Source organism: Hypanus sabinus, chromosome 5 (assembly GCF_030144855.1).
Source record: "Hypanus sabinus isolate sHypSab1 chromosome 5, sHypSab1.hap1, whole genome shotgun sequence".
In the NCBI taxonomy this organism is placed as follows: Eukaryota; Metazoa; Chordata; class Chondrichthyes; order Myliobatiformes; family Dasyatidae; genus Hypanus; species Hypanus sabinus.
The window spans coordinates 9,043,471-9,331,828 of NC_082710.1; the positions used below are offsets into that span (position 1 = coordinate 9,043,471).

A 288,358-nucleotide genomic window follows, 5' to 3' on the forward strand; every position below is an offset into this window, starting at 1 on the left:
CTAATAGCTTCCATTATGGCCTGGGCTTCTTTCTCCACCGCGGAGTGCCGAATTTCAGGGCCTTGAAGGGTACGAGAAAAGAATGCTACTGGCCTGCCTGCCTGATTGAGGGTAGCAGCAAGCGCGAATTTGGAGGCGTCACTCTCTACTTGGAAGGGAATGGTCTCGTCCACCGCATGCATCGTTGCTTTGGCAATGTCCCCTTTAATGCAGCTGAAGGCCGCGCAGGCCTCGGCAGAGAGGGGAAAAGTGGTAGACTTGACCAGGGGGCGGGCCTTGTCTGCGTAATGGGGGACCCATTGGGCGTAATAGGAAAAGAAGCCCAGGCACCGTCTGAGGGCTTTGAGAGTGGTGGGAAGAGGGAGCTCTAACAGGGGGCGCATACGGTCGGGATCAGGGCCAATGACCCCGTTTTCCATGACATACCCAAGGATAGCGAGTCGGGTGGTTCTGAACACACATTTGTCCCTATTATAAGTAAGGTTCAGGGCTTCGGCCACTTGGAAAAATCATTGGAGGTTGGCGTTGTGATCCGGCCAGTCGTGACCGCATATGGTGATGTTATCCAGATAAGGAAATGTGGTCTTCAGTTGGCACTCGTCCACCATCCGGTCCATTTCCCTCTGGAAGACCGAGACACCATTTGTGACACCGAAGGGGATGCGCAGGAAGTGATAGAGCCTGCCGCCCGCCTCGAAGGCGGAGTAGGGGTGGTCCTCTGGGCGGATGGGGAGCTGGTGATAAGCGGATTTCAGATCTATTGTCGAGTACACCTTGTACTGAGCTATCTGGTTGACCATATCCGTGATGCAGGGTAGTGGGTACGCGTCAAGCTACGTGAACCTATTGATGGTCTGGCTATAGTCCACGACCATCCTATTTTTCTGCCCAGTCCGAACAACAACCACCTGGGCCATCCAAGGGCTTGTGCTTGGCTCAATGATCCCCTCCCTGAGCAGACGCTGCACCTCTGACTGAATGAAGGCCCTGTCACCTGCGCTGTACCTCCTGCTTTTAGTTGCCACAGGTTTACAGTTGGGGGTCAGGTTGGTGAACAGTGGTGGGGGAGGGATCTTGAGGGTGGAGAGGCTGCAAGTGGTGTCGGTAGCGCAGCTGTCGGCCTGGTGCTGGGTAGGACGTGTGGTTCGGTGTGTGTGTGTGTGTGTGGTCAGCAGTGGGGTATATGATGAAGTCCCACCAAACTGAGGATTCCTGACAGTGAGTGGTGGGAGGGGCCCGTCATATGCCATAGTCACACTTTCGAGGTGGCTTTGGAAGTCCAGCCCCAATAGCACAGGTGCACACAGTTGAGGCATGACCAGTAGCGCAAAGTTCTGATATTCTGTGCCCTGCACCACCAATGTCGCTACACAACCCACCCGGATGTCTGTGGAATATGACCCAGAAGCCAAGGTGACCGTCTGGCTTACCAGCCGTGTCACGAATCCACAGCATTGCACTATGTTAGGGTCAATAAAACTCTCAGTGCTGCCCGTGTCAAACAGGCAGCTAGTCCTGTGCCCCTCCACCAGGATGTCCATCATTAACCTTGCAAGCTGGTGTGGGGCGCTTTGGTCGAGAGTTATGGTGGCCAGAGTTGAACTGCCGTCTTGGTGCCCGGTAAACACTGGTGGGTCGGGGGCGGGGCATGTTGACATCGACAAAGATGGCTGCCCACATCTGGGCATGCAAGATGGCGGCCCCCATGCCTCACACACAGCGCTGCCCAACCCTGCTCGTGGTTTAGACTTACAGACCTTGGCGAAATGGCCCTTCTTCCCGCAGCTGGAGCAGGTTGCTTCTCTGGCCAGGCAGCGTTTTTGGGGGTGCTTTTCGAGTCCGCAGAAGTAACACTGCGCGGGCTTTCAACTGGCTGCAGCTGTGGTGGGTTCGGGGAGTTTGTGGAATCGCGACTGGCAGCGGAGTTGGCGAATTCACTCGCGGGAACCGGTGGCAGCGGTCTGAGGCGTCCACGGGACCGGCGGGGATCGCGCGGCTGGACAGCGTCAGCGTTGTGCAGCACAGCCTCCAGCGTGTCAGCCGTCTCGATCGCCGAGCGTAAGGTAAGATTGGCATTTTCCAGTAGCCGCTGGCGCACATACACTGATTCTTGTAACAAAGGCGTCTCGTACCAAGAGTTCCGCATGCTGTTCCGCCGTGAGAGTTTTGCAGTCACAAGTTCAGACGAGTATCTGTAGGGCTCGGAGAAACTGGGCACTCGATTCTCCAGGCCGCTGTCGTCACGTAGCTAAGCGATGTCTTGCGTAGACGGTGTTCACCAGCTGGAGGTACTGTCTTTTGAGGGCATCCAGTGCGCCTTTGTAGGTCGGCAGGCCTCTGATAAGTGAGTAAACTTTTGGGGTAACCCTCGAGAGGAGAATTCGGTGCATAACAGCAGGTTCAGTTGCACTAACCTCCTCCAAGTATGAGTGGAAGCATGCAAGCCAGAGTTCAAAGGCAAGAGCTGCTTCAAGGTCTTGGGGGTCCAAATCCAATCTTTCCGGATGTAAAATGCTTTCCATGTTTTAAAACTTCCAGTCAATAAAATTGATGCACCATCAATAACTCTCTCTGAGACGTAAAGGCGAGATAGCGGCTTTTATTGACTGGAAGAAGGAACAAGCAGTGGTTGACCACCATACTACATCCTGGATAGAGAGGCCGGGCTCAGACCTCAATCGCCTTTATACAGGGGTCAGTGGGAGGAGCCACAGGAGCAGTCAGCAGGGGGCGTGTCCAGACAGGTATATGTAGTTACCATACATTGCTGGCTCCCATGGCTTCATATGACCCTGATTGGGGTCTAAGCAGGTGCTTCACCTTGCCCAAAGGTGACCTGCAGTAATGGAGGGAAGGATGCCTTACTCCTGCTTCTTGTAGAGATGTATCTCCGCCCCACCACCCACCAAGCTCTTACTCTCCCGGTCCCATCGACTTGCACAGTTCTCCAAGACTCTCCCATCCATGTGCCAAAGTAAATTTTTCTTAAATGTTGTAATCTCACCAAACCTCAGCGGCAAAATTCTGCTTGCATTTATACTGTCTATACCTTGTCATAATTTTGTATACCTCTAACAATTCTCCCCTCATTCTCCTAAGGTCCAGCATAAACAAACCATTCTATTGCATTGTTATTCCTTGATTTCCGGATGTAGCATCACAGGAAAGGCCTGCATTTATTGTTCATTGCTAATTGCCCTTGAGAAGGTGATGGTGAGCAGCCTTCTGTATCCATAACTATCCTTCCTGTGTGTGGGCTTTCCCACAATGCTATTGGATAGATTGTTCTATGACTTAAAGCCAACAACATAGAAGGAATGATGATATATTTTTATGTCATCAAAATCTTCTGGCTTGAAAGGGATCAGCCCCCAGTGATGTTCCCTTGAATCTTCTGCCATTATTCTTCATTACAGATGTATTTGGAGGCACCTAGTTATGTAACTTAGAGCATTGTGTGGATGACAGAACTTGCAGCCATGCTGTGCCGATGTGAAATGAATGAATGTTCAGGTAGGTGGCGAGTCAAACACATTAACTGTTTTGTTATGGATAGACTCAAGTTTCATCTGTCGACATGCAAAGTATTCCATCACAGTTTTAAAGTGTGCATGTAGATAAAAGACTTTGGGGTGTCTGAATGATACTGACCTTCTCACTTGATCTCGTCAGTCAGGCCATTTATATACCCAATGCTGTTGAGTTTCCATAAGACTATAAAACATAGGAGTAGAATTAGGCCATTTGGCCTATCAAGTTTGCTCCACCATAATTAATTTATTATCCCTCTCAACCCCATACTTCAGCCTCCTCCCCTTGATGCCCTTACTAATTAAGAACCTATAAACCCTACTTTAAATATATTCAGTGACTTCTGATTCACCACCATCTAGCTAAAGCAATTCCTCCTCATCTTTGTTCTGAAGGGACATCCTTGTATTCTGAGGGTTTGCTCTTTGGTCCTAGATGAATGTGGAGGATTTGGTAATGGTAACTGTAATGAGCCCTGTCACGCACCTATATTTGCTATCTGTTGTTTTATCTAGAGTCATTAAGCCCTTGTGCTTTCTGGTTAACCCTATTGTTTGTTTTGACTGACATGGGTTTTCTGCATACCATGATTATTTAAAGTGGACTCTTGATTAGTGCTTATTATGGGGTCTTTGTGTTTTGAAAATGTTTCATAGAACATAGAATAGTACAGCATATTACAGGCTCTTTGGCCCACAATGTTGTGCTGACCCTCAAACCCTGCCTCCCATATAACGCCCCACCTTAAATTCCTCCATATACCTGTCTAGTAGTCTCTTAAATTTCACTAGTGTATCTGCCTCCACCAATGACTCAAGCAGTGCATTCCACGCACCAACCACTCTGAGTAGAAAACCTTCCTCTAATATTCCCCTTGAACTTCCCTCCCCTTACCTTAAAGCCATGTCCTCTTGTACTGTCCTCTTGCCTGGGAAGAGGCACCGGCTGTCCACTCTGTTTATTCCTCTTAAAATCTTGTACACCTCTATCATGTCTCCTCTCATCCTCCTTCTCTCCAAAGAGTACAACCCTAGCTCCCTTAATCTCTGATTATAGTCCATATTCTCTAAACCAGGCAGCATCCTTGTAAAACTTCTCTGTATCCCTTCCGATGCTTCCACGTCCTTCCTGTAGTGAGGTGACCAGAACTGGACACAGTACTCCAAGTGTGGCCTAACCAGAGTTTTATAGAGCTGCATCATTACATCGCATCTCTTAAACTCTATCCCTCAACTTATGAAAGCTAGCACCCCATAAGCTTTCTTAACTACCCTATCTACCTGTGAGGCAACTTTCAGGGATCTGTGGACATGTACCCCCAGATCCCTCTGTTCCTCCACACTACCAAGTATCCTGCCATTTACTTTATACTCTGCCTTGGAGTTTGTCCTTCCAAAGTGTACCACCTCACATTTCTCCGAGTTGAACTCCATCTGCCACTTCTCAGCCCACTTCTGCATCCTATCAATGTCTCTCTGCAACCTTCGACAATCCTCGACACTACCTACAACACCACCAACCTTTGTGTCATCTGCAAACTTGCCAACCCACCCTTCTACCCACACATCCAGGTCGTTAAACCAGATCCTTGTGGGACACCACTAGTCACAACCCTCCAATCTGAATGTACTCCCTCCACCACGACTCTCTGTCTTCTGCAGGCAAGCCAATTCTGAATCCAACTGGCCAAACTTCCCTGGAACCCATGCCTTCTGACTTTCTGAATAAGCCTACCATGTGGAACCTTGTCAAATGCCTTACTAAAATCCATGTAGATCACATCCACTGCACTACCCTAATCTATATGCCTGGTCACCTCCTCAAAGAACTCTATCAGGCTCATTAGGCACAATCTGCCCTTCACAAAGCCATGCTGACTGTCCCTGATCAGACCATGATTCTCTAAATGCCCATAGATCCTATCTCTAAGAATCTTTTCCAACAGCTTTCCCACCACAGACATAAGGCTCACTGGTCTATAATTACCTGGACTATCCCTACTACCTTTTTTGAACAAGGGGACAACATTTGCCTCCCTCCAATCCTCCAGTACCATTCCCGTAGACAATGAGGACATAAAGATCCTAGCCAGAGGTTCAGCAATCTGTTCCCTCACCTCGTGGAGCAGCCTGGGGAATATTCTATCAGACCCCGGGGACTTATCCATCCTAATGTATTTTAACAACTCCAACACCTCCTCTCCCTTAATATCAACATGCTCCAGAACATCAACCTCACTCATATTGTCCTCACAGTCATCAAGTTCCCTCTCAGTGGTGAATACCAAAGAGAAGTATTCATTGAGGACCTCGCTCACTTCCACAGCCTCCAGGCACATCTTCCCACTTTTATCTCTAATGGTCCTATCTTCACTTCTGTCATCCTTTTGTTCTTCACATAATTGAAGAATGCCTTGGGGTTTTCCTTTACCCTACTCGCCAAGGCCTTTTCATGCCCCCTTCTTGCTCTTCTCAGCCCCTTCTTAAGTTCCTTTCTTGCTACCCTATATTCCTCAATAGACCCATCTGATCCTTGCTTCCTAAACCTCATGTATGCTGCCTTCTTCCACTTGACTAGATTTTCCACTTCACTTGTCACCCATGGTTCCTTCACCCTACCATTCTTTATCTTCCTCACCTGGACAAATCTAGCCCTAACATCTTGCAAGAGATTGTTAAACATCGACCACATGTCCATAGTACATTTCCCTGCAAAAACATCATCCCAACTCACACCCACAAGTTCTAGCCTTATAGCCTCATAATTTGCCCTTTCCCAATTAAAAATTTTCCTGTCCTCTCTGATTCTATCCTTTTCCATGATAATGCTAAAGGTCAGGGGGTGGTGATCACTGTCTCCCAGATGCTCACCCACTGACAGATCTGTGACCTGACCTGGCTCGTTACCTAATACTAGATCTAGTATGTCATTCCCCTTTGTCAGCCTGTCAACGTACTGTGACAGGAATCCATCCTGGACACACGCAACAAACTCTGCCCCATCTAAACCCTTGGAACTAATCAAGTGCCAATCAATATTAGGGAAGTTAAAGTCACCCATGATAACAACCCTGCTATTTTTGCACCTTTCCAAAATCTGCCTCCCAATCTGCTCCTCGGTATCTCTGCTGCTACTAGGGAGCCTATAGAATACCACCAGTAGAGTAACTGCTCCCTTCCTGTTCCTGACTTCCACCCATACTGACTCAAAAGAGGATCCTATTACATTACCCACACTTTCTGCAGCTGTATTAGTATCCCTGACCAGTAATGCCACCCCTCCTCCCCTTCCCCCCTCTCTATCCCTTTTAAAGCACTGAAATCCAGGAATATTGAGAATCCATTCCTGCCCTGGTGCCAGCCAAGTCTCCATAATGGCCACTACATCATAATTCCATGTATGTATCCAAGCTCTCAGTCAATCACCTTTGTTCCTGATGCTTCTTGCATTGAAGTATACACACTTTAGCTCTTCTACCTTACTACCTTTACACCTTTTATTCTGCTTCTCTTTCCTCAAAGCCTCTTTATATGTTAGATCTGTCTTTACTCCATGCATTTCTTTCACTGCTCTATCACTCCGGGTCCCATCCCCCTTGCAAATTAGTTTCCCTCCCGAGCCATGCTAGCAAACCTACCTGCAAGGATATTGCTCCCTCCTGAGTTCAAGTGCAACCCATCCAATTTGTACAGGTCCCACCTTCCCCAGAAGAGATCCCAATGATCCAAAAATTTAAAACCCTGCCCCCTGCACCAACTCCTCAACCACGCATTCAACTGCCATCCCCTCCAATTCTTACCGTCACTATCACGTAGCACTGGCAGCAATCCTGAGAACGCCACCCTTGAGGTCCTGTTCTTCAGCCTTCTGCCTAGTTCCTGAAACTCACACTTCAGGACCTCATCCCTCTTCCTGCCTATGTCATTGGTACCAACATGTATCACAACTTCTGGTTGCTTTCCCTCTCATACCAGGATGTTATGCACCCGGTCAGAGATATCCCGGACCCTAGCACCCAGGAGGCAACAAACCATGCAGGTGTCCTTCTCACATCCACAAAATCTCCTGTCTGCTCCCCTGACTATACAGTCTCCAATGACGACAGCTCTCCTCTTCTCCGTCCCATCCTTCTGCACCACAGGGTCAGACTCAGTGCCAGAGGCCCTGCCACCGTGGCTCACACCTGGTCGGTCATCCTCGCCAACAGCATCCAGGATGGTAAACTTACTGTTCAGGGGAATGGCTACAGGGGTGCGCTGCACTACCTGTCTACTCTCCTTCCCTTTCCCCCCTCAGACTCACCCAACGACCTGCTTCCGGCAGCCTAGGTGTGACTACCTCCCTGTAGCTCTTATCTATGACTGTCTCATTCTCCCTTATAAGTCAAAGGTCATCCAGCTGCTGCTCCAGATTCCTCACACGGTCTTCCAGATTGCCCAGCCGCAAGCATTTCTGCCAGATGTGACTCTGCGGGAGAGGGGAGTTCCCCCAAGACTGCCACATCTCACAGGAGAGGCACATCACCGACTCAGGAGGCATTGTAAAGACTATCTGGGAACAAGCTCATCCTCCACCTCTTCTTGTCGAAGCCTCTCGAGTCAAAGCCTCAAATCTCCACTCCTTCACTGGCCGCTTTCCACCGTGCCGCAGTGTCGCTTGGTTGAGTCATTGATGTTCTCTTGGAATTCTTATGAATAAATTCTTATTTCTGTTTCTGCATGGGAGTCTGTCATTCCTCAGCACCTGGTTTCAGTCATCTGTCGACACATACAGTGATAGGTAACACCATTGTACATGAAGGCATCCATGTGCTTTGACAGGCTCTTCCTTGATATGATATTTTTTGTCACTTATTAGGTCATGATTTAATGCTGCTGCTGATTCCTACCCTGTTCTTATTGATATGGACCCTTTCTAATTCTTCCCTTCCATTCCTTGATCTATCTCTATCTCAGGAGATAACTAAGCGACAAACATCCATTACAAGGCAACAAACTCCCTCAGCTATCTGCCTCTTCTCCTCTCTCTTGCAGCAGCATAATCCTATTCTTTCAATTCTACCATCTGCTCCGCTCTAGACAGTTCCAAGCCTGGCTGCTACAGGAGGATGGTTGGGTATGAAGCTAGCAATCCCATTCCATAAAAACCCAGAGCTAGAGAAACTCCAAAGACCTTATGCCTGGGACAGGAAGGATACACCAAGAAGATAGGTTGCACCAGGGAATACTTGAAAGACTAGCCCAGGACAGAAGACTCTGGTGAGCTGCGATAGATGGGGTATGATCCAGTAGGGGCAGTGGGCTTAGGAAGAAGAAGGATTCCACCTTCCCTATTATAACCATATAACCACATAACAATTACAGCATGGAAACAGGCTATCTCGGCCCTTCTAGTCTGTACTGAATGCTTACTCTCACTTATTGATGATGTTTTCCATTTGGTGATTCAGAAAACTCTTCCTCTTCATATGAACCATGCCATAGTTCATCGAGCCCTTGACTGCTTCTTGTTTATTACCTGTACTTCTGCTCTCACTTGCTTTCCTCCCAAAGAGAATAAGGCTAAAGTTCCCTGACTCTTCATATTCCACCCCACTTTTCTCTGTATTCAATAACTCGTTCTTTGCAATTTCTGCTGTCTTCAATGAGATTCCACCACTGGACATATCGTCTCTTCCTCTCTCCTTTCAGCATTGCAAAGGAACTATACCCTTTGTGACTCCTTTCCACCTCCAAAAACTATTACCCATTTTAAGCCTGTAGTGTTCTCACACAGGTGTAAAAGAACTCTGAACTAAACACCAAGCATAAACCAGTCAATGAGGCGGTCCCAGTAAGATTAACTGTTTACTGTTCACTCTTCCACATTAACGTATGGTGAAAACTGTTGTTAAAACAATACAAAATAAATACAGTATTTGTTTCCTTTTCTTCATCACATTTACATCATAAATACTTGCAAAAGTAAAACTACAACAACTATATTACATTAAAGTGCAACATACAGTCAGAATCTACCTACACCATCAACTGGCTTTAAATACATCAACACAAACTATCCGTAACTCTTTAAATAACAAAAAACATAAACTTATCAACCGTCATTACTTTTAACAGAATCAGCGTTAACATCTTTAATTCAACATATTGATTATCGATTATCTTATGAACTTACGGCGTTGCTTCTCTGATGTTTCTGAGAAAGAAAACTTTTCTCACGCTGATCCTGTACACACTTAAGCCCCCTCCTTCCCATTTCTCCAAACCGGTATTTTCCCACAAGACGTGGCGTAACCAGGTGTGACGTCATCGCATGCCGCGATATATCACAGACAACGAATTTACTTTAAACAACCTTAACTTTAACTAGAAAACGATTACAAACGAATTACTAAAGCGAAAATATAATAAACTAAACAAATGCCTTAAAGACAACACACTCCCCGCCTGACCTTCGTAAGGTCACAATGAACATAATACAAAACTTCAGTCTCTAAACCAGTCCTTAGGTAGAAGTAGAATGACTTCTGCAACTGGCCTTTGGTAAGTTTTCACATCACCTTGGTCAGAGGTTATCAACTTGACCTTCCTTACATGTCCATCCCTACTAGGGAATGTGGCAGTGATTCTGGCCATTGGCCAGCAGTTGCGGGCGATTTGCTTGTCCCTGAGAAGAACTAAATCTCCAACTTGAAGATTCCTGTGAGGTTCTGTCCACTTTTGTCTGTGTTGCAACAAAGGTAGATATTCATGTCTCCAATTAGACCAGAATCGATTTGCCAGAGCCTGGACCTGTCTCCATTGCTTTGTGTACAAATCCTTATCAGAGAAGTCCCCAGGTGGAGGGTGAGCTCCTGCCTTCTGCATAAGGAGCATTGATGGTGAGAGTATGAAGGGGTTTTCTGGGTCAGAAGACACAGGTAGGAGTGGTCGTACATTTATAATGGCTGTGACCTCTGCCATTAGTGTGCACAGTACCTCTTGGGTCAGTCCGGTGCGTTGCTGCAGAAATATTGAATCAAGAATTCTTCTGGCGATACCAATCATCCGCTCCCATGCGCCTCCCATGTGAGAGGCGTGTGGTGTGTTGAAATCCCGGTTGCATCCCTGTTGACTGAGGTACCTTTGCACCTTGTCCATCCCCAGCACCTTGTACGCTCCAATAAAGTTTGTGCTACAATCAGACCTTAACTGTTTTGTAGGGCCTCTTAGAGCAAAGAAGCGCCTGAGAGCATTAATGCAGCTGGAAGTATCCAAAGATTCGATTACCTCAATGTGTACCGCTCTTGAACTCATGCAGCTGAACATGATGGCCCACTGCTTGCTCTCTGCTTGTCCTCCTCTGGTGCATCTCGTAGTGATAGTCCAGGGACCAAATACATCGAGCCCCACATGTGTAAAAGGAGGGCAGGCTTCAAAGCGTTCTGGTGGGAGGTCCGCCATACGTTGAACTTCCAACTCCCAAGATCCACAGACCCATTGCCCTTATTGCTCCTTCCGTCAGGTGACGGCCCTGATGCTTTACCTGTTCATGGTGATGGCGAGTGAGCAGTAGGAAAACATGGCTGTCTTTGGGCAGGATTACTGGGCTCTTTTCTGCAGCTGGAAAGTGGGAGTGTATTAACCGGCCTCCAATGCAAATGATATCGTTCTTCAGGATCGGGTTGAATTTCCTGAAAGAGCTCTCCTTGTCTGCTAAGATTGCGACCTTCTCCTTCTGGAAGCGCATCAGGACCCCGAGAAGGGTATTGTTAAGATCGGGGCCTGTAAGGAGCACATCATTAAGGGAGATACCAGCGCACTGAGCACTGGAGTCAAAGACCATCCTGATCTGATTGGACTTTTGTGGGTGGTAAACCCCAAACGTTGGGAGGTACCAGCACTCCTCGCCTTCCCTCGGTGGCGGTGCTACTTCAGCATGTCCATTAGTGAAGATCTTCTTCATAAATGCTATGTATTGTTGCTGCATCTCAGGTTTCCTTTTCAGGGTTTTTTGCAAGGACGTGAACCGCTTGACTGCCTGCTCTTTGTTGTTTGGCAAGCACTGGCGTGGTTCTCTGAAAGGTAGTGGGGCGACCCAATTATTTGCTTCATCTCTGAAGACCTTGGTGTCCATTATTTTTGAGAAAATGACGTCTTGAGCTGATGGAGCAAGTTTGTTATCATGCTCAGTTTGAGTTAAGACTGACTGTCCCAGTGTCTTGTCGGTTACCTTATATTTGTTAAAGCCTTGTCGTGCTTCCTTGATACACATGAAACTTGTGCAGGGTTGAAAAATTGAATGGCGGCCACTCTCTAGCACATTAGTCTTGAGTGTGTTATCTGTCGGTTTGTGTACATTGCCAAGGCACACCTCTCCTATCACCACCCAGTCCAGATCCAGGCGTTGGGCAAAGGGGGCATTGTGTGGTCCATTGACTTGCTGACTAACCTTGTGCACCTGGAGAACATCTCTTCCTAATAGCAGGAGTATTTCTGCTTTTGGATCCAGTTCTGGGATGTGCTTGGCAATGTGGTGGAGATGTGGCTGGTGTAGCACTGCACTTGGCGTTGGGATCTCAGTGTGGTTATTCAAAATTTCCACTCTAAGAGTGGAGGGAGACAGATGACAACTTTACCATCCAGGGACTCAAGCTGGAAGCCTTCTGCCTCCCTTCCATAAGTTTCCATGTTGCCTGAGCAAATTCTAAGGTAGTATGGGAACTGCTCACTCTCAATGTTGAACAAGTCAAAGAACTCTGGTCTGACTAGTGAGCGATTGCTCTAATCATCCAGAATAACATAGGCTTTGATGGCCTTGTCTTTGGCTCCCTTAGGGTACACCTTAGTGAGGCAGATCTTTGAACAGGAACGGCTTGACTGAGCTTGACTGCAAACTTCTGTGCAGCTCGAGCTGACAACAGTTGTCCTGGAGTGAGCCTCTCCCTCCCTGCCGTCCTGTTGTGAGGGTGAAGGAGCTTTGTTGGTTTGCGGTAACGGGCCGGGATGCATGGCCCCATCGTGATTAGTGCTAATACATTCCGGGCACTTCACGGAGATCGTACACCCTCTAGAAAGGTGAGAGGTAGAGGAACAGCATTTAAAACATTTTTTTCTCCTTGAGAAGGGCCATTCTCTCTTCAAGGGGTTTTTTCCTAAACGTTCTGCATTTTTTGAGGGGGTGGGGTTTGTTGTGCAATGGACAATTCTTGCTAGGGTCATTGTTAGTTGTAAAGACTTCAGTTTTACGCACTGAGACAGGTTTATTGATGTTGAAATTATTCGAAGTGGATTTAACTGGCTTGGTGGAAATTGTACTGCTACCTGGACTCATGAAGCTAGGGTCGTTTCGCTTCTTTGCCTCCTTGCGCACAAACCTAGTGAAATACTCAAAGGGAAGAAATCAACCATCATTTTCTTCCTTGTACTCTGAGCCAACAGACACCCACCTTTCCTGCAGCCCAAATGGAAGTTTGTCCACGATTGGTCTAATCCCATACGAAGTATCTAGGTATGATAGACCAGTTAAATAGCCATCTTCTTTGGCGCCTTGAATCTCCATGAGTAAATCTCTGAGCTCTCTTAACTTAGTGTGGTCCTTGGCTGACACCTTAGGAAAATTTTCCAGACATTGAAATAGTGCCATTTCAATAATTTCAGGGGCCACATAGCACTCCCGAAGTCTCTCCCATGCTTTGCGTAAGGCTAGCTTGGGGTTGTTGATGTACACTGAACGTATGCATCTCACCTGTTTGCATAATTCTTTTCCCAGCCATTTCGTCATAAGATCCAACTCTTGGGTTGCTCCGAGCTGGACTCCATGGATAGCGTTGGTGAATGTGGAGTACCATGCACGGTAATTTTCAGGTTTATCGTCAAACTGGTATAGTCCTGAAGTGACGAGATCTTGTCGCGCTAAATACTGTGCCATGGGTTCAACTGCAAGTGGCATGCGGCCTGGGGGAATATGTCGGCGGGTATATGACTGAGAGCGTACCTCTGTTATGGAATTTGCTGTTCTGAATTCAGCCTTTGCCTCTCCTCTCACCAAATCTGGTAAGTTGGGTGTCGAGAAGTATTTGTCATCAGCCCTTTCATTCTTGAATTCGTCACGGAGTTGCAAGGGTAAATTGTCTTCCTCAGATGGATGTGATGCAATTGGGCCTCTCTGAGACTCCTCATGGGGTGGGATGTTAGCATATAAGTATGGAGAGGAAGAACAAATCTTCAAGTCCATTTGAGATCAGACATAGTCGCTTGTGCGTTCCAATCTCGTCCTTACTGAAGTAGATTTTACGTCATCCAGAACATGCATTTCTTCAGCACTTTCTATTATCTCTGCTTCCACCCTGGCAGCTTCGGCTTCTCGGTGTAGCATCAGCACTTCTAACTCTGACTCTATCCTTACCTTTTCCAACTGGTTTTCAGCTTCTCTGACAGCCGCTTCCTTTTCTCTGGCAGCTGCTTCTTTTTCTCTGGCAGCCTTTTCCATTTTCAATTTTGCTTCTTGTTTGGCGTACAACGCTCGTACCTTGGCGGCTTTTGCTTTAGCTCTTGCATGGGCAGCCTTACTTGTTGATGCCCTACTGTCCCTGGCACTGGATGGCAATGACTTGATGCTGGATCGTGAAGCCATCGTAGCACTTGAAACACCTGGTAATGCCGCCTTTTTACTGTAGTGTTCTCGCACAGGCGTAAAAGAACTCTGAACTAAACACCAAGCATAAACCAGACAATGAGGCGGTCCCAGTAAGATTAACTGTTTACTGTTCACTCTTCCACAATAACGTATGGTGAAAACTGTTGGTAAAACAATACAAAATAAATACAGTATTTGTTTCCTTTTCTTCATCACATTTACATCATAAATACTTGCAAAAGTAAAACTACAACAACTATATTACATTAAAGTGCAACATACAGTCAGAATCTACCTACACCATCAACTGGCTTTAAATACATCAACACAAACTATCCACAACTCTTTAAATAACAAAAAACATAAACTTATCAACCGTCATTACTTTTAACAGAATCAGCGTTAACATCTTTAATTCAACATATCGATTATCTTATGAACTTACGGCGTTGCTTCTCTGATGTTTCTAGTGCGTAGAAAGAAAACCTTTCTAGCACTGATCCTGCACACACTTAAGCCCCCTCCTTCCCGTTTCTCCAAACCGGTATTTTCCCACAGGACGCCGCGAAACCGGGTGTGACGTCATCGCATGCCGCGATATATCACAGACAACGAATTTACTTTAAACAACCTTAACGTTAACTAGAAAACAATTACAAATGAATTACTAAAGCAAAAATATAATAAACTAAACAAATGCCTTCAAGGCAACACAAAGCCTCTTAATCAAGATAGATCCCTTTTCCCTGTTCCATTGAACAGTCTTTCCAAGTGAAGCACTTCTTCCAATTGAGTCCACTACATTCAGTGCTCACATTGTGTGATATCCCTGCTCAGTCTGCAGGGGCACTTAAATTCTCCATTCCATTCCCATTGTTATCTGTGGCCTTATGCACTACTATAGCAAAGTCCAATGTAAGCTTCAAGAACAACAGATTATTCTCCATCAGGACATGTTGTAGCATTCCAATATTTTCTCACCCATTTCTGGAATTTTGATGGAACAACTTGAAATGAGTATAGACTGGCCTCTGTGATCTTATGGATATCAGTTGGATGCTGAGATAGATCTACTATTCGTCATTTCTGGGTGAACGTGATTGCAAGTGTTTCAACCTTGCTTTTGACACACACACATACTGCTTGTACTTAGTAGTGCCATTGCTCGAGTTGAGCATGATGTTCTAAGGCAGGGGTTCCCAACCATTTTTTATGCCATGGACCCCTACCATTAACTGATAGGTCTGCAGTCCCCAGGCTGGAACTCCTGTTCCAAGTGGTTAATCTGGGATGTTATGGTGGATTCTCTTAATGGAGAACGCTTGTGAGTGACTTTATCTTACATGGGGAGGCCAATGCATGGACACCTACCTCATTAGGACAGTGACTTCCGACCATCTGCATTCATCTACTTCACCAGTGTCCATCCTTCCATATTAAAATCAGATTCAGAATGTTATCAGGACATTCAATTCAAGGATGGGGATGTTCTTGAAGGACTCTGTTCCCATTTGCTGTTTAGTTCCCTACCACACTCATCATACAAATGTACAGTCATTAGCTACTTTACTACACACCTTCAGTACTTAATAAATTGACCTCTGAGTATATGGCCGTGGTCTTCTGCTGCTGGAGTCCATCCACTTCAAGGTTTGACATTTTGTGCGCTCAGAGCTGCTCTTCTGCACATCACTGTTGCTCGCATGGCTATTTGAGTTACTGTCACCTTCCTGTCAGCTTGAACAAGTCTGGCCATTCTCTATGTCCTCTCTTAAGGGGTTTCCACCCACAGAGCAGCTGCTCACTGCATGCTTTTTTGTTTCTTGCATCATTCTCTGTAAATTACTGAGACCATTATGCATGAAAATCCCAGGAAATCAGCAGTTTCTGAGATATTCAAACACGAACAATCATTCCACAGTCAAAGGGATTGAACAATCCTTCTAAGTCACTTAGATCACATTTCTTCCCCATTCTTATGTTTGCTCTGAATGACATCTGGACCTCTTGACCATGTCTACTGCTTTTATGCATTGAGGTGCTGCCACATCATTAGCTGATTAGATATTTGCATTAATGAGCAGGTGTACTGGTGTACTTAATAAAGTGGCCACTGAGTGTATTCAAGAGGAGGAAAAGGAGTTTCAAAGTGTTTACAGTAAGACCACATTTGGTTTGTTGAACTGAGTTAATAATGGAAATTTGTGGGGGATAGGGCCAATATTTGATAAATACTGAACATATATCTTTTTCCTTCAAGATTTCTTATTAAAAATATTGGTCTTTGACCAAGTTTTTGGTAATCGCTCTGAGTATCCAGCATGTGATTCAAAGTTTGTTCGTTCTTTTTGGATTTCCTGCTTCATTCAATGCTATAAATAATATTGTTATTCTAAGTACTTTTTTCTAAAGTATTAAGACATTGGCCAGTTTGTCATTTCTTGGGTTGTAAAAGTAAACATTCCCTTCAAAAATGTAACATTAAATAATCACTTCAATATTGGTTTTATATTAAAAATAATTTATAGGATCCATTTTAATATTTGAGTAATACTGTACTGTAAGTATATTGTTTAAGAGTTCTTTGATTTGTTTACATAATTTAATACAGGTTGTATGTAAGAGTATGTCATTACACCACCACATCACATACACACACACACACATATACACTCCTCATTTAAGTAAAACTAAACATACACTAGTTATCTCTAGCTTTTGTGTTTCTCTTTCAGTTAATTTTGGAGTTACAAAACATAAAAGTACTGACAAGTAACTTTTAAAACAAACCCAAGACAACCTGTTGAAACACAGCATGTTTTTTCTTCAACAGGGGAGAAAGATGTTCGAGTAAAGAAAAAATGCACAGCACATTTCTTCAGAAGCTCACAGAGACAATCAAGTTAAAATAAGGTAACAAACAGACAAAATTCACAGGTTCATAAACAGTGAGTACTGGGTGATAGTAAATACATATATATGCAGAAATGGCTGGCTACATCAGAAAGATAGACATGCTCAATTGCATAACAGATAACTGGGAACATATCCTAAATGAATTGAGCAGTGTTTTGAAATGAAATAGCCAATGAAAACCAATTGCCGGTTTTGCTGAGTTCAATGGGTGGGAAAGCGTAAAATGCTTTTAAGCACAGAATGCTTAAAAGTTTGACTGCTCCACCTAAACCAGCTATAATGAAAATATTGCAGGAATATTTAGAACCAAAACTATTGTTGATTACAGAATGCTTTAGATTTTATAAGTTGACTCAAAAGGAAGGGGAGTCTATTCAGCTTACATGGCTGAATTGAAGAAATTGTCTGAGCATTGCTAGTTCAGTGCTGGGCTTAATGATGCACGGAGAGACTGTTTAGTTTGTGGAACCTTACAAGAAAGCATTCAAAAATCGGTCCAAATTAAAGTACAGCTCACATTTAAAAGAGCAGTTGAAATTGTTGTATCAATGAAAATAGCAGACAGAGGTACAATTGAGTTGCAGTCGGGAATGATGGAGTGGTGGATGCCCCAAGGCCGAAGGATGTGACAGAGTTGTGGTGCTTTTTAGGATTTGTCAGTTACTATAGCAGGTTCCTGTCAAAGCTGGCTACTGCGCTCCACTCCCTGAACTCAATGCTGCAGATTGGGAAGAAGCGTCAATGGACAAAGCTGTGTAAGATGGCTTTCAACAAGGCAAAGTAAATCGTGATATCAGGCACTGTACTCACACGCTATGATTCACATTGTTCAGTGAAGCTTGCCTGTGATGCCCTGCCTTATGGTATGGGTGCAGTCACATGCTATGAGTGATGGAAGTGAACACTCCATTGTTTTTGCATCACATTTCCCTATCACTGTTGAGAAAAATTACGCATAGTATGACAGAGAGGCCTTGAGTCTGGTTTGGAGTGTAGAACTCTTCAACTAGTACCAGTATAGGAGAGTGTTTACTCTCATTACTGATCATCAGACACACAAAGGTGTTCCACTAAGAGCAGCAGCACAAATGCAGAGATGGGCTGTTTCTTGGGGGACACAATTACAAGATCAAGTTCAAGAGGACAGCTAAACATGGAAATGCTGATAGAACGTCCTGTTTACCCTGGGAAAGGAAATTACTGAAAAATTTATGGAAGAGGACACTCCTCATGGAAATTGAAACTCTCCCTATAACAGCAGAGATGATCCAAAGGGAAACCAGAAAAGAGCCCGCAGTGCCTCAGGTCTACATGGCAGGATTGTGCAGCAGAAATTCCAGTTCCCCCATTTTTATCCATGCAGGGATGAACTTTCCCTTGATGAGGGTTGCCTTAACTGGGGATTGAGAGTTGTTGTACCATCCAAGCTGAGAGCTAAAGTGATGGCGCAGTTACATGCTGGCAACCTATGCGGGTCAAAATGAATGTGTTAGCTCAAAATTTGTCTAGTGACCTGGGGACAGATCGACAGATCGAGCAGCTTGCCATTCATTGTTCAGGTTGTCAAAGCATCCTGAAGATAGGTGTTCAGAGCTGTCAGAACCACTTTCTACAGTCCCAGAATCAACCCTTGCAGCCACCATGAACCTGAGATTGTTTCACAGCCACAAGTCTCACCTACCAAGCAGAATGGCCTTGCCACTTGTCAGGAAAGACATTATCCCACGAGAGTAAGAAATCTTTAGGTGTGAATGGGACAATTTTAAAATCTATTGCACTGTGTATGTTTATATAATAATTGCATTATATATATAATTTATATTTGTACATATATATTACTGGAGAGCAATACATTGCATATTCAAGTTGAGATATATTCTATATTGAGTTGAAGCTTATAGCTAAGTAGGAGGAAGTGTGGTGTACTTAATATTTTAGAAATATTTGAGTAGATTGTAAGTATAAAGCTTGATTGCACATTCGCTGTTTACTTAATTTATTATGGGTTATATGTAAGAAATTTGCAAATGGCATACAGCATTATGCCACCGCGTTATATAAGAGTGCCACTCACTGAGGTAAATATGAGTTATTCCCTGGCTCCTGCGGTTTTCTCTCAATTCGTTTTGGAGTTACAAAACATAATAATGATTACTGGGCAAATGCTAATTACCCAAAGAATCACAAACATTCAATATCTATGGAACAAAAGCTTTTTAAGTTTGTTGGGTATGTATAAACATTGCACAATGTATGAACTGTGTTTTGGCTTCAAGGAGGCATGAATAAATAATACAAATCTGATGAAGAAACATCTAACAGTATTCCATTGTTCTTTACCCTGTATGCTGTTACTGTCTTTGTAAAGATATCATCACCCTACACTGGTACATGTCAGAAGTCCATGACACGTCTCAGCTGCAGAGGTTTCTTTCTTACTACAGTCTAATTGATTATTTTATCTATTTGTCTGGAATTGTTTGGATATATCAGTTTGCCAAAGAAACAAGCAGAGCTTGTATTAGTGAAATAGAGCAGTGCAAAATATCTTTTTCATAACTGAATGCTTAGGAATAAATTCTCACTAATTTCCTCTAATCTAGCTCTGGAGAAGTTTGAAGAAATCCTGATTAGGCATACAAGAGTAGCAGAATGGAAGTTCAAAAGAAATTTTTGGTTTCAAGGTACTGCCTGGGACACATAGACTCTGCCACAGTTGGGGCAGGATGTGTCTGACTTGTGATGGATAAACCCTGTCATTTCTGCTGGACATCTGTGTGCTCAAGGCATACAGATTTGAAGCTTTTACTGTTATCCTTAATTGTCCATGAAGACCAGAAGCAGAGTTAGGGCATTCATTCCATTGAGTCTGCTCTGCCATTCCATCATGGCTGATTTTTGTTCCTTCTCAAACCCATTTTCCTGCCTTCACTCTGTAACCTTTGACACTCTTACTAATTAAGTACCTATCAACCTCTGCTTTAAACATACCCAATGACCTGGCCTCCGCAATGGTCTATGGCAATGAATTCCACAGATTCACCACCCTCTAGCTGAAGAAATTCCTCCTTATCTCTGCTCTAATGGGAAATTCCTCTCTGCTAAGGCCATGCCCTCTGTGTCAGTATCTCCAGCTGAACTCTGTCTTTTTGTGTGTTTCCCCTGTAGCCGTCATTGTGTTTTTGTATTGCCATGTTTGTTTTCATGCCCCATGCATCCTGTCTCTACCTCTGCTCTACTCCGGCCCGTGTCACTGATTACTTTGCCCTCACCTGTTTCCCATTAGTACCTGTATTGCTGCCACCTGTGTCTCATTGTGCTCCACCTATCATCTGCCTCTCTGTTTATTGCTCAGTATATTTTCACCTGTGTTTTGTCAGATTGTGCCTGTGAGTTTTCCTGAACTTTCCGCTATTCATATCTAAACTCTGTCCTTATGAGTATCAATCCTGCCTGTTTATCTTGATTGTTCTGGTTTTTCACTCAGACTGTTTCCGGATTTTGATTTTTGGATTTCTCTGGATTTTTTGACCTCTGCCTGAACTTTGACACTGACTTTGTTGCCCCTCTGGATTTGTTACTCAATAAATACTACAGTGTGCATAGTACTTGATCTGCGATTAGGTCCCTGCTCCAGCGCCCTGACATTCTGGTCCTAGACTTTCCCACTAGTAAAAACATCCTCTCCAATTCCACTCAATCTAGGCCTTTCAATATTTGATGTGTTTCAATGAGAATTCCACTCATTCTTCCAAACTTCAGTGAGTACAGGCCCAGACCCATCAAATGCTCTTTATACATTAACCCTTTCATTCTTGGAATCATTCTTGTGAAGCTCGTCTGGACTGTCTCTAATGCCACCACATTTTTTAGATAAGAGTCCCAAAACTGCTGGCAATACTCCAAGTGCGGTCTGACCAATGCCTTATAACGCCTCAGCATTACATTCTTGTTAATTTGAGCTGTCATGGGTCAAAGACTCCCAGGAATGTTGCAGTTTTTCACCAATGCTCTACTAACGTTTGTAAAGTTTAATTTTCTTTTCTCTCCTTTTAACTGATAATTTCTTCCTGTCACAAATCTCAGTTTCCCCTTCTGAAGCGTAGTGTCGGATGTGTTGGCGTGGCCTGGATGAACTCAGCAGGTCAGGCAGCATCTGCTAAAATGAGCAGTCAACGTTTTAGGCCGAGATCTTTCGTCAGGACTGAAGAAGGAGGGGGCAGGGGCCCCATATGATTCCTATAATTGTAGGACTGACAGAGAGATACAGGTAGAGATTGAGAGGGTGAGAGGGAGAGAGAGAGAGATAGTGATAGATAAGAGAGATGGATAGAGAGAAAGAGGGATAGAGAGAGAGCGTTTGTGTCAGTTAGGCATATTAATTAGAGTTCAGAAGAAAGAATGGGATTTCATAAAAACCTACAAAAATTTAACAAAAAAAATGTAGAAACCTCTGTAAACACTCACCAAGTCAGGCAGCATCTCTGGAAAGAGAAGCACTGTACTTGATGTTTCATGTCCAGAATCCTTTATCTGAACTGAGAAAACAGGAAAATAAATTAGTTTGAGACGATGGAGAAGTTGAGGGATGGATGGGTAAAGGGAATGTCTCTCATTAGGAAAATTTGGATAATTTAATTTGTCAGTTATGTAGCAATTAAGACTGACATTGGTGTAGAGTGTTGCTAAAACATTGCCAAGACTGGACAGATGCAGAAAGAATGTTCCCAATAGCAGTGAGCCTAGCGGTCACAGCCTAACGATATGAGGTAAGCCATTTAAGATTGTGAGGAAGTGAAATGACTTCTCCCAGAGACCACATACAAAATGCTAAAGAAATTCAGTGCAACAGGCAGCATCTATGAAGAAAAGTGGACAGTCAGCATCAGACTCTTCATCTGGACCTACTACAAGACAAATCATTACATATATTTAAGGAGTTGTTCTTGCAACTCAAAGTATCTAAACGTAGTAAATGGGACTAAGTAAGTAGTCCCATTATGGGATATGGGAAGAAGGCTGGAAGAGTTTTCTGAATTTGGATGATAAGCCATGATTGTACTGATTGTTGGAGCAGGCTCAAAGGGCCAAATGGTTTAATCCAGCTCCTATTTCATCCTCACCACTGTTGTATTATAAAACCCAAGTTATTCCAGCCTTTTGTCATTAATATTCACCAGCACAGGGTACAGGAGAGGCAGTTGATGCTGAAATTCAACTGGAATTTACTATGGATAATGATCACATTTATTGGTAAGAACTGTATGTTCCCTTGGGTTGTTTTTGCAATAGCATTGCTTATCATTTTCTGTATTTTTAAATACCCTTTCTTAACCTGCTTGCTGTGGGAATTCAAGGAATCTACAGTGTTGTGTATGTGGCCTGTTTACACAACTATGTTATTAATAAAAACGCTGGAGATGGGAACTAAGTTTTATGGTTTTTTACTGGTAGAGTCCGAACTTGACACACACATACAGATCAATACGTGCCTAATAGCGCATGCAACGATGTGTTATTAAAATGTAAAGTAGTCCCTTATTATAAGTTATGTGGTACATACAGCAAATATGAATCAAGGATGCACTGATTAAAAGGCCGACTGTACATCAAAGTTTGAAGTAAATTTATTATCAAAGAACAAATATGTCGTCATATACAACTCTGAGATTCATTTTTTGTGGGCATTCACGGTAAACACAATAGAATCAATGAAAGACCATCCCCTAGAGGATATACAAACATCTGTAACCCTCTCATAGGGCTCATATGCAAACTTGGCTTGTTCGCTAACTCTGCCAACAGCCACATGACTCAGCAGTGAAAAGACACCTTTCATAAACAACATACGCTTAGGGTCGGTATGATTTGGGGTGCAACCAAACAGGAAGGTTAGGATGTTCTGATTAAGGAACAGTGATCGTAGTGAATGCTGTGTAAATACACAGTTTTTGTTCACCAGAAAATTAACTGATTGCACACCAACATAAAATTACAAATGAAATGTATTTATCAAATTTTCAACTTTAACAAACAGTTACAGAAAAAGAAAAGAAAAATAAAAGGGGCAAAAAAAAACAAATCTGATGTGCACATAAACTTTGGAACTAATTTCTATAGTAGCTGGTATATTGTTTTACTCGTGTTGAACCCACATTCTGTGTGAATTTCCCTCAAAGACCATCTTGAATGAACTGGTTCTCTTAGGAGTTTTGGCATTTCCTCCTTGGAGCCATTTATCTGCACAAAGCACTTCTTACAATGGGGCTCTCCTTTGAACAGGATTCTGTGGCATCTTCCCTTGTGCCCCACTCAGCAGCTCCTGCTAAAAGACAGACCACTGTCCTTTCGAAATCTGTCCCCATCCAGCTCTGGAGGATGTCCCATGCCATCCCACTCACGATTGTCTGACACAACGCTTCCAAGTTGGACAACGTGGCTCCTGATCTTTAGCTGAAGCCAAAACACTCCTACCGATAGGGCACACTGTTCTTACAGAAAACTGCTAAAATAAAATACCTTACAGCATAGCAGTAGAAATCTTAACCTGGCCATTATACAAACATTGTGCAAAGATAAACAAACTGTGCAAATACAAAAAGAAAGTTAAAAAAATAAATAAATAAGCAATAAATACTGAGAACATGAGATGAAGAGTCCTTGAATGTGAGTCAATAGGTTGTGGGAACAGTTCAGTGATGGGGCGAGTGAAGTTGAGAGAAATTATCCCTTGAGCCCTTGGACACTACCTCACTTTTTTAATATATGTTATTTGTTGTTTGCACAATTTTAATCTATTCAATATATGTATACTGTAATTGATTTATTATTATTATTTTAGGTTTTTTTCTTCTATAATATCTATTGCATTGAATTGTTGCTGCTAAGTTAACAAATTTCATGATACACGCTGGTGTTAATAAATCTGATTCTGGTTCAAGAGCGATTAGGATCCTTTTACCCTTGTCATTTCTTAACTCAACCCATAGAGACTCTACAGCTTTCAATCCTATGTCATCCTTTTCTAATGATTTAGTATTATTTCTTATACATAGGGCACACCACTCCATACAATCATAGACTGACTGTATGTACTTAAGTGACACCAGGTTATGTGTATGTAGTGATGGATGTCTGAAGAACTCAGTATTTGTACAGGGAAACAACAGGACCACATGTTGGGGCTTGATCCGAGATGTCAACCACTTCAACTCCAGATGCTGCCTGATCTGCTGAGTTCCTCCAGCACTTTGTGTATATGGTCAAACTCAAAATAAATTTATCTTAGTACATATAGGTTACCATATATACTACCAGAAGGTCTATTTTCTTGCAGGTATATACAGGAAAATAAAGAAATAAGTAGACTTTATGAAAAGATCTACATAAACAAAGATTGGTAAACAACCGATGTGCAGAAAGGACAATTTGTGCAAATTAAAAATATGGAGCACATAAATAATACCGAGAACATGATTCGTGGAGGCACCTTTTGGGAAAGGAGGGAAGGTTTGTGGTTGGCAAGATTGAGGTAGGATAAGCAACACACACAAAATGCTGGTGGAACGCAGCAAGCCAGGCAGCATCTACAGGAATAAGCACAGTCGATGTTTTGGGCTGAGACCCTTCGTCAGGACTAACTGAAAGAAGAGATATTGTGAGATTTGAGAGGGGGAGGGGAGATCTGAAATGATAGGAGAAGACAGGAGAGGGAGGGATGAAGCTAACAGCTGGAAAGGTGATTGGCAAAAGGGATACAGAGCTAGAGAAGGGAAGGGATCATGGGACGGAAGGCCTAGGAGCAGGGGTCAGCAACCTTTACCACTGAAAGAGCCACTTGGACCCGTTTCCCACAGAAAAGAAAACACTGGGAGCCGCAAAACCCGTTTGACATTTAAAATGAAATAACACTGCATACGTTTTTTTTGCCTTTATGCTATGTATAAACAAACTATAATGTGTTGCATTTATGAAATTGATGAACTCCTGCAGAGAAAACGAAATTACATTTCTGCATGCAACAAAAACATTTTGAACTCCGAAAAAAAGACGTTGGGTTGAAAGTTACTTTAAAGTAAAATACTCAATGTCTATTTGAGTCCTTCTTGTATTTATGAAAAACGCCGAACTTAAATTTTCCGCCAGCAGCAAACCAAAAATAACATCAGCCAGCTGTCAGCCTGAAAAATAAAAGGACTATTTCACTGAACAATGAAAAAATATGAATACACATAAAATAATAGGCAATTAAAATATTTATCATACTTGGTTAATGGGATTTCTGCTCCTGGACCTCAGCGCACAGCGTCTGCACATCAGGGCTGTATGACGTCACCTTCATCTTTACACAGGATCGCAAGCTGTCATCTGTGAGGCATGCGCGATGTTTGTTTTTAATAAAGTTCATGTTGGAGAACACCTGCTCACTTACATATGTGGATCCAAAGATCGACAGGACTCAAAGCGCATACTTTTTAATGTTTACATAAATGTTTCGAACACAAGTTTGTCCGGTTTTGGAAGGTTTTCAATATCACTCCATTTGTGTTTCTGAGCAAGAACGGGCAACATCTTCAAGGTCTGCTGTCAAGCGTCTAAACTTGGACACCCATATGTCTTTGTCGGCTATGTCGGCCAGTTCCATCTCAAGATCAGGTTGACTCACACCTGCCAATGCAGTCGTATTCAGTAGGGAAGGATCGATGCTTAAGGGAGTGACCGGGAAGGATAATGTGTTTTTTTCCTCTCTGAACTCACAGAAGCGTTTCCCAAACGATGTTTGCATTGCGATGATTGCAGAATGTAAATACTCCGAAATTATCATGTCGTGACCTTGTTTGAACTCTCTCAAATTGGGGAAGTGAGACAAAGTGCCTTTCTGTAAATCTCTGGCAAGCACTGTCAACTTGCGCTCGAATGCCAAAACATCCTCCAACATGTGCAGGGCTGTACGTCCTTACCCCTGAAGAGCTGTGTTCAGCGTGTTCAGGTGCGCTGTCATGTCTACCATGAAGTGTAGCTTTTCCAGCCACTCTGGCTGTTCCAGCTCAGGAAAGGTGAGCCCTTTGCTGCCCAGGAAAGTTTTCACTTCTTCCAGACACGCGACAAAGCGTTTCAGCACCTTCCGTCTGGACAGCCAGCGATAAAAACACGTTGTAGCGGTGTCTGTAAACTGCAGTCAAAGATAGCTTTATTCAAACTAAACAGCCTTGCTTTTAAGCCTCTCTCAACCCAGCCCCCATGGACGCAGATGCTGCAAAAGACGCGTACTCACAAACCCCCGTAGGCTATCTCCCTTAGCCGGAATGCTGGCTAATTGTGAGCCGTTTCGGATGTCGCCACACTTAGATTGTACAAGATCACCATAATCTTCAAATTTAGAATTACATTTCAAAAGCTAACAAACTAACATAAAATACATTTTAATTAAATACTGACCAATTATTTCCCAAAGCCACAGGGAGCCGCAGCACAGAGGTGAAAGAGCCACAAATGGCTCGGGAGCCGCAGGTTGCCGACCCCCGGCCTAGGGAGAAAGAAAGGGGGAGGGGAACACCAGAGGGAGATGGAGAGCAGGCAAGGAGTGATTGTGAGAGGGACAGAGAGAGAAAAAAGAGAGAGAAAAAGAAAAAAGGGGGAAATAATAAATAAATAAATAAGGGATAAGGTAAGAAGGGGAGGAGGGGCATTAATGGAAGTTAGAGAAATCAATGTTCATGCCATCAGGTTGGAGGCTACCCAGACGGAATATAAGGTGTTGTTCCTCCAACCTGAGTGTGGGTTCATCTTGACAGTAGAGGAGGCATATTATAACATGATAGACATATCAGAATGGGGATGGGAGGTGGAATTAAAATGTGTGGCCATGTGGAGATCCTGCTTTCTCTGGCAAACAGAGCGTAGGTGTTCAGTGAAACGGTCTCCCAGTCTGCGTTGGGTCTCACCAATATATAAAAGGCCACACCGGGAGCACCGGACACAGTATACCACACCAGCCGACTCACAGGTGAAGTGTCGCCTCACCTGGAAAGACTGCCTGGGGCCCTGAATGGTGGTGAGGGAGGAAGTGTAAGGGCAGGTGTAGCACTTGTTCTGCTTACAAGGATAAATGCCGGGAGGTGAGATCAGTTGGAAGGGATGGGGGTCCGGCACGAATGGGCAAGGGAGTCGCGTAGAAAGCGATCCCTGCGGAAAGCAGAAAGGGGGGGGGGGGAGGGAAAGATGTGCTTGATGGTGGGATCCCGTAGGAGGTGGCGAAGTTACGGAGAATTATATGTTGGACCCGGAGGCTGGTGGGGTGATAGGAGAGGACAAGGGGAACCCTATCCCTAGTGAGGTGGCGGGAGGATGGGGTGAGAGCAGATGTGCGTGAAATGAGAGAGGTACATTTGAGAGCAAAGTTGATGGTGGAGGAAGGGAAGCCCCTTTCTTTAAAAAAGGAAGACATCTCCTTCGTCCTGGAATGAAAAGCCTCATCCCGAAGAGCAGATGCGGCGGAGACGGAGGGATTGCGAGAAGGAACACTTTGGCACTGTTGATAAACATGGGAATGGGTGGTGTGATTTTTATAAGGTACCAGAGACAGTGGAACGTGTGATCACGGGGTGCCACAGGTGGGAAGCTCTTTGGGCAGATCTGGAATGCCCAGGTTGCGGGATATTCTGGCACCTGAGTCAGGGACGGTTAAGTGGTGAGATTTTATAATTAAAATAGGTTTGGGAGGCAGGATCTGATGCCCATCATTAGATTAGGTGGCGGTAACGCACCTTCCCGATGGATACGAGCCACCATTAGCACAGAAGAAGCTTTACAGCGCGAGCGAAGTTATCCACCCGTTAGAAGTTCTCGCGATATCTCCTTCAACCTGCCCCTGCGCACCAGAAGACTGCTTCGGATTGGACGGCCAGTCGCCGTGAGCGGAATCCAATTGGACGGGAGCCTGGTCTGACGTCACCACGAGCAGCGGGACGGCGGCGGCGGCGGCGGGTCGGACGGACGGACGGACGGACGGGGGCTGAGGGTTGGTAGTGTTGGCGATGGACTTGCCTTCTGGCACGCTGTGTGAGCCGGCTGGTGCCCAGGCCTCTCCGAGGCGAGCGGGAGTTTTCGCAGCCCGTCCAAGGAGGGAGGTGCAACTGGAATAGAAGAGTCGGGGCCAAAGCTCGAATCTGAGAGCTGGTTGTATTTAAATGTGGATAAATCAAACGGGAGCTCAGGAAGTACTGCAGATACTGTGAATCCAGAATATCTAACACGCAAAATGCTGAAGTAACTCAGCGGTTCAGACACCATCGATGTCGTAGTTTCGGGCCGAGACCTTTCATAAGCACTGGATCGTATCTCTAAATTTCTCGCATTTATATAGCTTCCAAATATCTCTTAAAAATAGCACTCTGGAGGGCCCCGAAACATCCACTGTATTCACATCCAAGATGCTTCTGTGCTCCAGTATTTTTTTTTGTGTGTTGCTCTGGTTCATATGGGAGGAACTGGATTTGCTGGGGATCAGGATCAGGTATATTATCACTGAAATATGTCGTGAAGTTTGTTGTTTCCTGGTGGCAGTATAGTGCAAGACAAATTACTTTTAGTCACAAAAATAGTGCTAGACAGGAATAGTTAGGTTGAGTTCATGAACTGTTCAACAATCTGATGGTGGAGGGGAAGGAGGAATTCCTAAAAAGTTGGTTGTGGGTCTTCACCCTCCTGTACCTCCTTCGTGACGGTAAGGCTTTGGTGATGAATGTCACAGTCTTAAGTCAGTGCCTTTGGAAGTTGTCCTTGATGGAGACTTGTGCTTGCATTGGAACTGGATGAACCAGCTCTCTGCAGCATCTTGTGCTCCACTCATTGGAGTGTCCATAGCAGGTGAAATGTAAAGGGAGAAAATTGCAGAGACATTGGTGTGATTGTTCAAACATTTATAGATTTAAGGATGGTGTGTGGGGACTGGAAAATGGAGACGTTATACCCTGCATTTGAAAATTGCAGGGTATTTTCACTGCGTTTGAAAATTGGTGGTTGTATTATAATGTGCAGTAGCTTGGATTAGCAACACCAAAGCCTGAATTGTGTAGCAGTTAGCATGAGGCTGTTACAACTTGGGGCATCAGAGTTCAGCTAAGGCATCCTCTATAAGAAAGTTTATATGTTCTTTCCGTGTGTGTTTGTTTCCTCTGGGTGCTTCAGTTTCCAAAGATGTACGCACCGGTTAGTAGGTTAATTGGTCATTGTGAAATTTCATGATTAGGCTAGGATTAAATCGGTGGGTTGCTGTACTGGAAGGGCCTATTCCGTGCTGTATCTCTAAAATATCCTTCAAGGCAGGTAATAAATTTAATAGTCTTGATACTTTTTAAAATGCCTTAGTAATGAGAACTGACAAAAGCTAAACACACATTTGATTGTTTAGTTGGGTATAACCTTATGTGGTCCATCTGATAAAACATAATTACAAATACCGTTGACTGAATTAACTTTGAATAGTACAGGGAAAGAGGTTTTGGTATGGCCTTGCCAGTTAAATTCAGCTCCTGGAGGAGAAAACAACTTAACAATATTAATATGGGTGGCAAACCCCTGTAACTTATAGACCAGTCAGTTCAAGTTTGGTAAGAGTTCTAAAATAATAGTCACTCTCAGGATGCAGGAGCAACACCCCATATTCTCTCTACAGTGCCTCCAACTTGAAGGCATAGACATCAATTTCTCCTTTGATAATTTTTTCCTCTCTTCTATTCCCACTCTGGCCCCCTACTACTACTCAACTGCCTATCACCTTCCCCTGTTGCCCCTCCTCCTCTCCTTTCTCCCATGTGTCCACTCTTCTCTCCTATCACATTCCTTCTCCAGCCCTTTACTTTTCCCACCCACCTGGCTTTGCCTATCACCTTCCACCTAGCCTCCTTCCCCTCCTGTCACTTTTCTTGTTCTGGCATCTTGCCCCTTTTATTCCAGTCCTGAAGAATAGTCTCAACCCGAAACATCGACTGTTTATTCCTTTCCATAGATGCTGCCTGACCTGTTGAGCTCCTCCAGCATTTTATGTGCTTGTAATAATTACAAGTCACTCAGACAAATATGGATTGATTAGAAGGAGCCTATATGGATATAATAATTTCTAATCATGTTTGATGAAGTTACTGACAAGATAAATGAGGGAAATATAAATTATGTTGTATAAATAGATTTGCCTATTGCATTTTATAAGCTCCAATCTAACAGGTTTGTCATGGAAATTACCCGCCATGGAACGAACAGCAGCAAAGTGCCATAGATAGAAAATTGTCTTAATAAATCAGGAGTGGTGTACCATGTGGATTTCGGTTGATTGCTACTAGGATCACTACTTTTCTTAATCTGAACGTTGTTGGCTTGGACTTGTGTGCACAGTGCATGATTACCAAATCTTCATTTGACACAAGCTTAGAAATGCAATGAGCTGTGAAGATGTTGATATACTTGAAGAGGATGTGATAAGGCCATATGAAGCGGTGGATGTGTGGCAGGTGAAATTTCTTCCTGAGGAGTAGAAGGTACTATATTTTCTTCAGAAGAATGAGAAGAGGCAATAAGAGGGTGATGTAATGGGTTACAAGTCCAGAGGAGTGTAGATAAATGTACATAGTGAAAGTAGCTGAATAGGATGAGAAATTTGTTTAATCAAAGCATGAGGGATCCTGGGCATTGGAAATGGAGAAAGCAAATCATGGTGAAAATGTTGGCTTTCCAATTCTGGCTGTGTGATTTCAGATAAGAATAAAGATCTTGTGGTAGATGGAGAGGTGATTTACCAAAATGATGCCATTTATCATGGACTTTAGTTTTGTGGAATGGCTGGGTTGTGTTTCTGAGAACAGAGCAGGTTGCAGAAAGTAAAGGTGGTATAGAGTTGACGAACAAAAAAATGTTCCTATTGTTTCTAAACTTCCATCATAGAGTCAGAAATACCAGAATGACAAAAGTACTTGGGGCTTCTCTTAATTGAGACCACTGCCGGGTGGCCTCATTATGGTAGCTCATTGGCTATGTAGTTTTGTTTTTTTATTGGTACTTTTTCTAAGAACAAGTGAGTGGTCATTTGGTTGAATGCAAGTTGGGCCATGTTAAATATCCTTACATCTGTGTTTCTAAGTCAAGTGCTACCTTCCTATTGCTATCTATTGTACTGGGAGTGGTGACACAGACAGATGCAAGAAGGACATTTAAGAGACTTGGGCATGTGGATGTAAGAATAATAGAGGGTTATGGATTGTAGGAGAGAAGGGTGGAGTAGGTTTATAGGGGTTAGCACAATGTCATAGGCCAAAGGGTCTGTACAGTGGTGGCGGATTATTCAGTGTTCTGTGTAAGGCTGAAAAGTTTTAATGCTAGAAATTGGGGAATAGTATGGAAACTGAAGTACCAGTACTAGATTGATAAAAATGAATACTTGCTACTCCTTTCAGGATTTATTGCAGTGAGTGCCGGAGATGATGTACAGATTGTCTCCCACAATAGAGCAGAAATAAACCATTCAGCCCATTGAGTCTGCTCCACCATTTGATCATGGCTGATTCATTTTTCTCAACCCCATTCTCCTGCCTTCCCTCGTAACCTTTCACCTATTGTAACTTATTTTTAAGATGTATATGATGCATTTTACACTGGGAAACTTTACTTCTTACTAAAACATTGTTGTTCATTTTGGTTACAGGAGTAAATATTGGATGATGTTTGAAAATGTTTAACAACAGTACTCAGAAAAAATGCTGGATTTTTCACAGTGAAGAAATATTAGAAAATATGAGAAATGAAGCCAATCAGAAATTTCAGTCCAAAATTCTGGCAAGTGGAAAGGTAAAACACTCAATCTGTTCTCTGAAGTAATCAGATATTTTTAAGATACGATAACACTTTTTCCAATTTAGTGAGCCCTGGGTTTCCCTTTGGAAGTTAGACACATTTAAAAAGTTTTGGCTGACTTTAGATTGAGTATATGCAGTATTTTATCAATACAGATGTACTGTGGAGAGCATTCTAACTGGTTGCATCATTGTCAGGAATTGGGGGGGGTGCACTGCAAAGGGTTGGACAAAGCTGCAGAAAGTTGTAAACCCAGTCAGTTCCACCCTGGGCACTAGCTTCCCCAGGATCCAGGACAACTTCAAAAGACAGTGCCTCAAAAAGATGACAGTTGTCACTAAGGACCCCCATCATGTCCCTTTTCTCATTTCTGCCATCGATGAGGAGGTATAGCGATCTAAAGGTACACATTCAACTTTTCAGAAACAGTTTCTTTCCTTGAACACTACCACAGTAATTTTCCCTCTTTTTTTGCACCTCTTAGTTAATTTATTTTTAAGAACTGTATTCTTATTGTAATTTATAGATTTGTATTATGTACTGCCACAAAACAACAAATTTCACGATATATGCCAGTGATATTAAACCTGATTCTGATTGGGATCTGTGCTTGGAATTAAAGGATTGCAGTTAAATTACTAGACTGGCAGTCAGATGTATGGTTTTGGATTGAGAGGCACTAATTGTAAAAATGAAGACTTTAAATAAAGGCATTAATTTTGCAGCAGATCAAATCAGCGTGGATTCTGCTGGGCAGCACGCAAGTGTTGCCATGCTTCTGGAGCCAACATAGCGTGCCCACACTATACTAACCCTTACCATATGTCTTTGGAATGTGGAAGGGAACCTGGCACCCGGAAAAAAAAATCCACACAGTCATGGGAAGAACATGCAAACCCAGTACAAACAGTGGTGGGAATTGAACCCCAGTCAGTGATCTCTAACACTGTAAAGTGATGCGCTAACGGCTAGGTTACCATGTTTTAATTCACGTTACAAATTTGAAATTAAAGCTAGTCACAGAATTGGAAAAAGCAGGATTTAACAAATGAGTTGTTGTGACACCAATGCCCATCCTTAACCAGCCTGCCTATACAAGGAGTCACAGTGCAGCTCTAAATAAATAAAATAAAACATGAGGATTCATTAATATGGTTGGCTGTTGACGCCTTCTTTGTTTAGTGACAATTCAGGATGGATAATAAAATGATTGCATTATGAAAAATGCCCGTATCTCTAAATGAATTAAAATAAATATCCAAATGTAGATTAAAGTGAGACGAGATGTTGCTTATTTTCAGAATGTAAAATATGTGCAGGAGAGCATCTCTGACTGCACTGCACATTGAACCTTGAAGTGGATGGGCTGCAGCAGCAGAAAACTATGAACATAAACACATGGCAACTTTATTACAAAGAGGTGCCTAATAAAGTAGCCACTGAGTGTACATTGCCTGTCAAATAACCAACATTTTTCTCAAGTTCTCTCTGCTTAAGCTGGCTGTGTATCCTGCCTCCCATTAACTCTGTGATCTCTTTCAATCCCATAACCTTGCAAAATACATGCATTCTTTTTGTTCAACCTTGGTAATTATTCCTAAATTTACTCCATAGATTTTTTTAAGGGATAAATGTAGTTGGAATTTGTTCCTTAAAATATTTTCTATTTTTAGAACCACCTTCTTTTGCCATGTTTTCTCTCTCACTTTCCTTTTGACTCTGCCTTATTTTTGATCCTGAACTAGACTTCTAAGAGGCATCTTGGGATGTTTATTCAAGTTTATTGTAATTCAACGGTATATTAACTAAACTAAACAAAACAACGGGACCAAGGTGCAAAGCACAGTACATATATCATGTACATCACAAAATAATATTAACAGATAAAACATTCTGTTCTGTAGAAGTAAGTTAGTGTGGTGATGTTGCATTTCTTAATAAACTTGGAAGTTTAGTGAATTGCCGATACCTGTTGGTCTAGCAGGAGTTTCTAATCTGGGGTTAATGGTAAGGCTCCATGGCATAAAGATTGAGAACCTGGGTATCTCACTGTATTGGATATGGTTATACGATCTGACTTTTTTTCTTGATGAATGAACAGGTTGCTCCAAATGATTCTCTGCCTTTCTTGGAACCTCACGAAGAAAAAGTGTTACGTAAATACTATGAAAAACGACTATTGGATTTCTGCTCTGCATTTAAACCTGCCATGCCCAAATCTGTGGTGGTAAGAATATACATTAAATTTATATAAGAATTGAGAACAATTTTATGAACTGGTAACTAGCCATAAATTATTAACCCTGCTGCATTTTCAGATATATATATTTACCTTACAAAATAATAAATACTTCGCAAATCAAGGGACGCTGAAGACTTTATACAGACTCGCAAGGTTGACCCAGGCCCCATCTTCTATATGTAAATAAATGAGTGTTCAATAGTTACCTATAAACACAGTGAGCACTTTCGGACCTCTCTTGTCATGTGGCTCCTTGCTGTGCACTGTTGGAATGCAGAGTGATCTTTATTTGCACAACTACCTTGTGATTTCAAAACTGATCACTCAATGGAAATAATTTATTGGTTGATATTTTTCAATGTTGGTATTTTAAGTATGTTTATTGGGTTATTAATGCATATTTATACTTTTCAAATACTCTAGGGTATATTTATCTTTGGGGCTGTATATTCAGTATAAAGGAGCAGACTTTAGTCGTATCCTTTTTTTCCATTCACAGCCATATTTTGCAGATTTGGTATGATACTTCAGAATCGATTTTAAAAAATGTTTAATTATATTTTAACATGTTTAATGTGTTGAAAGTTGTTCCATCAATTGTGTGAATGTTCAACATTCAGTTATCCAAACACTAGACATTTTTTGGAAATATTCCATTTGATATTCATTTAGTTTTTGTTGACGACCTAGGCTAGTTATCAGATTCACGGTGGTAGGCAAGTCTGTTATCCTAAAACAAGTTGACGCTCAAGCCAATCATAACCTGCCTGATCACCCAATCTCTGCTTTAATAATTCCTTTTCTTTATACAATGCTATTAAAAATGCTGTTTTATACCCCCATGAGTCATTCATTTGTTATGTGCCGTGTTGAATGACATTTGTGATCGTGGTCTTATCCATGACCATGATTGTTCTTGGCAAATTTTTCTACATAAGTTGCTTGCCATCATCAATACTCTTCAGAGATTGTTAGCCTGGCGTCAGTGTTTGCATAAACCCTGGACTTGTGATATGCACCAACTGCTCATATGGCTATCTACTATCTGCTCCCATGGCTTCATGTGACCCTTATTTTGGGGGCGTGGGGGCGCTAAGCAGGTGTTACACCTTGGCCAAGGGTGACCCGCAGGCTAGTGGAGGGAAGGAGCTCCTTTAGCAAGACATATCTCCACTCCGCCACTCTGTCCCCATGAATAGGAATGGGAGAATGAAGCATGTTTCATGACAATGCTGAAGATGCTCAACAGGTCGAGCAGCATTTGTTGAGACATAAACAGAATTAACAATTCAGTTCAATGACTGGGGAGCCATTAAACTGACATTAATTCTGGTTTTCTTTCCATAACTGCTCCTTGATCTACTGACTTTTTAAATATTCTTAGTTCTGTTTTTAATTTATATTTTAGAATTCGAAAGCCCATTTTTCTGCTTTAAAAAACACAAAATTGGTCTGTTTACTAAGTACATAAAATGTTAATTTTTCCAAAACTTTGAATACAGGTGATCAAAATACAAATTCTGGCATAGTCATCCCCAAGGGTGCTGGATTTTGGATTTGTGACCTGTAGAAAATTGTTCAGAGGAAGATATATTGAGAACACTGTGTTTCTTTTGTCTAGGGTACAGCAAGTATGTATTTCAAGAGATTTTATTTAAGTAATTCCTTAATGGAATATCATCCCAGGACAATTATGTGAGTTTTCTTTTTACCTCTTGGTTGATTAGATTGCTTTGTTGCCAAATGTAAAAAATGTGTTTGCTTAATGTTTTATGCTATTATTGCAGTCCTGTTTACTTTACACATTTTATCTTTAGGAAAGATGTTCTAATGTTATAAGAATGTAACAATAAATTGCTGAGCTTAAAGGATTATTAGTCACAGTCTTGTCAACGGTATAAATGTGTCTTTTAATGAAACTAAATTTAAATGACTACTTTGAATTGTGAGACAATTGTGACTGTTTGCACTTAGGGAGGACCAACCAGAGTGTGGCACTGAATTGTGCGGTGCATCAGAGGGATCTGGGAAAACAGATCCATAATGCCTTGAAAGTGGCATCACAGGTAGATAGGGTCATAAGGAAAGCTTTGGCCTTCATAAATCAAAGTTGTGAGTGCAGGAGTTGTGATATGTGTTGATACTGGTGAGGCCTAATCTGTGCAATTTTGGTCACCTGTGTACAGGAAAGATATAAATAAGATTGAAAGAGTGCAGAGAAAATTTACAAGAATGTCACTGGGACTTGGGGACTTGAGTTATCAGGGAAATTTGAGCAGGTTAAGACTTTATTCCCTAGAACATAGAAGTTTGAGGAAGATTTAATAGAGTTAAATGCAAGCAGTTTTTTTTTACTGAGGTTGAGTGAGACTACAACTAGAGATCATGGGTTAAGGGTGAAGGGTTAAATGTTTGAGGGGAACTGGAGGGGGAATGACTTTACTCAGTGTGGAATGAGCTGCCAGTGGAAATGGTGGATGTGGGCTTAATTTAAAAGGAGGAATTTGGATTGGTACATGGGTGGGAGGGATATTGTTCAGGTGCAGGCTGATGGGGCTTGGCAGATAAATGGACTAGATGGGCTGAAGTGTTCTGTGACTCTCTTATAAAGTCATACTGGTTCTTGTTTTGTAACAATATTGTTGGCTCAGAAATGACCATCTTAATCTTGTGTGAAACAATATCTGGGACCTGAATATCAAGCACAGGTGATAGGTGAATAAACAAAATGTGCACAGTAGTGTTTCCAGGTGGATTTGCTAAAGCTGCACGTTACAGATACTAGAAATGGATCAGAAATGCTCACATTTTGCAGGAGGAATAGTTGCTGCTGGAGCAAGAACTGGAAAGAGTGGTCACCTTTGAAACCAGAGAAACAATACAGAATAAGAAGGGATAATGGTCAGGTTGAGGGTAGAAGAAGAGGTCCTGTATCAACAATGAAAACAAATACAGTAGATCCTGCTTAATTTGGCCAATTAATTAGTTAATTAGGACAGCTACTTAGTTGGGACAGCTCTTAACGAGCAAAAACTAATTTGAGGAAATAGTTGGCATTCACTTAGTTTATTTGTGACACTATGCCACTTAATTAGGACAAGAGACTATGGCCAAGCAGTTTCTAATTAGTGTCGGTATTGTGCACTTGACTGGCCAGCAGACACTACACCATGCTTAGAGTGAATGGTTTTTAAATGGCATCAATTGCAAGCGTTTGTGTTCAAAAAGCAGATATTTTTGTCAATGATTGATCACAAGAAATGAGCAGTAAGACAGTGCAGAACTGTTTTGCTCACTGCTGTTTCGAGCATTCAGCCTTGACATGAGAGAAGCGACCATTGGTTAAAATGAAACAATTTCACTACTTCAGTAAGTTAGGAACTATGAAGAATCTGAAGGTATCAACAATCACCTAGAATGTTACAATGAAAATGAATTTTTGGAGGCAACACCAACACCATTGTATGAAGGCAGTCTGTTATCCACACTAGATATTTGTGCTGATTTTGTTCATTTACAGTCAATCAAAAGAACATGGCAGATGAATTCCTCTGTCAATAACTAGCAGGAACTAATACAGTTTTATAGTATAATAGAATTGATAGCGATCTGATCTGTTTTTGTATTTCATTTAAATACTGTTACATACCCCGTAACTGGGTGTCTAACCAGCAGAGAAAGAAGAATTCGTTGGAGTCTGGTGATACCAAACTAAAGGTGTTTATTAATAAAAATAAGCAAAACCATATCAATAATGCACATATACATATAAAACAAGTTAGCAGTAATAAACCTAAAAGTGTAGGAATAATAATAATCAATAATCAACAAGCTCTATCGATGTCTAGGGGTAAATAAATTGTCATAGAAAAGTATAAAGTTCAGCTCAGTTCATGAGTGCTGATGTAGATATAGTTGTTGTATTGTAATCATTGGAGAGAGAGCGAGTGAGATGTAACAGCTACAGTCAGGCAAACCTTCCTTTGCTTTCTTAATCTGTCATATTGGTGTGGTCATTCAGTTATGACCTCTCTGTCCTTCTGCTACACCATTCTTCTGTGGTGGACTCTTCACTCTAGCATGAGTGGACACACACACACGTCCCCACCGGCCCAGCTTTAACACTGATAGCCTTTATGACCGACCTCCTGGTTCAGTCTTTGAAGCCCCCACCTTTCTTGTGGGTTCCAACACTCAGTCAGTGTCCACTGGCGTGTCTGGAGGGTGTCTCTCCAGACCTGTCTTTTATCCCTACTCATGGGGACTCAGCTATCCATCTCTCCTGAATGACTGTGTCCATCAAATAAGACCACTCCTTCAGTCCACTGAGGAATGTTTATGAGCAAACTATTGTCCTTGCAGCGAAACAGTAAATAATTCAAAAAGAAGTCACAATATGGTTAATCAGCAATTTCCCCCTCTCTCTTATCTGTCACTGATGTTCTTGCTTGTTTTCCCGTCTCGCTTTCTCAAGGTCAGCATAGCAACAGTAATAGTTCGTGTTTCTCAGGAGGGGAATGGTTAACTCTGTACCCCATTGTCCATCAGGTCTATTCATCACTCATAACAATACATAAATTGTTACTCAGTTAAATTGTAGTTAGTCCTTTTTTTAAAAAAAAACTCTTTTTAAACCTTTTTAACATTGGTTAATTGGGGAAGCAGCTTAACTGGGCCCCTAAAATATACTGGTCCTGATGTGTCCCAATTAACTGGAATCAACTGTACATGATAATTATAGGTTGCTGAATCTTATAACTTGTAGTAAGGGAAATAATAAGGAGAAAACAATGGCAACTCAGTTGAGAAGTGATCTGTTGGTAATATTGATTTGATGCCAGGAGTAGGTTTATTCCTTCAAATTAAAGCATGAGTTTCATGGATTTTGTGAAAAGTAAATTCAACAGCTTTGCAAAAGGAAAGTTTGAAAGTTTTGATTTATGGTAAATTAAGAATTGAGTTAAACTGAATATTAAAAGCACAAAAACAAGCCCAACCAGGGCAGAAATGTACAAACCTTAGTAGTGTGAGAGGCAGCAATTGAAATCCTGGGACAGTATGCAAACTCTGGGTAGGGGTCCTGATGAAGGATCTCCGCTTAGTCAGCTACTTATTCCTCTCCACAGATGCTATATAACCTGCTGAGTTTTTAAAGAGAATCCCCATGGTAACAGGCCCTTCTGACCAAGTGTGCTGTGTTGCCCAATTACACCCATGGTGACCAGTTCACTACTAACCACTCTGTATGTCTTTGGAATGTGGGAGGGCTATTCACTATGCTTCTGTGCTACCCCGGCTACGGCTAGAGTTCCTCCAGCATTTTATGTGTTGCTCTGGATAGGAGGTCCCAGCAGCCAACATCAGGACATAGCTAGGTAACAATTTAAACTGTGATTATAAGTGCATTTACAGGAGCTCCAAGCCCTACACCACCAAGTTCAGGAACAGTTATAACCCCTCAGTCATCAGACTCTTGAACCAGAGAGGATAACTTCATGCACCACAACACTGGACTGTTTCCACAACCCATGGACTCTGCCTTTCTCTCTTTTTTATATTGTTGTGTGTGGTTTTTCATTGATTCTATCGTGTTTCTTTCTATTTATTATAAATGTCTACAAGAAAATGAATCTATGGATAGTATATGACATATGTGTACTTTGATAATAAATTTACTTTGAATTTTGAAAGAAAACATTTCTTGTCTTGCTCTTGAGTAATGTGATGAGTGGTCAGATGTTCTGAAATTATGAGGAAAGGGAGTTTGCAGGGCTCTGGGAAAGACCGGGGAAATGGGATTGAATGTGTTTCTCTGCAAGGGACTAGCATGGACTTGATGATCAGAAAGACTTTCAATCCCATAAAAATATGTTAGAAGGAGAAAATTAGATAATTACATATTTGATTTAAAAAAAAGATTAATGCCCATGTGTATAGGGAGTAAGCAAGAAACGTGATTGGATGAAGGGCTCAGGTTCAAAGAAAGGGCTACCACGGTAGCGTAGCAGTTAGTGCGATGCTGTTGCAGCTCAGAGTTCAAAGTTCCAACGTTCTCTGAGCAAGTTTGTACATTCCTTCTCCTGAGCACATGTTTCCTCTTGGTCCTCTGGTTTCCTTCCGCAGTCCACAAGACCTACCTGTTAGTAGGTTAATTGGTCATTGTAAATTATCCCATGATTAGGGTGGGGTTAAATCCATGGGTTTGCTGGGCAGCATGGCTGTATTTCTGTAGTTTAAAAACAAACCCAAAAATCAGGAACTGATGGGTCAAGTGTATATCTGTTGGAATCTTTGAAATGTTGTTATTTGGAAAATTGTTAATTTGAAATCTCCTTTACTAAAGCCTCTTTTTTCTCTCTCATTTTGATGCAGGTTAACAAGTGTATATTTAGCTTGTAAAGTGGATGAATTTAATGTCTCCAGTTCACAGTTTGTTGCTAATCTGTGGGAAAGTCCTGCTGCCCAAGAGAAGGCTCTGGAACAAATCCTTGAGTATGAACTGCTGCTAATTCAGCAGCTGAACTTTCATCTTATTATCCACAACCCATTTCGACCTCTTGAGGGATTTCTTATAGATCTAAAGGTACCATAACATCTCTGACTGGAATTTTGGTAATTCAGATTGATTTTCACCCAGCTGAAAGTTTGAAACAATCTCTTGATCATTGTACATCTAAAACAATCTATTACCTTATATGGAATGATGAGTTGGGTTTGGCACAGCTGTGAGAAAATCTGCGTTCTAATACTCCAGGTTATTGTTGCATGCAAGATTTAGCTGCATTCTGGTTTCATCAGATTTCCAACTACAGTCATGGTTGAAAAGGTTCTGTAATGACCAAAAAAGTGAAATGATGGAGGCCAAAGCAATCTAGGTGAAGTTACAAGGAATGCTTAATTGTTAATGGAAGTTTAGCTTGCAGTTTCATTATCAATTTATGCATTTAGTCACACAAAAGATCCAACTTCAGTGCCCTGTCATTGTAAATTAAGCAAGGTATCATGAGATTACAAGATTAATTTCCTATATTTGAGAAATGAATAATTTTTCTTTATCCTTCCATCATATATTAAATAAGTAGTGCAAAAAGGAGAAACAAATAGGGAGGTATTGTCCATTCAGAAATCTGATGGCAGAGGGGAAGAAGCTGCTACTGAAATGTTGAGTGTGTGTCTTCAGGCTCTTGTACCTCCTCCTTGATGGTAGCAGTGAAAAGAGGGCGTGTCCTGTGTGATTGGAGGTCCTTAATGATGGATACTGACATTTTGCAGCATTGCCTTTTGAGGATGTCCTGGGGGGGTGGGGGGGGTGCTATTGCCCATGTTGGCGCTGTCTGCATTTGACACCTTCTGCAGCTTTTTCTGATCCTGTGCAATCACCCTTCCATATCAGTCTGTGATGCAGTGAGTTAGAATGCTCTTCACGGTACATCTGTAGGAATTTGTGAGAGTCTTTAGTGTCATACCAAGTCATGTTAAGTTCCTAATGAAATATAGCCACTGTCATGCCTTCTTTGTAATTACATCAGTATGTTGGGCCCATGATCGATCTTTAAAGATATTGAAAGCCAGGAGCTTGAAACTGCTCACCTTTTCCACTGCTGATCCCCTGATGAGGACTTACAGTATGTGTGTTCTCTCAACTTTTTCCTCAAGTCCGCAATTAATTCCTTGGTCCACATCACCCAGGGCATGCCGTCTTTTCATTGTTATCGTAAAAGAGGAGGTACAGAAGCCTGAAGGCACACACTCAGCGATTCAGGAACAGCTTCTTCCCCTCTGCCATCCAATTCCTAAACAGACATTGATCCCATGAACATAACCTCACTTTTTAATTTTTTTTTGTTTTTCTACTAATATTTTGAAATTTAACTAATATATATACTTACTGTAATTCATTTATTTTTCTATATTATCATGTATTGCATTGTATTGCCTCCACTAAGTTAACAAATTTCATGACATGCTAGTGATACTAAACCTGATTCTGATTCTGAAGTTGAGTGCAAGGTTGTGACACTACTCAACCAGTTGAACTATCTCACTCCTGAATTCCTCCATATCGCCACCTGAAATTCTCCCAACAATAGCAAAATTATAGAGGGTGTTTGAGCTGTGCCTAGCCACACAGTCATGGGTGTAAAGAGGTAGGCTAAACACTCATCATTGTGGTGCCCAAGTGATAATTGTCAGCAAGGGGAAGAAGTTGTTTAGATTTGTACAGACTGGTCTCCAGGAAAGGAAGTCAAGGATCCTTTTGCAGAGGAAGTTGCAGAGTAGCAGGTTTTGGAGCTTGTTGATTAGGACTGATGGTAGGACTATGTTGAACGCTGAGCTGTAGTCAGTAAACAGTAGTCTGAGGTACTGTAACTATTACTATTGTCCAGTTGATCCAAGGCCAAGTGGAGAACAAGGGAGAATGCATCCTCAGTAGATTTATTGTGGGGATAGGCAAATTACAGAAAGTCCAGTTCCTTGTTTAGTCAGGAGTTGATTCTGGCCATGACCGACCTCTCAAAGCACTTCATTATAGTAGATGTGAGTGCAACTGGGCAATAGTCATTGAAACAGCTCACCCTACTCTTCTTGGCACTGGTATGATTGTTACCCTTTTGAAGCAGGAACACCCTCCTAGAGTAGTGAGTGATTGAAGATGTCCTTGAACAGTACAGTCAGTTAAGGCTGATTTATACTGGTGTGTTGCATCTACGCCTTAGGTACCGTGTACCCTATGCCGTAGGGTGATGTGCACCTCGCCAAAAAATTAACTTGCGCATTGCGGTGACACAGACTGCAACAACTGTGATTGGTCCGCTTGGTAGCATCGCATTTCTTCCTGCACATTTCCGGTTGCTTTTTCTCCGCCACGTCTGTACACCGATGCGAAATAGATGAACCAAATCGTCAAATCTACCTGCCGGCATGCGAAAATGTTTGAAGTGCATTTCCTCGTCCATGTCTCTTACAAAGAAACTCAACACAGTGGCATAGACACCCCACCGCCAGCTAGCATTTTGGTGCACACCAACACATGCTCACTATGGCGTAGAGTGACGCAGAAGTGAAAATCAGGGCTCCGGCTTAGGCTGTGGCGTAGCCCGTACGCACAGGTATCAATCAGCCTTTAGTTGGCACATGTTTTCTGTGCCCTACCAGATACACCATCAGGCTTTGACGTATTGTTTTAGATTTGCCTCTAAATAATTATCTTTTATAGAGCTGCACGTTTAATGCTTGCTGGCAATTTGTTCAGCTGAAGAAACAAATATAGTGTGCCCAAAGGTAGCTGCTTTCAGCTAACTCTAATCCTGGTTACGATGGCACTGTGGAACACCTGCATCAGCTCACTGGTAGTACAAAGGGCAAGAAATTTGACTGAGAACATCACTTTAAAAAAAAACTATTTCTGAGTAAATTGTGTTAAATTTTTGCTGCAAGCAGTACGGGGCGAATGATGCCAAGGCGAGTCCAGGGGATGAGCCGGACTGGTGTGTTGCAGAATCCATGAAGATGGAGTGGCAAGAAGTTGGGAAATTGGAGTTCTGATGCCTGTATAATTGGTCTGGATTGCTTGGGTCAAGGAGCTGATTTAAAGAGGTTGAGAGTGGCTTTGGGCTGGGCAATGAAATCTTGAGTATGGAGCGAGTCGCGGTGTGGTCTAGCCTTTGAGCCTATTGCAAAAGCTGGGTCCTTGTGTGAGGCATGATTCACTGTTTAGACAATTTAAGTGCCGGCATAGATCGGACGCAAAAGTCGATTTTGCTTGCTCTCTGCAATGGTCATTCCACCTCTCCATGGCGCTGAGGCTATGAAGATTGCCCTGGCTGTTGTGCTTCGTGCCTACCAATATAATGAACTGATAAGTGAGGGCTTGGGCCTACTTGGGCAGCTCCTGGGTTTGAATCTGAGCACTCAGTTTGGTTCAGAATGTTGTTGCTCACTTCAGTTGCTTGCACCACTTGTGTTTTTTTTCCTCTCGTGCACCAGGTGTCGGTCTTTTATTTTTCTTTTTTTAATTGGGTTCTTTTGGGTTTCTTTCTTTGTGGCTACCTGTAAGCAAACAAGGTTGTATAATTTATACATTCTTTGATAATAAATGTACTTTGAATCTTTGAATCTTGAATCCTTTTGTGATTAGCTGCAGTGTCTCCACCTGATGGGCACTGTTGTTACTGCACAAGTATTTCATGCCATAGTTTTGCCAGAAACATAATTGATATGAAGCCTGTTTCCTGGCACAATAAACACCTGGATTGTTTTCCCAAAGTTTGCATACCTTAGTTTTAATGCCTTTACTATTCTGGAATAATATTTCACCTGGGTTTTTGGTCCATTTTGTGTTCTCAATTGTTACCTCTAAATGACATACAATATATACAGTTGCTAAGGTGCTATTGATTTCAAATCATGAAGAAACTCATATTTTCACAACTGGTGTTTTGGATTGTAGTTGTGTGACAGAATAATGCTCTTCAATCCACCCCCATGAGGTTACTATACTACAGAAAATCCCATAGATCATTTCATTATCATCAGATTTCACAGAAATAAATTCCTAATTTGAACAGTTTTGTTGCTAGTATACAATTGCATAAATAGGATAAAGGCTTTAAAAAAGGTTCTACATAGCACTGGGGTGGGATAGGAACAGACAAGATAGGAAAGCATTTAATTGGAGTAAGGGGAAATATTAAGTTATCAGGCAGGATCTTGGAAGCATAGCTTACGAACAGATGTTCTCAGGGAAACATACAGCAGAAATGTGGCAGATGTTTGGGGATATTTGCGTGGCGTTCTACATATGTACGTTCCAATGAGAGGGGAAGGATAGTAGAGTACAAGAACTATGGTGTAAAAAGGCTGTTGAAAATCTAGTCAAGAATACAAAAGGTTCAAAAAAACTAGGTACTGATAGAGATCTAAAAGATTATAAGGAGTTTAAGAATGAAATTAGGAGAGCCAGAAGGGGCCATGAGAAGGCCTTGGCAAGCAGGATTAAAGAAAACACCAAGGCATTCTACAAGTATGTGAAGAGCAAGGGGATAAGATGTGAGAGAATAGGACCAATCAAGTGTGACGGTGGAAAGTGTGTATGGAACCAGAGGAGATAGCAGAGGTACTTAATGAATACTTTGCTTCAGTATTCATTACGGAAGAGGATCTTGGCGATTGTAGGAATGATTTACAGTGGTTTGAAAAGCTTGAGCATATAGACATTAGGAAAGAGGATGTGCTGGAGCTTTCGGAAAGCATCAAGTTGGATAGGTCACCGGGACTAGACAGGATGTACCCCAGGCTACTGTGGGAGGCGAGGGAGGAGATTCCTGAATCACTGGCAATGGTCTTTGCATCATCAATGGGGCTGGGAGAGGTTCTGGAGGATTGGAGGGTTGCAGATGTTGTTCCCTTATTCAAAAAAGGGAGTAGAGATGGCTCAGGAAATTATAGACCAGTGAGTTAGTAAGTTGATGGAAAATATCCTGAGAGGCAGGATTTATGGAGAACACAATAAGATTAAGAATAGTCAGCATGGCTTTGTCAAAGGCAGATCATGCCTTACGAGCCTAATTGAACTTTTTTGAGGATGTGACTAAACACATTGATGAAGGTAGAGCAGTAGTTGTAGTGTGTATGAATTTCAGCAAAGCATTTGATAAGGTACCCCATGCAAGGTTTATTGAGAAAATAAGGAGGCATGTGATCCAAGGGGACCTTGCTTTGTGGATCCAGAATTGGCTTGCCTACAGAAGGCAAAGAGTGGTTGTAGACGGATCATATTCTGCATGGAGGTCTATGACCAGTGGAGTGCCTCAGAGATCTGTTCTGAGACCCCTACTCTTCATGATTTTTATAAATGACCTGGTTGAGGAAGTGGAGGGATGGATTCGTAAATTTGCTGATGACACAAAGGCTGGGGGTGTTGTGGATAGTGTGGAGGGCAGTCAGAGGTTACAGCAGGACATTGATAGGATGCAAAACTGGACTGAGAAGCGGCAGATGGAGTTCAACCCAGATAAGTGTAAGGTGGTTCATTTTGGTAGGTTAAATATGATAGAGAATATAGTACTAATGGTAAGACTCTTGGCAGTGTGGAGGATCAGCGGGATCTTGAGGTTGGAATCCATAGGACTCTCAAAGCTGCTGCGCAGGTTGACTCTGTGGTTAAGAAGGCAAACAGTTCAATGGTCTTCATCAACCGTGGGATTGAGTTTAACAGCCAAGAGTTAATGTTAGAGCTATATAGGACCCTGGTCAGACCCAACTTGGAGTACTGTGCTCAGTTCCATTCTCAAATGCTATTTATTAATTTTAAATTCTTACATTTCGAACATAATTACTTACACAGCATCTGGAAATGTGGAGTGTTAACCAATTCATAGATTTAGACTAAAGGCTGATTTATACTTGTGTGTACGGGCTACGCTGTAGCCCTGATTTTCACTTCTGCATCGCTCTACGCCGTAGCAAGCATGCGTTGGTGTGCACCAAAACGCTAGTTGGCGGTGGGGTTTCTATGCCACTGTGTTGAGTTTCTTTGTGAGAGACATGGACGAGGAAATGCATTTTAAACGCTTTTGCATGTTGGCAGGTAGATCTGACGATTTGGTTCATCTATTTCATATAGCCTACAAAGATGGCAGAGAAGAAGCAACCGGAAATGCGTAGGAGGAAGTGTGATGCTACCAAGTGGACCAATCACAGTTGTTGCGGTCTGCGTTGCTGTGACGCGTGAGTAACTTTTCTGGAGAGATGCGCGTCACCCTACGGCGTAGGGTACAGTGTAGGTACGGCGTAGGGTATGTGATACCTATGGCGTAGATGCGATGCACAAGTATAAATCAGCCTTAACTGGATTTATATAGTTCCCAGTGTGTATAATGGAAAAATTGAAATGGATGGAGGAATTTGGGGTAACTTCAAGTTACATGGGTGGGGGGAGGAGGAAGAGGGTTATAATACATTCCTCAAACAGTGTGTATGTTTTTTTTCCCTGTAGTGAGAAGCTGTTATCTCTGTGTCAAGGAGCACATAATGGGGGGGGGGGGGGGGGGGGGATGCTGGTGGGAAGAAGTGTTTATTACTTTTGTTTTCCCACATCAATGTGAGAGTGAATTTTTGTGAAATACCCTGATGGGAGATGCCTGTATACATTTGCAAAAAAAAAATTGATTAGTTTTCAGCTCAGAATATTAATTTTCTTAATCAGAATTGCACTAATGAAAAAGGAAGTTGTGGATGTGCATTTCTTGAGACACTTACTTCTTTTCTTTTAGGCCCGGGACTCAAGACTTGAGAATCCAGAAGTTTTGCGAAAAACAGCAGATGAATTTCTCAGCAGAGAAATGATGACTGACGCTGGACTTCTGTTTCCACCATCACAGATAGCATTAGCAGCCATCCATTTCAGCGCCTCCAGAGTTGGTATTAATATAGATAGGTACTTGTCACCTTTAATTTTCAAGTGTCCTGTTACTTTAAAAGCTAGTTTTGTGCAATTTATTAAATGGTTATAGTCTAGCATAGAGCTTATGATGGCAAAGGGGAACTATGTTTCTGTACTATGTGACATGTAGACATTGGGCACAATGGTAGCACAACACATTTACAGCTCAGAGTTCGGAGTTCAATTCCAGTGCTGTTCTGTAAGGAGTCTCTGTACGTTCTCCTTGTAGAATGCAAGTGTTTTACCTGGGTGCTCCAGTTTCCTCCCAGTCCAAAAGTGTACTGGGTAGGTTAATTGGTCATTGTAAGTTGTCTTGTTGATTAGATTAGGGGTAATTGGGTTTGTTGGGGATTGCTGGGGCGGCATGGCTTGAAGGTCCTATTCCATGCTGTATTGCTAAAATAAAATTAAAAGATAAGATTTTAAAGACCATAAGATGTACAGTAGGAGCCCATCAAGTCGTGGTCTGCCATTCGACCTTGGCTGATTTATTGTCACTCTCAACCCTATTCTCCAGCCTTCTCTCTGTAGTCGTGACTAACCAAAAATCTAAGGTTGTGCTTTTTTTTTTGGAAAGTAAATATGAGATAATTGGACATGAAAAATATTAACAATGGACTATAATCCAATGAGAACTGCAAGCCAGACAATAAGTGGTTAAGAATATCTTTAAAATGAGATTAAGTTGTATGGAAAACAGAAAGTTATTTATCAGTGCCACTCAAAATTCAAAAGCAAATTCATCCTTGGATGGTGTGTTTTTTTTTTAAACCTGGAAGATGTTTAAGTTAATAATAAGTTGGAGATATCATGCAGAATTATATAGTTATAAAACTCCTGTTCCATTGCTTAATAATGGAGAATGACATACATAGGTTGTTTATTTTCTTTTGAGAGACAGTGCAGAACAGGCCCTTCCAGTTCTTCAAGCTGACCGCCCAGAAACCCCGGATTTAACCCTAGCCTAATCACGGGACAATTTACAATGACCAATTAACCTACTAACCACCTTTGGACTGTGGGATGAAACTGGAGCACCTGGCAAACATTCATACATTCCATGGGGAGGACGTACAAACTCCTTAAAGATGACAGCAGGATTGAATTCCAAATTCCAATACCCCAAGCTGTAATATTGTCGCGCTAACAACTACACTACTGTGGTACCCAAGTCTCAACAGATGACTTTGGCAATGTATAAGCATGGATATAGGAAAGCTAAGAGCTGTGTGTGGAGCATATAAATTTAAGAGATGGGGTTGCTCCATTATAATGTAGTTGGTTTTTGAGTAGCACTTTTCTGAATTAATATAGGAGACTACTTTGTACCATGTGATTGTGATATGCTCTAGTTACAATATGAACAGAGTTTACGATGCTCAAGTTGAAATAGTTCAGGTGAATTTTTTAAGGAATTATAATTTTAGTAAGTATGGAAGATTGAGGTATATGGTTAATGTTATATTTTTTACGTGAGTAATAAAAATTATTTTAGGTTACATTTTTAAGTCTCTCAGTAATATTATTGCTGTTGCTTTTCTGTTGGAGTTGAGAAGTTATCTGTCTTTAATGCATTCAAGATAATTTAACTGCTGCTTGTTGTGATTTTGTTTTTGGTGCTTCAGTTACTTGATGGAATGCCTAATGTTAAAGGATAAAAAAGAATGCCTGTCAAAACTGGTTGAAGCAATCCGGTGTAAGTAATCTTGTAATATTATGATCTATTGAAATGGTTCTTTTTTTCTGTAATGATTCTGAACAAATGTATATAAATTGTGTCTTGTGATGGCTTTCTCTTATGTTCAGATAAATTACAACAAGAGTTTGGGCGTCACAGTAGTGTAGTGTGAAGCTATGACAGTTAAGTTCTGAGTTCAATTCTAGTGTCCTTTGTAAGCAACTTTATGCGTTCCTTTCCATGTGCGCTGGGGTTTTGTCTGGGTGTACCAGTTTCCTCTCACAGTCCAAAGATGTATTGGTTAGTAGGTTAATTCGTCATTGTGAACTATCCTGTAGTTAGTCTCGGGTTAAATAGGTGGGCTACTGGGTGGTGGGGCTCGTGGGCTAGAAGGACCTATTCTGTGTTGTATCTCTAAATAAATATTTTTAAAAATTGTATAATGCTGGAAATTTCAGCCCATTAATTCTGAACTCTAACTAGTCAAATAATTATCATATTACTCCACTTATTCCTCTTTTCCTGGCAAATGTTTAATTCTGTATTATAATGAACTTGTGGGCAACGGTTCAGCAATAGTTTATGGTAGAGAATTCCATGTTTTAGCCATCATTTAGTTTGAACTTGTAATTTCTAATAATCTTTTATTGTCATAAACTATATCTTTAAAGATTAGCTTTATTTGTCACGTGTATATCAAAACATACAGGGAAATGTGTCTTTTTGTGTCAGCGATCAACACAGTCCAAGGTATGCTCGGGGCAGCCCGAAAGTGTCTCCCATTCTTCTGGTGCCAACATAGCATGCTCACAGCTTACTAACCCTAACCCTTATGAGTTTGAACTGTGGGTGGAAACCGAAGCACCCGGAGGAAATAAACACAGTCATGGGGAGAAACTCTTTATAGACAACAGCGGGAATTGAACTCTGATCTTACTGCTGGTGCTGTAAAGCAATACGCTAGCTGCTATGCTACTGTGCCATTACTGTTTACCTCACAGTAACTTCATAGTTTTCCAACTCCTGTTGCTTCACTTCCTAACTTTCTTAATTGTGATGGAGTTATTCCAATTTCTCAAGCCTGAGACCAGTTTTGAGTGGGACTCGAAGTCTGTACTGACTTTTTTTTTGAAAACTTTTTTTATTGCGTTTTTAAGTAATTACAGAGTAAAGTATGAAAAAAAATGTATATAACCCTTCCCCCCTCCCCTTAACCCCTCCCCCCCAACTTCCCTATATATAAAAAAAAAGAAAGAGTGCCTGGTTGTTGGAAGATCCCCACATGCTCCATGGAGTTCGTAATAACTTTAGTATATATATTTATTTCTTTCCCCAAGTAACCAATTGTTTCATCTTCAGAGCACCTATATATTTAGTCCTGTCTTTTGTAAATAAGGGCACCAAATTTTCAGAAATGTTTCATATTTATCTCTTAAATTATGTAATTTTTTCTAATGGAATACTGCCATAAATTTCTTTCTTCCAACAATCTATACTTAAATATGTATCCGATTTCCAAGTAACTGCAATAGCCTTTTTGGCTACTGCCAGTGCAATTTTTATGAATTCTTTCTGATATTTATTTAGTTTAAGTTTCGGTTTTATCCCTTCAATATCACCTAGTAAGAGTAATATTGGATTATGAGGAAGTTGTGTTCCTGTAATTTGTTCCAGTAAAAGTCTTAAATTTGTCGAAAAAGGTTGAATTTTAGAACAAGACCATGTAGAATGTATGTTACTTTCAACTAAGGGCTTATTTAAGAGAAAAATTAGGTCAAACAATGTTATTGCCGAAATCTAATGAAATAGAAATTTTAATTCAAAAAGGAAATATTAAAAAATTTATATCTTGTATGTATAATTTGATTCAAAAACAGGCAATTAAACAGGGAATCCATAAGTCAAGACAAAAATGGGAAAGTGATTTGAATATTAAAATTGAAGAAACAAATTGGTTAAGACTATGTCTTGATAGTATGACAAATACAATAAATGTTCGGTTAAGATTAGTGCAATTTAATTTTCTGCATCAATTATATATTACACCACAAAAAATAAATAAATCCAAATTTATCTGATCAGTGTTTCCGATGTAACCAAGAAACTGGTACTTTTTTACATTCTACATGGTCTTGTTCTAAAATTCAACCTTTTTGTACTGACTTCTTGAAGACCAAGTTGCCTTGTGTTTCCCTTAAGTTGAAGGAACTTGTTGACTAAGTGTCCACCTGGGTCCTGTTCAGGCTTAATTGTCTTTCAACCATAAATGAATACCCATGAATAGCCTTATGACCAAGGTGCAAAAACAGTACTAACAGTCACACATAGCACAAAGCACACGTAACATCAATGATTACAATAGTAGTAAACGTAACAGTCACAAAATAGAATAATAATATAGCCCAAGTCCCCGAGTGCCATCTTCTATAGATGGATGGTGCATTGGGTGTTGTTGGCAAAAGGAAACCTGCAGCAGTCCGATCATCATGAACGAGTACAGCAACAAATGCAATCCAGCTTCTCTTCCACTGAGTGAACACCAGAGGGCAGCACTGATGGGTGGGGCTGTATATAGATAATTACACTGCAAAGGAAAAGTCCTTCCTACCAAAATTAAATAATTTTTTAAAAATGAATTAGAAGTGAAACAAAAATCATCTAAGTCTCCTATAAATAATTTTAAATTATTAAAAAACAATTTTGCTTATTTAAAAAAAACACTTGCCATCATCCACATCACAGTTTTAAGAACTTCAGTGAAATAAATGGGCTAGAGGAATCTTGCAACAGATTTCCACCAGTTTGTGCTCCACTGCAGTGAAGCATGGCAACAGACTCATGGTAGGAATCTTTCTTCATGTTCTCCAGATCACAACTGTAACCTGAGTTGGATACAGTTCAAGATTTTATACATGCTTTTGTATTCTGTTTGACTAACTGACTCCCTTTTTAAGTGTTGCGTGAAATACCCTCACACCAGTTTCCTTTCTGTAGTTTCCCTATTGTTTGCAGAGTATTTTACCTCGTATGTTTCTACATTGAATTGCATCCAGCTGTCATTTTGTTTTTTCTACAAACTGCAATTTTCCCCATTCCTTGTAACCATAATTTGTTTCCAAAATCCAAATTGGTTTTCTTTCCTGCCATTAGTGTATATGTTAAATATAAGCAACGACAATCAATGTTTCCTCTAATCTTTTTTTATAGATGCGCAGACCAACCATTGCTCTGAACAAGAAATTTTTACACAGCCTGAAAACTCTGCAGTTCTTTAAATTATTTTTTTGTGTGCTCTGAATATTTAGATGGTTTTGGCATTTAGCTGGCCGGTGGTTTATTAACAATGAGCTCCTGACTTCCATTCTGTATTTATTGTTAGAACTTGTAACAAGATTGTAATTTGAAACACTGACGACGTTGAAGCTCTAAAATGTTTCAAAGTAAAGGTTGTGTTATGTTCATTATATAGAAAATTTATAGATTATATTCATTAACTGATAATTTTACAGGATATTTCAGCATAGATTTCAAAATTGTTAGCATAATTTCAAAATTAAATTAGCATATAAAAGAAAATTCCAGCATCGTGGCAACAAAGGGAACATTTCGGTTACTGCATGGCCATGCACCCACACAGCTTAGATGGAACAGTGACCACAATACAGCTCTTACTGGAAATAATCCTTGAGGTTTTTGTTTAATATTAGTACTGTAGTTTCCTTACTGCACAATAATATGGCCACATTCCCTTCAGTTTTGTGTGTTATGATACAGATCTTTGGTACTAAGGAAATATTTTGATAGATCTTACCTGCTGCATTTTGCCTTAAGTTACGTTGCTTTATATCTTAATCTTAATGCCTGTAGATTTAATTTGCCATGTAGATTTTGACTCTAAAGCTTGAGGTATTAACCTTAGTACATGATAAATAAATGCTAATCAGGTATAAAGACCTTGGTGAAGAAGTGTGATCCTCCAAAACTGGAAGACGTTAATGTTCTGAAACAGAAACTCGAGCATTTTCACAGTTTGGACCTTGGTGTCAGCACAAATTCGTAAGTATTATTTTACTATTGATGAAAAAAAGTTTATCATTTAATTTGCTTTTAATCATTTCAGCTCAATTGAAATTTTGTGTGTTACTTATGAAACCCCACTGGTTTCCTTGGCTGCATAAATCTAGGAAAGATGCACTCCGGTCCCGCCAACCCTGTGAGATTGAGACAGCCCTCCTACCCTGCCGGTTCTCTTCAGTGTCTTCTCTTTTCATCTTCTGCCGACCACAGGATCCAGCTCACATTCCAAAGCACCTAATATCTCTAACCACAACCCAAACACGGCTTCTACAGAAAGACGATTATGTTAGCAGTGAAACCTTTCCCAGTATGTTACACTTGTGTCACAGATCTCTGTATGGTACTATGACCTGTCAACTGAAATTCAACGGTTAATTCAGATAGTGACGGGACAAAGCATTACTACCTTGTTTTCTCGCAATTGTAATATTAAAAACAGGGCTGTATTAAAAAAAACACAAAACTAAGAAGGTGAAATCTGGACCTAAGTACTGAATAAGAGTTGTAATGCACTGACTGCTAAACTACTGAAGGTGAGGAATTTAGCCATTCCGGTTCTTTGCTACTACTCAATGGGAAATCTGCATTATTATGTTTAAATAAAACAATACTTCCAGGATTCTGGTCATGCTAAAGCATAGAAACAGTCCCTCTGGCCCATATCGCCTATAGTAAACTATTATTCTGCCTAGTCCCATGACCTGCACCTGGGCCATTACTCTCCACACCCCTCCCATCAATATACTTATCCTAACTTAAGTGCTGAAATCAAACCTGTATCCCTCACTTCCACAGACAGCTCCTTCCATACTGTTACTATCACTGCACTCAGCTTCATAAATAAGATGGCACATAATACAATGAAAGTGGATTAGCGTCCACACCAGAGAATAAACTCAGTTTGCATTCTGAAGTCCTGGCATATTTGAAGTTGGTGTTCCCTGCTAAATAATCTATTAGAACACTACTGTGTCCCCTAATTGGATTGATAGGGTACAAGAAAAAAAACCCTGTGTTTTCAGGTACCATCTTCCAGTCTTATTACTCTGCGATATAATAAGTACCATTTCACATTCAGTATCTGTTCTTTGATTTCATGTCCTCCCTCTAATTCTTACTGACCTATTAAACTAGAATGATCTACTCCTGAAACCCTTAATGAAAAACCTTCACCTAGGCAGCTGAAGATACTGAATAAGAAAAAAAAAATTCTGTTGTAACTGGCCAGATATATAAAAGGGACTGCTTTGCTTAAAATGGCTCTTAGTTATTAGCCTTTATTTTGTAAGAGGATGGAGGTGAATTAGACTCATTATTTCGCCATATGTATGCTGGGCTGTAGATCTGCTTCCTTAGTGTGGCAGAGCTAGAAACTTCAGTATGTTTTAAAAATACCTAATCAAACATTTGAAGAACTATAGACAGTGGGCCAAAAACTGGGCAATGGGATTAACAAACCATCATACAGATGTTTTTAACACAGAGTTAGTCTCCTTTCTATGTTGTTAGTTTATTTATTTATTGGAATGCAGTGTGGAGTGGGCGATACTGGCCCTTCAAGCTGTGCAGCGCAGCACCTCCCAGTTTCAAACCTTGCCTAATCATGGGACAATTACAATGACCAACCAATCAGTATGTCTTTGGACAGTGGGAAGAAACCAACCTGGTCATGGGAGCGCATATAAACTCCTTATGGGTGGTGGCGGAAAGTTTCTTATTCTTTATGTATTCTGCACCAATAAATATCAATCCAACTGTGTGCCTTTGTTGAAAACAGAAAGAAGAGGAAAGGATATGAGGAAGATGGAACTATTTCCAAAAAAGCAAAAATGGAAGAAGTGAGTATTAGTTTTTCATAATTAGTTTTTATACCCTGTGACCCTTTATTAGGAACAGGAGTGCAGCCCATTCACTTCGAGGTTTGATGTTATGTGCATTCTGAGGTTCTCTTCCACACTGTGTGAATTATAGTTGCCTTTTTGTCAACTTGAACCAGTCTGGCCATTCTCCACACCCTCTCATTAACAACGCATTTTTGCTCATTTGAACCACTGCTCATGGGCCGTTTTATTTTTGTTTTTTGCACCATTCTTTCTAAACTCTAGGGATTGTTGTGCCTGAAAATCCTAGAAGATCAGCACTTTCCGTGACACTGAATCCACCGTGTCTGGCACCAACAATCATTCCACGGCCAAAGTCACTTTTGTTCCACCATTTAATTACAACTAATCTGATTTTCCTCTCAGTTCCAGTCTCTTGCTTTCTCTCTGAATCCCTTCATGTCCTGACCAGTCAAGAACCTATCAACCTCTGCCTTGAATATACATAAAGTCATTGCATCTGCAGCTGCCTGTGGCAAAGAATTCCAGACTCACTGCTCTCCTGCTAAAGAAATTCCTCCTCAACTCTGTTCTAAAAGAACACCGCTCTATTCTGAGGCTGTCCAGTTTTGGACTCTCCCAGTATCGGAAGCATCCTCTCCACATCCACTTTTTCAAGGCCTTTCATCAAATTCTTCCCCATTCTGATTTTTGGTCTGAGCAACACCTGAACCTCTTTACCATGTCTGCATGCTTTTATACATTGAGTTGCTGTCACATCATTGGCTGGTTAGATATTTGCATTAACCATATAACAATTATAGCACGGAAACAGGGCATCTCGGCCCTACTAGTCCGTGCCGAACGCTTATTCTCACCTCGTCCCATTGACACGCACTCAGCCCATAACCCTCCATTCCTTTCCTGTCCATATACCTATCCAATTTTACTTTAAATGACAATACCAAACCTGCCTCTACCACTTCTACTGGAAGTTCGTTCTACACAACTACCACTCTGAGTAAAGAAATTCCCTCTCGTGTGACCCTTAAACTTTTGTCCCCTCTCATGTCCTCTTGTTTGAATCTCCCCTACGCTCAATGGAAAAAGCCTATCCACGTCAACTCTAGTCCCCTCATAATTTTAAATACCTTGATCAAGTCCCCCCTTAACCTTCCCCTGTAACTTGGGTGCTGAAACCCAGGTAATATTCTAGTAAATCTCTGTACCCTCTATTTTGTTGACATCTTTCCTATAATTTGGTAACCAGCACTGTACACAATACTCCAAATTTGGCCTTAACCAGTGCCTTGTACAATTTTAACATTACATCCCAACTCCTATACTCAATGCTCTGATTTATACAGGTCAGCATACCAAAAGCTTTCTTCACCACCCTATCCACATGAGATTCCATCTTCAGGGAACTATGCACCATTATTCCTGGATCACTCAGTTCTATTGCATTCTTCAATGCCCTACCATTTACCATGTATGTCCTATTTGGATTATTCCTACCAAAATGTAGCACCTCACACTTATCAGCATTAAACTCCATCTGCCATCGTTCAGCCCACTCTTCTAACTGGCCTAAATCTCTCTGCAAGCTTTGAAAACCTGCTTCATTATCAACGCCACCTATCTTAGTATCATCTGCATACTTACTAATCCAATTTACCACCCCATCATCCAGATCATTAATGTGTGTGTGTATATATATGTATATATATATAAACAAGAGAAGTACCTGATAAAGGGCTACTGAGTGCATATGGAATAAAATTTAATTGTTGGAATTTCTCAAAGACTAAAGCATCATTTGTGGAAAGGAAATAAATTAGTATTTCTGATACCTGATGATAATTGGGACTTTTGAATTCTGATGACAGGTGATTCTCCTGAGATAATAACTCCACATTTGCTGTCTGACCTCAGCATTTCCAGGCTTTTCAGTTTTATAAATTTGGACTCTGCATTTTCACTTCTGTTTTCTGTATTTGCTATTCTGAACCTTGCACTCCTTTTCTATTCTATTCTGACTAAAAACTTTCAATATCTTTTACATTGGTTTTTTATTGTCTGGTATTCTTTTTATTTTTTTTAAGGAGGAATGGAGTGATGATGATCTCATTGATGCACTATAAACACCCCCCCGGCATGCTTTTTGAAATTACACATGGAGGAGCAGATACAGTGATTCTCTAACTTGTACAATCAACTTTCAAAATAAGCACAGAGATGATTTGGAGATGCATCTTTGGATGGAAGAATATCACAACGATTTTCAGGTCTATTTTTATAAATACAAACTATTTGGAAAATCTGAAATCGAAAGGAAGTCTCTACAATGCTGAAGCTGCTTGTTTGTTGTTTTCATTCCTGGTATTTAAAATCAAATTTGTATCTAAATAATGAATTTACATCTTTGTCATTTATATTTCCAAGAGAAAGAATTGAAAATAAAAGCTTTATAACAGTTGATTTTGGAAATTGTTCTGTAAATGAAATTGGAAATTAGAATAGTGCTGCAGAAAGTAATTTAGTAAAAGGCTAATATTAGGAAACTAAACCATCCAATTATCACCATAACCTAATATTACAGCATACATAGGACTTGTACTGAACTGGTAAATTTTCTAGAACTTTGGATGTTATTCCCCTTTTAATAATCCAGTGAAATGTGTCAAAAATGTGCTGTGTGCAGCCCAAAATTACTGCTATGGTTCTGATGCCAACATAGCATGCCCACAACTTACTAACGTGTGTGTCATTGCAATGTGGAAGGAAACCAGATAAACTTGAGGAAACAAACACATTTATGGGTAGAGTGTATAAAGTCATTACAGACAGTGGTGGGAATCAAACCCCCAATCTTACAGCTGGCTCTATAGAGCTATGGTATGGTACCATGCCACAATTCAAGTTTTTGTTTGAAAAATTCATTATCTTGTGAAACATCTTAATGAATCAAGTTTAAAGTGTGAGGACTAGCACTTTGGTATGTGGAATGACTTGGAAGTGCCAAACCATCTGTGTTTCTGAATATCCAGATGGCAGAGTATATAGCTTCACACTCCCTTCCCCAACCCCACCACCCACCTTATTCTATTGCAGCCATTTTGCTTAATTCAGCAGAAGAAAGAAAGAGGCTTTGTCTAAAATAATCTCTGCTCACTGAAAGCTGATATTTCATATTAAGGAAAAAATAGTGATTTGAAATAGCAAAAACTTGTTCTGGCTACTGTGCGTTTAATAGAATTTATTCAATATGTCTTGTTGCTAATTACCTGCATTATAACATGCAGTTTACCACAGTGGCCTGTGCCTGAATTCTTTAAATCCAACTGAAGCAAATATACAGTGAAAGCGTGGGGCAGGCAGAAAATGTGCTGTTTACACAGGTTAAGGGTTTCTGCTATAATCCGCAGTTCCTATTTCCTTTGGCCACTCTGCAGAAATGAAACCTGTCACAAAACAAATTTTTCAGACTAAGTATACAAATCAAATCTTGCCACAAATAAATTGACTAATTACTCATTTCTCATTTATCTTTGTGTTCCTATATAAATGCACACAGTGCTATGCAATGGCTACCTATTGCCCTGGATTTGTCTCTGCCTGTAAAGAGCTTTTATGTTCTCCCCATGGGTTTCCTCTGGCCAATCATGTACTAATTGGTAGGTTAATTGGTCATTGTAAATTGACCCATGATTAAACTAGGATTAAATTGGGGATTGCTGGACTGCATGGCTGGAAGGGTGTATTCCATGCTGTATCTCAATAAATACAAAGCCCAAAAATATACAGCCACCTCTACTACTAGCAGAAAATCTCCCCTCTCATTTTAACGCTGCTCCTGATCTTATAAACCTCTAAGATCACCTCTCAACCTTCGACACAAGAGAAAATGTCCTTGGTTATTTAGTTCCTCTTAGTAACTCAAGTCACATCTTCAGATTGTTTTTTTTTGTTTTCAGTTTAACATCTTCTCTACACCAGGGTAACCAGAACCAGTACTTCAAATGTGGCCTTACCAATGATTTGTACATTGAAGGCAAGTGTCCTTCAGTGTTCTGTTTACCTGTGTTGTCATTTTCAAGAAACCATGTAGCACCCCCACTCCAGGGCCCCATCATTTATTGTTTGAGTCCTACCATTGTCTTGTGAAATTGCAACTTCACACATTTGTCAGAATAAAGTCACTGGCCCAGTTGATCAAGATGTCATTGTAATCTTGGAGAATTTTCATAAAAATCCTTGTACAGTAATAAAAAATAGACATAGTCAGAAACCTCTAGTACATAGTTAACTCCCCTTTAGAGGTAAGTGGCAGTAGAACAAGGGAATGAGGAATGCAAACTGACAAGTTGAAGTTATAATGGACGAAAGTACCTGTGAACAGTTGGTGAGGAGGTGAAGAATAAATGTTAGTAAAGTGTGGGTAAGCTTCTGATGGAAGAGACAAAGAAGAACACATTTTCTCCTTTGGACTACAGTCATTGGTGGATATAAAATAATATATGGGAAAACATGTAGAGAGAAATTTGGGAAACCACTAAAAGGAGAGCAAAAGATAAATCATTTCCCACCATATACTTTGAGCCAAGGGAAATCTACCTGCCTACTTATTCAGTTTTGTTGGAAACAGAAGTCTCATTTACACAATTAAAATATGAAAGCTTTAAAAAAAACCTAACTACACAGTTGAAACTACATTCTCATCTATTGATTTTCTTCATGAAATATAGTTACTGCATCTGGTCCAACGTTAATGAAAAGTATTTCATGACGTTTGAACAAATTTCAATTCAACACTTGCTTATCATTTATTGAAACAAGTCAGTGTAACAATTTTCTTTACAAAATGGTTTAATAAGTGCATGCTTTTCCAATAAATGATCAATAAATTTATTCAACTATTGAATGTGTTTACAGTCGTAAACCTGATACATACAAAGCTTTTGATTACACAACTTTGACGTTTTTCCCATTGTTTTAGTCAAATCGTACAGTGTAATTAAACCAATCAAAATTAGTACCACAACAAATGTTGTGATCTCTCCACATTCATTGTCAATGTGTAATGAATGCTTGTTGCAGATTTTTTTTTCTATAAAAAATAACCGGTCTTTAGTGAGGAATCTTGATATTTAAAGACATTTCCAATAAACTGCAAAGATAACCAAAGAATAAAGATGTAAGCAATCTTAACCATAAAAGTAGTCAGTCAGAAATTACATTATATTACACTGTACAGCTCATAATCCAGTTACACAACAGGTAATTGAACTAGTTTCTTCACCTTGTCAGTTGACTGGCATTCTGTACTGCAGCTCTTGATAGATGCTGGGAACTTTGGCAAATTGAAATATTAAACACCTTAAAGGTCTATTAGGTTTATGAAAGGTGACTTGTACATCAAGGCTCAACAGCGATTGATTGGTTCAGAGAAGGAAGTGCAAGAGGTGACCTGCACAAGTAGCTTACTAAGTTACTGATGAAAACATCCACCAGTTTTTTTCTGTTGCATAGTTTGCATGGTAAAAGGAATGTTCTACACTGTGTTTTCTCAGAAGTACATCAGAAAGTGAGATTGCAGTGAGCTGTCCAGTGATAGCACTGGTATGCACTGATCCATGCAGAGTTCTCCGAGAATGAAAGCTGCTACCTGTTTGCTGCAGAGTAGTGGTTTTGCTTTTGTTGTAACATTTCTGTGATGGCCAGAAGTTTTTTCAGGACATGCTGTAAAAGACACCAGAGATGGAATTAGGTATATTTACAGAATACCTGCAGCATTTGAAGAAAGCAGTTAGTCCATCTACCCTATAGCAGTTAGTGAGGGGCAATAAATACAGACTACCTGTATGTGAAACTGTGCAACAATTTCTTTAATGCTATGTTCCTTGGGATGTTGTGGAAAAGATCCACAAATGCAGAAGAATTAAAATAATTTTAAGATAAGAATCAGTCATTAAAGCTGATTATTGATTAACAGGAGTTTCATGAGATGGCCTAAGATACACAGTCATTCTCAGATTTAAAACTAGCTGCAAAGTCCTTTTTTAGGCAAAGTGATGAACTTCACTCAACCAATTATGACATTTACGCTACACCTTTGAGCTACTGCTCTGCTAATTGTTGCTCCAAGCACTTCAAGGCTATACTGTAGAGTATTAATTTACAATAAAACACATGTCCATCATAAACATAAGAGATTCTACAAATGCTGAAAATTTCAAGCAACACACACAACATACTGGAGCTCAGCAGGCCAGGCAGCATCTGTGGAAGAGAATAAATAGTCAACATTTTGGGCCAAGACCATTCTTCAGGACTGGAAAGGAAGGGGGCAGAAGCCAGAGTAAGGTGGTGGGGTGGGGGAGGGGAGGGAGAAAACTACATGCTGACAGCCTATACATGAATCTGAGCAATAATTTCTTTAACGCTGTGTACCTTGGGATGTTGAGGAAAAGATTCAAAGACTAGCTGCAAGGGACTTTTTTCAGCCGAAGAAAAAGGTCATGTTCATTAATGTATTAAGCAGAATCCCTGCACACCAAACACTCAACCTACTCACAGAACTGGTTTAAAAACAATGAGGTAGAAAAAGCTATGCAAGACAATGATGACTCGGCAGGGTCTATCACATAGAAATTACACTTTCTGACATTGAGAGCCAATAGCATATTTGCAACATTTAATTTTTTAAAGCAGCATCTGGACGATAAAGCAGTTACCTGCTGGACTCCCCGTTCATTACTTAGGGTGCGAAGTTCATCTGAATGTGCTGCACAAACTTCATGTAAAGCTGCCAGGTTACGAGACAAATCAATTCTAAAGTGCTCTGTAGTGTCAGGAACCTCTGGGACATTCTATAGACAAAAGTTAACATCCTCATTTAAACAGCAATAGACATATTCCTCAAACACTGGAAATCTCATCTGAACAATACAACATATCCCAATAAACCAGACAATTTTTTGAAGAGGTACTCAAAATAGTAGACAACTGAATGTCTATGGGTATTATAAATATGGTCTTGTGGCGACCCACTTTCTGCGCAGGCAAACCGGCTCACAAATAGCCAGCACATGGGGAGAGACTTTGGTAATGCACCTCTGACGTCATTTCCGCCCGGAGAGGATGGGCGTTAGGGATTAAATGCCAGCGCCGCAAAGTTTGAATAAACTAGTCTCGAAACGGCTAACCGACTGCGTGTCATCTCCAGCTCTGTATGTAGTACATCGTTACATTGGTGACCCTGACGGTCCAAACGGGATTTGGACCAAAGATGACCGACTCTTCATCTGTTCACGCAGTTTCATTAAAACTGCCGACTTTCTGGACGCTGCGACCACCCGTGTGGTTTAGCCAAGCAGAAGCCCAGTTCCAGATTCGGCAGATATCCTCTGATTCCACGCATTACTACCACGTGGTGAGAGCCCTTGGCCAGGAGATGGCTGCCCAGGTTGAGGATTTCATACAGTCGCCCCCGGAAGAAGGCAAATATGAAGCATTCAAAGTGCTGCTCATTGGGACCTTTGGCCTCTCACTGCATGAGCGGGGTGCCCGCCTGCTTCACCTGGATGGTTTGGGAGACAGGCTGCCGTCAGCATTGATCTATCCCAGAGTGCTTAAGGAAGAAGCCCAAGAAATAGTGGATGCATTAGTGATAATTTTTCAAAACTCCTTAGATTCTGGATTAGTTCCTGAGGATTGGAGGGTGGCTAATGTAACCCCACTTTTTAAAAAAGGGAGAGAGAAACCGGGGAATTATAGACCGGTGAGTCTGACATCAGTAGTGGGGAAAATGCTAGAGTTATCAAAGATGTGATAACAGCACATTTGGAAAGAAGTGAAATCATCGGAGAAAGTCAGCATGGATTTGTGAAAGGAAAATCATGTCTGACAAATCTTATAGAACTTTTTGACGAGTGGATAGGGGAGAGCCAGTGGATGTGGTGTATTTAGATTTTCAAAAGGCTTTTGACAAGGTCCCACACAGGAGATTAGTGTGCAAACTTAAAGCACATGGTATTGGGGGTATGGTATTGATGTGGATAGAGAATTGGTTGGCAGACAGGAAGCAAAGAGTGGGAGTAAACGGGACCTTTTCAGAATGGCAGGCAGTGACTAGTGGGGTACCGCAAGGCTCAGTGCTGGGACCCCAGTTGTTTACAAAATATATTAATGATTTAGACGAGGGAATTAAATGCAGCATCTCCAAGTTTGCAGATGACATGAAGCTGGGCGGCGGTGTTAGCTGTGAGGAGGATGCTAAGAGGATGCAGGGTGACTTGGATAGGTTAGGTGAGTGGGCAAATTCATGGCAGGTGCAATTTAATGTGGATAAATGTGAGGTTATCCACTTTGGTTGCAAGAACAGGAAAGCAGATTATTATCTGAATGGTGGCTGATTAGGAAAAGGGGAGATGCAATGAGACCTGGGTGTCATTGTACACCAGTCATTGAAGGTGGGCATGCAGGTACAGCAGGCGGTGAAAAAGGCAAATGGTATGTTGGCATTCATAGCAAAAGGATTTGAGTACAGGAGCAGGGAGGTTCAATTGCAATTGTACAAGGCCTTGGTGAGACCGCACCTAGAAAATTGTGTGCAGTTTTGGTCCCCTAATCTGAGGAAAGACATTCTTGCCACAGAGGGAGTACAGAGAAGGTTCACCAGATTGATTTCTGGGATGGCAGGACTTTCATATGAAGAAAGACTGGATCGACTAGGCTTATACTCACTGGAATTTAGAAGATTGAGGGGGTATCTTATTGAAATGTATAAAATTCTAAAGGTATTGGACAGGCTAGATGCGGGAAGATTGTTTCCGATGTTGGGGAAGTCCGAGGGGTCACAGTTTAAGGATAAAGGGGAAGCCTTTTAGGACCGAAATGAGGAAAAACTTCACACAGGGAGTGGTGAATCTGTGGAATTCTCTGCCACAGGAAGCAGTTGAGGCCAGTTCATTGGCTATATTTAAGAGGAAGTTAGATATGGCCCTTGTGGCTACAGGGATCAGGGGGTATGGAGAGAAAGCAGGTACAGGGTTCTGAGTTGGATGATCAGCCATGATCATACTGAATGGTGGTGCAGGCTCGAAGGGCCGAATGGCCTACTCCTGCACCTATTTCTATGTTTCTAACGAGATGCTGGCCCTGGCTGACAGACACAAGCCCTGCCTCATGTTCGAGCAAGCGTTCCTAGAGCAAATGCCCAAGGACATACATCTGCTGCTGGCTGACACAGATTTCAGCGACCCCTTGAAGGTGGCGGCCGGGGCAGACATGCTGTGGAAAGTCAAGAGGGAGAGCGGTCGGTCAGATTACGAGGCCATGCACCCAACAGCAGACCAGACCAGGCCTGATAGGGGGGCTCACACAACACAGAGGCAGAAGTGAGGAGGACAGTGAACAGTGGTGTTTCTACCACCAGTGGTGGGGCACAGAAGCCCGCCGTTGTCACCTGCCCTGCAAGGGCCAGCTGCCACTAATGACTATGGTGACCGGCCGCCAGGACAGCCTCTTGTACGTCTGGGACAAACAGTCAGGACGCCGCTTCTTGGTCGACACCGGAGAGGAAATCAGCTTCTTGCCCCCGACGGGGTTCGACACCCGCAACAGGAAGGCAGGACCCACCCTGAGGGCTGCAAACGGCAGCACGATACGGACCTATGGCACTTGCACAGTGCAGCTGCAGTTTGGTGCCAGCCGGTTCACGTGGTACATGCTTAATGTCACCAAAACCAAGGAGATGATCATCGATTTCAGACGGTCTCAGCCTGAGCACACACCCCTCAGCATCAGTGGGTCCACAGTGGAGAGAGTGGAAAACATCAAGTTCCTTGGGGTGCAGATCTTGGACAATCTCAACTGGTCCAGGAACACCACTGGGATTGTGAAACGAGCCCAGCAGAGATTGCCCTTTTTGAGGAAGCTTAAACAAGCATCACTCCCCACTAACATCTTAACTACATTCTACAGAGGAGTGGTTGAGAGTGAGGTGACCTTTTGCATCACAACCTGGTACTCCAGCTGCAGTGCTGCCGACAAAAAAGCCTTGCAGAGGGTGGTTAGGGGAGCAGAGAAGGTTACTGGGGTCTCCCTACCTTCTGTCCAAGACCTCTTTCAGAGTCGATGCCTCCAGAAGACACGGTACATCATTAAAGACCCCTCACACCCTCTCCATGAACTGTTTGTTCTTCTGCCATCAGGTAAACGTTACAGGAGCATCAAAACTAAAACCACAAGGCTACTAAATAGCTTCCTCCCACAGGCAGTCAGACTGCTAAATAGCTGCTCTACCTGACTCTGCTTTGGACACTTTCAGCTTTTTTTAAACTGACATGTGGCTGTTGTGTTTTACTATTTATTGTTATGTTTATTATTTAGCGTCGTGTTTGTTATGTTATGATTGCGCTGCTCCTGGGAAACGCTGTCTCATTCTGCCCTGTAGAGCTGATGTACGGTTAGAATGACAATAAAGTTTTTGAATCTTGAATCTTGCCTTGATGCTAGTAGCTTTTCAGGATGATCCTTCGTGTTCTGTGCATTCATAATGCTTTCACCTCATTGTTAGTGGCCATGCTTTCTGCCATCTTTGCCCTTTGAGCCCAATATTAAATCTTTATCCTTCAAGTATATCTTTGACTAAACTTTGATCATACTTAATATCCTCTGCTTTTCTTAGTATATTTTCTTTTGCCATGTTGAAGCAAATAGCAATTCTGAACTTTATTAAATTTTATTCTGAATTATGAGTTACTAATGAGCTTAATTGCAGAAATTACAACTGACATTCACGGAGACTACTTTTCCTCCAAATTAAGTAATCCAGATGCACTTACCCCCAACTCATCTAGGAACATAATCATTCGGTGCTTGTTGTTTTTGATGAATGGATTTACACCTTCCATGTAGGGTTCCTGTAATAAAGCAAACTTGTCAAAACGTCATTAAAAAATCACAATGTATGCAGGATATCTGCTCTAAATACGTAAGCAAACACTGCTCACATTTAGTCTAGACATCTGGAATATTTTTTCTCATAAAGATGCCTTGAGGCAACTTGATAATTAGCAAATGAACTATGGACATTATCAAGGCAGAGTCTTCAAAAGGATGGCATGGTAGGGTATTGGTTAGCACAATGCTTTACAGTAAGAGGACCAAGGTTCAATTCCTACCACTCCCTCTACGTTCTCCCTGTGACTGCATGGGTTTCCTCTGGCTTCCTCCCACAGTCCAAAGACATACCAGTTGGTTATTCTAAACTGTCCTGTAATTATGCCTGGATTAAATTGGGGGCAATGTGGCATATTCTACCTCAATAAATAAATAAACCTTTGCCACTGAACAAATTAACAAAAAATGCTGCTCTGGTTCTGATTTCTTTGCTATTGTTGCAGCTATCTGTTTAAATTATTTTTTTAAAAATTCCCCTAATTCTATTTTATTTAGTGATACAGCACACAATAGGTACTCACTCTGGCACTTGAGCCAGGCTGCCCAGCAATCCCCTACTTAACCCTAGCCTAATCTTGGGAGAACTTAAAATGACCAATTAACCTATTAATTGGTTAACTGATGATTAGGTTCTCATCAACACGCTGATGAGAAATTAAAAACTTATGGCTTTCTCCACATCCTATTGACAATTCATGCATCAAATGTAAAGCATTTTACCACACCAACTATAATGCCTATCCTGTGACATCTTAAAAATGGACACAAGTAGGAAATTTTGACTTTGATTATAAGGAAAATAATAATTTGATGTGATGACATTTATTGAAACATTACCTACAACACTGTGGAAGAATTAAAGATGCAGCCAGCACAATAATTGCTAAATGGAGACTTGGTACAATTCAGAATTAGAATACCTTAGCTCCAAATTCCACCAGGTTTGCCAAGTTTTGAAGAGACTTTGCAACAAGTGTGAGAGTCCTTGCAGCAGTGGAGGACGGAGGATCTAAATGAGTAAGGGAAAAGTTATTTTGTAAGTAATTTTGATTTTATCACTGTTAACTTTACTAAAATCTTGCATAATTTCTATCAAAACAATCTTGCAATCAGAAGTTATGTTTGGATTTCCAAACATTTACAGTTGCCTGCTCGGAGACTGTCCAGATCATTGCAAAAGTCAAGTCGAGAAGAAACAAAGCTAGTGGTGTGGACAGACTTCAACATCATTCAACATAGCCAACAAGGCTAAAGAACAGCAATGCTATGCTGCAGAAAGTAGAACACACAGAAAGACATAGGGGTCAGGAGTCAGGTCTATTAGCAAATAAAAAGCCAAAGCAGTGAACAAGTTGCATCAACTTCCAACAGCAGTCAGAGTGCAGAATGGTTCAGTATAAAGATTCTTAAAACTAATCTCCTCTTTCTAGGTAAAATTTGTGAATGGTCTATCATTGTACAAATGTTGTTTCTTGCCATAAAACTACAACATAGACCACCACAGCGCAGTACAGGCCCTTTAGCCCAGATGTTTGCTGACCTATTAACCTTCTCCAACATCAGTCTAACTCTTGCTTCTCACATAGCCCTCCATTTTCTATCATCCAAGTGCCTATCTAAGAGTCTCTTATATTTCCCTAATGTATCTGGCTCCACCATAATCCTTGGCAGTGTGCTCCACATACCCACCACTCTTGGAGCAAAAACAATAAAAAAAATACCAGGCTGGGTGAGGCTGAAGGTAGGTGGCATACAAATAAGATGGGAAGGGAATGGGGAATTATTTGAAAGCGATGAAAGGGAAAACTTCTTTAAGAAACATGGAGGATGGTGGGTATATTGAACAAGCTGTCAGAGGTGGTGATAGAGGCAGATAAGACTTTTACAGTTGTTTGCTCCCCGAAACACTGCAGTTTTAATTACCTTTTGTGTAGTGAAATAATTGAAGACACTGAAGTTAGTATTGAACAGGTACACATTATGGAGCAAATTGTCAGATTTGAGATGAGAGTTTATGGGCTGACTTTTAGATATTTTATAGAATATAGCACTACAAACTCACCCAAAATGATGTTGAACATCCGTGGATTGAGAATAGCCGGACAAATCAACCGCAAGAAAACAAATCCACTATCATAAATGGGAAAACAAACATTAAATATAACTTGTCAAAGACACCGTTTGCCAAGAAAAAATATGCAAAAAGTAACAAATGAGGAACACTTTTGAGTACATCAAATAACAAGAACAAATAATGGACAAACTGTTATGCTATTGATCTTCAAAGCTCATCAACTAGGGATACTCTAATGAATGAGGTTTTAGAAACATAGAAAACCTACAGCACAATACAGGCCCTTCGGCCACAATGCTGTGCTGAACATGAACTTACTTTAGAAATTACTTTGGGTTACCCATAGCCCTCTATTTTTCTAAGCTCCATGCACCTGTCCAGGAGCCTCTTTTCTGCAGTTGAATTTGACTGTTTAATTCTTAGATTATACTTGTTATTTTCTTTTCAGTTTAACAATTAATTATCTGCTTCTATTTTAAATAGTTATTTTATATGCAAGTTACTGGTTACTATGATTCCTAGTGGCTATTGTATGCACGTCACAGTTTAAGATACCTCTAATGGTTATACCAAGTATAATTCTGAAAGCTTCTTTGTTTTGCATTAAATGAATGTTTTCTCATTGGTTAATTTGGTACTGCAGTATTGAATAAGTGCTTTCAAACTGGTTTATTCACATCTGTTTTATGTTAGGCACCATCTTCAATTTTTCTGTTCTCAATCTAGTAGACCCCCTATCACTATCTGTTTCAAATTCTCTTTGTTCTATCAACTCTTAATAAAACAAATATGAACCAACAAGTTTTATGCCTCATTCCTGAATTCTAAAAGAACGTCTCCAGCAGCCTTTGTGATAATCCATTTCTACTCCTGATTATCCAAGGAATCTCACCTTATTTAGCAATTCATCATAATTTTTCTCTCTAATTATGTTGCCTGAAGAGCTTACAGGTATCAGTTCAATCCAACTGTAGAACATTGTTCCAAGCTAGAATACATTGTGTCAGCTTTTCATCACAACACAAGTAGCTACCAAGATCAATCAAAGGAGCCTGGTGCAGAACTTGTAACTTAGTCTAAATTCTTGCCCTAACCAAGATATACATTAGTTGTAACATTTCCAAATATTTAAAAAAAAATCTGCAGTGCAAAATAGCTAAAAGAGCTAATGTATCAGAAAGCTGAAAATACTTTTATACCTGACAACTCTGGTTCTCATGGTATGATTTTGTGGCCATTTCTGTTGGACAGATTTTTGTAAACATCCATAAATAAACCTTAAAGACCTGTCAAAGTAAAATGATTTGAAATAATTTATCAGAATTCACTAAGGAATTTCTTGCAGTTAAAATCCAACAAACCATTTGTAGATTATTTTACATTATCGTATGATTAGGGGATTTATTACACCTTTGCATAGAGATTCAGAAATTATTTTGGATGTTAAGTCAAACATCATAGTAACAGAACTTTAACACACATAGACTACACTGTATCAAATCACAGACCATGAAATGTAATCAGTGATGTGATAGACATATCAAATATTGACTCAATTATTCAAAAAATATTACAGGAATCACCCTAAGAAAAATAACAAAGGTCGTGCCAGAGAACAATGTTTCAACACCCAACATCTTCTGGATGGTCCACAAAACGGTTTATTTCACTTTTTATGTTTTCTTCTTTTAAATGAGGTTAAAAGAACACTTATTCTTTTTGTTGGAGGCTGTAATCCACAGTTTGATGGTGTGTTTTCAGGTGGATTGAATCTTGCTGTCACTGAGAAGATTCCAGGAGGTGAATGGCTTTGAGGCTTAGAGATGCAGCGCTAACTCATGATAGACTTATTTCATGCTGGACTTGCTGGGTAAACTGAATTGAAGTGAATTGACTTTATTTCTTACATCCTTCACATACATGAGGAATAAAAATCTTTACGTTACATCTCTGTCTAAATGTGCAAGTTATAGTAATTTGTAGTAAATAGTATGTACAACAGGACAGCCAATATAGCAAATAACTAAATTGTATCAGCGTGAATTAATCAGTCTGATGGTCTGGTGGACAAAGCTGTCCCGGAGCCTGTTGGTCCTGGCTTTTATGCTGTGGTACCATTTCCCGGATGGTAGCAACTGTAACAGTTTATGGTTGGGATAACTCGGATCCCCAATCATCGCTCGGGCCCTTTTTACGCACCCGTCTTTGTAAATGTCCTGAATAGTGGGAAGTTCACATCTACAGATGCGCTGGGCTGTCCGCACTATTCTCTGCAGAGTCTTGCAGTTGAGGGAAGTACAGTTCCCATTACAGGTAGTGATGCAGACAGTCAAGATGCTCTCAACTGTGCCCCTGTTGAAAGTCCTTAGGATATGGGGACTCATGCCAAACTTCTTCATCTGCCGGAGGTGAAAGAAGCGCTGTTGTGCTTTTTTCACCACACAGCCGATCTGTACAGACCACGTGAGATCCTCAGTGCTGTGTATGCCAAGGGACTTAAAGCTGTTCACCTCTCAATCCCAGATCCATTTATGTCAATAGGGGTTAGCCTATCTCCATTCCCCCTGTTCCACAACCAGGTAGTTCCCTTGTTTTTGTGACTTTGAGGAGAGGTTGTTTTTTTAGACACCACTGTGTCAAGGTGATGAATTCTTCTCTGTAGGCTGCCTCATTATTATTTGTGATAAGGCCAATCTATGTAGTATCATCAGCAAATTTAATTAGCAGACTGGAGCTGTGGGTAGGCGACACAGTCATGGGTATATAGGGAGTAAAGGAGGGGGGTTAGGACACACAGAAGGGCAGAGGTGTCAGTGATCTGACAGGAAGTCCAGGATCCAGCTGCACAAGGCAGGGTGAAGGCCGAGGTCTCTGAGTTTCTTGTCAAGCCTGGAGGGAATTATGGTGTTGAATGTTGAACTGTAGTCCAAGAACACCATTCTCACATAAGCATCCTTCTCCAAATGCAAGGAAGATTGAAACCTTGAGCCGAGTGCGGAAGGTAAAGGAGTGTTCAGCACTGTCTACCAGCCTCTCTTACTTGTTGCTACAGGAAGATGGTCTCTTTCTCCCTCTTGCTGCTCCTGAGAGAACGCCCTTTTTCGAACAATCTCTCTCTGTCCCCAATGTGCTGTTAGAGGATATCAAGTTCTGGGTCTGCAGTTTGTGGATTGGACTGTAATTTGATTGAACTCTTACGATTTTGTATTTTTATATTGTGTTTTCGCTCATTCTTTCTTGTCATTTGCATGATTTGTTTTGTGTGTGTGGAGGGACGGGTGTCAATGTTCTTGTTTCTGTTTGCACAATGTTTTTTTTTGCTTGTAGTGAGTGGGTTTATATTTTTCTTTAAATGAGTTCCATGGCTTTTTTTTTGTTTTGTTGCTGTCTCAGGGTTGTATGCTGCATTCATACTTTAATAAATGAACTTCAAAGTTTTAAGGTGAACAGAAAAAACATTTCAATGGCCAGGATGAGAAGAAACTGACTTGGAGCAGCCAAATTAGATGAACAAAATGATCAGCATGGATGTGTGGGTATATCATTAGAAAGCTGCCTCTCAGGGGCCCGAGTCCAGGATATCTTGGATCAAGTCCTCAGCATTCTTATGTGGGAAGAGTGAACAGACAGAGGTCATGGTCCATGTAGGTACCAGTGACATGGGTAGAACGAGTGACAAGGTTCTGCATAGGGAGTTCAGGGAGTTAGGTGCTAAGTTAAAGGGCAGGAGCTCCAGGGTTGTGATCACAGGTTTGCTACCCGTCCCACATGCTAGTGAGGCCAGAACTGGGAAGATTATATGGCTTAATATGTGGCTAATGAATTGCTGTAGGAGGGTGGGTATAAGGTTTTTAGATTACTGGGCTCTCTTCCAGGGAAAGTGGGACCTGTACAGAAGGGATGGTGCGCACCTGAAATAGAGGGGGACAAAAATCCCAGCGGGAAGGTTTCTTAATGCTAGACAGTGGGGTTCACACTAAAGATGTGGGGGATGGTAATCAGAATGCCAGAACTGTTAGTGGTGAGGTTGTGGGCGTAGGAATCAAAAGGTTGAGCATGGTGCTACAAGTTCGAAAAAGATGAATATAGGACTGAAGGTGTTATATCTGAATGCACACAGAATATGGAATAAGGCATATGAACTTGCAGCCAGCTGCAGATTGGCAGATATGCTGTTGTAGGCATCATGGTTGAAAGAATTGGTAGGAAGACAGAGGGGGCAGTCTTGCTGCTGGTAAAAAGTGAAATCAAATCATTAGAGATGACATACAGTCAGGTGTTGAATCTTTGTTAATAGTGCTAAGGAACTGCAAGGGTAAAAAGACCCCGATGGGAGTCGTATATACCTTGAGGCTGCTTAAAAGCTACAAGCCCATGGTATTAAAGGAAAGATTCTACCATGGATAAAGCAGTGGCTGATTACCAGGAGGCAAAGAGTAAGAAAAATGGAGATATTTCTGACTGGCTCCTGGTGACTAGTGGTGTTCCACAGGGGTCTAGGTTGAGACTGATTCATTTTACATTGTACGTCAATGATCTGGATGATGGAATGGATGGCTTTGTTGCAAAGTTTGCAGATGATATAAGGATAGGTAGAGGGGCAGGTAGTTCTGAATTAATTGTTTTTTGCATCCATCTCACAACATGAGGGAGTAAAAATTTATGTTGCATCTCTGTCACTATGTACAAATACTAAGGAAGAGATATGTGGGAGGATGTTGCCCAAACATTTGAGGAAGTAGAGGACCTACAGAGGGGCTAAGGTTAGGAGAACAGGCAAAGAAATGGCATATGGAATACACTGTCAGGAAGTGTAAGGTCATGCACTTTGGTAGAAGAAATGAAAGGATTGATTTTCTAAATGAAGAGAAAATACAAAAAACTGAGACGCAGAAGTAATTTGGGAGTCCTTGTGCAGAATTCCTAAAAGGTTAATTTTCAGGTTGAGTCAGTAGTGAGGAAGGCAAATGCAATGTTAGCATTCATTTTAAGAGGACTAGATTATAGCAAGGTGATAATGTTGAGATTTTAAAAAACACTGGTGATTTTGGGGAATTGTGAAGAGTTTTGGACCCCTTTTCTTAGGAAGGTTGTGCTGAAACTGGAGAGGGCTCAAAGGAGGTTCACAAAAATGATTCCAGGATTGAATAGCTTGTCATATGATGAGCATCTGATAGCTTTGGGCCTGTATCCACTAGAATTCAGAAGAATAAAGGGCAATTTCATTAAAACCATTCAATGGTGAAAGGTCTTGTTGTTAAAAGTGGGTGTGGAGAGAATGTTTCCTATGGTGGGACAGTCTAAGAATAGAGAGCTTCAGAATAGAGCGGCATCCTTTTAGAACAGAGATGAGAAGGAATTTCTTTCGCTAGAGTGGTGAATCTGGAATTCATTGCCACAGGCAGATGTGAAGGCCAAATCTTTATGTTTATGTAAGGTAGAGGTTGATATATTCTTGGTTGATCAGGGCATGAAGGGATATGGGGAAAGGCAGGAGATTGGGGATGAGGGGAAAAATGGATCAACCATGATGAAATGGTGGAGCAGACTCAATGGGCCAAATGGCCCGATTCTGCTGCTATTTCTTATGATATAAAATGATACCCAGAGAGAAAGGTGACCAGAATTTGTGGAAAGGGAAATGGTTAATGGTACAGGATGATAATCTGATGCTCATTTCTGGCAATTTTAAAGTTCCACAGCCAGCAGATTAGTTTTGCTTTACAGTTTGATAACTAGAGATTGTTTCCAAACATTCAGTGAAGGAAAAGTTCAGATATTGGGTATTCTTAGGCAAGACAGGCAGTGACAAAAGTGCTGAAGTGATGTTTAATACTATTAGGTGGAAGTTGATGCAATGTTTCATCACTGACGTCAGTGTTAAGCTTTACAGAATAATTTTTAGGTAACTGTGCAGGTACAACATAGAAGCCATTCTATCATCTTACATCATTGAACAGGTAAGTAGGGATTGGACAACACTATTAGAGGAAACTACAGCTATCTCTTAAAGGAGTAAGTGCTTCCTAATCCCCAGAATGAGAGTTGGGATATTAATACAAGTATCTACAAGTAAATAATTAATTCCAAGGTTTAATTTTGGAGAGAAACACAGTGTGGGACTGTGATCGATATGCTTACAATGTCCAAGAAGGTGCTGATGGGGAATGGTAACAGGATAAAAAGGCAGGTTAGTCTACTGTAGATACACCTCATGGAAAGACCAACCTTTAAAGAAATTAAACTGATGTCTTTTCTGTTACGAGGAAGTAGAAATGGAGACAATGCATATTGCAAGACTGAAAAATTACATTCATGTACATAAAGAATGTTCCTAATGATAAATAGACAGAAAAAAAATACTACCATCACAGGATTTTTTTTGCTAGGTACCGCAATTCTGCATGTTACATACTTACCTATTTCTCTCACCTTTCTGGTTGGAAAGCTCATGATCATTGCAACAGATTAAAACAAATTTAAAACACAATGGATTCCTTTTAATTGGGCTATCAGTTAAATCGGGGCAGCCATTTATTTAAGACCACTCTTAAAGAACAAAAAATAATCAAGAAAATAGCCAGGGTTCACTTCATTTATTTGGGACACAATGCAGCATAGACTGGATGAATTCCTCTGGTGATAACTATTAAGAATTTGTAAATAGTTTTTTGTACTGTAGTGGTATTAGTAGTGTTCTAATTTGTTCTGTAGTTCATTTCAATAAGTACTATTACTCAAGCTACATCCACACTAGACCGGATAACTTTGAAAACGCTGGTTTCGAGTAAAAATGATAGGCATTTAAAAAAATATCTGTCCACATTGAAATGGAGATTTCATCGAATCTCCTCCTACTGCGCATGCGCAGGACATCTACTAAAAACAAGCGACATGTTTGCTGTCGAATCTCGCTGTGAAAGACGGTGCATGTTTGTTCAGTTACAGACTAGAAAAACTTAAATGACTGGCAGCTGTTGGCTCTCGTGCAGGAAGATTTAAAAGTAAAAAAAACACATTCACTGAAGCGTATGGAGGCAACCGACAGGGAGTTCACGGACTGTATGACCCAGCTGATGACGAACATTGAAAAACTGACTAACTCTGTTGCATTAATAAAGCACCTTGTTAAATGTGTAAAACATGTCTGCATCAGTATTATCTTGTATTTCCATACAATGTTACATTAAGCTGTTACACATCTACTGTCAGAGAAGTACTTGCATAAATAGGTAAACCACCTTCATATGAGCAAGGACAGAAAACGGCAAAGTGAGTATAGTATACTTATTTATTCAGTAAGTTATGGGTCAAAGTATTTGGTGAGTACATTTGTAACTCTTCTGGCTTCAGTCTCATTGCCATCTGTTCTGAAATCGTTAGGTTGCGTTTTAGAAAACAATTAAATGGCGCGCTGCCGTCTGACAGCGTTTTCAGATTTCTCTGGTTACCTTGTCCACACTGATCTGCCTGAGTGGTGTTTTCAAAAATACCCACCCTGGAAAGTATTTCTGAAAAGCTCCGGTTTAGGGGGATGAAAACGCTGTTTTAGTGTGGACGAAGGGTAAAAACGAAGAGAAAAAGCTTTGGTTATGGATTTATCCGGCGTAGTGTGGACATAGCCTCAGTTAAATGGTATTTGTTTATGTGTTCTTTTTAAAAACAATTTCAATGAAGTTTCGGCTAGTTGGGCAGGGGCTTGACTGGGCCAAAATGTACTGGTCCCGATGTGTCCCAAGTAACTGGAATCCACTGTAACTTGTACGCCCAATATTTTTTTGAATGGATATAATTTCATTACTTACTGAGGCAGTTCTTCTGCAGCCATGAAAATTTTTTCCACCAATTCAGACAGGAGACTTAACAGGTGTGTCAAATTAGTGTTCACATCTTCATTTTTTTCAAGTTTAGAAGGATTTAGCTGAAAAACAAATAGGTTTCCATATTATGTGACAACAGACACAGAAGCAGCAACAGACGCTGGAATCTGGAGCAACAACCAATCTGCTAACGGAACTCAATGGATCAAGCAACATCTGATGGAGGAAAGGAATTGTTGAAACCATGCATCAGGACAGTGCAGAGAGGCAGGATGGCCAATATAAAGAGAGGAACAGGACCGGTGAGACAGGAGCCCAAGACAACAGGTGGACTGAGGAGAGGTGGAAGATGAGAGTGAGAGAATACATGTTGAGAGGTAGGTGGGGAAAGGGACATGTGAAGATGGGAGACAGATGCTGGAGATATTCAGGACCACAAAGAGCTACCAAAGCTGGGCTCTGAGACATGGTGTAGCCATGGACACCAGTAAGTGCCTAGCTTACTGCCACATTTTACAGACCCTGTTCTGAACATTCTTTGGTACGTCTCCCCAACACTTTCTCCATAACATTGGTGTTGTTTCCTGTCTCCATGAAGAACTCATTTTAATCACCTTTGCCACTTTAATGCTGTAGTCAGCACGGATACTTACTATTAACCCACTGCCTCCCCACAGCAACAAAACCTCTTCCCACTCAGTCTCTCATCATTTCTTTCTTCCAGTTTTTCATCTCCACCATATCTACTCTCAATATGTGGCTTCCCATTCTGGAATGTTCTTTTTCTTCAGGAAGCATGGCCTCCCCTTCAGCAGTGGTTCATGAAGCCTGCTCTCCTCTGGTTCTCACAATTCTACTCTCACCACTCTTCCCTCCACACAGAACAGTTCCCTTAGTCCTCACCTTTCAACATTTTCACCTCCACTTTCTGCACAGCATCCTTTGTCATTTCTGCTAGTTGCAATGAAATCCTATTACCAAACACATCTCCTTACCCCTTCTTGTCTTCTGCAGGGAATACACTGACTATTATCTGCTCATCCCTCCTGACTCCACCTCTCCCTGGCCCCTGCAGTCAAAGGAGATGTAACATCTGTCATCATTACCTTCCATGTAGAACTTGGGTTCTGGTAAAGCCCTCTCTACCATCAGAGCAACGTCACAGGAAAGCAGCATCCATCATCAACCACCATCCAGGCCATGCTCGCTTCTTCTTGCTGTCATCAGGAGGTGCTACGGGAGCCTCAGGATTCACACCAAGTTCAGGAACAGTTATTACGCTCAACCATCAGGCTCTTGAACCAGAGAGGTTGCCCATCACTGAACTGTTCCCAAAATCTATGGACTCTCTTTTCAAGTACTGTTTATCTCACATTCTTGATATTTATTGCTTATTTATTACTATTATTTTCTCTCCTTTTTTGTATTGCACAATTTGTTTTCTTGTCTATCCTGTAGAGTGCAGTCTTTCATTGATTCTATTGTGTTTGTTGCATTTACTATGATTGCCCACAAGAAAATGCATCTCAGAGTTGTATATGACGACTTACACTTTGATAATAAATTTACTTTGAACTTTGGTTCCAACTGCCATTTCTCTCTTTCCGTTTTCACCACCTTTACTTTCAACAGTCCAACTTTGGTAGCACTTTGTGTTCCTGCTCATCTCCTATCAGAAGCTGTCTCCCATCTTCACAATTCCCTTTCTCCCACCGCATTTTACCTGCCAGTCTATTTATTGTTTGCTCATATCCCTCTTTCCATCTCAAGTCACTTTTATTGTCATTTTGACCATAACTGCTGGTACAGTGCATAGTAAAAATGAGACAACGTTTTTCAGGACCATGGTGTTACATGACACAGTACAAAAAACTAGACTGAACTAGGTAATAAAAAAAAGAGAAAGCTACGCTAGACTACAGACATACCCAGGACTGCATAAAGTGCACAAAAAAAAGTGCAGGCATTTACAACAAATAATAAACAGGACAGTAGGGCAAGGTGTCAGACCAGGCTTCAAGTATTGAGGAGTCTGATAGCTTGGGGGAAGAATTTGTTATATAGTCTGGTCGTGAGAGCCCGAATGCTTCGGAGCCTTTTCCCAGAGGCAGGAGGGAGAAGAGATTGTATGAGGGGTGCATGGGGTCCTTCATAATGCTGTTTCCTTTGCAGATACAGTGCCTAGTGTAAATGTCCGTGATGGCTGGAAGAGAGACCCCGAAGATCTTCTCAACTGACCTCACTATCCGCTGCAGGGTCTTGCGATCTGAGATGGTGCAATTTCCGAACCAGGCAGTGATGCAGCTGCTCAGGATGCTCTCAATACAACCCCTGTGGAATGTGATGAGAATGGGGGGTGGGAGATGGACTTTCCTCAGCCTCTGCAAAAAGTAGAGACGCTGCTGGGCTTTCTTTGCTATGGAGCTGGTGTTGAGGGACCAGGTGAGATTCTCCGTCAGGTGAACACCAAGAAATTTGGTGCTCTTTACGATCTCTACCGAGGAGCTGTCGATGTTCAGCGGGGAGTGGTTGCTCCGTGCCCTCCTGAAGTCAACAACCATCTCTTTGGTTTTGTTCACATTAAGAGACAGGTTGTCATTGGCCTGCCACAGTCTCCCAGCTCCATACCTGCTCTCCTTCCCGTTCTAGCACAAATTGTCTTGTCATATAACACCTTTCCCTAATCCATCAATCACTTTGGGCTCCTGTCTCATCACCACTCCCCTTCCCCTCTCTATTCCAGCCAATTTGCCTCTCCACTCTCAGCCCTAATGCAGGGTATCAACCTGAAACACTAACCTTACTTCCCAGATGCTGCTCAGCTTGACGAGATTGCTTGTTACATGATGACAGATAAGCCACTGGGAAACAATATTATTCTATGCAAATGCCTTGCTTAGATGACAAAGTTATCATTGAATGAATGTCAAAATGATTATAAACAGTTAAAGCTAATCATTTATAATCCTGTTAATACATTTTTATGTTCACAGAAATTTGGCATTAAATTCAAACACTGTTTGCTCTACTTCACAATTATGCCAATATTAGAGGTTCAACTCCAATGCAGTATTTGACATTTTAAAGAAGTTGATTTTACACCAACTGCTCCTATAGGGTTGTCACAATCTTTGTGGGTAAGGTATCTATAATTGTTCAATTTCTAATCATTATTGATAAAACCTGAAGAGCCAGTTATGCGAGTAGATTTAAAAGATGGGGGGAGGGGAGAGTGAACCACCAGGTGACATGTGAAACCTGGAGGGGGAGGAATGAAGTAAAGAGCTAGGAAGTTGATTGCTAATAGAGAAAAAGTGGGGAGGAGCACCAGAAGGAAGCAATGGGCAGGGAAGGAGAAAGAGGTAAAAGGGGTGGGAAATTTGGCTAGATGCACAGATGGATATGTTTCTCATTAATATCAAAATTATAGTTTAAATAGGGTACCAAAATAAGTAAATTGTTGTAGCTCTTGCCACTAATTTTTACTATGTCAATTAACATACCTCACATGCAACATGAGTGAATCTGCAGATGCTGGAAATAAATAAAAAACACAAAATGCTGGCAGAACTCAGCAGGCCAGACAGCATCTATGGGAGGAGGTAATAATGACATTTCGGGCCGAAAAACTTCATCAGGAGTGTAGTAACATGGGATGGTCAAGGGGGTATAAGAAGTAGGGGGAGGGATAAAGCAGAGAGCTGGGAAGTGATAGGCTGAAGGGAAATGGGCTGGGGGAAGGTGGAGAATTATGGGAAATAAAAGAGAAAGAAAGGTAGGGTTGGGAGGAGAGCTTACAGTGAGGGGGTAAAAAAGAAAAAGAGAACCAGACTAAAATAATAGAAAGGGATGGGGGTAAGGGTGGGGGGCAGGGGTATCAACAGAGGTCAGTGAGTTGGATGTTCATGCCGGCAGGAAGGAGGCTACCTAGGCGGGAGATAAGATATTGCTCCATTGACCTGTGTGTGGTCTCATCTTGACGGTAGAGGCGGCCATGGACAGACATGTCGGAGTGGGAGTGGTCTGTGGAATTGAAGTGTGTGGCCACAGGGAGATCCCGCCACTGCTGGAGGACTGAGCGCCGGTGTTCGGCGAAACGGTCTCCCAATCTGCGGCAGGTCTCCCCAATGTATAAATGGCCACATCGGGAGCACCGGATACAGTATATCACCCCAGCTGACTCACAGGTGAAGTGGTGCCTCACCTGAAAGGGCTGTCTGGGGCCTGGGATGGTGGTGAGGGAAGAAGTGTGGGGGCAGGTGTAGAACTTCTTCCATTTGCAGGGATGAGTGCCCGGAGGGAGGTCCGTGGGGAGGGATGGGGGGGATGAATGGACAAGGGAGTCACATAGGGAGCGATCCCTGCGGAAAGCCAAGAGTGGGGGGGGAGGGGAAGATGTGGTTGGTGGTGCGATCACGTAGGAGGTGGCGGAAGTTACGGAGTATTATGTGTTGGATCTGTAGGCTGGTAGGGTGATAGGTGAGGACCAGGGGGACTCTATCCCTGGTGGGCTGGCGGGGGGATGGGGTGAGGGCAGAGGTGCGTGAAATACAGGAGACGCGATGGAGGGCAGAGTTGATAGTGGACGAAGGGAAGTCCCTTTCTTTAAAAAAGGAAGACATCTCCTTTGTCCTAGAATGAAAGGCCTCATCCTGAGAGCAGATGCAGAGGAGGCAGAGGAATTGAAAGGGATAGAATTTTTGCAGGAGACAGGTGGGAGGTGGAATAGTCTAGGTACCTGTGGGAGTTAGTAGGTTTGTAGTAGACGTCAGTGGATAGGCTGTCTCCAGAGACAGAAACAGAAAGATCTAGAAAGGGGAGGGAGGTGTCGGAAATAGACCAGGTGAATTTGAGGGTGGGGTGAAAGTTGGAGGCAAAGTTAATGAAGTCGACAAGCTCAGCATGCGTGCAGGAAGCAGCACCGAAGAGGACAGATACCAGTGTAGGCTTGGAGATTGCTCCACATGGCCAACAAAAAGGCAGGCATAGCTAGGACCCATGCGGGTGCCCATGGCTACACCTTTAGCCTCCTTCCTGCCGGCATGAACATCCAACTCACTGACCTCCGTTGATACCCCTTACCCCCATCCCTATCTATTATTTTAGTCTGGTTCTCTTTCTCACCCCTCACTATAATCTCTACCCCAGCCCTACCTTCCTTTCTTTCTCTTTTATTTCCCATAATTCTCCACCTTCCCCCTAGCCCATTTCCCTCCAGCCTATCACTTCCCAGCTCTCTACTCTATCCCTCCCCCCACTTCTTATCCCCCCTCGACCATCCCATGTTACTTCACTCCTGATGAAGGGTTTCAGCCCGAAATGTCGTCACTACGTCTGGCCTGCTGAGTTGTGCCAGCATTTTGTGTGTTTTAACCTACCTCACATGACTGTTTACTCTCCATTATCTTCAGAATGGTTTCTTTCAGAGCATGGTGGATAAACGGTGTTGCTGTTGATTTCATGTATTGTTCCATAAGTGTGCTTGACAAAGTTGTGGCACGGAAAAGCGTAGTAGATTCGTCTTCGGGAAAATACAATCAATGTTAAAATTGTTAAAGAACCACAAAATTGGAAAGAATGGTTTACATACATGAAACTTAATTCTATGGTTCAAATTAAATAAATATATAAACAAGTTGACTATAATGATACGGGTACAAACAAACTCACCTTCCATGCTGATTTCCCTGTCATTTAATATCCGTAATAACATTGATTCAAGCTTTTCATGCCGAAAAATCCGTAGCAGAATGGTGGCCAGTAATGTGCGATCCTGGCCACAGACGTGAGACAATGCATATATCACATGAAATTCTTTCTGGAGAATAAGCTAAAACAAATGAAATATTTTATGAGAAATTAAATAAAATACACCTTTAAATGTACTTTTAGAAATATATTCTGTTAGATTAGGTTTACTTTAAAATATAGAGGGAAAAAAAAAGTCCAAAATGAAAATTTGGATTATGGATCCAGTCAAAGCTGACGACAGAACCTGGCACTGACCAAATACTGCAGGACTGAAAGTCCTCCAGTTTACAAAAGTATAGGTACAGAAATACCTATCTTTGTTTCTTGACGACACAATCTTAAATTTAAAGTGGTAGTTGAGAAAATGAAGATTTCTTTTTTGAATGATGGTCCCATGAAATGGAACTGATACAGAAATATAAAGGTTAGATTTGTCATGTGTACATCAAAACAGAGCAAAATATGTCGTTTGCATCTAATCAAGATTGTTGAGGATTGTGCTACGCAGCTGCAAATTTTGCCACATTTCTGGCTCAAAATACATTAACTGGAAGAACACAAATCTAATAATTTGGAAATGTAATGTGATAATTTACTAGGTAAGTTTACTGATGCTGGAATTCAAACAACTTCCCAATTTAATAATTGAGCCCAATGATTTGTTCCAATACAAACTCTAATTAAAATTATAAAAGACTCAAAATACTCATGAAGTCAGAGTGAATCAGTGGAGGAAGAAACTTCCTCGACACAGTGGACCGTCTCTCTAAACCCCATCGTCCTGCTCTCAATTTTTAAAACATTCATATTATTTAGGGTTTTTTCCCCCCAATTTAAAGTCCTTATATAAATGCTGTTTTTTAAAAAATTGTGCAACTTTAACTTGAGGCTAAACATCTTAAAAATAAACTTCATGCAGAAAATTATAAGGCTTCTTTGGATAGTGAAGGAATCGGTGTTCTTCGGAATATTGTTTTCGACTATGCCCAATGTTTATCACCTTTGCTGCCTGTACAGGCACATAGAAATGAGTTTCTTAAGCATTTTGCCAATGCAATTGATCTTTAATGTTGATTAAAATTACAAACATGCAAAGTGCTGTAAACAAAAATAAAAAATACCTCTTTAAACTCACTGTATTCCTCTTCTGGCATTATCTTTTCCAATGAATATCGTGCTCTTACACGTAAAGATCCTGGCTCAATTCCTTTTAGTGGAAAATATGAACTGAGAGGGAACCATTCATCAATCATCTGTCCTTTCTGTAGCCTACTCAACTGGCAGCGCATAAATACTGAAAAATTAGAAATTGTTAGTTCACTTAAAATACTACATTTTAATGAATTTAAATTAAATATTGTAATTGTGCTCTGGTTTTCTACAACTTATCACAGAGACAGCCATTTAGTCAAGCACTCAAAAATTATTTTCTCTGTTTCTGGGACCATTAATAAATGAAGTTTTAAACCCCATATCCTTTTACTGAAAATTACTTGACTGCAATATTATCCCTGACAATGCTACCATTACTTATTTAGTGAGATGGGTGAAAGTCTCTACTCCAGTTTACACTGGCAATGAGGGAGACTTCAAAGAGAGCAACACAACTTTGTGAAGGAACTCAGCAGGTCAAGCAGACTCAGTTGGAGTACAGAAACTGTTGCCATTTCAGGTTGATACCCTGGATCAGAACCTGCTGAGTTCCTCCAGCATACTGTGTGTTGCTCCAGATTCCAGTGTTTGCAGAGAGAATTGGTTAAAAAAAAAAGATATGAAACAAGACAGAAACATCGACATTAAGTGATAGAAAAGGCACAAGAGAGGAATTTACACAAAGAAAAAAAAATCCATGGATACTAAAAATCAAAAACAAAACAGAACATTTGATAAATACTTATCTCAGTTAACACCAGACTGGATAGAGTAACCGATAATAGATTGAAATATAAGTTATCTCTTGCTAACTATTGCATAATCAAAGAAATGAGATTAAGAAACAACTGTTTTCACTGTAGGCACACTCTCCCAGCTCAAAAGGGCCTGGACCCCGTTTCAGTGAATTGAGGCAAGGTTTCTGGGTCATAGTAGTCCAAAATACCCAGGAAGAGGTCAGACTCAAAGTCTAAAGAGTCAATGCTGTCAGTATTTATGTGGAAGGAGATCAGATGCTCGTACATCACACCTCCAACCCTGCTGCAAATAGCACAATACAATCTCTCATTTCAAAGGCCACAGATAAAACACGTTTTTTCTTATTTTCTCTCAATGTACTGTACTGCAATTATTATAGGACATTTAAAGAGTTTAATTGGAATGGAATGCTTCAATCACATGGTGAGAGGCCAAACTTATTTCCTTGCAGCAGAAGAGGCTGAGGGGAGACTTGCTATGAGACCTACAAAATTATGAGAGACATGGACACGGTCCAGAATAAGAAACTTAATTCAAATTGCAGCAATGTCTAAGGTTAGAGGGCATAACTTTGAGTTGAGTACCAAGGGGTTTTAGAGGGGATCTGAGGAAGAAATTTTTCATTAGAGGGTAGATGCAACCAGAAATGATGGTAGAGGCAACATCTGGATAAACGCTTGATTTGCAAAAGTTTTAGATGCAATAACTAAGTGCCAGTCAATGGGATGAATACGGATAATGATTGGCATGGACATGATATGACAGAGTCATGCTTCTGTTCTATATTACTCTATGAATCTCAGTGATTCTAACTTGGCACTCACACATAAATACTCTGCAATGATGAAAACACATTGCCATTTCTAACTGTAACTGAATCAAAATCCTGAAATTGCCCAATTCACAATACTGACTGCAGATGGTTCAAGAAGGCAGCTCAGCATGAGTTTACAACTCTAAAATAGGACTGGCGCAGCATTAGTGTAAGTTGGATAACTTAATCAAATACACTTACAGATATCTGGATCTTTGCTCTTCTTCGTTCTGTTACTGAGACTAATCTCAAATACGTTTATATCTGATGAAAGGTCACTAGGGAAAAATGACAAAGAAATTAAGAACTAAGCAAGCTTGATTTCATAGTCTTATTAATACTAAGCAGACATGCTCTTTTAAGTTGCTGAATCTTCAGCATGTTGCTAATTTAGCTAAAAGAACAGAATCCATTTAATACAGCAGCGAAATCCAAAGACACATTACCAAATCAACCTGATGATAAATTATGTCAGTCTCTGTATTGGTGACAATTACAGAGAAAGGAAGGGCCCAGCAAAGAGTATGGCCTGGACCACTGTGCAAGAACAGAAAGTGGATGAAATGCAATACCATGCATGTTTGTGAAGTGAATTCAGAGTACAGATAGCTCAACAGGTAAAAATATCAAGTATTATTTTTTAAAATAAAAATAGATTTCCCAAGTATAAACAGATACAAAGCTAGTGAGGAGATACCAAAAAATTGGCAAGCTCTATTTTAAAATGGACACATCGTCCAGATTGGATAGAATGATCTAAAATTGCTCAAGAGTCTAAGGGGTTCAAATTGGTGATACTGTTGACAGCAGGAGGATGGTTTTGCATCAATCAGTTGGTAAACTGGGGAGCTTAAATGGCAGTAGGAGATTAATCCTGATAGGTAAGAGTTATTGCATTTTGTAAGGTCTAACTAATAAGGGTAAACACATGACAGAGCCCAAGCAAATATCAGGGAATAGAGGGAATTTGTCCCTTGTTTCACTTTAAGATTTGTCTCATAATCCAGACCTTGCAGTATAATGCAGGGTTACGTTATCTTACAGCTGTTTTTCTTACGAAACAATGTGCCAAATCTCATACATTTCTGATGAAAATAAATGACTCTAGAACTTGATTTCATGAGAAAAGGAGAGGGGCTAGGAAGTGATGTGTATAAACTAAATCATCTGCAAAACTGAGTTGTCACAGTTTTCGATTGTCATTGCACTTCAAACTATCTCCAAACCCCTTCAAATATTAGAGACCCAAGATTTGCTAATCAATACAAAAACTCTGTACATATTCCTACAACACATTATTATAGGCATTTAACTTTGAAGGAAGAGACTCACTCAAAGATGAATTCTTCAGTCCATACAGGATTCTGGCCTTCCCTGGCATTAGTTTTTGCCACCTGAATACTGTTTAAGTAAATGTTACAGTAAGGGTGTGTGAAATATTTGGCTGGTAGTTTATGGGCTTCTTCCACATACAAAACCAGACTGCTGACCTAAAGAAGGAAAACAATATTTCCATTAAACTAACAATAACTTTATATCAGAGACAAATTGTTTAAATATATAAAAATGGTTCAATTTATTGTATAAATATAATTGTATTATTCTATATTATTATACAATAAGGAATTAGGAGTGATATGACAATGCAGTAGGTATTGCTGTTCTCCTACAGCTCTGGCAACACAGGTTCAATCCCATCTAACTTCAGTTTGCACAGATTTTCCCCAATAATGTAGCTCTCCTCCACATTACAGAGGTGCATGTTAAATAGTCATTATGAACAGTCCCTAGTGTTTACTGCAATTAGGAGAGCTGGAGGGAATATGATGCACAAATCAGAGGAAATTGACAGGGAAATAAACACAGGAAAGATGATTCATGGAATTGCTCTAAGAATCAGCACAGACTAAATGTGCTGAACTCAAAGAAATATAAAATTAAAATATTAAATAAAACACATAACAACCAAAAATTTTGTAAAATTCCATTTTGGTGGTATTCACAACATATTAATCCATAGGAAAATTCATCAATGACTGTGACTAGGCATTACCCTGCTGAGAAGGCTGCATTTTGTAAAGTGGGAAGTACATCATGGTATATTCTAATGATGGTTTCACTGAGATTTGAATACAGTGAATGTCAGTAAACTTATACTAGGAGCAGAATTATGTGAAATAATGAAATGAATTACAGCATTCAGTTATAACTAATTGAAGGTTTAAAATAAATTGATTATTAATTATAAATATGTACCAAAAAGATTTTTTGTTCATTTAGCAGGATATGAATGTCCATGGCAATGGTAGACATTATGACGACCTTTCTCCAGTTGTCCTTGGAGGAGCTATCTTTAGGAACTTTGCAGTCCTTTTGGTGAAGGTATTCCCACAGTGCTATTGGGTAGGAAGTTTCAGGATTGAGACTGTGGAATACTCCCAAGTAGTATGGCATGTATTGGAGGGAAACCGGGGGTGGTGGGCACTCGGCTGGGATCCCAAGACAATTCTAATGTGTAATGAGGTATAGAGGGGTGTACATCTATGATGAAATGGAACAGCTGACACCAAAAAAAGATAAACTGTTCAAAGTACAAACAAAAACCGAAAAGGTAGACTGAATCAGGGGAGAAATAATGGAGTCAAGGTTAGAAGTAAAAAGTCTAAAATTTAAACTATAGTCAAATGTTTTCAGAACTGCCTTTCTGGAAGGTTCATCAAGACTTCTCTGCTCTTGTACTTAATCTTTATTTAGAAAACTAAGTATTTTCTTTAAATATCTTTCTTAACTCCCTTAACACATTCAATAAAACCAGTGGATTTGCCACTTTACAGAACTCTTTTAGAACAAGGCCCACTGGGTTAGATTGCCTGGTTACTGAGTGAAATTCTTTCATGAATGGCTTTGGGTTCTGAAAGATCAATGAGGGGGCCACGGGAGTGCAGATTTCTGGGAAAGTCAACAACCTGACAAATTTGATCTAATTCAGAGGACTAGAACAAAAGCAAGGATGTACTGCTGAGGCATTATAAGATGGCACTAGGACCACACTTAGAATAGTGTAATCAATTTTGGGCTCCAAAATCTGAGGAAGGATATGCTGGCCCTGGAGACAATTCAGAGGAAGAGCTGCGGAATGAAAAGTTTAACATATGAAGAATGTTTGATAACTCTAGGCCTGTATTTGATGAAGTTCTATACTCAATAGAGAAAGTTAACATATTCAATCACTGTAAATCGGAAAACAGAATATATTACATACAGGCTATCTCAATTGTTATACGAACAATGCATCCTTAACTCAGTATTTCACCATAAATATCCAGACATCCAATATAATTTTATAATATTTCTTTTCTACTACACCGTTTTTCTTAATGGCACTTCTATAGGCGGCAGGATGGAGATATGTCTCTACCAAAAGAGGTGCAAGGTGTTCTAACCCTCCACTAGTCTGCGAGTCACCCTTGGGCAAGGTGTAGCACCCGTTTAGTACCCCCCCCCCCCCGACACGTGAAGTCATGGGAGCAGGTGGTAAATGGTCATATGAGCAGCTGTTTCATATCACACATCCTGGTTATGTGACCACTGATGCCAGGCAGACAATCCCTGAAGAGTATTGATAATGACTGGGGTCACCCATCTTGTAAGACATTGCCCAGAAGAAAGCAATGGCTAAGCACTTCTGCAGGAAAAAAAATTGCCAAGAACAATCATGGTCATGGAGGTCCATGGAAAGACGATGATTGCCCACACCATATGACACAGCACATAACAAATGAATGGATAATTTTATTCATTGAGTTGTTTTCAATGAGATAAATTTCATCAGTTTCTACAGAAGTAATTATGTTAAGTTGGTGGAAAAATTTGTTTTATTTGTACATGATTCTACAACCTGCACTTCTTACAGTTAAGACAAATTAATTACTAATCTAAAATTGTTAGGTACTCGTTACTTCACAACTATTACTCTAACACAATGATAATACAAACTAGGGTTATTTGCAGAGTTCCATGTGTTACCAATTGATCTTTTTTGTGACATAATTTACAGTAAAGCAAATAATTTCTTCCTTTTACCTGTCGAAGACGTTTATTAGAAGCTGGTGCCAGAGGTTTTTTTAAGTTATTGCACAATGCCTGCAGACATTTCATCCAGTCCTACAATAAAAATATTTTATTGTACACAACAGAACATTAACTCATTCCTGGCTACATCAGATTTTAGTCAAATATCAAGAACTAATCAACTAAATATCTCGATTTCCAATGTTATTCTTTATTCAATGTTAATTGGTACAGGAAGCTGATGTTTTTTGTACAAAATAACAAACTTGGACCAGGAAGAAAAGTGAAAGAAAATCATTCAGAACAGTGTCATAATGCATGATGGAGTCATGATAGATTTATAGCTTTGATTATTAACTCTCTTATGATGCAAAACTGAATCTTAGCAAGTGAGCACAAGAAATTGCAAGTGCTGAAATCACAAGCGAAAACCAAACTGCTGAAAAAACTCAATGGGTCAAGCAGCACCCATCGGGAGAGAGGAACTGTTGATGTTTCAGGTTGAGACCCTACATGCCCTAGATTTACTCTTTAGTTGCACAACTAACCTCAATGCAAGTTTAAGTTGTTCAAAGATGGAACATAAAAATGGCAGGTTTTGTAATCTGGGCCCTAATCTAGGGTTTTTCCAAGGATGATGTCCTGGATAAAAAGACGGAATGCTTATAAGTTGTGATACTACTAACTGAGGTCCAAATTTTCTTCCTAATTTCTGCTTTTTCCATCCAAATAAGCTGAGCTTCATTTATAGATCTTATTTTTATTTACATACACAGACATGGATGTTTATTGTATTCTTTTTCACTGCATGGACATTGTTGCCTCAAGGGCCTGTTCCTGTGCTCTACATTCAGGAGACAGAAGATCATTCCTACCAGTGTTCAAGTGCTCAAACAGCACCGTTTCACCTTTTACTACAGCCATGTCAGAGAAAGCCAGGCACAGCAAAACCTCAACTGTTGAAAACATTGAATATGCTTTGAAAGGACAAGTAGGGCACTCACTCAATAAATGGCAACCTAGAAAGACACAGTAATCACAATGGTGAACTCATGGGATTCAACTGCTTTTAGTGATAAGCAAAGCCCTTTAAGAGAAGTTAAATGCATATCAGTTTGATAATACGGTCCTGAAATGAAGGCCAGATGGACACATTGCCCAAGGTTTTAGTACAAGTAGGATTTATAATCATAGTTTGTGTTATGAATCACAGATTAAAAAACTAGAAAGCTGGTAGAGTGTTGACAGGAGGAGGTTTCAAAGGATATCCTTGAATGACCAATCCTGTAGCTGTACCTCTGCTTTAGAGAGAGGGAGTCGAGTTGAAGTAGCAGTTGTTCAATGCAAATAAAAAATCAAAAAAAGGTATAAGTGGTGGAAGGGAACAATCTTTTCCAACATAATTTTCTTGCACAGAGTTGTTATTCTTGAACAAGCTGTTACTAGGATTTCCCTCTTGAATTTCAGTAGTGACCCAACTCATTCTAATTGATTCTTGAATGACGGAACACAGAAGGACCTTTTAAATGAAAAGTTGATCTAAATTATGTTTTCAATTTCAACATTTTGCTAATATGAATAAAACAGAAACATACCGATTTGTTTGTCGACATCATCAGGAACCCCTACCAACCAGGCCATGCTTTCTTCTCACTACTGCCACCAGTAAGGTTGAACAGGAGCCTCAGGACTTGCACTACCAAGTTCAGGAACAATTATTACCCCTCAACTATCAGGCTCTTTAAGCAGAGAATTTACCTCGTCCTATCACTGAACTGCTCCCACTGAACAGGACTCGCTTTCAAGGACCCTTCAGCTCATGTTCTAGATATTTATTGCTTATTTATTATTAATTTTTTCTTCTTTTTGTATTCACACGAGTTGTTGTCTTTTTTTGTACTCTGGTTGCTGTCCATCCTGTTGGGTGTGGCCTTTCATTGATTCTATTGTGTTTCTTGTATTTTCTGTGAATGCCAGCAAGAAAATGAATCTCAGGGTTCTATACGGTGACAACTTTAACCTTAAAAAGTAAGTATTCCACAAGATTGAAATATTGTCACCCATGGCTTTTATGAAAGGTGTGGTTAACTAAGTGTTGACAGAATACATTTAATACATGGTCTGAAAGTTAAAATAATTTAACATTCATGAAATCTACCTGTGCTTGTTCTGGAGTTTCGGCTGCAAAATAGAAGATGTATTGGTCTTCACTAAAGTGCTGCACTACTATTTGAAAACAGTTTGGCCTACAAACAAAACACAATAAACAAATTAATCTATGGATGTGGAGCAAAGTCTGTCACTGCACAAAGGCAAATATCTCCAAATTTATCTTCAGATAAACTGCAACAATCATAACCCAATACATTTAATAATTTCCCCAAAGATGTATATTACCTCAGATGCTATATTAAAAATAAAACAATGCTATGGCAGTATGCAAGTTCAAATAATTCGTGAACTTATTTTATTCATTACTATCGTAAGTTTCTCTACAATGAAAATGATGAGAGCTAACAAAGGGGAAAGAAAGAAAGTACTTGCATCAGAAATAGAGAGAATGACAAATATATTCAAATTTGAAAGAGACAAGAAGATGGATTAGAATACATCTATTTAAATGTTTTAAAATATGTACCATCAAGTACACACGCATATATACACAGTTCCCTCCCTTCACTCCTTATGGGTAATGTGTGTATATTTTTCCATCAATCTTGGGTTCTCTACCAGAGGCCTGGGAGCTTGAGGGTTCGGTGCAGTATCCTTGCTGTTGGCTAGTAGTGCACTCTCCTGGACTGAGATCTCATGTTCCCGGGATTTCTTGGAACCAATTTCCTAGTCCAGGTGCCATGGCTCCAAGTGCTCCTATCGTCACGAGATTACTCTGGCTTTAACCTTCCACATCCTTTCTGTCTGCTCTTTCAAGCCCTGGTATTTCTCCAGCTTCTCATTCGTCTTCTTGATGTTACTGTCATTTGGGATTGCCAAATCTGTTACTATTGCATTCTTCTGTTCCTTGTCTACAATTACAATGTCTGGCTGGTTGGCCAGTACCTGCTTATCAGTCTGTATTTGGATATATATTTATAAAGTTCACAAATAAGGCTAAACTTCAGTTACTACACGAAGTATTTTAGGTAGGGTAGCAGTCAGTACCATGCTAATGCTGTTTTTCAGAGTTCAGAGCTCAATTCCAGCATTCTCTCTAAAGAGCCTGCACACACTCCCTGTGACCATGTGGGTTTACTCTGGGTGCTCCAGTTACCTCCCACAGTCCTAAGATGTATGGCTTAGTAGATTAATTGATCATTATTAATTGTCCTGTGATTTAGCTATGGTTAAATTGGGGGTTGCTGGGCATTGCAGTTCAAATGGCTGGAAGGGCCTTTAGCTGAATGCATAGATGGTTACATGAATGGATATTTTCAAAGGAACATAACCAGTACAATGGGCTTCATTGAATTTGCAAGGCTAGGTAATGCACTACATGAATTAGTGATTAAAGAAACTTCAGGTACCACAAGTCTACCCCATTAATGAATTGCCTGATAACGGTGGAGCTGAACTTGATGTAGACCATGTTACTGCCCGTTACAGAAAGGCACCAGAGTCAGTGTGCGAAGGTGGTGAGAAGTCTAACAGCGAGAGACTATTTTGGACATTTTTCTTGTGATTGCAAGACCCTGTTGGACATTTGTAATGTAAACATAGAAAAATACTGCAAGTCTGGTTCACTGGCTTATTGGCGAGACTGACAGCAGGGGAGCTACGTGGCCTTGTAAGGACTAGGACTTATGCTGCAGGCTTGCCCGTCCAGAAGGAGAGACGCAGAGGCAGTGTGTTATGGCGTCCTTGCTGGATTATGGGCTGGCCCTTCCCGTTGATCTGCCCTCCAGTATTCACTCTAGGAAAACAAGCTGGATTGTGTGCATACACTCGTGAACAGACTGCTGAGAACTGCCAGTTCTTGCTGACAATACCCATGCACCATCAATTTTAAAGGACATGTCAATCAGGGACTTGGGCTACATTTTTGTGTGACTATGTTTACTGCCATCTTATATGTGCTATATTTGCCTTGTGTTGTTTGTGACTGTCGGTAATGTGTTTCATACCTTGGCCCTGGAGGAACGGTTCCATTTGGCTGTATTCAGGAGCAGATGAACAATAATTGAATATGAATTTATGCTCTTATATACTCATCCAATGTCCCTGCATTAATTCTATTATTCAAGATTATTAATTTCTTCTGAAATGCTCCTATTTCCTCTGACAGTCCATTCTAGATATCAGTCATTCTGTGTGCAAAGGTTTATCCTCAGGTTTAAATAGAGAGAGAGAGAGAGAGAGGAGATCTATGACCTATAGTTCGTGACACCGCTATCACAGGAAACAGACACTGCCTATCTGCCCCATCAAAGCCTCTCATAATTTTATATACCCTTATCATGCTACCTCTCAGACTTCTTTGCCTCTGGAAAATCGCACTCTGCCTGTCCGAGCTCATTAGAAGCAATGCAATCCAGGCAATGCCCTTGCAAATATTTTCTGTATTCTTTTTAGCTTAATCAATCTTTCCTGCAGTATGGCAACTGAACTGCACACATTAAATGCAGCTTAACTAATACTTCATACATGACATCCCAACTTTTCACAATAACACCTCAGATTTGTGACATAATTGCCCAAACACAAAGTGACTATTTTTAACCAATCTCACTAAAATTGCAAATCCAAACCAACACAAACTTAAAAGGATCTCTGTATCTTAATATGTAGAGGTAAACAGGTCAAGAACCCAATGCATTACCACAATGTTTTCCAATATTTTGTATTTAAATCTTCTCTAAATCATAACTATTTTATTCTTGACCTATCCAAGGTTTCAGCCACTTCTTCAGTAACCTTTTGTTTCTTAAACCTAGATATTAACTCTTCGTACTTTTTGAACAGCAAAGCTTTGTTCTGCCTATGGATCAGAAACTCTACTGCACTCAAAAGCTATACCAGATAGTCAATGCAATAAGAAGATCAACACCAGCACAGAAAGCCATTCCCCATTTCCAACTTCCAATGCAATGAAATATGCTGTATTTTTTGGTAATAAAAATGTGTTGCCCAGTAGACAAGAAGATGGGTTTTTGAGGGTAGGATAAGGGGAAAAAAAAATATCACAGCTGGAAGCTGGACTGGGTCTGAGCTATAGTTTGGGCAGATGGACTGGACATTTATTACGCGTTCTTGGTGTGTGAGTGTCGAGAGTGCTTTGCTGTGACCTGGGATTGAATGGTAAAAGAAGGATAAAGCCATTGAGCTGAGGATCAGGAAATTAGATGAAGCAAGTGAAAAATGTTTTTTGGGTCAGATGCTTCAAGAGTAAGGGAAGGATTGGCTGCAAGTTCAACACAGCATTGGGTGAACTTTGTTACCTCAGGTGCTGAACTTTCCTAAAATAATGCTATCTGAGTTTCCTGCAATGATCCTATGAAGGTGATACACATTAAGTAGCCACTTTATGACCACAAAAACAATTACAAGATATCATTTAGTGGCAAAAACATTTTCATAATACTGAGAAAGTAAATTGAACAACTGACTTTTTGGACAAGTTTCTGAAATATATTAACTAACATTGTTGATACCAATACTTATCAGCAAACTTACTTTGATGCTATCTCCAGTGCACTAAATTGTATGTGATTTTTGTACTGCAAGCTCATAATTGAATGAAACTTTAATTTCATTGTTTTTGACTCTACTTAATACTAGTTCCTGACGTACAAAAAATTAATAGACTCCTGTGCTAATCACAGATTTACACAAGTAGCAGTAGCATTCCCTCACTTTGCTTCAGCATTTGACAAAGTCAAAATCATCTTATCTTTCTCCACCCTGTCTGATCCCCATAATGCTCTATTTTCCTAAAATCAAAAAATCTGTCTCAGCTGAGTATACTTAATGACGCAATCTTCAGAGATTTTGGGGAATAGAATTCTTTGAAGATTCTCAATACTCAGGATCTGAAAATTCTTGTATTAGAGTTAGGTGATCAACTCTTCATCATGAGGCTACACAGCCAGATTACATTCCTTCAGTAGGGAAGCCTATTGACAGCATATATCCCTGACAAGCCTAACATTCACAGTACTTCAGTTAACTCAAGCATAAACTTTGAAAATTTTCAATAAACTTACTTAATGACTGGTTACATCTAATTCATGGGTATGAGAATGACACTAGTAACTACTTGGACAAAAAGAGGATATAAAACAAGGGCAAGTGTCCCAAGAGAATTTCAGAAATCATTAAAGTGAATCTTGAGCTGGATTAATCAGATTTCTTTAGAAATGAAAAATGGAGTGAAAAGAAATCTGCAAGATCCCTATGAATACATTTCTCATATATACATTAATATCCATCATAAACTCCTTACTGAACATTAAGTATTTGCATTGTATTGAACTGTGGCTAAATAATCAAATCACTAAATATTTCTGGTTTGGTATTAATGTGCACTTCAAAATAAACCAAATCAGATAAGTTACTGGGAGGAAACATTAGTTTGTGTAGGTTAATCAAGTTAACATGTACTAAGTTCCATTAACATCTTTAGATCAGAATCTTAATCAGGAAACGTTCAGAAGAATGTCAAAAGTTAGATAAAGGAATACTTTCCAAAGCAAACACCACAGAATGCTAACCATGGGTATGGGAAAAGCAATGATTAATGTTAAATATATCTTGCATTGAGATTGTTTTTTTAAAAAAAAGATAAAGTTCATAAATATCTTTACCTGCCAAACAGACTGTCATGAACTCCATACACAGTACAAACACTGAGGTCAATTAATCCTTTTGGCTTTGTAGCTCTCTTTTCACTTTCAAAGTAGATTAGTTGGGAGTCATTCCCTTCCAAAATGAAGTACAAGTTTTTCCATCGTTTACTTTTGCCTACAATAAATAACATTGAAAAGTTTGTATAGTTTTTCAGAAAAATATAAAGATTGTTTCAAAATACACAGCAACATTAGTTCTGGCATCACAATATAGCTGATCTTATTTATATGGTGGTATCAAGCTGAAATGTAGCCTGATACAAGTCATGAAAAGGACAGAAAAATAAAGCAAAGTAGAAACATTACGTTACAATTCAGTATCAGGCAGCTGAAATAGAGAAAGCTTCCAAATAGAAGTTGGAATGAACCAAGCTCTATAGCTCCTACTCGTTGGTCGCAAGAAAAGCATGAAAGCACACTGCACTACAGTCTATTCACCTTCACAGGAACAGAAACTTAACCCAAATTCCCCTATTGAAAATAATAAATATTTTGGACAAATATATTGTACAAGATAAACAGTTACAAGGAATATTGTTCTTGAGTGCTGTTGACTCATGGGGGTCGATGTGCATAAGGTTTTCATATCAAGATACGGAAGTAGATTGAAAGGCCTTTCATCTGTACATATACTGCTGCCCAGGATGGGACCAGGCCAGATTTGAACTCAAGACTATCTGCCCTGAAGTTCGGTGCTGATGCCACTACACCATCAGCTGGCCCACAAGGAATATACAATAATAAAGCAGAGGCCGATTTAGTGCAGAATTTTGGAAGTACAGACTTTGACAAGATGATTTTGGATAGATAAGTCAATTTGCATTTATTTCCATCAAATAACAAGAGTACAGCTCAATACAGAGCCTTTGGTCCATGATGTTGTGCTCACCATTTTACCTATCTAAGAGCAATCCTATCCTTCTCTCTCACATAACCCTCTAATTTTCTATCATCCATGTGCCTACCTAAGCATCTTGCAAATATCCCTAATGCAAATTATTGTAATGCACGGAGACCACTGAGTCCCTACACCTTGTGGAACTTGGACTCAGTGCTGCAGAGATGGAGCCTGAGATTTGGACAAGGGTGCCTCAAGGAGAGAAAAAGTAATACACAAAATGTATACACTGCATGCTTCAATGTACTCATGACAAATAAAGATAATCTTTAATTTACTTTTTAACCCCTACTTTTTTGTCTTTCAGCCTGCCACATTTTCAGAGGCTGCATGATCTACTGGTTCATTACAAAAGATCACATCAAATATACTATATACCAAATTTAGACATTTTAACATGGGAACAATGTTAAAAACTATTTGCCAAAATTCTGAATGACTGCAAAGAGAAAATTAAATGAAGTAAAACCAGCAATCAAAGCAAGTGAGCTCTCCATCTAGAGTCTGTACTGACCATCAATCACCCAATAATGACACTAATCAACCTAAATTAATTACATTCTCATGAACTTTGTGTGCAGGGGCAATTGACAGTAGCCAACTAACCTGCACATCTTTTCAATAAGGGAGGAAACTAGAGCACCAAGAGTCAACTTAAGTTGTCAGAGGGAGATGAATTTTGCAGTGTCTAGATTAACAGCCTTTCCTGTCTGTTTTACATTTATCATGTGTTCAGTAGATATTTCAAGTTAACATTTTTTTTAAAGTAAAATAAAGGGCTATGCCACTACTCACATTTATGAACTCTACAGGGGGAAAAAACTTTTCAGTACTATCTGGTCAAAGGACCTCTGTAAGCAGAATGTTTAAAGCCATATGAAGTTAATATCAACAACCTCTTGAAATGGTTTCCTTACTCTTTTTCCAGAGGTAGCCATCCTTTACTATATTCTTATAAAGTGCATCCTTCGGCTTGCGCCGGATTGTATTGTATATTTCTCTACCATCAACAGAATCTTCAACAACTTGTTCTTGATTCTAAAATAAAATTGAAAATCTTTTATTAGTTGTATCATTCCATCTCTTCACAACTTAAAAATAGGATCTACAAAAGATGAAAATAAAATTATGAATTAACAGACTGAACATCTGAATACTAAATACACTGGTCTAAACAACATAGTTGTAAGACAATCTCCAATTCATTATCTATTCCAAAGATACTATTAATATTAGATCACAATTATATATACGCATTCAATATATTCACTAAACAGAAACAGTTCGTGAATGTCACAGTAAAGTAACTCAAATTCTGTCAGCTCGCTTTATTCTTCAGTATAAACATCAAATCAGGACCCCTATCTGCCATCTCAATGTAATTTTAACCAAATTTACACAGTAAAATCAAAATTAAACTGGTGATTAACAATAACTGTTTTTGTTTAATGATTATTGATAAAGAAAATAAGTTTGCTATTTTATTTGGCCTGAATATAATCTGAATTTTATTTTTGCCAAAACAAAATTTCAGAGATCAAGCATTGTAGGTAATAAGTTTTTTTCCAGTTTATAAATGGTTAATAAAGATTTATTGTTTGTTTTGCTTAACTTCATGTTTATTTGGGAGTACAGGAACCTAAATCTAGAACAGAATACATTGATAGCATTGTAACAGTACAAAAAATGAAATTATATATTGGACAGCAAAGGAATGGCTGGGCATTTATGGGTCTGTCATCAGAAAAGTAGGCACAAGTAATATTCTAGGAATACTATATCTAATGAAATATAGAAATTAAAAGGAGCCTTGTGTTAGTAAGGAAAATATGCCGCAGAAATTAATGGAAATGGAAGCTGATGATGTGAATCCTAGATTACTAAAACAAGTTTGTCTGGAAATAACAGATGCAGTAGATATTACCTTCCAAAGTTGTCTTAATTATGGAACAATTTGTGCAGATTAGAGGATACAATCCTAATGCTTAAAAGAGGAAGAGGGGGTTGGAGGAAAAAGGACCAATTAGCCTAATATCAGGAGGAGGAAAAAAGCAAGAGTCTTTATATTGGATATAACTTTGTATTTAGAATTTGTCAAAAGGACTAAACAAAGTCAATATGGACTTAGCCATACAGCATGCAAATGGGGCTCTGTTGTACAATTGCAGCTTATCATCAGGAACCAAATTACATTAATCCCATTTTTTACTCTCCCCATCAATTCTCTAAGTTTTAGCACTCACCTACACGAGAAGCAACGGATAAGAGATAAAACAGTATACAAATCTACATCATTGGGATGTGTGAGGCAGAAGAATAATGTGCAAACTTCTTGCGTTCAGCACCAGAGGGCAGGATTGAGCCTTGGAAACTGCAAGAACTATGAGGCAGCAGCCCTACTAGCTGTCCCACAGTGCCATCAACAATAAAAAAATTTGACAAATTGAATATGATTTGTTTTGAGAATGTAACTAGGAGCTTAGGAAAAGAGCTATTGGATGTGGCATATTGGGATTTTCAGACAGCCTTTGATCAAATCCACATAAGAGTTTACTGTGAAAATTAAAGCACATGAGATTGGATATAATCCCTTGGCATGGATAAAAACTAGTTGACAGAGAAGAAATATAAGAAGAATAAATGGGTCTTTGTTTAAGCGATATATATACTCCACTAGTTGCTAATAGTAATCAGTGCGTGGACTCTTGCGATTCAAAATATACCTAAACCTTTCGATGAGCGTTTAATACCCAACTGGGGCAGATCAACATTATTGAGAAGGGCTTAAGGAGGCTTTAAGATGATTTTGACAAGTTACAAAAGTAGGCAAATACATGGAAATACAGAATTTGATTGATAAATGTAGAAATATCTACTGCAGAAGGAAGAACAGAAAGTAATTATTTAAAATGGGAGATGGCTCAGGAAATATTGACATTCAAAAGGGTATCTCCTGAATATAAACCACCAAAAGTAAATGTGGTATTGCAGCAAGCAGTTATGGCATAAGACATTAGAATTTCCTCTGGCTGGTAGTCTGGAACCAGGAGTAAGTTATCAAGATGAAAAGTAATTTCTTTAATTGGAAGGGTGAAGAACCTGTTAAAAAAAATCTCTACCAGAAAAATCAGTGGAAGACAAGGTACTGAACATACTTAAGCATGAGAGAGAGATTTCTAGATACAAAGACAAAAGATCAGAGCATATGGGAAGAGAGAAGGGACATGATATTGAGATAGGGATCAGATATGATTGTAATCAACTGCAGAGCAAGCTCAAAGATCTTAATGACCTTTTCTGTTTCTACAATAAACAAATTGTAACAAGTTTCTTCTTCTAAATTGTAACATATAAGCAAATGTTCTCATCTTTAATAATGCTCATCACACCATTCAACCTATTATATAATTTCTCTTGTAGAATATATGTTTGGATTTTGTTTATATTTATTAGCATCTAAAATCCATGGACTCAATCTAATGTTGAATGCATTTTAATTTATTCAAGAAAATATTAAAATACTTAACAACGTACACTTAAAATTGTAGAAATAACAAAAATTAGAATCAATATATACATTGTTCCACTTACATTCTATAAATACCTAGACAATAAATGAAAGGCCTACATAGAATAGAAGTGGAGGCGATGTTTCCAGTAGTGGGAAAGTCTAGGACCAGAGGCCACGGCCTTGGAACATTAGGACATCTCTTTAGAACAGAGATGAGGAGGAATTCCTTTAGACAGAGGGTGGTGAGTCTGTGGCAGTTGTGGAGGCCTAGACATTGGGGATATTTAAAGTTGAGGTTGATAGGCTCTTGATTACTAACAGCAAAAGTTTGCAGGAGAATATGGCTGAGAGGAAAAACAAATCAGCCATAATCAAATGGCAGGGCAGACATAATGTGTGAATAGCCTAATTCTGCTTAGTCTTATAGACTTGTACACATTTAAACAAGTCTTATGACAAAGCAGAAAAACACTTAAAAAAAGGTTCATAGGTTCATTTTATTATAAGTGTACGCAGAACACAACTGAGGTTTGCTTTCTCCAGATAGCCATAAAATATCATAAGAGAGCCGTAAGATAAGAAAGATTAAAATGTAATATTAAAATCAACTCATTTTATCAGAATATTTTCTGGCTTTGTATAAATTTTAACTCACCAGCAGGGGGACAGGATCTTCAAGATAATAACCTTCCACAATCTGTTCTTTCCTATAGTGCTCAATGATTTCCTCTATGCTATAATAAAGTAATCATATCTTTAAATTAACAGCTTAAAAATACTAACAGTACTAAATGTTTTAAATTATTGCAAGAAAAATTCAAAATAATGGCTCTCAAATGAATTTCAGTTAGTAATTTCTCATCAGAATCCTGAAATAAAGGTACTTCAAATACAAGAAAACACCAGAAATAGAACAAACAAGAAAAAAATCTGCAGATGTTGGAAATCCGAGCAACATACACAAAATGTTGGAGGAACTCAGCAGGCCAGGAAGCATCTATGGAAAAAAGTACAGTTGCCATTTCAGGCTGAAATCCTTCAGCAGGACTGGAGAAAAAAGCTAAGGAGTAGATTTATAAGGTGGGAAGAGGGCAGAGAGAAACAACAGGTGACAGGTGAAACCTCGATTGGGGGGGCGGGAATGAAGTAAAGAACTGGGAAGTTGACTGGTGAAAGAGTCAGAAGGTCATGGAAGAAAGAAAAAAGGGGAAGGTGCACCTGAGGGAGGCGATGGGTGGGCAAGGGGATTAAGGTGAAAGAGGGAATAGGTGATGGGAAACGGAGAAGTGGGGTGGGGGGTATTACTGGAAGTTTGAGGAATTGATGTTCATGCCATCAGGTTGAAGGCTACACAAAAAGAATACAAGGTGCTATTCTCTAACCCAAGTGTCGCCTTATCCTGACAGTGGAGAAGGCCATGGATGGGCATATTGGAATGGGAAGTGGAATTAAAATGGGAAGCCATACTGAGAGCTCTGAACACTGCAAATGACCCTAACAGACTCGCAAGTGAAGTGTCACCTCACCTGGAAGAACTGTCTAGAGCCCTGAATGGTAGTGATGGAGGAGGTCCATCACTTGCTCCACTTGCAAGGAAGAGAACAACTTTGGCTTGAATAGGCTCAATGACAATACAGAGAGTTTAAGTAGCAAAGTAGTGGCAATGCATAGACTGAGAAGCAGTACAAATCCTGAATGAGCAGGAAGCAGAATAGGAATAAAATTATGAAAACAAGAAAATCTGGGAGATGCTGGAAATCCAAAGCAACACACACAAAATACTAGAGGAACTCAGCAGGTCAGGAAGTATCTATGGAAATCAATAAACATTTGATGTTCTGGGTCAAAACCCTTCTTCAGGACTGAAAAGGAAAGTGGAAGACACCAAAATATAAAAGTGGGGGAAGGGTAGGAAGATAGCTTGAAGGTTGTTGGTGAACCCAAGTAGGTAGAAAGGCCAAGGGCTGGAGAAGAAGAAATCTGATAGGAGAGTGGAGTATAGGAGAAAGGGAAGTAGGAGGGGAACTGGGGGGAAGTGATAGGCAGGTGAGAAGAGGTGAAAGGTCAGAGTGGGGAATATAAGAGTGAAGGAGGAGGGGAAAAATAGTTAGCGGAAGGAGAAATCGCTATTCAAAAAACTTATCATCAAGTTGAAAACAACCCAATAAGATAAAGGCATTGCTCCTCCACTCTGAGAGTGGCCTCTTCTTGGCACAAGAGGCAGCCAAGGACAACATGTCAGAACGGAAATGGAAATCTGAATTAAAACGTTTGGCCACTGGGAAAGTTCTGCTTCCAGCAGATAGAATGGAGGTGCTTGATGAAGCAGTCCCCCAATTTACGCTGGGTCTCACCAATGGGCCACATCAGGAGCACTGGACACTATAGACGACTCCAGCAGATGAGGTTAGTGGGAAGGGATGAATGGACAAGGTAATCACTGATCCCTGCAGAAAGGAGGGGGAGTGAAGATATGTTTGTTTAGTAGTAGGATCCCTTTGGAGATGGTGGGAGTTACAGAGGATAATGTGTTGGACGCAGAGGATCATGGGGTGATAGGTAAGGACAAGAGGAACTCTATTAAGACAGCGGAAAGGTGGGGTGAGAGCAGATGCTCAGGAAATGGGGATGTGGGTGATGGCAGCATCAATAGTGGAGAAAGGGAAATACCTTTTTTTTTTAAGGACACCTCTAATGTCATCACTGATATCCTGGAAAGGAAAGTTGCATCCTGGGAACAAATGTGGTGCAGGCAAAGGAACTGAGAAAACAGAATAGCATTTTTGCAGAAGATAGAGGGTGGGAAGAGGTAAAGTCAAGATAACCCATTGACAGTTGGTCTCTGGAGATAGAGACAGATCGAGAAAGGGGAGGGAGTTGTCAGAAATAGACTAAATGAACATACAGACAGGGTAGAAGTTAGAGGCAAAGTTAATGAAATTGACGAGCTCAGCATTAAAAAGCACCAATGCTGTTGTCAATAGCAGACGAAGAGTTGGGGGATCATTACCAGGTCTGGAGGAACATTGTTTCATTTGGTTGTATATACGTACAGTCAGATGACAATAAACTTGAACTTATTTTCAGAAATTGTTCTAATTCAGTAAGTCTAATGTCAGGCTTTATAGTCATGTTCCAGTAATTTTAGCCAAGCCAACACAAATTATCAAGATTATTTTCAAAGTAGACTACATCTATAACATAGAAAAGAGTTTCCTCACTATGCTAGTTGGAGTTCAATATGTCAAGTCAATGCAGCCAAAAATAAAACAGCCCCAGACAATTTAAGGGAAAGCTTTTCAACTTGCCTTTAAGATCCTCTGATGTACAGGTATTCATTTTAATGCTTTTTTTAAAACTTAGTTTAATATGCACTAATATCATGCAAGTAGTAACTACTTGCCAATTAAGTTAATTAGGTAATCAGGTAGAAAAGGTCATCTGAATAGGTGGCAAATATTGTCAGGGAGAGTTGAATTATTCTTAGGCAGATTCCAAGGTGTTTATGATCATAGAACTTTTGAAGATTTCAAAACGTAGCCTGAAGAATGTACAAAAGGGCGCAAGTATATCAAAAGCTTGGCTGGCCAGGTAATGTATTTTAGTTGCTACGCTTGTGGGTAGCTGGAAATCAGTACGACTCACTGTAATCACATCTGTCTTAAACACAAACTGCAGAATGGTAATGAGCTGCACAACAATGGCATTCACATCCAACTTTGAAGACAGGTGACTCTCATATGAATTATAATTTTCAGCTTTATCTGAACTCACTTTGTAAAACATAATTTGGTTACCTGTTGTAATACCGGCCACCCATCATAAACTGATTGTTTGGTGTTGGAGATATTTTAAATCGTTGAATGTTTTCATTTGTCCGAAAATATAGAGAGTAATCGCCTGGTGTGTTATCTGATGGTCTTACAAGAAAGCTACTTATTTTGCCCACTGTAACAAAAGAAATAAAATTATTCTAATTACATTTTTAAAACAAAATAACAAATCCTGAATTGGACTTTTAGTGAGCTAAACCAATTTGTGTTTAAGGTTTAAATAATCTATAACAGAATACAATTAAAATAACAGCCAGAATACATACCACAATCTAGGTAACATTTTAAAATCTTATTATTTAACTTTTTGTTTCTTTGATCTTGATAAAACTGAAAGACTCAGCAAATTTACCTAGAAGAATAACAATTCTTAATGTAGGAAATTTGTTTGCAATTTGGATGAAAGTTGAGTTGTGTGCAACATGAAAACTTTTACAGAATCATAGAAAAGTACAGCACTGAAACTGGTACTTCAGCCCATCTAGACCGTGCCAAACAATTTAAACTGCCTACTCCCACTGATCTGCTCTGGGAATATAGCCCTCCATACCCCTACCATGTACCAATCCAAACTTCTCTTAAATATTGAAATCAAGCTTGTATGCACCACTTGTGCTGGCAGCTCATTCCACATTTTCATGATACTCCTAAGTGAAGTTTCCCTCGTGTCCCCATTAAACTGCTCAGCCATAACCCACGACCTTTGGTTGTAGTCCCACCCAATCTCAGCACAAATGGGGAGAAATCATGGGAAGAACTTCAAAACTCCAAAGTTCAAAATAAAAAAAGTGTCAACTTTAATACAACAGATAAATTTTATCATGGCAGTTACTACTTTTGGCTTAAAGATGACTTCAATTGCAAGAAATTGAAGTTACAGAAATGATTCTTTTTATGGAGAAGAATAACACACCAATTGGTGACATGATATGAGTGTATTTTGGAGTATCTGTCAAAAGCCAAGTGTCAATCTTTTTCTCAACAGTTTTTAATTACATTTAAGAAAAGATGAAGACATTGAAGGACTTATTTTTACAAATTACTGTATTGCCCATTAACTGCACGTTACTCTTTAAGCAAAGTCAGTTTCAGTCAGTTGTAATGAAGCACTTTGATAGAGCAAAGGGAACAAATGATCAAGATGCCTCGAAAATAACATAATTTCTATGTCACTAAACATTATCTGTAATTAGTACCTGTCATTAGTAGATTATATGCCTCTTGTTTTGATATCTTCCCACGAAACCAACTGAAAAACAATTACAAAATTTAAAAAGTTCTTTCTATAGAATTGCCAACACAAGTAGCATTCTAATGAGTTATCTTGCAAAGTTAATGGTGTGAAAAATTTGTTGCACAACAAATGAGTTTCACGTGATGTTCACCTCATAATTTTTACATGTTGTAAAGATGTAGATACAGCAGAACTTTGCTCAGAGATACCCATGAGAAATAGCTTACTGTTATCTGAATTAGAAGTAACCCAATTAGTTCCTTGCGCCTGTTCCACAATCCCCTTTTAGTACACATAGACAAAAACACAAGAATGTTTTAACAGCCCTGTACATTAATGCATTAAAATTTTCCAAAGACTTGCAGCCCTCAATAAAGTTCCGTATCTGTCTTAAGTAGCTGATTCCTTACGCTGAAACTATGGTTCCTAGTTCTAGTTATGTCTGTAAGCCCACACAAAGCCAATACACTCAAGTATTCACAGTCAACCTTCTTCATAATCTGGTATTTCAATAAAGGTCACCTCTCATTCTCCCATATTTACAATGAGTACAGGTGCAACCTGGTCAGTCCTCATAGCAACCTCCTCATCCCATGAATCAATCTCATGAGCTTTCTCTTTACTGCCTCCTCTCTGAGTATATCTTACCTTAAATATGAAAAGCAAAACAATGCAGTGCTGTAGGTGGAGTTTCACCAGTGCCTTATAAAGTTTAAATCAAAACTTCCCTACTTTTATGCTCCATAACCCTTGCAATAAAAAAACTGTTCTTTTTGTCCTCCTAATTACTTGCTGCACCTGCATGCCAATCCATGTTGCTTCATGAACTCAGACTTCCAGATCCCTCTGCACCAAAACATCTTGCAGCCTAACTCCCTAACAGGTTCCAAACGGTATCTAAGAACGTTTACACTTTGATTTCTTCTCAGAGGAAGGTATGTTTTTGCTTTGTTTTATTCAAAGCTTATGTTTAGTTCCAAAGGTGCCATGTGAATGTTGGCTGCACATTATGTTGGCTGCTCCAATGCTTCAAATTACATTTCCGATGTATAATTTATGAAATCATTCTGGAGGAAAATTCTTTGATAATTCTCAATATAGAAAATTTGATTTTACAAGTATAAAAGTTTGAGCACTGGTTTTCATTCTACAGCAAAAAGATCTAGTTTTCTATTTACTGAAGTTTATAAATTTTGGTCAATACAGGAATACATCTCAGCAAGTACAAACATTGGAATCCAGAATTTAAAATGCAATATATAAAGCTGATTATTCTTTATAGTTGAAAATAGGATTCAGAACTTTTATCATACTCATTGTCCTATTTATGAATATTTTATTTCCCCCAATGTTTTCAACACAGGCATGACACGTGTTATACTTAAAACTATATTAAAGAAAAACTATCTTACATTTTTCCTTCATGTGGATCTTCTTCACGGTCCTGCAAAATAGACCAGATTGGAGGCTCAGTTCCTTGGCATTTTCAAGACAGAGTTTTAGATATTTGAGGTATCAAGAAATACAGAGTTCGGGCTGGAGAGTGAAACTGAGGTAAAATTCTGAATCTCAATGAATGGCAGAGCAGGCTTGCAGGCCCTATTGGCCTATTTCTGCTTCTACTTTTTATGCTCCTTTAAATCTTTGCCCTAAGCGAATCTCAGAGATTGGGAAATCCTTACTAGGGAACTGGTGCGCAGCAACAGAACTTTTCATCAGTTATGTACTGATACAGGTATACTATAGCAGCCTGAGCAACAGGTGGAAATGAATTGAAACAGAATATTTGGACATGGATCTTATCACTGACTACCTCCACAAATTCTGCCTCTTTCTGGGCACCAAAAAAGCAATTTTGGCTCTCTTATACCAGTATAATTGGCAGGTCAGAAGTATTTGAGTATAAGTATAACTTTTGAGTATAAGTAGAGAAGCACATCCTGTCATCAACACCAAATCTTTCTCACACACACACAATTTAGAATATCAGTAATAAAATCTCCACATACACGGTTGACAAAGATGTCTAACCAGCATAATGTAATGTGCGATGCAAATTTCAAACCGATCAAATTAACTACATTTGCAAAGATACAAGCAGTAACAGAATTGCACGTTCCAACCAGGTCCATATGTTGGCATGCTAAAAACACTTTGATGCTGCACTTGCTTGGATCCAATGTACATAAAATGCTACCCAGGTTGCACACAAAATTACTTACTTCTACATTCTCAGGCATCAAACCAGGCAACACAAAACATCCTACACCACTACTGGCAATAATGGCAAGAAAAAAAAAAAAATCACACTTCATCAACTGATAACAGTTTTTTAAGTGATTAGAAGGTTGCCTGAAGTTCAAACTTCTGGAAGGGACAAGAGGACATGGAGTTAATTCCCAGCACAGCAAAAAAATAGACCAAACATTAGAACATTCCAGTTATGCTTCTACACTACTGCATTATAACACCAAACTCTAAATACAACCCTGACAAACATGGTTTAGTCTGAACAGATTAAGATCTGATTATGGTCATTTCAAAGTGATACTACTAATAAAGCTAAAAGAGGTTGCAACTGTGCAGACATGGAAAATGAATACTACACAATGACCACAACGACCAAGTACTGGATCTAACTATTGATATCTATGGCACATGAAAGTTATTTTCTCAAAGTAAATGATGCAAAATCAGGTGGAGACATGACAAACTACAGATGCTAGAATCTGAAGCAACAAATGAGGTGCTGGAGGAACTGTGGGTTGAGCAGCATCTGTGGGATATGCTCTCACCTCAGAGTTCCTCCAGAACATTGTTTGGTGTTACAGAAAAAAAAGGAATAAAAAGAGCCTTGCACATCTCTAAAACATTTAAAACCTGTTAAAATTAGCTTACTTTTGTTTTTTTTTAAATTGTTAAAAATTGATTTGGCATGCTTCTCATCCATATAACTCTTATCTTTCGCTTCTCCTCATCTGCCTGCCCACACCACTATAGTCACACTGAGCAAAGACACATTTCCTCATGCTGTCACCTTCACATCAGCATCCATGTTCACTGCACTAGCCACCACAATTTCTAACATCTTCAAGGCAACAACACTAGCAGACAGTTCTCACATCTTCAAGCATTCTGAAGGACTTAATCCTAGCATAACTCTTTTATTTATAGTTCCCCCTTTGCATATGCTCATTCCCTCTCAGCTACTTTCCCACACAACCAGAGGATACAACAGAAGAATGACATCGATGAGTTCCCCAAGCTAAAAGACAATCAAGCCCATCTTTATTGCTCCTGTAAAAGATATTTATGGTAACTGAAACAATTACAAAAAATAAACACAAGAATATCTGCAGATGTTGGAAATCCAAAGCAACACACACAAAAAGCTGGAGGAACTCAGCAGGTAAGGCAGCATCTATGGAAATTAATAAACAGTTGGTGTTTTAGGGTGAGACCCTTCTTCAGGACTGAGAAGGAAGGGGGAAGACATCAGAATAAAAAGGAGGGATAAAGGGAAGGAGAATAGCAGGAAGGTGGTGGGAACGGTCAAGGGCTGAAGAAGATGGTATCTGATAGGAGCGGGGAGTGGACCACAGGAGAAAGGGAAGGAGGTGGTTAAGATACGCAGAGTGGAAGGATTCCTTTGGAGATTGCGAAAGCTGCGGAGGATAACATGTTGGATGCGAAGGCTGTGGGGTGGTAGTACAATACACAATGACATTTCATAAATCATTAAAGTTTTTGTAGAAACTGTCTTTTATTTTTTTTTATATAGATACATTTGAGCCACACTGCCCAGCAACCCCACAACCCCAATTTAACCCTAACCTAATCACGGGACAATTCACAATGCCCTATTAACCTACCCAGTATGTCTTTGGACAGAGGGAGGACCCATAGGAAACCCACGCATCCTACATGGAAGTTGTACAAAGTCTTTTGAGATGACGTGGGGTTGAACTCTAATCTCTGACAACCCAAGATGTAATAGCGTTACACTAACTGTTATGCTATCATGGCACCTCAATATGTCATATATAAAGTAATGTACAAGTTTAATAATACTGAAAAGAGGGAGCTGAATTAAAGGTAAATTATGTGATCATGAGGGAGGCATCATTCCATATTTCATTCCATTTGCTCCTTTATAAAACTGAAGCATGCAAAAGCAACTCACTATGGGTCAAAACAATTATATTTATCCCAAGTAATGATTACATCCAACAAGAAACCAATCAATTAACGAATCTTCACATTCAATTACATTAACAATAGACAGAATCAGAGTTGGACTGATCCAACACAGAAACAGGCCCTTCGGCCTGAGTGCACGCTGACCATCAAGTACGCTAACACACTATTTTTCCCAGATATCTAACAATCTCTCTAGATTTTACCACTCATTAAGGACAATTTACAGTGACTAAATAACCTATCAACCCATACAGTTTTGGAGTGCAGGAGGAAATTGAGCTCCTGGAGAAAATCCACTGAGACACAGTGACAGCATGCAAATTCCATATGGACAGCACCTCTAAGACTAGCTGTGTTATTGTGCTTTATTAAGCTTGAGGGAAAAAACCTGAAAAGAGAATGAATTATAGAAATAATTGAATCAAAAGGTTCTAATTTAAAGAACACAAAGGAGTGCAATACAGTAAAATATTTTGTACGCTAATTGGACAACATGTGCATCTGATTTAAACAATAAAAGACAAAACACTTGTCTATAATTCTCCACACATGAATGTTTTGCATATATTGAAGTAAGACATTGTAAAATAAGCCATTCACTGTATTGCTTGCCATTTGTCCTGGATGTAATCATTTTCCATCTTGTTTTTAATGAGACTAATACACTATTATCAATACATTTCTGAAATGAGATGTTTTTGAATAATTCCAAATAGACACAAAAGTTTCTGCAGATTTTAGAAATCTTGAGCAATACACACAAAAATCCAGCATTATGTAATCCAAGCAACACACACAATGAACTACTTTTAAGTAATTTTTTTCCAAAATATACAATATTTAACATAATAAACAGGTAGAGGGAATACCTTCTATTTAGAATAAAAACTGTTGAATTCATTTTGTGAGAACAAATAAAACAGTGTAAACTTCTGTAAGATTTTAGCTACTCACCACTTCCTCTACCAAATCTTCCACAATGAGGCCTTGCTCGTCAGTTCGCAAATTAGTCACCCACATCCATCCATCATCTAGTTCATTATGAACAATAAACATATCCCCCTTCAGAAAGCTGTACAAATAAAACAAGACCCATTGATGTAAACACCGAAGAATTTTGTTTAAAATGACAATCTAAAATCTGGAAACAACATCTTTGTCAAATTTTGAGACGTTTATTGACAGGAAGGAGATATGTGGCAGTATGCAATACTTCCCATGTATCGTCTTAAATTTCATCTGAACATTCACATGCACAAACAGAAAAGTGATTTCAATACTGTCTTAAGGAATAATCATTACTTTGTTAAATGTAATTGCAGAAGCAGTGAAGGCAGGTTCAAATACAGCATTCAAAAGTAAACTGCGTAACTATCTGACAGAGAAAGAACTTACAGGGGAATGGGATTAGTATGTTGACTCCTGCACAGAGCTGGGTTAGTCTTGCATGGCCTTCTGTCACCTAACCTGTGATTAACAGTGACATTCCTGACTTTTCCTAATTCCATCATGTGCTAACCTACTTGCCTTTCCATTCACTGAACCCACCCTGATGATGTCAGCAAACCTGTTGACAAAGGTGGCAGCATTGTGGTCTGGCAAACCAACCGACCCCTATTGTGCAGACATTTGCTCCCAGACACACCTCATACCCCTCATGGTTCTACAAATGAACATCAGGCCATGGGAACTTGCCTCCTACAAGGACTCCAATTCCATTCTCCCAGCCACCCTGCAGCTTATTTTTGACTCCTTTCCAGTTCCCGACCTGAAATGTTAACTCTGTTTCTCTTCCCACACTTGCAGCCTGACCTGCTGAGTATTTCGAGCATCATATGATTTTGTTTTACAGTTTCAACACCAGTTTTTTTTTTGCTGAATTTCAATATCTGTTTGATTCTGTGCTTTGCACTCCCTGAAGTACAAATCGAAGTAAATATAATAAAAATTTAAACTATAAATCATAATTAGAAAATAGAAAAGGGAAAGTAAGGTAGTGCAAGTCAGGTCCGGATATTTGGAAGGTACGGCCCAGATCCAGGTCAGGATCCATTCAGCAGTCTTATCACAGTTGGAAAGGAGCTGTTCCTAAATCAGGCCGTAAGAATCTTCAAGCTCCTGAACCTCCTGCCGGAGGGTTAGCCCAACTGCATTTGGTACAAAATAAAAGTAATGGACCGCTAATATAGGAAGTGTATAAAAATCAATGAATTTGTATCCTTGGAGTCAATAAAATTTCAAATTGCAGAAATTCCAATTATATTGGGAGGTAATATGATTATCTAATAAAAGTGTACTTAATAATGAAGGGAATAGATAGCTAACAGGAAGAAATCAGAGGGAAGTAGTGGAAGGAAAGTATTCTGCCTGGAGGTCTGTGACTAGTGGAATGCCGCAAGGATTTGTCCTGGGACCCCTGCTCTTTGTGATTTTTATAAATGACCTGGATGAAGAGGCGGAAGGATGGGTTAGTAAGTTTTTGGATGACATGAAGATTGGAGGAGTTATGGATGGAGTTGTAGGTCGGTGAAGGTTATGAGGATATAGACAGGATGCAGAGTTGGGCAGAAGTGGCACATGGAGTTCAATTCGGATAAGTATGAGTTGATACATTTTGGAAGGACAAACCAGAAGGCTGAGTACAGGGTTAATGGCTGGATACTTAAGAGTGTGGATGAACAGAGGGACCTTGGGGTTCAAATCCATACATCCCTCAAGGTCGCCACACAGGTTGATAGGATAGTTAAGAAGGCCTATGGGATGCTAGGCTTCATTAACAGGGGGATTGAGTTCAAGAGTAGAGAGGTCATGTTACAACTCTACAAATCTCTGGTGAGATCACACTTGTTCAGTGTTCAGTTCTGGCCACCTCATTATAGGAAGAATGTGGAAGCTATGAAGAGGGTGCAGAGGAGATTTACCAGAATGTTGCCTGGACTGGAAAACAAGTCTTATGAGGCAAGGTTAGCAGAGCTGGGACCTTTCTCTTTGGAACTTAGAAGGACGAGAGGGAACTTGATAGAGGTCTACAAGATTATGAGAGTCATTGATAGGGTGGATAGCCAGAACCTGTTTCCAAGGGCGCAAACACAGAGGGCATATGTACAAAGTTTGTTTTTTTTTAATATATACAGAGGGTTGTGGGTGCCTGGAATGACTTGCCAGAGATGGTGGTGGAGGCTAAAACATTAGGGGTATTTAAGAGCCTCTTGGACAGGCACATGGATGAAAGAAAAATAGAGGGTTACGGGGTAGTGTAGATTTAGAACATTTTTTTAAGGAATATATGGGTCGGCACATCGAGGGCTGAAGGGCCTGTACTGTGCTGTAGTATTCTAGTGTCTTGTGTCTAATGGCCTTTAGATGGGGTGGCATGGTAGCATCGAGGTTAGGACAATGTTATTACAGTGTCAGTGACCCGGGTTCAGTTCCTGCTGCTGTCTGTAAGGAGTTTGTATCCTCTCCCTGTGACTGTGTGGGTTTCCTCTGGGTGCTCCGGTTTCTTCCCACATTTCAAAGTTGTATGGATTGGTAAGTTAATTTGTCCAATGGGTGTAATTGGGCTAGAAGGGCTGTTACCATGTTGAATCTCTAGACCAATAACAAAAATAAAAAAGGGTTTAGACAGATTATGGAACCTGAGAATTCAACTTGCCTATTGATAACCACTAGATTTGTCAAACATGGTACAAACATTCACTGCTTGTAATTCAAAATAACCTGGTTTCATCCAAGTTTTTACCTTCAAAACTGCAAAAGCATATTGGTAGGAAACATGAAGTGTCAGCCCTGAACACAAGAGGGTACTGTTGTTACATTGCTGGGTTATTCTTTCAATCAAACTACAGAATAAGAAGCAGTACGTTTGAAATCATGTGCAAGAACAATTTATCTACATAACAAAAACCAACAACACAGAATTTGAATATATAAAATGTAACAAAAATAATTTACATATAGTGCTGTGCAAAAGTCTTAGATATATCTATAATTGGCAGGAGCAAAGGATGTTGGGAATGGAGAGAATGAAGTGCCATGGAAGGGGTGTGGGACAAGTGGCAGAAGAGTGCCAAAGATGGGGACTGGCACGAGTGCAGACACACCCAGACCTGAGACTCCAAGCAATGTCATTTGATTCCAAACAATTGGTTTATTGATCATTACAGAATATCTTTCTGGAGCCTCCCACTCCCTCCTCTCTCCCTTCCCCTTTTCCCAACTATGATTCCGTTTCTCCCTGCCCTATTCCCACTCTCCAACTCTCCATCCACAATAGAGACCCATATCAGAATCAGATATATTATCACTCACTTCTGTCATGAAATGTTTTTGTGCAGCAGTACAAAGTAATACCTAAAATTACAACAGTACTATATAGAAATCTTAGGAACCCTAACTACATACATGTGCCCAAGACTTTTGCATAGTACTGTATTTGGTAAGTGTGATGTATATTGCATTACATGGATCCAAAATGGATGAAATTGCACTGAAAGTTCTTGAAATTTCACTATTATTTAAAACACTGACCCATCAAACCGACAGTCAAAAACCAAACTAGTTGGAGTGATATGGGGAAGAGTTTCTTCTAGAGTGCAATATAAAAGGAATTAAGGCTAAAGCAATATGAACGTCAGTTTGGGCAGAGCTCAAGTGACAGCTATGATGCATTTTGGTCAAAGTCAGAATAAATTTTTCAAAGTACATATATGTCACCATATATTACCCTGAAATTCATTTTCTTAGACATTTACAATAAAGGAAATGAAACAGAATTTATGAAAATTATGCATAAACAAAGTTGAATGAACAACCAACTTTCAAAAAATAGATTGAGCGAATAAAATAAAATCAAGAACATGAGTTGTGGAGTTTTTGAAAGGGAGTCTATAAGGTTGTGGGATCAGTTCAGTGTTAAGGTAACTGAAGTTATACAAGCTGGTTCAGGAGCCTGACCAGCGTGGGGTAATAACTGTTTCTGAACCTGTGGTGTGGAACACAAGGCTCCTATACCTCCTGCCCAATGATAGTTGTAAATCACAAGCATGACCTACATGGTGGGGACCCTGGATGATGCATGCTGCTTTCTTGTGACAGTACTCCAGTAAATGTGCTCAATGGTGGGGAGCATAGCCCTGTGATGGACTGGGCTGTATTTATTGCCTTCTGTAAGGACCAACAAATTTCACGACATATGCCAGATATATTAAACCTGATTCTGATTCTACCTAGACGGGAAGCACTTAATACTAATACTCCACACTTTCCAGTTTCACGAATTTTCATGTTGGCATTTCTAAGAATTCAAAAATAAAAGTACATTTCTCTACTCATCTGAAAATAAAATAAAAACAACTTACCTAATTTCATCTGTATCTGGCACTTTAGTGTACGGCAGGACAGCACGAACTCTTCTCCTATCCTCAACAGGCTACAATTTTGAAGAAACAATACAAATTAATTTTTTTTTTACAAACAGAATAAAATCTAATTACTTTCTTTACATTATTCAGTTCCTTTACGGCAGATGAACAATTTAAAATATTTCACTCCTACCATGCCTCTGCAACCCACAGTGAAAGAGGGACAAGTTAAGTTGCCAAATTATATCCAACTGGACATAAACATAGATAATTTAAGCAATTTGTCTGAATTAACAACTAGTCAGGGTGAGGCAGCAGACACAACACTGACAGAGTTCCCCAAGTGTTCTCCTAATTTCTCCAACAAATTAATATTTACAACATCTGCCATCTACAATGGGATGCCACCACCAGGCACATCTTCCTCTCTGCTCTCCACAGAAGTCATTCACTCCACTCATCCCTTCCCTTGCTTGGAATTTGCTTCTGTTATTGTAACCACCATCCTCACCACTATCCATGGCCCTAAACAACTTTTCTAGCTGAGGTAGTCTATTATGTGAGTTCTGCAGTGTTATTTATTGTACTCAGCACTCTCAATGTGTCTTCCTCTACATTAGAGACTATACAAATGGGGGAGGGGGGAAGAGAGGAGGAGAAATAATTGCTTCATCAAATGCCTTCGCACTATCTTCCAGTGGACAGTTAATTTAATTCCAAATCCTACTCCTGTTCCCAGACTGACGTGCCTGCCCACAGCCTCCTCCAGTGCCATATTTCAGCCAAACGTATTAGAGAAAATACACCTTATAGTTAGCAAGAGTTCAGAGACAGGATGGGATCCAAACAATTCTACATCAAACATATTTCAGCAACAAATTAAATTTAAGCAAAATACTACCTGTGCTTAAACTACCTGAGTGTTGGAGATAGCCAGTAAATGTGAATACACCGCAATAAAAAGGAAACATTTTTCTGTTCATACTCAAACCCTCATATGATCCTGTCACACTACTAAACACCAACTTGTCTCAGATTCCTTCTCTTTCCTGGGCTCCCACAAGAAGCAGGCAAGAATTGAGTACCTGTCATGCAAAAACAGCAGCACAGGATTGTACCAGATCTCCCAATGCAGTTTTTCCATCAGTATATTGAATCGCATAGCTATAGGCAAGTTGCTTCCCAATTTCCACAAATATCTGCATATGTATGTGGAAAAGGCAAGAAATTGGGGTTGAGCGGGATAATAAATCATCCATGACTGATTGGTGGAGCACTCAATGGGCCCTACGTCTCTTACAGCCGAAATTACTGATCTACAACTTTTAATGAGGCCAACTATCTTCACCAATATACAACTTCTACCACAATTCTGGGCACTTTTTTTTTAATATAAAGTGATTAAGAAACTCAATGTTCAGTATCAAGGAAGAGAAAGATGGATATGAAACATTATGTCATCATAGTTTGCATATACCACATATTACTGCTGCTATAATTTCAAAATTTACCTCTGGAGGTGCTACTGGAAACAAAAGCTTCTCCCCTTTCAACAGGCAGGACACATGACTATAGTAACCAATCAGGTCCGAAAGCGAAGAAAACCGTCGTCCTCCGATGTAATAATCTCCACACATTGCAAAGATCCTGGAATGGGTAAACAATGTAATTGTAAGTTCTAAAGGTTACCAAACAATTCAATGATCTATTCCATCTAACCTACATGTAATTCAACTAATCTGTTCAAATAATTTTAACTCAAAAATGTGAGACAGTATATGTGGCATGGGCTAGCAGTTGATAGCAGTTGTTCAGTGGGCACAGTAAAGATTCACAGAAGCAATTAAGTGATTTCAGTGACATTAAATTTTTGGTTATTACAACTAAATAAGCACATTGGACTTCCAATCCCCAGTCTCCAAGCCTTGGCATCAAAATTTCTAAACCGCTCCTCGATGAAAAAAAGCAAAAAGTGCTTACTACCTCACCAACTTGTAACAATGCTACAGATATTCTGGAACTACGAAAACTTCTGAGCCCACCTGAAATGTATCTAATGGCTCACATCCAGTTACAAATTAGTTATTGGACATACAACACATTGCAATCCAAGAGAGAGCAGCACAACCAATGATTCAGTGTCTTCTATTATGCTGAATGGAAAAACTAGCTCATATCTTTAACTGTATACAATTTCTGAGGATAAAGCTTTTATTTGATGTAACATTGAAAGTCACTTTCAACAAAGATTACAGGCATCCCTATATTCTGCTCAGATAACAGAATTTGACATACAGAATTAATAAATTATCAAAAAATTGAGATAGGCAATAAAATAATAGTACAGAATTTATTGAAAAATTTATTTTTAATAAAAATTTGCAATTCTCGACACATTTCTGATAGCAAAACTTTGCATTACAGAAAATTTAATTAGAGAACACAAAGTGCTCTACTTGCCCTGTTGTATCATCACATATATCATCAGCCCATCACCAGAGGACTGGAAAATTGCAAACGTTACTCCACTTTATTAAAAAAAAATGAGGAAGGCAGCAGAAAGGAAATCATAGACCAGTTAGCCTGACCTCAGTGGTTGGGAAGATGTTGGAGTCAATTGTTAATGATGAGGTGATGGAGTACATGGTGACAGAGAACAAGTTAGTGCAAAGTCAGCATTGGCTTCCTTCAGAGAAAGTCCTGCCAGATGAATCTGTTGGAATTCTTTGAGGAGATTACAAGTAAGATAGATGAAGGGGAAACATAGAAAATAGGTGGAGTAGGCCATTCAGCCCTTCGAGCCTGTACCGCCATTCAGTATGATCATGGCTGATCATCCGACTCAGAACCCTGTACCTGCTTTCTCTCCATACCCCCGATCCCTTTAGCCACAAGGGCCATATCTAACTTCCTCTTAAATAGAGCCAATGAACTGGCCTCAACTGATTCCTGTGGCAGAGAATTCCACAGATTCACCACTCTCTGTGTGAAGAAGTTTTTCCTCATCTCGGTCCTAAAAGGCTTCCCCTTTATCCTTAAACTATTCTGGACTTCCCCAACATGGGAAACAATCTTCCTGCATCTAGCCTGTCCAATCCCTTTAGAATTTTATACGTTTCAATAAGATCCCCCCTCAATCTTCTAAATTCCAGTGAGTATAAGCCTGGTCGATCCAGTCTTTCTTCATATGAAAGTCCTGCCATCCCAGGAATCAATCTGGTGAAACTTCTCTGTACTCCCTCTATGGCAAGAATGTCTTTCCTCAGATTAGGGGACCAAAACTGCACACAATATTCTAGGTGTGGTCTCCCCAAGGCCTTGTACAACTGCAGTAGAACCTCCCTGCTCCTGTACTCAAATCCTTTTGCTATGAATGCCAACATACCATTTGCCTTCTTCACCGCCTGCTGTACCTGCATGCCCACCTTCAATGACTGGTGTACAATGACACCCAGGTCTCGCTGCATCTCCCCTTTTCCTAATCGGCCACCGTTCAGATAATAATCTGCTTTCCGGTTCTTGCAACCAAAGTGGATAACCTCACATTTATCCACATTAAATTGCATCTGCCATGAATTTGCCCACTCACCTAACCTATCCAAGTTACCCTGCATCCTCTTAGCATCCTCCTCACAGCTAACACTGCTGCCCAGCTTTGTGTCATCTGCAAACTTGGAGATGCTGCATTTAATTCCCTCGTCTAAATCATTAATATATTTTGTAAACAACTGGGGTCCCAGCACTGAGCCTTGCGGTACCCCACTAGTCACTGCCTGCCATTCTGAAAAGGTCCTGTTTACTCCCACTCTTTGCTTCCTGTCTGCCAACCAATTCTCTATCCACATCAATACCATACCCCCAATACCGTGTGCTTTAAGTTTGCACACTAATCTCCTGTGTGGGACCTTGTCAAAAGCCTTTTGAAAATCTAAATACACCACATCCACTGGCTCTCCCCTATCCACTCTACTAGATACATCTTCAAAAAATTCTATAAGATTCGTCAGACATGATTTTCCTTTCACAAATCCATGCTGACTTTCTCCGATGATTTCACCTCTTTCCAAATGTGCTGTTATCACATCTTTGATAACCGACTCTAGCATTTTCCCCACTATCAATGTCAGACTCACCGGTCTATAATTCCCCGGTTTCTCTCTCCCTTTTTTAAAAAGTGGGGTTACATTAGCCACCCTCCAATCCTCAGGAACTAATCCAGAATCTAAGTAGTTTTGAAAAATTATCACTAATGCATCCACTATTTCTTGGGCTACTTCCTTAAGCACTCTGGGATGCAGACCATCTGGCCCTGGGGATTTATCTGCCTTTAATCCCTTCAATTTACCTAACACCACTTCCCTACTAATATGTATTTCCTTCAGTTCCTCCATCTCACCAGACCCTCGGTCCCTTGCTATTTCCGAAAGATTATTTCTGTCCTCCTTAGTGAAGACAGAACCAAAGTAGATATTCAATTGGTCTGCCATGTCTTTGTTCCCTATGATCAATTCACCTGTTTCTGCCTGGAAAGGACCTACATTTGTCTTGACCAATCTTTTTCTTTTCACGTATCTATAAAAGCTTTTAGAGTCAGGTTTTATGTTCCCTGCCAGCTTTCTCTCATAATCTTTTTTCCCCTTTCCTAATTAAGCCCTTTGTCCTCCTCTGCTGGTCTCTGAATTTCTCCCAGTCCTCAGGTGTGCTGCTTTTTTTAAAATTTATATGTTTCTTCTTTGGACTTGATACTATCCCTAATTTCCCTTGTCAGCCACGGGTGCACTACCTTCCCTGGTTTATTCTTTTGCCAAACTGGAATGAACAATTGTTGTAGTTCATCCATGCGATCTTTAAATGCTTGCCATTGCATATCCACCGTCAACCCTTTAAGTATCATTTGCCAGTCTATCTTAGCTAATTCATGTCTCATACCTTCAAAGTTACCCTTCTTTAAGTTCAGAACCTTTGTTTTTGAATTAACTATGTCACTCTCCATCTTAATGAAGAATTCCACCATATTATGGTCACTCTTACCCAAGGGGCCTCGCACGACAAGATTGCTAACTAACCCTTCTTCATTGTTCAATACCCAATCTAGAATGGCCTGCTCTCTAGTTGGTTCCTCGACATGTTGGTTCAGAAAACCATCCCGCATTCATTCCAAGAAATCCTCTTCCTCAGCACCCTTACCAATTTGGTTCACCCAATCTATATGTGGATTGAAGTCACCCATTATAACTACTGTTCCTTTATTGCACGCATTTCTAATTTCCTGTTTAATGCCATCCCCAACCTCACTACTACTGTTAAGTGGCCTGTAAACAACTCCCACCAGCGTTTTCTGCCCCTTAGTGTTATGCAGCTCTACCCATATCGATTCCACATCCTCCAGGCTAATGTCCTTCTGTTCTATTGTGTTAATCTCCTCTCTAACCAGCAATGCTATCCCACCTCCTTTTCTTTCCTGTCTATCCCTCCTGAATATTGAATATGCCTGGATGTTGAGCTCCCATTCTTGGTCACCCTGGAGCCATGTCTCTGGATGCAGTGGATGTTGTATATTTGGACTTTGAGAAGGCCTTGAAAAGGTGCCACACGTGAGGTTGCTTACCAAGTTAAGAGCCCATGGTATTGCAGGAAAGTTACTAACATGGTTAGAGCATTAGCTGATCGGTAGAAGGTAATGAATGGGAATAAAAGGACCCTTTGCTGGTTGGCTACCAGTGACTAGTGTTGTTCCACAAGGGTCGGTATTGGGACCACTTCTTTTTATGCTGTAAATAAATGATTTAGATGATGGAATAGATGGTTTTATTGCCAAGTTTGCAGATGATACAAAGATTGGTGGAGGGGCAGGTAGTGTTGAGGAAACAGGTAGGACTTGGACTTGGACAGATTAAGAGAACGGGAAAAGGAAATGCCAAATGAAATACAATGTTGGAAAATACATGTTCATGCATTTTGGTAGTAGGAAAAATATGTGTGGACTATCTTCTAAACAGGGAGGAAATCCAAAAATCTGAGATGCGAAGGGACTTGGGAGTCCTTGTGCAGAACACTCCAAAGGTTAGCTTGCAGGTGGTGAAGAAGGCAAATGCCATGTCAGCATTCATTTCAAAAGGTCTGGAATATTAGAGCAAGGATATGATGCTGAGGCTTTGTAGGGCACTGGTGAGATCTCACCTTCAGTACTGTAAACAGTTTTGGGCACCTCAGCTTAGAAAAGATGTGCTGGCATTGGAGAGGGTCCAGAGGTGGTTCACAAGGATGATTCCAGGAATGAAAGGTTTATCACATGAGGAACGTTTGATGGCTCTGGGTCTGTACTCGCTGGAATTCAGAAGGATTAAGGGGGATCTCATTGCAACCATTCGAATGTTGAAAGGCCTTGACAGTGTAGATGTGGAAAGGATGTTTCCCATGGTGGGAGAGTCTAGGACAAAAGGGCACAGCTTCAGGATAGAGGGGCACCCTTTCAAAACAGAGATGCAAAGAAATTTATTTAGCCAAAGGGTGGTGAATTTGTGGAATTTGTTGCCACATGCAGCTGTGGAAGCCAGGTTGCTGGGTTTTATTAAGGCAGAGATTCATAGGTTCTTGATTGGACATGGCATCAAAGGCTACGGGGAGAAGGCCGGAAAACCAGAGTTGAGGAAGAGGTTTTAAAAAAAGGATCAGCCATGATTGAATGGCGGAGCAGACTCGACGGGCCTGATGGCCTAATCCTGCTCCTATGTCTTATGGTCTATAGTCATTAATTTATTATCACTGGCATGTGTCGTGAAATTTGTGAACTTAGCAGCAGCATTTCAATGCAATACATAATATAAAAGAGAAAACAAAATAAAATAATAATAAATCAATTATAGTATACGTATATTAAATAGATTAAAAATTGTGCAAAAAACATATATTAAAAAAGTGAGGTAGTGTCCAAGGGTTCAATGTCCATTCAGGAATCGGATGGCAAAGGGGAAGAAGCTGTTCCTGAATCGCTGAGTGTGTGCCTTCAGGCTTCTCCTCCTACTTGATGGTAACAGTGAGAAAAGGGCATGCCCTGGGTGCTGGAGGTCCTTAATAATGGACGCTGCCTTTCTGAGACACCGCTCCCTGAAGATGTCCTGGGTACTTTGTAGGCCAGTACCCCTGATGGAGCTGACTAAATTTACCGTCCTCTGCAGCTTCTTTCGGTCCTGTGCATTAGCACCTCCCCCCCCAAATACCAGACAGTGATGCAGCCTGTCAGAATGCTCTCCACGGTACATCTATAGACATTTTTGAGTATATCTGTTGACATACCAAATCTCTTCAGACTCCTAATGAAGTAAAGCTGCTATCTTGCCTTCTTTATGACTGCATTGATATGTTGGGACCAGCTTAAATCCTCGGAGATCTTGACACCCAGGAACTTGAAACTGTTCACTCTCTCCACTTCTGATCCCTCTATGAGGAATGGTATGTGTTCCTTTGTCTTATCCTTCCTGACGTCCACAATCAGCTCTTTTGTCTTACTGACGTTGTGTTGCTGCAACACCACTCTACTAGTAGGCATATCTCATTCCTACACATGCTCTCGTCACCATCTGAGATTCTACCAACAATGGTTGTATCATCAGCAAATTTATAGATGGTATTTGAGCTATGCCTAGCCACAGAGTAATGGGTATATAGAGAGTACAGCAGTGGGTAAACCACACACCCGAGGTCCACCAGTGTTCATTGTCAGCGAGGAGAAGATGTTATCACCAATCCGCACAGATTGTGGTCTTCCGGTTAGGAAGTCAAGGAATAATTCCAGAGGGAGGTACAGAGGCCCACCAGGTTCTGCAGTTTCTCAATCAGGATTGTGTGAATGGTGGTATTAAATGCTGAGCTATAATCGATGAACAGCATCCTGACATAAGTGCTTCAGTTGTCCAGGTGGTCTGAAGCTTTGTGTAGAGCCACTGAGATTGCATCTGCCGTTGACCTATTGTGGTAATAGGCATATAGCAATGGGTCTAGGTTCTTGCTGAGGCAGTTCAGTCTAGTCATGACCAACCTCTTAAAGCATTACATCACTGTAGATGAGAGTGCTACCGGGCGAAGTAACATTATTTTTCTTAGGCACTGGTATAATTGTTGCCTTTTTGAAGCAAGTGGGAACCTCCACCCATAGTAGTGAGAGGTTGAAAATGTCCTTGAATACTCCCGCCAGTTGGTTGGCACAGATTTTCAGAGCCTTACCAGGTACTCCATTGGGACCTTCTGCCTTGCAAGGGTTCATTCTCTTTAAAGACAGCCTAACATCGTCCTCTGAGACAAATCCCTGAATACAATCCAGTCCACAGATTCAAAGCAGTCCTGTGCTTCCCTTGTCCATACCTTCTTAGTCACTACTGGGGCATTATTGATGGTGGTGTAACAGTGGTCCGGTTGAAATCTCCCAAAACAATGGTGAAGGTGTTAGGGTGCGCTGTTTTGTGCATGTTGATCCCATTGCTCAGATCATCTAAAGCCTGAACAACATTGGCCTGAGGTCAAAATTATCCTGGAGAACTCTGGTGGTAGGTAAAAAGGACAGCACTTAACTGCTAGATATTCCAGGTCTGGTGAGCAGATTTGGGTCAGCACTAATATACTTGTACACCCAGAAATGTTGATCATGAGGCATACTCCTTCACCTCTGCTTTTGAGAGACGCTATAGATCTATCCTGAAGATGTATAGTAAACCCATCGATCTGAATCGCTGCATCTGGTACAGAAGGGGTTAACCAGGATTCCGTGAAACAAAGGACACATGCAGTCCTAATGCCCATCTGATACAGCGCCCTAGCTCTGAGATCATTGATTTTATTCACCAGAAACTGCACATTTGCCAGCAAGATAGTCTATATTGTGAGTTTAAAATCCTGTTTCCTTAAATGCATTTGTCTCTCAGATCTACAGCCATGCTTCTTCCGTGGAATCCTACGAGGATGCATCCGTCCACAATCAGTATTAAGCAGTGATAGTTTGCTTAAACGCATTAAGACATTGACTGTACTGACCTTGGAAGAAGTTGTGCTTTTTAGCTGTATCAGGCTGAAATGAGAATATTTAATCATATCCATTGAAAGTTCTGCTGCTACTTGAGACGCCCCTAGGTGTCCTGAAAGTACATCGACCTCCTTCAAATAAGCATCACATTCAACACATTTACTTGCTCTATTGCTTTCCCAGGTGTTAATCTAAGTTGTGGCTCACTTCTGACAATCTTGTAGCTGGTAGGATTTTTATATCCATAATTTTATATCTATATTGAAAATTAGATTCCAATTAAAAACAACAATTTAAAATAATTCGACCAATGTGGAAGTCATTCAAGAGTCCAACTAAAACTCTTGACTATTATAGGGGTTTTTGCTGTCTAAATATAATTCTCAGAATAACTGACTGGACAGTGAAAAAATGCATTCATTAAACAGTAGCCTACAATGCAAATTGTAATGGGAATTTTCAAACAACTGCAAACAAAATATTCAAACAGGACACTGCAGCACAGAAATTGGCTCTTGTGCCGAACATGGATTCTCTGTTCCCTTAGTTTGTCCATCCATACCACCCCGCTCCCATCTCCCATCCCTCCTGCTACACCCCTGGTATTTGATGATCATTACATGTAAAGGTTTAACTTTTCACCTGAAATGATTGACCACGCCTGTTTTACTTAGAAACGAAAGCACAAATGAACCTGGTCTTCGATCACTTTCTCTGATGAGGTAACTTCCTGGTCGACCTGCCTGACTAAGGCGCTCTTCAGCAATTGTACGATCCAGTTTTCCATGATACCACCTAAGGAGGCAAAACACAAATAATTCATTTACACTGTACTAAAAATCATTCTGAATAACTTATTATTCATATCAAATGCATGGGACAGGTAAACATTTCAGTTTAAGAGTACATTGTAAGGTCACCAAGGTTAGGAAAACCCTCAATTATTTGGGCCTTTTTTGTGACAATGTGCATTACTGCTTTTCATTCTTTATTTGGGATAAAGTTATTAACAAATATACCATCGACAGCCAAACAGCAACTCTTTCTGTAAATTCAGTCAACACAAAAATATTATAATTTTACATAATTTGATTTGCTTCTGGATTAACTCAGTTTGCCTGAAAGATGTATAAAGCTAATTTGAAACATCATCAGACTGAAAAGGAAAACCAACCGTTGGTGGCAGGGTGGAGATAGGTTTTTACCAAGAGGCGTAATGTGATCTTTCCCTCCGCTAGTGTGCAGGTCACCCTCAGGTATGGTGTAGCACCTGCTTTGCCCCTGCACCACCCCTGATCAGGGTCACGTAAACCCTTGATAGCAGGTGGTGAATGGCCATATGAGCAGCTGGTGCATATCACAAGTCCTGGTTATGCAAACGCAGACACCAAGCAGACAATCTTTGAAAAGCATTGCTAATAGCTGAGGTCATACATCTTGTAAAATCACTGCCCAGAAGGTGGCAATGGCAAGCCAATTCTGTAGAAAAATTGGCCAAGTACAACCATGGTTAAAAGACCATGATTGCCCACATCACATGACATATAATGATGATGATGATAATGAATACCCAACGTTGACAATATTCAGACTGTGACAGAATTATATCACAGCATACCATAATGGTAAATCTGTGCATTTGAAAGGACAAGGAAGCAGTAAATGAATGTTGAAGGTTAAGAGGCTTTAGAACCAAGAGCAGTGGTCACATAGCAACACCAACACTTGCAGGTTCTCCTTCAGGTCATATGGCACTGTAAGGAAAAAATTAAATTTGATTCCTTCCTTGGCACATGCCAAATTAAATGTAAGTTTGAAAGATAAAATGGTGTCAGCTTGAAATGTGATAATGGCCTGTTTTCCCCCTTACTGAGCAATGTTTTGACTCTATTTTAAACAAATCATTAAGATTAGTTAAAACCAGTGAAGAATGTTTCCCCCTTACACACCTGCTGTCTTTATCTTTGAGCTGTGAATGCCTAAGCCAAAAGTTGCAAGAGTTAAAATGGGGTCTTTATAAAAGAAGCAATTTCTTTGTGTAATGTGGGGGGAGGGGAATGAGGAGGCGATTGCCTCTTCAGCTAGGTCACAACTAGTCCTAGGAGTTGGGGAAGGAACAAGACGTCGAAAGGAAGAGTAAAAGACAAAGAAGGTGGTGTGATAGGATGCCAGATCCATGCTTCCCTCCAGCAATGCAAAGCTTAGCTTATTATTAAGTGGATAAGTGTCTGTACTAATCCCTTGTTAATAATTCATTTTTTTAATTCTGTGTTGCATTTGTTATAATTCTAATAGTGATTTCTTATGGCCTTCAACACCTGTACAGTGCCTCCCTATGTTTGATAATACACATTAAAATGCCCTTAACTGAATCAGAAAAGAACATGGAAGAAATTTTGAAAATATAGTGAATTCCGGTTAATAGGGCCATCGATTAATCAGGGCAGGCATTTGTTTAGGACAACACCTAAAGAACAAAAATTGAATCAAGAAAATAAGTGGAATTCCCTGTGGTTATTTAGGACATTATGCCACTCAATTGTGTGTACTTGTGTGGCCGTTAAGACACTACACCATGCTTAGGGTGATCAGTTATATGCGCTTGAGCTCAAAAAACAGTAATTTTTGTCACTGATAGTGAGAGATAAGCAGAAAGACAATTCGGAACCGTTTTGCTCACCAGAGTTTCAAGCATTCAATCTTAAGAAATGCTAGAAGCAGCTAGGAGTGAAATGAAAGTATATCACTACTTCAACAAGTTATCTGCACTAGGTGCTGATTTTGTTCATTTACAGTCAAAAGTACACAACAGATGAATTCTTCTGTCAATCACTATATTAGGAACTAATATAGTTTTATAGTACTGTAGAAGTATAGGCAGTGTTTTAATTTGTTCTATATTTCATTTAAATACATTAATTATAACTCAGTTAAATGGTAGCTTGACTTTTTATAACTTTTATCTATTTCCATGAAATTTCATCTAATGAGGCAGCTGCATAATTGGGCCAAAATTTACTGGTCCTGATGTGTCCCCATTAACTGAAATCCACTATTTTTTGTTAAAGGCACATAAGTTTTAGAATATAGCATCACTACGAAGTCTAAACCCCAAAATTCTTACCAAAATGTCCCAATTACATATCCATCAAGTCATGAACTGGCTAAAGATTTAGCAGATTAAATGCTTACTTAGGCTATAAAGGACTATCTATGAATTGTCAAAAACATAGAAATTTAAAGTGCAGAATGTTGCTATTTAAAACTCATTTTTAAACAGAACATACCATTAAAAAAAGGGAAAAAATGTTCTTAAGTTTATACAATATATGAAACTAAGCTGCACTGAAAATACATCTGTACCTTGTTCAATATTTTTAACTGGACAGTAAAACAGGTGAAAATACTAGCTGCATTCCCAAAATCCATTTGCTGGCCAATTATGAGGGCAGAATAATGAAAGCCCAGCCAAATTCATATGGCTTGGTAGTACCACAACAAACTATTATTGACAGTTTTAAAATTTATGCTTATACATATTTCTCACTGTCCATTGAACCTCAGCAACTTTACTTCCAAAGAGCTATTCTACTATATTCTCTACTTTTATAATGACTACAGAATTCTTATTTTTCTCCCTTATAAAACACATATTTAAAAAATATTGTTTGCACAATTCATGACTAATTTAGTTAAAGAAACATGCAGCATAACAATCATTATTTGTATCCTACATCTTACAAAAGATGCAGCAATATGTATTAAAAAAATGTTGATCTATTGACATTATCCGTAACTGCAATACATGAAAAACACCAGCAGTGACATTGCCTTTTTATGGAAATGAAACCTAGATTAAAAAGGTACAAAATTCTTTTTTTGTATTTTTATTAAAAACAAATAATATGATTTTGGAAATCTGCAAAGATAGCCCCTAGAAAGCAGTATTACTTCAAAATAAAAGTAAAAAAATAACTTAAATTAGGAATAACCAGTAACAATTGAAAACCAGTTAATCCATGTTCTGAATTATCAAGAATAAATTCATTCTATAACTGCCCAACACAGACACCATTGAAAATTGGTTAAATTGATCACAACATTTAATGGACAGCATCTGACTGAATTGCCATATTTTTATAATATTTGCAATACAAATTTGTACAACAATGTATTAACAGTGCATGCTTGTTTAAGTTCTTACAAAAATCTGAAGTATTTTTATTTTACAATACTACCCTGACCAAAACAAATGTTCATTACCTACCTCATCTGGAAGAACAACTGGACACCGAATTTGCAATTGAATAAAATGACTAAGTGAAAGTCGCGCAGCTTTGTTAAAGCGTCTCAAATGGCAATCTGTCAGAATTTATCAGCATCAATATATAATACGCATGCACTGAAGTAGAGAGCAATTTATAATATATTTTTTTCTAGATTTAAACACGTGTAATTTAGAACATAAAACATTATAGCTCAGTACAGGCCCTTCCGCCCTCAATGCTCTGCCAATATTTTAACCTATTTTAAGATCTATCTAACCCTCCATTTTTCTACCATTCACACTGCAAATTTAACAACACAAAATATAAAGAGCAGCTAATTTAATGTGGGAAAGGGCAAAAACATTGCAGACATAATTAATATCTCACTAAGAAAAATACTTGCTTATTCCTCTACTAAACTACAGAGCAAGGCTGAGCTCTCAGCCATTCTACAGATTTAACAAATAAACAATCAGTGATATACCCAAACTGTGCCTATTGAGCTCGTGTCCCCAAACTGTGCCTATTGAACTCGTGTCCCCAATTTAAAAATATCTGCCCTTTATTATATGAAATTCTGTAGACAAGAGCGTAGGCCCTTTGATATAGTTTTGGAATTGTATAAGTATAACTTACTCCTGTAGATATATAGCATAGTTACTTTCCAAGATGGTATTCAATGACATTGCATGCATCATCGCAATCACGTAATATCCACTGATCCAACCACATGCTGACAAATTATTTTATCCATCCATCTTTCAGAATATGAACATCACAGACAATGGCCAGCATTTATTGCTAATGAGAAGTGGTGAGATGACAACCTTTGCCATCGTACTGATGTTAAGTCATTTGGGAGGGGCTTTGAAGATTTAGACCGAGTGACTATGAAGGAATAGTGACATTTTCCAAAGCAGTATAAAGTGCAACTTGCAGAAGTGTTCCTATTTCTCTGGTCCCTCTTGGTATTATTGGTTTTGATTGATGAAGTGAATTAGCCTAGACAAGAAATGGCATTGAATTTAGTACAATGGTACTTAGTATAGGTCGGGGGTCGGCAACCCGCGGCTCCGGAGCCACATGTGGCTCTTTTACGTCTGTGCTGCGGCTCCCTGTTACTTTGGGAAATAATTGGTTGTGGCGACCCTTTTCCTGGCACATCCGAACCGACTCACAATTAGATAGCCTACGGGGGTTTGCGAGCACAGAGCTTTGGAGCCTCTGCGCCATGGGGGGCAGGTTGAGGGAGGCTTAAAAGTGAGGCTGAAGATTTCGAATAAAGTTTTATCCTTTCACTGCAGTTACCGACTCCGTGTCGTAATTTTAGCGCTGCGTGTAGCACACCGCTACATGGTCAGTATTTAATTAAAATGTATTTTATGTTAGTTTGTTAGTTTTTGAAATGTAAATCTAAATTTGAAGATTATGGTGATCTTGTACAATCTAAATAAGATGTGTGGCGACCCATTTCCTGACACATCCGAACCGGCTCACAATTAGCCAGCGTTCTACGGGGGTTTGTGAGTACGTGTCTTTTGCAGCATCCGCGCCCATGGGGGGGCGGGTTGAGGGAGGCTTAAAAGCAAGGCTGTTTAGTTCGAATAAAGCTATCTTTGACTGCAGTTTACTGACTGCGTGTAGCAACCGCTACGTGTTTTTATCGCTGGCTGTCCAGAGGGGAGGTGCTGAAACGCTTTGTCGCGTGTCTGGAAGAAGTGAAAACTTTCCTGGGCAGCAAAGGGCTCAACTTTCCTGAGCTGGAACAGCCAGAGTGGCTGGAAAAGCTACACTTCATGGTAGACATGACAGCGCACCTGAACACGCTGAACACAGCTCTTCAACGGGGTAAGGACGTACAGCCCTGCACATGTTGGAGGATGTTTTGGCATTCGAGCGCAAGTTGACGTTGCTTGCCAGAGATTTACAGAAAGGCACATTGTCTCACTTGCCCAATTTGAGAGAGTTCAAACAATGTCACGACATGATAAATTCGGAGTATTTACATTCTGCAATCATCGCAATGCAAACATCGTTTGGGAAACGCTTCTGTGAGTTCAGAGAGGAAAAAAACACATTATCCTTCCCGGTCACTCCCCTAAGCATCGATCCATCCCTACTGAATACGACTGCATTGTCAGGTGTGAGTCAACCTGAACAAGTATGATAAATATTTTAATTGCCTATTATTTTACGTATATTCATATGTTTTCATTGTTCAGTGAAATAGTCCTTTTATTTTTCAGGCTGACAGCTGGCTGATGTTATTTTTGATTTGCTGCTGGCGGCAAATTTAAGTTTGGCGTTTTTCATAAATACAAGAAGGACTCAAATAGACGTTGAGTATTTTACTTAAAAGTAACCTTTAACCTAACGTCTTTTTTTCGGAGTTCAAAATGTTTCTGTTGCATGCAGAAATGTAATTTTGTTTTCTCTGCAGGAGTTCATCAATTTCATAAATGCAACACATTATAGTTTGTTTATACATAGCATAAAGGCAAAACAAAACGTTGTATGCAGTGTTATTTCATTTTAAATGTCAAACGGGTTTTGCGGCTCCCAGTGTTTTCTTTTCTGTGGGAAACGGGTCCAAGTGGCTCTTTCAGTGGTAAAGGTTGCTGACCACTGGTATAGGTGTAGTGCACTGGTAGTAGGATACAAGTGTTTAAAGTGAGAGGAGAAATGCTTAATAGCAGCCAAAGAGCAGTTTTTTCATTCAGGTAGCAGCCAGTATATGGAATGAACTGTCAGAGGATATGGTTGACATGGGTGCATTACAGGTACATTTATTGTTCCTCTCCGTGGCTTGTGGTGCATCAGGCTGCAACCTTGCCGTTTTAGCAATTTTGTCTGTTTACCAGAAGGCCGAGTTGTTAGCTCGACACTCAACCCAATACAGATGGAAAGCGTGTAAGGAACTGGCACGCTCCTATGAACCCAGGATGACTCACCTCAAAGTCCAGTGTGGATGCCATACCACCGATCCACAAGGTTTAGAGATATGGGCCAAACACAAGCAAATGGAACTTGGTCAGCATGGATCATAGAAACATTAAAAAATCTACAGCACAAAACAGGCCCTTCGTCCCACAAAGTTGTGCCGAACATGTCCCAACCTTAGAAATCACTAGGCTTACCCAGCCCTCTATTTTACTAAGCTCCATGTACCTATCTGAAAGCCTCTTAAAATACCCTATTGTATCCATCTCCACCACCGTTGCTGGCAGCCCATTCCACGCACTCACCACTGAGTAAAAAAAAAACTTACCCCTGACATCTCCTCTGTACCTACACCCCAGCACCTTAAACTTGTGTCCTCTTGTGGCAACCATTTCAGCCCTGGGAAAAAGCCTCTGACTATCTACACAATCAATGCCTCTCATCATCTTGTACACCTCTATCAGGTCACCTCTCATCCTCCTTTGCTCCATGGAGAAAAGGCTGAGTTCACTCAACCTATTCTCATAAGGTATGCTCCCCAATCCAGGCAACATCCTTGTAAATCTCCTCTGCACCCTTTCTATGGCTTCCACATCCTTCCTGTAGTGAGGAGACCAGAACTGAGCACAGTACTCCAACTGGGGTCTGACAAGGGTCCTATATAGCTGCAACATTACCTGTCGGCTCCTAAATCCAATTCAGTTGTAACAAAGAGTCTATTTCCTTGCTGTATGACTCTATGGCATCTGACCCAAGGTCAATTTTCATTAGTTTTAATAAAGATAACTACTGGTTTCCCTTTGGGAGAAAGGTGGGGAAGATAACAACAACAAAAAAAAAATCAAATTAGAATACTTAGCAGGAATTGCATACTAATATTAAGTTTAATGACTTTGCACTTTAATTTTTAAACAAACTAAATTTTGAAAGGGATCAGTGAAGAATCATGGGCAACACGAAAGCAGAACAAAGGGGAGGGGTTTAACTGGCTAACTTCAAGAAGTCATGATGATGATATTGACAGAGAAATTAGATAGCTAAATCTAACACGTTTTGTATCACAGAAGGCTGGAATTATTAAAATTTGCACATTCCAACCTACACTTACATTTCTTACATTGCACAACAGTGATTCCTGTTTTTGTCTGCACTCTACCTTGTCCAAATGTTTTGTATCAAGCAACAAGGGAAGTTGAAATTTTATGTACCAAAAGTATCAAATATTACAAAATGACAGCAACAAATTAACGCATTTTGTAATTTATAAAAGTAAAATTACCCTTCTCAAAATCTGCCCTTCACACAAGTTAAAATATTGAACTGAACGAAATAAAGGCAAAACACCATGTCATACCTCATCATTATCACAAGATGAGTGCCTTTTCCACTGAATGCACTGGAATATTTACAAAATTCATGAATCTAGTTACATCATCTCTGGCAGTTTAATAGAAAAGCCTCCAAGGAACATCAGATGTTTTAAATTCTTAAAGTAGTTATTGGGCTTTCAGAATGCGACAACCAAATTTGTCTGTCTCATAGTGATGGCAATTTCTTCCACTTCAGTAAAAATCTTACTGAAGAACCTTCAGCACCTATCTAAATGCATATGGTGGGTTTCATTTGAAAATGACTGGGGAATGAAATTCATGTTCATTGTTCACATTAAATGACAAAAAACTGAAAATTGTGAAGTCTAAAGATTGATTTTTTAAATTTTTATTCCAAAATCAAGGACTAAAATATGACTTTGGAGGTTCATTCCAAATCTGCTCGCTTTTCTGTGACATTTACTCCTCTTTCCGTAGCACTGTGGCTGTGACACTGCTCCAGTTGTTCCAGGCTTCACATCTGTGAGCTTCATAGTGATTTGCCTGCTGTATGATTAACTGAGGCTGAAGCTATGGGCCAACTCCAGCTGTTCCCGGCTCTCTGCACATTGGATGTTGGTTGTTTTTTTAAAATATGTTCTTTCGAGTTTGTTTTGTGGCTGCCTGTGAGCAGACAAATCTCAAAGTTGTATAATTTATACATACTTTGATAATAAACATACTTTGGACTCAATATTCTCACAGAATGGATGTGATATAATCTGTGATTCTGAGCCTTTTTAAACTAAACATTTTAAGTTACTGAGAGACTCAATTGAAACAAAGTATCACTTAAGCACTGTGGAAAGTCTGGTATTAAATAAGGTGAGGCTGCAGCAGATGATTGTTGAAAGGTCTAAGCATCAAAAATAGCTCTAGCAATTTAAAATATTTCAGTTAATACAATCTTTTAATCTATCACTTAGCAATGAATTTATTTCATTCCAGTCCAGGTCTCTGAGCTATGAAGCTTCCAAAGACATTGTCCATAGAAGGGGCAAGAGATGCTCAATAGGTCAAGGACAGTTTGGGAGGTGGTGACCTTCCTCCAATGCTTAAGCTGGCCATCTGCATGCTCTGCATGAAGGGACTCCTGATTATCAAATTCATGATGTCTATCACTGCATGGATGCTATTAATTTTCCAGGTGGCTTAGTAGATATCCTGTGTCCAACTGGTAGCCTCCTGGCATGTTAGCACTAGTATTAGAGTGTGTGTTGACAATTGTGTTGTGCTGCAGAGCAGGTGCAGGCTTTTGTTTTAGAGATGTTAAGTCCTACTCCCTCAACAAATTCAGCAGTAACAGAGCTTGGCCTCCAAACTTTCACATTCCCAAGCATCATCTGAAGTTGATAACGAGTAATAAGCACACCAGCACACAAGTGCAACCATATTGTCACTCTCTCAGTCTGCAATGTTTTACTTCAAATAAAGTTTACTATGCACAATGTATTTCCAAAATATTGCACAAAGATTCAGAAAGCATTACTGAAGGAAGCTAACTTATGTTGACTCAAACATTCCAGAGACAAAGGGACTGCCAGATGCTGAAATCTGGAAAAAAACCCACAATGAATGATCCAGACAAGGGTTTGACCCTAAATGTCAATTGTCTATTTCCCTCTAACATGCTGCCCAACAAGCTAAATTGAGATTATTTATGCAATTTGATTAAGCAATTTATATTTGCCCCATTTAATGTGACAAATCACTTTATCCTGGAAACAGCATTATAAATATATGAAAATTAATACCGTTGAAAATCTCAATGCCTTTTAGAGTTCAAAATAAACTTTGTGTCACAAAGGCTCCTTTGCAATATCAGGAAATGTAACACGTACAGGTGGAGTCACCTGTGTTTGTTCCTTTAGACAAGAGGAAGTAGCCTTAGGCATACATGAGGTGTATAGAAAGCAGAGTTCTGAAATATTAACACAGGAGAAAATAATTTTTAAAAGGGAACAAAAGAGGAAACATGAAAATTCTACTCAAAAGCAAAGAACTAGAACCACTCACCAAAAAACACAAGTAGCTTTCATAAGCTATGGTGCCTAAGAATTTTGCACAGTACTGTATTTGTCAACATAGAGTGAAAAGAGAGCTAGTAAATCTGGTGGGAGCAAAAAATGTTGGGAATGGCGAAGGTGAGGCGCCGCGGTAGGTATGTGGGACAGACAACACGGAAGTTTGACGGGCAGGGATGAGGTGGGTGCAGATACACCCAGCCCTGAGATAACAAGCAAGGTCAAATGGTTTATTGAACATTACAGAACATCTCTCTAGTACCTCCCACTCCCTCCTTGTCCCTTATGAAGTTGTTATCAACTTCAGGAAAACCTGCATCACTCACACTCCTCTTTACATTGGTGGCTCAGCAGTGGAAATAGTGAGCAGCTTCAAACTCCTAAGAGTGCACACCTCACACAACCACTCATGGTCCCAGAACACTTTCTACACAATTAGGAAAGCTCACCGACGCCTCTCCTTTCTGAGGTTGAAGAGAGCTGGACTTTGTACATCTATACGCCTGTGATTCTAACAGATGCAGACAGCATCCTAACAAACTGCATCTTACATTGTCTGGAAACTGCACTGCAGCAGACAGGGAGGCCTTACAATGGGAAAGATAGTGAAAAATATTTCCCCTCGGCAAAAGTTCTGAGAGAAACTGAGGAAGATTTTCTTTCCCCATCAGAAGGATGTTGAAATTTGGATTGCATGGAGGCAGGAACATGAAACTCAAGGTGTTACATGAAGTACTTAAAATATTTGGCATGGAAAGCTATAGACCAAGTGCCAGAAAGTGGAATGGACAGGTACTTGATTATTAGCATGGGCACAGTGCTTCCTAACTGAAAGACCTCAGATAATCAGGATGCACAATTGCTCCTCCCTTCCCATCATCCTCAACACGGGTGTCCTCCAGGGCTGTGTGCTGAGCCCTTTGAAGAACACTCTGCTCACATGTGACTGCACGGCCAAACACCCAAGTAATCATGTTGTCAATTCACCGATGACATGACAGTGGTGGGGCTCATCAACAACAACTATGAGACAGCCTACAGAGTGAAGGTGGAAGAGCTCAAGGCCTGGTGTCAGGCAAATAACTTCTTCCTCAATATCAATAAGACAAAGGAGATGGTTATCAACTTCAGGAAAACCTGCATCACTCACACTCCTCTTTACATTGGTGGCTCAGCAGTGGAAATAGTGAGCAGCTTCAAACTCCTAAGAGTGCACACCTCACACAACCACTCATGGTCCCAGAACACTTTCTACACAATTAGGAAAGCTCACCGACGCCTCTCCTTTCTGAGGTTGAAGAGAGCTGGACTTTGTACATCTATACGCCTGTGATTCTACAGATGCAGAGAGCATCCTAACAAACTGCATCTTGCATTGTCTGGAAATTGCACTGCAGCAGACAGGGAGGCCTTACAATGGGTAATCAAAACTGCCCAACACATCACTGGCACCAGCCTACCCATCAAGAATATATATACAGAAAGGTACCAGAAAGGGACCAATACCATCATGAAAGATCCCACCTACCCTCTTCTTGGACTGCTTGTCCCACTCACATAAGGGACAAGGCTATGTAGCATCCATGCCAGGACCATTAGAATCATAAAGTTACTTTCACCAAACATTAAGGCTGATCACACCTCTAGCCACAAGCCCACCCCTTCACACACCCAACCACCAGTACTTTATCTTTCCTGTTAGACACTCTGCATAGACACTCCTGTGCCTAGCATTACTTCATGGGCATAAAATCAATCCATGTACAATATATAGCTATCTTATGTGTTTATATTTCTTCTGTTTTTATTATTATTGTGCTCTTATTGTTTTTATCCCCCCTATATTCTGCATCAGAACTGGAGTAACAATGATTTTGTTCTCTTTTATAATTGTGTACTGGAAATGACATTAACCAATCTTGAATCTTGAGTGAAGTGTAGAGTCTGGTCTCATGCTGTAGAAGACCATAATGGAGCATAATTAGGCCATCGAGTCTATTCTGCCATGCAACAGGACTAATTTATGTTCCTCTCAACCACTTTTTCTTCTGCCCCCTCCCCATGACCTTGGACGCCCTTAAAAATCAAGAACCTATCAAACCCCACTTTAATTAAACCACATGACTCAGCCTTCACAGGAGTCTGTAGCAATGAATTCCACACTCATTACTCTCTGGCTAAGGGAATTCCTCGTCTCAGTTCCATAGGGATATGTTTTAGTCTGAAGCTGTGCCCTCTGGTCCAGGACTCTCACACTATTAGAAACATATTCCCATATAACAATTACAGCATGGAGAAAGGCCATCTCGGCCCTTCTAGTCCATGCTGAATGCTTACTCTCACCTAGTCCCACTGACCCGCTCTCAGCCCATAACCCTCCATTCCTTTCCTGTCTATATACCTATCCAATTTTGCTTTAAATGACAATACCGAACCTGCCTCTACCACTTCTACTGGAAGCTCATTCCACACAGCTACCACTCTCTGAGTAAAGAAATTCCCCCTCATGTTACCCTTAAACTTTTGCCCACTAAGTCTCAACTCATATCCTCTTGTTTGAATCTCCCATACTCTCAATGGGAAAAGCCTATCCACGTCAACTCTATCTGTCCCCCTCATAATCTTAAATACCTCTATCTAGTCCCGCCTCAACCAAAGAATAAAGACCAAATTTGTTCAATCTTTCCCTGTAACCTAGGTGCTGAAACCCAGGTAACATTCTAGTAAATCTTCTCTGTACTCTCTCTATTTTGTTGACATCTTTCCTATAATTCGGTGACCAGAACTGCACACAATACTCCAAATTTGGCCTCACCAATGCCTTGTACAATTTTAACATTACATCCCAACTCCTATACTCAATGCTCTGATTTATAAAGGCCAACATACCAAAAGCTTTCTTCACCACACTATCCACATGAGATTCCACTTTCAGGGAACTATGCACCATTATTCCTAGATCACTCTGTTCAATGCCCTATCATTTACCATCCATGTCCTATTTTGATTATTCCTACCAAAATGTAGCACCTCACACTTATCAGCATTAAACTCCATCTGCCATCATTCAGCCCACTCTTCTAACTGGCCTAAATCTTTCTACAATCTTTGAAAATCTACTTCATTATCCACAACGCCACCTACCTTCGTATCATCTGCATATTTACTAATGCAATTTACCACCATCCAGCTCATTAATGTATATGACAAACAACATTGGATCCAGTACAGATCCCTGAGGCACACCACTAGTCACCGGTCTCCAACCTGACAATCAGTTATCCACCACTACTCTCTGGTATCTCCCATACAGCTACTGTTAATTCCATTTTACTACTTCAATATTAATACCTAATGATAGAACCTTCCTAACTAAACTTCCGTGCGGAACTTTGTCAAAGGCCTTTCTGAAGTCTATATAGACAACATCCACTGCTTTACCCTCATCAACTTTCCTCGTAACGTCTTCAAAAAGTTCAAAAAGATTTGTCAAACATGACCTTCCACGCACAAATCCGTGTTGATTGTTCCTAATCAGACCCTGTCTATCCAGATAATTATATATACCATCTCTAAGAATACTTTCCATTAACTTACCCACCACTGACATCAAACTGACAGGCCTATAACTGCTAGGTTTACTCTTAAAACCCTTTTTAAACAATGGAACCACACGAGCAATATGCTAATCCTCCGGCATCATACCTATTTCTAATGACATTTGAAATATTTCTGTCAGAGCCCCTGCTATTTCTACACTAACCTCCCTCATGGTCCGAGGGAACATCCTGTCAGGACCCGGAGATTTATCCACTTTTATATTCCTTAAAAGCGCCTTCTTTAATTGTCATAGTTTCCACAACCTCCCTACCTGTTTCTCTTACCTTACACAATTCAATATCCTTCTCCTTAGAGAATAGCGAAGAAAAGAAATTGTTCAAAATCTCCCCCATCTCTTTCGGCTCCACACATAGCTGTCCACTCTGATTCTCTAAGGGACCGATTTTATCCCTCACATATCCTTACTATAACTGTAGAAACCCTTTGGATTTATTTTCACCTTACTTGCCAAAGCAACCTCGTATTTTCTTTTAGCTTTTCTAATTTCTTTCTTAAGATGCTTCTTACATTCTTTATATTCCTCAAGCACCTCATTTACTTCATGCTGCCTGTATTTACTGTAGATATCTCTCTTTTTCCTAACCAAGTTTCCAATATCCCTTGAAAACCATGGCTCTCTCAAACTTAACTTTTCCTTTCAACCTAACAGGAGCATAAAGATTCTGTACACTCAAAGTTTCACCTTTAAATGACCGCTATTTCTCTATTACATCCTTCCCATAAAGCAAATTGTCCCAATCCTCTCCTTCTAAATCCTTTCACATCTCCTCAAAGTTAGCCTTTCCCCAATCAAAAATCTCAACCCTGGGTCCAGTCCCATCCTTCTCCATAATTATATTGAAACTAATGGCATTGTGATCATGGACCCGAAGTGCTCCCCAACACATACCTCCATCACCTGGCCTATTTCATTCCCTAACAGAAGATCCAACATTGCCCCTTCTCTAGTTGGTACCTCTATGTATTACTGCAAAAAACTATCCTGCTCACACTTTACAAACTCCAAACCATCCATCCTTTTTACAGTATGGGCTTCCCAGTCTACGTGTGGAAAATTAAAATCTCCCACAATCACAACCCTATGCTTACTACAAATATCTGCTATCTCCTTGCAAATTTGTTCCTCCAATTCTCGTTCACCATTAGGTGGTATAATACACCCCTACAAGTGTTACTACACCTTTCCCATTCCTCAATTCCACCCAAATAGTCTCCCTAGATGAGCCCTCTAATCTATCCTGCCAGAGCACCACTGTAATATTTTCTCTGACAAGCAATGCAACATCTCGCCCTCTTGTCCCTCTGATTCTATCACACCTAAAGCAACGAAATCCAGGAATATATTGCAGATACTGGCACCAGGGAGGCAACAGACCATCTGGGATTCTCGATCTCTTCCACAGAACCTCTTATCTATCCTCCTAACTACTGAATCCCCTATCACTACTGCTCTTCTCTTTTCCCTCCTTCCCTTCTGAGCTGAGGGTCCAGTCTCAGTGCCAGAGACACAACCACTGCAACTTGTCCCTGGTAGGTCATCCCCACCAACAGTATCCAAAACAGTATACTTATTGTTGATGGGAATGGCCACAGGGGTGCTCTGCTCTTCTTGCCTATTCCCCTTCGCTCTCCCGACAGTCACCTGTCTCCTGACTCCCTGAAACTCCTGTCTATTTCTGCCTCCTGAATGATCCGACATTCATCCAGCTCCATAACATGGTTTGTCAGGAGCTGCAGCTGGATGCACCTTTCACAGGTGTAGTCATCAGGAACAGCTGTGCTCACCCTGACTTCCCACATATTGCAAACGGAGCACTCAACTGCCCTAACTGCTGCCTCCATTACCTACTCCTAATCTAATTAGATTAATTAAAGGAGCTTACCCGGTCTTACCTCACCTGGAGTGAAGCTCGTACTCAGCCTCTGCTTGCTATTTAAATTCCCCCGCTGCCTCACAGGCCGACTTTCACGCGCTTGCGCAGTTGTGCCCCGTTCAAACTTCCCCTCTGCCTGTTCTCGCCAAAGCCTGATTGAGCCAAAGCCAACCCACTCTGCCTCAGTCCATTCCAACGATGGCCACTGTATATGGCGGTCTTTCTTTTTAAACCTCTGGCGCACCACGCCACGCGCCTGCGCAGTCTAGCCTCTTTGCCGCAATCAGTTAAAAAAAAACAGCTTCTCTCTGAGCTTTCTTTTTTACCTCTTCCCTCTCCGCTTCTTGCTGCAATTTAAAATCCTCTCGACATTCACTCTACCCAAGATATTTTCATATTCGATAGTTTTCAATGAGATTCTCCTCATTCTTCTGAACTCCAAAGAGTACAGGTTCAGAGCCATCAGACACTCTTCATATATGTTAACCCTTTCTTTTGCAGGGTCACCTGGAGCTTCCTTAATGCCAGCACATCCTTTCTTTAGATATGGGGCCCAAAACAGGTCACAATATTTTAAATGTGGTCTGACCAATGCCTTATAAAGCCTTGGTAATATGATTATCTGATTTCTGATTTTTTTTTTTGATTAAGTAATCCTATTTTTTTTTGCTATCCTAAGCATTAACTTTGCATTAGCTACCAATGTGAGATCCAAATAACACAGACTTGGAAATGCTCAGATTTTGACAAAGAGCCTCCAACTTGAAATGTTCAGTTTCTGTTCCCACAGAATGCAGCCTGATCTGCAGAGTATTTCTAGCATTTTTTTTTCCTTTTAGTTGCTTATATATTTGTTTGTAAATCCCAATGGCTTAGCATCTGGATCACTTAATGCTGATTTGGGCTCCTTTTAAAACATACTGGGGCCTCAAATTCTACAGCCCTAAAATCTGTGCCCCATGTTCCCTTCAAACTCACTGGAACTCCTTCTCCATACACCCTTGAAACTCTCTGGATTCTTTAATTCACAGGGAATTATTTTCCATGCTGCAAGTAAAGTAACCAGATCTGCTGGGAAATTTCTTATACCAGGTCTGTATAACAACCAAACAAAAAAGGAACTGAAATTGTATTGGGAGTGTTGGAATAACATCCCAATAATCCAGAAAATCTAAAATTAGATTTATTACCACTGACACATGATGTGAAATTTGTTTTGCGGCAGCAGTATAGTACAAGATGTAAAAGTTAGATAAATTAGAAATATAAATAGTTCAAAAATAGAAAAATAGTGTTCAATGATTCATAGATTGCTCAAAATCTGATGATAGAGGGAAAGAAGTGGTTCCTAAACTGTTGAGCACAGATTTTCAGTCTCTTTTACTGCTGCGCTGACAGTGGTATGAGAAGAGGGATGGTCTTGAAAGGCAAAGGTCTTAATGATGAATACCACCTTCATAAGGCAATACCACTTGTACATGCCTTTGATGGTAGGAAAGGTTGAAGATGTGAAGGAGCTGGCTGTGTCTGTCTGCAGCATTCAAATCCAGTATATTGGAGGCTCTACACCATTATGCAATCAGTCAGAATGCTCTCCACTGAACATGTATATAAATATTTAAGTCTTTGGTGACAAACCATATTTCCTCAATTTTTAATGAAGCAGAGCCACTTGCATGTCTACTTTGTAATTGTAGTGTGCTGGGCCCAAGATAGATCCTCTGTGACATTTACACCCAAGTACAAAACTACTCACTTTTTTTTTACTGCTGATCCCTCAAAGTCCAGCGCATTCTGGATTAAAACAACCTTACTATACAAGCACAGTTCTATTCTACTTGTTTATGAAGCTCATATTTTGCTCAATTCTTCCAATCCGAAAAGATGCCTTCAATATACTTACACTGCAGTTTTGAATTTAGTCCCTTTTGTATTTGTTGTCAACTTTAATGAAGAATGGGGAAAGCTAACATGCAAAATTGATAAAGCAACTTCAGAGGGTCAGATGAACAATTAAAACACTATCTTCCATGCTGCAGTAGACTGTATTAAACAGCATGAAATTTCTGCAGCTGGAATTGCAACACATAATTATGTCTGGTGGATTCCAGTCCATGTGTCTTTTATGTAGCACATTAAATATTTGACTTCAATTTGAGGAGCAGAATGAAGGCTGGAGGCGAAGCAGCCTCTAACAGCAGTGGTTTAGTGAGAAAGTTTTCAGCTTGTGTCAGATTCTATTCTTACACTTGGGTGTTGCTCTATTCCTACACCACCAACCGACGTTCACAGGACAGTTACACAAAACCTTAATGCAAATATTAATTGCTACCAGTCAAATCATATGTCACTAAAACACCATCTGCAGGTTTATCCTTCAGGTTTTCACTTTAAAAACATGATTTTAAATTCTACATCATTTTTCAATCATTCTCCCCAGGGAGTATTACAGGAGGGCATAAGTTTAACATCAGAATTGAAAGTCTTAGAAAGACATTACGGTCAGCTTTTTCATACCAGGGTGGAGCTTATTTGGAACGAGTTGCCAGAAGTAGTGAGGAAGGCACATTAGTATCATTTAAAAGCCATCAAGATGTAAAAGGATTGGAGGATTTACAGGGCTAGTGGCCAAAAATAAACAGATAGGACTGGCTCGCTGGGCAAACAGTCAGCAAGGATGTGTTGATGCAAAAGGCCTCCATTCATGCTATATGGCCCTAATTTCCTCTGAAATTATCCAGTTCAGCTTTTCCACCTTCTCATTCCAGTCTTTCATTTCATTTTTGTAGCAGATTCATGGATCAGCTATGATGGAATGGCGGAGTAGACTCAATGGGCTGAATGGCCTAATATGTCTTATGGTCTTAACACCTGTTTCTTCACTCAGAACAATTCCTTTGAAACCTGTGGATGCTCAGTCATCAACTTAAATTCAATTAGAATTTGACAAATCTCCTGATATTAAGGGAAAGACTTAAGGATTGTTCAGAAAGACATGCTAACCCCTACTGACATCAATGGATCTGGCATTGAGAAGGTGACCAGCTTTAAGTTCCTTGGCATACACATCACCAAGGATCACACGTGGTCTGTACATAATCGGCTGTGTGATGAAAAAGGCACAAAAATGCCTCTTTCACCCCGGATGATTGAAGAAGTTTGGTATGGGTCCCTAAATTCTAAGGACTTCCTACAGGGGCACAATTGAGAGCATCCTGACTGGTTGCATCACTGCCTCTTCACAGAGTGGTGTGGATAGCCCAGCACATCTGTAGATGTGAACTTCCCACTATTCAGGACATTTATTGAGACAGGTGTGTAAAAAAGGCCCAAATGATCATTGGGAATCTGAGTCACCCCAACCATAAACTTTTCCAGCTGCTACCATCCAGGAAACAGTACCGCAGTATAAAAGCCAGGACCAACAGACTCCAGGACAGCTTCTTCAACCAGGCCATCAGACTGATTAATTCATGGTGATACAATTGTATTTCCATGTTATACTTACTGTTCTGTTGTACATACTATTTATTAGAAATTATCATAAATTGCACATTGAGGCAGAGACTTAATGTAATGATTTTTACTCCTCATGTATGTGAAGGATGCAAGTAATAAAGTCAATTCAATTCAAATAATATTAAGGTAGAGAATTAGCGATAACCTATTCCAATTAATTTTCATGCTCATATTCCTTTCTAGATACAGTCTTGTATAATAGCAAATAATGCCCTTGTTAAAAATGCAAACTGTTGTGTATATCCACTTCAACTATTGTTAAATTTAAATCTCGATGTTAGGGAAACTTTCAGAAATGATCAGCGGAAAAATTACAAGGCATTAGGAGAAATCCAAGTTACGAAAGGAAAGCCAGTATATATCTGCTGAGACAAATCATATTTAATTAAATTGATTGCCAAAACCAATGAAATAACCAACATCCACTGGATTTTTAGAAGTATTTTACAAGTCCCAAAGTAAAAGCTGGCGACCAGTGTTAGTCATAGTCCAATATAGAGGCAGCACAGAAATGTGCTACTTAGCCCATTGAACATGGATTATCAGTAGGAAATCAGTAGGTCAGTCAATATCTATGGAAGATCAACCAACCATTACATTTACGTTAATCTCACATTAATACTATATTTTATTCTTCTAGTTTCTACCACTCAAATACACACCAGGGATCAACTTACATTAATTAATCAACCTAACAATCCACACAACTGGGATCTGGGAGGAAACCCATACAGTAATAGGGAGAACATACAAATGCTACACAGACAGCGTGCAAAGTCAGGAATGCACCCAGGTTCCGACGCAATGAAGCAGCTGCTCTACTAGCTGCCCTACCATGTTGCCCACAAAAAAAGTAGAGACCAGAGTAAAAAAAATATTAGTGGCAGAATGCTTGAAAAAGCATTGGGTTAAAGTTAACTCAAGAGAAAAGTAGAATGTCACAGTCAGTTATTTTATTCAGAATATAAAATCATCAACAATAGTACTCATCAAGATAAGTGCTGGAAAACTGCCTTTCAAAGACATTGGTGACTTGGATTTGGTTTTTAAAAAAGTCAGATTTCAGACTTCAGATTACAGTGGTGTTGGGGTTAACAGTCATATAATGCAGATGACTGAACCAACTCAAGCTCAAATTTCACCAAGATGACAAGCATAAATTACATTAATAATCACCGATTTATAAAAATTCTCAGGAACCATGACTGAAGCTATAGGATAGCAGTAAACTTTTCTGGGTCACTGGTGTCCTTAAGGTAGGAAATCTCTAATTTCACCTGCTCTGATTATGTGAGTGCACTTCTATAGATGCAATTGGCTCTTAACAACTTCAATACAGCCTAGCAAGCACTCTGTTGCATCAAGTCACTTTATTAAAACCAAGGATAAAACTGGGCAGACAACGCCACATCAACCCAGATACCAACCCAAGATACAAGGCTGTTCACAGTTCATTTAACCTTGCAGAAATCTTCTACAAAGGCTTATAGGACAGATTTCTAACTTGGAAGAATATTCTACATACTAGTCAAGCAACAGCATCATATTGCCATTTGGATAGGTTTCTGTAAATTACTTCACCACCAGAATTGGTTTCTCACTGACCTGGTAGACTACCAGAGGTGGAGTACTAAGATCTTTGTGTGAGTAAGGAATTTCATTCCTGTTGTATATGACAATAATTAAATTTTAATCAGTGACAAAAAAAAAAGTGGGAACAATAGAATTGGGAGTCAAAACAACAAATTACGAGCAGGAATCAGTACTTGGCCACTCACTCCTGTTCCATCATTGATTAGCGCTGTTGAGATTGTAGCCTTATTTTCACATTCCTACCCATCTCCAGTAACCTTTCAGGCCCCTGCCCATCAAGAATCTACCTGTACTATCTTAAAGCTCTCTTGAAATAAAATGATCAACAGTTGCAAGGAAAATTTTGTCAACCCTTTACAATTACCAAGATTTCTGCATTAATTACTCATAAAATGTGGTCTGATCTTCATCCAGGTCACAATTATAGACAAACACAATATGACTAAACTAATAACATGAAAACAACTGTACTTCTCATTAATACTAAGTACACCACTTAAACAATCAAAATCAAAATTCAAAAGAATTATGTAAACCCTCTGAGGCAATGCCTTCTACAAAAGCTGTTTGGAGTCAGGTGTTCCAATCAATGAGATGAGATTGCAGGTGTGGGAGGTAGAGGTGCCCTACCCTATAAAAAAGATACAAAGTCAGGTTACTGACAGAGCCTGCTCTTTTCAAGGTAGATCTGTTTATGTACACCTGCTTCAATCAAAGCAACTTTTAAAAGGACCTTAGAAGAATTGTTGAGATGCATGAAGCTGGAAAAGACTACAAAAGCACATGTAAAGACCTGAGTGTTCATCAGCCCACAGCAAGAGAAATTGTCTGCAAATGAAAGTGTTGTTACTCTCCCTAGGAGTGTGCATCCTGCAAAGATCACACCAAGAGCACAACAAACAATGATGGAGGTGAAAAAAAGTACCCGTAGAAATCTCTAAAACTTGAAGTCTTCCTTCATGTGTCCACTATAAGAAAACCAGTGAAGAATGGTGTTCATGGAAGGACACCATGGAGGAAACCATTGCTCTCCAAATTGCTGCACGTCTCAAATTTACTAAAGACCACCTGGATGTTGCACAACACTTTTGGGACAATGTTCTGTGGACAGATGAAACAAAAGTTGAACTTCCTGGCCGAAGTGCACACTGCTTTGTTTGGAGGGAAAAGGACACTGCATGCTAGCACAAAAACCTCATCTCAACTGTGAAGCTCGATGGAAGCAGCATTATGGTTTGGGGCTGCTTTGCTGTCTCAGGACCTGAACAGCTTGCAACCGTTCAGGGAACAATGAATTTAAAAACTGTATCAAGACATTTCACAAGAGAATGTCAGGGTAGCAGTCTGTCACCTGAAACTTAATAAAAGTTGGATGATGCAACCAGACAATGATCCGAAACACAAGAGGAAATCAACAACAGAATGGTTTAAAAAGAAGAAAACTTGTGCTTTGGAATGGCCAAGTCCAGGCCTTAACTCAATTGAGATGCTGTGGCATGACCTGAAGAGGGCTGTTCATGCAAGGTATCCCAGAAATATTGATGAACTGAAAGTTTTGTATGGAGAAATGTTCTAAAATTCCTGCAGCTACAGGAAATGGTTAATGGAGGTTATTGTTGCTAAAGGAGGTTCTACCAGTTACTAAATACAAGGGTTCACATACTTTTTCCAGCCTAGACCGAAAATGACCTAAACAATGTGCTCAATAAAGACAAGAAAAGTACAATTGTTTGTGTTATTAATTTAGTCAAATTGTGCTCGTCTATTATTGTGACTTAGATGACGATCAGACCACATTTTATGAGATCAATGCAGATAACCAGGCAAAGGGTTTGCAAACCTTTTCTTGAAACTGTATATGGATGATATTCAAAACTAAGCTTTTCATTGTGTCATACATGTGACAATAATAAATCAATTTACTAACTTACTTACAGAATATTTAGTAAGAGAGCTCAAAGACTCATAACTCTTCAAGAGAGGGGGAAAAAAAATCACCTCATCCCCATCTTAAATGGTTGTCTTTCAAATATTAATTTTTTAATTGACATCTTGATTCTGGATTTGCCCATAAGAAATATCCAGTCCCTCAAGAAACCACAGGATATTTTGTGTTCACCTCCTCCTCGCTCTTCTCAACTCCTGCAAGTTAAAGTGAGACACAAGCAACTGCAAATGCTGAAAACTGGAGCAAAAAAATAACAAACTGTGGGCCAAACAGCATCTTTGGAGGCTTCTGCTGAGCCCTTGCAGCAGCTTGCTTTGGCTCCAGTAATTAACAGCTAACCTGTCCCACCTTTTCTCACAAGGCCACATTCCAAATCAAGGGATCAGTCTAGCAATCTTCTTTCTTAGCTGCTTTAAATGCATTTCTATTATTTTTAAGGACATCAATACCAGTACACAGCACTCCAAAACCATTCTTCGTTTCAATTCTTCTTGCAATAAGCAATATTATGTTTGTTTGCCAGAATACAGTAGATTCCAGTTAATTGGGCCATCAGTTAATTGTGGCAGCCACTTATTTGGGACTTAATTAAGACAGGAGACTGTTGCCGAACATGTTTCTAACTAGTGTTAATCACTTGCCCTTGTGCGGCTGTTCCGACACTACACCATGCTTACAGTGAGCAGATTTTATAAAGCGTCAGTTGTGCACATGTGTTATGTTATCCATTTGGGCTGACTGATGTCAATTCAAAAAGCAGTAGATTTTGATAATTCTGTTTTTGTTTTACTTTGACTTTAAAAAAAATTACCTTACTCGACCAAAGTAAAGGCTATCTGCCCAACACCTCTCATCATCAGCTGGCAGAAAGCTGAAGTGCTCAGATCTACAGGACCTACAGTTGTACGTTAGTTAAGTAGCATGACAATTCAGACCCGTTTTGCTCACTCCAGTTTCAAACATTCAAGCTTTGAGATACCAAAACTGATCAGGAGTGAAAATAAAACATTTTCTATTTCTATAAGTTAGAAAGTAAGAAGAATTTGAACAATCTTGATTGTTACAACGAAAATGAAGATTTGGAGGATGCATGCATCAAAAACATTGTATCAAAACACCAAGGCAGGAAATATGAAGACAAAGAAAGTGATGAAGATGACACATCTGAACTTGAGATAGTGACTATCCAGGATGCCAGAAAGTTTATTGTTGGAATATGACATTACTGCAAGCAGGAAGTTAAGTAGCATGACAATTCAGACCCGTTTTGCTCACTCCAGTTTCAAACATTCAAGCTTTGAGATACCAAAACTGATCAGGAGTGAAAATAAAACATTTTCTATTTCTATAAGTTAGAAAGTAAGAAGAATTTGAACAATCTTGATTGTTACAACGAAAATGAAGATTTGGAGGATGCATGCATCAAAAACATTGTATCAAAACACCAAGGCAGGAAATATGAAGACAAAGAAAGTGATGAAGATGACACATCTGAACTTGAGATAGTGACTATCCAGGATGCCAGAAAGTTTATTGTTGGAATATGACATTACTGCAAGCAGGAAGGCAATGAAGGCAGTCCATAATCTGCACTGGCTATCTAAGCTGATTTGTTAATTTACAGTCAAACGAACACAGCAGTGTACACTTGCTGATTTCTGCCACTGATAACTACTTGGAACTGAAACACAGTTTCATAGTACTGTAGTAGTATTGATAATGTTCTAATCTGTTCTGTATTTCATTTGAATACATACTCAGTTAAACAGTAGCTCATCTCTTTTATACCCTTTTAACTATTTCAATGAAGTTTGAGCTAATTGAAGCAACTGCTCAATTGGGCCAAAATGTACTGGTCCCAATTAACTGGAATCCACCGCAATTGCATACGAAACAATTAGCAGGAAACCCAGATCCCTTTGCAATCTTTCACAATTACATAATATGCATTTATTTTTCCTTCTTAGATACTTTCACATTTTCTCACCTAACACTCTATTTGCCAGATCTTAACCCACCGACAGGGCTACTTCTTTTTACCCACATTGTTCAACATTTTCCTGGAGCAAATAATGACAGAGGCCCTGGAAGATCATATCAGCACAGTCAGCATCGGAGGATAGATCATAACCAACCTCAGGTTCGCTGATGACATTGATGGGCTGGCAGGGATTGAGGATGAATTGGCCTGCCTTGTGAATTGCCTGGCAGATATGGCATGAAGATCAGCGCAGAGAAAATCAAGCTGATAAAGAAGTGAGGAGCCAATCAATGCAAAAATCACAGTCAGTGAACAAGAACTAGGGACTGTCAAACAGTTCAAGTATCTTGGCACCATCATCAATCAAGAAGGATCAAAGCCTGAATTCCTTGTAAGGATAGCCCAAACAACAGCAACACTGGCTAAGCTAAAACCAATCTGGAGAGACAATAACATCCCTCTCACATCCAAGTTGCAACTCCTGCATGCAATTGTGCTCTCCATCTTCTCTATGTATGCAAATCATGGACTGACAGCAGAACTGCAAAAGATGATCCAGGCAGTAGAAATGAATTGCTTCAGAAGGCTCCTCAACATCTCCCATACAGACCACATCAAAAATGACAAAGTAAGAAAACAATACAAAAATCAACTCTCCACAGTAAAGAGGAAACTGAGATGTAATGGCTACATAACAAGATCAAATGGACTCTCAAAGACTATTCTCAGGTAATAATGCAGGGGAAAAGAAAAAGGGGCAGACAGAGGAAGAAATGAACAGAGCAGTCTGGAGAGAGCTTTGCCACAACCTAGGCACTCGCCCACACTGTGAGAGATGGATGCAACTGGCACAGTGCTCATCTGTACAGCACCCCTACAACCCAGGCTGGTGGCTGGATCTGTAACCATAACCCACTCACATTCCTTAATACATTTACTGCTTCCTTATGACTTATTCACAAATTCACTCTTCACATAACAAGTCCCAGAGTCATTCTTGTAAACCTTCTCCAAACCCTCTCCAATGTCACATCTTTTCTTAGAAAAGCGGCCCAAAGCTACTCATAATACTCCAAATGAGGCCTCATCAGTGCCTGATAAAGCTTCACATTACATCCTTGCTTTTATATTCTGTTTTGTTAAGAAGGCGTATGGTGTGATGGCCTTCTTTAACCGTGGAATTGAGTTCAAGAGCCGTGAGCTAATGTTAAAGTTATATAAGACCTTAGTTAGACCCCACTTGTAGTACTGTGTTCAGTTCTGGTCACCTCACTGCAGGAATGTGTGTATACTATAGAGAGAGTGCAGAGGAGATTTATAAGGATGTTGCCTGGATTAAGAGAGCATGCCTTATGAGAATAGGTTGAGTGAACTTGGCCTTTTCTCTTTAGAGCAAAGGAGGATAAGAGGTGACCTGATAAAGGTGTTGAATAGTGGTCACCATCCTTTTTAAGCTCAAGATCCCCTACCTCGGTCTTAGTGAAAGGCGAGATCGACTAGTTACATGCATGTGCACCCGGGGCAGAAAAGACCGGAAGTAAAACCCCACAATAATGTATAAACACCAGGGATACCCACCCTTTTTTGCACCGCGGACCTGTTTAATATTGACAATATTCTTGCGGACCGGCCAACGATGGGGGGGGGGTTGGTGTTAAACACGCCTGGAATACACCGATACAGGTTCCTTATGTCCAGTTTATTCCACAATTTTTTCGCGGCTCTCGGCACTTAGTTTCTGTCCCGCTTGCTCACGTTTTTTTTCCGCTGAAAAATCTCAACGTGTTTGTCTTTAAGTGCAGGGTGCTTGACTCAGGGTACCAAAGCCATTTTGAGGGCTTCATTGCCTCAGACAGCCTCCCAGCCCGAACTGCAGCCTCCGCCCACCCGCTGCCAGATGCCTTGGCCTGGTGCGGCTGGTCGCGGGTGGGGTGAGAGGACAAGGTCAGGGCCAGAGAGGTCCCCATGTCGGGACCGCGGCAGTTGCAGTCCAGATAGAGCAACCGACCGAGAGAGGAGTGTGACAGGCCAGCCTCCCCCTTTTAGGATCTATCGGCTGACAAAATCGCAGTGAGGTAGCTGCTCTGCTACTTACGAAACCTTGAACCCAAATTAGGTCGTCTGCAAATATTTTAGCACCAGCTTCCCCACGAACATTCGGTGTGGTGAACAGGTTTTATTGCGGCGCTCATCTGCCCGTGCTCCAAGCCCATACTAACCGCACTTCCAGCCAGCCGCGCTCCGGGCCAGTAGCATTGGCACTTCCCGCCAGCTGTGTCAGGCGAACACTGGCACGAGAGTATCATTGTGTTTAGGCGACTGATGACCTCGTGTGGGTTCAAGTTCAACAGTGGGCGTGACAGGGAATGAAGAAAAGTGCAGCTGACTCATATTGTTTCCTCATGGCTCGGTGGTTGGAGACCATTGAAATACACTGTGTAGTGCAGGGGAGCTACAAGCATGCACACTGGGCAGAAAGAACGGAACTAAAACCCCGCAACCCGGAAACAATCTCTCAACAGTATTTGCGTATTTATTTTTCTTTCTTTCTTTTTTTTGGGGATCTACTGGAAAAGTCTCAAAGATCGACCAGTCGACGACAGGTTGGTGACCACTAGCGTAGAAGATGATGAGAGGCATTGATCTTGCACATAGCCAGAAGCTTTTTCCTAGGGCTGAAATGGCTAAAATGAGGGGGCATAGTTTTGGAAGTAGGAACAAGGGGGATGTCAGAGGTAGGCTTTTCACACAGAGCGGTGGGTCCATGAATGCACTGCCAATGATGGTGGTAGAGGCGGATACAATAGGGTCTTTTAAGTCAGTTAGGGACCACTGTTTTAAGAGACCCTTAGGTAGATACATAGAGCTTAGGAAAAGAGGGCTATGCAGTCGGGACATTCTGGACAGTTTCTAGGGTAGGTTACATGGTTGGCCTGTAATGTGCTGTGGATTTCTATGTTCTGTGTTCCTCTCAAAATGTATGCTAACATTGTATTTGCCTTCCTCACTACAAATATAAATGCAAGTTAACCTTTGGAGATCCTGCAGGAGGATTCCCAAGTCCCTTTGCACCTCGTATTTTTGAATTGCCTGCCTATTTAGTAAGGAGTCTAACTTTGTTCCAACTATCAAGGTCCAGGACCATATACTTCCTAACACTGTATTCCATCTGCCACTTCTTTGCCCGTTCTCCTAATTGAAGTCCTTTTGCAGTCTCCCTGCTTCCTCAACACTACCTACCTTTCCACCTACCTTTGTATCATATGCCAAAGTTGACCACAAGGCCATCCATTCCCTCATCCAAATCACTGACATACAACATAAAAAGCAGTTCCAACACCACTAGTCACCAGCAGTCAAACTGAAAAGGCTCCCATTGTTCTCACTTTTTGCTTCCTGCCAATCAGCAAATCTTCTATCCAAGCATCTTTCTTGAAATACCACGGGCTCTTATATTGTTGAGCAGCCTCGTGCAGCATCTTGTCAAAGGCCTTCTGAAAATCCAAGGAAACAACATCCACTGACTCTGCTTTGTCTATCCTGCCTGTTATTTCCTCAAAGAATTCCAACAGATGTCAGGCAAGATTTCTGCTCAAGGAAACCATGTTGGCTTTGCCTACTTTATAATGAGTCTCCAAGTATCCTGAGACCCCATCATTAACAATTGACTCCAACACCTTACCAACCACCGAGGTCAGGCTAACTGGCCTACAATTTCCTTTCTTCTACCTCCCTCCCTTCTTGAAGAGTGGGCACTGTCATTTTATATTTTCCAGTCCTCCAAATCCATGCCAGAGTCTAGTGATTCTTGAAAGTTCATTAGTAATGCCTCCACAATCACTTCAGCTACCTCTTTCAGAACCATGGGATGGATGTAGTCCATCTAGTCCAGGTGACATATCTACCTTCAGACCTTTCAGTTTCCCAACACTTTCGCCCAAGCAATTGGACTCACTTCTGTCCCTTGACTCTCAACTTCCACCATACTGCTAATGTTTTCCACAGTGAAGACATGCTAAATACCTACCATTACCTTGTCCCTCATTACTACCTTACCAGTCATTTTCCAGCTGTCTGATATTTATTATCACTTTTTTTTACTCTATCAAAAAAAATTGGTATCCTTTTATATTACTGCCTAGCTTACCTTCATAATTCACCTTTTTCTTCCTTATGGCTTTTTTTAAAAAAAAACTTGCATTGCTAGTTTTTAAAAGCTTCCCAATCCTCTAGCTCCCCACTAAATGCATGTATGTATCAAGGTCTTTATTTCTTACCAAGAGCCACCCCAATCCCTCTGCCTACCTGCCTGTCCTTTCAATGTTAGGCTCCTAACTATAATCTTCTTCCAGCCACGACTCAGTCATGCCCACTATGTCATAGTTGCCAATCACTATCTGTGTTACAAGATCTGTCTTATGCCATATACTGTATGCATTCAAATATAATGCCTTCAGATCTATATTAAAAACATAGAAAACCTGCAGCACAATACAGGCCCTTCAGCCCACAAAGTTGTGCCGAACATGTCCCTACCTTAGAAATTACTAGACTTCCCCATAGCCATCTATTTTTCTAAGCTCCACGTACCTATCCAAAAGTCTTTTAAAAGACCCTACAGTATTCGCCTCCATTACTGTTGCCGGCAGCCCATTCCATGCACTCACCGCTCTGAGTAAAAAAAAACTTACCCTTGACATGACCTCTGTACCTACTCCCCAGCACCTTAAACCTGTGTCCTCTTGTGGCAACCATTTCAGCCCTGGCAAAAAGCATCTGACTATTCCCACGATCAATGCCTCTCATCATCTTATATACCTCTATCAGGTCACCTCTCATTCTCCGTCGCTCCAAGGAGAAAAGGCCGACTTCACTCAACCTTTCTTCATAAGGCACGCTTCCCAATCCAGGCAACATCCTTGTAAATCTCCTCTGCACCCTTTCTATGGCTTCCACATTCTTCCTGTAGTGAGGCGACCAGAACTGAGCACAGTACTCCAAGTGGGGTCTGACCAGGGCCCTAAATAGCTGCAACATTACCTCTCGGCTCCTAAATTCCATTCCACGATTAATGAAGGCCAATACACCGTATGCCTTCTTAACCACAGTGTCAACTTGCGCAACCACTTCGAGCATCCTATGGGCTTGGACCCCAAGATCCCTCTGATCCTCCACACTGCCAAGATTCTTACCATTATTACTATATTCTGCCATCATGTTTGACCTACCAAAATGAACCACTTCACAGTAATCTGTATTGAACTCTATCTGCCACTTATCAGTCCAGTTTTGCATCCTATCAATGTCCCACTGTAACCTCTGACAGCCCTTCACACTATCCACAACACCTCCAACCTTTGTGTCATCAGCAAACTTATTAAACCATCCCTCCACTTCCTCATCCAGGTCATTTATAAAAATCACAAAGAGTAAGGGTCCCAGAACAGATCCCTGAGGCACACCATTGGTCTCAGACCTCCATGCGGAATATGACCCATCTACAACTGCTCTTTGCCTTCTGTGGGCAAGCAAGTTCTGGATCCACAAAGCAATGTCCCCTTGGATTCCCATGCCTCCTTACTTTCTCAATAAGCCTTGCATGGGGGACCTTATCAAATGCCTTGCTGAAATCCATATACACTACATCTACCGCTCTTCCTTCACCAATGTGTTTAGTCACATCCTCAAAAAATTCAAACAGGCTCATGAGGTACAATCTGCCCTTGACAAAGACATGCTGACTATTCTTAATCATAGTATACCTTTCCAAATTTTCATAAATCCTGCTTCTCAGGATCTTCTCCATCAACTTACCACCCATTGAAGTAAGACTCACTTGTCTATAATTTCCTGGGCTATCTCTACTCCCTTTCTTGAATAAAGGAACAACATCCTTGCAATATTCATCACCCTTTTCGATTTTAACCCTATGTTACACCACAACTCATCCCACAGACTGCATCTATTTATGCTTGCTCTATTTCTTGTAGACAAACCAATCTTTTCTCCTTCCCAATGTAACCTGCTGCAGCATGACCTTTTATTTTCCTGCAATAACCTTTGCTGCAATACTTTGTCAGAAGTGTTCTGGAAATCTTAATTATTCCACTGGTTCCATTTTATTCACAATACTTTTTACTCCTGCAAAGGACCCCAACAGGCTTGTCACAGCTTTTTCACAAAACTATAAGGCCTTTCCAAAATTACTTTGTATTTTTCAACTTATCTCATTATAACATCTTCAATAATACTTCTATCAAATTTCCCCAAAGACTGACCTTGAGCTAATCAACCTATAGCATTTGCTTTATCAGTGTTCCTTTGCAAATAAGCAAAGTTGTACACTTTCTTTCCACCCAATTTAAATGCAAACTTCCCTGAATCTAACCTATTTTGGACAATTAAAACCAATGCATTAAATAATCTCTCTAGTCCCTTCCTTTAACATCTTAGAACGACTTTCATCAGAATCTAGGGACTCAACAGCCTGAAGCTACACTAATCTGCTTAGTACCACTTAGCTATTGATTATAATTTGTCCCAATTTCCTTCCACCCTTCCAAATCTTGATTCAGTTATTTCCAGTGTTATCCTTAGTGATCCAAAAAAAGGTCATTTCCCTTATTCCCAAAATTCACATTCTATGGGGGGGGGGGGTAAGGTTACGTGGCTCATGCTACTTCAGAAAAAAAATGCAGTCAAAGCTCTAATAATCTGCTCGAATATTTAATAGCCTCACCTTTTCTTTCCTTGTGACACTTCATCATTCTTTGATTTGTCTTATATTCTTAATGTTTTGACTTGTTACCCATCCACACAATTACATGCTTTTTAGATTGATATTATATTCATTTTTTTCACTAATCACTAAAATTGCTTTCTACCTTTTATAAGATCATGTTCCAAGTTTATTTCCTCTCAAAACTGTCCTCATTAATTCAATCAGATGGCTTCATCAGCAACTTTAACATAGCAATTCCGGTCTACCTTTATCCTTACCAATTCTCCTCTTTATATTATGTAATGCAAAACCAACCTCAACTAGCCCAAACCTTTGATCTAAATTTTTTTCTTTACACATTTACTGCCTGATCAGCTAAATTTTCCATGATCTTCTGTTTTTATTCCTGATTTCCAGCACTTACAAACTTTTGATCTCGAAAAGACACCTGTGGCTGGAGTCATACCGCATACAAAAGACAGTTTTTGAGATCAATCACTAGTCCTAAAACATTACTGCTCATGCATTTAGGACAATATACAAGGTGCATCCTCATTTCTAGCTGTCCTTCATTAATAATGATTTCTTCCTCATTGATTGATAGTGGGGATCTTGTTGATGATTGCTTTGTGTCCAAACCTGTCTGCAACTCCACAGCAAATGAAACAGCTCATGTCTGCTTGAGTAAAATCTAGATAAAAATTCAGCCACAGCTATTACTCAGCTGTTAACTTTCATGCCAATAACACTACCGGCAGAAAAACTAACTACTGACATTTAATAACAACACCATCACTAAATCCCCATCAGCAATACTCAGAGACCACTGAACAAGATATGTGGCAAGAAATCCCTGACTCAAGACCCTTCTTTGTAAATTCTGTACACAAATCACAAATATAATGGGATTTTAAATTCCTGCCTGAATAACCCATAACTCACAAGCTTCGAAAAAAAATGCAGGTCACTTCTTTGACATGATTTCAATCTCCCTAAAAATTCCCTTTATCGTTGGTGTCCAGTCAGTGCTTCAACAAAAGGCACTGGAATTACATGTCCAGGCTAGCAAGCACCTCCTAAACTCACAACCTCTGCTACCAAGTTGGATAGTAGCAGCAGGAACTTGGAAACAATAACTGTAAGTTACCATCCTAACTGTATAGCATCCCAAGCTGTCTTTGCCATGCAGTAGAAACACAGAAAGCTGTTGATCAGTGCTTTAAAGGAACCTTGGACAGGCACTGGAAGGAAAAACAAATCTATGAGCTAAATAGAAATGAGAGGAAATAGACTAAATCAGTGGTTCCCAAAGTGGGCGATATCACGCCTTGGGGGCAGTTATGGGGGCACTCAGTAGCAAGGGGGGCAGCTGAGGGATTTAGGCTCAAGGAATGATTATAAGCATTTGATCCTCAGTGCCTCATAATAATTACAATGATCACAATCACTTCATCTCTTGCTAACCCATCATTCTTAGACTTTGCTCAACGTACATTATTGTTGATGAACAACGTGACACTTCTGTATTTCGCACATGGAAAGTATAGACTGAAGATATCGTGTTATTTCCAGGCCCAGTCCCACATTATTACCATTCACTACTGTAGTACAGTGTTAGCTAATACAATTTCCATATGCTAATCATGCAGTGACACAAATCATGAATTACAGTATGACATTCAATGGGGTAAAGTTCAGAATCTGCCTGTTGAAAGGTCTTGACCGCATTTCTCTAGAACATGGCCCAACCAAGATATCACTACCCCACTTTATGTACCTTCAGGCTGAGAGTCAGGTTTTGCCTGAGCTATGCTGACATTATAACTTTCCCCTTTATTGATCGCAGTACTTGAGGTTGAACTTAAACAGCAGGCAATTAACCATAGTCGTTAATCCATAACAAAAATCAAAGAACAAACCAAAAAGTGAAAACAGTATAGTATGGAGTATCTGAAGTATGGATTTATACCAGCACCAAACAACCAACAGCAGCCAGTATGTCTGTTGTATAAAAAGGTTCTTTTCAAATGAAGCAATGAAACTGTCCAGGCCCCTTGAACATTTGAAAACACACACTGATAACGCAAACCAGAACTTTGTGAAAACTTTCTGAAACAGAGAATACTTCAAAACATGTTTGCCAGCACTTTACAACAAAACCGTTATGGCTTGCGTGCTTCGTACAACATTTCATTGCTCACTGCTAAGTCTGGAAAGCACCATACAATTGGAGAAGAGCTGATTCTGCCAGCAGTTAGGGAGGTTCTAAGTACAGTTTTGCATAAGATACCACACCAAATAAAGCGATTCCGCTCAGCAAAAACTTTATTCAAAGACAAAGATAAATTTTTTAAGAACGTAGAAGACACATCGTGCAACAAAATTTGCTCTGCAGTTATGAGTCAACTCTGCCAGGCAACAAATATTTGCTCAAAAAAGATGAAAGCACGCTATGAAGAGGGAGTCAATATTTCAGGTTGTCGAGCAATTTTTTCCAAAGAGAAGGACATTCTGCTCACCAACATTCTTGCTTGTACAAACCCCATTTCCAGAAAAGTTGGGATATTTTCCAAAATGCAATAAAAACAAAAATCTGTGATATGTTAATTCACGTGAACCTTTATTTAACTGACAAAAGTACAAAGAAAAGATTTTCAATAGTTTTACTGACCGACTTAATTGTATTTTGTAAATGTACACAAATTTAGAATTTGATGGCTGCAACACACTCAACAAAAGTTGGGACACAGGCACGTTTACCATTGTGTTACATCACCTTTCCTTTTAATAACACTTTTTAATCATTTTGGAACTGAGGATACTAATTGTAGTAGATTTGCAATTGGAAATTTTGTCCATTCTTGCTTGATATAAGACTTCAGCTGCTGAACAGTCCGTGCTCTCCGTTGTCTGTTTCTCCTCTTCATGATGTGCCATACATTTTCAATAGGAGATAGATCTGGACTGGCAGCAGGCCAGTCAAGCACACGCACTCTGTGTCTACAAAGCCACGCAGTTGTAGCCTGTGCAGAATGTGGTCTGGCATTGTCCTGCTGAAATAAGCATGGACGTCCCGGGAAGAGACGTCGCCTTGATGGCAACATGTGTCTCTCTAAAATCCTAATATACGCCTCAGAGTCAATGGTACCTTCACATACATGCAACTCACCCATGCCGTGGGCACTGATGCACCCCCATACCATCACAGATGCTGGCTTTTGCACCTTTCGCTGATATCAGGATGGTCATTTTCATCTTTGGCACAGAGAACTCAATGCCCGTTTTTTCCGAAAACTAGCTGAAACGTGGACTCATCTGACCACAGCACACGGTTCCACAGTCTTTCGGTCCAGCTGCGATGAGCTCGGGCCCAGAGAATTCGCTGGCGTTTCTGCATAGAGTTAATGTATGGCTTCCTGCTTGCGTAATACAGTTTCAATTTGCATTTCTGGATGCAGCAATGGACTGTGTTAAGTGACAATGGTTTTCCGAAGTACTCCCAAGCCCAGGTGGCTATAATTGTCACAGTAGCATGACGGCTTCTTAGGCAGTGCCGCCTGAGGGCTCAACAATCACACACGTTCAACAGTGGCTTCCGACCTTGCCCTTTACGCACTGAGATGTCTGAATCTTTTCACAATATTATGTACTGTAGATGTTGAAAGACCTAAATTCTCTGCAATCTTACGTTGGGAAATGTTCCTTTAGAACTGACTAACAATTCTCTCATGAATTTTGGCACAAAGGGGTGAGCCACGACCCATCCTTGCTTGCAAAAACTGAGCCTTTGATGGATGCTACTTTTATACCCAGTCATGATACCTCACCTGCTACCAATTAGCCTGCTTAATGTGGAGTCTTCCAAACCGGTGTTACTTGAATATTCTGTGCACTTTTCAATCTTATTTTAACTCTGTCCCAAATTTTGTTGTGTTGCATCCATCAAATTCTAAATTTGTGTATATTTACAAAATACAATTAAGTTGGTCAGTAAAACTATTGAAAGTCTTTTCTTTGTACTTTTGTCAGTTAAGTAAGGGTTCACGTGAGTTAACATATCACAGATTTTTGTTTTTATTGCATTTTGGAAAAAATCCCAACTTTTCTGGAAATGGGGTTTGTACAACCGATAGGGCATCATTAATGTCAGGACACAGCCATTGAGGTGTGCCTTGAAGAAAGCTGTACTTAAGGTTATTTAACATTCACTGTAATTCACAGACAAAAATCTTGTTGAAAAAACCTAAGTGATTAGCTGCACAAATCATTAAATAGAATCAAGTCCCATGCTCTCAATTCTTGACTATTTCAAGAACTTTGTAATGAGAATGACGAACAGTTTGAATGCTTGCTGTTGCATACAAAAGTCAGGAGCCCCCAAAAGAAAACTGCCTGAGACACTGCTAAGCGTTTTTTGAAACTGTGATAAAATTCTTTGAAGACTCAAATGTTTCATTCAGTGATCAACTGAAAGACAGCAGATACGGCATTACCTAATTGTCAGAATTATTTTCAAAGTTTAATGAAGTCAATCTTCAGCAAGGAATTTATGTGTATCTTACCAAAGTCAAGTCAGTAGCCTCTAAATTTCTGTTCAAGTTAACCCTGTTTAAGTGCAACATTGGCCATAGTGACCTTTTCCAAATTCCGACCTCTGAGTTAAAAAAGAAAGAATACCAGATGATCTTAAAGTATACTGTGCCCACCTGGGTGAGCTGCATAAAAACATGTCAGAAAGATTTCAGGATTTTCTCTTGATCCAAATTCCAGACTGGAAAATAAATTATAATGTGGAATTAAAAGAAAGGATGGAGGAGGAAGGAACTGATGTTGCTACAGAATGATTGACCTGAAGCAGAGATACAAAAAAATTCAAAGATTTGAAAGAAATCTCTGAATACTATCTGGAACTGTGCAAAAAGATCAAAATGTTCTTGTCTTTCTAACATCATATTTATCAGAGCACAGTTTCAGCAGAGTCACTCAACTTCTTTCAAAGCAACAGACTGCAAATTACTGAATGTATGGATCTGGGGCTCCTTCTGATTGATAGATGTTGAGAAACTGATATCACTGCATCAAGTCCATTCATCTCACTGAAACATGAAAAAGCAACTAGGTAGTAAATATTTGGACTACTAATGTACACAAAAATTGGTGATAATTGTTTTTTATTTTAATTAAAAAAAAATTATTTTTTGTAGTTTAAATAGATTTGGACAATTTTTGCAATTATTTGCCAGTACTTTGAATTAGCAGTTCCTATTTTCTTTCAAAGTGCATTGTAGATAAAATTCTTTATAGTTTTTATATAATGCCCAGAAAGGGAGAGAGGGGCACTGGGGATGTGGTCTGGGAACCATTGCTCTAAATAAGTTGACAAACCAAATCATCTCCCTATTTTTATCATTATAAGAATATAATTATATTAAAAAAAAGTCATAAAAGCAGAGGAGATTCAGCTGTGAAAGCACTTACCAAATATTTTGCTGTTGTTTCAAAGGGAAATGAAGGCTAAGTGCTCCCAACTAACTCTTAGAAACTAATTAACTAGTTAGCATATTGTTGTTTGAAACCTTTCCTCACTGAATCTTTTCAAACTGCAAAACTAATTCTACTTCATAAATACCTTGTTGGCTGACATCTCTGATACTATCCACCACTTACTTCAACAATTTACAATTCACAAATCCTAATCTGTTTATCTTTACACAGGCATATAATCTATGTACTTCAATAATCACATACAAACAGGTCAGTATGGTTTGAAGGCTCTCAACTTCTTTGAAGTTTGCCAACCAATTGCCATTCACTAACATAACATTACTTGGCTTAACTCATCCTCATACTGAGAAACTTCTCCAGCTCCACTTACTTGCACCAAATCAAAGGTGGAGCTACAGATAATCATGCAGCCCCAGTTACACCAAGCTTTTTGTGAAATAGGCGGAACAGAATTTGTTTCATTGCTACTCAGACGCTCTTCCTTAACCCTTGTTCCAGTGCACTGAACTTCATTCCATTCTCCCTGTGCTTCCTCCTCTCAATTGCTCCACTGTGAAACGTCTTCCTTTTTCCTTATACCATGACTTCTCATTACCAGAGTTGAGAGTCCCTGACCACATCTCATTAGTTTTCCCATACATCTGTTCTCACCTACTTTTGTTGTGGACAAAGCAGAGACAGAATTTTCCTGACCATCTAACCTTTCTGCCTCCATATTCAATGGACATTACTTCACAATTCTTACCAACTTCAACAAGATTCTACTTTCTGACACTTGTTCCCCTTTCAGTATTTTGCAGAGTCCATTCCATTTCGGACTGGCTAGTCAGTCTTTCATCTCCACCAACCACTCCCTTTACTACAGTACTTTCTCACTGATGATACAATACTGTTTCTTTCACTTCTTCCCTTTCCACTTATTTCTCCCAAGCGAAGCTATGACACACCTGCACTTCTTCCAATCTATTGTACTATATTTGGTGTCCACAATGTGATCACCTCTACACTGGAGAACCCAAGTTGGGCACCATGGTATCATAGCAGCTAGTGCAACACTAGTACAACTTGAGATGTTCAAATTCGGAGTTCAAGTCCAATACCATTCTCTAAGGAGTCGTTGTTATGTTCTCCCTGTGGAATGTGTGGGTCTTCCCCTGGTGTTATGATTTCCTCCTACAGTCCAAAGTTGTACGAGGTAGGTTAATAGGTCAAGGTAAATTGTCCCAAGATGAGGTTAGGGTTAATCAGGGTTGTGAGATTGCTGGGGCAGCATGGCTCAAAAGGCCTGAAGGGCCTACTCCGGGCTGTATAGCTAAATAAATAAAAGCATACTATGCTACCACATAATGGAACATTTTTCATTAGTTTGCAGTGACTACCCCAAACTTCCTGTTACCTGTCAGTTCAATTCTCCATTCATTTCCACTCTGACCTCTGTGGCTTCCTACATTATTACAGCAAGACTTAACAAGCCTGAAGCATAAAATATCGTCTTCCTTTTGGACACATTACAGCCTGACCAACTCAATATGAAATTCAACTACTTCCAATAGCTTGTTGGCTGCATTTCTAACAGAATTGCCATTTTTGCTAGAGTCATGCTTCTGCGATATTGAGTCAGCCTTTCTCCATGAGCTCATCCTGACCTGCTGGTCATGTTTGACTTGAGGTATTTAGATTCATAATCACACAGTATGGAAACAGGCCCCTCAGCCTAGCTCATCCACACCAACCAGATGACCATCTAAGCTGGTCCTATTCACCAACATTCAACCATAGCATCTTAAACTTCTCTTATCCATTTACCTGTCCAAATGTCTTAAATGTTGTTTAAATGTTGAAGCAGGTACAATAACATGTAGCTTCACATCATTTTATACATTTTGTCTGTATCTTCTCACTAATTACCACTCTTAATAAAAGGTCTTTTACCCCCACAGCAACCAGAGTCTTACTTCTTTCCACAGTTATGCCCTTTGTCCCATCTATCTCTTCCTATAGAACTTAAAAATTACTTCCTCTCTTTCCAAGTCTTCCACAAATTTCTCTTTCCACAGCTGCTGCCTGGCCTGCTGGGTGTTCAAAAAACTTCCCTTTACTTCTTCAGTTATGAAGTGTATTGAAATGTCTTGAATTTGTGGAAGAAACCAGAATCGTTCTGTGCATTGCCCAACCTGGGTGCTATTTAATTTCTACCGCAGACAGGGGGTGTGAGAGAAGTTAAAGGATTTGCTGAAGACAGGTATGTCATGTGCTATTGATATTTTAGGCTTGTGATGATTGATCAGCAACAATCATGATTATCCTCTATATATTACATTAGCGGGGGCGGGTGAAGTCTGGGCCTGACGTCCCACTCACCCAGGGAAAATGCACACACAATACATCGTCTCTCCTTTCCCGGTGTAGTGATCGCCGCATGGTCACTGTCTGGCTTGCTAGGCAGGAGGTCACTGCAAATGGCCTCTCCTACACTACTGCATCGATAGCAACATTTTCTCGTCAGTGCCCCCCATTTCCACCGAGCTTGCTACATCATGACGCAAGCGAGCGTCCGGCAGTGTAACTGGATAGGTAGACTGGGCTTGTTAACCTTGGTTGGCAGCCAGCCTAAGAGAAGGACAACTCTGACTCCAGACCCAGGCAGGTGGGGCTCGTCAGCCTTGTCAGGCCATCCACCTAGAAGAAGGGCACTCCAACGTAACTCCTATGACCCGAGGACCTCGCTATCACCATCCCAGCTTGCTAGGCTGTGGGAGATGAACCCCGGGTGTAAAGGGTGGGGCCAGTACCACGCACAATGCACTCCACCTAAAAAACAAATTGCACAGGCCTAAGGGCATGCCCACGTCTAGGACCATCCTTTCCCTTGCAGCCACTGCGGCCGGGTCTGTCTGTCCCGTATTGGCCTCATCAGCCACCAGCAGACGTGGGCAGCCCCCTTCATAAATCTTCGCTCACAAAGCCAAGCCATGATGATGATGATTACATTAGCAATTGTCGTTTTCCAAAATAGCCTCAGATTGTTTTGAGCCTTATTTAGTGCTATATTTAACTCTAAAAGCAGTCCATGTTTCAATGCTGACTACTGATTACTCTAGCTCAGTTCTACCTTTCATCTTGGTTCACATATTTATCAAGAGCAAGTGGTTTGAGGAGAGCAGTAGATGCTGCTGAGTGTTGCTTAAAGGCAACATTGATTACTTCCTGCATCACTTTTCTTAGACTAGAAGGTAATGGGTAAGTGGAAACTAACTGAACAATAATAGATTAAGTTTTTCCACTGTACATTGGTACATGTGACAATTATAAAACTATTTACTCCAGTATCAGCTCCTACCTCTGTTACTGAATACCCCATATGAATAACTCAAGTATACAGCCAGCCTCTTGACTACTCTGATCTCCCCACTTTCAGACAGGGTCACAATTGTGGACCAACATTAAATCAGATCTCTTACTGTTATTAAGAATAATTGCTAACAAACTAGCAATCTTATTCAAGAGTAGATTTGTAATATTACTTATGCTATGTGGTTTGTTATTTTGAGGGTGGTTTTCACTATACCTCATTCCACTGAACTCTGCCATCGGGCTAGCAACCACATCCTGAAAAGCCCAGCACTGCAGAAATGCCAAAAGCTCCAAAGACTTTCTCAAGCTGCTGTCAGCCGCCTATTCTCCAGTAGTGGTGATGGGCTTAAGCCAGTCATTACATCGGCAATAATAAACAAATTTAAGAGGACAAAGAGTCAAGATGATTGATGAAAGAATCGGTAGACAAGCAGATTAGATTTTTCCCCAATTTCAAGTAGTTATGATCTAAAATACACTACCAGAAGGGGTAAGGGAAGCAAATTTCAAGGTTACAGAAAAAGTTGAATTGGTATCCTCTTTTGAAAGGCCAGTATGAGTTTAACTGGTTGAATGGTCTCCTTCTGCAATGATCCTATCAACATTTGTACTCAAATGCACTTTTAAAATAGAAAATATGACAAATGACTTGACATCAAGTCAAATAATCAAAACTTTTGTCAATAACAGCATATTTAAAGTCAGCATCTTAAAAAGAGGTAGAAGCTTAAGGATGACATTGTAGCATAACACTATTGGATCACCACTGACCCGGGTTCAATTCCAAAGACGTACAGATTAGTAAGTTAATTGGTCACACAGTATAATTGGGTGGCACTGGTTCGTTGGGCTGGAAAGGTCTGTTACTGTACTGTCTCTCAAAAAAAAAGTTTTAAGAGGGAATTCTAATGCTCAGGTAACAGTGGAATGATTAAATTTGGATCCAATTACATGGCCGAAAGTGCAGAAGCACTATCTCTGAGGGTAGAAGTGCCCAAGAATATTGCAGAGACAATGTAGATGCCTAGATGAATAGCCATTTCCTGTTCTATTATCAACTCCATTAAAATAAGGGACAACATTCCAGTAAAAATGTGTTTCCTACCTGTACATCAGCTTTTATAGATCAGCGTAAAGTTATAGAAACAAGCTCCTCAGCCCAAATGGTTCATGTTGACTATTGCATCTTCCCTGTCAGTCCCATGTGCCCACATTTACCCTATAATTCTCTATGTACCTATATAGAAACCTCTTAAATATTGCAATTTTACCCACCTGACCATTTCCTCTGGAGGCTCATTCCAGGTACTCACTACCCTCTGTGTAAAGGTACTCCTCACATCTCTTAAACCTCAACCTCTTGTACCTGAGCACTCTAGTTTTAGATGCCTCAAATGACTCTCCCTCGTGATTTTATAAACTTCCGAAATAACCCCTCATTCTTCTACACTCCAAGGAGAAAATCCATCATGGCCACCTCTCCCTGTATCACAGGCCACGGCCCTCTAGTCCAGACATATACTCATAAATCTCTTCTGCAGCCTTTCCAGATTGACATTGTCTTTCCTATAACAAGTAAGCCAGGAAATTGTAGGCCGGTAAGTTTGACATTGGTAATAGGTAAATTATTGGAAGGAGTACTAAGAGATAGGATCTACAAGTATTTGGATAGACAGGGACTTACTAGGGAGAGTCAACATGGCTTTGTGTGTGGAAGGGGGCTTCTTCACACAGGGAGTGGTGGAGTGTGGAATGAGCTGCCAGATGAGGTAGTAAATGCAGACTCACTTTTAACATTTCAGAAAAACTTGGACTGATACATGGATGAGAGGTGTATGGAGGGAGATGGTCCAGGTGCAAGTCAGTGGGACTAGGCAGAAAAATGGTTCGACACAGCCAAGAAGGGCCAAAAGGCCTGTTTCTGTGCTGTAATGTTCTATGGTTCTAAATGTAATCTCACCAACAATCATACTGAGCACTCAAAGGTCCATTACCAAAGCGCTTATCTATATACAACTGTCTTCTCTATATAGCCATGAAAGAAAGAACATGAAAGTCATTCAGAGATAAACATCAACCCCCCTCCCACAAAAAGGAACTGTAACCAGTGATCACTGGCACTATAATAGAATTACACTACACTGTTCCTGATCAGGCTTTGACTATTCAAGTGATGGTGCCTCTTGTTCCTCAGAATGTCCTCCGGTAACTTTCCCCACAAATGAGGTCAGGCTCATTGGCCTGTTGTTCCCTAGCCAACATTTGCTAACATTCCTGAACAATGGAACAGCCTCTGCCACCCTCTAGTCTTCCAGGACATCAGCAATGGCTAACAATGTAGCAAATATCTCTACGACAGCCTCAACCATTTCTTCCCTGGCTTCCCATAAGATCAGGAGAGAGAGGGCTGCACTTGGTCAGACCGTGGGCATTGCTCACTTTAATGAGCTTTAATGTTACAAATAACACCTTTTGTATAATATGCAAATAGTCCAAGACCTCACTATTCCACTTCATTTCTTTGGCATCCATATTTTCTTTCACCAACAGTGAAGAGAAACAGATATGACAAATTTTGGTCCCGATGGGCTTTAAGAGAACCTAGTCTCTCTCTTGTCACTCTTTTACTGTGAGTATAACTGAAGAACCCCTTGAGATTATCTTTATCTCTGTATGCCTTTAACCCAAATTTGAGATTGCTAACGAAGTCACTTTGGAAAATATGAACTCCAGATAGTCCAGGGGTTATCTAATAACTGAATAGGAGGATAGTTCGAGATTTGAGACACTTCATCTGCCACTTTGTGTGCAGCTTCTGTGTGTTTCCAATGCATAGCCGAGATTCTCAATAGCTTTCAAGATTCCTCCCACTTTGAAAAGCCATGGGCCAAAGGATCCCAGGAGTCAGAAGGAATGTTGCTTTTCAATAACACACACAAATGCTGGAGAAATTTAAAAAGGTCAGGCAACATCTAAGGAATGCAATGGACAGTCAACATTTCAGTTTGAAACCCTTCACCAGTCCTGAGAAGCATCTCAGCCCAAAACAACAACTATTTATTCCCCGTTATAGATGCTGCCCAACCTGCTGAGTTCCTCCAGCATCTTGTACGAGTCACTCAAAATTTCCATCATCTGCAGAATTGTTTACATCTATGTTGCAACTAAGTTTCAAGTAAGTTTTCAGCACATCCTTGAATCATTTATCCTCACCCATGACAGATCTTAGGATAGGTTGTTTGCTTTAGAAGTCCAATGTCAAGTATGGAAAAGACACTGTCAACCAACATAGCCAACTGGCAGTAAAGAGAGACATCGACCTGGCTGAGACTGCTAATGATGATGCACTAGGCATTGCAGAGTATTTGAAGAGTTTTGTGGTGACAACAGCCACATTGCTGGTACTTCACCTCTATTAACGACCACAACCATTTCTCTCATTTGCTGCTGGAGTCCATAGGCCAGTGCTCATTAAGAGACTGGTGAAGAAAGTCAGTAACTTTAAATTCCTGAGCATTATCATATCAGAGGATCTGTCCTGGGACTAGCACGTAAGTATCATTTAAAAGAAAGCATGACAGCTCCTTAACTTTCTTAAATGTTTACAGACACTTGACATGTTATCTAAAAGTCTGTCGAACTTCTACAGATGCACAGTGGAGAGTATCCTGATGAGTTGCATCATGGCCTGGTATGGAAGCACTAATACCCAAGTCTACAAAAAGTGGTGGATACAGCCCAGTCCATTACAGGAAAAAGCCTGCCCCACCATTGAGTATATCTACAAAGAGCGCTGCATCCATCATCCTTCTCAATGCTACTACCAGGTCCCACACCACCAGGTTCAGGAACAGTTATTATTACCCCTAACCATCAGACTCCTGAACCAGTGCATCGACAACTTCACTCACCACCACACTGAACTGATCACTGAACACAACCTATGGAATCACTTTCAAGAACTCTACATCTCATGTTCTCAGTATTTTTCTGGATTTGCACAGTGTCTTAGTTTTTCATTAATTCTACTGTATTTCTTTGTTCTACTGTGAATGCTTGCAAGAAAATGAATCTCACAGTAGTATTTGGTGACATATATATACTTTGATAATAAATTTGAACATTCTTGATCTAATGAACAGTCCAACACTTACTGTGTATATGTGAGGCAACATAAGGATTCCACTAAAGGTATAACAAAAACAACTAGCTTACTCTGTCACCATCACTTCATTGCTTAATAAGTCAGGCACCCTTCAGCCTTAGGAATGGGTACCAACTTATTCACTTCTAATATCTCAAGAATGCAGTGTGAGGAAGACTGATATCATCTTCCCAGGCAACTCACATCAAGGCATTACTTTAACGATATTTCATTACAAAATGAGAGAGCACAATCAGGTTAAATGCAGTCCAGTGCTGTGGGCAGCCTACCAGTGTTGCCATGATTCCGGCATCAACATAGCACACCTGCAACAACTAACTCTAACCTATACATATTTGGGAATGTAACAGGAAACAAAAACACTGGAAGAAATCCATGCAGTCATGGAGAGAACAAACAGACCCCTTGTAGAAGCGTGGAAAACAACTGTTTAGGTCTAAATAGAAAGATGTGGAGAAGACTTTGATGATTAAAAAGAGGTTTTGATTATTCTGAGGCGGTATAACCTCAACTGGGGGAACACAAGGATGCGATTGCACTGGAGAGAGTCCAGAGGAGAATCACCAGGATATAGAGTTAAGTTTTGGGGAGAGATTAGAGTCAAAGGGGCAGAGGAGTAACCTGATAAAAGATTATTGGAGGCATATGCAAGGTAGATAGTCAAAATCGGCCTTCAGGGGTGGGGAAGGGGCACTAAAACAAAGAAGGCATAGGTATAAGGTGATAAAAATTAGTTTTAAGGTAATTTGAGGGGAAAAGTTTTGTTTTTGAAAGATGATGAACACACTTCCAGAGGTGGTGGAATCAGAAACCATAACTAGGTTTGCGTGGTATACAGACACTTAAAAAGGCATGGTTTAGGCCCCAGTATGGGGAAAATAGGATTAATATAGATGGCAAAGAAGCTGACATGGCTGTGGTTAACCAAATGGGGCCTATTTCTGTTCAACACTATCACATTTGGGATCATATATAAAACCGTAAACGAAAGCTTAGAATTTTCTCCTTTGATTGCTGGAAAATATCACAAGATTTAAGAGCTAAAAGTACCAAAAAATAGGCAAAGAGGAAAGGGAGGAAACTGAGTTAAAGACAACTACATGAATTTAGGATTGGTTTTGGGCAAGGTTCCTGATTTATTCTGAATTAGAAGCAAATTAAAACTCTAACATGTAACCAAATTTGGCTTATATGATGCTGAATAAGTTACTTGTCTTTAAAAAAAGTGGCCATGTCCATTAAAAAATTTGATAGCCACAAATAGCAATCTTTGCATTTCTTTGTATCAACACGAGATTAATCCAAGATTGGCCCAACTCTAGCATTCAGTAATAGGGGCTCGTACGTTCACTATCTTTCCTTGTGTTTAAAATAAAGCCAGTATGTTTGGGAACTTCAAAATAATCTTTTTTTTACGAGCGAGAGCAACCGCCCAATTAAAAATACTCGTTTTAAAGGACGAGCTCGACTGTCACAAATTAAACGGTGACCCATCTAATTGAAAAGCGACTCGTAAATCAGTTTTAAAGTCGCCATTCAAGCGATACATTTAACCAGAAACGAATGGGGCAGGAAATACAAAACGTGCACAAAACTAAAAAAAAACAAACGCAATTTCAGGTGGTCCCGGTTTCACAGTTACAGCTTCACCGCATACTTGTATCCGGTATCAACTTCGCACACTTGAAGAATTTGCAAAAATAACCATGTGCAGCCAGACCGAGGTCTACTGCAAAACTCAAATCGAATAGAATATTTATAACAATCGCATATATAATTATTCAAGGGGGACAGCGTGAACTCTCACATATTTAAATTTCAACGTACATGAGTTTGCGACTGTTACTGAATAATACATTGTAGCCCCATTGCTGTCAATAAATAACAGTGGTTTTCTACGTTCTTTGACTTAGTTCAGGTGCAAAGGTGCGATCAGAGGCCCGCGGGTACGGTTCTTTGTTCTCCGGAGCCCGCCCTCCCTCTCTCCCCCACCGTGTCTCTAACCAAGCCCAGGGCCGCTCACAGGCAATGGGGAGCCACTGGCTCATTACTCACTGGTTGGCCGGGGGTGCCATCAGCGGGATCTCCACCTCTTCCTCTTCAAATTCGTGGCCATCGAAAGAATCCACTTCGTCCGGGGGCAAGGGGAGGGCGGCGGGGGCACCAGCAGCAGCGGCGAGAGGGGCAGCAGAACCGGCGGCCGCCACCGGATCCGACAGCAGTGAGACCGAAGCCGGCGACGTCGACTCGGCGTTCAGCTGGCCGAAGCCCGACACCTCTGTCGGCGACGGCTGGAAGGCAACCGGGTCGCCGTCTCCACCCGGGCTCGGGGCCGCCGCCACCGTCACCAGCAGGCATTCATTCCCCACATCCGCCGCCATCATAGTCGCAGCCCGCGCTGACACACGGTAACAGAGAGGGAGGGGGAATAACTTTCTTTAATATGTTATTTGCGACGGTCTGGGACGGGGTGGGTGGGGGGTGTGAAGGCGGAACTTCAAGCGAGAGGAGGAGAGCGCTAACGGAGAGGAGAGTTCATGACTTCGTCCGTCTGCCTTCCTTCCGTCAAAGCCTGGGGTGGGGCGGGGCGAGGGGAGGGGGCGGAGAGTGAGCGCGAGGCCGCGCGCGCTCCCGTGGCGAGGGGAGAGACGGTGGGCGAGCGGAGCGCGAGGTCGCGCGCGCTCCAGGGGCGGGGCGGGGCGGGGCGGAGAGTAGGCGCGAGGCCGCGCGCGCTCCCGAGTGGCGAGGGGAGAGACGGTGGGTGAGCGGAGCGCGAGGTCGCGCGCGCTCCAGGGGGGCTCGGGACGGAGGGTAGGCGCGCGCGGACTGCTCGGCCCGAGGGGGTGGGTTCACTGCTCCGGCCGGCTCCCACGCTAAACCATGGCTGTCTGCGCAGACTTTATAAGTCATTTCTCTCTCTCTCTCTCTCTCCCCCCCCCCTGTCCTTGCGCAACTTTCGTCGAATCCCATTTAAGACTCCAAAATAATCGACTGCACTCTGGAGTGGGTCGGGGGAACGATGCGACCTGAGATCCCGTATCAGTACCTCCTCCTGAGGGGCAGAATTAGGTCATTCGGTCCATTGTGTGCTCCACCATTCCGTCGTGGCTGATTTATTATCCCTTTCGATCCCATTCTTGGAAAAGGGCCAGTAACATCATGAAGCATCACACCCACCCTGCTTATGGACTGTTTGTCCCACTCCCGTTAGGAAAGAGGCTACATAACATCCGTACCAGGACCACCAGACTCGAGCAGTAAGGCTGATCAACACCTCCACGCTCCAAATCATACTACTTTATCTCCTGTCGGTCACCTAGACTCCTCTGTCTAGCATCACTTTTGGATATACAGTACAATCAACCTATGTACATACACTCCGTCCACCAGTACAAACAGGATCTCCCAGTGGCCACCTATTTTAATTCCGCTGCCCATTCCCATTCGGATATGTCCATCCATGGCCTCCTCCACTGATGGGATAAGGCCAAGCTTCGGCTGGATGAACATCACCTTATATTCTGTTTGGGTAGCCTCCAACCTGATGGCATGAACATCAATTTGTCAAGCTTCTAGTAATGCCTCCTCCCTTCACCATTTGTCCCTCTCACGTTATCTCCTTGCCCGCCCATCACCTCCCTCTGGTGCTCCTCTCTCCCCCGCCCCTGCACCTTTCTTTTTCTTCCATGGTCTTCTGTCTCTTTCACCAATCAACTTCCCAGCTCTTTTATTCATCCCTCCCTGTCCAAGTTTCACCTATTGCCTGGCATCTTTCTTTCCCCTCCCATCTTTCAAATCTGTTCCTCAACTTTTTTTTCCCTCCAGTCCTGCTGAAGGGTTTCAGCCCAAAACGTCGACTGTCCATAGCTGCTGCCTGACCTGCTGAGTTCCCCCAGAATTTTGTGTTGCATAAGCTTCTTAATATATTTATATTTAAAGTGCTTCTTAAATATTAGTATTGACTTCTTAATCTTAGTGTCTTTTTGTGCTGAATTAGATCAGAGTAATAATTATTTGATTTCCCTTTACTTTTTTATACAGGAGATGACATTAACCAGTCTTGACTCTTGAATCTTGGATCCTGCCTTCTCCCTGTAATTTTTGACACATGGGTTCATATCAGGTAATTATTTTGTTGCTGGGATACAAATTTATCAGGAGATAATAACCATATATTTTTGCTTCAAGCTATCTGTGTTTATTTAAAAACAAATTCTACTCTGTATATTAAAATGTTTTGAACTTGTTTTTCTAACCTAGAAACAACGTTCACTACCTGTCACTATTTAATTAAACTGTTGCCTTGCAAAGAAAGCATTCCTGAAGAATGAACAACACACAAAAAGAACAATGGAGGACCTCAGCAGGTGAAGCAGCAGCTATGGAGAGGAATAAGCAGTGAACATTTCAGGCCAAGACCCTTCATCATGAACTGGAAAGAAAGGGGCAAAAGCCAAACTAAGAAGGTGGGGGAAGGAGCAGAATACAAGTATTAGCTGACAGGTTATAGGCAAACCAGGTGAAGTGGAAGGTGGGTGGGTGGGTGGGTGGAGAAGAGGTGATGAGGTAAAAAGCTGGAAGTAATAGGTGGCAAAGGTAAACGGTCAAAGAAGTTGATAGGAATGGAGCATGGGAGAAAGGGAAGGAGGAGGGGCGTCAGAAGATGATGATGGACAGGTAAAGAGAAAAGAGGGGAACCAGAATGAGAAATGGAAAAAGAGAAAAGGGGGAGGTGGGGGAAAATTACTGGAAGTTAGAGTAATTGATATTCATGCCATCATCAGGTTGGAGGCCACCCAGATGGAATATGAGGTGTTGATCCTCCACCCCAAGCATGGTTGCTTTCTGGCAGTAGAATTCCTCACCCACTCACCTGGCCTCACCTATTACCTTATACTCCTCCCACTACCCCACCTTCTTAGTTTAGATTCTGCCCCTTCCTTTCCAGTCCCGATGAAAGGTCTCAACCTGAAATGCCAACTGCTTATTCTCTCCCACAGATGTTTCCAAACTTGCTGTTCCTCCAGCAACTTATGTACCTTACATGTTAATCATGCATATCCATTCTTTACAACAGTGCATGATCATAGTATTAAGTAAAACAATAACAAAGTTTAGAATATGCTAAAATAAAACCAATCTAACACACTAAATAAGACACACGAAGTGTTCAACTACTCTCGACTCAGTATTGACTGTTTATTCCCCTCCACAGATGCTACATGTCCTGCTGCATTTCTCCAGCATTTTGTCTGTATTGCTCTGGATTTCCAGTATCGGCAGAATCTTACAGACCTGAAGAAAGAAGGCAGGTTTCTTAAGTTGAATTGATTTTATCTTGGTGTTTGAACAGTTCATTAAGTGCTGTTATAGTTAAAATGGCATCCTTCTTCAAGATTCCTACAAGCACACAATGTCTGCAAAATTTCTGTATAGGACTCTTTCAGCATGGGGATTATTGCTTTTCTCCTTGGCAGAAATATATTATTTTGTTAGGGCATGGGAACAGAATTTTGCCATTTAGCCTATCATCTGCTCCTCCATTCCATCATTGCTAATTTATTATCTCTCTCAACCCCAATCTCTTGCTTCTCCCCATAACCTTTGGCACCCTAACTAATCAAGAACCTCCCAACAACTGCTTTAAATATACTTAATGACTTGGTTTCCACAGCTGTCTGTGACAATGAATTCCATAGTTTTCTGCGCTCTTCCTGAATAAATCCCTCCTCATCTCTGATCGAAATACACAGCCCTTGATTCTGAGGCTATGCGCTCTGGTCCTAGACTCACCTGCTATAGGAAACCACCTCCCCACATCCACTGTCTAGGTATTTTACTACTCAGGAGGTTTCAATGAGATCTCCGTCATTCTTCTAAACTCCGGTGAGTACAGGCTCAGAGACATCAAATGTTCCTTGTACATTAGCCCTTTGATTCCTGGAATCATTCTAATGAACCTCCTCTGGATCTACTCCAATGCTAGCAAACCTTTCCTTAGATAATGGGTCCAAAAGTAATTACAATACTCCAGCTGCAGTCTGACCAATGCTTTATAAAGCCTCAGCATCACATCCTTGCTCTTATATTCTAGTCCTCTCAAAATATTGCATATTGCTAACATTGCATTGCCTTCCTTTCTACAAACTCAACATGTAAGTTAACATTTGGGGAATCCTACACAATGACTCTGACATCCCTTTGGACCTCCTATTTTTGAATTTTCTTCCCCTTGTGAAAATAGTCTATGCTTTTATTCCTTCTACCAAAGCGCATGGCCATACACTTCCCTAGACTATATTCTAACTGTCACTTGTTTGCCCATTCTCCCAATTTACCCAAATCCTTCTGCAGATTTCCTGCTTCCTCAACACTACCTGCCCCTCCACCTACCTTTGTATTGTCTGCAAACTTGGCCACAAAACCATGATTTCCATCATCTAAATTATTGACATAAAACATAAAAAGCAGTCAACTCAGACTCCTGAGGAACAACACGTGTCACCACCAGCCAACCACAAAAGGACCCATTTCTTCCCATTCTTTGCCTCCTGCCAGTCAGCCAATCTTCTATCCATGCAAGTATCTTTCCTGTAGTACCATGGGCTGTTAACATGTTAAGCAGTGTCATGTGCAGGACCTTATTAAAAACAATTGAAAATCTAAGGGAGCAACATCCACTGGCTCTCTTATCCATCCTGCCTGTTACTTCAAAGAATTCCAACAGATTTGTTAGGCAAGATTGCCTGTTAAGGAAACCATGCTGACTTTGGCCTATTTTATTTATTGTGTGCTTCCAAGTACTCTGAAACCTCATCCTTAATTCATCAACTGCAACATATTCCCTTCTTAAAGAATGAAGTGACATTTGCAATTTTCCAGTCCTCTGGAACCATTCCAGAATCTAGAGATTATTGAGAGATCATTACTAATGCCACGACAATCTCTTCAGCTAACTCTTTCAGAACATTGAGGTGTACTCCACTTGGTCCACATAATTTATTTATCTTCAGAACTTTCAGCTTCTCAAGCACTTCCTTCTGGATATATATAGCATAATGAAAATTCAATTTGTTTCAAAGTAACTAGAAAAAAAGTTCAAAGTCAATTTATTATAAAGTACATACATGTCAGCATATACAATCCTGAGATTCATTTTCTTGCAGGCAGTCTTCTCCCTGCTACCATCAGGAAGAAGGCACATCAATGGTTGACCCCAGCTAACAGAGGGCTCACATTAAATATTCTCACACCATTCTCTGTAAACTCCAGAGGCTGCTGTGTATGAAAGTACACAGCATTTCTGAGATACTCAACAATCATTCAATGCTCAAAATCACTTAGATCATATTTCTTCCCCATTCCAATGTTTGGTCTGAACAATATTTGAACCTCTTGATCGTGTCTGCAGGCTCTTATGCATTAAGTTGCTGTCTTGTGGTTGGCTGATTAGATATTTGCATAGGCAAGCAGCTGTACAGGTGTACCTAATAAAGTGATGCCTGAGTATATGTCCCTCTCTTTCATTATTGCTTCCTTTGTTATTTCTTGACATCTGATCTATATAGCTGCAGCTTTTGATTATCTTGTTAATGTTCAACAAGTCAATTTGGGGATTTAGAAGCAGGTGGTGGCTAAAAAGAGAAGCGGGATGAGGGAAGTTGAGGTCTGGTGGTATATAAAATTAAACCTGACCAAAACCTAACTATAAATACATGACCTAACTTTACCATTGTGCTAAATAAAACAATTTTAAGTATGCCACTTGGGCTTAGCATAGTTTTGGATAGCTGTTTTTTGTTGAGAAGTTTGAAAACGTTGTAGTGGGTCTGTATTTATAGCAGAGCTTTTGGCAGGACAGGGATGTTTGGTGAAATAGAGAATAAATTGTGGAGCCTTGCTTAGAATCCTGACGGATGAGAGTTCAATTTAACATCTCATCTACTAGACTCCTTCCAACAGAGTTGCATTAAAGTGCCAGCCTAAATTTGCAGCTCTAATCTCTAGTGTAGTTTTGTCCCTTAACCTACTGAACAAGAGGAACAATTGCTACCATTGACCATGGCTAACATACACTTTCAATCATCCCAATGATGAAATTCAATAAACCACTTATTAGCAGTGATCTCTGACCAGTGACATTGACTCTATTTTTCTTCTCATGGGTGTGGACCATTTCTTTTAATATGTTTGCTAAATATTTCCAGCATTTTCTGTATTTCTTATTACGAAATAGTAATTATTAGCCGGCTGGTGGCGTAGTGGCATCAGCGCTGGACTTCGGGGCGGAAGGTCTCGAGTTCGAATCCGGCTAGCTCCCTTGCACGCTCTCCATCCGTGCCTGGGTTGAGTGTCAAGCTAGCAACTCGACTTCATAAAAAAAATAACTGCGGGGGGGTGGGCTCCGCTAGGTTTCAGATGCCCAAGATGAGAAACCAAAAAGATCGGTTCAGAAAAAAAGCTTGTCACGACGGCACCCCAACGACTCCACCAGGAGTTAAGGGCGTGCACGCGCGCGCGCGCGCACACACACACACACACACACACACACACACATTACAAAAGACTTTGTACAATACTCAGCTTACACATTGTGTGGAAGATATTCAAATTAATCAGGGAAATTATCCAGCTTTCTTTTGAACGATTACGACAAGTTTGCACAAAATTGCATTACCTTGTCCCAAAGGTTAATGACCCATGAAAAGGGAAACCTCTTGAACCTAATACATGTTAAGACTTATGAAACTTCTATACAAATTCTACATCATTTATCCAAATTAAATTGTTTAATTGCATATACCATTTAATCACTTCATTTTTATATAGCAAAATCAAAATTCAATTTGTTTCGAAGTAAATTGAAAAAAGTTCAAAGTAAATTTATTATCAAAGTACATATATGTCATCATACACAACCCTGAGATTGATTTTCTTGAGGGCACTCTTCTCTCTGCTGCCATCAAGGAGTAGGTACAAGAGCCTCAAGACTCTCAACACCAGGTTCAGGAACAGTTATACGCTTCAACCATCAAGCTCTTGAACCAAAGTGGATAATTCATTCAGCTTCACTTGCTCCATCATTGAAATACTCCCACAATTTATGGACTTGATTCCAAGGACTCTTCATCTCATAAACTTTAAATCCATAATAAAATAATAAGCATAACAGAATCATCGAAAGACCACACTAACTTGGGTGTCCAACCAACGTGCAAAAGACACAAACTGTGCAAGTACAAAAAGAAAGAAATAATAATGAAAATTAAATAAATATGGAGAACATGAGATGAAGAGATTTTGAAAGTGAGTCCATAGGTCATGGGAATATTTCAATGATGAAGTGAAGTTATCTCCTTTGGTCAAAAGCCTAATGGCTAAGGGGTAATAGCTGTTCTTGGAACTGGAGGTGTGAGTCCTAAAGCTCCTGTATGTACTCAGCAATGAGAAGAGAGCATGTCCTGGGTGGTGGGGGTCCCTGATAATAGATACATGCCAAAATTGTGTGTAGATGTACACTGTGATGTAGATGGCTTTACACGTGTTGGAATGGGCTGTATCCACTACTTTTTGTAGTATTTTCCATTCAAGTTCCCATACCAGGCTGTGATGCAGCCAGTCAATATACTCTCCAATACACATCTATAGAAGTTTGACAAAGAAATTAATCCTCCAACTGTATTTCAGTGGTTTTCTCAAACTATTTCTTGTTTGAGTTTAGAAAAAAATTAGAAGTGTGGTTTTTGATCCTTCAGTTAAATTTGAAGAAACTTGGAGACCTTTTATTCAACATTTTCACATGAGTTGAATTGTCTTTTCCTAAACCTTATTTATAATATCCTTAATTATTTGGATGGAGGTTCGGAGTTATTGGCACTACTGTATATGTACTTAATATTATTCAATGGCCCATGTTGGTTAGTGTTTTTTTTGTTTTTTTTTTCTCTTTTTTTTGGGGGAGGGGTTTTCTTTTTTTCTCTCTTTTTACTTCTTTGTTCATTAATGTTCTGAGTTTGAGAGGTTATATATTTTTATTATTATACATCTGAATGTCTATTTAAACTATTATGTACTCTCAAACACTTTGTATTCATGTTTCATTTATGTTTGTTTAAAACTAATAAAAAGATTTAAAAAGAAAGAAGTTTGACAAAGTTTCAAATGCCATGACGAGTCTTCAGAAGCTCCTAAGGAAGTAGAGGTGCTTCTGTGATATACTTGTAATTACACTTACATGCTGGGCCTGGGAGTGGTGCTCCAAAATAATAACATCGAGGAATTTAATTTTGCTGACCCTCTGATGAGGACTGACTCATGGACCTCTGGTTTCTTCTACCAGAAGTCAATAATCAGCTTCTTGGTCTTACTGAAACATGGGTGGAACAAGCTTTTAATAGTTCTATATTATCCAACATGGGAAGAGGAATTGGATGACCATGGGGAACATGTCCGTAGATCCCTTGAGGTTGTCATGCAAATTGATAGGGTAATTAAGAAGGGGATGTTTCTCAACACACCTACAATATCCTGAAATGGGAGGGTGAGCAGCCAGAAGTTGTGGTACATGTGGTACCAACAACATAAGTAGAAAAAAAGAGGACGTTCTGAAAACAGGATACAGGGAGTTAGGAAGAAAGATGAGAAGCAGGACGTCAAGGCTAGTAATCTTGGGATTGCTGCCTATGCCACACAAAAGTGAGGATAGAAATAGAGTGAAATGACAGATAAATGTGTGGCTAAAGAATCAGAGCAAGGAACAGGGATTCAGAGTTATGGATCATTGGGACCTCTTCTGGGGCAGGTATAACCTGTACAAAAGGGGAAGATTGCCCACAGTATCCTTGTGGGCAGGTTTGCTAGAGCTGTTGGGAGTGGATTAAACTAATAAGGCAGGGGGATGGGAACCAGTAAGATAGAGTTGAGGATGAGCCAGCAGGTTTACAAGTAGATTTGATATGAATGTAAGGAAAGACAAGTCAATGTGATTGAGTACAAATGCAGGCCGAGCAAAGAGTTAGATTGTACCACAGGGACAGAATTCATAAGGGTGAAGAATGCTGGACTGAAGGTGCTATATTTTAATGCACATAACATTTGGAATAAGGTGGATGAACTCGTGGCGCAATTAGAGATTGGTCGGTATGACGTTGTGTGCATCACTGAGTTGTGGCTGAAAGAAGGTCATAGTTGGGAGGTTACATCAAAGGATATACTTTGTATCAAAAGGACGGGCAGGAAGGAATAGATGGTGTGGCTTTGTTGGCAAGAGATGGAATTACATGTTTAGAAAGTGGTGACATGGGGTCAGAGAATGTCGAATCTTTGGGTGTGGAGTTAAGAAGAACCATGATGGGAATAATATATAGGCCTCCAAAGAGTAGCCAAGATGTGGGATTGAGATTGCAAAGGGAGCTGGAAAGGGTGTGTGATAAGGCTCATGTCACAATTGTAATGGGGACTTCAATATGCAAGGATATTGGGAAAATCAGGTTGGAGTCCGAGCTCAAGAGAAGGAATTTGTTAAATGCCTATGAGATGGCCTTTTAGATTGGATGTTGTGTAATAACCTGGATTTTATTAGTCAGCTTAACGTAAAGGAACACTTAGGAAACAGTTATCATAAAATGATTGAATTCAGACTGCAATTTGAGAGGGAGTAGCGTAATGGAATAAAGGGAATTACAGAGACATGAGAGAGGAGCTTGTCCAGGTGTATTGGAGGGGTTTACTGGCAGGGATGATAGCAAAACAAGTGGCTGAAGTTTCTGGGAATAGTTCGCAAGGCACAGGATAGATATGTCTCATAGAAAAAGTTCTCAAACAGCAGGGCTAGGCAACTGTGGCTGACAAGGGAAATTAGAGACTGCATAAATGACAAGGAAAAGGGCATATATGGTAGCAAAAGTGAGTGAGAAGTTGAATGATTAAGTAGCTTTTAAAATCCAACAAAAGGCAACTAAAAATCTATGAAAAGGGAAATGTTGAAATATGAGGGCAAACAGCCGATAATATAAAGCTGGATACTAATTTTTTTCAGTTTTATAAGGAATAAAATGGAGATGAGAATTGATATTGAACTACTGGAAAATGATGCTGGTGAGGTGGTAATGGAGGACAAAAAATGGCAGATAAACTTAAGTATTTTGCTTCAGTCTTTGCTGTGGAAGACACTAGCTGTAAGCAGAAGTTCTTGAGTGTCAGGGAGCAGGTGTGAGTGCCATTGCTATTCCAAAGAAAAAATTCTAGGCAAACTCAAAAGTCTTGTGGATAGGTCACCTAGATCAGTTGGACTACATCCCAGAGTCCTGAAAGAGGTTTCTGAAGAGATAACGGATGCATTGGTCTTGATCTTTCAAGAATCACTTGTTATAGTCCTGGAGGACTGGAAAATAGCAAGTGTCAGTCCACTCTTTAAGAAGGGAGGAAGACAAAAGAGAGGAAATTATAGGCCAGTTAGCCCAACCTCAGTGGTTGGGAAAAGTTTTGGAGATTATTACTAAGGGCGAGGTTTTGGGGTACTTGGAGACTAACGATAAAATAAGTCAAAGGCAGCATGGTTTTCATAAAGGGAAATTTTTCCTAGCAAATCTGTTAGAATTCTTCGAGGAAGTAACAAGCAGGGTGGACAAAGGAGAGGCAGTGGGTGCTATTTACTTGGATTTTCAGAAGATGTTTGATAAGGTGCCTCAAATGATAAAATTTTTAAAAATCCTATGGTATTTTAGGGCATACATTGGCATGGATAGAGGAATGGCTGACAGGCAGGAGGCAGCGAGTGGGAATACAAGGAGCCTTTTCTGGTTGGCTGCCAGTGACTAGTGGTGTTCCTCATGGGTCGTATTGGGACTGACTGCTATTTTTCACATTGTTAATGATTTAGATAGTGGAATTGAAGGATTTATGGCAAAGTTTGCGGATGATATGAAGATAGGTGGAGAGGTAGTTAGTGTTGAGGAAGCAATGCGATTGCAGCAGGACAGACAATTTGGAAAGATGGGCAAAAAAGTAGCAGATGGAATATAGTGTTGTGAAATGTATGGAAAGTGTATGAGAAATGTTCAGACTATTATCAAAATGGGGAGAAAATTCAAACTTTGGAGGTATGAGGACTCCCAGAAGATTAATTTGCAGCAACACACAGAAAATGCTGGAGGAACTCAACAGGCCAGGCTACATCTATGCTTTTTCCATTTCAGGCTGAAACCCTATAGTAGGACTGAAGAAAAAAAGCTGAGGAGTAAATTTGAAAGGTGAGGGAAGGGGAGAGAGAGACACCAGGCTATAGGTGAAACTTGGAGGGGGAGGGATGAAGCAAAAATCTAGAAAATTGATTGGTTTAAGAGACAGAAAGCCATGGAAGAAAGAAAAAAGGGTGGAGGAGCACCAGAGGGAGGTGATGGGTGGGCAAGGAGATATCATGAGAGAGGGCAAAGCAGATGGGAAATGGTGAAGGGGGGGAGGTATTACTGGGAGTTTGAGAAAACTAATTTCATGCCATCAGGTTGGAGTTCCTCCAGCATTTTGTGTGTGTTGCTCGGATTTCTAGCATCTGCAGATTTTCTCTTGCTTGTGATTAGATTAATTTACAGGTTGAGTCTGTGGCTTTGGGCCTGTACTCAGTGCGTGGGGATCTCATTGAAACCTACCGAATGTTGAAAGGACTAGATAAGGCAGATGTGGAGAGGAAGTTTCCTCTGGAGGGGGTGTTCAGACTTAGAGGGTACAGCCTCAAAATTGAGGGGCGGCTTTTTGGAACAAGAGTAAGGGGAATTTTTTTAGCCAAAGAATGGTGAATCTGGAATGCTGTGCCACAGACTACAATGGAGACCAAATCCGTGGATATATTCAAAGCAGAAGTTAATAGATGCCTGATTGGTCTGAGCATCAAGGGATATTTTGAGAGGGCAGATATATGGGGTTGAATGAGATCCATGATCAGCCATGATGAAATGGTGGAGCAGACTCAATGAGCTGAATGGTCTAATTCTGCTCCTACGTCTTATGGTCTACGAGCACATGGTAGCATTACAGCTCTATAAAACTCTGGTGAGACCAAAGTTGAACTCTTGTGTTAACTTGTGGTTTGCTCATTATAGGAATGATCTGGAAGCTCTAGAGAGCATGCATTGGAGATTTACCAGGATGCCGCTGGATTAGAGAGCATACCTTATGGTGAAAGGTTGAGCAAGCTAAGGCTTTTCTTTTTAGAGCAAAGAAGGGTGAGAGACAATTTGATAGACATATATAAGATTAAGTGAGGTATAGATAGAGTGGACAACCTGCACCTTTTCCCCAAGTCTACAATGACCAATCCCAGAGAATATCATTTAAAGTGTGTGGAGGAAAAGTACAAGGGGGATGTCAGAGGTAGGTTATTTACACAGAGAGAGGTATGTGCTTGGAATGCTCTTTGAGGAATGGTGTAGGGGCTGTACAGTAGGGGCATTTAAAAGATTCATCTAGTCACACTGATGTAAGAAATATGGAGGATTATGGGCTGTGTAAGAGTGAAGGGTTAGATTGATTGTGGAGCAGGTTTATGTAGGTCAGCACAATATTGTGTGCTAAAGAGCCTGTATGAGCTATACTGTTTTATGTCTGCTTATGGACAAAAGCAACTCATGGACACCTGTAAGAATGGGAACAGACGTTGTCTATATAGCAAATTGTTCATGCGCAAGTCCTTTGAAATTTGCTGGATATAGAGGAGTGAACTAAAAAAAGAAATTAGGAGGGCAAAGAGGGACCATAAAATAACCTTGAAAAGTGGATTAAGAAAATCTTGAAACCTTTTGGAATAAAGACCATTTAATTTTACCTCTGTAGCATAGCCTTGAACTCCAAAAATTTTCATTGTGCCCTTGTCATGTCAGGCCTCAACTCTTCTAATGTAATTTTTGTTTGGTGCTCTCTCCTTCATAATTTGGATTAAATATCACATTAAATTATTCCAGTGTCCTTTGCTGCACCAGGCCCTTCTTGCCAAACTCTCTTATATTTGCTAAACCACGATGGATTTCTTAGTTTTAAATTCTCATTTTTGTGTTTAAAGCTGTTTATAGCCTAAAGACTACACCCCTTCTTCCTTCCACATATACCATAATCACCACCTCTGCTATCTTTGTAATCTCCTTCAGCCTTTAAGCCTTCTTTCACACATTTCTCCCTCCATTGACTTTAGTCTTCAATGCAGAATCTATTTATTTATTCTTTAGTTTTTTTAAAGATATTCAAATACTTGCTAATAAAAATCTGCTTCTTCAGCATTGCATCCATTTTAAGATTACACATTTCTTGAGCAATAATTTTATATTAATTGATTTTTATGGTAAAATGTATGCTCTATCTTACATGCCCTGGCCATGAGTATTAATGTAATGTTATTGCTGTGTCATATGATTTAGGCAATCATGGACCTGACCATGATTGTTCTTGGCAAATCTTTCTGCAGAGGTGGTTTGCTATTGCCTTCTAATAGACAGTATCTTTACAAGCTGGGTGGCCCCAGCCATTTTTAATACTCTTCAGAGATTGTCAGTGGTCCCAAAACCAGGGCTGTGATGTGCACCCCATACTCATACAACCTGTTCGCATGGCTTCACCTGACCCTGATCAGGGGCTAAGTAAGTGTTACACCTTGCCCAAGGGTGACCTGCAGGTTAGCAGAGGGAAGGAGAGCCTAACACTTCCTTTAGTAGAGACATATCTCCACCCCCGTTCCTAAGGTTGTCATACCTATAAAGAGCTCCAAATGGTGTGCATCTCTAACAGCCTCTGGCTACCAAGTCCAACTCTCAGCTTTCATATGTGGCTTAGCTACTAGGCCTTATGGAACTGTTTCTACTGATAAGAGCAGGGGCAAAGGTGGACCACTGGCGCCTCAAAACCAGTTGCTTCGGGCAGGTGGGACTCATCAGCCTTGGACAGCAGCCTACTTAGGAGAAGGAAAATTCTGGTTTTAAACCTCTGCTGCCTTGCGGTCATACCCACCCATGAAAAAGGCTTCGGGAGTAAATCCCGAGGAAGAAATCCAGAGCCAAGGTCCCTAAGGCAGTTTGCTATTGTTTAAAACTTCACTCTGGAACCTCAATGACAACACTGCTGACAAACTGTATTGATGCTTGCCCTTCCCTTGGACTAGCTCAGTGATGTGGAGGAGGAACCAGCTACATGGGCAACAGCTGGTTCTTCAAATCTTCCCATCCAGGCTTGCACCCTGGAGAGGACATGGTCCACCAGAGGCACAAACCCATGATCCTCTAGGATCGACGGCTGCCTACTACTACTACCTCCACCCCACTACCTATAATGTGGTACTTGTTAGAAATAATAAATATTTTTTATACCTTTGAATTTATGGATGAGTAATTGAAAGCTCTTGTTATGAGGCAATCTTTAAAGCATGGTTCAAAAATTGGTCTTAGAAACACTGCTAAGGAAAGGGAAGACTTAATTGTATATTCAGTCATAGTCCTACTTCTATTAATATAAGCTTCTCTCAGCTGCTCTACAGACCAATTCAAATTAGCTTTCCCGCTACAGGGCAGCCAGCAAGGAAGTTCATAATCCAATAACTACTGGCTGCCTGATTATTTAAGTGCTTGTGTATGAGAGTCAGTGAGTTATGTGGAAGTTACAGAATTATGGACTGATTAAATGAGTAGACATGAAAATAAAGGGGGGAAAAATCACCATCTGGTAATCTCTTCCCATAACAGAACTCAGAATAGCCCCTACTTTGGGATCTAGTGTTAGGCATGCAAATCTGGCCTGACCAATGAGAAAATGAGGGAAATTAAGACCTTACATCTGAGGAAGTTGACATTGGGAAGGATACTGATGTTAGCTCACTTATATTTCCAGTGAATCCAGAAAATCTTGCAGAAAGAATATTGGTGTTTTTTACCCAATACTTAGAAGTGCCAGTTAAAGGCAGTCCTGGTCTCAGAAACATTTAGGTGGGAAGGATTCACTGCTGCCTGATAAACTGCCAAATTGTGTGTCATGTTTTGAGATCTTGATCTCCAAATTCTTTTGTACATAATCAACTAAACCTGAGCTAATGCAAAGAAGGCAATGATGAATTTCATCATCTGCCTTTGCTGAAGATTGCTTGCTCCCAAGATATGACAAATAGTCCATGTTTTCTGGTCTTTCAAATAAACTTTTCTTTGCAAGGAGATGATTTGTCCAGTGGACCTTTCTCTCACAAGAGTTGAATGTAAGGCCCTTACTTATATATGCATCAGTGAATGAATCAATAATGGGTTGGAATTAGGCATGTAAATGCATGCAGATGCAAACGTTCTTTATATTCTGAGGTTAGGTGACTCATCTCTATTGTTTTGGAGTGTAGAAGCTTTAAATTCAATAGTTTTCCATTAGTTCTGAAGATTAGGTCCTGTCCCACAGGAAGTTTGTTAGAGGTGTACCAAGGACTGTGTGTAAAACTTTAGGAAAAGGGACAGAGTTTCAGCTGTCTTCCCAAGTCTGTAATTATTACCTGAACTCTAATCTTGTTTCAGTTAACACAATCCTTGACCTCAAACCCCTGTTGAGCCATGCCGTGGGAAACCAACAAATGTACCATAAAAATTCAGAACGTTTTAAGTGTGCTTCAGATCCCTAGAAATCAATTAGATTTAGATTTAAATTTAGGTTCCTTTAATATCAGAGAATGTGTAGAGTATACAACCTGAAATTTGTCCTCTTCACAGACATCCATGGAACAAGAGACCCCATAGAATGAATGATAGAACATCAAAACCCCAAAACCAATCAATTGGTGCAATAGGTAATAAGGTAAGCGTGAAGAAACATTTACAATTCTAAATTTGCCAACAAACATTTGGGAGCTATAGCTCAAGTATTTAAATGGTTCTGTCTATATTTAATTATCCTTTTAAAGTTCAGGTTCACAGTCTCGGCTGTTGCTTATTTCCTGCAGTTGTTTTCAATACATTTGAGTCTCAGAGGACAGTTTCTTAACAACCAGATATAATACAGACTGTACTAAATGGATTTAGAGCCAAAGAGATAAAATATGAACACAATAGATGCTTTCTGACATTTCAATTCTAACTTTAATTTCTTGATAATTTATGCCTTCAAGTAAAGAGACAGCACAGTTATAAAATAAGCTGAGCTTCTTAATCACTTGAAGAAGCTAATCTGTTTTTAAAGTGGATTAGCCCTAATTCCAAAATTGTTATACCCTTCAGGGAAATAGAGGGAAAATTCCATATATGTTAATGACTTGATTATTCTATTTTTAATTTTCCAAATTGATTATCATGTTTTTTTGAATGTTCTACAAATTTTGTTCAAATATTTCTAAGGGCATATTTTACTAAGCTGATGGACTGTTTATGCAAAATAATATTAGTTGGTAGGAAAAGCCCTTCACAATAAACAAATTCATTTTGATGTAGGTTCACTGTTGTTTCATATGAATGTATTAGTTTGTGTAGCTATACATCAGGAGTTACTAACCTAGGATCCACGGACCACTTGGTTAATGGTGAGGGTTCATGGCAAAAAAATGGACATCCCTGCTGTAGATAAAGAAAGATAGACAGTGGATATTAACACATTCCTGTTTTTCCATAGACTACTTTGTATGTTTCTACACCATTGTTGCCTTCTTTTCACATCTCATCTGAAAGATACAGCCTTTGCCATATTTTGTTATAAAGGACAATGTTGACAGCAAAATAATTCAGAAATTTGTCCAGGAAATATCAATAAATGATGTGAAATTCTAAATAGTTTGTACCCAGGTTCATTAGTAACTGTCATGGTGGATAATTTTTGGTAGGATGGAGTCTTTTTGGACTTCTGTTTGTACTGAGTGAAATAGACATTGAATGTACAGTAAGATCAATAAACCAATTGATAAGAACCAGATGATGTGTCTCAGGGCTGGGTGTGTCTGCACCTATGCCACCCATCACTCTCCTGGTACTCCTTCTCTGCCACCCATCCCACACCCCTCCTATGTCGCTCCACCCTCACCAAACTCAACATCCTTTGCTCCCACTAGGTTTGCAAGCACTCTCTCCGCTCCATGTTGACAAATACTGTACTGTGCAAAAGTCTTAGTCACCCTAGCTATGTAAATGTGCCTAAGATTTTTGCACACTACAGTATATCTGAGCAGACAAGCCTATCCTTCTGCCAGTGTTTTTTTGCAGCCATCCAGAATGTTTGCCAGGTTGATTGATGTGACTTAATGCCCCATGATAGTGGACTGGTGGGGCTTCTGTTCAGCAAGAAATACTTCCTCAATACCTCTGAAATGAAGGACCTGCAGACTTCATGTCCACCATCAATTAAAATGTGGACTTCAGATTTAGAAGGATTGGATTGCCATTGTGAAACCAAGTTGTTGGGAGCAGAAAATTGGAAAATGGCAGAGTACTTCAGAGGTGTTGAGGATGTAGTTGGGAAAAGACTGGACTGGGAGAAAGAATATAAAGAAATTAATACTCTGGGAGATGAACAAGCTCAAGTAATGGAACTACCAGGCCTAGCTACACACACAAAATACTAGATTAATTCAGAACCTTTGATTAAGGGTCTCAGCCCGATACATTGACTCTCTACTATTTTTCATAGATGCTGCCTGACCTGCTGAGTTCTTCTAGCATTTTGTGTGTGTTGCTTGGATTTCCAGCATCTGCAGACTTTCTCTTGTTTGTGATGGAATTACCAGGCCAATCAAGCTTGAGGATATTTGAGAGAATTATAAGGGGCTGTGCTTAGTTAAGAGGAAATTAATTTGGATGCAAGGAAGGAAAGATCCCTAGAGAAAATGAGTGAAGTGTAGGTGTTTGTTATTACATCAAAGCAGAGTAACCTGGAAATTATTGTCAATGTGAACCTGACCACATGATCTTCAGATTTTGGAATGTGGTCCAGCATAACTTCAATTACACGCATGTTACCAGTTGGACAGGAAATATGACTTTTACTTCAGTTACAAAGATGTGCTGTACTTTGATTTTCGTGGACGATCAAAAAAGACAGATACACAAGTAGAAAGTGCATGCCATTCAAAAGTGCACATGCTAGCACATATATCCACCTGGAATAGTACAGAGCTGTGGGAATTTTGATAGGACAAATTTCAATGTTGATAGACAAACTCTTGGCACAATGTGATTGTACAGGCAAACACAGGTCAGTGAATGGGGAAAAGCAGTAGCCTAGAGGTGATGTGAGAGATGACCTTATCAGGCAATCTGTGCACAGACGGAGAGCTGCCACCAGTCCCCAGTAATTGTATACTCATCGTGCTCAACTTAAAAAGGCAGATTGGTATTTATATCAGCTAAGAAATACCTTGTGTTTAGTCACTGTTGTAAAGAGTAAAAAGGAATCAACGTTCAAAAGAGAGCATTGCTGGGTATAATTACCAGCGCAGATTGAGGCACATTTACCTGAGACACAAGGCATAATTCCACTAAATGCCTACAATGTAGTGCCTGTACATCTTTGCCAGTCACTAGAAAGAATAGAATCTTCATGGTTAATAACTTCTTCTGAGAGAAGCCACTCTTACTAATATCTCACCTTTGCACTGGAGGATCAAACTGGATTACAGATTAGATTAGCTTTATTTGTCTCATGTCCATTGAAGCATACAGTGAAATGTGTCATTGGCATCAAATCAAATCAGTGGGGATTGTGCTGGAGGCAACTCGCAGGTGTTGCCAGGCTTTCAATAGCAAAGAGTGCCCACGACCTACTAACCTTAGCTGTATGTCTATGGAATGTAGGAGGAAACTCACACAGTCATGGGCAAGACCTACAAACTCCTTACAGAGACGGTCAAGAATTGATCAAAACTACAACACAGTTATCTGCTTAGCACATTCATTATGAATAATGCTTACCTTGCCCCAATAAAAGGGCAAAATAACAGGCAAGCTGTTCACAATCAAAACAGTTGTTAGATTAACACAACAAAATAAGTGGCATAATATTTTGTGTAAGATTCATCTCCCAGACATTTAACACGATCAGCTTTCAGAAATAGATATAGCTTATTAACTGGTTCTGAAAGGCACCAGTCCTAACCGAAGTTCAAAAAAAAGGTTCAAAGTAAGTTTATCATTAAAGTACATACAGTATATGTCATCATATACAGCCTTCAGATTCATTTACTTCCAGGCATTCACAGTAAATACAAGAAAAACGATAGAATCAATACAGGACCACTCCCAAAAGGACAGACAGCAACTAGTATGCAAAAGACAACCATGAGTGGCACGGTAGTGTAGTGGTTCACATAAAACTTCATAGTATCTGCAACCTGGGTTCAATTCCCACTGCTGCCTGTAAGGAGTTTTTATGTTTTCCCTTGGATAAAATTGGGTATTGCTGGACAGCATGGCTTGAAGGGCTGATTCCGCACTGTATCTCAATAAATAAATAAATAAATAATGAACTGGACAAATACAAAGGAGAGAAGTGAACAAAATAATAGTAAGTAAATAAACAATATCAAGAAAATAAGTTGTAGAGTTCTTAAAAGTGAGTCCATAGGTTGTGGGAGCAGTTCAGTTAGAGTGAAGTTATCCTCTTTGGTCAAAAGTCAAAGCCACAGTGTAAATTTTAAAAATTGGTTAACTGAAAATGGATTTGTGAAAGCGTCTGGGTTTCTCCCAGCCCCACATGAAAGAAAAGCATGTGGCTTTCAGCTGCTTGGCACCACTTGCCGCATCCACACTTCCCTGAAATGCAGCTGCTGCTTCACCTAGGATCTACCTCTGCTTTGAGCTCAGTGCATTTCCCAGTCAATCTAATACCCCCGTGTCATGTTCTTACACATCTACATGAATTTAAAATCTTCCATCATATTTTGCTAAAGGGATGTGAACTACTCTTCTCAGATCAATGAATTTTGTTTTTTTTCTATTTCACAGTCAGGCTCAGGGACAGCTTGTTCCTTCACTCTGGACATTCTGTCCAAAATTTTAGGCTAGTGATTATCAGAATTTCTTCAGTTTCATGATCATGAAGTACCTTATGGTGCTTTGCTATGACATATACATTAGATTGCCTCTGCTGTCTGCATTAAGTAAGGAGTGGTGCACAATTTCTTTGTGAGAAGGACCAGATTGGAGGTCTGAAATACATTTAAGGGCCACTTATGCAAACTAAGGAAGTCTCGAACTTCCTGAGAGCTCCTCGACACTGGCACGTTGGCTACACTCTGATTCTGTTCTTCTCGTGGAATCTAGCAGCACAGCACCAACTTCCTGTCGTTTCACAGTAGTTATTTTGGCACCAATTCAGTGACTTCATTCATTACAATGAAAGTGAGCAGTCAAGCGGGAGAAGAGTTTAATGGCTCTTTGCAAAGTTGTTACAGGATATTTATAAGCACAGCTCTAGGAAATTAAAATATAATTGCACAGTAATTATATAACCTTAAGCATCACTAATTTAATGCCACACAAATATAGATCCTCAAGTCACAACATTTAACTGTCTCCTAACATTTTAATGATGCTGCTTATGTTCTTTCCCTGTTTCAATTTTAAATGATCAGCAGTAAGACTGTGTGCTAATTACATTCCATCTCTAGATTAATATCACAAAGCACTTGATCACCAACAAGTCTGAAAATTTGAAGGCTAAGCCACAGAGAGAACAGGACTTGGAAACAGAAATAGGTTAGGAGGAAAGATAACTATGAATCCATCAGTTTTCTAACTAATCTTCATTAGACATTATATTATAATGTATTATCTTCATAATACATTGGAGACTTTTAAGGGATGCTTGGATGGGCACATGGATAGACAATAGACAATAGGTGCAGAAGTAGACCATTCGGCCCTTCGAGCCTGCACCGCCATTTTGAGATCATGGCTGATCATCTACTATCAATACCCGGTTCCTGCCTTGTCCCCATATCCCTCGATTCCCCTATCCATAAGATACCTATCCAGCTCATTCCCCTATCCATAAGATACCTATCTAACTGTAAAGAAGTAAAGGATGTAAAGAAGATGGAGGGATATGGACATGTTGTATGTAGGAGGTTTAGTGTTTGATTTGCTTTTTACCTAGTTCAGGACAACATTGTGTGCTGAATGGTCTGTTCCTCTGTTGTACTGTTCCATGTTTAGACAGTTTACTTCTGCTTTCATTATGTATTCCATATGTAAAATTGATCACATCTTTGTTAAGCTTATTAACAAAGATATTGAGAGAAAATAACCTTTAACATTGTTACGGCATTAGATAAAGATTTAGTAGAATATGCTGCAATCTAAGCTGTCCTAGAAATTCTGTAATATTATCAATATACTTCTGACCTATTCCAAATTATTTGAAAAATACATCTCCAATCTGGTCACAACCTGCCACAGAAATGTTTTCAAATATAGCTCAAGGACGCCGACAGTTTCCAGCCTTAAAAATGAAAAGAACAGGTGTATTACTCGAGGGATAAATTTCATGCAAGAGTTGGCCCTTTGGTAGGAGGAAGAGCTCTTTGGTTTCAGCCTTTGATCTTGGAAAATTAATCACAGTTATGTAAGGGTAAATATTGCCTTTTAATAAATTCAACCATATTTTGATGTGTAGTTTTTTTGGCTGCATTTGATTCAGTTGCTTGTTTTGAAACATGCCTGTGTTCTATTTTCATTACTTTCAATAATACAAAAATACCAAAAACTGATGATGTAATTTGTTAGCTGTGTTTCCTTGGCTGTGCTGCTACCTATGATTTAGAAGGATAAATATTCAAGCTCTAAATTAGGAACTTTACATACAAATTTCGGCAGTGTTTCGGGATTACTGAATATTACTACTATTAATACCCCAGTAAATTTTAGTTCAGTTTTCTTTAAACTTTTCACAGCAACATTATATATTTTCCAGTGAACCAGATGAGTTTAAAGGGAGCAAGGAAGAGGGCCCAGTGATTTTAATAGGCCCATGGGAACAAGTTTATTGTTTGTTTGAATGAACTGTGGGACCAGGCCACGCTGAGTTTGAAGAGTGACTGGGTACCAAGAGTCACTTGAGTTTAAAGTGGGTGAAGGAATTAAGACCCTGCAAGTTTAAATGGGAAACAAAGCCTAAAGGGAGCACAGGAACTTATTCCCAGTGAGTTTAAGGGAAACATGGAAACTAGGGCCCCAGTAACTTTATAGTTTGTGAAGGCAACAGGACTTGGTGAGCCAGAAGACAAACTACAAAGATTTGCAAAAAAAAAATCAAATTGGTAGATATTGGAATTTAATGTATTTTTTAAAGAAATTATGCTCACCATCCCATTGAATACTTATTCCAATGTTATCATCACTGTAGACAGTTAGCTAGCCATTTGCAGAAATTGACAAAAGCTTTCTCCCTACTGTAGCGTTAGCAATATCTCAAATTTACTTAATTAGCTATAAATGCTTCTTAGAAATCATTGTTGTCTGCAGTTCCACAGAAGCTGAAGAGACCTGTGCTGAACCCATGTACTCCACCACAGGTTGTACAGGAGTTGTTCAGTAAATGGGAGTTGTATTTTTTCCGACATTTCCGACATTTACACTGACCTTCTATGTGCTCCCAACAAACACACACAAAACGCTCAGAAGGGTAGGGAAAGGAAGAGGAAGGCAGTAGTGATAGGGGACTCTATAGTCAGGGGGGTCAGACAGGCGATTCTGCGGATGCAGGAAAGAAACTTGGAGGTTTGCCTCCCAGGTGCCAGGGTTCAGGATCTTTCTCATCGCGTCCAAGATATCCTGCGGTGGGAGGGAGAAAAGCCAGAGGTCGTGGTACATATTGGTACCAATGACATAGGTAGAAAAAGGGAAGAGGTCCTGAAAGAAGACTACAGGGTGTTAGGAAGGAAGTTGAAAAGCAGGACCTGAAAGGTAGTAATCTCGGGATTACTGCCTGTGCCACCTGACAGTGAGAATAGGAATAGAATGAGGTGGAGGATAAATGCGTGTCTGAGGGATTGGAGCAGGGGACAGGGATTCAGATTTCTGGATCATTGGGTACTCTTTTGGGGTGAGTGTGACCTGTACAAAAAGGACAATATCCTGGTGGGCAGGTTTGATAGAGCTGTTGGGGAGGGTTTAAACTAGTTTGGCAGGGGGGTGGGAATCAGAATGTGAGTGCAGGGATTAAGGTAGAAGGACAAGGGCATGAGTTCTGAATTGATGAGGAAGGACAGGCAGGGGACAGAACATAATTGTAGCCAGTTAAAGGGGTTGAAATTTCAATGCTAGGAGTATTAGGAACAAGGAGGATGAACTTAGAGCATGGATTAGTACGTGGAACTACGATGTTGTGGCCGTTACTGAAACTTGGTTGGAGGAAGGGCAGGATTGGATGATGTAGGTCCCGGGGTTCAGGTGTTTTAAAAGGAATAGGATGAGAGGTAGAAAAGGGTGAGGGGAGTGGCATTGCTGGTCAGGGATAGTATCACAGCTATAGAAAAGGAGGATGCTGCAGAAGGAGTGTCCACAGAGTCAGTCTCAGTGGAAGTCAGAAATAGGAAGGGATCAATCACTCTGCTGGGAGTAGTCTATAGGCCCCCAAATAGCCCTCGAGACACCGAGGAGCAGATAAGCAGACAGATTTTAGAACGGAGCAGGAAATGCAGGGTAGTAGTTATGGGTGATTTGAACTTCCCTCAGATTGACTGGCACCTCCTGAGTGCAAGTGGGATAGATGGGGCTGAATTTGTCAGGTGTGTTCAAGAAGGATTCCTGACACAGTATGTGGACTGGCCGACGAGAGGAGAGGCTATACTGGATCTAGTTCTGGGTAATGAACCTGGTCAGGTGACAGACCTTTTGGTGGGGGAGCATTTTGGTGAGAGTGACCACAACTCCCTTAGCTTCAGCATAGCTATGGAAAGGGATAAAATCAGACAAAATGGTAAAGTGCTTAACTGGGGAAGGGCTAACTTTGAAGGGATGAGGCAGGAACTAGTGAGAGTAAATTGGAAACAGATGTTCAAAGGGGAAAGCACAGAAGTAATGTGGGAGAAGCTTAGGAACCACTTGAGCTGGGTTCAGGATAGGTTTGTCACACTGAGGCAAGGAAAAAATGGTAGGAAAAGGGAACCATGGCTGACGAAACATGAAGTATCTCATCAAGAGGAAAAAGGAAGCATATGTTAGATATAAGAAGCAGGAAGTAGGAGGGGCTTATGAGAAATATAGGGTAGCCAGGAAGGAGCTAAAGAAAGGACTTAGGAGAGCTCGAAGGGGGCATGAGAAGGCCTTGGCATGTAGGATTAAGGAGAACCCCAAGGCATTCTATGCATATGTGAAGAATAGGAGGATGAAGAGAATGAAGGTGGGACCGCTAAAGCATAAAGAGGGCAACATGTGCCTGGAGGCGGAGAAGGTTGAGGAGGTCCTAAATGAATACTTTGCATCAGTATTCACAAGTGAAAAGGATCTTGATCAGGATGAGGTCGAAGTAGAGCAGGCCTGTGTACTGGACAATGTGGAAATTAGGGAAAAGAAGTGCTGGATCTTCTTAAAAACATTAAGATTGATAAATCCCCAGGGCCGGGTATGATACACCCCAGGTTGTTGTGGGAATTGAGAGAAGAGATTGCAGGATCATTAGCCATGATCATTGAATCCTCTTTGGCTGCATGGGAAGTGCCAGAGGAGTGGAGATGGCAAATGTAGTTCCCTTGTTTAAAAAAGGTAATAGGGAGAAACCCGGGAACTATAGACTGGTGAGTCTTACGTCAGTGGTATGCAAACTACTGGAATGGATTCTTAAGGATAGGATCTGTGAGCTTTTGGAAAGTATAGTCTACTCATTGATAGTCAACATGGCTTTGTGAAGGGAAGATTGTGCCTCATGAGGCTGATTGAGTTTTTTGAAGAGGTAACAAAAGAAATGGATGAGGGCAGGGCAGTGGATGTGGTCTACATGGACTTTAGCAAAGCATTTGACAAGGTCCCTCATGAGAGACTCATCCAGAAAGTCATGAGGCATGGGTTAAGTGGAACCTTAGCTGTTTGGATAAAAAATTGGTTTAAAGGAAGAAAGCAGAGGGTAGTTGTTGAAGTAAAGTATTCTGCTTGGAGGTCAGTAACTAGTGGAGTGCTGCAGGGATCTGTCCTGGGACCCCTGCTATTTGTGATTTTTATAAATAACCTGGATGTAGAGGTGGAAGGATGAGTGAGTAAGTTTGCGGATGACACAAAGATTGGAGGAGTTGTGGATGGAGCTATAGGTGGTCGAAGGTTACAAGAGGATATAGACAGGCTGCAGAGTTGGGCAGAAAAATGGCAGATAGAGTTCCATCCGGACAAGTGTGAGGTGATGCATTTTAGAAGGACAAACCAGAAGACTGAGTACAGGATTAATGGTCAATTACTTAAGAGTGTGGATGAACAATAGGACCTTGGGGTTTAAATCCATACATCCCTCAAGGTCGCTGCACAGGTTGATAGGGTAGTTAAGAAGGCCTATGGGATGCTAGGCTTCATTAACAGGGGGATTGAATTCCAGAATAGAGAGGTCATGTTGCAACTCTACACATCTCTGGTGAGACCGCACTTAGAGTATTGTGTTCAATTCTGGTCACCTCATTATAGGAAGGATGTGGAAGCTATGGAGAGGGTGCAGAGGAGATTTACCAGAATGTTGAGAACAAGTCATATGAAGTAAGGTTAGCAGAGCTGGGACTTTTCTCTTTGGAATGTAGAAGAATGAGAGGGGACTTGATAGAGGTCTACAAGATTAGTTAGAGGCATAGATAGTGTGGATAGTCAGTACCTGTTTCCCAGGGCACCAATAGCAAACACCAGAGGGCATATGGACAAAATTAAAGGAGGGAAGTTTAGGGGAGACATCAGGGGTAAGTTTTCAGAGGGTTGTGAGTGCCTGGAATGACTTGCCAGGGATAGTGGTGGAGGCTAAGACATTAGGGATATTTAAGAGCCTCTTGGACAGGCACATGGATGAAAGAAAAATGGAGGGTTATGGGGTGGTGTGGGTTTAGTACTTTTTTAAAGGATTATATGAGTCAGCACAACATGGAGGGCTGAAGGGCCTGTACTGTGCTGTAGTGCTCTATGGTTCTAAATGTTGGAGGAACTCAGCAGGCCAGGGAGTATCTATGGAAAAGAGTACAGTTGACAATTCAGGCCAAGACTCTTCAACAGGACCTCAGTTCTAGGGACACAGGCCTCAGAGAGGACCCTGATATTGGTTTGCTTATCCTATCAATGGATTCAGAGGAATTTGTAAAGACCACATTATTTCCAAAGAGCCGTGAGGTACCAATTGTGTGTAGTACATGACTGAGAAGTGCATAAGAGAGCTATGGGCATTCTGGGCATCTCAGTCTTCACTCATTTCCTGACTATCCAAATGCTTTGCTACTGCATTGAAGACAATAATAAATTGCATAATTGATGCCTATTGAGGTTCTCTACATTGGGAAGTACTCTACATTCTCCAGGAGAATCAGAAAGGACCATCATGGTCAAAGGCTGGGTTGAAGACAGATACTTTTTGAATGTGTTAGCAATGACTGGGAGATTAGCCTCTGATCAAATGAATACCTAAATACCATCTGGTACTATATCTTGATGGCTGAAGGTGGGGTGACCTTAGTTCTGAAGTGAAAGCAACATTGGTTGAAAAGTTTTTCACTAACCTTCCAGTGGAAAGCTTATAGGAGGTGAGATACGCACTAGGCAAGATTGAAATAAATGTTGCGATAATGACAAGGCCTTGTTTGGCAACAGTCTGTACTGAAATTGGATCTGTTATGGAACTATTGTTTAAAATCATAGCTTGCATGTGTGCAACAGATGGAAAATGAAGATCACCCTCAAAAGCAGCTAAATTTGGGAAAAGTGTTCCTGCCAACTGACAAATCCAAAGCTTTAAATAAAGTTGAAAAAGTCTATGTACAGTAGTTGATGCTGCTCTCAACATTTCTTTTGGGAGTTGATGTATGTAAATATCCTTGTGTTTTCTGAAGGACAGAATTTGCATTGTGATTAGGGCAGCAACTCATCAGCTAATATAAGGTACTGTTGAGGATCCTGACTATGAATTTCCTTGTGGCAAAAGGAACACACTTTTACAATTACCAAGATCAGGTTTGTCTCTTTTGAAAGTAGTTGTGATTACAAGATTCTGGGATCTTCTGGCATATCCTCATCTTCCTAAACAGTGGAGATGAGATCAAAAAGTTCAAAGTAAATTTATTATCATAGTACATACATATCAGTGTCGGGGTTTCTTCTTTTATGTTACTGCTAAGGCTAATAAAATGGCTTCTTTGTTATGTTATAATAAAATGGCTTCTCTATACTGTTAACTGCTGAGACAGTGGTTCTCTATAGCAGCTTGTTTGGGTTATAATTACTGATAACTGGAATTGTATTCATTTGCTAACCAATTGGGATAGATGTTATTCTTTCTTGTGTGGGAAAGCTATTGTTTTTTGCAGGCTTTGTGCAGAAGGCGTGATAGGGACAGAGAGAGAAGGCGAGATGCTGTAAGCTGGGCGACGGAATGGACCTCAAGTGGGAGTCCGAGGCCCAGGGTCTTCAGAGAGGAGACACGGACAGACTAGAGTAGGGCGTTTGGTCGATCACCGAGGGTGGTCCCATTCATGGGTCGGCGGAGTTCAGAGAACATCAACTGGTGGAAGGGGGACCCGGTTCTGTCAGAGCCCCAACAATGTGTGCACAAACTGGTTAATAATAATGGCACCTTTTTCTTTTTTTTAAACAGTTAAACAGTTCTTATTTTGTTCCTTTACTACCTACATAGTCAAAGTAAGTTATAAAGTGTAATCATTTAATCACATATGGTGTACTGTCTGTTATTTGGCGTGGTGGGGGACATCACACAGCATCGACACATACTTGATTACCCAGTTTGGCGGGGCCGAAAGCTGCTTCCCCTAGACAAAAGCGAGCTGAGCGAGCCTGAGGCTTACCGTGGGGGGGGGGGGGGGGGTTACATCACCATATACAACCTTGAGATTTATTTCCCTGTGGGCATTCACAATAAATACAATAAACCTAATAGAATCAAAGAAAGACCCCCTCAACAGGGCAGACAAACAATCAATGTGCAAAAGATAACAGACTATGCAAATACAAGAAGGAAAAAAAGAAATAATAATAAATAAGCAATTAATATCATGAACTTGAGATGAAGAGTCCTTGAAAGTGAGTAACATTCAACATCAGTAAGTTTTAGAATTTTAGTAGTGAAGACATTTTGCCTTCAGTTGTACATTCCCTTTTTAATATTAGTAGATAATTTAACCCTTATTTAATTTCTCTGAATAGATGATCTGGTTTTAAGCACATTGGTCACAAATCAACTACTAAGCTAGCTATGATAAAGAAGTATCCAAAGTGCCTCAACTGTATTAATTTTAAATGGCAAAGTGATCACAGAGGGTGCAACACCTATCCTTTTGCCTCTTCCCTTTTCACTATGCAGGGACCAAAACAGTCCTTTCAGATGAAGCAACATTTCACTTCCACTTTTCTGGATCTGGTGCACTGCATTTGTAACTGTTGACGTGGTCTCCTCCACACTGCAGAAATCAAATGCAGACTGAGTGACCGTTTCACAGAACACCTGTATTCAATCCACAGGAACAGCCCCTGTTGCCTGCCACTTTAATTCCCTATCTCATCCCTATTCTGACCTACATATCTGTCTGTGACATCCTGCACATTTATAATGACACGCCATGTGAAGTTATGGAGAATTTATAAAGCCCTTCAATCCACCGTAACTATGTCAGTCATCAAGTTCCTATTTACACTAATCAATGTTTCAAATGCTCAGGCTATGTATTAGGGCATTTCAAATGATTATCTACATATTCCTTGTATGTGTGAGAGTAACTACCTCCACCACCTGTTAAGGGACTACTTTCCAGAACTCAGCCACCTTCTGTAGGAAAGAAATTCTTACTCCAGTCCCCTCAAAACCACTTCACTAAAATCATGTTCTCTGGTAGATACAACTACTGAAAGGGAAAAAAACCTTTACCGTCTGCTCCATCTGTACTTCCATTGTGCCTCAGGCAAGTTTCTTGTGAATCTTTTCTGCTCCAAAGAAAAATAATACAGTCACATAATTCATATCTGAAATGCTCTATCACAGGCAACAGAGTGAACAGAGGATACAGAGGAGATTCCTAGTGAATTTTCTCTGCATCTGTACTGTTTTTACATCTTTCCTACAGTGCAATGACCAAAATTGTACACATTACTCTAAATGATGAAGGTCCTAATGAAGGGTTTTGGCCTGAAACATCAACTGCAGTCTTTTCCATTGATGCTGCCTGGTCTTCCGAGTTCCTTCAATATTTTGTGTGTTGCTTGGATTTCCAGCACCTGTAGGCTTTCTCTTCTTTGTGATTACATTACTTAACTAATATTTTACATGGGTATAACATAACCTCTTTTAAATTTTATGTTAGTGAAAACAATAATTCTGTATCCTTCTTAGCTGCCCTGTACTGATAGATAAATCCTTGAACATATATATAAACAAAAGTCCGGAGGAACTCAGCAGGTCAGGCAGCATCTATGGAAATGAATAAACAATTGACGTTTCAGGCCAAGACCTTTCATCAGGACCTGCGTCCTGATGAAGGGTCTTGGCCTGAAACGTAGACTGTTTATTCATTTCCATAGATGCTGCCTGACCTGCTGAGTTCCCCCAGCATTTTGTGTGTGTTGCTTTGGATTGCCAGCATCTGCAGAACCTCTTGTGTTTAACATATGCACCAATGTCCTTTTGGTCCCCATTACTTCCTAGAGATCTATCACTTCTTGAATATATTCAAGACTTACTAATTATTCCAAAATGCATAACCACATTTTTCAAGATTAAATTTTATTTTCCATTTTACCAACTCATCAATATCCTTCTTTAGCTGAAACCTATTCTCATTTCTATGAACATCGCCTGACATTTTCTTGTCATCTGCTCCCTTAGCATTGAAGGTGTTTCAGTTAATATTGGGGATGTACCAGAACTAATCAATTCTGCCATGGGCCATTCATCTCTAATATTGGCTCCGGTAATATCAACTTCAAGAGGTGACACCACTTTAAATGGGACATTGCTGAGGTTCTGTCACAGGCAAACACGAAGCAGACACGAAATTTTTTAGAAGTGTGGTTCTCTTCTGATAACTCAGTAAACAAACATATTAAAATAGATGCTGTCTACAAATCCCTAAGAGCTAATGAAATGCAAGCCAATAGAATTCAAAGGACAACCGAAAGGACAGCCAATCAGGACTGAGGCAAGCGAACAGGGGCCTATATGAAAACGAGCACTTCCAGAGAGAAACACCAACAACTACGCACTGAGGATGTCATCTCAACTGGTGATGAAACGTCTGCAAACTGATTGCCAAGCTCGATGAACACAAGCTCGATCAAGCATGACATTGAGTTCAATAATGGAAACTGACATTCCCATATTGTTCATGTGTGATGTTCATCTTGAAAATCTTGTTGATTTTTTCAATCTTTTGAGAATGGTTGAAAGCAGATGACAAGTTTGTAATTGTCCCTGTTATGTTTGAAAGGACAACAAAATGTCATCAAACTGTTTGATAACGGTGCAGTTTCATAGCAGTTAATGTCATGCTATTACAGCTTGGGGCATTGGAGTTCAGAGTTCATTCCTAGGATCCCCTGTAATGAGTCTCTGTACATCCTTCCCTGTGGAATGAATGGGTTTTCTCCGGGTGCTCAGGTTTCCTTCCACAGTCCAAAGATGTACCTGGTAGGTTAACTGGTCATTGTAAATTGTCCCGTGATTAGGTTAGTTAGTTAATCCTAATTTAGGTTAGGGTTAAATTGGTGTTGTCAGGCATTGCTGGGCAGCCAGAGGGTACTCTGGCCTGTATCTCTAAATAAAAATAAATAAAACCGCTGATGATTAACCTCTCAGCCGGGTAAGTTCAAAGTAAATTTATTATCACAGTACATATATGTAACCAAAGACAACCCTGAGATTCAATATCTTGTGAGTACTCAATAAATTCATAATAGAATAATAACCAGGGCGGAATTAATGAAAGACCGCACCAACTTGAGCATTCAACCAGTATCCAAAAGACAACAAACTCAGCAAATACAAAAAGAGTGAAAGAATAATAAATAAATAAGCAATAAATATTGAGAACATGACATGAAGAGGCCTTGAAAGTGAGCCCATAAGTTGTGGGAACATTTCAAAGTTGATTGGGATGACACCATATGAGATTTGAAGAGCCAGTGAGGGAGAATCTGTTTATTACTATGGGCCTGTCACCAGCCCTTGTAGGAGAGGGCCATCTTGTTCGAAAAGCACCTGTGGTTAGTCAGTGTTATGACCTGAGTTAGTAATGCTGAGAGTGCAACATGAATTCAATACGAATGTGATCAGAACACTGTTCTCTTTGCCTGTCAGCTGGGGGAATTCACCAAGAAACTTTACAATTTCATACAAAACTTTCACTCTTTCTCACAGGGACTTTACTGATTCACTGGAAACTATTTTCAGCCAGAAACCTATTTTACACAGACTGCTTTCTAGTTCATATACAAGTTTTGCTACTTCATACCAGAGACTGAATATTTTACATGCCTTTGCTATTTAATTCTAGGCTTTTAATATTTTACATGGATCTTTATTATTTCATATCAGAACTTAAATATTTCACACAGGACCCTTCACTCTCTTTGAAAACATTTCAAAACTACACATCATTAACATAAGGAATTCTTGAGCAGCACGCACAAAATGCTGGAGGAATTCAGGAGTTAGGCAGCATCGATGGAAATGAATAATTAGCTGATAATTCAGGCCGAGAACTTTCATCAGGACTGGAAAAGAAAGAAGCAGAAGCCAGAATAGGAAAGTGCAAGGAGGAGAAGAAGTATAAACTGGCAGGTGACAGGTGATACTGGATGAGGGGGTAAGTGTCATCGCTTTCTTCTGGTTCCCCTCTGTTCACCCATATCTACTGTCCTCTCCTTCTTCAAACATTTTCCTCTTTCATCTATAACCTCTTAGCTTCTTGCTGTATCTCCCTCCCCCACCCATCCACCCTTCACCAAAATGGCCAGACTAGTTCACGGTGACAGGATGGTGACAGTAACACAAATAACCACACATTTCAACAGTGGTATGCAGAAAATCACCTCTGAAAGCACAACATCTTGAACTTTGAAGTGGATGGCAACAGCAGCAAAAGACCACAAATATACAGTCAGTGGCCACTTTATTAGGTATAGGAGCTACACAATGAAGTGGCCACTGACTATACTTAGTGAATGAAGCAATCAAGAGATATGTGTTAATGCAAGAAAGTGATGCTGAGGTTGTACTTTAGCCATTACCTGTATCTCAGTTACGCACTGCTGCTTTATACAGGTGAAATTCACTCAGGCAAATTGAACACACATCCATCTGTTTTATCTTTTAAAATCACATTAAAGATATTTTTCACATGTTTTGAAGTGTTTGTGCCCACTTCCTGTTAAAATTCTCACCACTGGGAAGCTGGACGGTACTTACTGTCACATGCTGCTAAGCTTGGTGTCATTATCCCATCATGCTTTGTGTGATGTACCATTTAAATGCTTACTGACAGAAATTGGTTCAACTGGTTGTGACCTTTGGTTTAACTCTCAACAAAGTTTGAGCTGAATTGAATTGACTTTATTACTTACATCCTTCAAATACATGAGGAGTAAAAATCTTTACGTTATGTTTCTGTTCAAATATGCAAAGTGCAATTATAGTAATTTATAATAAATATTATGTATAACAGAATAGTTAATATAACATAGAAATACAGTTGTGCCAGCATGAATTAAGCAGTCTGATGGCCTAGTGAAAGAGGCTGTCTGGGAGCCTATTGGTCCTGACTTTTATGCTGTGATACTGTTTCCCAGACGGTAGCAGGTGGAACATTTTGTAGTTGGGGTGACTCAGGTCTCTAATGAACCTGCGGTCCCTTTTTACACATCTGTCTTTGTAAATGTCCAAATAGTGGGAAGTTCACATTTACAGAAACACTGGGCTGTCTGTACCACACCCTGCAGAGTCCTGCGATTGAGGGAGTTTCCATACCAGGCAGTGAGGCAACCAGTCAGGATGTTCTCAATTGTGCCCCTATAAAAAGTTCTTAGAATTTGTGGGGCCATAACAAACTTCTTCAACCATCTGAGGTGAAAGAGGCACTGTTTTGCCTTTTTCATCACACAGTTGGTATGTACAGACTACGTGAGATCCTTGGTGATGTTTAGGCCAAGGAACTTAAAGCTGTTTACCCTCTCAACCCCAGATCCATTGATGTCTATAGGGGTTAGCCTGTCTCCATTCCTCCTGTAATCCACAACCAGCTCCTTTGTCTTTGTGGCATTGAGGGAGAGGTTGTTTTCTTGACACGGTGATGACTTCCTCTCTGTAGGCTGCCCCATTATTATTTGAGATTCAGTCTAGTGTAGTCAGCAAATTTAATTAAGTAGGATGTATATTACAGTAGAAATACTGAATCATATTTAATGTAGCGAGTATTAGTTCCATGATGACAGACAAAGAAGTTTATTTAACACAACAACTATTTTTATTGTGATAAACGCAAAAACAGACTGGGTGCTATGATCCAGGGAGAGAACCCGCTCAGTCACATATAGACAGGGCAGGTGATTATTAAGCACCCTGTTTACAGTCAGGATGACCCATAAGACACATACGTGAATCACTGTATAACCCAAGCAAAAATGTAACAATAAATGAACTTGAACATCCCACCATAATCCCATGAAAGTATTTTAAAACGGTTAATAGTGTTGGCCATTAGGAATAGGCAGGCTGTCGACCACTCCCCCCCCCCCCCCCCCCCATCAGAGCATCACAATAATATAAAATGCAGACTGGGTCATTGTCTTTTTATATATGTTTTCTCTAACATTTCCTCGCCCTGGTCTCTTTATTGTATTATGTGGCATTATAATGCACAGGTGCCTCAGTGTGTGATTCTCAATCTACCACTGCTCTTGGTGGCTTAGGGACATAGGACACGGTTATCTGGTTATTTCAAATAAGTGGGTCTCTGAAGCCGAGAGATCTCTTGCCCCCATCCCCACTACTTTATGCAATTCTTCCAATCCTTAGTAGTGTTGACTGATGCTTGCTTAATCTTGCAGTTGAGAATTAAAAACTTCTTAAAAGCAGAAGACAACAATGTTTTTTCTCTAATAAGCCTGTGTCTTTTTCACTTTATTGTTGGTAACAGTCCATTTGGCAATAGCATGAAAGGTAAATTCCTCAAAAATTATTGCCATGACCTCAATCACAGGAAAAGCCCTCCCCACCATTGAGTACATCTACAAAGAGTGCTGCCACGAAAAAGCAGCATCCATCATCAAGGACCCCCACCATCCAAGCCATGCTCTCTTCTTGCTACTGCCTTTGGTCTCACACCACAAGGTCAGGGACAGTTATTACCAGCAACCATCAGGCTCCTTAACCAGCAAGGATAAATACTCACCTTAACTCTGAACTGATTCCACAACCTATGGACTCACTTTCAAGAACTCTACAACTCAAGTTCTCTGTATTATTTATTTACTTATTTATTATTTTTTTTGTACTTACGCAGTTTATCTTCTTTTGCAGATTGCTTACTTGGCAGTCTTTGTGTGTAGTTTTTCATTGATTCTATTGTATTTCTTTGTCCTATTGTGAATGGCTGGAAGGAAATGAATGGAAGAAAATGGTTTTATATATATATATTTAGTTTGAGCTATGAAGTTTGAAAAAATTATTGAGAACTTCTAAGTTTAGATCTTCTACTGCAAATAAAAATATAGATGATAGAAATCTAAAATAAAAAGCAAAAGTGTTGGTAAATACTCAACAAGTCAGACTGCACCAGTGGGGAGAAAAAAAGAAATAGTGGATTATTTATTGTTATACAAAGCACCGGATTAGAATGAGGAAATCGTGAGGCAGTAGGAGAGAAGCATTGTAAATGTTTAGACCATGTAGGAATATGATCAGGTGAGCATGGTCCCATCTGGAGTATGAGTGGTACATTTCAAACACTGCAGATAGATAGGAAAATATAATCACATAGGACATCAACAATGAAATAATTGTCTTATCGTCAATGATGATGTCATTTATTATCTATGGCTTTTGAAATGAGGCTAACACTCCAGTGCTTTGTCCGTTTTCAAGTATGATTGCATTCAGCTCATATTGACGCCATGAGATAAATCTGATTTAATGTTACCAGCATATGTCTTTGCAGCAGCAGTACCAAAATATACATGATAATTGAGAAAAAATATGAATTACAGTAAGTGTGTGTGTGTATATATAAAATAGTTCAATATGTAGTGAAATATTTTACAAAATGTAAAAAAAATAGAGGTAATGCTCATGGGTTCAATGTCTATTCAGATATCGGATGGCAGAGGGGAAGAAGCTGTTCCTGAGTCATTGAGTGTGTGCCTTCACGCTTATGTACATCCTTCCTGATGGTACCAATGAGAAGAAAGCATGGGTGATGGCGGTCCTTACTGATGGATGCTGTCTTTTTGAGGTATTGCTCCTTGAAGATATCCTTGATATGACGGAGGCTAGTGTCCATAATGGAGATCACTGTTTACAACTCAACTCTCTGCAGCTTACTTTGATCCTGTGCAGACAGCTGAGCCCAAATTATCATCTAATGGGCACACTTCCAGCAATAAGGTAAAGTGTTGTCAATTGGGATGCTCCATTGCAGATACAGCTGGGACTAGCTAAGCACAAAACAGAAACTCAATGAGGGACCTTCAAGTTGTATACAATGTTTATCTACCAAATGAATCATCAAAGGAATGCAGACCGATGTCAACAATGAGTATAAATGTTTCAGGCAGCATCTATGGAAAGGAATAAAGAAACAGGGTCTTGGCCCAAAACATTGGCTCTCTATGCCTCTCCATAGATGCTGCCTGATCTGCTGAGTTCCTCTAGCATTTTATATGTGTTACTCTGGTTTTCTAACTTGTGCAGAACCCCTTGTTTTGAAGAACTTCACATTGTTTTGAAGAACTTTGCAAAAGAATTACGAAATTGTGCTTCTGAATTAATATTTAAGGATTTTTGAAACAAATGCTAGAAATCTGCAAAAATAAAACAGGAAATACTCAGCACATTAGACAGGGAAGTGCTATAGTTCTGAATAGAGTACCATAGGATCAAGAAATTATGGATACTTGATACTTGATACTTCACACAGATCAGTATATTCCTTGCAGATGAACAATGTGTGAAAGTATTAGAATCTTTTCCTGTTTGTGAACATATCAGCCCTATTTGGGATGGCTCGGTAGTCTTTGAGTATATTTGCGGCATTCGAGGTTTTGTCGTTGGATTGTGACGTATTTATTTAGACAGGCACAGACAAAGCATTTCTGATATGCAGCATGTTTTGCTTCAGGAGACTCCAGAGAACTGCAACTAGACTTAACTGGATTGGAATTCTATGTGCTATGTGTGACTATACTGTATGTACTATGTTTTGCACCTTGCTCCCAGAGGAATGGTGTTTCGTTTGGCTGTATACATGTGTACGGTTGAATGACAATAAAACTTTAACTTGAACTTGAAGATGAGCTTCTTGTGTTTGTGATATTTTGGTATTAATTCAAAACAAATTTCTATCTGGCCTACACTTGAAGCATTGTGTTCTGGTCTGGTCGGCTCGTTATAGGAAGAATGTGGAAACTTTAGAGGATGCAGAGGAGATTTATCAGGATGCTGCTGAATTATGGAATATATCTTAAGAGAAAAGGTTGAATAAGCCAAAGCTTTTCTCTTTGAAGCTGATTGTGATGCCAGTAATCTTTCAGGGATCAAAATTCCCTTCTTTAATAAAACACAAAATATACAAAATATAATATAAAAGGACAATTTAAACAAATATAGTGGCAGATAAAGGGAGAGTTGTGAAAGGTTCGAGTTGAATGCTGTCAGGTGTTCTTTATCAAGTAGGTGCTTATAGATTTAAGATAACTTATTTTAAATTCTATTCAATGGACTCCTAATGGAATAATTTGTGTAAAATTAGGACTTCTAAAACTTTTAGTTTTATACCTAAAAGCAATGAATGTTGATTGGTGTAATAGTGAAAAACTGTTATTTGTATGCTTATAGACAGTGCCCCATGTAAGGAATTCATATATATTATCTTAGTTAAGGGTATCAGAAACATCATGTGATTTTACTCTCAAACACTTCATTGGTATCAGGATAGGAGTAGTTAAGCAATATCCTTATAAACCCCCAATGGATTATAGTCTCGAAGCTTATATCCAAAAACTCAGGTTAAATAGTCCAAAATAGCAGCTGAATGTCTTTCCTCTGCTTCAGTAATTCATTTCCACTGAAAATATTGACATTTTGTACCAGGGTAAAAAATGTTACTTCAATTATGTATCATGACTAGTTCTCTTCTCCAGTACAGTACATAGTTTCTAGATCCATATGAATGGAAGAAATAGAAGAAACTCACTTGTGGCTTCAGGTTTGTTTTGTCAAGTCAATAAATTGTGTTTGATCAGTGCCATTTTCATGTAGTAACTAAAGAAGTATTAATTTGTTTAATATCCAAAAAATAATGATAACTTCTGTCTTGAATATCATCAGACAATCAGGTAGAGAATCACAAGGATTCATTACTCTCTGGCTGAAGAAATTTCTCATGCCCTCTTCTCCTTGTTACCATCTGGGAGGAGGTACAGGAACCTGAAGACACACACTCAACATTTTATGAATAGCTTTTTCCATCCACCATCAGATTTCTGACAACACCTGTGTATACTAACTCACTATTTTTACTCCCTTTTTGCACTACTTATTATGTATATATTTTATTGTAATTTATAGGTTTTTAAATATGTATTGCACTATACTGCTGCCACATAACAACAAATGATATTAAATCTGTTTCTGATTCTGAACCTTTCAATTCTGGTCCTTAATGTGATCCCTGTGTCTTAAAACCCCACCAAGGTGAAATATTATCCCTGTCAGGCAAATCAGAACATTGTTTGTGACAATTATACCATTCTCTCTTTTTTTCTGAATTCTGGAGTGTGTTGGTCCAGATTGCTGAAACTCTTATGCATTTAGATACTTAGGTAGATAAGGAGGCCCAGCTGTCACAATGGTTAGCATGCGGTCTCACCAGAGCCCTATCTGATGGTATAAAATGCCATTTTTCATTTTTAGTTATACTTTCTTAACAGTAAAGGTCACTAGACCATGAAATAAAGGAAAGGAGGTGGAGAACTAGAGAGAAGTGATGGGCAGGCCATGAGAGTGGGAGAGGGGAAGAGAAGGGGTGAGATGGCTACCAGAATGAGGGAAAACGAAGGAGTGGGTGCAGTGGTTAGCAGAGGGTAATGGTTAGCGGAAGTTAAATAAATTGGTGTTCCTGTTGTCAGTTTGTAGACTAGCCTGTATTTGACCTCATTGTGGCAGTAGAAAAGGTCTACATATGTGTCAGTGTGGAAATGGGAAGTGAGAGTGGAATGGCGATGAAGGTCCCTTCGGAGATGGTGATGTCTGCAGAAAATGAAGTGGAGGATCAAAGGGTTGTAGGTGAGAACAAGGGGAGAGGCAGTGGGATGAGGGCAGAATTGTACAAAAAGAGGAGATACGGGTGACAGCACCAACAATAGTAATAAAAGGGATGCCCAGTTTACTGGGGGAAAAAAATAGATTGGATGTTCTGGAATGGAAAACATCATCCTGAGAACAGATATGGCACAGAGTTGGAAAAGCTAATAGTATTTTTATGAGACAAGGTTCAAAGAGGTTAGTCAAGAACCACAGGAGTCAGCGGGCTTGTAAAAGATGTCTGTAAGTGGAGATGGTAAGATCAAAAAAGGGTGTAGAGGTACAATAAATTGCCCAAATAATTTGAGGGCAGGTTGGAAGTTTAAGGCAAAGTTGGTGAGACTGATGAGCTCAGCATAGAGCAGGAAGCAGCCTGATGAAGGATCTCAACCCAAAATGTCAGTTCATTCCCTCTTCATAGATGCAGCCTGACCTGCTGAGTTCCTTCAGGATTATGAGTGTGTTTCTCAAGTAAATGTAGAGCAGGGGTTCCCAACCTTTTTTGTAATCCCATGGACACCTGTCTTTAACCGAGGGGTCGGATCCCAGGTTTTAATCCCCTTATCTAGAGGCAGCTTTGCAGTCATTCCTGGCGGAAGGACTCTCAGACCACTCAGGTCACATGAAATACAGATGGTTGACATGTTTAATTCAAGCACTGCTTGGCATAAAGCTAGGTTCAAATTTCTACTCTAAGAAGTATTCAGCATTAAGTGTAGCACTTCCATTCTGCCAGGTGCTTTCTTCTTACTACCACCCTTGAACATCCAAAACTTCCCTATGTAATTGTCTGATTGATGCTGCCACAGTTGCTTTCATTTTAGCTGAAATATGGTGATGTCTCAGTGTATGGGTAGTTATAGTGGATTGAGATTTGGAGAGATGAACATGTAGGTTATTATGTGGTTTCTTTATTATTTACCCTGTGCCATGCTGTTAACTAAATGTAAGCTGACAGAAGCTTGAAGGAAGCTCATGAATAAAAGAGAGGGTAAAATGGAAATCACAACCATTTAAAATCAAAAGGAGTACTTTTTATTTCTTCTAAGTTTACGCAAGATGCAAAAGAATTATAAAATCCTGGAGACCTGAAACAAAATATTGAAATTCATTTTCTCTAAGAATTAACTTATTTATTTATTTTATTTATTCTTTGCAATACAGCATGAATAGGCCCTTCTGGCCCTTTGAGCCATGCCACCAGCAATGCTCTATTTTAACCCTGGCCTAATCATGGGAGTATTTACAATGACCAATTAACTTACCAACCAGTACACCTTTGGACTGGGAGAAAACCCATGTGGTCACAGGGAGAAACTTCTTACAAGAAGTGGTGGGAATTGAACCCATGTCACTGGTATTGTAAAATGTTGTGCTGACCACCATGCTGCCCCATTACATTGCTAAAGTATCAAACTTCCTCAGACCCCCAATACAATCTTTAAGGGGTGTATGAGGTGTCGAGGGAAGGGTAACACCTCTGACAAAGGGGTGTCTTGTGTACACTCCAAGGCAGCTCACCCTACTTTTGGTTTCCACCGGACACTCAGCTCTCACCTGTGGCTCTAGGTAGCTGTTTGCATGTGACTGCGGCCACACCTTGGTACACCGCTTCAACAAGTGGGCTAAGGCCAGAGTCCATCACACCTGGTGAGTTAGTGACATGCCTGTCCTAGTGTGTAAAATCAGCTCTGGCAGACTGGGTGTATGAGATCTACAGTGAGATCCAACAGCCAGGAAGGCAGTACTGCAAAACACAATGGAGAGCGAAGGGGATGACAAGGCTCAGAAGATGTCATGGTCATCCGCTGCAACCAAATGAGACCCCAGTTTGTGACATTTGTTCGTACCACTGAACCTGGACACTGGGGTGGAGAGAGTGGACTGCCCCAATGCTTTTCTACTTTAAAACTCCCCGACACAGGATTCCTGTCATCAGCGGACACCCACCACTACAATCTTTGTATTACTATGAACATGGTTGTGTTTTTTGCTGTATTTATTATTACCATGTGCACCATTTATTCTGTGAGCTTCACACAAATTATTTCATTGTACTCTCATGTATATGGCAATAGATTAATCTAAATCTGAACTCTTAAGATCTGTGCACCAATCTTTTTTTTTGCCTCAGAGTCTCTCTGCAAAGGTCAGAATTCACCTCATCTATACTGAGTCCTACTATATGATCACCTGGCTCTCAAAAGTACACAGGGCCACTTGTAAGTTTGCGGTTTACCCATTTATTCATTCTTTGAATAATACAGTGCTTTAAAGTTATTTCTGTGCAAAGCCATAAATTAATTAACAACTTTTCTTTTGCTCTGTAAAACAGCTCACATGAATGCACGATTTTGTGATCCAGTGATATTGATGTTCTGGTACATTAAAGTGCACTTTGGCAATGCATGGTTGAGTGGTAGATAGCATCTATGAAAATATAGCATAAGTTGCAAGCACTTATCACTTGGATGAGAACTCTGTTTGCAAATCTGGAGAAGTTGTCAGACTTACTGAACAGAATCTTTCTGGCCCATGGTCTTCTGCCGGCTGAAGTTACCAGAATTGGGTGCGGAGGTCCCATGTTGGCAGTGTGGAGGCTGAAGTTACCAGAATCGTTTGTGAAGGTCCCATGTTGGCTCTGTCCTCACCTGACACGTTCCATGTTGCTCTGTTTCATATACTTATTTAGAGATGCAGCACAGAACAGACCCTTTGAGCTGCGCCACCAGCGACCCCCCAATTTAACACTAGCCTAATCATGGACAATTTACATGACCAATTACCCTACCAACTGGCATGTCTTTAGGTTGTAGCTGGAAACCGGAGCATGCAGTGGAAACCCATGTGCACATGGGAAGCAGTGTATAAACTTGCTTACAGAGGATGCCAGAATTGAACGCCCAAGCTGTAATGGTGACACGCTAAGCTCTACACTACTGTGGCACCACATAAACTTCATTTTGGAAGGCATCGATCTGTCTCGAAGGACATTGGGTGATGTTCATCATCACCTCATGCCTGGGCAGAAGATCCTGAGATGCCCAGACTTCAAGATCCCCCTATTGGCCTTACCAGTGAAATCCAAAGGAAAGCTTATGAAGCAATACATCTGGCACCAACTTGGCTGCAGGAGCTGCTGGAAGGATGTTCAATGATGTCCAGCTGCCTTAACGGCTCCACTCTGGATTTGCTGTCTGGGTTTACTCGCGTAGCCTTTGTCTCTCCTGAAGTTGCCTACAAAGCAGTGGGGCTGTTAACCCATAGCTGGAGATCTGGTTCACGAGCACCAGGGTGTGTTCACACACTTCTAAGCCTGCATGATGTGTGCAGGGGTCAGACCTCCTCCCCATCCTCTGTAGTTCGGCCTGAGTCTGAAAGCATTTTGCTTTCTGTGTATCGCAGGAAGCACTACATGAGGCTTGTTGTTAAAGAGGCTACATACTGGTAGGGAGAGACTTACACATTTAGCTCTCCTTTTTGAAAGTCTGCTAGCCAGCAGTGGAAGCTGGAAGTGAGAGTGCCAAGCACTACCCACAACTCTACCACACTAGATACATCTCAGACTCATATTAACTTCCCATAAAGGTCCGGCTTGTGTGAGATTTATCTGCAGGATTAAAGGGAAATGCTCAATCATCTCCAAAACCAAGATAACCCCAACCTTATTGGTTGCTGGAGGTCAAAGACTGAAGTTGGTGAGTCCAGAAGTTGATCCTGCTGGCTGACCACCTGAGTCTACGAGGCTGTGAGCCCACCAGGGAAGTCGGAGGCCCAGCGTGTGCAAGCCATAAGTTCAGTGGAGACTGGAGCCCCAAAGGTATCCTATACTGGGGTTGGAGGCCTGCATGTGTGTGTAAGTGGGTGGGCAGGTAGGAGGGAGGAAGGTGGCTTGGTTCACAGTTGTTTTGTTTTGTTGTTTGTGTTTGTGTTGTTCTGCTGCATATGGTGAGCATGCTATGCCGATGATGGATCTTGGACTGAAACATTGACCGTCTATTCCCCTCCATGGATGCTGCTTGACCTGCTGAGTTCCTCCAGCATTTTGTGCTTGTTGTTCAAAATTTCCAACATTGACAAAATCTCTCGTGTTTATGAATGGTATTTTCAGTTTTGCAACTATTGACCACAAGAAACCAATATCTGTCAAATGATGCTGCTGGCAACTTTGGCAAAGCAGGTAGAAAGTATGTTCAATATACATAACCAAAGGGGAAAAGAATGTAAATGCATCAAACCACACCCCTTTATACAGTAGCATAGTCGAGGAGGAAGACAGTCTAAATGTTCCATAATCATCTAAAAACAATCTTGTGATGCCCAGTAGCTAAATCTATTGTGGTTAATATTCTGAGCTACATACCATTTAGAGTAACCTTTTTTTTGTTCTTGTTCAGTGCTTGCATGAATTCATGGAAAGAAAGGGTTAATATGTGAGTTGGAGTTTCGAAGAATGAGAGTGGATCTCATTGTAACCTATTGAATACTGAAAGGCCTGCATAGAGTGGCCTTGGAGAGGATGTTTCCTATAGTGGGGGAGTCTAGGACTAGCAGGCACAGCTTCAGAATACAAGAATATCCCTTTAGAACAGGGATGAGGAGGATTTTCTTTAGCCAGAAGGTGGTGAAGCTGTGAAATTAATTGCTGCAGAGAGCTGTGGAGGCCAAGTCTTTGCGTATATTTACACTGGAGCTTGATAGGTTCTTGATTAGTAAGGGCATCATAGGTTATGGTGAGAAGGCAGGAGAATGAGGTTGAGGGGACATCAAATCAGCCATGGTGGAATGACAGAACAGACTTGATCAGTTGAATGGCATCATTCAGCTCCTACTTCTTATGGTCTTACAAAATAATGTATTTCCATTCCAAGCACAAAAAAAGGCCCCTACTTTCAGTGTACTCAACGACTTGGCTACCACAGCAGTCTGCAGCAATGAATTACACAGATTCACCACCTTCTGGCTAAAGAAATTCCTCCTCATCCCTGTTGTAAAGGGTAATCCTTGTATTCTGAGTTTGTGCCCTCTGGTCCTTGACTCCCCCAATCCAGGAAGCATTCTCTCCACTTCCACACTATTTAGGCCTATGGAGGGGAGTAAAGAGTTGATGTTTCAGGGAAATAAGCCAGAATAAGAAGGTGGGAGAAGGAGAAAAAGTACAAACAGGCAGGTGATAGATGAGACCAGATGAGGGGGAAGGTGGGTGAATGGTGGAGGGGGTGCTGAAGTGAGAAGCTGGAGGTGATAGGTGAGACCAAGTGAGAGGTGGGGGAGGGAGGATAAAATTAAAAGCTGGGAGGTGATAGATGGAAAAGGTAAAGAGCTGAAAAAGGAGGGATGTGATAGGAGAGGACCATGGGTAAAGGAAGGGAGGCGGGACACCAAAAGGAGGTGATGAGCAGGTGAGGAGATCAGTGAATACAGCAGGATACAGACGAAGTTGCAGTTATAGGCAGAAAAATTAGCAGATGAGATATAATTTATGCAGGCGTGAAGTATTGAAGTCAGATGCAAGAGATAAGTATATATTTTCTGCTTCTGTTTAAGCTTTCTGGGCATCTACAGTTATTTAATTTTTATTTGTTGACTAAATGTTAATTGGCTTCAGCTCTGGGTAACTAAAGGAAGAGCATTCTTCGAATATCAAGCAAGAAAGTATGACTCTTCTGAGACAGTCATTTTCCTTTTCAGTGATGCCATGAATGTGCAGCTTTCTTGTAAGTCTGCTATCTGCTGAAACAATCAGTCTCACATTACAAGTGACTGTCTAAATTACAGCAGCTATTTTTATTTAGCATCTAGTTCATTCAAAGATTATAACAGATGCACACTTACATGTAACTAAGCACAAGTTCTTCATTGTTTAAGCATTTTGATAATCTTTGCTCAGTCCACTGCAAAAGGCAGGAACTCTGGTGGCCACCCATTTCAATTTGACTTCCCATTTCCATTCTGCCATGTCTGTCTGTGACTTTCCCTTGTCACAATAAAGCCAAACACAGTCTGGAGGAGCAACACCTCATTTTCCATCTGTGTAGCCTCCAACCTGATGGTGTGAACAGTGATCTCTCGCTAACTTCCGGTAACTTATTCCCCCTTCCCTCTTCTCTGCTTTTCCATTCTCCATTCTGGTTTCTGCCTTTTTCCTTTTAGAATCAGAATCAGGTGTACTATCACTGGCATATGTCTGAATTTTGTTGTTTTTAGCAGCAGTATATTGCAATACATAATAATAAAAACTATAAACTACAATGAGTATGTTTATATATAAAAAGAAAATTAAATTAAATAAGTACTATAAAAAAGAGGAAAAAATATTGAGGTAGTGTTCATGGGTTCATTGTCTATTCAGGAATCTAACGGTGAAGGAGAAAAACCTGTTCCTGAAACACTGCGTGTTGTACATCTCCCTTGATGGTAGCAATGAGAAGAGGGCAGGTCTTGGGTGCTGGGGGTCAGAAATGGGTGCTGCTTTTTTAAAGTATTGCCTTTTGAAGGTGTCTTGGATGCTGTGAGGCTTGTGCCTATGGTGGAGCTGACAGAGTTTACAACTTTCTGCAGCTTTTTCAAATTCTGTGCTGCGGTCCTCAATAGCAGATGGTTAAATGCTCTCCACGGTATCTCTGTAGAAATTTGTGAATGTCTTATGTGACATACTAGTTCTCCTCATAGTCCTAATGAAACATATCTGCTATCACTCCTTCTTTGTAATTGCATCAATACGTTGGGCACAGGATAGATCCTCGGAGATGATGATACCCAGGAATTTGAAACTTTCCATTTCTGATCCCTCAATAAGGACTGGTGAGTAATCCCTCAACTTACCCTTCTTGAAATCCACAATCAATTCCAAAGTTTTACTGACATTGTGAGCAAGGTTGTTGTTGTGACACCAGTCAGCCAGCTGATCTCTCGCTTTCACTCGCCTCCTCATCACTATCTGAAGCTCTGCCAACAATAGTTGTGCTGTCAGCATATTTATTGATGGCATTCGAGCTGTGTCTAGCCACACAACTGTGGGTGTCAAGAGAGCTGATCAGTGGGCTAAACATGCATACTTAAGGTGAGTCAGTGTTGATTGTCAGCGAAGAGATGTTATTTCCGATTCACACAGATTGTGGTCTCCCGAATGCATATATGGTCAGAAGAGATTTCTTCAGACTCTTCTCAAAGTGCATTGGTATTCATGTAGCTGAGTTTTACAGGCCATGTAACATTTTTTTTATAGAACTTTTCTGCACCAGAATATCCGAAGGCAAGGATGTCAGCAGAAACAAATGGAATTGCAATGATAGATTTTTCTCGGTGGATGAACAAGTGGAATGTTCCGTAAGTACTCTTAAGATTGGAATGTTGGATAAAGTGGTGATCTAGTCTGTGCTTGGGGTAGTCGATGTGGATGTGGAAGGGACCACATCGAGAGCTCCAAGTACAGTAGATGAGGTTGGAGAAGGTGCATGTGACTCTTTACCTGTTTTGGTCCCTATATGGTGGTGAGGAAGGAGGTGTAAAAACAAGTGTTGAACCTCCTGTGACCACAGGGAAAATGCCAGAGGTCAGAGAGGCCATAGACATAGGAACAAAATTAAGCCATTCTGCCCATCATGTCTGCTCTGCCATTTCATATTGGCTGACTTATTTAACCTCTCAACTTTATCCTCCTACCTTCTCCCCATTATTTTTGACACCCTTACTAATTAAGTACATATTACTTTTAATTATTCCAATTTCTTGGGCTCCACAGCTGCTTATGGTAATGAATTCCACTGGGAATGGGCAGGAGAAAAGGGCAGTGGTCTCCTTGGAAGGCAGGAAGAGGTAGAGTGGGGAAGATGTGGCTGGTAGTAGGATCTCATTGTAACTGATGTAAATATACTGCATGTAGAGACTGGTGAGGGCTAGGGGAACCCTGTCTCTGTTCTGTCTGGACAGGGGCAGGGTGTGAGCACATGTCTGCAGTACAGAGGAAATGTAAATCAGGCACCAATCAGCCACAATCTAAGGTACCAGACAAGGTTTGGTACAGGGATTGCACAGGGTAAAAAGTCCTTAAACAGGACTGTCCTGGTAGGACCATTATTTCTATCTGCTCTTGCCCTGCTGAACCTATCTCCTCATACCCGGAGTCTATCCTCTCTCCCTTCATCCAGTGCTTTCTCACATATAGCAGGTACACCTTCCATTTTTGCAATTTCTGATTCCATGGCCCCCATCATGGACTCCACCATCAACATTATCTACCAGAGCCCTCACCATCCAGGACATACACTCCCCTCATTACAAACATCAGGAGGAGGTACAGCAGCCTGAAGACATACTCTCAGCATTTTAGGAACAGTTTCTTCCCCTCCTCCATCAGACTGCTGAACAGTCCATGAAGCCATGAAAACTACTTCACTCTTTTGCTCTGTTTGCACAACTTATTTGTCTTTGCATATACAGCTTTGCTTACTGTAATTGAAGTAATTTTTTATGCATTCCATTGTTCTTCTGCCGCAAAATAACAAATTTCACGACATACATCAGTGATAATAAAACTGATTTTGATTTCTCCACTACCCCATCTTCAATGCAGATGTCTGGTCCATATACACCTTTATATCAGGGAAATCATAAAGCCCTCTGCTTCTTTCCGCAGCAAAGATTCAACATGTCCCCTTTCCACCCACACTGTCATCCACCAGCCTGAACCTGCCCTTACCATGAACAACTTTTCTTTTGACTCCTCTCTCTTCCTACAAATCAGCGGTGTAGCCATGGCCATTCAATTGCATGAGCCCCAGCTAAACCTGCTTATTCATTTGCAACGTCCCTGTTTCAGACCATCTTTGGTGCTACACCTCAAATCAATGACTGCTTTCGTGCCCCTTCCTATACCCCAGGGAAACTCATCAATTTTATCTCCTTCACTTCTAACTTCCACCCTACTTCAAATTCACTTGGACCATCTCTGACAATTCTGTTCTAGACCTTTTTGCCTACATTTTAGGAGGCAAATTATCCTCTGACATGCTCTGCTCTTTTCTCAAAATATGTGAAGTGGTAGCATCCTGGATTTACAGGTTCAATTTACTTCACCACTAAGAGGACCACCATCTTTTGGTCCTCATGGTTTGGAGACTCAATGACCCAGATAGCTATGTTGGCTGGGGTCAGGACTCCAGAGTTGTGTGTTGGGGGTGGGGGGCAGTGTTCGGCTCAGGGTATACCAAACCTGATTGGTAAAAAAAAATCCAACGAAGAATCCTTCTACATCTGAGTGCAATAATATTCCTGAGTCTCCAACCAGGACTTGTGTCAACTGAGAGGAAGTTACATACTCAATGAAGAAAGCCCAGAACATCACCAGAGATGGAAGACCTTCATTGTTGTTTTAAGCACCAGTGGCGTAACAGGCATTAAGTAAATACATTTACTTCAGATTCAGATTTAGATTTACTTATCACATGTACATTGAAACATACAGTGAAGTGTGTCGTTTGTGTTAAGGATGGATTGGGGGTAGCCTGCAAGGGCTGCCACACATTCCTGCAGCAACATAGGATTTCCACAATGTTCCGCAGAACAGCACAAGCAGCAACAACAAAATAACACAACAACAGGAAAACAAGCCCCTTTCCCATCCCCCCCACCCATTTACATGCTCATACAGGCCTCCAACGCAGGTCCTCCCGTCTTTGTTCCCAGATTCTCACACTTGTAAACATCAGACCTCTAACTTTGGACTTTTCCCCGAAGTTTAGGCTTCATGAAAAACTATTATTTAATTGTGCTCCAGGGCTCACTGACTGCACTGTAAACAGTTGCAACCACTTTTTGTAATGCTGTTTACATTGTAAATACTCCTAACAACTCCTATCTGATTCCTTCTTCTCCAGCCTTTTACCTATTCCACCCACCTGGCTACACCTATCAACTTCAGGGGCTCCCAACCTTTTTTATACCATGGACCCCTACCATTAACTGAGGGGACCCCAGGTAGGGAACCCAGACCAGCTTTTCCTCCTCCAGCCCATCCACATTTTTTATTCTGACATCTTCCTCCTTCTTCTCTAGTTCTGATGAATGGTCTCAGCTTGAAACATTGACTGTTTATTCATTTCCATTGATGCTGCCTGACCTGCTGAGTTCCTCCAGCATTTTGTATGTCTTGCTGTAGATTTCCAGCATCTGCAGAATCTTCTTTATTGTAAATACATGCTGATATTTATGTATGTATGTATGTATGCACATTTTATTCCACATTCTTACTCTAATTTCTAAATTTATATTTTATTTAATTTTTCATTCTTTGTAATTGTTGGATGTTGTATGTTGCACCAAACAAGTCACAGCAAGTTCTAATGCAAGCAAATGTAATAGTGAATAAAGTTGATCCTTGATTATTTTTCTAATTTATGTTGATGTCCCAACAATAATAAGCATGAAGGTGGAGTATGGGCATATTCTGGAATTAGGCTCTATAAGAAATATAGAAATATTAAGTTCGCTAACAGCCATTCTTCAGATTTGAATGTGGATTGCAGATGGAATTTAAAGTCCAGTCCTAAACAATAGTTTCCCTGAAGATGTGCACTGCAGTTACTTGCAAATCAGACAATACTGATTAACATTCATTTTGCATGTCTGGATTATATGTGGGTGCGAAGAAGGAGGTGTGAAAATTATATGTAATTCAAAGGAAGCACTGTAGATACATAGTCACTATAGAATTGTCCTGCTGTTACCTTTGATCTTTAGCATATCAAAATATCATGGAATATTCTATCAGGAGGCCTCTTCCTCCATGAGTGTCTTATTTTGTTGAATAAAATATTTCTGTATCCACTAGCTTCAGTGTAATTTTGTTCATATTATAAACTGGTGACGCTGACATGTGGTCAGGGAATTTCTGCCTAAGTTTGCAACGACTGCATATTTATGCACATTGTATTTCATGTTCATAATTCTAATATTATTTGTATATTTATTTTGTTTATTTTTTATAATTATTGAATGTTGTTTTTGTTGCATGTCATGTCAACACAGCACAGAAAATTCCTAATACAGGCGAATAAAGTTGATCCTCGATTCTTGATCCTTGACCTTGCTGCAATTACAGAACTGTCCTTGGGGCTTCCTTCTTTTTCCCCTGCTTTAAGGAGCCACATTGTGCATTGTGGATGGATGGCCGTCACACAGAGTATGCCTTTAAGGCTGCAGCCCTATTCTAATGTTCAGCTCAGTGGAATTCTGAGTGTGTCTGTCAGGAGACACTCTGCTCACCATATAAGGAAGCATTTTGCCGCACCTACCAAGGGAACCAATATCATGGTGTTTTATGAAGGACCTGAATTGCTGTGGGCATACCATTCAATGAGAGTTAGCAGAAATAAAATACAACTGGATGAACATCTGATTAACAAAGTATGGAAGCAATTAGGCTTTTCAGCTGAAAATTATTGTAAATTGTGTAATTATATCGCACTGCTTGAATATTAAATGTAATGCTGTTCTGCATAAATTATTATTTTCCTACAGGAATAGGAAAGCCATCTGTCTATTCATTATCTGTGCTGCTTATTATACCCACTTCTAGTATTGTGGTTTCTGCTTCATTCAAACTTGAATGTCATAAATCTGTTTTGCAGTACTAGGTTGGATGAAGTCATCCATATTTTAATAATATTTTCATTTCACTTATTGTAATTTTCTTAATGTCATTAACTATTGAGTGGATGGTTTTCAAAGTATTATCTTCATCTAAACAATTTCAGGATAAGTTGGTGCCATTGAAGCATAATGACTTCTTGTCAGTAGCAAACCAAACAAACAAACTATATTCCACCTGGGTAGCCTCCAACCTCATGGCATGAATATCGATTTCTCCTTCCGGTAAACAAATTTTGCCTCCCCTTCCTCCCTTCCTCTATTCCCCACTCTGACCTCTTACCTCTTCGCACCTGCCTCTCACCTCCCCCCAGTTCCCCTCCTCCTTCTCTTTCACCTATGACCCACTCTCCTCTCCTATCAGGTTCCTTCTTCTCCAGCCCCCGACCATGCATCTGGTTGCATCTATCACCTTCCAGCTAGCCTCCTTCCCTTCTGCCACTTTTTTATTCTGGTGGCTTCCCCCTTCCTTTTCAGTCTTGATGAAGCATCTGAGCACAAAATGATGACTATTTATGCATTCCCATAGGTGCTGCCTGACCTGCTGAGTTTCTCCAGCATTCTGTGTGTGTTGCTTTGGATTTCCAGCATCTGCAGATTTTTTGTCTTGTTTATGTCATACTGGCTACTTTATTAATCATACTTTTTCTGGTAAATGATCACTGCAATCAATAACCTGTAACTTGCGTTTTGAAGTTGAGTTTTTGAACCGCCTGCATGACCTGGTATTTTTGCATTGTGAACTGAAGTCTCAAACGCGCAGGGCAGGTGCAGTGTGGCTTGTACAGGCCGAATCAAGCTGGCAGAACCTGGGCCCGATGTTTGGCCATTGCTGGAGTGGACTTAGAGGTGATTCAATGCTTCAGAACCAAGGCGAAGCGGAGTCCAGGTGGTGGGCCTGCAACCAACAACGAGGAAAGACTAGAGGTTTGATTGACTTAAGCATCAAGTTGAATTGGAAAGGTCAGGTACAGGCTGAATCAAATGGCTGAGCCCAAGGGTGTAGTAAAGCAGCAGGGCCCAAGTCCAAGAGTGAGGAATGATTCAAGGTTTGGATGATTTAAGCACCAGGCCAGATTAAAAAGATCAGGATGTTGTGGACAGAGGCAAGGGATGGGCTGGTTCAGCTTGCTGCTTCAAGTGGTTTACTTGTCTCTGTGCTGAACTACCAAGCTAATGGATCAGCGGCAAGGATGACTGACCTCAGGACTGTGGTCTCACTTTTGTGAACCTCAGCTGTATGCTTGCTTTTATTGTTTGCATGATTTGGTTTTTTTTTCTACACATTGGGTGTTCGAATATTTTCTTTTTTTAATGTGTTTTGTTGCGTTTCCTGGTCTTGTGGCTGCCTGGAAGGAGATGAATCTCAAATTTGTATATAATATATATATTTTGATAATATATGCGCTTTAAATTTTGAACTTTGACTGCTTTGGGCATTAAGATGCTTGTTTCTAGATGTTGTAGGTTGGAATTCAAGCTGGTTATGTTCCAACAATGTAAAAGTAAACTTGCAGAAATTTTTGAAGATGACATAATCTCCATATGAAGCACTACCGCTATCAGCTGTTGTTTTCAAATAACTGGAAACAATCACTTAAAATTTCTTGAACTGCTGATATTTATTCTGGTCAAAGATTGCATCTGCAGCTTAAAACCACCCAAACTGGACCCCGTACAATTAGCCTACTGACACAACTGACTGACAGATGATGCATTAGCCACTGCTCAACATAAAGTCCTTACACATCTGGAGAAGAAGGATGCTTATGCGAGAATGCTGTTCTTGGACCACAGTTCATCATTCAACGCCACAGTTCCATCCAGGCTCGACAAGAAGCTCAGAGACCTCGGCTTTGACCCTGCCTTGTGCAGCTGGATCTTGGACTTCCTGTCAGATCGTCAACAGGTTGTAAGAGTGGGCTCCCTCAACTCCAGCCCTCTGACTCTCAATACAGGAGCCCCTCAGGGCTGCGTACTGAGTCCCCTCCTTTACTCCCTGTATACCCATGACTGTATCGCCACACCCAGCTCCAATCTGCTAATTAAATTTGCTGACGATACTACATTGATTTGCCTTATCTGAAACAATAACAAGGTGATCTACAGGGAAGAAGTCATCTCTCTAACACAGTGGTGTCATCTCTCTCAATGTCACAAAAACAAAGGAGTTCATTGTGAATTACAGGAGGAATGGAGATGGGCTAACCCCTATTGATATCAATGGATCTGGGGTAAACAGCTTCAATTTCCTAGCATCCACATCACCGAGGACCTCATGGTCTGTACACACCAGCTGTGTGGTGAAAAAGGCACAATAGCACCTCTTTCACCTCAGATGGTTGAGGAGGTTTGGTATTGGTTCCTAAATCCTAAGGTCTTTCTACATGGACACAATTGAGAGCATCCTGACTGGCTGCATCACTGCCTGGTATGGGAACTGTACCTCCCTTAATTGCAGGACTCTGCAGAGAGTGGTGTGGATTGCCCAGTGCATCTGTTGTTGTGAACTTCCCCTGATTCAGGATATTTACAGGGACAGGTGTGTAAATAGGGCCTGTAGGATCATTAGGGACCCAAATCATCCCAACCACAATCTATTCCAGCTGCTACCATCCAGGAAGTGGTACCACAGCATAAAAGCCCGGACCAACAGGCTCTGGGACAGCTTCTTCCACCAGGCCATCAGACTGATTCACTCACATTGATTTGAGTGCACTCTATATTGCATTGACTGTTCTATTTATTATAAATTATTATAAATTACTATGATTGCACATAGCACATTTAGATGGAGACATAATGTAAAGATTTTTACTCACCATGTATGTGAAGGATGTAAGAAATAAAGTCAATTCAATTTATTACAACTCAAACAGTTCAGTGCGAGTAATTAATTGAAAGTTCAGGATTAGACATTGAATTTTAATGATTTTCTGTAAGTGGGGATTCTTTTACTGACTTTATTTCTACATCAAAGTTCAAAGTACACTTATTATCAAAGTATGTACAAATTATACAAGTTTGAGATCAATCTTCTTACAGGCAACCACAAAACAAGAAATCCAATAGAATCAATTTAAAGAAAAGACCAACAAACACTCAATGCACAAAGAGAGAGGAAAAACACAAATTGTGCAAACAATAAAAAGTGAGCAGCAGCTTTCAGAATGAAAGTGAGACCATAGACTCAAAGCCTGGAGCAGCCGGAGCAAGCCCCAGCCTCAGCTTCAGTTCATCATGCAGCGGAGCAAAACGTAGTGGAACTTGTAGACATGCAAGCTGGAGCAGGTCACAGTGTTAGCCTTAGTGCCATGAAGAGCGGGGCAAATGTCGAGCAGCGATCAGAAACGTTTAAAAAGAATGCAGTGAAATGTGTCGTTTACATTAACGACCAGCTCTGTCTGAGGAAGTGCTTGGGGCAGACTGCATGTGTCACCACGCTTCCAGCACCAGCATAGCATGCCCACAATTTACTAACACTAATCTGTACATTTTTGGAATGTGAGAGGGAACTGAAAGCATCTCACACAGTCACTTGAAGAGCATACAATTTCCTGACAGACGGCAGTGGGAATTGAACCCCAATCTTACAGATGGCACTGCTATGTTCCAGGCTGCTCTTTCTTGAATTGCTGTCAGTTTTCATGTGGAAAGATAATAACAAACACAGTCCCTTAAATGAAATATGAGGGGTGATTGATAAATTCGTGGCCTAAGGTAGAAGGCGTCAACTTTAGAAAACCTAGCACATTTATTTTTCAACTTAGCCCCCTCCTACATTTACACACTTAGTCTGGTGGTCGTGGAGCATACGGATCCCTTCTTTGTAGAAGTCAGCGTCTTGGACCTCCAGAAAGTGGTCCATAGCATGGGGTGATTGATTAGTTCGTGGCCTAAGGTAGAAGGAGATGAGTTATACAGCTCTTGTTACATGCACGTGCAGTTCAACTCTTTGAGTGATTATGCAGGATGTTTGCTGTGGAGTGTGAATCTTCAGATTCCTGTACCTCCTTCCTGATGGTAGCAATAAGAAGAGGATGTGTCCTGGGTGATGGGTGTCCTTAATGCTCGATGCTCCTCTATTGAGGCATCACCCCTTGAAGATGTCCTGGATGCTGGGGAGGCTAGTGTCTGTGATGGAGCTGGCTGAATTCACAATTTTCTGCAGCTCTTTTTGATCCTGTGCGGTGCCCCCTTCCCATACCAAATGGTGATAATAAGCCTGATTGTGATTCTCACAGATTGGGGATGTTGCATTACTACATATAATCAGTGCGTCTCCCAAGGAACCTGTATGAAACATTACAGCTGGTATACAACCAGATGAACAGCAATGGACTGAAATCTCTTTTGATTTGTGAATGCCAACTTTTAATCTTCAGGATCTCAACCAGAGCAGCAACATGAAGACCCACTTATTTTTGCCACTGTCATTACACAGGAATCCAACAATCCAACCATCACATACCTTGAATAATGAATACTGTATGAGACAATAGCATAGCAGTTAGTGCAATGCATTACGGCAATCAATATACAACTGGGGTTTGATTCCTTCTCCTGTGAAAGAGGTGACAGTGTGTGTTTCCTCCAGGTGTTCGGGATTCCTCCCACATTCCAAAGGCTTGTCAGTTAAGGTTAGCGAGTTTCTGTGCACACTATATAGATGGTGGAAGTGTGGCAATACTTCTGAGCACAGTCCTCGCTGATTTGGCATTGACTCAAATGACACATTTCACTATGTTTTGATGGGCATGTGACAAGTAAAGCTAATCTCATATCTCTCTAGTGTCAAACCTCTAATTTCAGACACAAGATGTTGGACATCTTGCTGAGCAACTCACACAAAATCTGGAGGAACACAGCAAATCAGGCTGCATCCATGGAGGGATATAACACAGGCAACGCTTTGGGCTGAAACCCTTCATCAGAACAGATGACACAACTATTGTTGGCAGAATTTCAGATGGGGATGAGGAGATGTACAGGGGTAAGATAGATCAAGTGGTTGAGCAGTGCCACAGCAACAACCTTCCACTCAACATAGTTAAGATCAAGGGATTGATTGTAGACTTCAGGAAGGGGAAGTTGAAGGAACATACATTCGTCCTCATCAAGTGATCAGTAGTGAAAAGGGTGAACAGTTCAAGTTCATGGCTGTCAACATCATTGAGGATCTATTCTGGACTCAACATATTGATGCAATTATAAAGAAGGCATAATAGTAGCTGTATTTCATTAGGAGTTTGAGGAGAATTTGTACGTCTCCAAAGACACTTGCAGATTTCTACAGATGTACCACGTAGAGCATTCTAACTGTCTACAGCACTGCCTGGTATGGAAGGACGACTGCACAAGATCAGTAAAAGCTGCAGAAAGTTGTAAACTCCACCAGTTCCATCATGGGCACTAGCCTACCCAGTATCAAAAACACCTTCTAAAGGCAATGCCTCAAAAAGGTGGCATGCGTTATTAAGGATCCCCAACATCTAGGATGTGCACTCTTCTCATTGCAACCATCAAGGAGGAGGGACAGAAGCCTGAAGACAGACACTCAATGTTTCAGAAACAGCTTCTTTCCCTCCGCCATCAGATTTCTGAATGGACTGTGAACCTATGTACATTACAGCACTTCAGTATTTTTTCCTTCTCTTTTTGCACTGCTTATTTAATTTAAATTTCTTTTTTTATATATTTATTGTAATTTATAGTTTTGCATGTTATGTATTACGCTGTACTGCTGATAAACAACAAATTTCAGATATATGTCACTGATATTAAACCTAATTCTGATTCTGAAAAGAAAGAGGCAGAAGCCGGAATAAGATAGATGGAGAAGAGAAGGGGTAAGAGAGAAGCCAGAATGGAGAATGGAAAAGGAGAGAAGGGGGAGGACGGATAAGTTACCGGAAGTTAGAGAGAGATTGATGTTCATGCCATCAGTTTGGAAACCATGCAATCGGAAAATGAGATGTTGCTTCTCTGATCTGAGTTTGGCCTCATTGTGACAAGGGGAGGTCACAGACAGAAATGTCAGAATGGAAATGGGAAGTCAAATTGAAATGGGTGGTCACCAGGAGTTACTGCCTTTTGCAGTGGACTGAGCAAAGGTTCTCAAGGTGCTTAAATAATGAAGATCTTGTGCTTAGTTATATGTGTGTGCATCTGTTATAATCTTTGAATGAGCTAGATGTTAAATAAAAATAGCTGCTGTGATTTAGACAGTCACTTGTAACGTGAGACTGCTTGTTTCAGCAGATAGCAGACTTACAAGAAAGCTGCACATTCATGGCATCACTGAAAAGGAAATTAACTGTCTCAGAAGAGTCATATTCTCTTGCTTGATCTTCAAAGAATGCTCTTCCTTTAAACTAGTCATCCAGAGCTGAAGCCAATTAACATTTAGTCAACAAATAAAAATTAAATAACTGTAGATGCCAGAAAGTTTAAACAGAAGCAGAAAATATATGCTTATCTCTTGCATCTGACTCCTCAAAATGCAACACTCTTTATCCGCTCAGATGAAACCCCATCTGCCAATTTTTTGCCTATATCTGCAACTGATCTATATCCTGCTGTATCCTCTGATCTTCTCACCTGTATGTCACCTTCCTCTTATGCTCCTCCTCCTTTTCTTTTCCCACTTTGCTATTCCTTCTTCTTCAGCCCCTTACCCTTTCCACCTATCACCTCCCTTCCTTCATTCCTTACTTCTTACTTCATCCCTTCTTCCCTCGTCCACCTTTACCTCTCACCTGGATTCACCTATCACCTTCTAGCTTATAATCCTTCCCCTTCCCCCACCTTCTAATTCTGGCTTCTTCCCTTTCCTCTCCAGTCCTGAGGAAGGCCTGAAACAACGCTTCTTTATTCCTCTCCATAGATGCTGCCTGACCTGTTCATCCAGCATTTTATGTGTTGTTCCGGATTTCCAGCATCTTCAGAATCTTCTGTTTATGTACTTTTTGACAACCTTTCTCACTCTACATAATTTCAATAATTTTTATGTCATTTGCAGTCCTGATGAGGTGAGGTCTCCATCGGATGGACAGGATTGTCTATGGATGTTGCATCTTATTTTATGCAAGCAGGGGAAGCACCAAATGAAGAGTGAGCTGTTGCCTATATAGCAAGCTCCCCCTCTCCATGCATCTGATGAACCAAAGGAATGGCAGAGTCCAATACAGTTTGGCACCAGCGGTGTCACAGGCATTGAACTCCATGTCGGAGTGCCTTAGGAACTCCAGCTCTGGATTTTTCCTCAGAGTGTACTCCCAGGAGTAAGTGAAGGCTGAGGAAATTCCATCTCCCAGCTCCCATCCTCATCACATTCTACAGGGGTTGTATTGAGAGTATCCTGAGCAGCTGCATCACTGCCTCGTTCGGAAGTTGCACCATCTTGGATCGCAAGGCCCTACTGCGGATAGTGAGGTCAGCTGAGAAGATCACTAGGGTCTCTCTTCCAGCCATCACGGACATTTACACTACACGCTACATCTGCAAAGCAAACAGCATTATGAAGGACCCCACGCACCACTCATACAAACTCTTCTCCCTCCTGCCATCTGGGAAAAGGCATGGAAGCATTTGGGCTCTCACAACCGGACTATGTAACAGTTTCTTCCCCCAAGGTATCAGACTCCTCAATACCCAGAGCCTGGACTGACACCTTACTGCCCTATTGGCTCGTTTATTATTTACTATAATGCCTGCACTGTTTTGTGCACTTTATGCAGTCCTGGGTAGGTCTGTAGTCTAGTGTATTTTTTTCCTGTGTTGTTTTTTACGTAGCTCAGTCTAGTTTTTGTACTCTGTCATGTAACACCATGGTCCTGAAAAAACATTGTCTAATTTTTACTATGTACTGTACCAGCAGTTATGGTCAAAATGACAATAAAAAGTGACTTGACTTGAGCCTCAAGGCAGAAAGGGTTTGAGATCAGAGTTTTCCTTCTCCTAGATGAACCCCATCGGCCTGAAGTGACTGGTTTTAAGGCAATGGTAAACGGAATTTGCTCTTCTCCTGTCAGAAGCAGTTCCACCGGACTTAATGGCTTGAGCTGCAGGCAAATGCCTAGAGCTGGACAAGTTTGTCAGAGGTTATTTGAGGTACACACCATTGAAATCGAGGCCCTATTACTTCTCCCGGCTATAATAACCTTAAGGAACCAATTTTGCAGACTTACTAATCAGACCGCCTTCATTTTCATCCAGGCCACTTATATATATCACAAACAATAGAGAACACAGTATTGATCCTTGCGGAATACCAACTGGAGACTAACCTTCATTCAGAGGAACATATCCTTGCATTACCCTCTGTCTTTATAACTAAAACGATATTGTATCCAGAGCAAACACAAGGAAATCTGCAGATGCTGGAAATTCAAACAACAACACACACAAAATGCTGGTGGAACACAGCAGGCCAGGCAGCATCTATAGGGAGAAGCACTGTTGACGTTTCAGGCTGAGACCCTTCGTCAGGACCCAATAATGTATCCAGTTTGCATTATGTCACAGTAACCGAACTGTGCACTTGAACAGCTTGTTATTCCTAGCTTGCATTAAACTTTATTCAGAATTGTGGTGACGGATATAGATAGGTAAAAGCAAGAAAGCTTTTTCCACTGAGGTTTGGTGAGACTAGAGCTTGAGGTCATGGGTTAAAGGTCAAAAGTGAAATGTTTAAGGGGAACCCGAGGTGGTGTGAATGTGGAAGGACATGGATAGGAGGGAAATGGAGGACTATATTTCAGGTCCAGTTGATGGAACTAGACAGAATAACAGTTAGGTATAGACTAGGTGGGCCGAAGGCCCTGTTTCAGTGCTGTAATGTTCTATAACTCTGTGATTGCATATGCATCACCACCATGCTCTTTCTTTCATTTCTTGTAATGTTTACTCCAAGTATACAGGATCCAGAAAACAGATTAAAAGAAAGGATCAGAAGTTTAAAAAAATACTTGAAGCATGTCGAGAGAAAAAAGATTATTTTGTGGTTTGGATTCTGCCTATCTCTCTGATAGCAACACATACAAAATGCCGGAGGAACTCTGCAGTTCTGGCTGCATCTATAGAGGGGAATAAACAGTCAATGTTTCAGGTCAAAACCCTTCATCAGAAATGGAAAGGAAGAGGGAAGAAGCCAGAATAAGATGGTGGGGGCATTTAAGGATTACAAGGTGGCAAGTGCAAGTCTGGGTGAGCACATGTCGAAGAATCAGAGAGCTGCAAAGAAGGACAGCAGTGAGGGAGGGTCTCGCCAAACTTCCGTTGAAGAGAAGATTTAAACCTCTGCAGGGTAGGCATGACTTGAAGAGAATGCAGTGCAGTAGCAGATCATACACACAAGAGATTCTGCCAATGCTGGAAATCCCGTGTTGATCTGGATTTGCGGCATCTGCAGAATCTCTTGTGTTTATGGTTTGCCTCTCTCTCCCGGGTTTGTTCAGGACACGCAAAGGCAGAATCACAAGTGGAACTGAGCAATAATATTTTCATTTAATTTGTTGCTTCCTTTCATTGTAAAGCTTGGGTCTAATTATTTCCACCCCTCTATGACAGTGGCACTTTTATAGGCTTGATTTGGATTGGTGCCCTCAGGCAACCTGGTACCTCCTTAGGGAGAGATCAAAAGGAGCGCTAATGCCTCTGCTCGCTCCACAGATGCTGCTGATCCACTAAACCCTTACAAAATGTTCCACTTTCCTCGAGAGCAATTCCTTTAGTTGGAAGGGACACACTGATGCCCTTCTGGCAGTCAGAATGATTCACAGCATTGTTCATTTGTTCATTATGTGCCCTGTTGTATGACACAGGTGACCATGGTCTCATGACCATGATTGTACTTGACAAATTTCCTTGAGAAGTTGTCTGCCATTGCCTTCTTCTGGACAGTGTCTTTACAAGACGGGTGACCCCAGTCATTATCAATATTCTTCAGAGATTGTCTGCCTGGCATCAACGGTCTCATAACCAGGATTTATGATATGCACCATCTGTTTATATGACCATCCACCACCAGCTCCCAAGGCTTCATGTGGCCCTGATTGGGAGGGGGATGTGAGCACCTTGTCCAAGGGTGAGTTGCAGACTAGCAGAGAGAAGGAACACCTTACACCTTCCTTGGTAGAGACTTATTTCCACCCCGCACCACCCAAGATTCATGGCATAAGAAGTTTAGAAAAAATAACAGTTGTCAACGGAGACATTATTAAAGTACCAAATCGATTCACCAAATCACAAGGAATTCACATGACTTGTTAAAACAAAACAATCCGTTCTCTACTAAATATTTTCTGCTTTCCATTACTTGTCATTCCGGAGTGTTTCCCCTAATAATTCCCCGATTAGAAATACAATAAAATACTTACACTAAAACTACAAATTCTGTGGTTTATTATGCTTCCTTGCTGGATTTTATTTTTTTTAATTTATTTGGAGATATACCACAGAATTGGCCCTTCCAGCCCTTTGAACCCCATTGCCCAGCAACCCCACCAACCCTGATTTAACCCTAACCTGATTATGGGACAATCTACAATATCCAATACTCGGTACATCTTTAGATTGTGAGAGAAAACCAGAAGGCCCAGAGAAGACCCACACAATGTGGTGAACTACATATACCTGTCTGGACACGCCCCTGCTGACTGCTCCTGTGGCTCCTCCCACAGAGCCCGGTATAAAGGCGATTGAGGCCTGAGCCCGGCCCTCAATCTCCAGAATGTAGTATGGTGGCCGACTACTGCTTGTTCTTTCTTCTGGTCAATAAAAGCCGAAATCTCGACTTCACATCTCGGAGGGAGTTACTGATGGTGCATCAATTTTATTGACTGGAAGTTTTAAAACATGGAAAGTGTTTTACGTTCGGAAAGATTGGATTTGGACCCCCAAGCCCCTGAAGCAGCTCTGGCCTTTGAACTCTGGCTTGCATGCTTCCAATCATACTTGGAGGAGGTTAGTGCAACTGAACCTGCTGTTATGCACCGAATTCTCCTCTCGAGGGTCACCCCGAAAGTTTACTCACTTATCAGAGGCCTGCCAACCTACAAAGGGGCACTGGACACCCTCAAAAGACAGTACCTGTGACCCGCCGGTGAACACCGTCTACGCAAGACATCGCTTAGCTACACGATGGCAATGGCCTGGAGAATCGAGCGCCCAGTTTCTCCAAGCCCTACAGACACTCGTGTGGACTTGCAACTGCAAAACTCTCACGGTGGAACAGCATGCGGAGCTCCTCGTACAAGACGCCTTTGTTACAGGAATCAGGTCAGTGTATGTGCGCCAGCGGCTGCTGGAAAATGCCGATCTTACCTTACGCTCGGTGATCGAGACGGCCTACACACTGGAGGCTGCGCTGCACAACGCTGATGCTGTCCAGCAACGTGATCCCCCGCCAGTTCCGTGGACACCTCAGACCCCGCAGCCAGTTCCGGCGAGCGAATTCACCAATGCCGCTGCCAGTCACGATTCCACGAACTCCCTGAACCCGACCACAGCTGCTGCCAGTCGCAAGCCCGCGTAGTGTTACTTCTGCGGACTCAAAAAGCACCCCCGAAAACGCTGTCCGACCCGAGAAGCAACCTGCTCCAGCTGTGGGAAGAAGGGCCATTTCGCCAAGGTCTGTAAGTCTAAACCACAAACGGGGTCGGGCAGTGCTGCATGTGAGACATGAGGGCCGCCATCTTGCCTGCCCGCCTCGTGCGAGGCATGGGGGGGCTGCCATCTTTGTCGGCGCTAACATGCCCTGCCTCCTACCCACCAGTGCTTACCGGGCACCAAGACGGCAGTTCAACTCTGGCCACCGTAACCTTCGACCAAAGCCCCCCACACCAGCTTGCAAGGTCAATGATGGACATCCTGGTGAAGGGGCACAGGACTAGCTGCCTGTTTGACACAGGCAGCACTGAGAGTTTTATTGACCTGGACACGGTGCAACGCTGTGGACTTGTGACACGGCTGGTAAGCCAGAGGGTCACCTTGGCTTCTGGGTCGTATTCCACAGACATCTGGGTGGGTTGTGTAGCGACATTGGTGGTGCAGGGCACAGAATATCGGAACTTTGCGCTTCTGGTCATGCCTCAACTGTGCGCGCCTGTGCTATTGGGGCTGGACTTCCAGAGCCACCTCGAAAGTGTGACTATGGCATATGACGGGCCCCTCCCACCACTCACTGTCAGGAATCCTCAGTTTTGTGGGACCTCGCCATATACCCCGCGACTGACCACACACACACACCGACCCACCCATCCCACCCAGCACCATGCAGACAGCAGCCACTGACACCACTTGCAGCCTCTCCACCCTCAAGATCCCTCCCCCACTGCTGCTCGCCAACCTGACCCCCGACTGTAAACCTGTGGCAACTAAAAGCAGCAGGTACAGCGTGGGGGACAGGGCCTTCATTCAGTCAGAGGTGCAGTGGCTGCTCAGGGAGGGGATCATTGAGCCAAGCACAAGCCCTTGGAAGGCCCAGGTGGTTGTCGTTCGGACCGGGCAGGAAAATAGGATGGTCGTGGACTATAGTCAAATCATCAATAGGTTCACGCAGCTTGACACGTACCCCCTACGCCGCATCGTGGATATGGTCAACCAGGTAGCTCAGTACAAGATGTACTCGACAATAGATCAGAAATCCGCTTATCACCAGCTCCCCATCCGCCCAGAGGACTGCCCCTACTCCGCCTTTGAGGCGGGCGGCAGGTCTATCTCTTCCTGCGCATCCCATTCGGTGTCACAAATGGTGTCTCGGTATTCCAGAGGGAAATGGACTGGATGGTGGACCAGTGCCAACTGAAGGCCACAATTCCCTATCTGGATAACGTCACCATCTGTGGTCACGACTGGCTGGATCACAACGCCAACCTCCAACGATTTTTCCAAGTGGCCAAAGCCCTGAACCTTACTTATAATAGGGACAAGTGTGTGTTCGGAACCACCCGACTCGCTATCCTTGGGTATGTAGTGGAAAACAGGGTCATTGGCCCTGATCCCGACCGTATGCGCCCCCTGTTAGAGCTCCCTCTTCCCACCACTCTCAAAGCCCTCAGACGGTGCCTGGGCTTCTTTTCCTATTATGCCCAATGGGTCCCTCATTACGCAGACAAGGCCCGACCCCTGGTCAAGTCTACCACTTTTCCCCTCTCTGCCGAGGCCTGTGCGGCCTTCAGCTGCATTAAAGGGGGCATTGCCAAAGCAACGATACATGCAGTGGACAAGACCATTCCCTTCCAAGTAGAGAGTGACACCTCCGATTTCGCGCTTGCTGCTACCCTCAATCAGGCAGGCAGGCCAGAGGCATTCTTTTCTCGTACCCTTCAAGGCTCTGAAATTCGGCACTCCACGGTGGAGAAAGAAGCCCAGGCCATAGTGGAAGCTATTAGGCACTGGAGGCACTATCTCGCCGGCAAAAGGTTCACCTTGCTGACCGACCAGCGCTCAGTTGCGTTCATGTTCAGTAACCAACAGCGGGGCAAAATCAAAATTGATAAAATGTTGCGGTGAAGAATAGAACTCTCCACCTACAACTATGATATCCTGTACCGGCCTGGAAGGCTCAATGAGCCCCCTGATGCCCTATCCCGGGGAGCGTGTGCCAGCGCACAGCTCGTCCAGCTATACGCCATCCATGCACATCTTCGCTATCCGGGGGTCACCTGACTTTACCATTTCGTGAAAGCCCTGAACCTGCCGTACTCCCTTGAGGACATCAGGACGATGACCAGGGACTGCCAAGTCTGCGCTGAGTGCAAACCACACTTCTACCATCCTGAAAAGGCATGACTAATCAAGGCCACCCGCCCCTTTGAGCAACTGAGTGTTGACTTTACGGGCCCCCTTCCCTCCACAGATCGTAATTTCTACTTTCTCAATATTATTGACGAGTACTTGCGGTTCCCTTTTGCCATCCCCTGCCCCGACACCACTGCCACATCCGTCATAAAAGCCCTGCGCCAACTCTTCACTCTGTTCGGATTTCCCTGCTATATCCACAGTGATAGAGGGTCCTCCTTTATGAGTGACGAGCTGCACCTGTACCTGCTGGCTAGGGGCATTGCTACTAGTCGGACCACGAGTTATAATCCCCGGGGAAATGGACAGGTGGAGAGGGAGAATGCCATAGTGTGGAAGGCCACACTCGTAGCCCTTAAGTCAAAAGGGTTGCCGGTCTCTCAATGGCAGGAGGTCCTCCCTGAGGCACTCCACTCCATCCGCTCCCTGTTATGTACGTCCACCAATGCCACCCCTCACGAGCGCCTATTCTCTTTTCCCAGGAAGTCTGCCACTGGGACCACCCTACCAGTTTGGCTGACGTCCCCGGGGCCAGAGCTGCTCCGGAAACATGCGAGGAGCAATAAATACCCCCCACTGGTCGAGAGGCTTCACCTTCTACATGCGAACCCCCAGTATGCCTACGTGGTCTTACCTGATGGGTGGGAGGACACGGTCTCCGTCCGCAACCTGGTGCCCGCAGGAGCATCAGACCACTACCCCGAACACTCCCCGGTAACTATGAACCCTGTACCCAAGGTGACACTGCACACACCAAGCCCTACGCAGACTCCTCACGACACTCCTATACCGGGCGCCTCGTACGCGTATATACCAGGCGCCTCGCACACGTGTGAGGGATCACTGACTCCTAGTGGGCTAACACCTCCAGTTAGGCCGGAACCAGCACAACCACCGTCTCCGGTGCAATCACCACCGGCACCTGTGCAATCACAGCCGGTGCTACGTAGATCGCAGCGACAGATTGGACCACCTGATAGACTTAACCTGTAAATATACTTGTAAGAAACTTCGCCCTGTGGGGACTCTCTTTTAAAACAAAGGGGGGGGTGGTGAATGTGGTGAACTACATATACCTGTCTGAACACGCCCCCTGCTGACTGCTCCTGCGCTTCCTCCCACAGAGCCCGGTATAAAGGCGATTGAGGCCTGAGCCCGGCCCTCATTCTCCAGGATGTAGTATGGTGGTCAACTACTGCTTGTTCTTTCTTCTGGTCAATAAAAGCCGATATCTCGACTTCATGTCTCAGAGAGAGTTATTGATGGTGCATCACACATTCCACAGGGAGAACATACAGAGTCTCCTTACAGAGGATGCCAGGATTGAACTCCGAACTCCTACGCCTCCAGCTTTAATAGCATTGCACTAACATCTATGCTACCATGGCGTCAATACTATAGTCAGCTCCATACTATTTCTGTCATTGGACACCAACACACTGTGCGCAATTAATTTTATGATTTACTAAGTGAACATGCAGATGATGGAATGTTGATGTTGGTAATATTTAAATCATAATTGCAAATTTGCAATTACAGATGCTATTAGTTCTCCCTCATATGTCAATATGCCTTGGATTTGATGTTAAAGGAATCAATATATGTTCAGGGCTTTGATTGATTAACATGTTCAGTCAACAAGATTAGTAGGGCAACCTTTTGCTTAGCTTAGGCAAAAACTGAAAGAGAATGGTACAAAAACATACAGAATCAAGTGATTTGTCCTTGTGTGTAGAAACTTAACCTGATATACTGGCAGGGGGTTATGAGATTTTCCCTGTCTGACATTCATACAAATAATGCACTTGTTTGAAAAATAAATCATGTACAATTTTCATGCAAATACTTATATGCATCTTCCCCAAAGATTTTTTTTATTGACGTTGAAGTCAAATGTATTTAAGGGATTTCATTTGAAGTTCAAAATACTTTACCATCATCAAGATCCTTCACATCTAGCACTTCATTTTCTGTAATGTCCACCATGTTCAATGGGATCCTAGCATCAAACACGTCTTTATCTCTTCCCCACCCCCCCCCCCCCATCCTCCACTTTCTTCAGGGATTGCTCGCTCCATGATTCCCTCACCTTTCATCTCTCTCCACTGATCTCCCTCCTGGCACTTAACCCTGCAAACTGTCTGTGGCTGTCAGAGAAGGGATGGAAAGAGCTCAGATAGTAGAGAGCACCCCCGTGGCAATCTTCCTCAGTAATCATTATCTCATTTTGGATGCTGTTGAGGGGGTGACCTGACAGAGGACGACCACGGCAATCGGGTCTCTGGCACTAAGCCTGCTTCCATGGTGCAGAAGAGAAAGAAGAAGATGAGGACTGCGGTAGTCAAACGGGATTCCATTGTGAGGGGAGCAGACAGAAGGTTCTGTCAGTCTGATAGAGATATGCGCATGGTGTGTTGCCTTCCAGGTGCCAGGATGTCTCAGATCGGGTACAGAGTATTCTGAAGGGAGAGGGTGAGCAGCCAGAAGTCTTGGTACACGTTGCTACAAATGACATAGGTAGAAAATGGGAGGAGGTCCTGAAGAGAGAATTCAGGGAATTGACTGGGAAGCTGAAAAGCAGGACCTCCAGGGTAGTAATCTCAGGATTACTGCCCATGCCAGATGCTAACGAGCGCAAGAATAGCATGATCAGGCTTATTAAAGTGTGGTTGAGAGACTGGTGTAGCGGGCAGGGCTTCGGGTTCTTGGATCATTGGAGCCTCTTCTGCTGGAGGTATGACCTGTACAAAAATGACGGGTTATACCTGAAACCAAAGGGGTCCAATATCCTAGCAGGATAGTTTAATAGAGCTGTCAAGGAGGGTTTAAACTAATTTGCCAGGGGGATGGGAACTGGAGTGATAGGGCTGAGGAAGGGGAAAACAGAAATAAATCAAAGATAACGTGCAACAGAGATGATAGATAGGACAGGCAGGGATGAGGCATAATCACAGCGAGTGGGATGAGTTACAGGGCAATAGAGGCATGGTGCAGTTAAAACGGAATGCAACAAATATGGGACTGAAAGTGTTATATTTGCATGCACGCAGTATAAGAAATAAAATGGATGATCTTGAAATTCAGCTATAGATTGGCAAGTATAACGTTTTGACCATCTCTGAAACTTGACTAAAGGATGGCTGCCATTGGGAGCTGAACATCCAAGGATATAAGGTGTATCAGAAAGATAAGGTTAGTAGGCAGAGGGGGTAGTGAGGCCCTGTCTATAAGAAATAATATTAAATCATTAGAAAGGGATGACATAGGATCGGAAGGATGGGTTGAGTTAAGAAATGGCAAGGTTAAAAGGACCCTAATGGCAGTTGTATACAGGTCTCCAACCAGCAGCCGGGATGTGGATTACAAATTACAGCAGGAGATAGAAAAGGCATGTCAGAAGGGCAATGTCATGGTAATTTTTGGGATTTCAACATGAAAGTGGATTGGGAAAACCAGGTCAGTACAGGACCTCAAGAGAGAGAATTTGTAGAATGTCTAAGGGATGGCATTTTAGAACAGCTTGTTGTTGAGCCCACTAGGGGATCGGCTGTGCTGGAATGGGTGTTGTGCAATGATCCAGAGGTGATAAGAGAGCTTAAGGTTAAGGAACCCTTGGGAAACAGTGATCACATTATATTTGAGTTCACTTGAAGAGTAGGGATGTGATGTTGAGGCTCTGTAAGGCACTTGTGAGTCCACACTTGGAGTATTGTGTGCAGTTTTGGGCTACTTATTTTAAAAAGGATATACTGAGAGTTCAGAGAAGATTCATGAGAATGATTTCAGGAATGAAAGGGTTACCATATGAGGAACATCTGGCAGCTCTTGAGCTGTATTCTCTGGAGTTCAGGAAAATGAGAGGGGATCTCATAGAAACGTTCTGAATGTTAAAAGCATGAACAAATTAGATACGGCAAAGTTGTTTCCCGTGGTAAGGGAGTATAGGACAAGAGGGCACAACTTCAAGACTGAAGGACGTCCACTCAGCGATATGGAGATATTACTTTAGTCAGAGGGTGGTAAACCTGTGGAATTTGTTGCCACGAGCGGCTGTGGAGGGCAAGTTATTGGGTGCATCTAAGGCAGAGATAGATTCTTGATTATCCAGGGGTATGGGGAGAAGGCAGGGGAGTGGGGAAGACTGAAAGAATTGGATCAGCCCATGGTTGAATGGTGAAGCAGACTCAGTGGGCCAAATGGCCTACTTCTGCTCCTATATCTTCTGGTCTTAAGTGCTACACCTCTTCTCTCTTTTCAGATTCCTTCTTCTTCAGCCCATCGCCTTTTACACCTATCACCTCCCAGCTTTGTACTCTTCCCCTCTCTCTCCCCTTCTCACCTGGTCTCATCTATCACCTGCCAGCTTGCATTCCTTCTCCTCCCCTTTCTTATTCTGACCGTTCCCTTTCCTTTCCAGTCCTGCTGAAGGGTCTTGTCCCAAAACATTGACTGTGCATTCCTTTCCTTAGATGCCACCTAATCTGCTGTGTTCCTCCAGCAATTTGAGTATGTTATTCTGGATTTCCAGCATCTGCAGAACCTTTTGAGTCCAACATATGTAATTGTTTATCTATCATAAAGCCTTGCTGTAACAGCTACTTACATCATGCTGGTAGTATTTAAATTAGCTCCCAAAGGTAACTGAATAACAATCTGTGGCCCTGGGTATAGCCTTCTCCCAGTAATTGTTATGTTCCACAATGTGAGCCTGAGGGAAATTGATGTGCTGTCCACGTTTTCCCTTGTATTTTGCCAATTTAATCATCAATCACTTACTCTGGAAACAAAGCTGGGTTTAATTTGTGGTGGCATTGCAGATGATCTTAATGAAGGAGACGTGTCGTGAAGACTTGGTATGTCACCAAAGACACTCCCGACTTCCTACATATGTACCACGAGGAGCATTCTAACTGGTTGCATCACTGCCTGGTATGAAGGAGTCATTGTACAGGACTGGAAAAAGCTGCAGAGCATTGTAAACTTAGCCAACTCCCTCAAGTGCACCAGCCTCCCCTGCATCGAGGAAACCGTTAAAAGGCGATGCCTCAAAAAAGTGGCATCCCTCTTCATCTAGGGCATGCCATCTTCTCATTGCTATCATCAAAGAGGAAGTACAGGAGCTTGAAGGCCCACACTCAGATTTCAGGAACAGCTTCCCTCGCTCTGCCATCAGATTCCGGGTTGGGCAATGAATCCATGAACACTATCTACCAACTTTTTTCTTCTCTTTTTCCACTACCTATTACATTTAATTTTTATATATACATCCTGTACAGTAATTTATAATTTTTATTGGTATGTATTACAATGTACTGCTGCTGCAAAACAACAAATTTCACAACATATGTCAGAGATATTAAAATTGATTCTGATTCTGAATATTTTGCGAATACTTCTGAGTTGGGATGGGTCAGAAAAATACAATGGCATAGGTTGAGTTTTAATCTACATTAGATCATATCTCACTGATACATTTATCTGAGCTACATGTCAGGTATAAGAAAACCACTTCTAATTTTCTATCCATGAATTGGCTGATTTGAGGGAGCCTTGTGGTAAGGTGATTGGTGGGGGGGGGGCGGTGGGGGGGGTGGTGGTTGTCAGCGAAAGGTTTTTTACACAAAGAGTACTAGGAACATGAAATTTGCTGCCAGTGGTGGTGGTAGAGACAGATGTGTTAGGGACATTTATGAAACTCTTAGGTAGGCAAATGGATAAAAAATGGAAGGCTATGTAAGAGGGAAGAGTTAGATTAATCTTGGAGTAGGTTACAGGGTCAGCATAATTGTGGTCTGAAGGGCCTGTACTGTGTGGTACTGTTCTATGTTTCAAATTTATTTACATGATAGAAGGAAGCCTGTAACCCATCAAGTTTGGTCTGTCACCAAAGACTTGCAAATTTCTATAGATGTACGGTGGTGAGCATTCTTTCCAGTTCATAAACAACAGAAAATCTGCAGATGCTGGAAATCAAAGCAACACACACAAAGCGCTGGAGGAGCTCAGCAGGCCAGGCAGCAAGAGTATAGTCAAGATGTACAAAAAAACTGGATGAACTCAGCAGGTCGGGCAACATCCGTTGAAAGAAGCAGTCAACATTTCGGGTCAAGACCCTTCATCAGTACAGTCGACGTTTCAGGACCAGACCCTTCATCAGGACAAGGCTCTTGGCCCAAAATGATGAAGGCTCTTGGCCCAAAATGTTGACTGTGTACTGTTTTCCATAGATGTTGCCTGGCCTGCTGAGTTCCTCCAGCATTTTGTGTAAATTACATTCTTACCAGTTGCCTGTTATGGAGGCTCCAGTACTCAGGACTGCAGGAGATTGGAGAGCGTTTGATAGCTCTTAGGCCTATACTTGCTGGTGCTTAGAAGAATGAGAGGGTATGTTGTTGAAACATACCAAATATTGAAAGGCCTTGGTGGATTGGACATGAAGAAGATGTTTCCAATAGTGAGAAAGTCTAGGATCAGAGGGCACAACCACAGATGGAAGGACATCCCTTTGATGAGGAGGAATTTCTTTAGCCTGTCAAAGACTTAATAGGAAATTGAGTGGCAGAATTTTAACACAGAGGGTGAGATATAGGTGGAAAGTGCTACTGATTGATGTGCTTTGTGGATTGGACTCTGTAGTTGATGTTATGATCTGTTTCTGGTTTCTGGTCCCTCCTTTTTTGTTGTCATCTTGTGCACTTTTGATCAAAGCAGACTGGCTCTGTGGCCTGCAGTTAACAAATGACACAGCACTAAGTTGAACTGAACTAAACTGAATGTTCAGTGACTCTGTAGTTGATCTTTTATATTCGGTATTTTTCATTTTTTTGTCGTTTGTGTGTTTTGTTCTTTTTTTGCATGTTGGTGTTTTGATGTATTTCTTTGAATGGGTTCCATGGTTTGTTTCATAGCTGCCTGTGGGAAAACATATCTCATACTTTGATAATAAATGTATTTTGAATCTTGTATCAGAGGAAGTAGTTGAGGCTCGTGCAGTAACAACTTTTAAAAGATGGTTGGAAAGAAAGGTTTTAAGGCAGGTTCAGATTTTATGGCCAAATTCTGGTAAAGGACATTAGCCTGGGGCATCTTGGTCAGAATAGATATCAATGGGCCAACCAGCCTGTTTCCATAGTGAATAACTCTGATTCTAAAGCTAATGTTCCCCCAGTTCAAAATGTATGATGCCATTTAAGAACACTATTTTATGTTGAATTTTGTAATGCCAAAGTTCAAAGTAAACTTATTATCAAAGTACATAGTCACTCTATACAACCCTGAGATTCATTTTCTTGTGGTTGTTCACAGTAAATACAAAGAAACATAGTAGACTCAATGAAAACCGCAAACAACAAAGACAATCAATGTGTAAAAGACAATGAATTGCGCAAAGGCAAAAAGGAAAATAAAGTAGTAGTAATAATAAATAAATTAACAAACAAACAAATGAACAGACAGACAAGCAAGCAAGCAAGCAACCAAAAATATTGAGAATCTGAGATGAAGAGTCCTTGAAAGTGAGTCCATAGGTTGTAGGAACAGTTCGGTGATGGGGTGAGTGAAGTTGAATGAAGTGATCCCCACTTGTTCAGAAGCCTGATGGTTGAGGGGTAATAACTGTTCCTAAACATGGTGGTGAGGGTCTTGAGGCTCCTGCACCTTCTTCCTGATGGCAGCAGTGAGAAGAGAGCTTGAAGATACTGTATTTTAATATTAATTAGCCACAAATAGTGAGTGAGAATTCCTGTTGATTATGCCCATTGCAGAAATTAATAATTGTAAACTAATCATCTCAACAAGATAAACTACTTATTCAGCTTGTACTTAAATTTTAAGCCGTTTGGCTTTTGAAGTTCACACTGGGACAAAATCAGCAGAAATATCAGAAAGCAATGTGCAGGCAAGAATCACGTCAATATACAGCACATTCTGTGTTGCAACATTGTATGAAGAATGACTATAATTCTGAAGCACTTAATGGAATGAATGCACACTCTTGGGGCAGCTTGAGGTTGTGAAAGATTCCTGGTAAATGCAGGTAATGTTTAAGTTGGTTAATTGGTAATTATACCCATGTACTGTGGTAAAGCGAAAAGTTTGCCTTGCATACCACTCATTCAGATCAACTTATTACAACAGTACGTTGAGGTGGCACAAGGTAAAGCAATAACAGGATTCTGGACAACGTGTTGCAGTTACAGAGTCAGTGCCGTGTAGGCAGACAATGTAGGTTGGCACAATGTGAGGTCAAGAGACCATCTTATTGTATTGGGGTATCATTCAATAGTTATAAAACAGCGGGATAGAATCTGTCCTTAAATCTGACTGAGGATTTGCCCATGATCCAAAATATTGATGCAATTAGAAAGGCACAGCAGCGGCTATATTTCATTAAGAGTTTGAGGAGATTTGGTATGTCACCAACGACTCATGCAAATTTCTACAGATGTACCGCGGAGAGCCTTCTTACTGGTCGCATCACCATCTGCTATGGAGGGGTCACTGCACAGGGTCATAAAACCCGCAGAAAGTTGTTAACTCAGCCAAATCCATCCTGGTCACCAGCCTCCCCAGCCTTGAAGACTTCTTCAAAAGGCGATGCTTCAAAAAGGTGTTATCCATCTTTAAGAAACCCCATCGCTCAGGACATGTCCTCTTCTCATTGCTACCAACAAGGAAAAGGTACAGAAGCCTGAAGATACACACTCAATGTTTCAGGAACAGCTTCTTGCCTCTGCCATCAGATTTCTGAATGGACAATGAACCAATGAACACCACCTCACTATTTTTTCTTCTCTTTCTTGCAGTATCAATTTAATTTAATTTTTTAATATATACTTCTTGTAATTTATCTTTTTTAATTATGTTGTACACTGTACTGCTGCCTCATAACAACACATTTCATGACATATGGCAGTGATATTAAATCTGATTCTGATTCTGATTCTGAAGATTCAATGGCAGGTGCAGACACTAGTTTTCCATATTATGTGTTCTGGACTATTAAGCCATTAGATATTCTGAAAATGAGATGCTTGCACAAGGCATTCATTCACAACACAGGGTAAACATTTGTTCAAAAGGATTACAGGTAAAGCAATGTTGCTTGAATTGCAATAACTTTTCTTTCCTGTAATTTTTGACACCTTGCCTTGTGCAGCTGGATCCTAGACTTCCTGTCAGAACACTGACAGGTAGTAAGAGTGAGCTCCCTCACCTCTGTCCCTCCGATCCTCAACACAGGTGCCCCTCAGTGCTGTGTCCTAAGCCCCCTCCTTTAATCTCTGTGTACCTATGACTGTGTCACCACCCACAGTTCCAATCGACTAATTAAATTTGCTGACAATACTACATTGATTGGCCTTATCTCAAATAATAATGAGGCAGCCTACAGAGAAGAAGTCATCACCCTGACACAATGGTGTCAAGAAAACAATCTCTCCCTCAATGTCACAAAAACAAAGGAGATGGTTGTAGACAACAGGAGGAATGGAGACAGGCTAACCCCTGTTGACATCAATGGATCTGGGGTTTGAGAGGATGAACAACTTTAAGTTCCTTGGCATACACATCACCAAGGATCTCACATGATCTGCACGTACCGGCTCTGTGGTGAAAAAAGCACAACAGTGCCTCTTTCACCTCAGACGGATGAAGAAGTTTGGCATAAGTCCCCAAACCCTATGGATTTTCTACAGGGTCACAATTGAGAGCATCCTAACGGTATCACTGCCTGGTATGAAAACTATCCTTAATCATAGGACTCTGCAGAGAGTGGTGCGGACAGCCCAGTTCATCTATAGATGTGAACTTCCCATTATTCGGGACAGTTTCAGAAACAAGTATGTAAAAAGGGCCCGAAGGATCATTGGGGACCCGAGTCACCCCAACCACAAACTGCTGCTACCCTCTAGGAAATGGTACCACAGCATAAAAGCCAGGGCCAACAAGCTCCAAGACAGCTTCTTCACACAGGCCATCAGACTGATTCATTCACACTGATAAAATTCTATTTCTGTGGTATATTGACTGTCCTGTTGTACATAGTATTTATTACAAATGACTATAAATTGCACATTGCACATTCAGACGGAGATGTAACATAAAGATTTTTACTCCTCATGTATGTGAAGGATGTAAGAAACAAAGTCAATTCAATTCAAAGCTCATCAACAATATTTTTTAGCTGCTTTTGAAAGTTTATGATGTTAATTCAATTTAATTAAGATGTGAGCAGTAAGTCCGATTTCTAACTGGTCAGGCAAAAGTTCTTTCTGGTGTTATGTAGAATTTCTTGGCTTCTGAGACTGTCAACAGGTCTAATAAGGCATGGAATAAATATATCCAGCTCTCTAAGCTGGTGTAATATTAAAGGAAACAAACTATGAAAAAAATGCATAGTCCTGCTTCCTCAGCTCCAGAAAACTGAACTCAGCACTTTCATTCTGACAGATAAGCTGATGCAGAGTTGCCGGAAGACTGTTCTTACACAGATGGTTGGAAATGTGATTCTGCTGTCATGCTTGAGGGGTTAGAAGTAGATGCTTATTCGGAAGTAACTTGGACAATTATTAGTTAAAATTTATTTATAGAAATTATCTCAATTATGTATGTTACATAACTACTGCATTCCATTTGGCAGATGGCCAGATCACCCGTACCTACTCTTCCACAGGGGGATAAAGAAGTTTGGCATGTGCCCTTTGACCCTCACAAATTTTTACAGACACACCATAGAAAGCTTCCAATCCAGATGCACCACAGCTTGGTACGGCAGCTGCTCTGCCCATGATTGCAAGAAGCTGCAGAGAGTTGTGGATGCAGCTTAGCACATCACAGAAATCAGCTTCCTCTCTGAGAAATCTCCACTTCTCACTGTCTCATTAAAGCAACCAGCAGGATTGCAGATCCAGCCACCCTGGAGGTTCTCTATTCTTCCCCCATCCCCTGTCCCAAGGGAAAGACGAAACAAACATCTGAAACCATGTACCACCAGCTTCAAGGGCAGCTTCTATCCTGATGTTATAAGACTATTGAACAGTTCCCTAGTACAGTAAGATGGACTCTTGACCTCACAATCTACCTCATTGTGACCTTGCATCATACTCAGAACCTGCACTGGACTTTCTCTGTAACACAACACTTCATTCTTCACTCAAAGGTTTCAAAGGTATATTTAATGTCAGAGAAATGTATACAATATACATCCTGAAAATCTTTTTCTTTGTAACCATCCACAAAAACAGAGGAGCGTCCCAAAAAATGAATGACAGTCAAAGTCCCCCCCATCTCCCCCTCCCACACATAAGCAGCAGCAAAACAATGATCCCCTTTCCCCACCAGCAAAAAAAAAGAATTGGTGCCCCTCACTGAGCACTTAAGTGTGCAGCAAAGCATCAATAAAGACACAGGCTTGCAGTACCCCAAGGACTACTCGTTCACCCGGTAATTCAACATACCACCGTCTCTCTCTCCCTAATAAGGGAAAAAGAGGTGTCTCCATTTCACAGTGAGAGTGGAGACATATCAAAGCAACTTGCTGATTTATGATGTTAAAAGTCCATTGCATCACTTTTTCTGAGCTCTGTGCCCAAAAACGTGGGTCACTGGGCACACAGCCAGCAGCCATCTTGCTGCTTTCAAACTTCCCTGTACTCCCATGACACACCAATTTCCTGCAGAGGCACCGACCTCAAGTCTGCCTGCCTCCAGAGCCACGAAATCCCGAAACTCCGAAGATGAGCTGATTTTCTAGACGACATCCTTGGTATATCAAATAACAGCCAGTCGTGAGACCCCGAGAGCAGGTCCCATTTCTGCAAAGAACAGAAGTCAGTGTGTAACTCCAGGTCAGGGTCTTCTAAACAACTCTGAAAGGGGAAAATAGAGATATTAAAGTTAGAAATAGAACTATTTCCAAAGATGCAAGCAAAGAGGTTGCCTTTCGGTGCTATTGTGGCCTAAGCTCTGTTATTGTTTTCCTTGTGTGACCTCCATGACCTGTTGCATTGATCAGTATAGGTGGTATGAGGAGTTCTTTACTGTACTTTGCTACAGTTCCTCTAAGTAGATTACAAACTTCTTGTGGTTTGGAGTCTTGCATGCCTCAATGTCCCGGAGAGTTATGCTGGCTGGAGTCAGGGCTTTGTATCTTGGTAGGGTTACCCAAGCCAGATGGGTCAAAGGGTAGAGGCCAGACTAAAAGTGGTCTACTGGTCTTCCAAGTTCAGGGGTTCAGCTCAGGGCTAGCAAAAAAAAATGTTGCAGAACAGCAATAAAGATTCCTTCTACATTTGTGTGTGACATAATGTCCAAGGACAGACAGGGATGGAGGACCTTTAGTGCTACCCTAAATGCCAGCTGCATAGGAGCAGTAAGTTAGTAAGTAAGTAAGCTGGTACTTTTTTAAAATAATAAACCAAACTATCTATTTATAAAAGTGAAAAAGCTAGCGATAGAAGTTTCACAACGTGAAACCAGAAAGATCCGTTTTGCAACATGGGTCTATTTATATTTACGTTTCTGATAAATATTGCTGAATTGTGACTCTAGTCCTGCACAATTATGTGTTTCAGTACAAGTAACATGGTTGAGTCATATGTTGACAAAAAAAGTCACAATCAACTGCATTAGCTATTACATCCTGATATCTATCTTATGAAATTAAAATAATGTAACTTATCATTTTGCTAATTGCATCACTTTGTTCCACAAAACATGTGCTCTACATTTTTATTCTCAAATTGCAGTGTACTTAGTCATATGATCTCTAAATGTTGCTTTGACTAGCAGCCAATCCAGACATTGGAAATTTGGAGAGAAGGGGACTGCCGAGGATAAAAGGCAGGAGTGGGTCACAGCAGTGTAATAGTGCTTTGACCAGCAGCCAATCAGTGTTTGAGATTGATTAGTAAGAGCAAATTAAAGGAAGGCAGGGGCAAGCGCAGTGGCCGTCATCGGAGTGGACATAGTCAGAGTGGTGATCTTAAGGCTTTAGCTCTTTGAGGCTTCAGTGAAGAGAGGCTTCACTCAGAGAAAGAAAAACTACTCATCTTTTCCTTCCCTTCGTAACTTTGGATACTGTTGGGGGTTTGTGTGGGGAGGGATGGCCTAACAGAGTAAAGTCACAGTGGTCAGGTCCCTGGCACAGTCTGCCTCTGTGAGTCAAAAGGAAAGAGGGAAGAAGAGGCACGCTTCTTGTTGTTAGTTAGGGGAACGGACCAGAGGTTCCGTGGGTGAGAACAAGATTCCTGGATGGTATGTTGCCTCCTGGGTGCCAGGGTCCATGATATCTCACAATGAGTTTGTCAGCATTCTTAAGTGGGAGAGTGAACAACCAGAAGTCATAGTCCATGTAGGTACTAATGATATGGGCAGAACGAATGACAAAGTTCTGCAAAGGTAGTTTAGGGAGTTGGGTACAGTCCTAAGATGAAGGACAGACCCTCCAGGGTTATGATCTCAATATTGCTACCTGTGCCACATGCTAATGAGGCCAGAAGTAGGAAGATTATACAGCTTGACATGTGATGAAGGAGTTTGTGTAGGAGGGAGAGCATAAGGTTTTTGGAACATTGATCTCTCTTCCAGGGAAGGTGGGACATGTAGAGAAGGGACAGTTTGTACCTGAACTGGATGGGAACTAATATCCATGTTGCTGCATGGTGGGGTTTAAACTAGAGTTGCAGGAGTATGGGAACAAGAGTGCCGGAACAGTTCCTGGAGAAGTTGTGGAGGCAGACGTTGGTGAGACCTCAAACAAAGTTAGGACTCAGGAGGCTAAGCATGGTGTGACAAAATCGAAAAGGATTGAAGGTGTTGTATCTGAATGCATGGAATATACAAAATGAGTAGATGAACTTGCAGCACAGTTGCAGATTGACAGGTATAATGTTGTAGGTATCACTGAATCATGGCTGAAAGAAGATTATAACAGGCAGCTTAATGTTCAAAAATACACATTGTATTGAAAAAACAGGCAGGAAGGCAAAGGGGTGGTGTGGTCCTATTGGTAAAAAATGATAATCAGATAATCAGTAACAGGTGACATTAGGTCAATTAATGTGGTTAGAGCTAAGGAACTGCAAGGGTAAAATACCCCCTATGGGAGTTGTATACAGTCCCCCAAACGGTGATAAGAATGTGGCCTACAAATACAATGGGTGTTCGAAAATGGATGCCTAAAGGGCAATGTTACAATCGTCATGGGGAGCTTCAATATGCAGGTAGATTGGGAAAATTAGCTTGGTGCTGGATTTTAGAAGGAGGAATTTCTAGAGTGCCTATGAGCAGCTCATGGTTGAGTCCACTAGAGGATCAGCTATTCCAGATTGGCTGTTGTGCAATGAACCAGAATTGATAGGAAAGCTTAAGGTAAAAGAATTCTTAGGGGTAAATGTTCATAATATTATTGAATTCATCGTGAAATTTGAGAAAGAGAAGCTAAAGACAGATGCATCAGTATTCCAGTGGAATAAAGAGAATTACAGAGGCATGAGAGAGGAACTGGCCAAAATTGATTGGAAAAGAACACTGGCAGGGATGATGGCAGAACAGAAATGGCTGGAATTTCAGGAAGCAATTCGGAAGGCACAGCATTTTTACATCCCAAAGAGGAAGAAGTATTCTAAAGGAAAGATGACACAAGTGTGGCTAACAAGAAAAGTCAAAGCCAACTTAAAAGTCAAAGAGAAGGGCATATAATAGAGCAAAAGTTAATGGGAAGTTAGAGGATTAGGAAGCTTTTAAAAAAACACCAGAAGGCAACTAAAAAAGTTCATTAAGAGTTAAAGATGGAATATAAAAGTAAGCTAGTCAATAATATTAAAGAGGATAACAAAAGTTTCTTCAGGTACATAAAGTGTAAACGAGAGGCATGGTGGATATAGGACCACTGGAAATTGATGCTGGAGAGGTAGTAATAGGGGACATTGCAATAGCAGAAGAACTGAATCAGTATTTTGCATCAGTGTACACTGTGGAAGACACTAACAGTATGGTGGAACTTGCAGGTGTCGGGGGCATGAAGTGAGTGAAATTACTATAATTATAGAGAAGGTACTTTGGAAGCTGAAAGGTCTGAGGGTGGATAAGTCACCTGGACCAGATGATGCCCACCACAAAGTTCTGAACGGGGTGGGTGAAGTGATCGTAGAGGCATTAGCAAAGATCTTCCAAGAGTCACTAGATCCTGAAATGGTTCTGAATGTCACAACACTCTTCAAGAAGGGAGAGAGGCAAAAGAAAGGAAGCTATAGACCAGTTAGTCTGACCTCAGTGGTTGTGAAGATGCTGGTGTTGATTATTAAGGATGGGGTCTCAGGGTACCCGGAGGCACATGATAAAATAGGCCATGGACAGCATGGTTTCTTCAAAGGAAACTCTTGTGTGACAAATCTGGTAGAATTCTTAGAATAAATATCAAGTAGGATAGACAAAGGAGAACCAGCTGATGTCGTGTTCTTGGGTTTTCAGAATGCCTTTGACAAGGTACCATGCATGAAGCTGTTGAGCAAGTTTTGAGTCCAGGGAATTACAGGCAAGATCCTAGCAGGGATAAAGCAGTGGCTGACTGGCAGGAGGCACAGAGAGGGAATAAAGGGAACCTTTTCTGGCTGGTGGGCAGTGACTAGTGGTGTTCAACAGGGGTCAGTGTTGGGACTGATTCTTTTTACGTTATATGTCAATGGTTTTGATGATGGAATTGATGGCTTTGTTGCAAAGTTTGTAGTTGATATGAAGATCAGAGGAGAGATGGCAGATGGAGTACAGTGAAAGGTATTGAATGGTCATGCACTTTGGTAGATGAAATAAATAAAGAGAAAATAAAAAAAAACTGAAATGCAAAAGGACTTAGGAGTCCTTGTGCAGGATTCCCTAGAGGTTAATTTGCAGGTTGAATCTGTGGTGAGGAGGGTAAACATGATGTTAGCTTTCATTTCAAGATGACTTGGATATACAGTGGCATGCAAAAGTTTGGGCACCCATGACCAACATTTCTATTCCTGGGAATAGTTAAGCAAGTAAAAGGTGGACTGATTTCCAAAAGGCATAAAGTTAACGATGACAACTTTCTTTAATATTTTAAGCAAGAAAAAATTTTATTTCCATCCTTTACAGTTTCAAAATAACAAAAAAGGAAAAGGGCCTGAAGCAAAAGTTTGGGCACCCTGCATGGTCAGTACTTAGTAACACCCCCTTTGGCAAGTATCACAGCTTGTAAATGCTTTCTGTAGCCAGCTAAGAATCTTTCAATTCTTGTTTGGGGGATTTTCACCATTTCTTCCTTGCAAAAGGCCTTTAGTTCTGTGAGATTCTTGGGCCGTTTTGCATGCACTGCTCTTTTGAGGTCTATCCACAGATTTTCGATGATGCTTAGGTCGGGGGACTGTGAGGGCCATGTCAAAACCTTCAACTTGCGCCTCTTGAGGTAGTCCATTATGATGTATGTTTAGGATCATTATCCTGTTGTAGAAGCCATCCTCTTTTCATCTCCAGCTTTTTCACAGATGGTGTTATGTTTGCTTCCAGAATTTGCTGGTATTTAATTGAATTCATTCTTCCCTCTACAAGTGAAATGTTCCTCGTGCCACTGGCTGCAACACAAACCCAAAGCATGATCGATCCATCCCCGCGCTTAACAGTTGGAGAGGTGTTCTTTTCATGAAATTCTGCACTTTTTTCTCCAAACATAACTTTGCTCATTGTGGCCTAAAAGTTCTATTCAAAAGGTTCAAGCCTGATGCATTTTTGAAACAAGTCCTGTGGACTGATGAAGTTAAAATAGAACTTCTTGGCCGCAATAAGCCAAGGTACGTTTGGAGAAAAAAGGGAGCAGAAGCAAGGAAGAATGGGCAAAAATCCCGCAAACAAGAACGGAAAGACTCTACACAAAGCGTTTACAAGCTGTGATACTTGCCAAAGGGGGTATTACTATGTACTGACGATGCAGGGTGCTCAAACTTTTGCTTCAGGTCTATTTCCCTTTTTTGTTATTTTGAAACTGTCAAAGATGGAAATAAAAAAAAATTTCTTGCTTAAAGTATCAAAGAAATGTGTCATCTTTAACTTCATTCCTTTTGGAAATCAGTTCATCTTTTACTGGCTTAACTGTTAACACAGTAACAGAAATTTCGACCAGGGGTGCCCAAACTTTTGCATACCTCTGTAAAGTCAAAGATGTAATGTTGAAACTGTATAAAGCACTAGTGAGGCCTCACTTGGACTATTGTGAGCAGTTTTGGGTTTCTTATCTTAGAAAGGATATGCCAAGATCAGAGAGGGTTGATAGAGAGTTCACAAAAATAATTCCAGGATTGAATGGCTTGTCATATGAAAAGGCTTGCCATATCTGGGCTTGTATTCACTGGAATTTAGAAGAATGAGGAGTGACCTCATTCAGACCTATCAAATGGTGAAAGTCCTTGATAGAGTGCATGTGAAGAGGGTGTTTTATATGGTGGGAGAATCTTAAGCCCTTCCAGATGAAGCAAAGGTTCGTATGCACCTTCTCTAACCTCGTCTACTGCACTTAGTATGGCTTCATCCACACTGACTACAGTAAGCCAAGACCGGATGACCGTTTTGTACAACATTCTAATTTTACAGTGTTCATGGAACTTTCCATCTGTTCATCTACTTTGCTAAATCTATTTTCTTCTTCTATTACTCTGGCCTCTTACCTTTTATCACATCTCCCTGGTAGCCCTCCTCCTTTCCTTTATCCAATGGTCCACTCTCCTATCAGGTTCCTTCAGCCCTTTACCTTTCCCTCCCACCTGGCTATTACCCTGTATCTACCTCCTTCCCTCCAACTTTTTAATTCTGTCATCTACCCCTTTTCTTTCCAATCCTGATGAAGACTTTCAGTCCAAAATGTTGACTGTTTTCTCTTTACTGTAGGTGCTGCCAAATCGACTGTGTTTCTCCAGCATTTTGTGTGTGTTGCTCTAGATTTCCAGACTTTCATCTCCAGACTGTCTCTTATTTGTGACTTGTTTTATTTTCCCTTATAGGATCTTTCACAGATTAAATCATATGGTTGGACTTGGTGCTTGAGTTAGTTTACATTTTTTGTAAACACGCAGAATGATATTTTCTTCATTATTACATTATGACCTACCAATTTTCATGCCTTTTTGGATTTTCAGCACCAGCTACTTTATTTCCGAATCTAATACTCCTCTCTTAACAATTATCTGAATGATCCTCCTCTGCCCACTGTAGACTTTGTGAACAACACTTTACGAAATCAAGTTTATCATCAAATGCACGGGTGCAGTGAAAACTGCACAGAGACCAAGGCATCGCAGCTACAAAGCATGAGATAAGCAGCATTCACACGTAAAACATTAAAGAAACATAAATTATACACAATTTTTACTGAAATCGCAAATAGAACAAGAAGCAGTGTTCATTTTAGTGCAAATTGTTGTTAAATTATAGTGATTAGGTGTTTGCTGGTTGGTTCAGGAAATACATGGTTGAAGGGAACCATTCTGTTCCTGTCGTCCAAGTTATCACATTGGTGCTTAGCTTGCTGTCTGCCAGAATCAAAACTTGTCCCCATGGAGTGTTAACATTGACGTTATTATTAATTATTGTCCAATAACTTGCTGTTCTTTTGACTGAATGACGGATTAATGATGTGAAATTCTTGACTCCAACTTTAATGTGTTTGGCAGCTTATTACAACCAACAGGCATCAAACCAAATATTACATCCCATGAGGTTGTCTCTTCATGCATGAAGCTTGAAGTTAGTGGTATGGGATTTGAGGCTTCTGTAGCTCTTGCCTGATGGTAGCTGTGTGAAGATGGCATGGTTCCAAATGTTGGGGATCTTTGATGATCGATGTTGCCTTCTTGAGGACGCACCTCCTGTAGATACTACAAATGGTGGGGAGGAATATTCCCATGATGTACTGTGCAGGGTCTGTTTTTCTCTCTTCATGGTACCCATGTGAGATTATGCAGCCATACCATAAGGTTTACCTTGCTAGGAAATTCCTTACTTATTAAGTATTCTACCAACAATAAATCATATGTTTCTTGCCATGTAATTAATTGATGTATTGAGTCCTGATGAAAGGTTTTGGCCTGAAACCTCTTCTGTTTATTCGCCTCCAATGGTGCTGCCTGATTTTACAAAATCAAAGTTCATGAACAAATCAGTCTATGTATATAAGCTAATGTTATGTATTTATCTTTGTCACTTTATACATATAAGACTATGTATATAATCTAAAAGTATGTATTTATATTCCTGATCTTCACAAGCGAAGAACCAGCCATCATCATCATCATGATGAATTTTTATTTATTGTGTCTTTATATTTGTTGTCCTCCAAGAGGACCACAAACTTGTCGTAGCATTTGGGGGCTTGCGTGCTTAGAAAGCTATGTGGCTGGAGTCAGGGCTTTATGCTTTGGCTCTTGGTAGGGTCACCGATGCCAAACAGGTTAAAGGGTAGAGTTCAGACTAAGAGTGGTCTACAGGCCTTCCAGGTTTGGGGGTTCAGCTAACATCACTGACTGGTCAAACAAAATTATTATGGAAACAGAAGTGAAGAATCCTTATACTGTACATCTGAGTGTGACTGTATTCCTGAATCTCCACCTGGGACCTGCATGACTGACAGCACTGAAAACCTAAAAGGACGCTACTGACATGTTGAAGGAAGCCCTGAGCACCACCAGAGATGCAGGACCATTGCTGTCTTAAACACCAATGGCGTAATTGGCAGTAACTGTATGTTTGTTGTGATGTTTTTTTTTTGTGCTGCATCAGATCCGGAGCAACAATCCCTATGCTATCCTTCATACTCAAGTACTGAAGAATGCCAGTAAACTTGAATCTTGTATCTGACTTGCTGAGTTCCTTCAGCATTTCTGTGTATTGCTCAATTAATTGGTACTGTATGCTGAAAAGCAAACATAATTAAAGAAATAGAAAAGGACGTGTGAGAAACCCTTATTGCAAAAGATACGTTTTCCACAAGTACTTATATTATGCATGAAGGCACTACCACATGGGATGTAATATTTGGTTTCATGCCTCTTGGCTGTACTTAGCTGCTGAACAGATTAAAGTTAGAGTCAAGAATTTCTCATCATTAATCCATCATTCAGTCAAAAGAACAGCAAGTTATTGGACAATGATTAATAACAATGTCAATGTTATGGGGACGAGCTTTAGTTCTGGCAGACAGGGAATTCACTGGAACATCTGCATGCCCAGCGGTACCAGCAGGGGTCCAGTCAGTTTCTTATCGCCATCTGTGGGTAAGCTGCTTGTGAGCTTTGACAACTTGCCAATTATTGAGGGCCCAAAAATCTGGCCACTCTCAACTAAAACAAAACCAAAGCCGGTGTAATAAATATGACAGACCATAGAACAGTATAGCACAGTACAGGCCCTTCGGCCCACAATGCTTTACCAAACTTTTAACCTACTCTACGATCAATCTGACCCTTTCCTCCTATATAGCCCTCCACTTTCTATCATCCAGGTGCCCACCTAAGAGTTTCTTTAATGCCGCTAATGTACCTGCCCCACCACCACTCCTGGCAGGACATTCCATGTCCCCAACACTCTCTGTGTGTAAAACATCTGATATCCCCCCTAACCTTCCCTCTAATCACCTAAAAGTTATATCCTCCTGTATTAGTCAGTAGTGAGTGGGGTGATGCAGGGGTCGGTGCTGGACCACAGCTGTTTACTGTTTACATTGATGATTTGGAAGAGGTGACTGAGCGTAGCGCAGCAAAATTTGCTGAAGACACTAAGCTGAGTGGAAAAGCAAATCGTACAGAGGATGTGGAGAGTCTTCAGAGGGATATAGATAGGTTAAGTGAGTGGGCCAAGGTCTGGCAGATGGAGTACAATGCTGGTAAATGTGAGGTCATCCACTTTGGAAGGAATAATAGAAGAACAGATTATTATTTAAATAGTGAAACATTGCAGCATGCTGCTGCACAGAGGGACTTGGGAGAGCTTGTTCATGAATCTATTTCCTACAGTCACACAGAGGATGAAGTCATAGTTGATAAAAATGTCAGCTTGTTTAGGTTAACTATTGAATGGAGCTCTGCAACGCTGTGACAACTTGCTTGCTAACGGCAACAAAATGTTAAGTACTGAATCATTTATTGCACAAGTGGCTGATTCTAACCCAGTGGAAGGGGTGAATGCATTCACAAGGAATGCTGCCACAAGAAAGTAGCATCCATCTTCAAAGAGCCTCACCATCCAGCCAATGGCCCCTTCTCACTACTTCCATCGGCAGGTACTGAAACCACCAGCTTCAGGAATAGTTATTACCCTACCACCTGATCTGCCATGGATAACTTAATTCACCGTAGCTACAAACTAATTCTATGATTTCCAGACTCACTTTCAAGGACTATGTAATTCATGTTCTCACTGCTATTTATTTGCACAATTTGTCTTCTTTTGCAATTTTGTTGTTTGTCAGTCCTGTTTATACTTTTTTTCATAAATTCTATTGTATTTCTTTATTTTCCAGTAAATCAATCTCAAGATAGTATATGATAATTTGCAGTACATGTACTTTGATAGCAATACATTTACTTTAAAAAGAAACAAAACAAATCAATCTTCTTACCAATTTAAATCTGCTGTATTTTAAATTTGGTTCCTTAAAGTTGTTATAACTGGAGAGGTACTGGGGACAAGTTCCCACTACCTATTAAATGTTCCCAGTGGGGTGCACCTCAAATAGCCTCTGACAACAAAGTCCAGCTCCTGGCCTTCACATAAGGCTAAGCCCGGCAGAACTGTTTCTACTGACAAGAGAAGGGGCAAAGGCAGATAAACTGGCACCTTAAAACCAGTCACTTACGGGCAGATGTGGCTCGTCAACAATGGTTGGCAGTTCACCTAGGAGAAGGAAGACTCTGATCTCAAATATCTGCTGTCTTGCAGATATACCCACTTGTGGAGAAGGCTTTGGGAGTAAACTCCGAGGGAGAGGAATGCGGAGCTGGACTCCCTAAGGCAGTCCTACATTGAGTTCAATGCTGACTGGCAAATCCTATGGCGCTGCTGGTGCTAAACTGTATTGGTCACTGCCGTTCCTTTGGGTTCATCAGATGTACAGAGAGAGGGAGCTTGCTACAAGGACAATAGCTTGCTCTCCATCTTATACTTCGCTGGCTTGCATATCTAACAGCTAGGGTGAAATACCCATGGTCGACGCTGATTGATGGTGGTCTGATCATTTTAAAGTCAAATTTAATAGTTCAATCGTTCCATTTAAAATTCTTGGTCTTTGTAAACGTCTATGGAAACAGAAGAATACCCCAAAGAATGAATGACAGTAAAAATGTTAAAACCCCAAAGTCCCCTTCCCCCTCCCATGCACAAGCAGCAGCAAAGCATCAACCCTCCCCCCACCCACAAGTATTTCAGCAAAAAAAGCATCAGTGCTCACCATCCACCAAGCAAGCAAATTCAAAATTATTTTGGGTCATATAATGCAAAAATGCTTGAATGATAAACATGGAATTGTTACTAGTTTCAGAGCCATGTAGTGAGTTGCTTGAATAATTCAGGTCAGCTACTGTCGCATTAGAAAGTTTCATGAGAAAAAGTGCTTTTATTGTTATTGCCATACAGTACTGCATTTTTCTTGCTTCACTTGCTGTGGAATCTATTCTAATATGCTATCAGTCATAGATTTTTTACCTCGGGGCAGCAACAAATTGATGACTTATAGACATTAATTTTGCTTTCTTACATTACAGTACTACTGAATGTGTGCCTTCGTCATTTTATTTAAGCAGTTAATTTTTACACTATATGATGATGTTTTAAATACAGCAGATGCTAGATATCTTGAGGAAAGCAGGAGGAACTGAAGTCCCAGAGAAGGGTCTCAGCCTAAAATGTTGATTGTTTATTCCTCTCCATAGATATTGCCTGATCTGCTGAGTTCCTCCAGCATTTGGTATGATGGTACTTTCATTGCTTCATCAAAGTTCAAAGTAACTTAGAACTTTTTGTATGATGATACTTTAATTGCCTAATTAAAATTTATAGAGAAATTATTTCTTTAAAGCATGTAAGATGTAAACCTGATTACAGATCAGTGTGAATTTTAAATAGATAATTAAATTGAAAATAATCTATATTTAAAAATGAGTTCTACTCAACACTATATCTATAATATCACATTATGAGCCATTTGTAAATTTTGGGTGTAACATCTTCAGTTAATTACAGGTTCTGTGATAAGTATTCAAGATATGTTTAATCATCTATTTAAATAATATATAGCAATTACAGAACTGTGCAAAAGTCTTTGGCATATGTATATAGCTAGGATGCCTAAGACTTCTGCACAGTGCTGTTGTAATTTTTTATATTGCGCTGTACTGCTACCACAAAAAAAGTTCATGACCTATGAGAGTGACGATAAACTTGTTTCTGATATGGGTCTCTATTGTGGACTGAGAGTGGGAAGAGGGTAGGGAGAGGGAAATCATGGTTTGGAAAAGGGGAAGGGAGAGGGAAGGGAGGGGGAAGCACCAGAGAGACATTCTGTAATGATCAAGAAACCAATTGTTTGGAATCAAATGACCCTGCCTGATGTCTCACGGCTTGCTGTGTCTGCTCCCGCGCCAAACCTCCAGTCCAGCACTCCTTCGCTGCCACCTGTCTCACAAGCCTCCCACGCCGTTCCACCCTTGACATTCCCAACATTCTTTGCTCCTGCCAGATTTATAAACACGCTGTCTGCTCCACATTGACAAATACAGTACTGTGCAAAAGTATTAGGTACCCTAGCTATATTTATGTGCCTAAGACTTTTGTACATATTTATAAAACTCAATTATAAATATATAATAATTATGTTTATACATAATATGCTGTATCTTTAATGTATTCAATTTTAAACTGCATTGTGTGATGATTTATCATTTTAAATGGTGACAGATGGTGTAATACGATTGGTGTTTGTGCCTACGTTTGCTAGTTATCAGCTTTTATCTTTATAATACTATCTATGAGTTTTACATATCATATTCAAGGAAATAAACTAGTTTCATATTACTTGTTGCTATGTGGTCACAAACCTTAGACACATAGTTCCTGGAGCTGTTAAATGCACACAACAGCTGCCTTTTGCTATTTATGTCACACTGCACTTCATTTTCATAATACCTCGTTACTAACCACTGAAGCTTCTTCGGAAGAGGAATAAAATCACCCACAAAGTCACTTTCATTGGCTTCTTGTACTGTGTACTTTTTAATTCACGTTTGGGAACATGAAGAATCAAGGTTTATTTCATACTTCATTGTAATTTTTCTCAGAAAAGAGAGTAAAATACTCAAAATGTAGGAACTATAAGGACTTAAGACAGATGAGCAGAATTAGGCCATTTGTCCCATCAAGTCTGCCTCACTATTTCATCATGGCTGATTTATTATCCCCTCTCAACCCAATTCTCCTGCCTTCTTCCCTTAACTTTTGACACTCTTAATAATCAAGAACCTTTTAACCTCCACTTTAAATATACCCAGTAACTTGGCCTCTACTACCGTCATTGGCAATGAATTCCACAGATTTGCCATCCTCTTGTTAAAGAAATTCCTCCTTATCTCTGTTCCAAAGGGATGTCCTTGTATTCTGAGGCTATCTCTCTGGTTGTAGACTCCGCTGCTATAGGAACATCCTCACCACATCCAGTCTGTTTTGTTAATTCGTTATGTGCTGTGTTGTATGACGTGGGTGATCACGGTCTTTCCATGACCGTAATTGTTTTTGGCAAACTTTTCCATAGAAGTGGCTTGCCATCGCATTCTTCCGGGCAGTGCCTTTACAATACAGGTGGCCTCAGCCATTATCAATACTCTTCAGGGGTTGTCTGCCTGGCATCAGTGGTTGCATAAGCGGGACTTGTGATATGCACCAGCTGCTCACACGATCATCCACAACCTGCTCCCATAGCTTCACGTGGCCCTGATCGTGGAGCTGAGCAGGTGCTACACCTTGCCCAAGGGTGATCTGCAGGTTAGCAGAGGGAGAGATGCATTTCCACCTCAACATCCTCTACTCAATCTAGGCCTTTCAAAAGATTTCTAATGGAGCCCCAAGAGCTTCTTTTCTAATAAAATATCATGTCATTAGAAAGACCTTTATTTATATGTTGCTTTTGATGTAGTGACGTTTCCCAGAGTGCACCAGAACTATGTTGTCAAGTACTGTATACTCTCAATCATCTGGGTAATGGGAGCATCAGTACATGAATAAGCTAACTGCATAAAAAAATTTAAGAAAAACATAACTGCACACCACACACTAGAGCTCTATGCCATTACCTTTAAATAAAGTGCAAAACTTTATATTATCTTCTTACCATTTTAAGTATCAATTCTATTTAAGGCTCTATAGTATTTAAGGCTAATACGAAGGGGGCATAATTTTAAGGCAATTGGAGGAGTGTGGTTTTTATGCATATCCTGTTAAAATCCACCCTTTACTATCATTGCATTTAAGATGCTATTCATATTTAATTAAACAAGTCTGCTCAACAATTCTTTCAGTTTGTTGCTAGTTAGAAATCTTTTTCATGAATAAGTGCACATTTTCCGGTAAGTAAAGTTTGCTCATAGGAATGTTCAGGAGGGCTGTCAGAGGCTTCTGTACCTATAGCACATAACATATGTTATGTATGATATAACATATGTCATACACAGATATATGTTTGATATCTGTGAAATAGGGAATGTCCTTTGTTTGCTTCCTTCCCACAGTGGTCATTGAAAGAGACTTTTCAAATTCAGTATTTTGATTCATAAGTGGAGGGCGTTTGTCAAGCTTCATCGTGCAGTTCTATTTTGCATATTTTAAAATAACGTTTGCAAGTCTAAAGCAAAAGAGCAAGGGAATGGGAATGATTGAACAGCTTTTATGGGTTACTGAATTCTGAAGACTGCCTGAGGGAGTGTGTCTGACATTACTGAGATATCATGCGTGATTCTTCCCTGCAGATATGTTAACACAATTTCACTAGAATCAGTTTGAACGATTAAAACTTGTTTTCAGGTTTACTACATAGTACACGGTAGAACACTGCAGCACAATACCAGGTAAAACCAGATGCTTCTTCTTCAGCCCTTTATTTCTTCCAGCTATCAATTACTAGCTTCTCACTTCATCCTGCTCCCCTGGTCTTTCTCATCATCTGTCACCTTTCCCTCTCTCCTTCTTCTTCTTCTTCTTCTTCTTCTGACTTTTGTTCCTTTCATTCCTAGTTCTGATGAAGCATCTACTTCGGTAAGATGGCGGCGCACTTGGATGCAGAAGCTCTTACATGGCCAAACATAGGTGCTATTGTCTTTTTTACATATATTTTTATGATTTCAAGACCTTTCTGGACATTAAAAGCTTACAGTACTGCAGGTCTCCCCCATCAGCGAGTTGCTCGTTGGCGGAGAAACTGAAGAAGCTGGACTTGGTGTGATCGTGCTGCTGCCCGCATCAGAGAAGCGTCGGAGTGGGTGTATGAAGGAGGTGTGCAGTTTAATAGCAAGTGATCGCTTTGGTCACTTTTCTTGTGATCTCAAGACCCTGGACATTGTTAGTGTGGTATACTATAATTCACTGATTTGTTGCCGAATGCCAGGGGAGCTGCATGATCTTGGTTGTGGTGAGGACTAGGCCACAAGCCATGAATACAGCCTGTTTACAGCTGCCCGGGGAAGCGCAGTCCGCGGAGTCAGTGCGCTCGACCAGAATACCAGAAATGGTACGGCACAGTGTACATGTTGGAGTTGGTGCTGCCCTCTTGTGTTTACTTGGCAGAAGACAAGAAGTATTGTGTTCTCAGGGACTGAGCCTATATATTTTTTGTGTGACTATATCTTACTGCTGTCTTATATGTACGACTGTTGGTACTATGTTTTGTACCTTGATTCTGGAGTAACACTGTTTTGTTTGGCTGTATTCATGGGTATTCATGCATGGTTGAATGACAATTAAACTTGAACTTTATTCATCTTTATAGATGCTGCCTGACTGGCTGAGTTCCACCAGCATTTTGGACTCCGGATTTCCAGCATCTGCAAAATCTCTTGTGTTTACTCAATAGTGGGGGACAGAAAGGAAATTCTGTGACTGAAAAAGAGGCACAAGGATGGTGTGTTGACTCCAGGGTGCAAGGATCCATGACGTATTGGAGCAACTGCAGGATATTTGCAAGGGGGACGGGAACTGCCACAGGCCATGATGCATGTTGGTACCAATGACATAGGCAGAAAAGGAGAAGAGGTCCTATGCAGTGAGTATATAGAGTTAGGAAAGAGGCTGAAGAGAAGAACCTCCAAGATTGAAATCTCCAGATTATTCCTGTGTCATGAGCTAGTGCAGGTAGGAAAGGGGTGATAGCATGGATGAATGAGTGGCTGTGGAGATGGTACAGGGAGCAGGGTTTCAAATCCTTGGATCATTGGAACTTGAGCCATACAAGAGGGACAGGTTGCTCCTTAACTGAAAGGGAACCAATATCCTGGACAGGAAGTCTGCTGGTGCTGCTCAGGAGAGTTTGAACTGGTTTTGCAGGGAGCTGGGAACTGGAGCCCCACGTCAGCAAGGGAAGGATTAGACTGGAAGGAGTTGTCAGAGAAAGTATTGAAAGGCAAAATTGAAATAACAGTTATGATGGGTTGGATAGTTTGAAGAGTATATATTTTAATGCTGGAGTATTATAGGTAAAGGTGATGAACTTAGAGCATAGATCAGTACATGGAACTTGGTTGAGAGAGGGGCAGGAATTGGTGATTAATGTACCAGGTTTTCAAAGTTTTGGAAAGGATAGAGGAGGAGGTAAAAGAGGGGGTGGGTTTGCTCTACTAATCAGGGACAATATCACAGCTGCACTCAGGGAGGGGTCAGACACCAAGTCCATTTGGGTGGAACTCAGGAATAAAAGGGTGCAATCATACTAATGATATTGCATTACAGACCCCTAATAGCTACCAGGACATTGAGGAACAGATATATAATCAGATAAAGGAAATGAGTGAAAATAATAAGGTTATTGCCATGGGGGATTTCAACTTCCCTAGTATAAACTGGGGCCTTCTTAGTGTAAGGGAATTAGATGGGGCAGAATTTGTTAAGTGTATCCAGGAAGATTTCTTAAATCCATATGTGGATGGTCCAACAAGATGGGGGCCATGCTAGACCTGGTGCTGAGTAATGAGCCTGTCCAAGTGACTGACATTTCAGTGGGTGAACAGTTATGGGACAGTGACCCCAACTCCTTAACTTTCAGGATAGTTATAGATAAGGATAGGTATGGTCTTTGTGGGGGAGTTTTAAATCAGAGTAGGGCAAATTATGAGGATATTAGACAGGACTAAGACGTATTAATTGGGAACAACTTTTCTCTGACAAGTCCAGATGAGACATGTGGAAGGTGTTTAAGGATCTGAACATTTTCCTATGAGTTTTATAGTTACAGTCAAATGTCTTGTGCTTGTGAATTGTTGTGAGATCTGCTCAGCATGAGGGCATTATGTCAATTTTGCATGAATAATTCAAAGGATGTCAACTGACTGAAGTCATAGGCCACTTCAGGGAGTAAAAGTGACTCATAATTTCAAAAAACTACCCAGTAAACATTTTTAGAATCAGAATTAGGTTTAATATCACTGGCATATGTTGCAAAATTTGTTGTCTTGTGGCAGCAGCCCAATGCAATACATAGTACTAAAAACTATATAGTAGGAAGTATATATTCAAAAGTAAAAAAGTAGTACAAATAGAGCAAAATAACGAAAAAAAAGTAAGGTAGTGTTCATGGATTCATTGTCCATTCAGAAATCTGAGCAGAGGTAAGAAGCTGTTCCTGAATCGTTGAGTGTGTAGCTTTCAGGCTTCTGTACCTCCCTCCTGATGGTAGCAATGAGAAGAGGGCATGTCCTGGGTAATGGGGTCTTCTTGAGGCATTGCCTTTTGAAGATATCCTCAATGCTGGCTAGGCTCATGCCCATGATGGAACTGGCTGATTTCAGAACAATCTAATTTGGAAAGAATCAGTTTTCTTGTAGCCACCTGTTTTCATGAAACAAATGATAACTTATTCATTGCCAGTGCAAAGTCCTTGTTACACAGAAGCATGTTGGAATGTGCTAGATAAAAATAGCTTACAGATTTAAGCTCAGCACTTTTTCAGCAATGTAGAAGATTTATTTCTTTACTGCTTGGTTCCTTATTTAAAATAACTGCTATGGAAATAATATGTGAGATTTAAAATAGATCAGTCAATGCATAAATAATTATGAAAGAAGAAAAAACTCTCCTTATCCAACCATAAAAATCTTAAATTTTTTCTGTGGCAAATAGTAAAGAAAGGCAGTAAAACATCATTTTATTTTCTGTAAATGACTTTAGGTATATAAGTTAAGTATTAAATAAGTAATAAATAACTTCACTATTTATTACCACTATTTACTGAATATGTGTTACATATTTCACAACTTCTCCAAAATTGTTACATTTCATATGTAAAAGGCTGGCAGGGTAGCATAGTGGTTAGCTTTACAGAACATGTGACCTGGCTTCAATTCTTGTCTCTGCTTTTAAGTAGTTTGTATGTTCTCTCTGTGTCTGGGTGGGTTTCCTCTGGGTACTCCCATTTTTTTTCCTATATTCCAAACATGTACTGGTTGGTAGATTAATTTGTCATTGTAAATTGTCCTGAGATTAGGCCCAGATTAAATTGAGGGTTTGCTAGGCTTGAAGGTCTGGAAGGGTTGACCCCACACTGTATCTCAATAAAAAAAAATAACAAATATAAAAGGAACAAGTGGAGGGGTTAAACATATATCATGGCCTACTACATCTACTCCATCCTTTAATCACCTAATAGTGCTTTACATCTCCACATAAATACTACAACCAGCAATATGTTACATCTCTACTTGTCAACACAAGCAGGTTAATTTGTATTTCATGTTTAAATACATTGTAATGTGTTTAGGAACATCATACAACATTACTGAGCTGTTCAAGCAACTAGATTTCTACAGCAAATTTATCCAAACAATAGAAACACCAATCATGTTGCCAGGGTGGTAACTGCTAATATCAGGGGGTATAATTTTACAATGATTGGAGGAAAGTTTAGGACGAATGTCAGAGGTATGCTTTTTTACACAGAGAGTGGTGTGTAAAATGCCAACTAGGTGTGCTGGCAGAGGCAGATACATTAGGGGCATTTAAGAAACCTTTAGGGAAGGCATATGGATGATAGAAAAATGGAGGGTTATGTAGGAGGGAATGGTTAGATCAGAGGTTACCAACCTGGGGTCCACAGACCCCTTGCTGAATGGTATTGGTCCTTGGCATAAAAATGGATGATAAAAATAGCAAATACCTCATACAGTCAGACTGACAGGAAGGGCAGGCAGATAATAGGACAAAATTGCAGCCAGCAGGGTGAGTATCAGTGCATTGGGGACGCAGAATCAAAAAGGGTAGTGAATACAGTACTCAAAGTGTTATATCCCAATGCATGAAGTCTAAGAAATAAGGTGGGTGATGTTGTTGCACTTCTATGGATTGTCAGGTATGATATTATGGCCATCACTGAATTGTGGCTGAAGGATGGTTGTAGTTGGGAGGCGAATGTCCAAGGTTACAGGTTGTATTGAAGAGATAGGAATGTAGGCAAAGGGGGTGGTCTGGGTCTGTTGGTAAAGAATGGCATCAAATCATTAGAAAGATGTGACACAGGTTCAGGTGTTGAATCCTTCTCAGTTAAGAAGCTGCAAGGGTAAAAGGACCTTGATGGCAGTTATATACAGGGTGTTATGTAATGAACTAGAAAGAATTGGCTCCATACATTTGGAATGTGGACTACAGATGTGTCAAAAGGGCAATGTCAAAAGGTGTGTCAGAAGGGCAATGTATGATAGTCATGTGAGATTTTAGCATGCAGGTAGATTGGGAAAATCAGGCTGGTAATGAATCTGAACAGAGTGAATTTGTTGAATGCCTATGAGATAGCTTTCTAGAGCAGTTTGTCTTTGAGCCTATTAGGGGATCAGCTATACTGAATTGGATGTTATGTAATGAACCAGAGGTGATTAGGGAGCTTAAGGTAAAGGAACACTTAGGAAGCAGTGAGCACAATTGTAAAAACATGGAAAGGTTTCACTGCTAATGTAATGGTCTTTTGGTGGAAGCAGTGTTTGGGTTATGGTTAGGGATAATGGGTACTTCGGAATGTGAGCTGTCGAATGACAGGGTGTGTTTTCATGCCGTGTGCCTGACACTGGGGTGACATCTTTTGTTCTGTGGAAGATGAAGAGAGAAAATGCCAGAGAGGAGAGGTTGTAGGAGTCAGACCGGGAGTCGACGAAACCCAGGGAAATCGATGGAGGATCAGTGAAGGGGTAACTGTGAGCTCCAACTTGTGCACATTGGACTGTTTCATTAAAATGGGCCCTTTTCTTTTATTTTGCTTTTCCTTTACTAACCCTTTAGACAAATTAAGAATCCTAAAGCTAAATCATTTAACTGTATATGGCGTACTGTCTGTTACTTCATGGTACTGATTTGTAACAGGGTGACAAATCACGTAGCATCCACACAGACGGGTTTGGGGTGAGCTTACACCTAAATCTCAGACGTTTGGTGGGGCCAGAGATTGTCTCCCCGAGACTTATGCAGCCAACAGAACCTGACAGTTACAAAATATAATTGAGTTCAACTTGAAAGTAAAGTCTGATGTAGCAGTATTTCAGTGTAGTAAAGGAAATAACTGTGGTATGAGAGAGGAGATGGTCAAAGTAAATTGGAAGGAGATGCTGGCAGGGATGACAGCAGAGCAGCAATGGCTTGAGTTTCTGGGAAAAATGATGAAGGTGCAGGATTGATGTTCCGAAAACAAAGAAATGCTCAAATGGTAAAATAGCACCACCATGGCTGACAAGGGAAGTCAAAGCTAAATGTAAAAGTAAAAGAGATGGTATACAACAAAGCAAAAATTAGCAGGAAGATAGAGGATTGGGAAGCTTTTAAAAACCTACAAAAAGCAACTAAAAGAATCATTAGGAGGGAAAGGATGAGCTATGAAAGCAAGCTAGCAAACAATATCAAATGTGGATAGAAAAAACTTTTTCAAGTATATAAAACATGAAAGGGAGATGAGAGTAGATGAAGGACTGCTAGAAAATGAGGCCTGAGAAACTATAATAGGGGACAAGGAGATGGCAGATGAACTGAATGAATATTTTGCATCAGTCTTCATTGTGGAAGACACCAACAGTGTGCCAAATGTGGTGTGGTGCGAGAGAAGAGAAGTGAGTGCAGATACCCTTTCAAGGGAGAAGGTGCTCAAAAAGCTGAAAGACCTAAAGGTGCATAAGTCACTTGGACCAAATGAACTGCACCCTAGGGTTCTGAAAGAGGTAGCAGTAGAGATTGTGGAGACATCAGTAATGATCTTTCAAGTATCATTGGACTCTGACATGGTGTCAGAGGACTGGAAAATTGCAAATGTCACTCCACTCTTTAAACAAGGAGGGAGGTAGCAGAAAGGAATTTATAGACCAGTTAGCCTGACCTCAGTGGTTGGGAAGATGTTGGTATAAATTGTTAAGGATGAGCTGCTGGAGTACTTGGTGACAGAGGACAAGATAGGACAAAGTCAGCATGGTTTCCTCAAGGGAAAATCTTGCCTGACAAACTTGTTGGAATTCTTTGAGGAGATTACATGTAGGATAGATAAAGGGATGCAGTGGATGTTGTAATTTGGATTTTTGAAGGTCTTTGATAAGGTGCCATACATGAGGATGCTTACCAAATTAAGAGCCCATGGTATTACAGGAAAGTTGCTGGCATGATTAGAGCATTGGCTCATTGAAAGAGGCAACAAGTGGATGATTCCGGGAATGAAAGAGTTATCATAGAAGGAATGTTTGATGGCTCTGGGACTGTACTCACTGGATTTTAGAAGGTTGAGTGGAATCTCATTGAAACCTTTCAAATGCTGAAAGGCCTAGACAGTGTAGATGGGAAAAGGGTATTTCCCATGATGGGGGAGTCTAGGACAAGAGGGCACAGCTTCAGGATTAAAGGGTGTTCATTTAAAACAGAGATAGAGATAAATTTCTTTTGTTAGATGGTGGTAAATTTGTGGAATTTGTTACCACAGGCAGTTGTGGAGGCCAAGTCGTTGGGTGTATTTAAGGTGAAAGGTTCTTGATTGGCCATGGTATCAAAGGTTATGGGGAGAAGGCAGGGGAATGTGGCTGAGGAGGGGAAAAAAGAATCATCAATGATTGAACAGCAGAGCAGACTCAATGGCCTAATTGTGCTTCTATGTCTTATGGTCTTATGGTCCAATTCCTGGATTGATCTTAGAAAAGAAACATAGAGAACCTACAGCACAATACAAGCCCTTCGACACACAAAGTTGTGCTGAACAGGTCCTTACCTGAGAAATTACCTAGTGTTATCCATAGCCCTCTATTTTTCTGAGCTCCATATACCTGTCCAGGAATCTCTTAAAAGACCCTATCGTATCCGCCTCCACCACCATCACTCGCAGCCCATTCCATGCACTCTTCATTCTCTGTGTAAAAAACTTACCCCTTATATCTCCTCTGTACCAGGGTACAGAGTGGGGTCTGACCAGGGTCCTATACAGCTGTAACATTGCCTCTCAGCTCCTAAACTCAAACCCATGACTGATGAAGGCCAATGCATGGTATGCTTTCTTAACCACAGAGTCAACCTGTGGAGCAGCCTTGAGTGTCCTATGGACTCAGATCCCAAGATTCCTCTGATCCTCCACACTGCCAAGAGTCTTACCATTAGTACTATATTCTGCCATTATATTTGACCTACCAAAACGAACCACCTCACACTTATCTGGGTTGAACTCCATCTGCCACTTCTTAGCCCATTTTTGCATCTTATCAACATCCCGCAGTAACTTTTGACAACCCTCCACGTTATCCACAACACCTCCAACCTTTGTGTATTCAACAAATTTACTAGCCCATCCCAATACTTCTTCATCCAGGTCACTTATAAAAATCATAAAGAGAAGGGGTCCCAGTACAGATCCCTGAGTCACACCACTGGTGACCGACCTCCATGCAGAATATGACCCGTCTACAATCATTCTTTGCCTTCTGTGGGCAAGCCAGTTCTGGATCCACAAAGCTATTTCAACTTGGATCCTATGCCTCCTTACTTTCTCAATAAGCCTTGCATGGGGTACCTTGTCAAATGCTTTGCTGAAATCCATATACACTACATCTTCTGCTCTACCGTCATCAATGTGTTTAGTCACATCCTCAAAAAATTTAATCAGGCTCGTAAGGCATGACCTGCTTTCACAAAGCTATGCTGACTATTCCTAATCATATTATAATAGCTTAAAAGTTTAGCATAATATCGTAGACTGAAGGGCCTGTACTGTGTTGTGATGCTGAAGAGCATGTTTGCTACTTCTGTCTTCTGGTATCAAAGTTTTCCAAAAGTTATTAGCAATGAGCAATGCACAGAATTCATTGAGTGGTTAAAAACATCACTGAAGAAACAGGTGATGTTCACTCACCTAATAAGTGGCTTCTGCTACATGTTAGATTGAACTTTGAGCAGGTTAAAAGTCTGGCACAACATCATGGACCACTAATGTTCAAAGTAAATTTATCATATTCAACTTTGAGATCGTTTTCGTTTGGGCATATGCAATAAATCTATAGAATAATAACCATAACAAATAAAAGCCCAGCCAATTGAGGCATTCAACTAGAGTGTAGAAGGCAACAAACTGCACAAATACAAAAAGAAAGAAATAATAATAATATATAAATAAGTAATAAATATTGAAAACATGAGATGAAGAGTTTTTGAAAGTGAGTCCATAGATTGTGGGAACTTACCAATGATGGGGCAAGTGAAGTTGTGAAATTATCCCCCTTGGTGCAAGTGGCTGATAGAAAAGCCTGATGGTTTTCTAACCAACATAGAAAATGATTCTACCTAATGGGTAGGAGGAGAAGGAAGGGGGTAGTGTGAGTGGGTTCTATGATTATGCTGGCTGTTTTACTGAGCAGTGAGAAGTGTAGATGCAGTTGATGGGAGTGGGAGTCAGTGCTTTCAGGAATATTAATTCTCCATTTTGGACAGACGCTGACACAGGGGTTTTCCTTACACCAAACTCAATCTAGTCAGGAAGCTTGTTCTTGTAGGTTTATCTTCTCTTTTTTTTTTGGTATGTCACGAAAGACACTCACAAATTTCTACAGATGTACTGTGGAGAGCTTTGTAAGTGGTTACATCACCATCTAGCACAGAGGGGCCACTGCACAGGATGGGTAAATGCTACAGAAAGTTGTAAACTCAGCCAGCTCCATCATGGGCACTAGCCTTCCCAGCATTGAGGACACCTTTATTAAGGACCCCTATCACTTAGGGCATGCTCCCTTTTCATTAATACCATCAGGAGCCTGAAGGTAAACACTCAATGGTTCAGGAACAGCATCTTCCGCTCTGCCATCTGATTTCTGAATAGACAATGAACCCATGAACACTTCCTCACTAATTTTTATTCTCTCTTTTTTGCATTAATTATTATTATTTTTTCATATACTTCTCATTGTAATTCATAGTTTTTATTTCTGTGTATAATTTCAATGTACCGATGCTGCAAAACACATCGGGGGTGGGTGGGGTCAGATGTCTGAAGTAATTTTCTTACAGAGAGAGTGGTGGGTACATCAAGCATACTGCCAGGGCCATGTTAGAGGAAGACACGTTAAAGATGTTTAAGAGACTCTAAGATAGCCACATGGATGATAGAAAATTCAAGGGCTATGTAGGAAGGAAGGGTTAGATTGGCCTTAAAGTAAGTTAAGAGTCAGCACAATATTGTGGGCCAAAGGGCCTTTATTGTGCTGTACTTTTCTATGTTCTATGTTCTTTAGAAAAGAGATGAGAAGGAATTTCTTTAGCCAGAGGGTGGTGAATTTGTAGAATTCATTGTCACAGATAGCTGTGGAGGCCAATCAATTGGGTATATTTAAAATGGAGGTTGATAGGTTCTTGATTAGTCAGGACATCAAAGATTGATGTCAAGAGAAGGCAAGAGAACGGGATCGAGAGATAATAGATCTGCCTTGATGGAATGGCAGAGCAGACTCGATAAGCCAAATGGACTAGCTCTGCTTCTATATCATGTGGTCTCATGAATAATATTTCATAGTAATAATGACAGCTCCTTCCATGATTTTGCTAATTCATGAAGGAGCAGCGATTAGCCACCTTGGATTTCTCCTGTTTTTACGGAGGGGGTTTACCAGATGAACGTTTGACACCATTAGACAGATGGCAATTTCATATCTGTACAATGATGGTTTGGTTAGGGGACTTGCTAGCTCTCATTCACTGAACTACAAGGGCAGTATTGTCAGAATTTAACTTTTTACTTTTATGTGCTATTAACTGTAATTTCCAACAACTTGATTCTGTCTAGTATAGTTTACATGGTGTTTATTGTAACCCACTCTGACACAGTCAGATAACTAGGGCATGCTGATAAACTAGCATGATATCAGCCAACACTAACTTTAATAGCTACCAGAATCTATTCAAAGAGGTTTTCAATTATGTACGTGAAAGTATTCACTTTGCTATTGTAACACAGTCCCCTCCCCCTCCGGGCTTTCTGCTTCTGTATCTGAATTCATGTGTGGTTTTAAAATGAAATTTGTCAATGACTCATGTGCACGTAAGATCAGGACAGCTTGCTTCCTGTTAACTGTCTTGACGCACACTTACTGTTGATTATTTTCCACAAACTTTACCAAGCTAATCACACTGTTAAAGAGCATTTTCTCTTATTGCAATCCCTCACATAAATAATTTTTGACTAAACTGTTTTGCTTTAAAGGGAGTGAACCTTCGCAAGGCAGAAGGTCCTGATGGAGTACCTGGTAAGGCTCTGAAAACCTGTGCCAACCAGCTAGCGAGAGTATTCAAGGACATTTTCAACCTCTCACTGTCAAGTGGGTGGAAGTTCCCACTTGCTTCAAAAAGGCAAAAATTATACCAGTGTCTAAGAAGAATAATGTGAGCTGCCTTATTGACTATTGCCGTTATTGACCATAGACAATAATGAAATGCTTTGAGAGGTTGGTCATGACTAGACTGAACTCCTGCCTCAGCAAGGACCTGGACCCATTGCAATTTGCCCATCGCCACAGTAGGTCAATGGCAGATGCAATCTCAATGGCTCGCCACACAGCTTTAGACCACCCGGACACCACAAACTCCTATGTCAGGATGCTGTTCATCGACTTTGGCTCAGTATTTAATACCATCATTCCCACAATCCCGATTGAGAAATTGCAGAACCTGGGCCTCTGTACCTCCCTCTGCAACTGGATCCTCAGCTTCCTAACCAGAAGATCACAATCTGTGCAGATTGGTGATAACATATCCTCCTTGTTGACGATCAACACTGGTGCACCTCAGGGGTGTGTGCTTAGCCCACTGCTCTACTTTTCATATACACATGACTGTGTGGCTAGGCATAGCTCAAATACCATCTATAAATTTGCTGATGATACAACCATTGTTGGTAGAATCTCAGGTGGAGACGAGAGGGTGTTCAGGAGTGAGACATGCCAGCTAGTGGAGTGGTGCCCTAGCAACAACCTGGCCTTCAACGTAAGTAAGATGAAAGAGCTGGTTGGGGACTTCAGGAAGGGTAAGACGAAGGAACACATACCAATCCCCATAGAGCGATCAGAAGTGGAGAGAGTGAGCAGTTTTAAGTTCCTGGGTGTCAAGATCTCTGAGGATCTAACCTGGTCCCAACATATGAATGTAGTTATAAAGAAAGCAAGACAGCGGCTATACTTCATTAGAAGTTTGAAGAGATTTGTCATGTCAACAAATACACTCAAAATCTTACATAGATGTACTGTGGGGAGCATTCTGACAGGCTGCATCACTGTCTGGTATGGGGAGGGGGGTGGGGTCTAATGCACAGGACCGAAAGAAGCTGCAGAAGGTTGTAAATCTAGCCAGCTCCATTTTGGCTACTAGCCTACAAAGTGCCCAGGACATCTTCAGGGAGTAATGTCTCAGAAAGGCAGCGTCCATTATTAAGGACCTCCAGCACCCAGGGCATGCCCTTTTCTCACTGTTACCATCAGGTAGGAGGTACAGAAGCCTGAAGGCACACACTCAGTGATTCAGGAACAGCTTCTTCCCCTCTGCCATCCAATTCCTAAATGGGCATTGAACCCATGGACACTACCTCACTTTTTTTTACTATGCAATATTTCTGATTTCTGCACTTATTATTCTATGCAATATACATACTGTTTACTGTAATTGATTTACCTATTATTACTATTTTTGAAAAGTTTATTTATTATCTTTTTTCTCTTCTATATTATGTATTGCATGTATTGGCCTGTTTCCGTGCTACAATTGTTTTATATATATATATGTGTTATTGAACTGCTGCTGCTAAGTTAATGCATTTCACATCATATACCAGTGATAATAAACCTGATTCTGATATATTATTTCTTTTTCTTTATTTATTGAGATACAGATCAGGCCCTTCTGGCTCTTTGAGAGGCACCACCCAGCAACCCAAGATTTAACCCTAGTCTAGTCACAGGAGAATTTACAATGACCTATTAACCTACTAACTGGTAGGTCTTTGGACTGTGGGAGGAAACCAGAGCACCTGGAGAAAATCCATGCAGTCACAGGAGAACGTACAAACTCAAAGGCAGCGGTGGGAACTGAACCTGCGTCTTCTGTACTGTGAAGTGATGTGCTAATGTGCCAGCCCACAGTACCATGTGTTATTTCCCATATTTCAGTGGGAAATCATAGCTGAAAATCCAATCTCAGGACCTTTACTTATATGTCTGCTGCATGAATGTACTGTACCTGTAACCTAACCCTTCATGCTCTGGATGTATGTTGCTTTAGTTGTTGAATCAGAATGTTTCCTGATAGGTTCCAGTGATCCCTTTAAAGGATGCTGATTCGACTTTCTTATTTAATAGTGCCAGTAGGTCAGATCAGTTCCTTAAGGTTGCCATAGCCAAGAATGTAGAGGGGATAAGCTCCCATTGCCTATTAAATGCTCCCAATGGTGTGTGTCTCAAATAGCCTCTGACATCCAAGTCCAGCTCTTGGCCTTCATGTGTGGCTTAGCAACTAAACCCGGCAGAACCATATCTACTGACAGGAGAAGGGACAAAAGTGGATTTATAGTGCCCTAAAACCAGTCCCTTCGGGCAGATGGGGCTCATCAGCCGTGGTTGTAAATCACCTGGGAGAAGGAAAACTCTGATCTCAAACCTCCGCCGCCCTGCGGTTACACCCACTCATGGGGAAGGCTTTGGGATTAAACCCCGAGGGAAAAAACTGGAGCTGGAGTCCCATAGGCAGTCTTACATTGAGTTCAACACTGACTGGCAACTCCTGCAATCCTTGTGCCCAACGGTCTTTGCCATTTCTTTGGGTTCATCAGACTTGTGGAAAGGGGGGCCTGCTGCATGGGCAACAGCTTGCTCTCCATATCAGACTGCTCTGGCCTGTGTACTAGCTTTGGCAACTGGGATGCAACGTCCATGGTCGACTCCGACATCAGGTCAGATGTCAGCTGCAAAAGGGCTAGGGAATTATCAGGATTTTGTCTCATTTCAGCATCCTGTTCTAACTAGATTAGCTGTAACATGGTTTGCTAAGTGAATCCTGCTCAAAAAGGAACTGCAAGTAGAAACCAGCAGTTAATAATTAATTCTGATTTTGTTTCTTTCCATTGGCTAGCTAGTCATTCAAAGGCAGGGCAGTAATATAAAATTACCATCTTTACACATAGAGTAAAGGGTGCCTGGAGCCAAGGGTGGTAATTCTTTGATGAAAATATGCCAGCATGAGGGATAAGCGGTCATAATTTGGTACATAGGAAGAAAATAAATTCTTCAAAAAGGTACTAGCGCTACACTATGGCATTTTACAGTTAGCTCACAAAACTACTAGGTATCCATCTTCTGAACTATTATGGCTGTAATCTGCAGCCTTTAATTTCCCTTTAAGAAGTTCATCATCATCAAGAACTCTCACCATCCAGTCCATGCTCTCTTCTCGCTGCTACCATAGGGCAGGAGCTACAGGAGCCTTAGATCCCACACCACCAGGTTCAGGAACAGTTATTACCCTTCAACCATCAGGCTCCTGAACCAGCGTAGATAACTTCACTCACTTTAACTCTGAACTGTTTTCACAACCTACAGACTCACTTTCAAGAACTCGAAAACTCATGTTCTCAGTATTATTTATTTACTTTTTTATTATTCTTATTATTTACAAATTGGCTGTTTGGCAGTCTTAGTTTAAAAAAGTGCAAAAGTAAATATATTATCAAAATACTAATATGTTACCATATACAACACTGAGATTCATTTTCTTGTGGGCATAATAAATCCATAGAATAATCACCATAACAGAATCAGTGAAAGACGGCACAAGTAGGCATTCAACCAGTGTGCAAAAGACTACAAACTGTGCAAGTACAAAAGAAAAGAAATAATAGTAATAAATAAATAAGCAATAGACATTGAGAGCATGAGATAAAGAGTCCTTAAAAGTGAATCCATTGGTTGTGGGAGTATTTCAATGATTAGGCAAATGAAGTTGAGTGAAGTTATCTCCTTCAATTTAAGAGCCTGATGGTTGAGGGGTAATAACTGTTCCTCACCCTGGTGGTGTGTCCTGAGACTCCTGTGAAGACAGCAACAAGGACAGAGCAAGTCCTAGGTGGTGAAGGTCCCTGATGATGGATGCTGCTTTCCTGTGACTGCGTTTCATGCAGTTATGCTCAGTGGTTGGGAGAGCCTTACCTGTGATAGACTGGGCTGTATCCATTACTTTGTGTAGGATTTTCCATTCAAGGATGTTGGTGTTTCCATACCAGGCTGTGATGCAGTCAGTCAATATACTCTCCACCACAAATCAATAGAAGTTTGTCAAAATTTTAGATGTAATTCTGAATCTCCACAAACCCCTAAGGAAGTAGGAGCACTGTTGTGCTTTCTTTGTAATTGCATATGTAAAGATTTTTATAAATTCTATTGTGTATCTTTATTTTGCTGTAATTGCCTGTTAGAAAATAAATTTCAAGGTTGTATATGGTGACAAATCTACACTTTGATAATAAATTTACATTGACATACCTTGATGCAAAAAGAGGAAAAGGCAACTGTCAAACCAGGATAGGATCATGGACAAACACAAGGAAATCTGCAGATGCTGGAAATTCAAACAATACACACAAAATGCTGTTGGAACACAACAGGCCAGGCAGCATCTATAAGGAGAAGCACTGTCAACGTTTCGGGCTGAGACCCTTTGTCAGGACTAACTGAAAGGAAAAATCTCTTACTCTCTTTCCTTTTAGTCAGTCCTGACAAAGGGTCTCAGTCCGAAACATTGACAAGTGCTTCTCCTTATAGATGCTGCCTGGCCTGCTGTGTTCCAGCAGCATTTTGTGTGTATAGGATCACGGGCAGTGTGCAGAACAGATGTACTCAGGAGTATAAGAACATAGTTCACCAAAAGTGAAGAAGATGTTTGCCACAGTGGTCTTCATCAGTCAGGGCACTGGGTACAGGAGGTGCGATGTTATATTGCAGCTTTTCATTGATTTCTTTCATTGGTTCTATTATGGTTATTCTGTTTTGGATTTATTGAGAATGCTTGCAAGAAAATGAATCAAGTCAAGTCAAGTCATTGGGTTGTATATGATAGCATATATGTTGATAATAAACTTACTTTCAACTTTGAGATACAGTTTTGGTTAAGTTGTTATAGGAAAGATAGCATCAAGCCAGACAGGTGCAAACAATACTGACGAGAATGTTGCCAAGACAGGGGGATTGGTTACATCTTGATTGAAATTGAACCCACATCCACCACTTCCGCAGAAGCTTGTTCCACATGCTTACCACCCTCTGACTGAAGAAGTTCCCCCTCATGTTCCACTTAATCATTTTACCTTTCATCCTTAATTGTTGAAAGGATGAGTGGGAGGACCTGTTTATCACAGAGGAAATCACCAGACCATTTAAGGAAATCCCCGTACTAACCTTTCATGAGAAGGTTCTGACTGTCACACAGAGCAATCCTGTCTTGGCATCCTGAAGCCTGAAGAAATGGGATGGGAGTTAATGGCACCTGTTCCAATTTTGTTGAGCCACAATGAGTGAATTGCCCTTGTAATCGTTAGGGTTAGAGTATTGAGCAGCCATTTGAAAGGCTGTCTCTAACTGTGTCTGATCCAAACTCTGAAACAAGCTTATTATCAGTGATATAAACAGTAAAACGTATAACATAAAAGTTACAATCAGCTACACAATGCTTGGATTGTTTATCGATATTTTGAGATACATCACAGAATAGGCCCTTCTGACTCCCTTCTGTCCAGCAACCACCAAGTTAACTTTAGCCTAATCACAGGACAATTTACAATGACCAATAAACCTATCAACCAGTACATCTTTGGACTGTGGGAGCCTGTGTGGTCATGTGGCATATCGACAAACTCCTTACAGACAGCAGTGGGACTTGAAACTGGGTTGTTAATACTGTAAAGCATGTGCTGACAACTATACCACCATGCCAGTTGGTTATGGTCACAAGTGATGTATTTCAATGCATGTTTAGTTTTGATCTAATCTAATCTCAGAGAAATGACAGCACACAAACAGCCATTTGGCCCATTGATCTCAGCCTGTGTTAACACTCCACAAGAACCTTCTCTCTGACTGATTCATCCATTCACTATTGTTCCATAATCATTACGGAACATGCTGCCAGAGGAAGTGGTTGAGTGAGTTACAATAACAAAATTTAAATGACATTTGGGTAGGTACGTGGGTAGGAAAGGTATTGAGGGATATAATTGGTGGTTTATTATTGTCATATGTCCCGAGATCAGGTGAAAAACTTGCCTTGCGTACTGTTCATACAGATCGGATCATTGCAACAGGGCACTGAGGTCACAGAATGCAGAATAAAGTGTAAGAGCTACAGGGAAAAATACGTTGCAGGTAGAAAATAAGATGCAAGCTTGCAACAAGGTATATCGTGAGGTCAGGTGTCCATCTTATCGTATTGTGGCTATTCAATAGTCTTATAGCATTGGGATAGAAGCTGTCTTTGAGCCTGGTGCTACGTGCTTTCTGGCTTTTGTATCTTCTGCCCGATGGGAGGGGGAGAAGAGAGAATGTCTGGATTGAATGGGGCCTTTGATTAAACTGGCCTCTTCTCTGAGGTAGTAAGAAATGCAAATGGAGTTTGCATGCATGAGAGGCTGGTTTCTGTAATGTACTGAGCTGTGACCACAACTCTCTACATTTTCTTGCTGAATGCAGGCATGTGGGTGTTTTGGTCAGGATGGAGGAGATAGGCTGAAGGTCCCATTTCCTGCTGTATTACTCTAAGACTCTATGACCTGCTCATCAACTCAGCTAGCTCTGTCATGGGCAGTAGACACCCCAGTATCGAGGACATCTTTAAAAGGCAATGCCTCAAAAAGGTAGCTATGACTTTTGCACAGCACTGTAGTAATTTTATGCATTGCACTGTACTGCTGCCGCAAAACAAAATCAAATTTAATGACATGTGAGTGATGATAAACCTGATTCTGATATGGGTCTCTATGCTGGACTGAGAGTGGGAAGGGGGCAGGGAGAGTGAAATCAAGGTTGGAAAAAGGGGAAGGGAGAGAAGAGGGAGTGTGAAGCACCGGAGAGACTTACTGTAATGATTAATAAACCAATAGCTTGGAATTAAATGACCTTGTCTGGTGTCAGAGGGCTGGGAGTATCTGCCCCCTTGTCACTGCCACCCCGGCATTCCTTCTCTACCACCTGTCCCACACCGTTCCCATGGTGCACAACTGTCACCATTCCCAACATCCTGCCAGATTTACAAACTTGCTCTCCTCTCTACATTGACAAATACTGCACTGTGCAAAAGTCTGAGACCCTCGCTATATACTGTATATGTGCCTAATCCTTTTGCACAGCAAGATAGATATAGATATATCTTTACATAGATATAGATTTCTTATTGTAATTTATAGGATTTTTATGTATTGCCTTCAACTGTTACCACAGAGCAATAAATTTCATGATATATGTCAGCAATCACAAATCTGATTATAATTCAGGCTTGACTTAAAAGACCTGGATCTATTTAGTGGTTGTATCATCATAATACTTTCCAGAAGTGTTACTGGTCAGAATCTGAAGCTGGACCATAAAATGTATTTGAACAGGAATGCAAAAGGAGTGATAAATATTTTAACATGTTTCTTCAAGGAGAAAGAGGGAGAAACTTGGGGAAGGAATTCAAGAGCTTAGTGCCTGGCAAGTTGAAAGGACGTGGTTCATTTCTGCGGGAAGCTGTAGAAGAGGTTTGGATTGGAACCAAGCTGAACTGCTGCAAGATTTATGGGGCTGCTGAAGATTTGGGGACAGGTTGGGATTAGGTCACCGGCAGATCTAACTAACCACACTAAGATTTGAGGCATTCGTAAATGAAGTCCATGAGTCAATGTAAATCATCTGCTCTGTGGTGATGGCTCAACATCAGAGACTGGTCAGGAAAGTCAGAGTCACACAGCACTACAGCACCGAAAGAGGTCCTTTAGCCCTTCTAGTCCATATCAGGCTATTATTCTACCTAGTCCATTGTCCAGCACATGGACCATAGCCCTCCATAACCACCCCCCCCCCCCCACCCCCAGCCATGTACCTATCTAAACTTCTCTTAAATGTTGAAATCAAACTAACTTCGGGCAGCTAGTTTCACACTCTTAACACCCTCTGAATGAAGAAGTTCCCCCTCATGTTAGAATTATAATCTTGGAGCACTATAGCATAGAACTAGGCCCTTCAGTCCATCTAGTTCATTCTAAACCATTATTCTGTCTAATACTATCGACCTGCACCCAGACCTCCAAACATCTCCCATCCATGTAAAGTACTATGCCAAAGACTTAGCTGCATATACAGTGCCTATAAAAAGTATTCAACCCCCTTGGAAGTTTTCATGTTTTATTGCTTTACAATATTGAATCACAATGGATTTAATTTGGTTTTTTGATACTGATCAACAGAAAGACTCTTATGTGTCAAAATGAAAACAGATCTCTACAAAGTGATCTAAATTAATTATATGTAGCCTGGGGGAAAATACACACAGAGGACAACAAATACTTTTTCGGGTCTTAAGTTCTTTTATCTGTTTTAGATGTTTTATTGCAGAAAGAGGGCATCAAAATAAAAGTGACAAAATAAATTAAAAAACAATTCCACTATTACAATGGCAACACGTACGAATCTGCAGATACTGGAAATGAATTAAAAAAAAACACAAAATGCTGGCAGAACTCAGCAGGCCAAACAGCATCTATGGAAGGAGGTAGTAACTCCTTCCATAGATGCTGTCTGGTCTGCTGAGTTCCACCAGCATTTTGTGTGTTTTGTTTGAATTTCCTGCATCTGCAGATTTCCTCGTGTTAGCACTTTTCAACTCCAGACACAAATTCTCAAATGGATTGAGGTTTGCACTCTGACTTGGCCGCTTCAGGACATTAACTTAGTTGTTTTTAAGTCATTCCTGTGCAGCTTTGGCTTTATGTTTGAGGTCATTGTCTTATTGGAAAACAAATCTTCTCCCAAGTCACAATTCTCTTGCAGACTGCATCAGGTTTTCCTCCAGGAAATCCATGTATTTTGCTGCATTTATTTTACCCTCTACCTTCATAAGCTTTCCAGGGCCTGCTGTAGTGAAGCATCCTCACAGCATGATGCAGTCAGCACGTGTCTTTGATGTAGTATGGTGTTTGGCTGACACCAGACATAACATCTGCCTAATGTATGATAGCCAAAAGCTCAAGTTTGGTATAATCAGACCATAGAACCTTCTTCCATCTGACTTCGGAGTCTCCCACGTACCTTCTGGCAAACTCTAGCCAAGATTTCATGTGAATTTTTTTTCAGTCGTGGCTTTCTCTTTGCCACTCTCCCATGAAGCTGTGACTGGTGAGGCACCTGGGCAACAGCTGTTGTATGCACAGTCTCTCGCATCTCAGCCTCTGAAACTTGTAACTGCTCCAGAGATGTCATAGGTCTCTCGGTGGCCTCCCTCACTTCTTGCACGGTCACTCAGTTTTTGAGGGCCTACTCAAGGGAGATTTGCAGCTGTGCCATATTCTTTCCATTTCTTGGTGACTGACTTAACTGCACTCCAAGGGATATGCAGTGCCTTCGAAATTTTCTTGTATCCATCTCCTGACTTGTGCTTTTCAATAATCTTTCCACAGAGTTGCTTTGAGTGTTCTTTTGTCTTCATGGTGTAGTTTTTGCCAGGATACTGACTCACCAGCCGTTGGACTTTCCAGATACAGGTGGATTTTTACTACACTCAATTGAAACACCTTGACTGCAAACAGGCCTCCTAAAACAGATATCTATTTAACTAACTCGGTGCCTTCCAAAACTAATGATGCTTACGCAATCAATTATTTTGTGTTTTATATTTGTAATGAATTTAGATCACATTATAGAGATTAGTTTTCACTTTGATACGAAATAGTTTTCTCGATTGATCAATGTCAAAAAAGCCAGATTAAATCTACTCTGATTCAATATTATAAAACAATGAAACATGAAAACTTCTGGGGGTGGGTGAATATTTTTTATAGGCACTGTATATAGCTAAGGTGCCCAAGTCTTTTGCATTGTATTGTACCTATCCAAATTTCTCTTAAATGTTAAAATAAAACTCCGTACAACACTTCCACACTCACACCAGCCTTTGAGTGAAGAAGTTCCTCCTCATGTTCCCGTAAGACCATAATCCAACTACACAGCATCAACCGATTCACCTTTGTCTATCCTGCTTGTTATTTCTTGAAAGAATTTCAATGTATTTGTCAGGCAAGCTTTTCCTTGAGGAAACCATTCTAAATATGGCTTATTTTATCATGTGCCTCTTGAGACTTCATTCTTAATAATAGACTCGAACACTTTCCCAACCACTGAGGTCAGACTAACTGGTCTATATGTTATTTCCTTTCTTCTGCCTCTCTCCCTCTTGAAGAGTGAAGTGACGTTTTCAATTTTCCGGTCTTCTGGAACCATTCCAGAATCTAGTGATTCTTGAAAGATCATTACTAATGCCTCCACAATCTCTTCAGCCACCTCTTTCAGAACACTGGGGTGTACACAGTCTGGTCCAGGTGACTTATTTAACTTCATAACTTTCAGTCTCCCAAAAACCTTCTATCTAATTATAATAACTTCAGACACTTAATGCCCCCTGACAGTTGGAACTTTCACCATATTGGTAGTGTTTTCCACAGTGGAGGCTGATGCAAAATATTTACTCAGATCGTCTGCCATTTTGTTGTCCCCCATTACTATCTCTCCAGCATTGTTTTCCAATGGTCCGATATCCCCTCTTACCTCTCTTTTATACTTTATGTATCTTTGTGCAAGGATTAAAAATAAACATTATGGTAATCATATATAAGACTCCAAATAGTAGCCAAGTTGTGGGGTTGAGATTGCAAAGAGATCTGGAAATGGTAATAAGAGTAATGACACAATTATAATGGGGGACTTCAATATGCAAGGACATGATAGAAAATCAGGTTGGTTTCGGATTGCAAGACAGGGCATTTGTTGAATGCCCATAAAGTGCTTTTTTAGAGCAGCTTGTGCTTGAGCCTGCTCAGGGAAAGGCTATCTTAGATGGGGTATTGTGTAATAACCCAGATCTTATTAAGGAGCTTAATGTAAAGGAACCCTGCAGAGACAGTGATCATAATGTGATTGAATTCACACTACAGTTTGAGAGGGAGAAGCACAAGTCACATGTATCACAATGGAATGAAGGGAATTACAGAGGCATGGGAGAGGAGCTTGCCCAATTGGATTGGAGGAGGATACTGGCTGGGATGACAGCAGAGCAGAGATGGCTGAAGTTTCTGAGAAAAGTTAACAAGGCTCATGATAAACTGTCCCACAGAAGAAGTAGTTCTCAAATGGCAGGGTTAGGCAATTTTGGTTGACAAGGGAAGTTAAGGACTGCACAAAAGCCAAGAGGGCCATATAAGACAGCAAAAGTGAGTGGGAAGTTGGATGTTTGGGAAACTTTTAAAATCCGACAAAAAGCAACTAAAAAGGCTATAAGAAGGGAAAAGATGAAGTATGATGGCAAACTAGCCAATGATATAAAGGAGGATAATAAAAGTTTTATTAATTATATAAAGAGTAAAAGTGAGGTGAGAGTTGATATTGGAAAATGAAGTTGGTGAGAAGCTAGTGGGGTCAAAGAAATTGCCGATGAGCTTAATAGGTACTTTACATCTGTCTTCACTGTGGAAGACACTAGCAGTGTGCCAGAGATCTGTGAGTGCCAGGGAGCAGGAATGAATGCCATTGCTATTACAAAGGAAAAAGTGCTAGGCACTCTCACAGGTCTTAAGGTGGATGAGTCACCCGGACCAGATGGACTAGATCCCAGAGTCCTGAGAGAGGTTCCCAAGAGAGAATGGATGCATTGGTCATGCTCTTTCAAGAATCACTTGATTCTGGAATGGTCCTGTGGACTAGAAGATTGCAAATGTCATTCCACACTTCAAGAAGGGAGGAAAGTAAAAGAAAAGAAATTATAAGCCAGTTCGCCTAACCTCAGTGGTTGGGAAAGTGTCAGAGTCTATTATTAAGACTGTAACACCATAAGATATAGGAGCAAAAGTAGGCTATTTGGTCCATCAAGTCTGCTCCACCATTCAATCATGGCCTCCTCTACATTGGTGAGACCCGACACAGATTGGGGGACTGCTTTGTCGAGCACCTCTGCTCCGTCCGCCACAACAGACAGGATCTCCCGGTTGCCTTCAACTCTGCTTCACATTCCCATTCGGATATGTCCATACATGGCCTTCTCTACTGCCGTGACAAGGCCAAACTCAGGTTGGAGAAGCAACACCTCATATACTGTCTGGGTAGTCTCCAGCCCCTTGGTATGAACATCGAATTCTCCAACTTCCGGTAATTCCCTCCCTCTCCCTTCCCCCATCCCACTTTCACTCTGCCTCCTCTTCCTTCTGCCTATCACCTCTTTCATGATACTGCCTTCTTCCACTACCCATAGTGCTTTCCCCTTACATTCCTTCTTCATCTCTCCTGCCTATCCCCTCCCTGATTCCCCTCCCCACCCCTTGACCTTTCCTCTGATTGGTTTTTCACCTGGCACCTTCCACCCTCCCCCCACCTTCTTTATAGGGTCCCTGCCCCCTCCTTCTTCACTCCTGACGAAGGGTCTTGGCCCGAAACATTGACTGCACATTTCAACGGATGCTGCCCGACCTGCTGAGTTCATCCAGCTTGTTTGTACGTGTTGATTTGACCACAGCATCTGCAGTGTGCTTTGTGTTTGCTAGTCAGGCCATACTTGGAGTATTGTCAACAGTTTTGGCCTCATATCTGAGAAGGGATGTGATGTCATTGGAGAGAGTCCAGAGGAGGCTCACGAGGGTGATTCTGGGAATAAAGGGGTTAACATATGAGGAGCGTTTGGCAGCTTTGGGTCTGTACTCACTGGAATTTAGCATGGGGATCTCATTGAAACTTACCAAATGTTTAAAGGACTAGATAGACTGGGTGTGGAGAAGATGTTTTCTATAGTAGAGGTATCCAGAACTAGAGAGCTCAGCCTCAAAATTCAGGGGTGACCTTTTAGAACGGAGGTAAGTAGGAATATTTTTAGACAGTGTGTTGAATCTGTGGTATGCTGTGCCATAGACTGTGATGGAGGCAAAGTCCATCAGTATATTTAAGGCAGAAGTTGATAGTTTCCTGATTGGTCAGGGCATCAAAGGATATGATGAGAAAGCAGGTGTATGGGATTGAGTGGGATCCGGGATCAGCCATGATGGAATGGCAGAGCAGACTCGATGGGCTGAATCTCCTAATTCTGTTCCTATGTCTTATGGTTTAAGATACCCCTTAAACATTTCACCCTTTGCCCTTAACCCTTGATTTTTAGTTCTAGTCTCACCCAACCTCAGTGGAAAAAGCCTGCTTGCATTTACCCTATTTATGCCCCTCAGAATTTTACCTCTATTAAACCTCACCTCATTCTCCTATGCTTCAGGGAATATAGTCCTAACCTATTCAAACTCAGGTCCTCAAGTAAGTTTTCTCTGCACTCTTTCAATCTTATTGGTATCTTTCCAGTATTGCTGGTCCTTAAGGCTGTCATAGCTGGGGACTGTTGGGTTATTGGGGATAAGTTTCTACTACCTATTAAATGCTCCCAATGACCTGCATCTCAACTAGCCCCTGACAAGCCCAGCTCATGGCCTTCTCGTGTGGCTTAGCTACTAAGCCTGCCAGAACCATTTCAATGGACAGGAGATGGGGCAAAAGCAGCTTATTGGTGCTTTAAAACCAATCTCGTCAGGCAAATGGGGCTCATCAGCCATGTTGGCTGCTCATCTGGGAGAAGGTAAACTCTGATCTCAAACCTCCACTGCCTTGTGGCTACACCCACTAATGGGAAGGGCTTAGGAGTAAACCCCGAGGGAAAATACAGAGCTGGAATCCCTGAGGCAGTTCAATGCTGACTGGCAACTCCTGTGATGTCGCTGATGCCAATCTGGTCTCTGCTGCCACACAGCATCAGCTGTGTGGACAGGGGAAGCCTGCTGCATGGGCAACAGCTTGCTCTACACATCATACTGCCCTGGCTTGCGTTTTAACTTCAATGCAGACAGTTAGGATGTAACACCATGGTTGACCCCTTATAAGCATTGCTAAAATAATAACAAAAAATGGCAGATGCTAGAAGTTTAAAATAATCCCATTTTACAGGACTTCCCCATGTGAAGCAACTCCAGGGTAGCAACTCAAAACCTTTCGCCTCTTCCCTCTTCACCATCCAAGGATCCAAGTTACTTTTCTGGTGGAAAGAGCAATTGAGTGTAATGTATGTCATTCGATGTTCGCTACGTGTCCTACTCTACAAATGCAAGGCGGGTGGTCACTTTGCCAAACAGTTGAGTGTTCAGTTGTCTGGTGAGAATCTAGGCTTCGGCTTGCCCACCGTTTTAATTCCCTGTACTGCTCCCACAGTCATCCATCTGTCTGTAATCTCCTGGGCCATTACAACAAGGTGTAACGGCAATAACACTTCCAATCTGCTTGTTTCATAGCCTTCTGGATTCCCTGAATTTTCCACCTAACCTGCTGACTCCATCTGTTCAGTTCACTTTCTGGTATATTCTTCCTTTCTTCTCAGTCCTGAAATAGTGTCTTAACCTGAAACATCAACAGTTAATTTCCATAGATGCTGCCTGACCTGCTAAAGTCCTCCATCATTTTGTGTGAGTTGCTTTGAATGTCCAGCAACTGCAGACTTCCTCATATTTTTTGTTTGTTTTTTATTTTTACAGTTTGGCAACAGGTCCTTCCAACCCAACGAGCCCACGCCACCCAGTTTTACCCATGTGACCAATTAACCTATTGACCCACAGGTCTTTGAGATGTGGGACGTGTTATATTTTGTAACTTTCACACTTTAAACTAATTCAATAGAAGACACAGGAATCCAAAATGTGAGTCTAACTGCAAATTTACTTTAAGCAATGTGCGCACATCTCATGTGGTGTGTATGCAATTTGTGTATGAATTCATATAACCTGTAATGAATTATTTAAATGAAAAAGAATGCTTAATCAACCAATATATATATATAAGATCACTCAAATATTAAATACACAACAGGAAGTAACTGGAGGAATCTACGCGGTCACGGGGGGAATACAGAAGCTCCTTTCAGACAGCTGTGGGAATTGAACCAGGGTCACTGGCGCTGTGAAGTGTTGCACTGACTGCTACATGTGCACAAGTCTGTGAGAGCACAGGTGCAATGAAAAACTTACTTGCAGCTGCATCACGGGTACGACGCATCGGATCCACAACATTCACAAGACAAAGAAGAGGTCCATTGTGAGGTCAAGAGTCCATCTTGTCGTACAAGAGATCCATTCCACAGTCTGAGGCAGCGGGATTGAAGGTGTCCTTGAACCTCAAGAAGGCAGCATCCGTCATGAAGGACCCTCACCATGCATGTCCTGCTTTCTTCTCCTTTCTACCATAAGGGTACAAGGTACAAGATCCTGAGGATCCACACTCAATGATATACCAGCCTCTTCCCTTCTACCATTAGATTTCAGAATGGTTCATAAAGTTCAAAGTAAATTCATTATCAAAGTAGATTATTAATAATAAAAACTTTATTTATATAGCACCTTTCATACATTAAAATGCAGATTCAAAGTGCTTTGCATTGTAATATACTCATAAAATTGAAAGAAAATTAAAAATCGTAAGTAAAGACAAACATTTAATGGAGTAATATGTAATGGAATATACCAAATTATGTAATCAACATCAACAGGTATTAAGTAATCCTATAAATAGGCCTAAACAAAAGAGTGGTTTTTTATAGTGTTTTGAAAAGTTCCACAGTACTGGCCTGGTATATCTCAGTCAGCAGATTATTATAAATTTTTAGTGCATAAGAACAAAAGGCCGCATCACCGGTTCTTGTATGCTTGGCTATAGGAACACAAAGCAAACCAGTATTCATAGATTATGATTACAGATGTAAGGGGATAGTCACTCCAAAATATATGGAGAAGATAGATTATTCAGAGCCTTATATACAATTAAGAGTATTTTAAAATTGATCCTAAAGGACACTGGCAGTCAGAATAATGATGCCAAAGCAGGTGAAATGTGCTCAGATTTCCATTTTTTGGTTAAGATTCTTGCTGTTGCATTTTGAACAAACTGCAGCTGACTTATATTTTTTCTTAGGCAGTCCTGAATAGAGTGCATTGCAGTAGTCTAATTGGCTAAAATCCAAAGAGTATATCAATTTTTTGGCATCTTGAGAAGTTATAAGAAATCAAGCCCTTGCAATGTTCCTGAAATGAACATAGTAGTGTGATTTGAAATTTAATTCAGGGTCAATAATAACATCTAAATTCTTTACTTAAGGCTTGATTTGTAAGGCCAGATGATTCAGTTTATTTCTAAGATTCACATTTTTTTTATTACTGCCAATAACTAAATTTCTATTTTATTTTATTCTGTAATGCTAGTAAGACACTGAAACAAAACGTATGGAGCCTCAGGGTTATCTGGTGTAACAGGCAAATACAATTGTGTGTCATCTGCAAAGCTGTGGTAATAGTATGGTGCTCTGAAACAATCTGACCTAATGGGAGCATGAAGAGTGAGAACAACGGTCCAGCAATTGATCCATGTGGCACACCAATCATAATACCATGGACTTTGGATGCACAAAAACCACAGCTAACAAAGAATTTTCATCCAGTTATATAAGATTGAAGCAGCTTAAAATGGTATTGGAAACACCTACTCATTGACTAAGGTGGTTTATGAGAATGCTGTGATCTATGGTATCAAATGCTCTGCTCAAATCTGAATGAACAATAACTGATGTGTTAACTGCATTGGCATTAAGCCGTAAGTCAGATGTCACCATTTACAACTCTGAGATTTGTTTTCTTGCGGGCATGCTCTGTAAATCCAATAGCTATAATAGAATCATTGGAAGACCTCACTCAACAGAGAAGACAAACAGACTGCAAAGGACAAAAAAATGTGCAAATGCAAAAAGTTATAATATAAATAGTAAATAAATAAGCAATAAATATTGACAATGTGAGATGAAGAA

At 40.8% G+C, this 288,358-nt stretch overlaps 3 protein-coding genes and 2 long non-coding RNA genes across 11 annotated transcripts; 3 read left to right on the forward strand and 2 right to left on the reverse strand.

The window, feature by feature from the left end:
* Positions 1-9,461: 9,461 nt before the first annotated feature.
* Positions 9,462-15,945, reverse strand: LOC132393645 (uncharacterized). 2 transcript variants are annotated; one of them, XM_059969055.1, is made up of 2 exons: positions 15,726-15,945; positions 9,462-14,309 (listed from the first exon to the last, which is right to left on the reverse strand). In XM_059969055.1, the coding sequence occupies exon 2, from the start codon at positions 11,782-11,784 to the stop codon at positions 10,945-10,947; it is 840 nt and encodes a 279-aa protein (XP_059825038.1). In that variant the 5' UTR covers positions 11,785-14,309; positions 15,726-15,945; the 3' UTR covers positions 9,462-10,944. Both variants share the same exon structure in this region, with proteins under 2 accessions (XP_059825038.1, XP_059825039.1).
* Positions 15,946-28,002: 12,057 nt separating this feature from the next.
* Positions 28,003-57,648, forward strand: ccnh (cyclin H). Of its 6 annotated transcripts, none has more exons than XM_059969357.1 (10): positions 28,003-28,084; positions 31,760-31,902; positions 34,010-34,135; positions 35,772-35,845; positions 40,523-40,733; positions 47,425-47,588; positions 49,220-49,290; positions 53,217-53,328; positions 55,127-55,187; positions 57,275-57,648. In XM_059969357.1, exons 2-10 carry the CDS (start codon positions 31,786-31,788, stop codon positions 57,311-57,313), a joined length of 975 nt encoding a protein of 324 aa, XP_059825340.1. In that variant the 5' UTR covers positions 28,003-28,084; positions 31,760-31,785; the 3' UTR covers positions 57,314-57,648. The 6 variants fall into 6 exon arrangements, with proteins under 6 accessions (XP_059825340.1, XP_059825337.1, XP_059825339.1 ...); XM_059969354.1 differs by having other exon boundaries at positions 28,042-28,283; XM_059969356.1 differs by having other exon boundaries at positions 28,042-28,242.
* A 130-nt stretch (positions 57,649-57,778) lies between these two features.
* On the reverse strand, positions 57,779-170,739 carry LOC132393915 (ras GTPase-activating protein 1-like). Its single transcript, XM_059969353.1, has 25 exons — positions 170,411-170,739; positions 124,115-124,267; positions 115,968-116,103; positions 114,454-114,524; positions 110,048-110,165; positions 106,306-106,337; positions 104,856-104,908; positions 103,624-103,774; positions 100,482-100,560; positions 97,233-97,353; positions 95,376-95,532; positions 90,737-90,824; positions 88,591-88,671; positions 85,840-85,997; positions 84,709-84,785; positions 82,904-83,076; positions 81,702-81,861; positions 81,410-81,552; positions 76,017-76,132; positions 69,411-69,497; positions 68,200-68,267; positions 67,058-67,146; positions 66,020-66,097; positions 61,907-62,041; positions 57,779-60,911 (listed from the first exon to the last, which is right to left on the reverse strand). Exons 1-25 carry the CDS (start codon positions 170,737-170,739, stop codon positions 60,834-60,836), a joined length of 2,931 nt encoding a protein of 976 aa, XP_059825336.1. The 3' UTR covers positions 57,779-60,833.
* LOC132393917 (uncharacterized) lies at positions 170,626-176,923 on the forward strand. Its single transcript, XR_009512102.1, has 3 exons — positions 170,626-170,763; positions 172,397-172,478; positions 173,571-176,923. It is a non-coding gene; the product is annotated as an uncharacterized LOC132393917 (long non-coding RNA).
* A 9,147-nt stretch (positions 176,924-186,070) lies between these two features.
* LOC132393919 (uncharacterized) lies at positions 186,071-207,019 on the forward strand. The gene is made up of 2 exons (XR_009512103.1): positions 186,071-186,157; positions 205,823-207,019. It is a non-coding gene; the product is annotated as an uncharacterized LOC132393919 (long non-coding RNA).
* The last annotated feature ends 81,339 nt before the right edge of the window (positions 207,020-288,358 follow it).

Excerpts from the sequence above, each read along its gene's own strand:
- LOC132393645 (XM_059969055.1), bottom strand. The coding sequence starts at position 11,784 with ATGTGTATCAAGGAAGCACGACAAGGCTTTAACAAATATAAGGTAACC.
- ccnh (XM_059969357.1), top strand. The coding sequence starts at position 31,786 with ATGTTTAACAACAGTACTCAGAAAAAATGCTGGATTTTTCACAGTGAA. Across the intron at positions 34,136-35,771 it reads CCATGCCCAAATCTGTGGTG|GGTACAGCAAGTATGTATTT; the intron begins GTAAGAATATAC and ends TCTTTTGTCTAG. Across the intron at positions 55,188-57,274 it reads AAAAAGCAAAAATGGAAGAA|GAGGAATGGAGTGATGATGA; the intron begins GTGAGTATTAGT and ends ATTTTTTTTAAG.
- LOC132393915 (XM_059969353.1), bottom strand. The coding sequence starts at position 170,739 with ATGATGGCGGCGGATGTGGGGAATGAATGCCTGCTGGTGACGGTGGCG. Across the intron at positions 90,825-95,375 it reads CATGACAGTCTGTTTGGCAG|GCCAAACTGTTTTCAAATAG; the intron begins GTAAAGATATTT and ends TTTTGTTTGTAG. Across the intron at positions 67,147-68,199 it reads GATGTTCAACATCATTTTGG|ATCCTCCGTCCTCCACTGCT; the intron begins GTGAGTTTGTAG and ends TTACTCATTTAG.